Here is a 239,309-nt window from a genome sequence, read left to right as displayed (position 1 = left end):
ATGGTAAGATTATTTTACGTCACGTTAACATTAATATTATAAGCTTTGATTGGAGCTTTTATTTTATAGAGACGGATATTCTGTACAGATTAGAAATTGGTATAAACATAGTCATAAGAAACATTTATCATTCCTTTGTTTACAATGACCAGTACAAGTCCTTCGACAAAGCACAGAGTTGGAATAACCACAGTAGGGCATGAAAAACCGAAAACAGTGGGAAAAGAAATTGTACCTCTTTTGCTTATAAGATACACATGTATTTAAGCCAGTAATATTTAATGATAAGCTTTTACAAGTTCAGTCAAAGCTTTGTTAAGCATAGCAAATGCACAAATAACATAATATGTAGCATTTAATAACAATATTAACTGATTGAAACATAATAGTTCAGAAGAAAAGTATGAACATGAACCACATTTATTTAAGTTTAAGTAGATTTAAATTTCATAAAAGTGGTAATAAATGTCTTATGCATAATGTAGGTTTTTCGGTTTAAAATAAACACAGCGAAAACGATGTACAAATTATTCCACTTTTTGAGGAATAGGACTTGCTACAGTCTGTATTAAATTACTTGTCTAACTAACGATATTTTAATGGTTTCACTTAATTTAAGTGCACAAGATTAAGTGGTGTTTCATTTAAAAAGTTCTGAAGTTTCAAAATGGATTGTGATTTCGAATGGCAATTGGTGATGTCACTGAGACTTAATAATGTGTTAGATGACATTGGGGTGACAAAGACCATGGTCAGAAAAAGAAGGACAACTTGGATGACTATTGAACAATGCAGACAATTGGCTACGACATGACAAAAACAGCACTGCTGAAATATCCTATGTAGGAAGTCAGGTTAAAGGAAAAACAACTATCGGATTGAACTCAGATAGAGATTTTAATGTAAAATGTGATTCGTACGTTGTGATTAAAAGTGTAGTTGAGTATTGTCCAGGAAATAAAAATCTTTTAATGATTAAAATGAAAACACAGCACCACAACACTGATGGTTACAACGACTGAGAACAGATGTAGCTCTGCCTGCTGAGGTTGCAGTTACTTCCGAAGACGTTAAAGATGAACAAGGCAGAGTTCTTATTACGCATGACGCTATTGATACGGCATTCAAACAAGCTTGCTCAACAAATGTGTTTAAACATGGACCTTCAAGAAGTTTTATTGACAATCTCGACATTGTTTTAAAATTTCCATGTTTAAAGTTACCCGAAGAATGTAAATGTGTATCTCTAAGGCCCCGACCTGGTCACTGGCCGCTTTCAGAAACCATACGAAAGATCGGGAATTGTGATAGAATGGCGCCTTTCTACTTCACAGATGGAAAAAAATTGATGTTCGATTTAAATCTTGTACAAATCAAAGTGAATGTACTCCTCAAAATTCTAAAAAAGTCTTTTATTCAACCATTATTAGGTGATCGGCTCAGTTCTTTCCATTTAAAAACTGCTCTTCTATTTACTATTGAAAACTATAACTCAGACGTCTGGACTGACACAAACATTGTTGCATGAGTTATTTTGTGTTTAAAGACTCTCCTAAGATGGGCAAGGATCTTTCGCATGCCTCATTATTTTATTTCAGGTGTAAATTTGTTCACTGGAAAACTTTCCAAGTCCCATTTAATGAAACTGTCAAAAATAATTCAGACTATCTGGACATGTATAGTTGCTCAATGCAGGCAGACATGTTATCCATGAAGCTCAAATTTGCCTCTGCACTTTTCTGTAGTGGTGAGTTTGAATCTGCTACAAGACATTTGGCGGTGTGTGAAGCACTCAAGAATGGTAATACTAGTATGTGGCAATATTGCCGCTGCAGGCGAAAAATGCCTATGAAAAATGAACAAAAAGGCAATTTACACTTCTAACTTGGGATTACTAAGAACCAGTACAGCCCTGTGTGTTAGTTTTACTTAACATGAACAATACTGTGTTCCAAGCCATCTTGTTTATGAAATGTTTCGTTCAACAGGCCCTGAGCAGCTCTAAGGCAGGCATCCAATATATGATAGATGGATGGATTTAGCAGTGATCGATGCAATTCCATTTCTCTACTACTTGCAATACCTTACATATAGACAGATGGACGACTATAATCAGAAAAAGGTAGCGCTACAGAATCTCGTGTTGTATGCACGGATCTATGAAGAGGATGGAGTACATCCTGAAACTGCAATCAACATCCTAGGCCACTGCTATGAGATGGAGAATAAACCAGACATAGCCTGGGATTATTACAAGATGTCTTTGAGCTTATGTCCAACAAATAATGCCTGTATTTGGCATATGATGAGGCTAGTACAAAATCAGCTCAGAAGAGCAATGGTTAGCTGGGAATTCACTAAAATAGCATGCTTTAAAGCAATGGTGAGCTGTGAATTTACTAAAATAACATGCTTTAAACAATACAGGGGTAGCATATCAGGTATATACTCTAGTGAGGTGCAAAATTAAATAGAAAAATCAGGTAATCTATTTAATAACCTCTAAACACTCAGGTTGAGACTCAGACTTAACTGAGACTCAGACTTAACTGAGACTCCGACTTTACTGAGACTCCATCTTAACTGATACTCAGACTTAATCGAGACTTAGACTTAGAAATGGAAATTGTCAAACGATAAAAAATATTATCTTTAAAGTTGTAATGACAGTAGTCATTAACATCTAATGAGTAAATAGTAGTTACAGATTGAATTTTAAATATATATCTTTCACAAATGTGTGGTGGGGGTAACCGTCGAAAACCTACTTGTCTAGCTTGATCACTACCACCCAAAATCACATGTGCCGAGGTCGGGAATCTTTGTTTCGAAGGGAGTGCGCAAACCACTATGCCAACTGGACAAACATTGATTTGATATAAATAAGAGATTAGTCTTGTTATATTGTTACAGATATTGTTAAGTTTTTGCTTAAGTGTTAATTTTAAAAAAACCTATGTGTTCATGTGTATGACTAAGATTATTCTCGTGTTGTTTCTACCAAATTCTGCTGAAATTTTATGACCTGTTGAAATTCACAAATGTTTAAACTTAGTCAGCAGTGTTTCAGTATAGTCACTGTTACATTATGTAGTAAGTAAACATTTGTGTATAACCAAAATATTGTGAAATCACTTTTAGTCAATAGGGTTGTGACGTTTTGTTGTTTTTGTTTTCTAAGAAAGTGTTATAACTAATATCAAGTCAGAATAATTACGTGATGCCTTCATTCTTTGTTAGTGTCAGAAATATTTATTTTATAATCTTTACAGAAAGAACAGTATTTCAGATGCAATTTATTTAGTAAATTATTCAAAGTGTATTTTTTATACATTCAATAATGTACCTTACTTTTAAAGTTTTTAAAACAAAACTATCCTCTAGGCGTTTAGTTTGTACTTGTGATTAAGAATTAAGTTTATGAAGAATTATGCTTTTGTTGTTTGAAAGAGTTGTTTTTTGCCATTAAATGGATAAATATATATATATTTTAATGCTTTTTAGACAATTAATATGATTCGGCCTTTCAGTCAAACTAGCCGTTCGATACCCGACTGACCAATCAGCGTCCAGGCTAGGCGGGGTTTATAAGTTGCCCGTTGCTGTCCTCCATGACCTCGGATAATCTGCACTTATGAAAAATGGTGTAATTATGCTTGTTTTCTATACATTTAACAAAAATATGCTTCTTATGACTGAGGGATATTAAAGACAATTAAAAATATCCGTAATACTGACATTTTCCCTTAGTGCTGCTCAAGGCATGCATTTTTTGCATTTGTTTGATAACAAAGTGATCTTTCACTAGACCTTTTCAACCTTCCAAATGTCTTGATGTAACCTTACATAATATACGTATATGTTCCGTTAGTCTTAAAAGAAGAAATATCATTATGAGTATAAGTGTATAATATTGACGGTATCTTGCGATTTGTTTTCAATTTGAATTTGTCTCCGTCGTGTGCGTAAAGTTTTAAATCAGTGCGGAGCATATACATTTGCTTTAATTTTATTTGGACATACTGTTAATGAAAAAAAAAACTGAGTTGATTTGAGTTATATTTTTATTAAATTAAGATTAAAGATCAAATATCATATAACTAAAGATTACAAAAAGTATATACATATAGATAAAACAAAATTATCTTCGTAAATTGCGCAAATCGGACTATAAACCTGTGCATTTATAATGACTACGATCGTTTCTAACTCCTTTGTTGCTTGTTAGAACAGTTTTGCATTTCATTTAATACGGATATTTATTCATTGGGATAAACATCGAGGTAGTTATTTCAATAATAATATTTTATTAAACTTGTATATAGATGATTCATAATGGATAAAAGAAGAAAAACAGCAAAAACCATTTAATCTAAACAAATGCCATTTTTTGTTGGCTTTCGTTAAGGAAATAAATACATTTTTTCCCTTAAATTTGAGTATGAAAAATAGTGTAACTATTGTCGTAAAGGTACAAGATTCACTATAGTTTTATAGTGAAATAAACTCGTATCACTAACAACAATTTTGTTTTCATTTTAACTGGTTCAAGTGTACACGATTTGATATTTCTGAAGATTTCAAAATGGATTGTGATTCAGAATGGCAGAAGATGATGTCACTGAGACTTTCTAGTATATTAGATGACATTGGAGTGACAAAGACCATGATCAGAAAAAGGAGGAGGACTTGGATGACTATTGGGAAAATGCAGACTTTTTATAACTGCTTCATGCAAGAGACTGAAGTAGAACTATCCTATGTAGGAAGTCAGGTTGAAGGAACAACAACTATTGGGTTAAACTCAGACATAGATGGAAATGTAAGGTTTAATACGCATGTTGTGATTGAAAGTGTAAGTGAGTTTTGTCCAAGTAAGAAAAACCTTTTAATGATTAAAAATGAGAACATAGCCCCGCAACACTGCTTGTTACAACGGCTAAGAACAGACGTAGCTCTTCCTGTTGAGAATGCAGTTACTACCGGTGACGTTAAAGATGAACAAGGTAGAGTTCTAATGTCGCAGGGCTTTTATTTACTATTGAAAACTATAACTCAGACGTCTGGACTGACACAAACATCGTCGCATGTGTTATTTTGTGTTTAAATACTATTTTAAGATGGGCAAGAATCTTTTACATGCCTCATTACTTTATTTCAGATGTAAATTTGTTCACAGGTAAACTTTCCAAATCCCATTTTATGAAACTGTCAGGAATAGTTACTGATATGATTGTAAACAATTTGAACTGCATCTTTTTCATTTCTATAGATGATTTAGGTCAGAGAATGACAAGATTTTATTCGGACTTTCAGTATTTGCAGCATTACACTGCACAGGAAAATCTCTCTATTATTACAAGAGATATGTTTATTTTATACTGTTATACAGTTGTAGAAAGATATATAGGCATTCTGCACAAAGTAATGAATTCAACGTTATTGGAAGCTAACGATACCCTGTGTTCTTTCATGCAGTACTGCTATAATCTTGAAGACAATGAAGACGCACTGGCAAAAAAGAAGCCGCATCTGTACTGCTTTCATTCCATTGCGGAATTCTAGCATCAGTCCAAGCCTCATATTTCATCAGCAGTGGTCAGCGCTTGACTTTAGAACATCTTTATATGTATAGTTGCTCTATGCAGGCAGACATGTTATCTATGAAGCTCAAATATATGTCTGCTCTTTATTGTAGTGGCGAGTTTAAATCTGCTGCAAAACTTTTGGCGGTTTGTGAAGCACTCAAGGACGGGAATACTAGTATGTCGCAATTTCGCTATTGCAGGAAACCTCCGGTCATTGATTATAGTGAAGAGATTTCAGCAAAAGCAGTTCATACTTCTAACTTGGAATTCCTAAGAACCAACACAGCCCTGTGTGTTCGATTTACTCTTCACAAACAACACTGTGTCCCAAGCCATCTTGTTTATGAAATGTTTCGTTCAACAAGCCCTGAGCAGCTACAAGGCAGGGATCCAAAACTTGATAAATGGATGAATTTAGCAGTGATCGATGCCATTCCATTTCTCTACTACTTGCAATACCTTACATACAGACAGCTGAATGACTATAATCAGAAGCATGTAGCTCTTCAAAATCTCGTGTTGTATGTGCAGTCCAATGACAGAGATGGGGGGGGGGGGGGCATCGCGAAACATCAATGAACATCCTAGGCCACTGCTTTGAGATGGAAAATATACCAGACAAAGCCTGGGATTGTTACAAGATTTCTTTGAGATTATGTCCTACAAACAATGCATGTGTTTGGCATATGATGAGGCTAGTACAAAATCAGCTCTACAGTTAGCGAACATGACTTCAAGCAATGGTCACCTGGAAATTCACTTAAATAACATGCATGAATTGTTAGCAGAGAATTAACTAGAATTTGTTTTGTATTTACTATTTAGTGTAGGTTATTGAAAGAAACCTGCCATAGCAGTTGTCACAGATTTATCCATCTGAATATATTACCCGAAGAAATGTCTAACAAAATATGTTTCTAAGCATTGTAGGCTTTGACATTTATAACTGTATGAGAGTTTTGATAGCTTACATTGTACATGATTTATGTATAAGTTGGCATTCAAAGTGTATGGCCTGATACTTGTTTTACCCAATAAATCTCGAATAAAATTCCCTTGTGTTTCGTCAAATGAGTACATCTTTTGAATTAAATATCAAAACTTAGTGGGTTTTTTTGTTTTTCATTTTGCGGTATCAAACAATTCTTTTAAAGGCTCTGAACATATCAGTTTGACTGGTATGCCTAGTTGACAAGGTATATTTGTTATGTTTTCTTTCCGAGCATGAATGGCAAGTGCTAGAAAATGTTGAGCTGACTGATTAAAAACAAAATGCATACATGCCATATCTTTGGCGACCGCCCTGAGGGTTTTTTGTCAAGAAAAACTGGGGGTTTTGATATAAGCCAAGGGGAATAATATCTAATACATGCCATATTTGTGGGAGGTTTCAGTGGGTAGTTTGCTTAGAAAAAACGGACATTTTGCCCCCATCTTTGGGGATTTAACATATCGTAAATATAATTGCTCCTTTGTGGACTTGTTTGTTTGTTTGCATGTTCTTGTATTGCACATAAACAATTAAAGATCTGGGAGACCAAGGGATATAACAAGTTTTTCTGGATTTCCCCCAATCAGTGCATGTTGCATCCTGGAAAAGAAATGTGATGTCAATATATTCGATTTGAAAAATTCTACCTTTCATTTTGCGACCATTACAACCCAACAATATAGTTGTGCAGTTTGATATTAATGCTTAAAATTAGTAATATCAGGGGGCTGTTTTATAAAGAATCGTATAGCAGCAATTCTAAACCTAAGAGATATTTTCTGCATTGTTGAAAATCTCCCAAGGCTACTCTCTGGGTAGTGCTGCACTGTTAAAAATTGCGACCACTCCTAGGATGGTGCATTATGACTCATTCGAGGGTTGACCATGATAAATCTAACTGTTAAAACATAGCATCATCACTCTGGTGACTGAGAACGAGGATAGTACTGCACTGTTTAAAATCTATCCTAGGTGCAACCACTCTTAAGGTAGAACTGCACTGTTTAAGTTCACTTTTAGGTGCGACCAGTACTATGATAATATTGCACTGTTGAAAATCTCTACTAGGTGTGACCAATCTAGGATAGTACTGGACTGTTGAAAATCACTCAAAGGTGTCACATCCACATGGATAGTACTCTACTGTTGAACATTTCTCCTAGGTGAAATGAAGTTTAATTCTTGTATATGTTAGGCGACGAAGTGATGGATATGGTTGATGGCTAAGGTGGCATCGTTAGTTATAGTGTTTCAGAGTTCGGAGCCATAGAGAGCAATGGAAATTACATTTTTAAAAGACTTGTGGAGACTAAAGGATTCACACCGAGAGGGTGGACAGCCTGGCTCACCATTGAAAAAACACACTTCTTGCTTTCTGTAAACGCTCTGAAATGCGTGTACGTATTTTAAGACTGCCCTCGTGGAAAATTCCTTAGTGCGTTATTGATGTAACCTGTGTTATCTCTTGGTCCCAATAGATGATGCATATTTGTGGGACTCGGCGGGATTGAGTAAATACGACTACGTTAGATTTACCGACATTGATATCAACGTGCCAACGTTTGCAGTATCTATACACAATATTGACTATTCATTGCAGCTTATATAGAGATAACGAAATGAGAGAGATGGCGTCGGCAAATGTTGGGCTGCCGCAGTTGACAGACATAAGCCGAGGGCCATGCTTACTTAGCTCTAAGTCTTGTAATAGGCTATCGACGTCGAAGGTATCTTACATAAGGTTTTGGCAAACACCTTCTGTACATTTGAGAGATTCAAATGAGGACTTGATGACCCTTAGTTTACCTTTAAGGCCAAGTCTACTTAATTTTAGGAGTAATGCTTAGTGTCCCATTGTGCCAAAGGCGGCTTTCTGATCAAGACATGCAACATAACACGTTGCTACCTTTGTCTATAGCATAGAAAATTGTTTCTTGGAGATTAAAGAGTGTGGTCACACATTTTAGAGTAATGATATAGGTCTGTTGCTGGAAGGGTCATGTTTGTAATTGCCTGTACTTTTATACACAGGGATAGTAACGCTGGTTTTCCAATCTATTGATATATTCTCGTGCACCAAGACTATATTTAATAGTATTGTAAGCGCTTTAATAACAGCTGGTCCACCAAATATCACATGCTCATTCATAATTCCATCATGACCAACGCGTTTCCTCTTCGCATGGTATTTTAATTACTTTGTTCACTTCATATAATCTAATTGGGTGACACTGGCGTTTGTGGTTTTACATGTAAGATAACACGGAAGTTCGAACAAATCCTCTTCTGATAACATGTCATGCACGTTTGGGTGACTTAAAACTTTAGAATAGTGATTTTTAAATCCGTAGCAACTTTGTTATCTTATCTTTATAACTTGTGTTGCCTTTATTCAACACTAAGCAAATCTCAAAGGGGCGTTTATTATTTCGTTTTAACAACTTCCAAAACATTCGATAGTCTACTTCTGCTGTTCGATTAAATTCATCTTATAATTGATTTCCATGGGATTCGCGGCAATTCCGATGTATTCTCCTGAAGGTATGGTTGGCTTACAATTGTGAATCTTGAATATTTAACTAATTACTAAATAATGCATTTATGAAAAATATTAATAACTGATAACAAGATTGTAACCGTGTATTTAATAGCTAAAAACGCAAAAATATTAAATGATTGGTGAATGCTTAAAGATTTACAGTAATCTACTATCGTCTCATAAGGTAGAAATACCGTGTTTTCTGCACATTTCTTTCAAATTAAACTCGGAATTCTTCATAAAAACATATATTTTGACATTTATTCATCCTTCAGATTGTATTTATTGTGGTAAATCTTATTTGAGAGTAATAGTGCATCTTTAAATAATACATATAAGCTGCACATGTTTCTGAATTATTTGTTTTATAACGCATTTTTTCGGGACTATACTGGGTAACTGGGGGAGACAACATCGTGCGAGTCAGTTCTTCGAGGGTGGAGCTGTGGAGGGTATATTGACGTTGACACAATTAATTGTTCACTATGATTTATCCGATTATCAAATATATATTTTAATATCTAAAATTTCCAATCAAGTTCCATTTCTTGAAATAATATTTGATATGAAAACGTAAATGAAGGGATACTCGCCAAATTATAAACAATGAAGCATATTAACTTATTAAAATCCCTAAAATTGGTCCAAACAATAAAAGTGGTAATCATAAGTATATTCCTCCAAATGTCATAAACGATGGACCAATATTACATAATTTGCCTAGCAGAGATGACACATGCGGAGGGTCCATAAACCAATATTGCACATTCCAATACACCAGTTCAATTAAGACCGACATAACTTTTTAAAAGTAAAGTGCATTTGTGAATACTTATTGCGCTAATTCAGTTTCCCTGGGTTTAAATCAAACAGATAATTTGGAATTTTTGTACATGAATGTTTAATTTCGAACGAAAAATAAATATAATATATCTGTTACTTCTTATACCTATGTGTCGAGGGGAGGGGTTCAAATAAATGGACAAAAAAGTAAATATCTTATGAACGAATTTCATCAAATGTAATAAGACATATTTTTCTTTCTGTATCACAGGAACTCGGAAATATATTATAGATAAATACGCCGTTTGTAATATTGTTCTCTTAAATGAATTCTTCTTGTTGAACATATATATAATTTTATGCCGACATAAAATGTTTTATGGATCTGCGGGTTGAACTGAATCACCCCTTGCTAAATGTGCGGGTTTAACCGGTTACATCCAAAGTGTGGCTTATCAGCGTTCCACGCCGTGACCAGTGGTCACGTGGTGTGTGCTTGGCTTATCAGCGTTCCAAGCCGTGACCAGTGGTCACGTGGTGGGTGTCAGCCTATCGCTAGCCTCCCGCGTCAGCCATTCTAGAAAAATCTTCTGAGATACGTGCTTGCATATTTTGAGCAAAATATTTTGCATAATTTTACCGATATATTGTGTGCGAAGGTCTATACTTTACGCATTATTAATAGGAATTGCTTCGTCCTATTTCTGGATTAAAAATATAGTGGTGGCAACCTACCGATGCCTTTTAACTTTGTGAAACATTGTACGGTTTGCGCTATTTAGAAAACGGATTACTCAGTCTGTGGGTGTAAGCGGCTTTGAACTACATGTGTGTCGTAAGGACATAAGCGATTTAAAATGGCCGCGCCCATGAAAGTGCAAATTTTTGGACATTCTTTTGTATCTCGACTTCGAACTTTCATTCGAGAGGAAGATTCGCTTAATATTCAATTAGGTTTACACGGACGGCCCATGATACGGTACTCTGGCTTTCCTGGGGCCTCAGCAGCGGTTCTCAAAACTAAAATTGGAACAGTGGCCGACTTTTCTCCGGATATTCTCGAATATTACTGATTGGCACTAATGACGTATATAACTCTAAATTAACCGTGCAAGGCATTACACATCAAATTAGTTGACAGTGCACTTCATATTTTGAACATTACACAGGTCATAGTATGCCAAGTGTTACATCGATGTCCAGCATCTGTGCAAATCCGCTACCCAGTTGACATTGAGTGGTTCAATGATAGAGTGGATGCTTTGAACATACAACTTCACATCAATCTGCATTCCCGTTTTCCTGGGCGTGCATATCTATGGCGATTCAAGGGATTTTGGTCGGCAGAGGCGAAGGCAAAACACTTAAGTTCGGATGGTTGCCACCTTTCCAGAGACGGGCAGTTCAAACTTTTGTCTAATCTTCGGGCAGCCATAGTTGCAGCCTTCTGTACCACAGTCAAGTGATAAGCAAGTTAAGTTTTTATGTTTCAATAACTAGCTTGGTACATTACGCAAAAGTTTGGAATAGCTTCCTCTCTTTGGGCGTCGTGTGGTTACACTTATGGCGGTTATCTGGACGCCCAATGTGCTAGTCGTGAATAATATGTTACGAGGATGTCAAACTCGTATTTATTATTTTGTTTTGACATTGAATAAATGTCCTTTTCACTGACTGTGGTTTATTATTCACGTCTCCCACTTGGTTAAACTTGTCATGGCCAGCCCCTCCTTATTCAGTAGCAATACATAAATATAATTTTATGCCGACATAAAATGTTTTATGGATCTGCGGGTTGAACTGAATCACCCCTTACTAAATGTGCGGGTTTAACCGGTTACATCCAAAGTGTGGCTTATCAGCGTTCCAAGCCGTGACCAGTGGTCACGTGGTGTGTGCTTGGCTTATCAGCGTTCCAAGCCGTGACCAGTGGTCACGTGGTGGGTGTCAGCCTATCGCTAGCCTCCCGCGTCAGCCATTCTAGAAAAATCTTCTGAGATACGAGCTTGCATATTTTGAGCAAAATATTTTGCATAATTTTCCTCCACCTCCCAAATCCACCTCCATACATATTCAAATAATCTATGTATATATTATTTTATGCATTTCTTTATGTTGTATAGTTGTAGTGCAATCAACTCATTTCTAAATTGTTTGTGTATTGTTTTATACGTCATTTCTTCAAACATATACATGTCTAGGCATTTGTTCTAGTATATTTTGGTTTTATTGTTACACGGTTATTCATCATTGGGCGGTTATTTGGACGCCCAATGTGCTAGTCGTGAATAATATGTTACGAGGATGTCAAACTCGTATTTATTATTTTGTTTTGACATTGAATAAATGTCCTTTTCACTGACTGTGGTTTATTATTCACGTCTCCCACTTGGTTGAACTTGTCATGGCCAGCCCCTCCTTATTCAGTAGCAATACATAAACACATGCATGTGTACGGCAAAATCTCATCATCGCCGCCATGTTGTAATATTAGCGGATTTACAAAATATGCGGTAAACGTGTCATTTAATCATTATGCAAGAACTATGAAATGCTGGACTCTTTTACATTGGTATATAGGCAATCGCCACGGTTTGCCGACTCCAAGAGAATCCAATAGACAACGGCCGAAACGTCTCTGGTTGGCTGAATTTTTAGCTGATTGAGTCGGGGCGATTGAACCGGAGTGTTGAACGCATAACATCATCACTCCGGTGTACGAGAATGTGAATTTCTTGATTAACGATATCAGAATACAATGTTAATACTTGGATTTTAGATAACATCAGGGAATTAAATATGAGTCACCGTTGTTAGGTTTATATGTTTATTCAAATAGTGATTCGTGCACGCTGTCTTTATATTCCCCGAAATATGTATATTTTTTCAGTGATAAAGGAACTCAATTCACTGTAGTTTTATTGTGAACTAAATTTGTATCAGTTATAATACTTTTGTATTTATTTCGAATAGATAAAATGCACAATATTTGATACTTGTAAAGATTTCAAGATGGATGGTGATTCAGAATGACAGAAGACGATGTCGCTTAAACTTTCTAGTGTGTTAGATGACATTGGGGTGACAAAGATCATGATCAGAAAAAGGAGGAAAACTGAAAAAAAACCCGGATATTTATTGCTTCTTGACAATAAACTTAGATAATACAATATCCTTTGTAGGAAGTCAGGTAGAAGGAACAACAACTGTTGGATTGGACTCAGATATAGACTTGAATGTAAAAATTAATTCGTACGTTGTGATTGAAAGTCTTAGTGAGTATTGTCCAGGAAAGAAAAATATTTTAATGATTAAAAATGAAGACACAGATCCGCAACACTGCTTGTTACAACGGCTGAGAACAGATGTAGCTCTGCCTGCTGAGGTCACATTTACTTCCGAAGACGTTATAGATGAACAAGGTAGAGTTCTAATGACGCATGGCGCTATTGATATGACATACAAAATGTATAACAGAAAGGTGTTCAAACATGGGCCTTCGAGCAGTTTGGATAAGACTATAGACATTGTTTTAAAAACGCCATGTTTGAAATTACCCGAAGAATGTAAATATGTGCCACGACGGCCTAGACCTGGTCACTGGCCGTTTCAGGAAACCATTCAAAAGATCGGAAACTGTGAAACATGTGTAATTCCACAGGGCTTCCCTTATAGTGCAAATCGCAAGATAGAATGGCGTTTTTCAACGTCAGAGATGAAAAGAATTTTGATGTTCGATTTAAATCTTGTTCAAGTCAAGGTTTATGTCGTTCTTAAGATTCTCAAAAAGTCTTTTATTGAACCATACCTAGGTGATCGCTTAGGCTCTTTCCATTTAAAAACTGCTGTTCTGTTCACCGTTGAAAACTATAGCTCGGACATCTGGACTGACGCAAATATTGTCGCATGTGTTATTATGTGTTTAAAGACTCTCCTAAGATGGGCAAGGATCTTTTACATGCCTCATTACTTTATTTCAGATGTAAATTTGTTCACTGGAAAACTTTCCAAGTCCCATTTAATGAAACTGTCGGGAATAATTACTGATATGATTGTCAACAACTTGAACTGCATCTTCTTCATTTCGGTAGATGATTTGGGTCAGAGAATGACAAGGGTTTCTTGCGACTTACAGTATTTGCAACATTCAACTGAACAGGAAAATCTTTATGTTGTTGCAGGAGATATGTTCTATTACTATTGTTATTTTGTTGTAAAAAGCTATAGGGTCTTTCTGAACATAGTAAAGGATTCAACTTTGTCGGGAGCAATAGATACGCTGCGTTATTTCATTCAGCGCTGCTATAATATTGAAGCCGTTGGAGACTCCCTAGAAAGAGAAGCCGCATCTGAACTGTTTTCATTTCTGTGTGGAATTCTAGCATCAGTTCAAGCCTCATATTCCATCAGCATTGGTCAGCGCTTGACTGCAACCTATCTGGAATTGTATAAATGCTCTATGCAGGCAGACATGTTATCCATGAAGCTCAAATTTGCTTCTGCGCTTTACTGTAGTGGCGAGTTTGATTCTGCTGCAATAATTTTGGCGGTGTATGAAGCACTCAAGGACGGGAATACTAGTATGTGGTATATGGAATACTAGTGGCGATATTGCTGCTGCAGGGATCGTCAAACAAGGACACAGCGAATAGAGTTTGTAGCAAAAGCAGTTCACACTTCTAATTTGGAATTGCTAAACACCAGCACAGCCCTGTGTGTTAGATTTACTCTGCATGAACAACACTGTGTCCCAAAACATCTTGTGTATGAAATGTTTCGTTCAACAAGTCCTGACAGGCAGCCAGACATTGATAGATGGATGGATTTAGCAGTGATTGATGCTATTCCATTTCTCTACTACTTGCAATACCTTACATACAGACAGATGAACGAATATAATCAGATGCAAGTAGCAATAAACAACATCGAGTCGTTTGTGACGTCCTATGAGGGAGATGGGGGACATATCGAAACTGCAGTCAACATCCTTGGCCACTGCTATGAGATGGAGAATAAACCCTACATAGCTTGGGAATATTACAAGATTTCTATGAGCTTATGTCCAACAAACAATGCTTGTGTTTGGCATATGATGATGCTAGTACATGATCATCTGGACAGTATTCTTACATACCTTAGAACAATGGTTTGCTGAGAATACACTAAAATAGCATGCTTTTAGCAATGGTCAGCTGGGAATTTATGGAAATTTACTAAAGTAACATGCCCTTAAGCAATGGTCAGCTAGGAATTTACTAAAATAGCATGCCTTAAAGCAATGGTTTGCTTAAAGTTTACTTAAATATGTTCTATTGAGGTAGGGAAATGAACCAACCTGCCATAGCTCTTGTCACATATGTATCCATCGGTATGATTCATCAAAGAAATGTGTAACAGAATATAATTCCAACTATTGTATGATTTGATATTTATAATTGTTGCACAGTTTTGATAACTTACATTGTACATGGTTTATGTATAACTTGACATCCTTAGTGTATGACCTGTTACTTGTTTTACGCAATAAATCTCAAACTTTTAATAAAAATTTCTTATTTTTCTACAAATTAGTACATCTTTGAATGACCTATGAACACATAGTTTTCCTATTTTGCAGTATCAAACAATTCTTTTAAAGGCTTTAAACATATCAGTTTAACTGGTATGCCAAGATGGAAAGGCATTCTTGACCATGTTTTATTTGCTTAAATGAACAATGATGAATGACAAGTGCCAGAGAATGTCGAATCGACTGATAAAACCAAAACGCATACATGTCATATTCCTGGAAACAAGAAAAACTGGGGATTTTTATATTAGCCCAGGGAACTATTATCTAATAAATGCCATATTTCTGGGAGGTTTCAGTGTGAGATTTCTTAGAAAACAGGACATAGTTCCCCTCAACTATGGGATTTTCACATATCGTCATCATAATTCATCCTTTGTGGACATAATATATTTATTTGTAAGTTCTATCTTAAGACTAGCATTTGTTTTAACTGAAAAGCACTGTATTGAGTTCAATTGTTGTAAGATAATGTTTTGTACAAAACACTATAGTGTACTTTATTCCAAATCACGCCAAAAAAATAAAAGATCTTGGAGACCGAGGGAAGTATTGAAATTCTGAGGATTTTTCCCGCCGGGGATATGGCATATTGGAAAGGAAATATGATGCCATTGTATTTGAATTGAAAAAAGTCTACCTTGCATTTTGCGGCCATCACAACCTTCAATGTATTTGTGCGGTTTGAAACTTCTACATATAAAATAGAATAAATTATCCAGGTGCTGTTTCAAAAAGAAACATTTGAGCGATTTTAGAGATATATTCAACACTTGTTCTGCATTTCGGCAAAATCTGAGAAGTATGAAACCAATCCTATATAAATACTGCACTGATGAAAATCTCTCCTAGATGTGAACAGTCACTTGATAGTACTGCACTGTTAAAAATATCTTCTAGGTGTGACTAGTCAAAGGATATTACTGGACAGTTAAAAATATCTCCTAGGTGCGACAGACATATATGCATTTATTTAATCATTTTTAGACAATTCAGCTATTGTTTGAAGTAGTTAGGGGAGAATAATTTTATGGATTAATGTTTAAAAGGTATGCGTAAAGCTGCACTCTCACAGATATACCATTTTGAAAACTTTCTTTTATTTTTTGTCTTGGAATGGGCTAGTGTGTTAGATGATATTGGGGTGATAAAGACCATAACATAAACAGCAGGAGGACTTGGATGAAAATTTTAAAAAATGATGACTACTCACAGCTGCTTGACAAACATTAATACTGAAATAACCTATGTAGGATGTCAGGTTGATGGAACAACAACTATTGGATTGAGATTTGAATGCAAAATTTAATTCGTACATTGTGATTGAAAGCGTGAGTGACTTTTTAATGATCAAAAATTATATCATAACTTCACAACACTGCTGTTTTCAACGGCTGCGAACAGATGTAGCTCTGTCTGCTGAGGTTGCAGCTACTTCCGAAGACGTTATAGATAAAGAAGGTAGAGTTATAATGACGCAGGACATTATTTATAAGTCATTTAAAACAAAACTTAAAGGTGTTAAAAGAACACAATAAACAAATATTTATATCAGTGTATATACTCACTGACGTCTTGAGCGTCAGTTTGAGACTCAGATTTAGAAACGCAAATTCTTAAATGACAATAATTATTCTGAATGTTGTAGTGACAGTAGTCTTTGACATCAAATGAGTGAATGTTAGTTACAGATTGTGTTTGAGACATATATGGTCAGTTAAACAAGTCTTGCTCTGACAATAAAGATTGACAAATGCCATGAAGATTTACATCTTTGAGTCCTGAGTCTCAAACTCAGACTTAAGACTGAAGAGAATATGGGCCCAGGCTCCAATATCACAAAGATACTTTTGTCAAATCTTAATATTAGACTCAACTCTTTGTACCACATAACAGCATAGGTTACTAGTATTCAAGATCGTACATTTATAACTCTTTTTAAAAGGGCATTCTGTAGTTTTCTTTGAAGTATTGACAAAATGTTTTTATTAATAACACATTCTATGAGAATAAATGCTTGTAGAAAGAGTAAAAGCATAAAGGGTTGTAAATAACTGTTTAGGTTATAATATTTTGGAAAAAAGTTGAGATTTGCTTGAGTGTTTTTGTGATATTGGATCTTTTAGGTTAATGGTTGATGACTGCTCAAACACTAGAACATTGTAATATTGATACAGATACTGTTAAGTTTTGCTTCGATGTTAATTTTAAGAAAGATTAAGTGCTATGGTAAAATTATTCTTGTGTGTGGTGTTTTTATCAAATTATGATGAAATTTTATAACACGTTGCAACTAACAATTGTTTAAGCTTCGTCAGCAGTGTTCTGATATAGTCAAAGGTAAAATGTTGGAAGTATACATGTGTGTATAACCAAAATATAGTGAAATTGTTATCAGTCAGTAGAATTGTGACGTTTTCGTTTTCTAAGACAGTAGCATAAAGTATATCAAGTCAGAATAATTATTTGTTGCCTCCATTCAGTTAAACTGAATGCGAGAACTATTTGTGTCAAAAACTTTACAGAAACAACCGAATTTGAGTTGCGACTAATTTAGTGCAATGTTCATAGTGTATTTTATACATTCAATTATGTATGTTACTTTTGAAGTTCTTTAAACAAAAATATCATTAATTGACTTTCCTTAAATGGATGTTTAGTTTGTACTTTAGTATAAACATATTCTGAAAAGATATGCTATTGTTTAAAGAAGTTTTTTTGCAATTTAATAGATAAATATACTCAAACTTAATATTTTCTAGACAGTGATGCTATTGTTTGAAGGGGGAAGTGGTTACAATTGTTTTGGTTAATGTATTTACTAGGTAAACTGAATGCTATGTTTTGCTATCATTGTGATTTGTGCCAAATGCTAGTCTATGTATGCTTTAACGTAATATCCTTTAACTTAATATCTTAAAACGCGTTTGTACATAAGTCGTTTAAATTTTAGCTTGTGATGAACTATAAACAAAGACGTTACTTTATTTAATCTGTTGTATTGTTTTATATGTCGTTTAGAAAAGATGAACGCTGAATAATAGAGTATTGGGCAAGAATAAAAAAATATATATGAAATTTTCATCCAGCATCGCCAGTCCAAATTCCCTGTCTTAACAATTTATTTTTAAAAAAAATCAAATTTTAGCTTGAAATAGGTTCATGGTGAACTTTAAACCAAAGACAACCTGTTTATATGTTGTAGTTTTTAAATCTTGTACTTTCTTAATTGGTAATTTTATAAGGTAAGAGTAAAAATACTTTAAGTCTCATACGACCCGGTCCAAACCCGGTCCAAATCCACTGCCCAAACAATTTATGTGAAATCGTTAGCAATTTGTCATTAACAAGAAGTGTGCAAAAGTCAGAGGAACATTTTCATCAAAATTTAAACATTTATTTGCAAAAAAAGCCAACCTACAACAACGATTTGATTTAAAATTTAGCATGACAATCTAAAAGAATACATTTATTATTTGCTGTATCTTAAAGATCAGTTCATATAAAGATAAATGGTAAGTGTAATTTGCGTCACGTTAACAAATATTGTTAGCTCTGATTTGAACTTTATTTTATAGCGGCTAATATTATGTACAGTTTTAAAATCTGCTTTAAGAACCTTTTGCCATTCCTTTGTCACAATGGCCAATACAGGTCCTTGGACAAAGCACAGAGTCGGGATAACCTTATCACAGTTGAAATGAATGAATAATGCTTTAACTGAAAACATGCTACAGTCGAACTTGCTTGTTTGCTCGAACTCCAAGGGACTGGCAAAAATATCTCGAGCCTCGAAATTTTCGAGCCAGGCGAGAATGCTTCCCTTCATTTAAAAAAAATCGACCCTTTACATCCAGTTCGAGCAAACGAGGAGTTCGAGCCAAACGAGTACATTTAATGTCTTAGTGATCAAAAGAAGCTTTGAAAGGTTAAGTTTTGTTTGTAAATACACATACTACGAAGCATTTAATGACAATATTAATTGAGTGAATTAGTTTATGGAGAAGGAGAAGTATGAAACGCAGCAATTAAAGAGGTAGTTTAAGCCATGCATTTCATAAAATATGATATAAAATCCAATGTGCAATGTAGCTACTCTGGTTATAAATAATCACAGCGAAAATATGTGCTAGGTAATTGTTTACCAGTTTCACTGGTTTACATTTAGGCTATTATTGATGTGTGTACACTGCTTGTTCTTCCGATATATGTATAAATTTTTACACTAGTAACGGGATAAGATTTGCTCTTGTGTGTATTAAATTGTGATAAATACTTGTTTCACTAACTATATTTCTGCTTTTGTTCACTTAGTATAAGTGGACAAGACTTGGTATTTCATTTAAAGAGTTTTGAATATTCAAAATGGAGTGTGATTCGGAATGGCAGAAGATGATGTCATTGAGACTTTCTAGTGTGTTAGATGACATTGGGGTGACAAAGACCGTGATCAGAAGAAGGAGGAGAACTTTCATGTCTACTGAAAACATGCTGACTATTGGATACGGCTTTGATAACTTTGATGATGAAATAACCTTTGTAGGTAGTCAGGTTGAAGGAACAACAACTATCGGATTGAGCTCAGATTTGGACATGAATATCAAATTTGATTCGTACGTTGTGATTGGAAGTGTTAGTGAGTTTTGTCCAAGGAAGAAAAATCTTTTGATGGTTAGAAATGAGAACACAGCTCCGCAACACTGCTGGTTACAACGGCTGAGAACAGATGTAGCTCTGCCTGCTGAGGTTGCAGTTACTTCCGAAGACGTACAAGATCAACAAGGCAGAATTCTAATGACGCATGACGCTATTGATACGAAATTCAAAGAAGTCAGCACAAATGTGTTGATAGATGGGCCTTCGAGAAGTTGGTTTTACAATGTTGACATTGTTGGCAAATTTCCATGTTTAAAGTTACCCGAAGAATGTAAATATATGTCACGACGGCCTCGGCCTGGTCACTGGCCGTTTCCAGAGACCATCCAAAAGATTGGAAACTGTGAAACATGTGTAATTCCACAGGGCTTTCCTTCTAGTTCAAATCCCAAGCTAGAATGGCGTTTTTCAACTTCACAGATGCAAAGAATTTTGATGTTCGATTTAAATCCACTACAAATCAAAGTGTACGTACTCCTCAAAATTCTAATAAAGTGTTTTATTGAACCACTCCTAGGTGATCGACTTAGCTCTTTCCACTTAAAAACTGCTCTTTTGTTTACTGTTGAAAACTATAACGCAGACATCTGGACTGACACAAACATTGTCATGTGTGTTATTATGTGTTTAGAGACTCTCCTTAGATGGGCAAGAATCTTTTACATGCCTCATTACTTTATTTCAGATGTAAATTTGTTCACTGGAAAACTTTCCAAGTCCCATTTAATGAAACTGTCGGGAATAATTACTGATATGATTGTCAACAATTTGAACTGCATCTTTTACATTTCTATAGATGATTTAGGTCGGAGAATAACAAGATTTTATTCCGACTTTCAGTATTTGATTTCAACTGCCCAGGAAAATCTTTCTAGTATTGCAAGAGATATGTTTATTGAATATTGTTATACAGTTGTAAAAGGCTATATGAACATTCTGAACAATGTTAAGAATTCAACTTTGTTTGAAGCAATCTATAAGCTGTGTTCTTTCATGCAGAACTGCTATTATCTTGAAGACACAGGAGACTCGCAAGAAAAAGAAACCGCATCTGTACTCATATTCCATCAGCTTTGGTCAGGGCTTGGCCTCAGAACATCTGGATATGTATAGTTGCTCTATGCAGGCAGACATGTTATCCATGAAGCTCAAATTTGCTTCTGCGCTTTACTGTAGTGGTGAGTTTGAATCTGCTGCGAGACTTTTGGCGGTGTGTGAAGCACTTAAGAATGGTAACACTAGTATGTGGCAATATTGCTGCTGCTGGACACGTCAGCTTATGAAAAACGGAGAAGAGTTTTCAGCAAAAGCAATTCACACTTCCAACTTGGAATTGCTAAGAACCAGCACAGCCCTGTGTGTTAGTTTTAATTTACATGAACAACACTGTGTCCCAAGCCATCTTGTTTATGAAATGTTTCGTACAACAGGCCCTGAGTACCTACAAGGCGGGCATCCAATACTTGATTGGTGGATGGATTTAGCAGTGATCGATGCTATCCCATTTCTCTATTACTTGCAATACCTTACATACAGACAGATTAACGCCCACAATCAAAAGCAGGTAGCGCTACAGAATCTCGTGTTGTATGTACGGATCTATGAAGAGGATGGAGTACATCCTGAAACTGCAATCAACATCCTAAGCCACTGCTATGAGATGGACAATAGGTCAGATATAGCCTGGAAACTTTACAAGATGTCCATGAGGATATGTCCAACAAAAAATGCTTGTGTTTGGCATATGATGAGGCTAGTACAAAATCAGCTCAGAAAAGCAATGGTTAGCTGGGAACTCACTAAAATCGCATGCTTTAAAGCAATGGTGAGCTGAAAAATTATTATAATAACATGCTTTAAACAATGGTCAGCTGGCAATGTTCTAAAATAATTTGCTTTAAGCAATGGTCAGCTGGGAATTTAAGAAAGTGGCATACCGTAAAGCAATGGTAAGCTGTGAATTTACTAAAATAATATGCTTTAAGCAATGGTCAGTTTGTAATTTACTAAAATAACATCTTTTAAGCACTGGTCATCTGAGAAATTACTAAAATGACATGCCTTAAGTACTGGTCAGCTGGGAATTTACTAAAAACATGCTTAAAGCAATGGTCAGCTCGGAGTTTTGTTAAATGAGTTTTGTATTTAGGTAGGGTAGGAACCTGCTATAGCAGTAGTCACACACACACACACACACACACACACACACACATATATATATATATATATATATATATATATATATATATATATATATATATATATATATATATATATATATATATCGAAATATTATCCTTGAAGAAATTTGTAACAAAATATGTTTCTAAGCATTGTATGCTTTGATATTTTTAAATGTTGGATAGGTTTGATTTTTGTATAACTTTGCGTCCAAAGTGTATTGCTTGAAATAATAAATCTCAAATGAAAATTCCTTATCCCTTGTCTAATTAGTACATCTTTTAAATTATTGTATGAAATCAATGTTGTTGCTTTTTCTATTTTGTAGTATCAAGCAATTCCTTTAAAGGCTCGGATCATATCAGTTAAGTTGATTACAAGCGTGACAAGGCATTCTTAACAGCAATTACATACTTTCCATACTGCTGGCTACCTCCTCAGGTAGTCCAAATAATTGTACGTTTACGGATTTTTTTTACGACTTTTGATATGGCAAATCCCGTACAACATCTATTATTTTAGACTACCTCCTCAGGGAATTTTGTTTCGGGAAACAGAGAATTTTGACATTAGACAATGGGATTTATTTCTAATATATGCTCTAACTCTCGGAGGTTTCATGCAATTTTCATTAATTTCTCCACAGCTAATTTTTTTTTAAATGAAATGCAATGAGCTGAGCTTATACGGTACATACAAACTTTGGACAAAGTAGTAGAGTATACCTATTTCTAAATCACAAAAAATATAAAACATGGGAGACGACGGGTTTGATTGAAATTCCGGGTGACATTTCCCAACTTGATGATATTGCATGTATGAAAATGTAATGTGACGTCATTGTATTTAAATTGAGAGAGTCCACCTTACATTTTGTGAGCCATCGCAATGCACTATGAATACTTTCAGTTTAATGTTTATCCTTATAAAATGGTCATATCAGGTATGTTTCATGAAGAAACCATGGAGCGTTTTGTACCTAATAGATATGTACATAAGTAGTTTTGCTTTGATGAAAATCCCTCCTAGGAATGAATCATCTTCTACAATTGTACTGTACTATTACAAATCTCACCTAGGTGTGACCTCTCCTAGGATAGCAGTGCTACGTTAAAATTTGCTCCTATGTGTGCCCACTTCTAAAATAGTACTGCACTGTTGAGAAACACTCCATGATGCGACCACTCCTATGATAGTACTGCATTGTTAGATACCTCTCCATGATGCGACCACTCATTGGATAGTACTGCACTGTTGAGAACCTCTCCTAGGTGCGACCACTCCTAAAATAGTACTGCACTGTTGAATACCTCTCCATGATGCGACCACTCATTGGATAGTACTGCACTGTTGAATACCTCTCCATGATGCGACCACTCCTTGGATAGTACTGCACTGTTGAATACCTCTCCATGATGCGACCACTCATTGGATAGTACTGCACTGTTGAATACCTCTCCATGATGCGACCACTCCTTGGATAGTACTGCACTGTTGAATACCTCTCCATGATGCGACCACTCATTGGATAGTACTGCACTGTTGAATACCTCTCCATGATGCGACCACTCATTGGATAGTACTGCACTGTTGAATACCTCTCCATGATGCGACCACTCATTGGATAGTACTGCACTGTTGAATACCTCTCCATGATGCGACCACTCCTTGGATAGTACTGCACTGTTGAATACCTCTCCATGATGCGACCACTCATTGGATAGTACTGCACTGTTGAATACCTCTCCATGATGCGACCACTCATTGGATAGTACTGCACTGTTGAAAACCACTCCATGATGCGACCACTCCTTGGGAAGTACTGCGCTGTTAAAAATCTCTCCTAGGTGCGACCACTCCTAAAAAAGTACTGCGCTAATGAGAACCACCCCATGATGCGACCACTCCTATGATAGTACTGCACTGTTGAAAATCACTCCATGATGCGACCACTCTTATGATAGTACTGCACTGTTGAGAAATCTCGCCTAGGTGCGACCACTCCTATGATAGTACTGCACTGTTGAAAACCACTTCATGATGCGACCACTCCTTCGATAGTACTTCACCGTTGAAAACCTCTCCATGATGCGACCACTCCTATGATGAACTGCACTGCTGAAAATTCCTCCATGATGCGATCACTCTTATGATAGTTCTGCAGTGTTGAAAACCTCTCCTAGTTGCGACCTATGATCTCTCCCATGATGCTACCACTCCTAAGATCTCTCCCATGATGCAACCACTCCTATGATCTCTCTCATGATGCGACCACTCCTATGATCTCTCCCATGATGCGACCACTCCTATGATCTCTCCCATGATGCGACCACTCCTATGATCTCTCCCATGATGCAACCACTCCTATGATCTCTCCCATGATGCGACCACTCCTATGATCTCTCCCATGATGCGACCACTCATATGATCTCTCCCATGATGCGACCACTCCTATAATAGTACTGCACTGTTCAAAACCTCTCCAAGATGCAACCACTCCTATGATCTCTCCCATGATGCGACCACTCCTATGATCTCTCCCATGATGCGACCACTCCTATGATTTCTCCCATGATGCAACCACTCCTATGATCTCTCCCATGATGCGACCACTCCTATGATCTCTCCCATGATGCGACCACTCCTATGATCTCTCCCATGATGCGACCACTCCTATGATAGTACTGCATTGTTCAAAACCTCTCCAAGATGCGACCACTCCTATGATCTCTCCCATAATGTGACCACTCCTATGATCTCTCCCATAATGCGACCACTCCTATGATAGAACTGCACTGTTCAAAACCTCTCCAAGATGCGACCACTCCTATGATCTCTCCCATGATGCGACCACTCATATGATAGTACTGCACTGTTCAAAACCTCTCAAAGATGCGACCACTCCTGATAGAACTGCACTGTTCAAAACCTCTCCAAGATGCGACCACTCCTATGATCTCTCCCATGATGCGACCACTCCTATGATAGTACTGCATTGTTGAAAATCTCCTAGGTGCGACCACTATAAGGATGGTTCTGCACTGTTAAACAACAGTCCTAGGTGTTACCCCCTCATGTGATAGTACTGCACTGTTAAACAACAGTCCTAGGTGTGACCCCCTCCCGTGATAGTACTGCACTGTTAAACAACAGTCCTAGGTGTGACCCCCCTCCCGTGATAGTACTGCACTGTTATACAACAGTCCTAGGTGTGACCCCCTCCCGTGATAGTACTGCACTGTTAAACAACAGTCCTAGGTGTGACCCCCTCCCGTGATAGGACTGCACTGTTAAACAACAGTCCTAGGTGTGACCCCCTCTCGTGATAGTACTGCACTGTTAAACAACAGTCCTAGGTGTGACCCCCTCCCGTGATAGTACTGCACTGTTAAACAACAGTCCTAGGTGTTACCCCCTCATGTGATAGTACTGCACTGTTAAACAACAGTCCTAGGTGTGACCCCCTCCCGTGATAGTACTGCACTGTTAAACAACAGTCCTAGGTGTGACCCCCTCCCGTGATAGTACTGCACTGTTAAACAACAGTCCTAGGTGTGACCCCCTCCCGTGATAGGACCGCACTGTTAAACAACAGTCCTAGGTGTGACCCCCTCCCGTGATAGTACTGCACTGTTAAACAACAGTCCTAGGTGTGACCCCCTCCCGTGATAGGACCGCACTGTTATACAACAGTCCTAGGTGTGACCCCCTCCCGTGATAGTACTGCACTGTTAAACAACAGTCCTAGGTGTGACCCCCCTCCCGTGATAGGACCGCACTGTTAAACAACAGTCCTAGGTGTGACCCCCTCCCGTGATAGTACTGCACTGTTAAACAACAGTCCTAGGTGTGACCCCCTCCCGTGATAGGACTGCACTGTTAAACAACAGTCCTAGGTGTGACCCCCTCTCGTGATAGTACTGCACTGTTAAACAACAGTCCTAGGTGTGACCCCCTCCCGTGATAGTACTGCACTGTTAAACAACAGTCCTAGGTGTTACCCCCTCATGTGATAGTACTGCACTGTTAAACAACAGTCCTAGGTGTGACCCCCTCCCGTGATAGTACTGCACTGTTAAACAACAGTCCTAGGTGTGACCCCCTCCCGTGATAGTACTGCACTGTTAAACAACAGTCCTAGGTGTGACCCCCTCCCGTGATAGGACCGCACTGTTAAACAACAGTCCTAGGTGTGACCCCCTCCCGTGATAGTACTGCACTGTTAAACAACAGTCCTAGGTGTGACCCCCTCCCGTGATAGGACCGCACTGTTAAACAACAGTCCTAGGTGTGACCCCCTCCCGTGATAGTACTGCACTGTTAAACAACATTCCTAGGTGTGACCCCCTCCCGTGATAGTACTGCACTGTTAAACAACAGTCCTAGGTGTGACCCCCTCCCGTGATAGGACCGCACTGTTAAACAACAGTCCTAGGTGTGACCCCCTCCCGTGATAGTACTGCACTGTTAAACAACAGTCCTAGGTGTGACCCCCTCCCGTGATAGTACTGCACTGTTAAACAACAGTCCTAGGTGTGACCCCCTCCCGTGATAGTACTGCACTGTTAAACAACAGTCCTAGGTGTGACCCCCTCCCGTGATAGTACCGCACTGTTAAACAACAGTCCTAGGTGTGACCCCCTCCCGTGATAGGACCGCACTGTTAAACAACAGTCCTAGGTGTGACCCCCTCCCGTGATAGGACCGCACTGTTAAACAACAGTCCTAGGTGTGACCCCCCTCCTGTGATAGGACTGCACTGTTAAACAACAGTCCTAGGTGTGACCCCCTCCCGTGATAGTACTGCACTGTTAAACAACAGTCCTAGGTGTGACCCCCTCCCGTGATAGGACCGCACTGTTAAACAACAGTCCTAGGTGTTACCCCCTCATGATTGTGATAGGACTGCACTGTTAAACAACAGTCCTAGGTGTGACCCCCTCCCGTGATAGTACTGCACTGTTAAACAACAGTCCTAGGTGTGACCCCCTCCCGTGATAGGACTGCACTGTTAAACAGCAGTCCTAGTTGCGACCCCCTCCCGTGATAGGACCGCACTGTTAAACAACAGTCCTAGGTGTGACCCCCCTCCTGTGATAGGACTGCACTGTTAAACAACAGTCCTAGGTGTGACCCCCTCTCGTGATAGGACCACACTGTTAAACAACAGTCCTAGGTGTGACCCCCTCCCGTGATAGGACCGCACTGTTAAACAACAGTCCTAGGTGTGACCCCCCTCCCGTGATAGGACCGCACTGTTAAACAACAGTCCTAGGTGTGACCCCCTCCCGTGATAGGACTGCACTGTTAAACAACAGTCCTAGGTGTGACCCCCTCCCGTGATAGGACTGCACTGTTATACAACAGTCCTAGGTGTGACCCCCTCACGTGATAGGACCGCACTGTTAAACAACAGTCCTAGGTGTGACCCCCCTCCCGTGATAGGACCGCACTGTTAAACAACAGTCCTAGGTGTGACCCCCTCCCGTGATAGGACCACACTGTTAAACAACAGTCCTAGGTGTGACCCCCTCCCGTGATAGTTGACCTTCTCCCGTGATAGCACTGCACTGTTAAACAACAGTCCTAGGTGTGACCCCCTCCTGTGATAGGACTGCATTGTAACAGTCCTAGGTGTGACCTCCTCCTGTGATAGACTGCACTGTTAAACTGCACTGTTAAACAACAGTCCTAGGTGTGACCATCTCCCGTGATAGCACTGCACTGTTAAACAACAGTCCTAGGTGTGACCCCCTCCTGTGATAGACTGCACTGTTAAACTGCACAGTTAAACAACAGTCCTAGGTGTGACCTTCTCCTGTGATAGCACTGCACTGTTAAACAACAGTCCTAGGTGTGACCCCCTCCTGTGATAGACTGCACTGTTAAACTGCACAGTTAAACAACAGTCCTAGGTGTGACCCCCTCCTATGTTAGTACCTCACTGAAAATCTCTTAGGTACAGCCCTGAGCATTAGATTTTGTTAACTGTGGTAATCAATTTGCAATATTGGATAAAATAGGAAAACATTTTTCTTCAAAGTTGCTGATAGACAATTCAAGGGAGACTCCCTTTAACTTTAGGGAATAAAAGGAACTTAACAAATTTCGGTTCACATGTATCACCATTTATTCAAAGAGACAGTCACATATTTTGTAGACAAATATCGATATTGCACTAAAGGATCTGTGAAAACACAAAAATTGTCCCAAGATAACAAGATAAATAACCAAACTTTAACCTTATCAGTATTGAAATCATCAAAATAGTTTCTGAATACAATACCAATAAAAAAATCTTAACAAAAGACAATAACTTAAAGTGAATCCCTCATGTTTTTGGACTAAAAATTAGTTTTCCATGTAATGCATCAGAAAACACTTATTTTATTATTTTTCTCTATGATATCGAAATTGCAGATAAAAATACAGTTATAGCATAAAAAAGTATTTTGGAGTTGGTGGGGTTCAAACCCACGCCAGTAAAGTCAAGAAAATATTAAGGGTTCCAGCTTTTGGTATTTTTGTTTTAACACTCTTTATAATTTGCCACACTTTATATTGTAATTAAAAAAAAATGTGCATTTTACAAACCATGAGCGAGTTACTTTAAAGTCTTGCAATATAGTAATAATAAAGAAAATTTAACAAAATTGTAATGTTGTAAGCATTCTCTACAGTTTTACTTGAATTAACAACAAAACACTGCAAGCAGGTGCCAATACTAGTCTGTTTTAGGTCAATAAAGGGGCATAACTCAACAATTATAAAGGCCAAGTTATGTGGCTTTGCTTCACATATGCATATTTACATTGGTTTCATGTAAATGGGTTGAACCACTTTTTAAATATAGCCAAAAAAAGTTCACAACATTTTCAGATGATCAAGGGGCATAAGTTATTTAATCAAATAAAACTAGAGTTATGGGCCTTGCTAACATGTGAATTGTCATTGGTAGCATGTGTAAAAAGTTCCTTGTGAATATCTTTATGCTCCTCTGAGATATGGCCAACTTTGATATTTTTGCATTTTTTTCGGACGTCCAAGGACAATCACTCAGATTTTTTTAGATTCAGCCGCGTACTGGCACATAGGCAGCTAGGAAGTGCCCGACTTCAATGTTGACTACAAGGCTGTGATAATATGAATGTTTTACTTTGAAAAACAGATTCTCCAACAATAAATGCAAACTAGAAGCGCCGCAATGCGACGAAACCAGGTTTTTGTTATGGGCAATCAGAAATTATAGCCAATTAATTTGTTGTATGACTTTATCTTTACTTTTATCGAAAAGAGACGCTCCCCCCAAAAGCAATCCCAAGCTAGCTCTTTACATAAGCTACCCACACACCAAGTTTAATCAATATCTATCAATGCTATCAAAAGTTATTTGGCAAAAAACATTTGTCTATTTCAAGTAACAGTGACATTGACCGTAGCCCCTCCCCACTCAAAAGCAATCCGAAGCTAGCTCTTCACATGCTACCTACACACCAAGTTTCATCAATATCTGTCAATCCTAACTAAAGTTATTGGGCGGAAACCATTTTTCTATGTTTAGTAATAGTGACCTTGACCTTAGCCCCTCCCCACTCAAAAGCAATTCCAAGCTAGCTCTTCACATAAGCTACCTACACACTAAGTTTCACCAATATCTATCAATGCTAACTTATGTTATTGGGCAGAAACCATTTTTCTATTTTTAGTAACAGGCAACCTTGACCTTAGCCCCACCCCCCTTAAAAGCATTCCCAAGCTAGCTCTGTACATAAGCTACCTACATGTACACACCAAGTTTCATCAATATCGGTCAATGCTAACTAAAGTTATTGGGCAGAAACCATTTTTCTATTTTAAGTAACAGTGACCTTGACCATTTTTCTATTTTAAGTAATAGTGACCTTGACCTTAGCCTCTCCCCACTCAAAAGCAATCCCAAGCTAGCTCTTCACATAAGCAACTTACACACCAAGTTTCATCAATATCGGTCAATGCTAACTAAAGTTATTGGGCAGAAACCATTTTTCTATTTTAAGTAACAGTGACCTTGACCTTAGCCCCTCCCCCCTCAATAGCAATCCCAAGCTAGCTCTTCACATAAGCTACCGACACACCAACTTTCGTCAATATCTATCAATCCTAACTAAAGTTATTGGGCAGAAACCATTTTTCTATTTTTAGTAACAGGCGACCTTGACCTTAGCCCCACCCCCCTCAAAAGCAATCCCAAGCTAGCTCTTCGCATAAGCTATCTTCACACTAAGTTTCATCAATATCTGTCAATGCTAACTAAAGTTATTGGGCAGAAACCATTTTTCTATTTTAAGTTACAGTGACCTTGACCATTTTTATATTTTAAGTAATAGTGACCTTGACCTTAGCCCCTCCCCACTTAAAAGCAATCCCAAGCTAGCTCTTCACATAAGCAACTTACACACCAAGTTTCGTCAATATCTATCAATGCTAACTAAAGTTATTGGGCAGAAACCATTTTTCTATTTTTAGTAACAGTGAAATTGACCTTAGCCCCACCCCCCTCAAAAGCAATCCCAAGCTAGCTCTTCACATAAGCTACCTACACACCAAGTTTCTTCAATATGTATCAATGCTAACTAAATTTATTGAACAGAAACCAATGTTTGACGCCCGCCCGCCCGCCCAACGACAACCTCATTCTAATAACCCGGTTTTCGTTGAAAACCTGGTTAAAAAGTATCGAACACACATTATACCTGGTTAAAAAGTATCGAACACACGTTATACCATTCACAAGCATGGCCTCCATGTCCAGATCTATATAAGTTTTGTTAAACTGCTGTTGGTAAAACCCATAACATATAAGCAAAAAAACATTTTCACACAATAGATAATAATACCACACCCAAAGCACCATTTTGCAGCATGTGAAAAACAACAAGACCATCCATCACCATACTGTAAGAACAAGTTCAGCTAAATAATTTTTGAGTGTAACCAATCAAATTGAATGTTTTACTTGCAAAATCAAATACACTTTGCCTGAACTGACCAATGAAGTTAAGCCTAAACTGACCAATCAAGCTCACAGTTTCAATAAAGATATTATATTTATTACAAAGTATAAATTCAACTTAATATGAAATAGAGATATTGTATGCAACATGCATTTATAAAATGGCTCCACTATTCCATATGATACGGGCATTGATAAAATGGCCCCATTATTCCTAATGATACATGCATTGATAAAATGGTACCATCATTCCGTATGATACATGCATTGATCAGATGGCCCCATTATTCCGTATGATACATGCATTGATAAGATGGCCCCCTTATTCTGTATGATACAGGCATTGATCAGATGGCCCCATCATTCCGTATGATACATGCATTGATCAGATGGCCCTCATTATTCCGTATGATACATGCATTGATCAGATGGCCCCATTATTTTGAATGATACATGCATTGATCAGATGGCCCCATTATTTTGTAAGATACGGGCATTGATCAGATGGCCCATTATTCCGTATGATACATGCATTGATTAGATGGCCCCATTATTCCGTATGATACATGCATTGATCAGATGGCCCCATTATTCCGTATGATACATGCATTGATCAGATGGCCCCATTATTCCATATGATACATGCATTGATCAGATGGCCCATTATTCCGTATGATACATGCATTGATTAGATGACCCATTATTCCGTATGATACGGGCATAGATCAGATGGCCTCATCATTCGGTATGATACAAATGTTGATGAGATGACCCTGTATGATACTGGCATTGATCAGATGGCCCCATTATTATGTATATGTATGATAGGGGTATTGATAAAATGGCTCCATTATTCCGTATGATACAGGAATTGATTAAATGGCACCATTATTTTGTATGATACATACTTTGATAAGATCATAAATGGTCCCATTATTCATAAATGTAAGACTATAAACTCATACTTTATAACTATGTAATAATACTCTACATTTCAACATCAACAATCAAGAACAGAAATGGAATTGGAATGTTTAAAAGCACAACCATTGTATCTCTTGTAAATCACCTTGCAACAAATTCAATAAAAATCATGCAAGCCATCATACTTGTGTAAATGTTGAATGTTTATGCAATTTAAACAAAAGTAAATAATATAACACCAGTCAGATCATTATAAAAACAAAAGTTTATACATACTAAGTAGACATTTTCTAAATAATTTTAAAATCAATAAACAAAGTATTCTTATAATCTTCTCCAAATAATACTACCGGTAGTTTCAAAAATACAATGAAAAAAAGCAAAGAAAACAACAAGAACATTGCGATGTGAACACCAACACCAGTCTGTTGATTTCGCTCAAACAAGGGGCACAACTTGACTATTGCAGTCAGAGTTATGGGCCTTGCTATAAATATGGGTATTGTCCCCTCAAATAGGTGTACCAAGTTTCATTGGAATATCTTGTATTGCAGAGTAACGGCCAAGGTTCAAGTTTTTTAACCACAACAACACCAACAATGCTGACCACAACACCAACAATGCTGACCACAACAACACCAAGTCTATTACAATTGTTCTATCTATTTTCTACAAAAACAACAACAGACAAACATGAGAATGTGGAGATGAAAGACTTAACAACTGTAAATGCCCAAACAACAACACTTAAAGGATGTGATTGTCTTTTACATTTCAAGCGCAAATGACTGAACACTTAACATGGTATAAACAACATGTAAAACAACATCTGTTGTAACTCTGCTACCATACACAAAACAACAATTAAGATTTTAAGTATCTTCCATGGCCGAGAGTATAAGAAAGGTTCATTCCGACGCAAGCATAGGGTGTTTTGCAGAAACGAGGTTTACTTAGTTTCCGCAAAACACCCTTCTTGAGGGTTGGGATGAACCTATCTTACACTATCGGCCATGAAAGATACTTATATTGTTTAAATTTTGCAATTGTTTATTTTTAAAAATCTATCATATGCCCCAAATTTTAAATCTAGCGAAATATTCAATTTCCTGTTCAGCTGATCCAGTTATGGCATCACCTATTTAAAGACTCCTGAAATTGGCCAAAACAAAAATAATTGAAAAAAAAGACCTCATATTAGATTTAAGCCAAAACTTTTTTTCAATGTCCAACACTATAAAGCAAGAGCAAGTCTCTTTAAAGATGTGTAGTTATTAACATCAAGTCTATTTAAAGATGTGTAGTTATTAACAGCAAGTCTCTTTAAAGATGTGTAGTTATTAACTTATTATAGTACTTCGCTAATGCAGGTTCATGATGTAGGACCCTTAGGTCCCTTACAAGACAAGTTAATCATACAAGTCCAAATAGTGAGAAACCTATATGTTGAAAAATATCTACAAGCACAATACATATATTCTTGGAAATTCTTAATCCTTGATAAATATCCTATACCATGAATTTTAAAAATTCAATGAACCATTAACTAAGAAATTAGATTCTATGGTGTTCAATGGCTAAGCCCTTACATGTATCTATTCAGCGGGCTTGAGAGTAATCTGCAGTATGAGACAGTCGTCAACAAGTAACGGAGAGTCTGACTGGGCCAAATCTGCCAGTGAGACCTTCTTATCCAGTTCTGTGTCAATCATGTATCGAGTCTTCGAGAAATTCTTCTTCCCACACACTGAATGGATCACCTCATCCTTCGAGACAAGTGAGAGCAAATATTCCATGGGCCTCGGTTGATCAAGGATGAGATTCGAGTATAAGACGACCTTGAAATCGTCGGAGGTTGACGAGATACCCTTGGGGTATATCTTGAGTTCCCAATCCCAAGTTTGAGAGGGATAGGACGAAGCTCGGGTGGAAAATCTGATACCCTTCTCCTCTCCTTTGCTACACTGGGAATAATTCTGGACCTTGAACCGACAATCCCAGCGAAGATCACTGTAGTTCCGCAGTAGGAAGCTGGCCCCATTGAACTCTCTGACGCACGCTCTCATGGATAGCGGTAGAGCGTGGTATTTGTAAGCTGACATCAGGTACTTCTGCAGTAAGCTTGGGAAATTCTGAGCCAGCTTGCAATTCTCTACCTCGTATATCTGCTCCGCAGTCAGCATGGGAAATCTTATGTAAGGGAGGACATCGCGAAGGTTTTTTTCCAGATTATCTACCCTCTCAGTGTTTCCCGGGTGGGTGAGCCACTTGACGGTTCCCTTCCAAAGGTCAAACTCATCCTTGACCTTGAGGTCAGAGCTGTCAAGGAACTCTATCAGCTGATATTTGTCCAGCCCGGTCCACTCTTGTTCCCAGTCCAACGAACCTGTAGGCAAGAACTTTTCACAGTGATTCAAGTTTTTCAACCATACACATGTACAATATTCTTTTTGCATGAATTAATCTACCGTATGATTACATTGTTGAAAATAGTGTGTTATGTTTAAGACAAATATTCTTAATGGTTAGATGTTTATCTTATGCCTCAAATTCTATGACTTGTAAAATTAAATAACAAAATGCTGAATGAAGGTTAATGTTGAAATCAATTTGTAACTAGCACACTAAAGAGTAATGCAGTCTCTTTGGCAAAATGTTTGAATATTGAGTAAAATGTGCAGCTTAAGCAAAGATTTTGTAAGTTACTAAGTTTTGATGTCGTTATTAAAGGAAAAAAAAAATTCTTCATACACATAAGTAAAAATAATGTCATATGCCCATTTGGGTATTTAAAGCCGTAACTACACAATTGGTAAATATTAAACCTTTAGTTTCTGATGATTTATTTCTTTATTTGTATATCATCATGTAATTGAAGATTGCACTTGTTTGTGTGTATTAAAATAGTACCTATGTATTTCCTTTATAATATATCACAAATGGATCAGTGAGTTATTGCTTATTTATAAACGCTTTGCTTGTTCAGCCTTACGGTAACTAGATTTCAAAAAATAACACTGTTGATAAACATTAAAATTAAACAGTGTGGCCTTACCAATGATTTCATCCATCTTTTCTGCCATGGCCTTAATACATGCCAGCACAAGTATCCTGTGCATGCACTTGGTGGCGTATTGGAACCACACATGGAACACATCCTTCAGCTGTAACTTTGGGATGATGTATGTGCAAGCAAAATTTGTGCACACCACCTGAAGGTCCTTTACATCGTACTTGTCAGCGAGGACAAAGATTGGGAGGGAGTTCTCCATGTTGAGGCGAATACTGCAGCCGTATAGAAACTGTAGGAACCGGGAAAACACGCCAACACATATTGGCTCTTCAATAAGCTCTAGCTCCTGTGTAGGGAACAAGGAATCATTAATACCACAATGCCAGATTATTTCTGCATATAAACACTTATTGTTAAATTTGACATTTAACATAAGCAAAAAAACATCTTTAACTGAAATTCTGACACAATACACTATTGTTAACTTTTAACTTTTTCATCAATCAAAGTGCTAAATCCTCTTAAAAAGTAAAATGGTTTTCTGAGACAATCTTAAGGCATTAAAGGAAAACTGAAATTACAGCAATAATGAATAAGATTTAACTAAAGCTTCTTATAGAAATTCACCTTTTTGCCTGAATCACTCCATTCTCCAGTAAGCATACTTTCAAACACCTCACTTGCCATCACCAGGACTATTTTGTGAGCGTAATATTTGATTCCGCCAACGACCAGAGTGACATCACTCAACTTCTTGTTGTTGCACAGTTTAGCCTGTTCCAGCAGAAACAGCCGCTCATTGCCAAAGCAGGTAATCCCCTCAGGGCTGTTCAGGGCTTGATTGATCGAAGACGGTGAGGTAATGACCAACTCCCCCACCCCTGGAGTAGAACCTGGATGGGGCGTTCCAGTGCTGCTGGAGTTTGAATCACTCTGAGGGCTCAAGGCCTCAGGCAATGACAAGGGTGGAAGGCGAGGTGGAGACTGAGATGCCATCATTCTAACTGATGGTGCCCTGAAAGTATGACAAACATCTGCATGATTTGATTTGTTAACCTACAAATTTAAAACAAGAATGGAATGATTTTATGTGTAATAATATATTTTCATTTATTTCTTGTTGACATTATTTTGGTGTCAATCCATTTGAACTTTGTAAAGGTAAATGTAGCTGATGTTTTGAAAATCATGACTTAGGACAATTCTCATCATAATATAATTCTTGCGCTGCATTCACCATCTACTTATTTTAAAGGTTGTAAAAGACTCCTGGCTACTATCACTGAGTCAAATAGGTCCGTAATAACTAGTACAGTATATGTACATTTGTAAATGATCAGCATGAGCAATGCAAGGATGTGAAAGTTAATGCAGAAACTATATAGACAGTGAATTTTTATCGCTAAAGTAAAAATGTGTCAGGTGTGGGCTTAATTATGCAGCGTTAGAGACACTCGCATACATGTAAAGCTCTCTGCCACCATAAATTTAGTTGTTTCCAAGACAATGGGGTTGATTTGCTTTGCTGTGTTGTTGTCTGCATTATATTTCAAGAATATAAAAGTACTAGTGTAAATTTTCAATATCGTGCATTACATCAGGTGTAGATATATTTTTTTAAGAGTTGTTTTTTTGTTGTTTTTAATTAATTCTTCGAATATGTCCGAAATCGATATAATCCGAAAACTGATCAGTTATCGAATTTACGAGCTACATACGAGAAGTTTGAGTGATTTCGTGATAACTGTGACGTTGTATATCTCCCACAGAAATACTTCTATTTAATTCAAACGCATTCCATACCTGAACATCCATAATACTGGTGAAAAACAGCTTTGCAAATTATTAATATTACTACGTGACATATGGCGCGGAAAGGGACGTAACTTATACGAGAGGAGACGGTTACAGTACACTCATTTATTACACTAGTAAAAAACTACAGGTCTGGGTTAACTGCTCTAAAATGCTATTTGTTTCCCCATGACAACAATTTTTCACAGAATGGTCTTCTTCTTCATTATATACTGAGCTGGGCTCTTAATAGAGCATACTTAGCTCAACGAAACATCATAACGGTTGCGAATCAAATTTCTAAAAAAATGATTAAAACTTCAGTAAAAAATGATAAAAAAATGTGTATCACTGGTGATAAGGTGGCAGGCTGCTCAATCAAAAAAGCCTTTAAGGCATCCAGCGTACGAGATGATACCAGTCTAGTTGGCAAGAGGTTCCTGTTATTCACTTTTCTTGGAAAGAAGGTGTTGGCCAATGTCTGGTCTGTGATACCCTCCTGGTACAGTCTGTGATGTATTTCTTTAGACTTTGCGGTCAAAGATAACCAGTGAAAGTGCAAGCACTTATTTCCAACTGGGTCCTTAGTTTTTTCTGAAGGGACAGCATGCAGAAGAGACAGTGGTGGGATACAAAGAAGTCCGGGTGCGATACCCTAGCTCTTTTTCGAAGAGACCCCTTGGTTCTTTTACATGCTCTGTGTAAAGCACCGATACACGGGTACAACTTTCCTGGGTTAAACCAGTACTGGGTACACCACTTTTCCAAGCACTACCCTTTAAATGCCGTGCGCCAGGCAAGGGAGCTACTTGTACCAACTTTTAACGTCTTTCGGTATGACGCGGCCAGGGATCAAACCCACGACCTCCCGCTCCGTAAGTAAACGCCTTAACCACTGGGCCTCTTGTGTGTCATCAATTTTTGAACATAAATATAAAAATCTGCGATCTAATTTTTTGTCAGCACTTGTATATAAAAGCAAAAATTGGCTCGTTCCAAGACAAAAAAATAAAAAAAGTTGTCAAAACGTTCAATCTGTGAGAGTGCAGCTTTAACAATTCAATCAATTTTAATTTTTTTTACCATTAACATGAAAGGCTTTGAGAGAATCCCTTTAACTGACATGTTAGAACCTCACTGTTTCATTTTACTTGAATTTATTTCAATCATTGGTGGCCAACATGTTTCAACAAGATGGATAACTTTTGTATTAATATTCAGCAGCACTGTAAGATTGGTCTCCCCTGAAATTTAAGACGTTAACAGCAGCCATATATTTCGTTCGCAGTCTAGTAATTAAGGATATTTTCTATAAACGGGTAATAAAGGACATTTTCTTATAACCCACTGATCACTTAACACCAAACAAGAGAACAGCATTATTATGCACTAATAAATGCCCATCGCGACAAGTCCATTTTCTGGGTGGCGGTCTCACCGGGCTTGTAAAATTATTCCAGTATGGAATCATCCAGCGTCTTAAAGGTACTGTACACCAGATTGGCACCAAAACAGTGTTTTTTTCTGTAATGAGTCACAGGACAATTATTTAATAGAATGTGTCACGCTTTGATAACATAATTGTAAAAAAAGTACCAAAATGTAAAAAAAAATGTGTCAGAGACCGGGTTGGAACCCGTGTCACCAAAATTGCATTCCAGCATCGTATCTACTGAGCAAAGATGGCTTACTCTAATCGGTGACATAATTAAGCTATACGCCTAACTTGGTAATATCACCTGATAACACCGACTAGCCAATCACGCATAAGGAATGAGTTCTACTAGGTAAACATACCTAGAAATCTTTTTTATTTGAAAAATACGAAATAACTGCTAAACCTAAATAAATTGTTAACTATGTGGTACTTCAGTTAGTAAGTTTCAATGCATGTTACACATTAATACCAAGTTTATGTCAGTTTTCAACAAAAAAAATTTCTTGCAAATTGATCATCAGTCTGGTGCACAGTTGCTTTAAGGCCTCTATATACTCATGTCAACCTGGAGGGGTAAAACATTGCCTACTTCAGGGGAAAATATTAGATGGGAAATAAAATGAGTCAGCCTCAACCACTGGACATGCGCAAAACATTTTTTTCGTAAGGATAGCATAACAGTACTCCTGATTTCTTCTTACACACAATGATTATGTATGTACATGTATCGTAGTTATAATATCAGTGTTTGAATAAATTGACATGATGACAAACCAACCTGATACGAATATTCATAACAGTAAAGTAACCAATGTTGAGATCTACTAGTCAGATGATAACCCCAGACAAACGAACACATACGGTATGTCGACTCAATATAATCTTATGCTAAACAATGTAGGTAATTATCGAGGGGGGCGGTGGCATGATACGATTTACGGTAAGTGTCACATGAAGTTATAGTTTATATTTGGTCTAATAAACAATCAAATCTGCAGGCTGTGCACAGCCTGGTGCTGATGAGTGTTGAGTGCAAAATTTTCTAAGCCAGCGTGTATATGCAGCGTGTGCTACTAAATGACCATTTAATGACTAATGAAAATTTTGGCAGTTTTCGTCAGAGACCTAAATGATTAAATGTGAATCCAAGGCCAAAAAAATAATGGTTTGGTTAGGGTCACATCCTTTTCAAAAACAGGTAGGGTAGCTAGGCTTTTTTTTGTATTAGGCTTTATATCAGAACCTTAATGACATCATTGGAGAATGGTGTTAAAGTAATCTTCTGTATAAAGCTTTCAAGGTTTTAAACTACATATTAAAACACAGACTTAAAAAAAAAATATATAAAAATATATATTTAATTTTGTTTCTTTTTCAAACCGACTATAAAAATGATAGGGTCTGTGCCTATTTCGTAGGTAGGTCCTGAAACAAATTTCTGTTTTTTAGGCCTTACTCATTATCCCTTTGGTGGAGGCATGAGCGAAGACATTCATTGTAATTAGTGTGTCCATAATCAAGTATAAACAACAACACAACATCACTTTAAATAATTTACTTCTGACAAGCTAGTTACTATTATAACATTAAAGCACCGAAATATTTTAACATCCATTGTAAACAATATGAAAAACAATCGCCCATTACAGGAACATATGTAATACATGCAACCTTACTATGATCGACCGATGGCAAATGTTTAAACCAAAGTTTCATACATTCATACAGCCACAAACAAATCTATTTTAAACATTGCAGCTCGGACAATAATATTGGAAATATTGCTCTCCCAGATTGCCAGTAAAGATTTCTACATTTACATCAAGCAATACAATCAGAACAAGTCTTGCAATATTATATTTCATTCATAAATTGTTCACTTCTGTCAAATAGAAATGTTATTGAGATACTGGAATAGAAAGATGATACAAGAATCAATGATTTCATAAGGTTTCACCAGACTTTTTGTTACATTTCATGTAAATTGCTAGAGTAATGCCATAGGCCTCTTGTAAAAATTTACGAATTATACAAAAATCACCATTACTTTTTTCATAACAAAGCACATAAGCAAGCATACTAAATGATTTATTTTTATTGGGTATAATAGAATTCCCAACTTTCCTGCAAAAAAATGACATACAATTATATTTTCATGACATTGGTCTTATTTTCAGAATTAAGAACATGTGCTAATTATATGCAAATCTTCGAAGCAAAAAAAAAATGAAGCTACTTTTTTGCCATTGATAATAGAACTTTATCATTTAAGCAAATAATAATTTGACTTTTTACACCAACAAAGCATTAAATGCATACAGAATACATGATACAGAAACTGAGAAAGAATTATTTATATCTTTTATAAATAAAATGACAAACAATGAAAATTATATAATTATATTAACAAGTACATACCTATTTACATATAAACATTTTTATGACAGAACAAAGCAATATTGAAGATATTGATATCAAAGTTAAAACCTCATTTCATTATAAAAAAAAAATAAGTAACAAAATTCCTCCTAAACCATTAAAATAAACTTAATGCAAAAATGTACAAAACTGCTTATTTAACAATATAGATTATACTAGATTTCCGTGCATATGTGGCCTTTCCAAAGGGCCTATCATTTTTCTAGCTCTGGTCACCATGTTCTTGACCATTGACTTATTATTGACTATCTTAAAAGAATAAACTGACCATGACCAATGTATATACCAAGTTTGAAGAGTCTACAACAAGTCACTGTAAAGTTTTTACTCGAAACAAGAGATATGTAGCCAACACAGTTGCTGGACATAGTACTCCCTGTATGTCCACTATGCTTCAAAGACGACCCAATAATGAAACATGGTTGTAGATTACATAACATATGAGCAAACGATATGGTATGGCCAAAATTAAATGCAGCAAAAATAAATGAAGTAATGAATGTATTCAGATGCAAGAAACCAAGAGTACCGCTGAGGGAACGCAAATGCTTGTCTGTGTTCTTGAATTAGACAAGGGGCATTATAAATAATTAAACCAAAGTTATGAGAGTTGCTATAAATGGGTGAACTGTCAAGAGCAAGGTGTGTACTAAGTTTCATTTGAATATCTTAAACAAATTTTGAACTATGGCTCAGGTTCAAATTTTTTCATGTTGAGATTTGAAGCCGACAACCACAAAATGGCTATGATATATCTCGCCTTTTTTTTAAAAAAACAACAGACAAGCTAAAAATGGATTTCAAATGACTTGACTAGTGTCATGATTATTAGTAATACAGAGTTGAAAAATAAAAAAAATGAACATAAACATGTTATCATACGAGAGAACATAAATGAATATTTCTCGTTACATAGGGTGGAAAAATAAATCAAGGTAATAATATCATCGAGCTGAAATAAAACAAATGGAAATACTCATGTTCTGATATATGATTCAAAAGAATCTTATAAAAGTCAATGCAACAGCACTAAAATGTCGACATTAAATGCCAAGAAGGTAAAATATTGATGTAAATTACAAACGATAAAAATATGAAATAATAAGGTTGGAGTAAAATGGTTTGTTCATTTCAACTAGAACACTGCAAATCAAGCATGACACCTGAGGGGAGCACCCATATTTTGAAAATAAAAGGGCCATAACTCTGGAGTGAAAATACTGAAGAGTGATCTGACTGTTTCCTTCTCGTCATTGTTTTACATATTGATTTGGATGAAATCATGATACCCAGACCATGGTAAATGTCAATGGCCCATTATTTTGACAATTAAAGGGCCATAACTTCAGAGTGACAATAGTGATCTGACTGGTAAACAAACACTGATCTCCTTCGAATTATTGTTTTACATATTGATTTGCATGAAATCATCATATAACAATAAGCATTGCTGCCAAATTTTGTGAAGATTGGAGAAGAAATGTCGAAATAAGAGAGTGAAAATGAAAGTGTGACGTTGCTGCAACACCTCGCTGCTGGACAACACAATCCAGATGTGTCTGCCATTCTACCCAGACAACAAAAAAACATTGATTCAGAGTTATTATGCAATTTCTTCATTATCGTAAGAGTTGTGTGGCAATTATGAAACTGAACATAGATTATAATTGAATAACTAAAAAGATGATCTTCCAATTATGTTGAGTGTTCAAGGGCTTTCGAAAGATAATCTCTAATGACAGGTTTTTAGTGCCCTGAGCGGGAATTCTAGAAAATGATGTGAGAATAAAGTTGAAATGAAGTGATCATCAACAAAAATATCCATACATCTAGATAAACGTTATTATCCTTGGTTAAAAAAAAATCAGATTGTTTCAGCCGCAAAAATTGCAACTATAATAAAAGGGCTATAAATTTTGATGAGCAAATAAAATGAAGATACACAGAAGAGTTAACAGATCACAATTTTCTCGAGGAAATCATGGACAGGATTTAAACAAACAGTGTTCATCTAAAAACATCAAATACTTGAACGAAATTACACCAATTTTGCTAAATCTCAGCTCCATAATGCTAAGTGTGGCTTTGTAATATGTCGTAAAAAAACCTTTACTTATGATTACGAATGTTTCTCTTAATGTTGATATGTATTTATCCAATTTACAACAAGACATTTATTTCAGTACTAACATCTTAATGTTGTATTAATTTGGCAATTAGACATAGCGAATTATCTAAGCATACCGCTTCTATTATAATATCGTTCAAGGGCTTGATGTTCTGGAGAAGCAAACTCTACACCTACATGTATGATCGTCCTTCAAAAAACACAATGAGACAACATTCAACATGTCATGAACTGGCTAACAATTAAACATTTTAAAGTCATACATTTTCTTAATGCTGACTGGAGTACATTTAAAAAAAAGTCTTTGAAGTGACAGTCAACAATCAGCAGTTGAAGTGACAGTCAACACTCAGCAGTTACCATAGTTACGGTACATTGCCTGTAAGGCAATAATCACAATTTAGGTGAATAAGGCTAAGAATAATCACATTTAGTTTCTCAGACACATAAGCAATCAAGGAAGGTGCCAGTACTTTTCTTATTTTATGGCTTATTTTTCCATATTACTCTTTTTTCATTTATGAATGTTAAATGTACTTTAAACCAAGTGATATGAAACCCAAAAAAATAAAATTTTGTTACAAATAAGCTTCATATGGGATCTATGGGGTAATAGTACTTTATTTATTTTATATTTGACAAAGGATTCATGTTGCCTTAAAATTAATTGCAGCGGTGCCTGTGAAACCAAATCGTTAGTTCTAATTGGCCTTAAATGAATACACTTTTCATGTTTAAAACATGTGAACACTTTTAAGTTGTGTACGAGCTATGTGGACCATGTGCCGCATATGACGAAAGAGCTGGAATGGAGCCGGAGCCCACGGGCTCTGTCACAGGGTTCTGATACTGGGGCTGTGAGTACACGTGCACTAGCTCGGAGACTGTGTGACAAATTTCCGTAAAACTTGGACGGTCTTTTGGACTCTCCGCCATACAACGTTGTGCGAGTTCAACCATTTCACTAGGACAGTGTTCGGAAAACTCGAGACTTGCGTCCCCATTCCTCATCCCCTTTAACAACTCGTCATCTGACTTATTCTTGTGGGGCAAGTCCGCTAAATGAAGCACCTCCCACAAAAACACACCATAGGCAAAAACGTCACTTTTTGTCGAATAGTCTGCCTCTAAAGCGGCCTCTGGCGATAACCACCGCAGAGGAAGCATCGTCTGATTGCTCATTATCACATATTCACTAGCGTACATGTCTCTAACCAACGCCATGTGAGAGATTTTCAACTCTAAACGAGAAGTGAGTAGCACATTACGTGAAGCAAGGTCCCTGTGAACGAATCTGTTGTTTGATAGATGTTCCATCCCGAGGGCAACCTGATTGCACATCCCAATTTTTTGTAGAATAACAAGAGGCGGTATTTTACGCCTGCCATTGTTGTCTACACGTGAGGCCAGTAAAAACTGTTTAAGGTCCCCCTGAAGCAAAAGAAGGTAAAAATGATCATACAAGTTTCACAAAAATATAATTGTTTAAGATTAAAGAACATTTAGAATAAAAAATAAACCAATATTACAATCATCATCATCATCATCATCATCATCATCATCATCATCATCATCATCATCATCATCATCATCATCTTCCATCATCATCATCATCATCATCATCATCATCATCATCATCATCATCATCATCATCATCATCTCATCATCATCATCATCATCATCATCATCATCATCATCATCATCATCATCATCATCATCATCATCATCATCTTCCATCATCATCATCATCCAACATCATCATCATCATCATGAATGTCTAGTTCTATAAATGTAAGCAGTTTTTGATATGAAAATAAATATATTAAAATATCATTATCAGACCAATTTGCAGCTTAGTCAAGCAAAGGGATGACATTTTTTTAATATAGGTTGAATTTTCATTTCAGTTTGGCAAAAAATCGGGACAGCAGGTTTGAGCAGGAAAAAAAAATCTCAATTTACAAACATTTGAATTCTTTATTTCTATGTTAATCTATCTGTATTTAATTTTCATAAATAACTGACTTTATCTGTTAAGAATAAAATCATGAATATTTACAAGTGTATTAAAGAAGTAAACGTAATAAAATTATATATGATACAACTTATTGTGGCACGAGTTAAATTGTCTTTCTTCATTTCCTTTGTTAATAGAGGAACAATTTTGTTATTCATTTGTAGTTTATAGCTTAAGAGCATGCCTTTTAGTTACATAAATTATGAAATATATATATATATATATATATATATAGGTATATGTTTAGACACGTGACAAGAATATTATTTTTCATATATGCACTTAACTGGGCTGGTATTCATATTTTTTAAAGTCATTTAACTTGAATCAATTTCCTAAAATTTTCATAGTCAAATTGAAGAAAAAGTATACCCCGGGAAGTCTTTTTATCATAAAAGATTTGTTGTTTTTTCAAAATTCATTGTACGTGAAGTATTTCAGATATCACTAAGTTATTACATCATATAATAAGAGAGATACTTTACTTAGTAAAGACGTTTTATGAATACGTCCCATGAAGCATAAGTCTAAGTAAACAGTCAGTTCTGTTCTGTTCTGTTCTGAATAAGTGTTCAGGATACAAATGAAACGCCTTACCCAATCACAGTATTCTGCAATGTAAAACTGGGGCTCTATTTCCCGGCAAACCCCAAGCAACTTGATGACATTGTTGTGATCGAGGCGGGAATACAATTCCACTTCCCGCTGAAACTCGTAGAAGTGATGGTCCTCTTTTGAAAGTAGTGATTTTACACATACTTGGGTCTCGATCTCGCCTGGACGAATGTTGCGAGCTCTACCGAGAAAGATATCGCCATACTGACCTTTCCCTGTTATGACAGAGTAATGTTTAGAATGAGCATATTACATTTTCGTGTGTAAAGAAAGTAGATTTCAAAGAGTTTTATCAAAATATTGTAACAATTCCAAACATTTTTTAACCTTACTGAAAAACACAAATTCTTAAAACTCATATCATAATTTTAAAGTAAGAAAAAACATTTCTCACTTTTAATACATGAAATGAAAAATCTAATTAAAAATTGCAACAAATTTAATCAATGTTTCAATTTTCATAATTCATATAGTTCTGAATAACGAGAACTTAATACCTACTAAATGAAATGAAAATATAATTTTGTAACAAGTCATACCAAGAATGCCCACAGTCTGTAACTCATGTCTTGGAAACTGTAACCTATCGAGGGAGGTTTTCCCGACACTTCGTTGAGACTGCTGTGAGAGATTCTGGGACTGCGTGTGTGATGCTGAATGTGACGAGTGTGATGGATGAGAACTCAGGGCTGAGACATGTGACCTATTGTCACTGTCACTACGGCAACCAGGGGTTGCTCCGGAGTCACGGTCTCGCTCTTTCATCAACAGCTCGTGTTGTTCCTGCGGTAAGTTTCCGTTCTGCTTTTCATTGTTCACTGAAAACATACATTTACGATAAGGCTAATATTTTCTTTTTGGGCCACGTACGGTAAGGAAAATAATAAAATGTTTGTGTGTTCTAATTTAGGAAAAAATGTATAAAAATCACACAAACATTATGTTTTGTTAAACTTTTACATGTATTAAAATGTTTCGGTGTTATGCTTTCATCAGTAGATAAAAACCAATCATAGAAAGGAAGTGACGTCAACATCATACGCTGTTTTAGGATGGCATCTTGTTAAGCGGCAAAATAAATATGTTGATAGAAACAGAAATATGATATAGTCACAAAAAAGTACAATGGATCAAAAGATGTATGAATTACTAGTTCTTCCAACCTGAATAAACACGTTTCTATGAAACTTATGTGCGCCTTTCATTCTATAATAATCTATAACTCACGTATCGCCTTCCTGTTCCTTCGCTGTAGCAGAAGTCTGTAGCTGCAGTACGCAGTCAGCCCGATAACGAGCGCAAGATACGCGCCCGCGCTGCACACAGCGATAATAACAGTCCGCATCATGTCGAATCCCTCCTCTTCCCCTTCACCCTGGTTTGCGAACTCCGACTCACCTACAGGGATAGGAAATTAGAACTTAGTTGTTGTGTTATAGTCTTACCATTACCGTCAATGAAATGGTAACTTTAAAGCTGCGCTCTCACAGATTGAATGTTTTGACAACTTTTTTTCTTTTTTTGTCTTGTAACGAGCACAAATTTGTGAAAATCCATGGAAACCAGTCATAAAAGACTGCTGACAAAATATTAGATCTCAGATTTTTAAATTTAAATTCAAAAATTGATGTTTTATGCATTTTTTTAACCGTTAGTAACAGTTTAAGCCATAAAACATTAATTTTCGATCGGAAATATTAATATCTACGATCTGATTTTTTGTCAGCAATCTTATATTATTGGTTTGCAGATATATAAGCAAAAATTTGCTCATTCCAAAACGAAAAATAAAAAAGTTGTAAAAACGGTAAATTTGTGAGAGTGCAGCTTTAAGAGACTGTGTCATCAAGAATCTTAAAGTTTTGACCCCTTTTATGTTTTTATCTCAGAATCAGCTTATTTTGGCAACAATGTCTTCATTGAAGTCATATTAGATACCCCACAATAGAACAGATATCATCTGTTTGGTAACATGCCAAAAAAATGCATTTTTTTAAACTATAGGCCATAACACATCAATTTTCAAAACCAAATATGATAAACTGTGAACTGATCTTTTGTCAGCAGACTCATATCACTGGTTTCCAGACGTTTATGCAAAAATTGCCTCATTCAAAGACAAAACAAGTTGGGTCAAGATATGTCAACTCTAAACCTCTAAAGGTTTCAACCTTTTTTCTATTTTTAGTAACAGTGATCTTGACTTTGGGGAGTCTAAAAGCAATCACACGAAAGGTACATGTATCCATAAACTCTTCCTATAGACCAAGTTTGGTCAAGATATGTAGACCCTTACTGAAATAATTCAGTTTCATAGGTGAGTTTGACTCTGCCCGGCCATCCGCTCTGGTCAACGTGCGCCCGAACAACGACGTTCATCATTCTAATAACCAGGTTTGACGAAAACCTGATTAAAAACTAAAAAAATTGTCAAAACAATAAATCTGTGAGAGTGCAGCTTTAAGTACCTCAGCAGGATTTTTACCTGTACTTAAGGTATTGCACCCACAAATATGTATATTTTAGATGACTGGTGACCCCCATATCATGTTGATATCATTTGAAAGGGTTTTGTGTACAGATTTATAATAATGTACATTTTTTACTAAAACCAATATAACAAGTAGGTTTCTTTGGCCTTCAAAAATTACAAGATATGTCAGTTACCGGTTACCAATTTTATTTGAAATTAAGGGAAAATATATAAACTGAAATAACTTTATATATGATGAACTTTCGGTCCTTTAATTTACATATCAGTGATCAGCAAACATATACACTTCAAATGATACCAACATTTTTTGGGATGACCAGGCATCAAAACTTAACATCAAGTTTAATCAAGCTATCAGAGAACTTTGTTTATTTGTGGGTCGTATTGCTGGAAGAACTCTGGACGAAATGACAGCCAACATCTTTTTGGGCGTATTTTGTGTTTCTGAAGGTTCTCTCTTCCGGATTAAACTCTCAGAAGCAGTGATTGGCAATACTTTTTTTCATTTCAACGGAGTGTTACAAATAAAATACGGACCTGCATTTGTCCCAGAACCTGACAGAAGTCATACATGCATCTTAGAGCAGAGGCTTATATCTCAGAACAATTTTAAAGAAAAAGTTGTTTATTTGTGGTTTTCTAAACCATTAAGTTGCTAGGTCGAGCACAATAAATAATAATTATCTTAGTGTTTGGCGCACTTCTCCATACCAGGCAGCGCTCATTCGAGAACCGCTGAACAACTCTACCTATAAAGCCAAATAACGACTAAATAGAACTTTGATTCTCATTTTTTTTTAAATTACATAAGGTTTTTCCAGCTAAGTTGGATTTAACCCCATTACATTCAAGAATTTTTTTAGCATTATCCATTAGTCTTCTCAACCAACAAAACATTTAAAGGGACTAGACACCAGATGATACTATTGCAAGAATTTTTTTGTCAAAAACTTTACTTTTTGAATAAATACTGTATCTACCGATTTTGAAAACATCTGGTGTCTAGTGCCTTTAAGGCCACAGTCCCTTGTTGAAGCCGGAGACTGGGTTTAAAATTTGTGCATCTCTTTCCATGTGACACATGTCAAGCTTTTTTAGCTTTTATTTTTGGGGCTTATAATCTTTTTTTTTTATTTATAAATTGTCTACTTGCATTACTGCCAGTTTATGAAATTGAAAATATGAGAAACAGCTGGCATACAGATGAAATTGAGATTAATTGAAATATTGCACAAAGTCAATATGAATTTGAGATTGCAATGCATGGTGTTAATTGTTGAGAATAATTCTATCATGGAGTGAGATGCAACTTCAAATATTTGCATTCTTAGGCCACAATAATAAATAGTTTGTTTTGGGTATGCCTTCCAAAATCTTTAAGTCTGGTTAGGTAGGTAGCTTGGTTTTCGTTTTACTTCATAAGATAAAGAAAACTAAAATAATGAAAAAGGAACAAAAAAATGCCATAGAAAAGGGTAAAAATATTTTACGGTTGCACGTATTTTTGATAAGTCATTCGGAAAACGCAAAGCAAACTATTTATTTATGGCGGCCTTCAGGTTAATTTCTGATAATTGCACTGTAAATGGATATCACCACAGATGACACTTTTCTCATCAATTTTGTTGATTTAAAATATATTCTAACAAAGGAACATCAGAATTAAAAAAAAAATGCTGCTGATGAAAAATATAACAAATTCTGCCTTAAATCAACAAGAACAAATTAACAATGTACAACTGTTTAATATAATTTCATCACTCAGAAAATAATTCAATATGAAAAAAGTATTTTGAATTATTTCATAATCATTCGAATGTTTGACATTCAATAAATTAGAACAAAACATGATACAGAGAGACATTTACATGAACACTAAGCACAAAATTGAAACTATATTTCAATTATTATATAGTATTAAACATAATGTAAAATTGATTTGAAATTCAATGTAATTGAATGATTAGAGCGAAGCAAAAGCCTTGAACAGTCAATGCTTAAAATCTTGAAATGCTAAGTTCATTTGCTAATTAACAATAGTATAGACATACAAGTATGTGTACAAATAATGGAACTATTGTTCAATTATATGGTAACTTTCTCATTAATATAACCAAGAAAAATATCTTTTTAGAATGCAACCTACATTTTCAGCCATGGAAATAGGCTATCATTAAGTAAAAAGGCTTAATCAATAAGAATTTCAACTTTCATGGTTGTTTAAAGGTCCATCTACTGCCACTCATTCGATACACACTTCCTGCGTCAGTTTTAACGTTGAAAAGTATCAGCCAATTAGGTTGTATTCTAAATAAAAAAGATGACCTGAAGGAATATCTAAATGATTAAGAAGGGCTTGTTTGCTCACTCACTCAGCCCATTCTTAATCATTACGATTTTACTTCCTGTAATTTAACAATTACATAATGCAAAGTTGACTTAAACATTTAAAAAAGAAACTAAGGTTTGCAATGAAAACTACAATCAACATCACAGTAAAAGAACTTTCATTTCTGCACCAGATGGAACTCTTTTTTCTGGATTTTTTTGTCACTTAGATAACATCTTTGATGAATTACACATACATAACACGTAATTGTTTTATGTTGCTTGTCGCCATCTATAAATAGCAGAAAATCTTAAACAAGACTTATACATTTACCATGCTAAGTACAATCAAACGACAGAGGGTCACTCCCCACAATAAAAGCTCTTCAAAAGAAATCAAAACCCTTTTTTACATGTTTCTATCTCATTTCCTAGATATAAAACCTTGTCTTCGACACATAAAACACACGTTTTACATGTTCATAAAGTTAACGACAAAGGTTAAATGCCCATGTTTTATAACTAAACACAGTTACGAACATCGCTGTCATTCCAAGGCTAACAGGCAATGTTAATGAACACTACATAAATCATTAGTTAAAGATGCCGCTGTTAGAAAAACACTAATGATTAACATAAGCTTTTCATAACCTTCGCTGTGTGAAGTCCAAAAAAGCGAAAAAGTATCAAAGAAAACAATGTTCCAGTCTGACAATCATTGATGCAGCTTTATATTGGCGTTAGAGACAAGGACTCAGGGTACTTAAATACCAGGCCCCAATTTCTCGAAACTTCTTAAGTCTCTTATAACAGGATTAAGCTAAACCCATTATTTTTGTCTTTCAATATTTTGTGTTTTATATACTCCTTTAAATGTTTTAATACTTTAAAACGGAATTATCATTACGATTATCACAATAAACCATTTTTCATTTAAGAAAATTCACTATAAGTATGTATTTCGGTTAGTTGAAATAAGTAACTTAAGCCTGTTAAGCTTAAAAAGTTTCGAGAAATTGGGCCCAGAAAATGATTTATTTTTGGTCTTAGATACATGCGTTTAGAATACAAGAATGACGAAAGTCTGAATGAGTATATTTCGTTGGAATCAGGACTAAGCCATGCCTAGGCTCTGTTTCATTTAAGAATCTTAGTTATATTAACTTACAAGCTTTTAAATCTGTCAAAGATGCATCAAGTTTATTTGTTTCATTTCCCTGCCTTTGTTTTTCAATTCTGTTACTAGCAAAAATTCAAATCACACAAATAGCAGAACTTTGAATTAGATCCAATGCATTTTGATACTCTGAGATTCAAAATCTATGTGTTTTTCAAGATATTTAATGCAATTTTAAGCAAGACTAAACTATAAGCATATTATGTGGAGCTCTTGTACATTATGATATATTTTTTAAAATCCCATATCGGAATGGTAACGAGATAAAATGGGCGTGACCGTTAACTACTTTGACAAAAAGGTAGAAAACAGTTACATCACCTTCAACTCTCATGATTGAAATTATCAAATTGCAGTGAAGCGTTTGTGTATGATATCATTAACTTGGGTTGTGGGTAAAATTCACTTATACTGCATGCTATTTATTGAATATTGTCCTTGACAACATGTTACAGAACAGTTATGTCATCACCTGCAATCCCCTTGATTGAAATTATTCAAGTATCAGTAAATCTCTTGTGTATGATACCAATAACTGGGTTAATGGTGAGATAACTGTTACTGAAACTTCAATGTTCCCTCTTTTACAGTTCATGCAGTTACACAAAACGTTCTTCAGTTGAAACTGAACTTCAACTGAACCAACGCAGCATGCTTTTTCTACTATGAAAAACGTTCAGTTCTCCTGTTGTCAAAACATTAATTCATTTTGTTTATGGCATCGTAACTGTGTTTCTGTTCTAAATGGTGTCTGCTTTGTATCTTTGGGTGTTGTTAGTCAATTCTAGAAGCCAACAATTAGTAAACTAAGCCCTTCCCATTGGCAACAATTGCCTCATTTTTGTAAGTATGTGCAATTTAATTTGTACCTTAAAAGCATCAATAGATCATCTTGTAATATTCAGTCATTTTCACAATAAAAGTGTCAACAATACTTCAAGTTTGGGAAAGCCTCATCTGAGTTTTAGACCTTCCAAAATGTACCACTGACTTTAAGGCCAAAATTAATAAATTATTTGTTTGGTGTTTCCCGCCCAACTCACTGTCGATAAATGTTTTTTAGGCTCTCTCATGGTCTCCCATGGTCTATGTTATTTGTTTGCATTTTTCATTACAGAATTTAAGGGTTTAAAGGGACTAGACACTAGATGTTAAAATTGCAAGAAAAAAATAAAATTGCCAAAAACTTTAAAATTGATATCATTGTGTACAACACATTGAATCTTACTTACGGATCTATCACACCGCTTACAACACATGTATCTTTCGCGGATTTTATAATCTGGGAAACCATTATGCATCATTTTTAAACAATGTATATTTGCCCATTTTGGGACATTTTGGTGTCTAGCCCCTTTAAGGAAGGACAAAAAACAAGCTATCAATCTTCCAACAAACTTAAAAATGTGGGAAGGGAAATGCTGCCAAAACCAATAATTTTCATTGTGGCCTAATGGTGATACCATAATTCATTTTTAGCACTAACTGTTGGGTTTGAACCAAACGGTAGTTTTGAATTGACAACCAGGGCACTTCTGAGGAATATTGGTTCAACCCTCCACAATAAAATAGAAATCTAATCATCATAAATCAATTAGAAGCCTTACTTCTTCAAGAAAAACATATCTCCAACCTTTTCCCCTCAGAATAAATCGATGTATCATGAGAGCTGTTTACATGCTATATGTTCGGCAATGAATTCACTTTTGTCATGAAACCTGTGTAGTCTATTTTTAAGGCCCCAGTTTTGATGGATTTCATTTTGACAAGATTTATGATGAGATGAGCCACAAAAAGAACAAAGGCTAAAAGGCATAACCTCCGGCATATCTTCCATAATTCTCCACCTTAAAACACTGCCAGACATCTGTTTAACCTATTAAGATATTTTTCGCCATTTTTATTTCAGGTTACGTGAGGGTACAGCATTAAAATGGTGTAATGAAATATGAATTTTATTTACCCTATTAGTAGAGCTCATCATTTAAAGGTTTTTATTTTTACAATGATTGCAAAACAAGTTATTGCAACTCTCGTTGGCACAGTGTTGCGTGAGTGTGGTCTTGTGTTGTGTGGAAAATGGAGTACCCAGTGCAAACCTGGTTGTCTGACTTGGTGACCACAAAATAAACTCACATGCGCCAAGGCCAGGAATCAAACCCGGGTCTAATCATTCTCACCAAGTCACACCAGGTTTGATAACCAGCCTGGGGCGAATGAGAGTTTGGTTTGTTAACCAAGCCAGACAAGTGGGTTCCCTCCGGGAACTAAGGTTTTCCCTGCGCCACTACATCACCACACTCTTGTGTTACAACGTGCCAACGATAGTGATGAATATCATGTTGTAATTACTTTCACAATCTTTGCAAAATAAATAAGTTTAACCTTGTACATCATTGTGTAACCAGCTTTTGAAATTCAGTCCTTCATATATTAGAGTAATTCTGTGACTTATCGTCCCTTGAGAACTGAAATATATTTCATGATATAAAATTCTATGTTTTAAGGCTGGATGTTTGCTCCTAGTTCAAGCTATTGCACCCAGTATGAACTAGATTCGTTCCCCAAACATAGATTAATATGCCACACCTTATATTACATTACTTATCGCAAACAATGCTCCACTTGGCAATGGTTAATTTCTTCTGTCAAAAATCAGCACCTTTCTGAAAAATGCTCTTTAACTAATATCCCGCATTTGCACTCACCGAAACAAAAACAGTGGAGGGTATGCCAAGTTTCGTGATGCATGGTAATTCTAGCGAAATATACAGGTGTTTTACATATTTTTGCAAAGTTTAATCATAATCTGTCAGCGCATGCTTATAAATTCTTTTAGTTTTGCCAACTTCTGTTGCGAACTCTTTCCAAGCAGAGGCACAAAGTTCTTGAAAAAATGCTGTGTCATTAGATAAATATTGCGATAGGTCAATGCAACTATTTCTACACAGTAAACAAAGTTTTAATTTCTTTTACACCTTGAATTATAACTTAATCCTATCTAAGCATACATGCCATATTTTCTGGAGACCATTCAGGGGGATTTGTTCAAAAGGCTGAAAATTCAGGGGGATTTTGGTTGTATTCAGGGGGATATTTTTAGCAGGTCTAAGTTGGCGAAAATTTTAAGTATTTTTAGACGCAAGTATGAAAAAATGTATTCACATATAGTTTGCTTTGAAAACTTCTTAACTTTTTCATTATACAGAATTATTTTATGTCATGATTTATCATATTTTTATGATACACTGTCATTTCATACTGTAATGCACTTGCAGAACAAAATATGTCATTGGAAAAATATGTTTTTGAGACAATTAAATTAAATTTACCTTCCTCCAAAGTCTTTAAAAAAATTGTGCTTAATTCTATCAGCTTTGATGACTTTTAGACAATAAGAGAATAGAATAAATATTATTAGTTTCTTCCTTCCAAACGAGTAATATTTCTTTGCCTTAATTACTACAAATTAATTGATCACTTGTTGTAAAAGTTTCCTTTTGGAGAGTTTCACTCACATACTTTTAAATTCCGGGGGATTTTTATCTCCCGCCGGGAGATTGGGGGATGGATAGAAATTCCGGGGGATTTTTCCCCCCGCCGGGGGATGTGGCATGTATGTATCTAAGACAACATTTTTTTGGCATAAAAAAAGCAAAAAAATTGTTAAAGTGCATTTTAGGTGTTACAAAAGTTACAACATTCAAGTTTTGTAAGGCTTTGAAATGTGTAACATCTTTTTTTGGTGTTTGCATTTTTGAGTTGGCCAATGACAATCAAGGCTTTTTCAAATTTTCTTTTCATTATTTTATATAGATCAGTTCTGACAAATGCACCCACAACCAACAAATAAGATAAAGTCCAATTTCGACCCCAGGTACGCCCGCTCTATTTTTAAGAATATCACCGAAATTGAACTTGAATTTAAATTTTAAAATATTTCGGCTTCAACAGCTTCAAATGCTAAAAAACAAGAATCTTGTAAACTTTTAAAACACAAATTGCTTTTCTATCAACAAGCTGAAAAGGAACGTACACAGTCACAATGTCCTTTGAAACAACTTCAAAAAGCTACAGACGTTTAGTTGTGAATCATTTCTACTATACAATTCAGCACTTCTCAAATAACTTCAAAAGCAAAAGAAGTTTAATTGCAAACAGTTTTTACTACAATTATACAATTTCTAGCGGCAAGGCAAACTTAGAAGATCGCTCTACTTTTCAGTCCATCAAACCATTCATGCAGTATTTAAGCCTCGAAGCAACCATGCACGGAAATTTTTTGGTTTTATACCTAGGAAATTTTTGTTCATTAATTTAACTAATTTCTCTTCAGGGAATCTGTAAAAATCTGTGTTATCGAACAAAATTTTATAGGTCTGGAACACATATTTTTTTAATAAATTTTATATTGAAGTGGGACTTTTTGTGGGTAATTTTGAATAAATGAATACAAGAACAATGATTACTTTGAATGATGTCTACGCTAAGAATATCAGTCGTAACACTTAGGTATAAGAGTCACTTATGAAAAAAACAATTCATGGAATATCACATATAGTCGTATGATTTCACTTCACGCATAAAGTTTCTTACACTAGATATTAATACTTAAGCGAGAAAATAGTTGGAATGTATAGATGGAAAAACAGTTGAAGAATGAATTGCATGAATGGTTTGAGGAAATTCTGTGTAACGGCACATGTCGTTGCCGCTGAGTGGGAGCCATCTTCTAAGATTGTCTTGTAATATTCTATATATTTCCTGTCTGAAACGGCAACATCAAAAGGTAGTTAATAACAAGAGAAATTTCATTATTAGTTTTCCTAAATCAAAATGGCATTTTGATGAAGATTCCAAAGAGATTTTCAAGAAGCAAAAGTTCATAGAATACTTCAGAAATAATTTGAATGAAAATATAATCGCAGTGTTATTCACTTATAGGAAACGATTATCGTTGGGAACAGATTATGACAAACTTCAGCTCATAAACGTTTAAAGAATGATTCACAATTTTATATCAAAACATTTAAAATTGAATTGGAAACCATTAATTTATAACCATTAATTTATGATTTAAGACTTATCACTCACTTAAGCATTGCACATCCTATTTTATTATTATAATGTATAGAACATCATCCATGATGATTAAACTATAAATTATGACAAGGGAAGCCTAATACCACAACACTGAAAGTGGATGACGTTCGTCTGTCTTTCTCCAAGGTCAACTAGGAACGTCACTCAAAAGATACCAAGTAATTTGTGATTGGGCTTGCTATACACAAGCAAGTTGTCATTCTTTAAATGCAGGGTGGGAAATCACATGACTTTAACGGGATTCTCGCATGGGTCATCTCAGGTCAAAACGATGTAAACAACCAAGTAAGTGACGATAATTTCTTATATACCTTTTTCAGAAAAGATATGAAATTTTCTTAGCCTAAAAAAAAAGACTATGCTATTTTCGGCTTCTACACGTGTGAAGATTTGCTTGTATATTAAGGATGCAATCCTTGGCCAAAATTTTAACTTAACAGAATTTTGTATAACGATGCAACACTGTGTGCGCCGTGAAAATTTGGTTTCCTCACCCTAAATGTGTACCAGGTGAAAATCTTTAATAGTTTCCAAGTTTAAGTATGGTCAACTCTAAAATTTCGCATCATTACACTGACAACAACACCAAGGCAAAGACAATATGTTCACATTTTTTCATTGAAAAAGCAACAGCTCATACCTGCATAAAAAATTGAGGAAAATGAAGTGAAATGTGACTTACTTGCAACATGCATGTATGCTGCGGCATTTATTGTTGCTGCCGTGTTGTTGGCGATACACGTCCATGTTCCCTGGTCTTCCATATACACCTTGGAGATTAGGAGGGTACCGTTCGGGTAAACCTAAAATATAGATTGAAAATTTTTTATGAATGATATTTCTACAGTTGTTAATATAATGGACAGCAAAATACTTATGTTTGCAAATGAACATGAACTTAGCATTTCATTTTTTACAGCATTGAATCATCATGGCTTTAACTCTGCCCAAATCCATTAAATTTCTAATCGAGTGCAACGGCTATAGCTTGTCAATCAACTTCACAAGACAAAGAAGCTGTTCGGAGCTGCTGTAGGGGCAGTAAAAACTAACTGTCTCTTCGATGTGATATGGCAATGGGTTTGAGATTTTTTTTACTCATTGACATGCATGTTTCGCTTAGTTAACTTGAAGTTAACAGTATATATGTATGGCCTTCAGAGTGACAATTTCTGATTTCCTCTTTCCGTACTTATTTTGATTCATTTAAAATGAAAGAACAATGACATCAGTGTATTATTATATAATATTATTTTATATTAGATACAAATGGAATAAATAACATCAAGAAGAGAAAATCTTACTTCAACTTCAGTTTCTTAAACCAACAAAACATTTAACTAGGAGTCTTACAGTGAATCGTTTTTTATCGAGATTGATGACGGGTATGCGATTTTTCTCCCAGAAGATACCAGGGCGTGGGACTCCGGTAGCTACGCAGTGAAGCATCATAGAATGACCCTCGTATGCTGTCGTGTTGAATGGTTGACGTTGGAACCGTGGACGCTCTGGGGAAAAAAATATAAATACTTTTATAAAGAATTTCTATTTCTTGGTGAAATTTTTGGTAATAAAAATTATTTTATCATTTTAAAAGCAACAACATGAAAGTATGTGACTCTTTCTTCCTAAGAATAAAACAATACAATTTTCTGAAAAAGTGGAAATCAGAAAAAAGACAGTGGAAGTTAAAGACCCTGTAAGTTACAATAATCATATAAATCCTAGGAAAATTAAACAGACGCACTTGTATTTCCTTCATTTGTTTGAACAAAACTTTATTCGATTTAAACTTAATTACACATAAAAAAATAAACCTACCAACAACAAAAATATTTATAGTTTTATTGATTTCCTGAGTGGCCCCATTATGTATAACAGCTACACATGTATATGGTCCCTCGTCTGATCGTTTTACTCCGCGGAAATATAACGTCCCATCAGCATCGATAATATGGCTGCTTAGCGTGAGATCTGGATGATCCATGGTGCCCTTAATCCAGCGAACTTTGGGGTTTACCTCGGCCTCCGCGTTACAATGGACTTCCGCATCAGAGTTTAGCTCGATGCTTGAGCTACGAGGTACTGGGTTGAATTTTAATTTTCCTACAATTGAAAATAGAACATTTTTCTTAGGAAAAGGGCACAAACAACTCTGGTAGAAGAAGATTATATATCTTCTATATATGACTTGGGGGAACTAAATTAGGCTCATATTACAGATTAATCATTTAATTATACCATAGCCGTCTTGCAGTCTTTTCAAATTGTTTTATTGAAGCTTAACAAGAGTGACACAGAGCGAACACCAATCTTCGTCTGTTGTTGTTTTTACTCAGTAGAACAAGGGGCATAACTGAACAATTATTAAAGCCAGATTTATCGGCCTTGTTGCATTGTCTCTTGCAACATTAGTACCAAGTTTCATATGAATATCTTTTTGAGTTATGGGCAGAGTTTAACAAATTGCACGAAGATGACATCAATGACAATGCTGACATCGACATCACAGACAAGCTAAAAATAAACTTTTTCTTCTTCCTCATAACATTCAAAAGAATTCCTCACTTTTCACTCTAAGTCTTGCTGGGTAAGACTCTACAAGTTTCTGTCCAGTCGTCTGGGCGATACAAAAGTACTCTCCTTCATCATCCATGTTTACCATGGCGATCTGAAGATGGCCCGTCTCCTGGTTGATGTAGTGACGTGACGAACCCTGAAAACAGAAGGCAATTGAAATGTTGTTGTTGTTTTTTCTCTTCTGACATGCATATTTGAGGAAACAAACAAATATCTTTAAGAAACTGAGATGCCTACCTAGATCATATTTAATGTTTTTGATAACAAGTTGGCAAGTTTTTCCAAAATAACTTTCCTTTACATCTAAAAATAATGTTTTTCATGTGCATAAAATTTTATGTCCGTACACCTAACTAAACTCTTGTAAGAAAAAAAAAAATTTGTTCGCACGTTGAAACACATAAATGATCACTTGTCCATGCTGATGACTTGAAGAAACAAATATTTTAAAACAACTTCCGTTCAAATTTCTGACAGACATAAATCTTATGTTTGTTTTATGTCATGCCATTTCATAAATGATGAATTATGTGTTCTTAACTTAAGATGTCAGGGTCTGTTAGTTCATAATTCACATCATACAGGAAATAATAGTTCATAAATGTTAGACTTGTTATATATTCATGGCTGGAACACTGGTTACAGCAGTATCATAATTTTTTATGATGATGTTTGTCATAACTTTATACAATATATTTTAGTTTTAATTCTATGGAATAGCAATATAGTAGTTGCACTGCCCGTCTGTTTGAATATTCTTTAACATCGCATCTAGGCTGTAACTTCCTCAATTCAAATCAGATTTTCATCAAACTTTATGGAAGTGTAGATCAGCATTGAAAGATGTGTCAGACATAGTATTGGTACACTCACCTCAAAGGTCAAGGTCACTTTTAACAGTCAATGGAGCCAGATAAGTTTCATAGGAATAGCTTGAGTCTCAGCTGTAACACTGTCTCTTTTAATCAGATTTTGATTTAATTTCACTGAATGAACATCAAGTCACATTGTAAAAAAGTCATCAAACTTAATATAAGGGTTTCATGTCACTTTCTTGTTCTAATATACACCCATCTATTAAAATTGCTTTCATAATATTCTTATACAAATAGCTGTCACCCAAACAAAACTAAGTCAGGACGCATAATACACATCTTGCGATGGTTTTTGTTGTACTCAAACGATGTGATAAAATCATGATCCATAATTCTCTGTTTCCCCAGTCAATGAATAAAACAAGAATTTTCCAAGAAATTCCAAGTTTCATGAAAAAAAAAAACGATTTTTTTCTCCATGTGCAAGAAAAAGCCAATTTTCATATTAGATTAATCTAGAACTCTCGAGTATTATTTCTTTCAGTAATTACCACAATTAAGCTCCATAACATGAGCCGGAAAAGCTGGCTGGAGGCATTATGGAAATACCAGGATTTTAATTTTCACCTGCTTTTGTAATGAAACAGTACCAAATAGCTTTATCAACAATTCCCGAAAATATCTGTTATTTTTGGATGGAAAATGTTTAATTAACTTTATTATTTCAGATATTGGCATCCTGTGTATACTCATATTCAAGATTATCCCTCATTATAAAAAAAGTCAGCACAAATATTTCCTCGGGGGGAAAAAAACCCACATTCCCATGATTTCTGTATTTTCTGTCATTTCGAGAATAAAAGAGTTCCTTATCATTCTGTTCTCATTGAGAAAAAAGCTTAATCACATCAACAAGAGAGATACAGTCTGTGTTATTCATTGCCTTAACTAGCTTACACTTTCTATAAACATTTTTATAAAAAAATCTTCAATTATATAATCATCGGTAAAGTGCCGGCACTTGACTTACGGCTTCTGTCTTGTAGCTGCCGGAGCCAAGTGGCAGAGCCAAAACTCCCCTCTAATCACTTTAATCGGCCTAATGGACCACAATGATATTAAACAAACATTACATCTCTTGATTTATTCACAAGAAATTCTGTTACAAGTTTTCCAGACTACCCCAATCCTACCGGAATCGGAATGATACAATTACATTCTTCCCAGCTATTCTAATATTACATTAAGCAATATACTCATTTATCTAATGGTATATAATAAGATATTTTTTTCTAATATATATCATTTTATTATTAATTTATGGCAAATGAGCGACACAAGCCAGAAATGCGGGGTATAGCTCTGATGATTTTATAACTGATGCCCGTAATTTCCCATTGTGACATAAGATATTTGGTACAAGGGTAATGGGAAAAAGTTTGTACATGTGTTTCTTCTGATAGTCTGCTAAATGACTCATGGATAAAAAAAACAACAGAGTTCATTAGATAAGGCGAAAAAGAAATAAAAATATTTCAGGGTTCCCATAAATCACAGGAAATGAAATTCCCTAACCAAATCTCAATTTTCCCTGACCAAATTATCGGTAGCCTTTTAGCACTGGACTTAGCGTCGCCTGGCAACCATAACCTTTTACTTTTTTTTACTTTCTGCTATTCAACACCATGTTTCAACTGGCCCTCCATCTCCGATTTCAAATTTCCCTGACTTTTACCCATTTCCCTAACTTCCCTGACCAATTTTAAAGTTCCAAAATTTTCCCTCACCTTGAAAAAAATCATTTTTTCCTGACCTTTCCCTGACCTTGGGAACCTTGTCTTTGTTTTCACTAACCAGATGACCCTACAGGATTTTTGATTGGTATGTGGATTTTTTTTAATAATTTCGTTGATAAACCAATGTATTTGAGTGAAATACGTTAAAATGTGAAATACTCTGATATAGGTCGGTTGCGTACAGAATCCAGGTTTTCAAAAAAAATAAATTAAATAGCTACTCCTTTTTACATACATCATACTGAAAAAAGCAGATATTTTTTATCAGATATTCCATAGCAATTTTATCCCAGAATATTTTGGTTTGTCTTAGTTAGACATCAGTTTGAAGCTTCGATATATTTCATATTCAGTTCTGCCTCTAGTAGATCTAGAAACCTGTACTTGGGTCACAGTTATTCAATATGCAACTTAAGTTAATCTTATGGTCATACATCATTGACTTCATTCATTCTATTGGTCAGTTATTAACAAGTAATCCAATTAGCTATATAACTGTCATGTTCTAATAGATCCAGTTAAAACCAATAATGAATACTGAGCCCTAAGGTCCAATGCGAGAGCCCCCCAAAAAGGGCACTTTGACCAGATTTCAAAGATTAATAAAGTTTTATCAACTTCTATCATTCTGAACTACACTTTTAATTTTCCAATAAAAGTCTGTAATAAAAAAAAAGTGTAATACTGATGTTTTCAAAGTTATAAAAAAATACAAAGAAATGAAAACCAACCATGCGAAAACGCTTCAACTTCATCAGGAAAAACCTGCCATCTTATTGTTTTTCAATGTCAGTTTAGCACTTTTCCATCAATATATATTTTTCGTCCCATTGCAACACACTTTCTCATATTCAAATCTACGTAGTGTTGCTATAAAAGGCGTAAACATGAAATGAGAGAAATCTGAGTGAGCAACCAAATTATCTGACATAGCAATATTATTAAAAACAAGTTTCTGCCACTACTTACCAGTTTAATGTATTCGTTGTCTTTTTTCCAAATCACAGTTGTAACGGGGTACTTCGTTCCGGACACCTGGCACGTAAATTCCACGTCCCCACCTTCGGACACTTCCTGTGTCACGGGGCCGCGTCGTATCACTGGTGGAACTGAAAAATAGTTTAAAACATGATTATTCCGTAATATTATTAAGGGGAGTTATCAGTCTTGATATTTTGCATATATTGTCAAGAGTGAGCTGTCTTTTCAACACATACACCAAGTTTCATGTTAATTTCTTGAATACATTTCAAGTTAAGACCAACATTAACATTTTCAACATCAAGATAAAGGTGATGCAGGCGATGATGACAACACAAAAGTCAATGGACTTTCTTTTACAAAAACAGACAAGCAAATAAAATAATTCTTCTTTTTACTGGGCCACAGAATTGAGATTGACATTTTTTTTTTTAAAAACAGACCAGCCAATGATATAATTCTTCCTTTTACTGGGTCACAAAATTGAGATTGACACCAAATACATGTAAATATGATTTCACCACACTTTTTGAGATGCACAATATGGACTCCACATAGACTCCTTGACATGTTATAATCTTTCGGATCATAATGCTGAAATACACTTTCAGTTTGGTAAAGGCACCATTTGGGACATATAACCATCTAAATCCTGTCAGAATTATGGCATGCTTTTAAACATTTGTATGCCAAATGATTTGCGGGGTAAACAATTTTATGAGATTTTCAATCTTGTGCCTGCTGTAAGCCGTCTTTAATTCTCTGGAAACACCATTGGTGCATAGGTTTGTTCAATATGAAACATTTTATTAAGATAATAAAACTGCATTACAGTTGTATTGAAAGTCAAAAAGTTATATTTCAATGGTTGTTTAGGTGAATTATTTTCGGAACGAAACAATAACTGTTACAATGCATGTCTATGATTGACAGTAACGAGCTTGAAGTACCAAGACTGATGTTATTTTTTATCAAATTACGAGCACTTTCAGGAAAATTGGCATTAAAAAACATGCATGCAAAAATAAGCAAATATCCCATGTCATTTATCACAAATAAGGCAAAAAATTGTTTCTTTTATAAACTTCTAGCACTCAAGATGTTTATTTGCCTCCCTATGTGTGTTAAAATGCATGCACAAAAAGTTTCTTTTATAAACTTCTAACACTTAAGATGTTTATTTGCCTCCATTTGTGCTTTAAAATGCATGCAAACGTAAGCAAATTATCCCCAGTCAATTATCAAAAATAAGGCAAAAAGTGTTTCGTTTATAAACTTATAGCACTTGAGATGTTTATTTGCCTCGGTTTGTGTGTAAACTCAGTGAAAGCTGGCGAGAATCAGTAGCAATTAGGCGTTGTTGTGTTTGAGATAGAGTAGCGAGATACAGTCGCCCCTGGAGGGTGTTTGTCAACACGGCACACTTGAAACTGGTTCACCCACACACCATTCCACTAGTTTAGGTGAGATTCTTCCACTCAATGTGCCACTGTTTAGAATATTATGTATCAAGATTAGGGTGGAATTACACAAAAACTGCTGACTCCAGGAAAAGAACCAATGTGAAAATTGAATGAACGAATACAATAGCATTGAGAATCAATATCGTTTCAGTATTAGATTGCAATAAATTTCAATGAGCGAATATTAAAACGGATATTTAATGTATATGCCTCATTTTAATTTTTCAAATTCTTTGTTAACAAAATTGGTGTTGTCTAACCTACACCTAGTGTTACCTGAGTTGTGCATGAGGGCACAGTTTTGTAGCAATGACATCAGCAAGTGCCCTATAGTGATGGGAACCTATTTCATATTTTATTAATTTATGAGCAGCACTTTTGTTTGGTTTTACAGAATGGTAAGCTGCAATTTTTTTGGAAGTTCCTTCAAGTAGCCAAGAAACAGAAGGAAGGAATCTAATATCTTGAAAGATTTTTTTAAGTTATTAACAAAACCATAAAAAAATGTCATAACTTGTCATAGTTTAGACAATATTTAAACATTAGTTAAAACTTTTCACAAAAGAGCATATATTACTATGAGGAAGTGAGAACTTGATATCTTAAACAATTTTGAAGTTATTAACAAAACAGACGGACAGGGTGATTACTTTAGGACACCCTCATTTTTTATATGGGCAACTTAGGTAGTAAAACACCGCCCCGAATTGTGTATAACTGTTCATTCATTTTCTATTCAAATCCTACATAAAAATAATATTAAAATATTTTCAGAGTCTGAGTGTACCGAAAAATGCCAAAATTGGAGTTTCTGCATGAACATGTATGCAAACCACCCTCTTGAGTACTGACAACTCCGTAAACACCCCTTCAATACTGCATACCAAAAATTGGGGCTAGCTGCTACAGCTAGCCACTTTAATGGTACATGCAAGTTAATAGGGACATATATGGTAAAAACTGTGCGACATAAATATAGTAAAAGTTGTAATCAGTTACTATCTGTGGTCGTTCAGTTACTTTAAATAGACATCGCAAAATAAATTGGTCTGTGACATTAATATAAATGACCATGACAAAGATATTTAAATGCAAACAGTTTCATTTACTTTTTAATTGCATCAGAAGACATGAATGAGAAATGATCCTTTTATGTAAGAATACATGTACATAGTTAAGGCTCGTCCTATATTATGAAGTTTCAGTAAGATACAACAGTTTTATTACATTTTGATGTTAGTTTGTGAAATAGGAGACAAAATCTGACATAACCAAGTGTTTGAACCTTGCCTAAATGTCTTATGCATGTTTTGACATTTCAGCATGAAGCTGTTATGATAATCGCTAGTCTGTCAATCAAGGCTGCAGTTTAGGCCTCCGATGCCTCATAAACTATATCAGATAATGCATCGAAACTTTTGGCAACTCCTCCACTTTGTTTACTGATATATTTTATGCGTACAGATGTTTTGATGAAAAATGTTTCAAAGCAGACGATAATATTTTTTTGGTTTGTGAGACTCATTTTTTTGAAAATGAACTCAACCACGTTTTTGCCGATTGCACTTCGTTGCAACTATTTGAGACCTGGCTGGCGCTTGTCGGTTATAGATAACTCATGATTGTTGAGATTTAGTAAGAAAATTCTAGGCAATTTCGAACCTCAGAGGTGCACAAAACATTATTTTCTGACAGCTTTCAAAGCCTGATAAGCCATTTTGAGAGAGAAGATCGAAAAAAAAATTATTGCAATAAATCAATATTATCTTGCAAACAAGACTTTCTTGAAGCGGTCAGTTAACTTACATTATGAGATAGGCAGTGGCATTTTACTTTTTTTATAAAACGCCCAGAAAAAAACCTCACCGGAAACTATTATCCATACGCTTTGACGTTTTTCGCCCGCCGTGTTGTTGACGATGAATGTGTAATTTCCTGAATCGATCTGCTGCGGGTCTTCAAAATGGAGGTTACTCCCTTCCATGCGAATAGCACCCTGGTCAGCAATGGGCATGTCATTCTTGTTCAACCATCTGAAAAAGAAAACAAATTATTCTTATTTCAGTCCTGGTAACATTTCTTTTTTTCAACTTTTATAATCTCATATATCCATTATTATTTAATACAATGGCCCATGGTAAGCAAGACTCAAAATTGTAATTTTTTGGTTCATTGTTACTTGCATTCCAGCAGGGCATTGACGGAATACTTACCTTAATTATTTTACTTTTTGATAGTTTACCTAGCATATTTATATACTTTTGTAAATGTTTGTCTGATTGTTTACAAATGATTTTTCTGGGTCTGAGTCTACTCGAACTTGTGACTGTTCATAATCAGGGGCCCTGGAGTACTTGGGGCGGCATTTTATCAAGATTTCTGGGAGCGATTTTGTCCTGGACTCTTGAAAATATCTCCTAGGATTGAAATCTGCCCTAGGATTCTTGATTACATTAAGCACCCTAGAATACTGGTGAGCATTTTGAGAGTCTAAGAGAAAGAGCTCATCAACCTGAATGAGAGGCAGACTGGATGCTATTTTTATATTTTGATTAAAAACAAAAAAAAAGAAAAGATATTCCCAAGACCCAATCAGCCGATGACATAAAACAAATGGTTTTAAAAACAGCAAACCATTTATTTATTTTTTTAAAAGCATATCATGGTGTTCTTTACAATCAAAAAAAGTTTTAATGGAACGTTGAAACCACTGTCGAACACTAATGACATAAAATAAATGATGTTTTCTTAAATCTTAAGTCTCAGAACATGTGCATCTTTTAAGATGCATTATCTCCCCATTTTAATCTTGACATAGGTTAAAATTATGTCTAACCGATACCTCTGATATCCCCCAATATTAATTTGTTCAGTTAACAAGATGTTTTTTTAGGTGACGAGGGCGTATTTGATTCAATTTCAGAAATAAATATATCCGAGGCAACATCAGACCTATCAATATTACAGGAAAAACAAGTTGTACACCGCTCCCACCATTAGAAATAACAAACAAGGGGATTATTGTACCACTATAATTTGATTATACCTCACAAAAATACAAATATATGTCTCATATCATGTAAGATACAATCAAGTTTATATAGCCACCCCCTTCAGTATAATGACCACGAAACATAAACTGATATTTCACAACATTACTTTGATTGAACATGAAGAAAGCAAAATAATGCCCCCCCCCCACCCACCGGTAGTTTTGATTTCAATACTGTGAAATCATTAATGTTCGTGGGCATGAAATTTCGTTTGCCAAAAAAAAACAATTTCGTGGGTACTTGAATTCGTGGATTTTCATTTTGAAAAAAAAAAAATCGAAGATGCGATCGTCCTAGATCATCTGCATTATATCCACGCGCTGGCCCGTGATTTCCGTCTTCTACGTCACTCGGTTTATGACACTCGCTAATGTGGTACGACATGCCAATTAGTGCATATACCCTGTGATGTCACTTATCGATTTAATTGGGAATAAAGGTAATAAAAGAAGATGTACCCTGATCATAAATACAGATAGGGGAAGCCATTGAATGCCAATTAAGAATTTTGCAAACTGTGAAAACACCGAAAAGGTGCGTATATTGTCACGTTCAGTGCTTAGTAACCTTCAATGTACTAGTAATCGATTAATTATTTCATTAAATAAAAAAATCGAGTATGGACACTCATCACGCAGATCTTGTAAACTTGGAGATTTTCATTAACAGCACACGTTTAACCACGTGCTTATATCTGTCATTTGCTGCATAAAACACATTTAATTGTTATGGTTCATTATTCGTTAAAGGCAGTTATAATATATTAACAGAATAATGATCGTAAGTTATACAGTGAGACAGGTTTAACAATGTATACTGCGACCTCTGTAAAGAATATACTAGAGTATGTACGTAGCAAGGCAATTGAAAAAGTGAATAAAGGGTTTATATTTCGTGGGATCTTGAATTCGTGGATCACCCAACCCACGAAAACCACGAACATTAATGCCCCACGAACATTAATGATTTCACAGTAAATATAAATTGAGGTCAAAGACAAAAGCTAGTGGTTTTCAGTCCTATCTAAGGGCGGGGGACCTTTAAGATCTCACTCATAGCCTCAATTAACAATGCTACATGACATACAGATTTCTTTTAAGAAGTCCTTAATCTTGGGGGGGGGGGGACCTTTTATGCTCACTCATGATACATGACATACTCATGCGACTGAAAATACAGTCATTCCTTTTTCAATCTTTTTAAAAGCCTCCTTTCTTAAGGGTGGGGAGACTTTAAATGCTCGCAAATAACTTCAATTAACAATGCTAAATAACATACATGTGAGACTTAAATAAATTTTTGAAAAGCGTCCTTTTTTAAGGGTGGGGGGACCTTTTATGCTCATGCATTTAAGCTTGAATTAACAATGCTAAATGACATACATACATAAATATTATGTGACTTAAAAAATCCTTATAAAAGCGTCCTTTTTTGATGGTGGGGGGACCTTTTATGCATAGCTTGAATTAACAATGCTAAATGACAAACATACTTATGTGACTTAAAAAATCCTTTTTAAAGCAACTCTTCTTCAGGATGGGGGACCTTAAATACTCACATTTCATACATTAAATTATGAGATTTAAAATAGAAACATTTCTTTCCAATTGCCTATGTGCCTTTTATCAAAACCAATGGAAAAATCTCACCAAAAGCCTCCTTGCTATCAGACAGAAAAAAAATCATAGAATTATTAATTAGAATTTCTGAAATGTGCACCTTGGCTTCTGAATATGTCATGCAGATGTGAACGTATCATCTTTTACTTGATTAATAGCCATACCGGCATTTTAATTTCCAGAAAAAGTTGGGACAACAAGTTTTTAACAAGAGCTCCTATCTATAACTGGAATGTTATCAATACCATCGGGATCTATTTTAAAGTCTGAACAAATGACAGCTTGATGTGAATGTGAATGAAAAGTCCTAGACTTAGCATACAAGAAGTTGGTTGTATAGGTTTTAGTTTTGACTCAATTCCTCAAGACATTATTGCAATTAAAAGCCTGGAGCCCGTTTTAATAAAATTGATTTTAATTTGCAAATGGAAATTATGTTAGTGTGAATTTAACATTAACCAGTAATAAAATTAGATACAAAATTGTGGAAATTACAAAAATCAACTGTTTGACATTTGTGTTATCTTTAAAAAAAAAACTATTGCAATTATGACCTTTTACATAATTTATTAAAACGAGCCCCTGGGACTTTTCCGATGCAATATTCAAATGGTTTATGATTATGCGAGGCATAATATTTGAATGACATGATTGGTTTCACACAAAGTGTTATTCTCTTCATACCAAGGGTATCCACTAGTGATGCGATTGTCAGTTAATTTTGTATAGGAGTTTGCTGCTCACCCAAGCAGTTGCAGGTTCGAGCTGTACTGTGGGTACTCTCACATGGCTGCTCAAATTGTAAATTTCTAGTATCTCTTAGTGATGTGTGATATTATGAATAAACCGATTATATGTTGCGATACGGAACATATGTGATAGATATAAATTTTTAGGGGCAAACACATATATGGAATATTTTCTTTTGTTTTATAAGATGTATGTGTAGCTCTTTTTGAATTAATTCAATAGTACCACTGAGTGAGAGCCTGAATCATTGAATGTGTTGTTATAATGAAAAATAACAAAAAACTACTGCTTGTTATTTTATATATAAGTTCTCACAATTTATTCTTTATATATTATTTTTTATATGTAATAATGAACACAATGTCACAATCATTTGTTAAGCCGTAAATGATTACAGTAAAACGTAAAACGTTGATTGAAATGTCATTCCAATAATTATGGAAGCCATAATATAATTGATATAGACACTTTTACACAGATATAAAGCCAGCTAGAATAAAACGATCCATCACTTTTATATCACATATTTTGGTTATAAAAAAGAAAGTAAAATAATGATGATATAAACCTGAAAACTAAATTGATTATTATGCATTATCTTTATCTATTTTCAAACAATATATCCCGATATATATATATCGCAATACATATCGCGATAGGATTATGACATATTGTGATATATCACGATTCATTTTTGCCAATAATACCCATCACTAGTATCTGACTAGGAAACAGACTCCAGACTGATTCATCCTTACTTATTGCTTTCTTGACAGTATCAAGTCAAAATATTAAAGAACATAAATAAATGTGCATTATTATCGATATTTATGATTAAAATGTCAAGCAAAACTCCGGGTGCACCACTGAATCCTGGGCTGATGAACATTCCTATCAAGTTTGATAAATGTAGGTTTACTACTTTTAAAGCTTAATGTGTACATTAAGCTTCCATATCTTTTTGGACGGAAGTTAAAGGAAGGACAGACCGAATGCGTGATGTGAAGTGATGCGATGTGACAAAAACAGCTCAAGGACTCACCCCTTAGCACAGGGTACAGAATGTAGAAAATTCAGCTCTCTATATGCTTGTCAAATATTGCTCTCCCTGTGTGCTAGAGTGGACTGGTAAGTACTTATTATTGGTAACAACTGAATATGTTTTATGTTTACCTAAACGATGGTTCCGGTTTCCCATCTACAGGAAATGCCTTCACCGTAAACTCCTTATGAACAGCAACCACCATCGGAAAGCTGGGGACCAGACGGGGCTCGAAGGAGTTCACATTGAAATCCTCGAGATCTGAAAAAAAGATATACATATAAACTAAAATGGTATAATAATGTTCTGCAAAACCTTTGTTTAGGACTTATGTTTCATATAATGTTTTACCCCACCAAGGAAATAAGGCTTGGCCAATTTTTTTTTTCCTGGAACTTCTCTAACTTCAGAGATTTTGACAAATTTCTGTACTTTAGGGCTTGGATATATACAACAACTTTTCAGTTAAGTAATAAATCCCCTTGGTGTGCTTGTCGCCCAAAAGGTTTGGGCAAAGTATTTTTAGGTGATCATAATAGTCTAATTTAACATTTCATACTGCTATACTAATATTAAGCATGCTTTTCAAGTACATATTTCAATTAATAAAAATTGAGTATAATTTTCTATCAAAAAAGTGGATAATTAATTTTAAACTCAACAGGTATTTTTAGAAAAGAAATTCTGAAGGTCTATTTTCAACTTTTATTCCTAAAATTTGTCAACTTTAAACATGGAACCATTGAGGATAATTAATATTTTAACCACCCAAGAATAATAAAAACAGATCTTGAACTTGAAAATTAGATTGGGAACAATTTTGATACAATGATTTTCTTTCATCAGTACAGTAGTAACTGTTCCTCACTTCATTAATAATATTATAAAGTACAGAAAAAAATGTAATTAACTCGTTAAAAAATAATCTTTTTTACGTTATCATTATTCACCCAATCCTTCAAGGCGTAATCTTTTAACAGTGAATCACTGAACAATTCAAGCAAGGAACAAGGGCTTTCAATTTGATAATGAGTACCACTTTAGGTACTTAAAGTAATAGGAAAGGTTTATGAGGCAAAATAAATATTTGTGTGGTTAGGGTACATCTTGTCTAAAAACTGATAGGGTAGGTAGGCCTTTTTTTATCATTAGGCCTTATGTAAAAGTGTTATTTTCATCATTGGGGAAAAGCTTTAACCCTAATAAGCCACTATGTATTTAATGCCTAATATGGCTTATCAGTGATCTACAAATAAAAACACAAACTAACAATTTTTTATATATATATATATATATATATATATATATATATATGTATATATTTTAAATATAGTTAACTGACTGACCATAAAAAGTAGGGATGGCGCCTATTTTGTAGGTAGAGTCGCCTAACCAAAACCAGAAGGTTTTTTAGTGTTTTTTTCAGACCTTTGTAATTACTTCCATTATAACGTCTTTTATGAACGAGTTCTTGGATTAGGATAAATGAAGTCCTTTCAAAGCTTAAATGATGATTAATAAACACGATCGAATTATAAGATAAATGTATTTCTTTATGCCATGTATTAAAGATTTGAAAAATATGTAAATAAACGAGCAAGGTAAAAATTTAAGCAGAATATATCTAATTCCTCTAAACAGATTAATGTGTTCTGAACATGCAACCTATCATTAATTTCACATTTATCAACGGGCGAGAATAATATAACAAAAGAAGATGGAAAAAGCCGACTACTTTAATGGAAAATGTCAGGTACTGTGGCCGTATTGTTTAAATGCTCTAGCGTGTATTTTTGATTGCATGATGTTGGTCCTTATGACAGCTAATCATTCTAATATGTCGAAGGTCCATGCTGGTTTCCAGTAAATTTACTTATATGGATTTATTTCGCACTTTCTTTATACAGAAAGCATTAATCTGGACCACATACATGCCGTTAAACAGACCTCCATGGAAGTTGTATGTTGGTATTACATTTATCAACTATAAACTTCTCAATAAAATCTTAACAACAATTTTCAATACTTTTTCAATAAAGCCATCTTTGACACCCTTGCTTTCAAAATACGCCCAAACCCAGTATATTGCCCATCAGATATCTCCTCATAATGCACCCCAGCCAATTTCCCCCACTCCTATTGCTAGCCCTTCCCCATTACAAATACTTTTACACAATCATATACACATGCACCAATAATTTGGCCACTTTAATTAAAGGGACTGTACTCCGTATGATGAAATAGCAAAAAAAAAGAAAATTGTCGAAAACTGACATAAACTTGGTATCGATGTGTACAATGCATTGAAACTTACTAACTGAAGTACCATATAGTTTCCAATTAATTTATTTTTCGCAGTTTTTTCATATTTTTCCATTAAAAAAATATTACTAGGTATGTCTACCTAGTAGAATTCATTCCTTATGCGTGATTGGCTAGTCGATGTTATCACGTGTTTTTACCAAGTTAGGTATATAGCTTATATATTCCAACCATTTAGGATTAGCCTTCTTAGCACAGTGGATACAACACTGGACTGCAATTTTGGCGACACTAGTTCGAACCCGGTCTCCGACTCGATTTTTTTTTTTTACATTTTTGTATTTTTTTTACAATTATGATATCAAAGAGTAAAACATTTCATTAAATAATTGTCCTGAGATTCGTTACAGAAAAAAACTTTTTTTGGTGCCAACCTGGTGTACAGTCCCTTTAACTATTCAAAACTCTTTTTAAATTTGATTAATTTAGCTACCAACAGTATTCAATTCTGCAAACAAAACCCAACTGAATGATGCTCAAGTTTTGAAATGTATTTCCCTGGGGAAGAAATGATAGGGATGATTTAGAGAGAAAACGATGTGATCTACTGTTGTGCTAAACAATAACTCAACATAAATGTTTGTGAATAAATGTTTCTTTTCATGATAAATATGCTTTCAATGATCTCTAATGACCTCACACATTTTATGTTCATAGAAGATGTAAGAAAAAGAAAATGAATAAGTAATTTGCTGATAAGCCCTCATTAATGCCAATCAGGAGTTCATTCAGGTAATAATTACCAATTACTTCACATTATGAAAGATATTAAGACAATTCCTACTTAATGATAAGTACATAAGTGCAGGGGATAATATGCTTTGTATCATTTCTAGAGATCCTTTGCACTATTATAAGATGCAAAACTACAAACTTAAGTTTACGAAATTGAGTTCATTTTTTTTTTCTTTTAGCTCAACTCTGATGATGTCATAGCTGAAATGAAACACTTTTGAGTCTGATTCCTGGATGGAAACCAATACTGGCATATCCTTTATGGGAGGCTTTAAGAATGTTCCCTTGTGGGGATCAACCCTCAACCCTTTTAGTAATCGAAGAACACCTGAACCACTGGACCTCTCTTACACTCGTTACAAATAATAAATATAAGCCCACCTGGGCTTCTAAAATTTTGAAATCTCAATCGGTCGAGTGATCATCATAATGGAACAAAGGAGCTGGTCATGTTGGTCTGAGGGTTATCATGGACTTATATTGACATATATTGGGGTATTTAGGGATGAATTTAGTAAGTGACAAACATGGTTTGTGTATTACAATGTTTTGGACAAGAATTATTAAAAAATGAATAATTGTTTAGCCATTTTCTGTTAATAATTTTTGGTTTGGAGTGGTCAAAATCAGTCCAGACTGGCAAATTGTCGGTTTTTAGAATCCCTGCATATAGATATAGAAAAACAAATGAATGTTCAAATTTTTAGATACAAAATGTGCTCAGTTACAATGGAAGTTACCTTGTAGGATTATGCACCTAATCTTGCCTTCATCTTTCTTTATCTCAGACTTATATTATGTCATGTTATGACTAATCCCTATCTTTGAAGTCTGATGAAAACCAGCACCTTTGCACCATCCTAAAACAAACCAGTCTTAGTTATGTGTTAATCATAAATGCACTGTCAAAAAAACTGCGGGCTTAGTTCCGGAGTGGCAAAAATTGTTATAAATGGCTTCGAAAGTTGTCGCTAGCATTGTGGGATTTGAAAAGTCAAGTGCATTATCTTGTTTGCTTTGTTAAAAATATGCATTTATCATTCTTACAAGATCTTGAACTATTTAGAGATTATCTGCCCTATCAAACTTTGACATATTGGATTGTCACAGAGTTTGTTTAGCGTCAATCTGATCAATAAGCATTCAGGGAAACATGTATCCAAAAAAGTATTTCACGTATGTAAGAATTTGTACACTTATTGTGTCACTAGGTTTTGTTTTAAGACAACAGACCATGATGTCAATGGCTCTCGGTCTAAATCTATATTGAGTTATTGACATGCACTATATAAACCGTTGGTCACTTTTTGTGCTCAGACCATAGGTCACTGCTTCTTGTTTTAGACCATAGTTACCTGGTCACTGGTTCTTGTCCTTGGTTCTTGTCCTTAGACCATTGGTTTTAAGTAGACCATTGGTCATTGGTCTTTGTTCTTAGACCCTTGGTCATTGGTTTGAAGTAGACCATTGGTCATTGGTCTCTGTTCTTAGACCATTGGTCATTGGTTTTAAAATTAAACCATTGGTCATTGGTTTTTGTTCTTAGACCATTGGTTTCTATTCTTAGACCATTGGTCATTGGTTTCTATTCTTAGACCATTGGTTTTGGTTCTTAGATCATTGGTCATTTGTTTCTATTCTTAGACCATTGGGTTTTGTTCTTAGACCAGTGGTCATTGGTTTCTATTCTTAGACCATTGGTTTTGGTTCTTAGACCATTGGTCATTGGTTTTAAAATTAAACCATTGGTCATTGGTTTTTGTTCTTAGACCATTGGTCATTGGTTTCTATTCTTAGACCATTGGCCATTGGTTTCTATTCTTAGACCATTGGTTTCTATTCTTAGACCATTGGCCATTGGTTTCTATTCTTAGACCATTGGTTTTTGTTCTTAGAACATTGGTCATTGGTTTCTATTCTTAGACCATTGGTCATTGGTTTTAAAATTAAACCATTGGTCATTGTTTTTTTGTTCTTAGACCATTGGTCATTGGTTTCTATTCTTAGACCATTGGTTTTTGTTCTTAGACCATTGGTCATTGGTTTCTATTCTAAGACCATTGGTCATTGGTTTCTATTCTTAGACCATTGGTTTTTGTTCTTAGACCATTGGTCATTGGTTTCTATTCTTAGACCATTGGTTTTTGTTCTTAGACCATTGGTCATTGGTTTCTATTCTTAGACCATTGGTTTTGGTTCTTAGACCATTGGTCATTGGTTTCTATTATTAGACCATTGGTTTTTGTTCTTAGACCATTGGTCATTGGTTTCTATTCTTAGACCATTGGTTTTGGTTCTTAGACCATTGGTCATTGGTTTTAAAATTAAACCATTGGTCATTGGTTTTTGTTCTTAGACCATTGGTCATTGGTTTCTATTCTTAGACCATTGGCCATTGGTTTCTATTCTTAGACCATTGGTTTCTATTCTTAGACCATTGGTCATTGGTTTCTATTCTTAGACCATTGGTTTTTGTTCTTAGACCATTGGTCATTGGTTTCTATTCTTAGACCATTGGTCATTGGTTTTAAAATTAAACCATTGGTCATTGTTTTTTTGTTCTTAGACCATTGGTCATTGGTTTCTATTCTTAGACCATTGGTTTTTGTTCTTAGACCATTGGTCATTGGTTTCTATTCTTAGACCATTGGTCATTGGTTTCTATTCTTAGACCATTGGTTTTTGTTCTTAGACCATTGGTCATTGGTTTCTATTCTTAGACCATTGGTTTTTGTTCTTAGACCATTGGTCATTGGTTTCTATTCTTAGACCATTGGTTTTGGTTCTTAGACCAGTGGTCATTGGTTTCTATTCTTAGACCATTGGTTTTTGTTCTTAGACCATTGGTCATTGGTTTCTATTCTTAGACCATTGGTTTTGGTTCTTAGACCAGTGTTCATTGAGTCTTGTCCTTAGACCATTGGTCATTGTTTTTTGCCCTTAGACCATTGGTCATTGGCTTTGGTTCTTAGACCATTGGTCATAGGTTTTTGTTCTTAGACCATTGGTCATTGGTTTCTGTTCTTAGACCATTGGTCATAGGTTTTTGTTCTTAGACCTTCTTTGGCCATTGAGTCTTGTCCTTAGACCATTGGTCATTGTTTTTTGTCCTTAGACCATTGGTCATTGTTTTTTGTCCTTAGACCATTGGTTTTGTTCTTAGACCATTGGTCTTGGTATTTGTTTTTAGACCATTGGTCATTGGTTTTGTTCTTAGACCATCTTACCAATTCTCAGTACGATTCCATGTTCATCACTGTTGTTCCTTAGCCTAAGGTTTCTTAGTCTTACAGAGTACAGACCAAGCAGTAAAGTCTATGGTATCTTACAACTCTGGAATCATAAGTCTTTGTAAACTGAAAAAATGTTGAAATTGCATCCGGATACTGGGAAAAAATGCTTTAAAAATAATAATCAGAGCACATAATTCCAGATCTAGGACATAATAAACTATCTTTTCTGAAATCATTTTAAAAACAGCATTTATCACAATACAGACTGCATTTGTGTCATCTCTGAGCTGCTAATGATAATACATTGCCTAATATCTGGTTATTATCAGAAGAAAGTTCATTTGTATGTCTCAGAATGCCAGACAACGTTCATTGGGGCACGGGATTTATCTTGGACAGTAAATAATCTCCCTGGAAAAAAATATGCACCGAGGGGTCATGGTAAAAAATAATGTACTCAAATAAATTATTTTTGTTTTCAAGTTTGATATATTTTGTTTTGATGTTTTGTGTTTTGTATGATATTTTTTAGTATTTTACCCATTTTGATCCTGGAAATATAGCTCTTTTACTTTATGCATTATAACCTGACATATATATAAATATTATTGCATCTTGTCGATATCAATATTATCTTAAGTTAACAAGTAAAAGAATTGAAGAAAAAAATAAATGTTTACAGACAAAATTATAAAGGAATTTCTTTGCATTTTTACAAGAAAATTACAGTCAGGGTGTTGGTAGAAAAAATGAACACACCTAATTAGCAGATAGCAAAAACAGCTCTAAAATGCAATTAAAATGCATTATAAAACCACAGTACGAAATAAGAACTGTCAGTAACAGGACCGTTATATTGTTTTTACCATTCTGTGCATTTTAAGGTGATTATTTTTCATGTCAAACAAATTAGTGTTAACATTTTCATAATGCGAAATTCTAAGAAATTATGTAAGGAGTACTGCTTTGAAATGAACGCTCACATTTCCAGCCCATTCAACATCGTAACTTTTTTTGTATGATAGTGAATTCCACAAGAAAATATGCATTAAAGTTCAACATGACTTAAAGGGACTAGAAACCAGATGATACAATTGCAAAAAAAGAAGAAAATTGTCAAAAACTTGCATAAAATTGATATCGTTGTGTACACATATTGTTTCTTATTTACTAATGTACCACATCGCTTATGCATGATTAATGTATTTTTCACAGCTTTTGGGAATTTTCATATCTTTGTGTACAACGCATTGTTTTTTACTTACTAATGTTTTAAATCGCTTTATTGACACATGTATCTTTCTCAGTTTTTGAGAATTTTTCCAATTTGAAATTTACTTGCTTCGTCTACCATGTAAATACCAGTAAATATAAAAAAAGCGTAGGTATATGTATCTGTACTAATCACATGACTGCCACATGATAAATATACACACTATAAACTGGAAAACCATAATGAGCTAATTTTAAACGGGTAAACTCAGCTTAGACAGCGACAAAATGTTCTTTTAATCATGTAAAAAGATGTATTAGTGTCCTCATACTAGCTGGCATTTACAATTCTAAGCTTGTTTTGAGGAAATACTGTATTTTACGATTTTGGGACCATCTGGTGTCTAGTCCCTTTAATACATGCATTCTGTGGAAGGCACATATATCTTAGAGACTCAAATGATTCTCATCTTATAAATGAATTAATAATTAAGTATATATTCTTGATTGTTGAAATTCTTAACAAAAATGAGAGAAATGGCAAGATCGGTTTTGACCATTTCTTTTCCATAAACATTTTTTACTTAATAATTGCTAAATTTAAAATAACCCTTAATAAAATATTCCATTCAAACAGATGTGCAAAAAAATAGATAACATTCACCAGAGAAATATTATAAATATTTTATCTGGCTCTGAAAATATTTTCAAACACCTTGGGAATAAAACAGTAATAAAGTTAACAATCTGTAACAGTCATCTTAAAAGAAGAAAGCTCCACTCATTTTTAATTACACAAAAAGTAACTGTTGTTCATCAATAAATATTCCCCTTAATAAATTTACAATACATTGCATTTTTTGAGAAAAAAATGTTCTGATGCTACAGAGATAGTGGATAATTAAAAAACAAACTGATTATGATTTCATGATTCAGGACAATACATTTGAAAAGTGAACTTTTCTATTGCTTCCGCTCTGCTGCTAACCAACTGTTACATTTTGTTTTCCAGATGGTATTGTGTTTCCCCTTTGCTATTGTTAGCCAAAACATTTTTTGGCTCCCTTTATATTATTGGTTCTCTACTGCTTTTGTTTACTCTCCTATTTGCTTTCCTGTTTGCTTTCCTGTTCACTATTGTTAACATCTCTGTTTGATATTGTTAGCTCCCCTGTTTGATATTGCTAGCTCCCCTGTTTGCTATTGTTAGCTCTTGTTTGCTATTGTAAGCTCCCCTTTTGGCTATTGTTAGCTCCCCTGGTTGCTTAAGTAAGGTACCATGTTCAATATTGTTAGCTCCCCTGGTTGATATTGTTTGCTTCCCCGTTTGCTATTGTTAGCTCCCCTGTTTGATAGTGTTAGCTCCCCTGGTTTGCTAAAGTTAGCCCCCATGTTTGATATTGTTAGGTCCCCTGTTTGCTATTTTAGCTCCCCTGGTTTGCTATAGTTAGCTCCCCTGTTTGTTATCATAAGCTCCCCTGTCTGCTCCCCCATTTGATATTAGTTCCCCTGTTTGCTGACCTGTTCGATACTCTTAGTGCCCCTGGTTGCTATTGTGTGCTCCTCGGTGTGATATTATTAGCTCCCCTGTTTGCTATTGTTTGCTCCCCTGTTTGACATTATTAGCTCCCCTGTTTGCTCTTGTTTGCTCCCCTGTTTGATGTGATTAGCTCTCCTGTTTGCTATTGTTTGCTCTCCTGTTTGATATGATTAGCTCCCCTGATTGCTATTGTTTGCTCCCCTTTTTGCTATTGTTTGCTCCCCTGGTTGCAATTGTTAGCTCCCCTGTTTGCTATTGTTAGCTCCCATGGTTGCAATAGTTAGCTCCCCTCTTTGCTATTGTTAGCTCCCAAGTTGCAATTGTTAGGTCCCCTGTTTGCTATTGTTAGCTCCCATGGTTGCAATCGTTAGCTCGCTTGTGTTTTTGATAGTACCACTCTTCTGATGCTATTGAATCAAATGATGTTTTACTTAAGTGAACGCTTATGCAATTTTATATATGTTACATATACTGGTCATATGACAGTGTTTGAATAGAAACAATTGCACCTTATGAATTGTGTTCCATTATGAAGTTTAATATCAAAGAACTTGTAACATGCAACGAACAAATACCTTATCCTGATGCCAACACAAATGTGTGAGCAATGAACATTTTACGATTCCATTAAAACCATAAAAAATCAGTTTAAAACTACTTTATCTACTATTAGAACGTGAACAGCTCCATGTTTACTAATAATCTACCTAAAGATCATTGACATAAGCCAAAAATTCTTCGCAAAATTAGTAAATTGGTGAAAAAGCCTGCCCAGCGTGGGAGGCATAAAGACCACTAAAATGGCATTGAGACTCCGTGGCAATCCAATAAAACCTGTTAAAACCAATAAGCAACTTTAAGATCTGTTTTCAGTTCCTTGGGGTGAAACAGTGAAACAGTGTCAGCCTAAAGCTGTCTTTATTTCAGAGTAATTAGCACACTTCTACATGGATTTGGATCTTAATGGAACACATTTTGCATCTATTTTTGCTACGAACTTCAATATCAGAAAAAATCTAGCATTTTTTCTGAATGAAGTTGAATTATTTGGAAAATAGTTTTTGAAATATTATAAAACTAGAGAACTGCTGAGGGAACTTCAATGCTTGTTTATTGTTTTTTCAGTGAAACAAAGTGGGAAATACAGGACATTTATTTAGGCCAGAGTTATGGGTCTTTTTTGTGCCTTTTTTATGAGGCTTTCAATACAGATGTGTGTTTTGTTTCTGGCAACAAGTTTTCTAAGCTCCATCTAAATATCTTGGAAGGATTTTTGAGAGATATGGCCAAGGTTGAAGTTTTTGCACAACATCTGCATTAACACCAAGAATATCCCAATACCAAATCTTTTTTCTTCGAAAAGTCAAGATGAGCTAAAAATAAAAAATTGAATTTGCCTTCCCTTGTTACATCACAAGAGTATGGCAAGAGGATGCCAGTGCTCATCTTTTATTCTTTTATAGACAGAGTGATTGGGTGTTCACAGCACAAGCATAGTGTAAAAATTGAAGTGACTGTATACCAAGTTTCATGAACAAATTTTGAATGGTTTCATCTGAGTTTGAAGGGCTTAAAGGTTAAGATTTTTTGAACATATAAGTCAAAATGACAATATAAATTCACCTGCCAAAGACACAAATAATAACAAAGTATACACCTTCAGGGGGTGGGGGGGAGATATATGTAAATGATGAGCTCTCTTGGTTTTAACAACAACTGCAGCTACTCCAACCCAACCACCCGCCCCTGACATTAATCAAATACAATAAAACAACATACAAAAATAAGACAATAGTGCCATGAAAATTCATCAATAATGGCGAAAGTAATTAGTTCCTAATCTTGTCACAATCTTGACTCCTCATCAAGCGTTTGCATCAACCAAAGATCTTCTGCCATAACAAGTTGATATATCCTCTCGGCAGAAAAAAATAATCATTTTCACCAGTGTGGTAAAACAATCATTTTCGTTGTTTGATAAATATCTAAATAGGCTAAAAGTGAATCAACAGGCCTTTGGGGTTGGTGAATTGTCAGAGAATTGGTAAAACATTGTGCAGCATTTACAATTATCTTGTAGATGGTGTCTGAAGTTGTCTTAAATGTCCCAAGGGTTGAAGAATTCATCAGAGTTTTATCATTTCTCAGAATTTTGGAGTTTTCTCTAATAAAAGACACTTTATGTTTGAAGTATCACTGTAATAGCTGAGTGCTATGATAGGAAGTAAATTAGACTGGCGCTTCATTGTTGCATAAATTGTATAAGAAATAAGTGACCATTATAGAAATATGCATCTCATTTGACCATTGACATTGTACCATTTTTATTTGTATCTTTTCTTCAAAAGTTATTTCGATTTTTTAATTTATAAAAAAAAATGGGCGTGACCTCGGGGAAGGGTTTGCCAGATGAGGCTTTTCGGGACAAACATACTCCATTTTTAGCTGCATTATTAATTTCCTTTTTAAATAATTTTCAAATTTGCTGATTACTCATATTGAAAAATTCAAATATATTAATGTATAAAAGAACGTTATACTTTAATTTGTATGAAAAAATATAATGATGGGATTTAATCAACAACTGTGGAAAATGTTTGATCTTGTGTTTTACTCCTGCTTGTATTCAAATTTGTAAATTTAGAAACAGCTCTTTGATTTTTAAAAAAATTACAGTAGCTAAAACCTTTGATAATGCAGTCAATTTTAATTGCTTTGGAAAAAAACTATAAAAAACATTTGAAGAAGCCAGTATTTTTAATTACATGCATTCATAATTCATTAAATAAAAGCCTTTTTCGAGTATTATATGATATTGGTTTAACTCTTGAAACAAATTTTATGCCAGAGAAGCAATTTTCAATCCCTCTATGATAGCAAATACTTGGCAACACATATAAAGTGGGAAATAATTGGTTTTTGCTGCAGAACGGCAATTCTGCCAATTCCTACACATTTTCAGATAAAACTTGGAATCAAAACTCAATGAGTTTTTCATTACATCATTAACAAAAAACTTGGCTTTAGATTGCATTTTTAATTTAAGATATTCCTGACTTAAACCTATAATAGAAATTATTTTTTTGTAATTGTTATTTTCAATACTTAATTTTGCATTATATACAATAAATTTATGTTTTACTGTTTTTTTATTGTTTTTCATAAAAAAATTAAAAAAATGAATACTTAATAAAAAAAAAATGTTATACAATTCATTTTAATTCATTTTGCACATATTATAATTATCCTTGGTTTAATTTAACTGTGTATGGAGACTTAATATCTTATACAGGGATGTGATTGACCTGGCAGCTGGAGGGCTGAACCCATTTCAGCCATGGGTTCTTGTGGCGCTCTTGGGATCAAAAGCACACTGCCATAGAAGAGAACTGACATTTTAGAAGCTCTTTTGAGGGCTCCCCTGACTTAAAATTTGAAGCAAACTTGAATATCACCTCTAACAACCAAAAACAACCAAAAGCATTTTTTTATCAGCTTAAAAAAAAATCTTTTTTGGGTGGTGGGGGCTCTTCCTTGGGCCATAAGAACCCCATAATTCCGCGAATCCACAGACAAATCACATCCCTGATATACCATGTGTGACAAGTGCTAGACAAGTCCATGTACAGATGCCGAAATGAGTTAGTGGCCTTCCCGTACATGTGCGTATTGTCTTGCAGAACATGTTTACTATATCTAATTAAATTATCTTGAAATCCTTTTGAGTTCTGGCCAAGGTAAAAGTTTTGGCACTATGATGCACACGCCAACGCACACGTCAACGCACTCGCCAACGCAGCCACCAACATTGATGACCTCGGGTTATGGCCATGAACTTTTACTTAGCGTATATCAACAACAAACAGACGAGCTATTAAATTGCCTTTCAAACTACGTAGTTTGATCCTGTAATCTTAAATTAAACCATTCTAAAGTTTTTTCTACAATTGTCTGTATAATTCAATGATCATGAATTTTTATTTGATAATTGTGCTGCTCATGAAAATTTAAAACCTTCAAACAGGCTGAAACTTATATAAATAAAACAACTTTAAATTTGAAGCAAACATGTGCCTGATTTAACGATGATATAAACTATATTAATCAAAACCATTGGCACGTTATTAATATTCTGATACATTTAGATTCTGTTTTCCTCCAATACTGTGAAACCAGACGCCAATTAAACTCTTGGAGAAGTCGTTGACGTAATTTGGTTTGAAGATTTTTTTTAGACTGGAATTCTGGTAGAATGTTCAAATTTTACATAAACTTGTTTATAAAGTGAGATGTGTTTTACATTAAGCATATTATTATTGTTTTCCATATGTATACTTATATTTTGGAAATTTATATTCGACAAGGCTCTGGTCTGAATATAGGTGTTTTTCACACAAAATTGAAAATTATGAAAAAAATGAATTTTATCCAAAATAATGGAACACATATGCTTAATTTTATGTTTGGAAAGTCAATGAATTAGAATGCATCTTGAACTGATATGGATTTTTGTCCAAATACATGGAGCAAAATGAGCACTGCCATGACGACAATTGTCATAAGGTTATTCCTGCGCACTAAAACTGTGATGAAGATAACAATCAAACAAGGGGCATAACTCTCAATACAAAAGCCAGAGTTATAGGCCTTGGTACGCATGTGTCTATTGTCTCTGGCATCGTGTGACCCAGATTCAAATAACTTGAACAATTTTGAATTATATGAGCTATACAATTCAAGTTTGTTTATATGCTGATTACATTGACTCAGTTGCCGAGGACAACAGCACTCAGGTTATGACAAAACCTCAGTTTTTCTTGGTCTAAAAACTGAAAAACTTGTCTGCTTTATAAGGTTTGATAGCAATATTATTCATTTTGAATACAGTTATATATTCTAGCACACATGCAATAAAGTGATCGGAAGTGAACATCTGTGGGAGAATGTCTGTCACATTCAAGAAACATTCATTTCTTATATCATTCACATATTTGAATACAATATTATAACATAATCATGCAATAAAGAGACTGGAAGTGAATGTCTGTGGGGGAATGTCTGTAAGGCCCAAGACATGTTCATTTGTTTTTTGTTTATTATAGAAGAATTTATCGCATTTGTTCTTGCATTTATGTTGTATGCATGCAGTAGGGCACGCGAGCAAATTCCATGAATCCGGCTAGTGTTTCTTGGTCATTTGCTCGCTTGCCATACTGCCTTCATATAGCATAAACCCAAACACAAATACGATCAAAGTACTAATATTTTCATTTAATTTTTTTTTTTCCATTACCATTAAAAACTAGCAGAATCTGCTGTACTTGAATATTTGTTCTTAAAGAAGTGTACCCAACAACATACGTTTCTATAAAAGAATAGCTGATTTTTCTAACTATGGATATCATTGGTTGAATGATGTCACACTAATCCAATTGGAGCCATGTTATACAATATGAACGTAAAGTTTTATTTATACAAAGGAATAGGCAAATATTCATATGTCAAATTCAGTACTATTGTACCGATATCATGCGTACGTACATGCAATAAAGAGTTCAGAGGTGAACGTCTGGGCGGGAATATCTGTAAGACTCGAGAGGCCTTCACAACGGTACCCTGCCTCATCTGACTTGCGAACCTTCGGAAAATACAGGGAACCATTGCTGAACACGGTGTGTCTGCAAAATAAGATAATTCACGTCTAAAAATGTAAGTATTTAAAACAACCCAATATATTTGCTGTTGCAATCGGCATATTAAGGAAGCGAATGAGGGAGACACTGAAAGGGTTTGACATCATCATTAAGACATAAAAAATGTTTTCTTGATAATCCAGAAAAAAACTTACTTTATGAAAACCATGGCATAACTGACATATCAAAGAAATTAATGCACTGTCAGAATGTCATGATGGTACTTTGTTGGCATTCTTAAAAACACTAGAATTATCCGCTTTTAATAGATTATACACACGAGACTATTAAATCTTAATGCCAAATTTCATAGAAAACAGACAGTGACGTTGAGGTAAAACTATTCATCAAGTTACTTCAAAATCTTCAAAACTAATTCATAATAATGAAATAGAGCTGAGTTTGTTTTTTCTTGCAGTTTCAATAGACTTAGTAACGACAAACAACAGTGTTTTAACATAAGAGATTGTGAAACTAAATACATCATTTTTGCCACACTGTCTGTAAAAACACCGACAGTTTCCGCACAGAATATGACTGGCAGACTTATAGTTGATGGAAAAATTGATTTCAAAATACACCAGAAACAGTCATTAGCACAAGACGAGCCACGATTTTTCAAATATTCCCATGCACACCAGGGAACGAGGCAGACTTCCAACAGGTTCCGGGGGAAATATTTCATAATTTATAGAATATCTAGCATCTTAAATTAATAATCCAGCCCATATATTTCCGACAATCTTACAGAATACATTTTTACCTATTATAAAATCACATAAATTTTAATTTTCCAGCTACATCTTATCAGCCTAAATGAGGCTTATCATGTATTATTCATTGCTTCGCCTTACCGTGTGTTATTGTACAGTTTCTCATAGTTAGCGAACCACTCTATTTTAGTGGCATTTATAAATGGGCAGTCGAGGCGGGCCTCAGCATTCTTCATGACCAGCAACTTTTGCGTAAAATTTTCTTCAATCAGATGAGGCGTATTCAGTGCTGAAAAGATAAAATATACATATTAATAACATTTATTCTTATTACATAAATACGAGAAGTATCACTCAAACAGACTTTATACATAAATATTTTTCATAAGATATGATATAACCTCAGATTCACTAAGACAATTGATGATATTTTTATGCAACTATGATGGGAATTAACCTAAATGTACCATAGTTAATGTCCAAAAATGTACTAAATTAAAAACAAGAGCATTTTTTAGTAGAAGGAAAGAGCAGGTTTGTACTCAATTATTTTTTTTATTACATAAAGAGTTTACTGGCCTAGATTTCTCAAACAATCTAAGGTCCCTAAAAAGAGGATCAAGCTCTGCTCGCTAATTTGGTATAACAATTGTAAAACGTTGAGTTCTTCTTTTAATGAATTAAAAATGAAAATCTCCTAGTCAAAGCAAAAATCCCCTTGTTTTCTGAGAAAAATCCCCTGGGAAGCCTTCCAGAAATACTGCATGAATGTATTTCTTTACTCATGACTTTTACACAGACAATTTAAAATTAAAAAAATGAACTATATGATAGGACGTTGTAAATAAATAATTTTTTATGGAGAAATATTATTTGACATTTTTTCCTTTTTTGAAACATAAATTAATTTTACATTAATTAGTATTTCTGATTCATAGTGATTTTTTATTCGTTTAATGATTTTAGCTGTATATAAATATCACCTGATGCCGCCAAATATTTCTCTAAATAACTCTAAATGATTCAGCTTTTTTCAGAAAGCAATGAGATTATTGCTCTTTCGAAACGCTTTAAAGATAAGCCGATACTAAACAACAAAGTACTTCTAACTTCTGGTTTTAATACTACAAAGAAAATGTTCGCCTTTCTTCCCTTTTCAAAATGGTACGAAAAAAGATACAATTTTGATAGCTGTTGATGGATAAAAACAGGCGACCAAGTTAACTTGTTCCTGTATATTCGTAATCAACTGAATCCTTTTATACAGTGCCAAGTAATTTGTCTTTAGAGTGTTTTTTTCTTGGAAGCAACCACAATTCCATTCAGCTGCATAAAGCCTAAAAGAATAATTTCTGTTGGTTCAGGTTACCTAATCATACCTACAATATAGGCGCTGACCCTAACGTTTTTAAAGTGACACTCTTATTCAAAATCAATACATACACATGCATAACAGACCTAAAATGTTTAAGTGATAAACCTTTAACTAAAAATCTTACTAAATAATGCATTTATCGAAAATATTAAAGGATTGGTGAGTGGTAATATATTTACTGTGATTTACTATCATCTCATTTAAGGTAGAAATATTTTTTTTTTCTGCACCTCCCTTTCAAATTCAACTCAGTATCCTTAATAAGAACTGTTGTTTTTAACAATAATTCATCCTTTTTGGTATATTTGATCAATTGTTTTAATTGTGACAAATCTTATTTGAGAGTGAGAGTACTTCTTTAAAGTTTGTAAGTTCAAAACAAATAAAATTATTTTGCATTTTAATATGTAGTTCATAAAGCTTCAAAACTGATAAATACTGATACAAAACTAATCATATTTTTTGGGAGGGGTCGGAGAAAGGTGGGGGAAGTTCCTGGAGCAATCAGAACCGCAGAAATAAGCATTATACACAGACAAATCACATCCCAGTGTTTATGCAAGCATCAACCAGCCTACAGCTACAAAATTAAAGAAAAAAATGTGCAAAAAAACTTTTAAACTTCAAGCTGTAACAAATACACGCACACGTTGTGTACCACAACCTCTTTAATATCAACGAAAGATGAATGTCTAAGATGTCATAAACATTTCATTAGCACTATCATGAGACTGAATACATAATGGCTAAAGAATAAGTAAAAACCCTATGAACAATAGGTTTTGACATGATATTTATGATCTAACAGTCTTTTCAGCACATATGATTAATCTTTATTTAAGTCTTTAAATCATTTTGTAAGGAACGTTTTTCTCACATTACAATTAATATAACATTTAAAGTTAAACTTCAAAGCATTTCTATCTATTATAAACTCTAAGACACGCATCATGTCATGGTAAATACAGAAAATAAATGATATAATAAATGCATTAAGAACTTCTTTAACCTAGTGTGTCTCATTTATAACCATTATGACGAGTGTAGGGCTACAGTTACGATTCAGTTGAGTGAAAATAGTCCTATAGATCTCGGTCTAGACAAAAGTACCCTTAGATTACCGTTATCTGACGATTTACTCATATAATAAACTCCGTCATGGAACAATTATTACCATATTATGGATTATATTTCTTCAGATGAAAATCCTACGGCTTATAGAGGCTAGACACCAGATGAGACAATTGCAAGAATTTTTTTTTTTGTCAAAAACTTGTATAAAATTTATATCTTTTAATCTTACTTACTTATGTATCCCATCGCTTTTGACACATGCATCTTTCGTAGGTTTTAAATTGTGCATTTTTCCAATTAGAATTTACTGCGGTTTTCTACCACATAAATCCAAGTAAGTTTAAAAATAGCATTGTTATAATTTTGTGTCCTCATAAACAGATATGATTTTAAGTGGGAAACCATTATGGACTATTTTAAACGGGGAAACACAGATGAGACAGCAACATGATTATTGCGTTTTTTATTTTAAGTGATGCATTATTAGCAGTCCTTCTAGCTTGCATTGACAATTCTGGGCCTTTTTTTAGGAACTACTGTATTTCCCGATTTTTGGACCATCTGGTGTCTTAAAGCCCCTTTAATAGCTGTTATGCAAAATATGTATTTTTGTTACAGAAAAGTGAAACAAACATCAAGTTAAATAATTGCTTTCATCAACTTTTTTTGCGTTATTCATATTTATCTTAATGAAAAAGGCGATGTATTCATCAGCAAATTACAAAGAAATAGCTTACTAAATTATGCATCAAAAGTTATGGAAAGAAAACACTTAAAATCTAAAACGTGTTAAAGAGCTTTATCTATTAAGTGAAATGCAAAGGTTAATTAACTAACACACTGGAAAATAGCAAATCTTACCTTAATTAAAGATAATGCACCTTTTAAGATAATTCCTTTTTTTCCTGTTTTTATCTCAACAAGTTATAGCACCTTGAGTGTTTACAAATAATGTATTTTTTATTATGAGTTTTATGTGATTTTTTTTTCTTGCACTGATGTAGTGTTTCATAAAATCTGAATTTTGGGCTTCAATATGTAATGTTTAACATGTTAATTTTAGTAGTTCAGGCCCAAATATCTTGAGAGTTCTGAAGCATAATCGATCTTTACTGAAACGGGGCCCTGGGCTGGTACATTCTATATTGGTCTTAACTGGATCTAAGAAAGATGTAGCTTATCGGATTACTTGTTATTTATAGCTGACCAATAGAGTGAATGAAGTCAATCGTGTATGACCATAAGATATTGACTTAAGTTGCATATTGAATACCACACCTGCTGGCCCTAATTTCTCGAAACTTCTTATTAAGCTTAACAGGCTTAAGTCGCGTATTTCAATTAGCCAAAATACATACTGAAAATGGATTTTGATAAATGAAAAACGGTTTATTCTGATAATCATACAGAATATTCCTACGTTATTTCTAAAAATTCTTGAAAAAGTAAATATAACACATTTTATAGAACAAGAAAAATAGTGAGATTAGCTTAATCCTGTTATAAGGGACTTAAGAAGTGTCGAGAAATTGGGGCCTGGTCCTTATTTTTTTAAGTATCATAAGCACTATATATAACTGGGTTTAAGTATCTTATCTTCTTTCATAAAAATTTAGCTGAATATTAAAAACTTGAACTTTTTTATTCAATATACAAAAAATAGTTCTGCAATCAAAGCAATTCTATATCTTAAAATCATTTTCCGTGAAGTGTCTCTAGGTTCGTTATAATACTAAACAAACCCAAACAAAACAAATGGCTTGATCCTGTTATAAGGGAATGAAAGGGTCTCGCTCAGGTTTTATAGGGCAGACATCATGACAAGTGCAAATGAATTGAAAAATATTGCAAAAAAATGCTCTATTTTGCAGAATGCATTCGTAAAGCTTTGAAAAAACGATTGCTTTTAGGCTCCAAATCAACAAATTTTTGTTCCAATGAGTTTCTGCTTGTTGTAGCGTTGTTCAAGTTCATTATAAGAACAGAATTTAAAAATTATCAATTTTAACACAGATTGAAAACAATTTTGGCCAAGTAAAATCAGTGAGTAAGTTTATGACTGTTCAAGAAATTAAGAAAATTATAGATTTTTTCTTAACAACTGAATAAAGTAGGATGGGGCTTGGGCAATGGGGCAGATTGTGATTCCCTTTAAAATACATTATTTACAGTGTCTTACCTTGTACATTCAGGAGAAAGTTTTTGCTACTGTCAATTGTTCCCGCCAAGTTTTCCGCCCTACACGAGTAGACGCCATTATCGCTGGCCGTTACGTTGTTGATGCGCAGTCGTGTCCCCTTGTCAATTATCTTCACATTGTCCTTGTTAAATACCCTAAAAAAATATATGATCAAATTTATTTTATTAACACATAATTTTAGATTACACATAACCTGTGGTCTAATTTAAAGATTGACCTTTGACCTTTCAAAGTGACCTTGACCTTATATACAGGTGAAAGCACTCTGCACATCTAAAATTTTGAAATTACTGCCTACTAGAAAGAGATATGTGGCACTTGAATGGACACTGAACAGACCAACCGTCCGCCCAACTAACCACCTGACGGATGGACCAGCCAACAGTCAAACAGACAGACAGACAGACAGACCATCATGACAGGTAATTATTCATCCCAAAACATGACAGAGCCTAGAAGAAAAGATTAAATCAATCATAATATTTTTCATTAAGGTCTTGTCTATACCATCATTAGCTAAACTTGATGATTTACTTGGCCAAATAATGTTTAGTTAATGGATTGCAGACTTCATTAAAATGAAATTAATTCTAGTCAATGGAAAATCAGGACCTTGAGATTGTCATTTATTAATGTATTACTAATGAGGCTTAGAAAGAGATTATGCGCATTATCTGTGGTAGCCATCTTCTTTGGGACTTAAAACAGAACTTTGAGTAGATTTTGAAAAGTCTCATAATGCACTGACATGATAAATTTGGAAGTTTTCAGTAAGGCGAAGATTTAATTTCATGCCAGGGGCGTAACGCTAAGCTATATTTAATGTAACACACAAATTTGCCAATCATGGCGAACAAGACATGAAGAAAAATGCCCCCTATTTTATTCAAGTGTTGGAAAATCTGACCAATTTCATAATATCGGAAATAAGGGTATTTCCATGCTAAACATCACTATAAATATATCATTTACATTTATTCCAACAACTTTTATGTCTTATATACTCCGAAATTGTCTCGACATATTCATAGCATCAACAAATGATATTATACTTAAATTTTATGTTTTTAAGTAAAGTAATATTTAAAGAGTGATAAAAGTTTATTATTTATTATCAACTTTTGCCAGTTATTTGATTATATTAGATCATTATAGGGCCATCACTTTTTTATTATACCATTTTGAAAGTTTTGGCAATATTCTTTTACATATCCAACTTATGATATGCACGGTGCATATCATAAGTTGGATATGTAAAAGAATATTGCCGAAACTTTCAAAATGGTATGCACCTGTGTTTATATTAACATATCATAGGAGCAAAAATCCTTGACTAGATTTTTTTAGTTGCAATCATAAAGAGTTGCAACATGACCTGCAAATTACCTTTAAATATTCACCTTTTCATTCTCAATAACAAAAGACTTGAATCATTTCCTCTTTTATATCGTGTATGGCATATTGTAATTGTTATTTATCTAAAATTTAACAAAACAAATCGTAATTGATATTTGTTTAAGATTTAAAGAAATATCTCCATGGTTATTTATTTTAAAATTCAAAAAAAAAATCAAAAAGATCGAAAGAGATGGCCAGATCACAAGGAACTCCCGGAGGCTGCAGACTGAACTCGCCTTTCTTAAATCTGGCATCGGTCTGACAGAACACAGATGAGAAAAAAATATTCAACTTTCAAACAAGCACAAAAACGCATTTATACCTGCGGAACATCAATGTTAGCTTTCAGGTTCACTTATTTGCATAATTGCGCGAAAGGTTTATCTTCTTCTAGAAAATTGTTTAATTCATCGGAGAATTGACTTTGAAATTGTAAAACCTTATAAAAACAACATTAAGCACAATGTGCAAAATTTATCAACAACATGAACAAGAGACATCTTTGGAGTTTTGATGTAAAAACCAGACGCATGAAGCTCCAAAGGAGAGAAAAACAGGAAAATGTCTAAAAGATGCCGCCCTACTGTTCTTCAAGCCTCCACCCTACTGGTTCTGTATACACTTCCTGTGTACATCAAGACATATGATGAGCAGTCAAAATCTAGATTTTAACAGGGCTAATTTTTGATTAAAGAAACAGTGACTAGATCTCTGGCTTATTTATTAAGCTGATTTATTAGTTATGCTTCCCCACCTGAGAAATTAGCTCAGGATGATCGGAATTGGATGCCATTAGCTTCATTAATTACCAATCATTTAAAACTCCCACTGGGATCTGGTCTTTGGTAGGTATGTTTGCAAAGGTTCCTTCAGAGCAAACAGATGAGAAAACCTAGTCTGATGTAACATTAGTTTCCTCATAAGTCATCTTTTTTTATGACTGACTGTTATTTGGTATCTATATCAACATTTTCATTTTGATTATGTGCACCATACTGAGACTGGTGTAAGGAAGAAGATTTTGTTCCGTCTTCAGGCTTAGCTTGCTTGCTTCTCTCATGCATGACCTTGGTTCAATTCCTTTACTTTGCATATGTGAGTATGGTCACGTTTATCACCAGACTTTACAGGAACATTAGTAAGAAGAGCACAGAGCAAGTGCCAATGCACATCTGTTTCCTACACGTAAACAGGGGCATAACTCAAAAGTAATTACGGCCAGTTTTTATTAGCCTTGCTTAATACATGTGCATATTGTTTCTAGCAACTCTTTAGTAATTATGGCAAGATTTTATAACACTTGGTTAATACATGTGCGTATTGTGTCCAGCAACATGTTTACCAAGTTTCGTGTTAGCATATTGATTCTGAGTAATGGCCAATGTTAAAGGTTTTGCACACCGACGCAGGCAACGACAAGGTTTTGCACACCGACGCAGGCAACGACACCAAGGCTATGACAATATTCTTCGTAAAATGCTCAATATGAAAACATTTATTGAAAAACAATTATCCCAATCAGCCGTAATAACCTTTCTTAAATTTCGCCTTGAAAAATTAAGTGCAGATCATGCTCTGTTTTGGCCTAAAGCTTCAAACTTCATGACAGTGAAAGAAATTGTGATGGAAACCAAATACATCCCATTTATTTGATTGCAAAATCGAAACCAAAAACCCTGCCATTTTTCTGTTACCTAATGCCGTTACACATGAAATCAGCCCATTACTCCAATTAGGGTCATCAGATAATATGATAATTCACTTTGGTAAGGTGGGGAAGGTTAGATCGTACCATTTATCAACAAACGCATCTCTTTACAGGCAATCAGATTAGCAACAATTAGTGCAATTTGATCTTTGATTAACATCGTAAATGCATTTAAATGGGCGTGAGGATTTTAAAACTTCCGTAGATATTGATAGGTATGATAAATGTAATTCAAGCATGCAGTCTGCACAAAAATACATCGGTAAATTCTTTTCTGAGCCAACCAAATTTCAAGTCTTGTAAATGGACCGACAGGCATTTTTTTGACATACAAAATTTCACAAGATTGAAAAAGCCATGTCAACATTTCATATCAATATGGTCGAAGATTATGCATATATATTTTATCAAAATGCACCATTCTAGGCTTAAATAAGCCAATTTTTCATGTGGGAGGACTCACATACTCCCCTTGCAATGTTTATAGCCTATAAGTATTAATATTTAGGGGGTTACTGGGGAATGGGGCTGCGCCTAAGATGCCCTTTAAGTTTGCCTTTAGCTACCTCTTACATGAAATGCTTGATCTGCAATATGCCCCTTAATTGTGAAATCCATTATTCCAAATTAATCCCAAATGGCCTTACAGTGCTTCAATCATCATTTTGTAAATACTGTTACAAACACCAGCATCAGCAGAGGAAAAAAGTATTAAAAAATACATTGGAATTTCCTACCATAGCATTCATAGTGAAAAGCAGACCATTGCTGTGATGATCAAACAACTAGCTGTTAGCTAGAAGGAAAGTCAGAAAGTCGGGTGTAAACTTAAGCTATTATGATGATAAGATACTTGGATAATATTTGGAGATCTCCCCCTCCCCCTGGACATAGAAAATTAGACGCCCCATGATATGGATAGTTTACTACCTAACAGGTGAACACACACAGTCATTCCTGTAAGTGCAAGTGGAAAAACATCTTTGGATTAACATCCCCATGGCTGTCAGAAACCCACTGCTGTAATTAATGAATTTTGGACAAAAATACAGCCTAAGCGATGATCTAAAATGAACAAGAGTGCTGCAGTGAAAGACAACCCTCATCTGTTGTTTTTGCAGTCAAACAAGGGGAATACTGAGCAATTATTAGAGACAAAGTTTTGGGCCTTGATATTAATGTGTCCGATGTAACATTAGTACCAAGTTTCATTAAAACATCTTGAAAAATGGTTCGGTTGTGGTCATGGTTTTTGTATAATATCGTGTACTCAGATGCTGCCATCATCGTTACAACCACCAACACCTCCGATAACAACAACACCATGAGGCTAATAAAATGCATGAAACCTAGTACCAACTACCAAATCTGACTCCTGGCTTTATATTTTTTTCCATTGAATCTGAGGAATATTTTTTCGGTAGCCTTATATTGGGTAGATCTTTTGGCACCAGATGACTACCATTATCATAGAAATGATCATAACTTTGTGATGTTTACCAGAATATGATTTTGTTATGTTCTTAATTACCAATAACACTGGGAATAATTGTTATGTGTCTATCAACTCAAATTTATCAACTCTCATTCCCTACCGATAACCTTTCATTGACTCGTAATAATTTAGCGGAAAAAAATAATATTTAGATTCCATACCTTTACTTTCATATTTTTTCTAAAGATAAGCCTTAAAAGTTTTAATTTTGCAGTGAAATTCTTCCTGAAATGCAGCAAAAGGGTCAATTAAATTTTAAACCTTACTAAAGAAGTGAAAGATTTGAACCCCAATTGTGGACACATGTTCTCAAGTTCTCATGGGTGGAATATAATGATTATAAAAATAGCCTACAGCATATGAATAAGAATGCTGATAAGCCCTTATGTTGATCAATCAAAGAAATGCTTTACTAGTAAAGCAATGGTAATTGTCTGTCTAGCGCAGTGGTTAGCAATCTCCCTTCTCACAAAGGCGCCCAGTTTGATTCCCGGCCTGGGTGCATATGTCTCAGTTTGGTTTGTGATCACCAAACCAGACAAAAGTGGGTTTTCTCCGGGTACTCTGGTTTCCTCAACAACACAAGACCAGTACACTCTCGCGTTTCATTGTGCCAACGACAGTGATTAATATAATTGTGTTTCAATATCATTGTACAATAAATTAGTTCAAACTTTAGGCTACGAAAAAGAAAATAGGCAATAGAGAAACAACATTTTAGTAAAAAAATATATTTACCTGAATTGATTCTGGTACCAGTAATACGAGGGCTCTGGATTTCCCGTAATTTCGCATCGCAGCTGAAGATCGGCACCGAGTGCGATGTCCTCCTGTTGGGTTCGGTACAGCTCAACTATTGCAATAGGGTCGATCCCTGAAATATAAAATATACAGACTATTAAGAGGATTGAAAATACAGTAATATATATCAACTAGAATTTTGATATTTAAGAAGTGTTACACTGAAGTTTGAGTTTTCCCGTCAAAAATGGTTTTGGTAAGAGCTATTGTTTAAATTAACAATGCTTTGGTTTTATCCCAACAATTATCAAGATCTCATGGTATGTCCTCATTCTTAGAGGGACTTGCTCATGTTTTTGGACATTAAATGAGTTTTCCTGAAAATGCATCAGAAAGCATTTCATTTTTATTTATTTTACTCTTTGATACCAGAAGTGCAGAAAAAAATGAGTGCATTTTACAAACCATGAGCAAGTATCTTTAAGACAATCTGAAAAACACATCGAACAGCAACACCTGAGCAGTAAAAGCAGTGTCGGTGCTCTCTGACATGCACTATCTCTCAAAATGAAATATATACCAAAGTGACATACCCTATCTCCCTATGAAAAGGAAAATACTATTTTTCATGGTAATTAAGCTTAACCTGGGCCCGGAAATATGTTTATTCTGCAAACAAAAACAAGTGCTCTGAGTTCTGGGGAAAATTCTGCTCATACCTAAACATATCGTTATACACATATTGTCTGCTGCACTCATCGTGTTTATTATATTTGTCTGACAGAACCCACCCATCAGATTGATAGACAATTTTTTTATATTTTTTTTGCTTGACAGCATCAACCAGAACTGTTTATACTGTTCACAGTATTAGAGAATAAAACTTGAGAAAAAAGTTACTGAGATAATAGTAAAGTCAATAACAACAGCACCTCAAGCGATTGGGAATGCTCATAAGAACTTTTCTATTTGACCAAGGGGCAAAACTCCAACAATATGTAAGCCAGAGTGGTGGGACTTCAGAGTCCAATGCTTGTCAGATGTTTTCAGTAACTCTAAACATGTGTTACCCCGAGTGATGGGCCAATACTTATGAGATTTTTGCTGTTATCATAAACTTATTTTAGACAGAGTGAAGGGACTTTGGAGGCCCAACACTTGTCTGATCTTTTCTGTAACTGTAAACATATTTAAGCCAGATGGATTGGACTTGGCACAGTGTTATTTAAATTTCAAATAATCATGTTTTAAATTTCATGTTTCATATGATTCCATCCCTGATTTTTTTCAGCTAAATTGTTTCTTAATCATAATTAATAAGTAAATAATAGTTAGTGTTTTTTATCTTTACTCAAAATTATTAATAAGACATTAGCTGTGCAAATCCGTTTTTGTATGGCAATCCCATTGGCAGAAACATGGGCAGAAACACTAAATCTGATTTGGACTGTATACTGTTGTCACTATATCCAAAGCAGCTAACCTTGTTCGTCCGAGCCTTAGTGCCTTTACTATTTTTACCTTTTCCTAAGATGGCATTTAACGGCTGCAGCTGTTAACGCAATAATTAATTATGCCATTAGAAGTGAAATCGTCATCAACACACGATAATGTTCATGTCAGTACTAAGTTTTGCAACATTTAGATGCCAAACGGATTAAAATCATATAACTGTCAAAAAAACATTGCATCTAAATTTGACAGAATTAAATGTATAACTGATACTCCAATTCATTGCTGGCAATAAATTTAACACTTTTCAAAGTGGTGCTATTCACTAATAAATATTATGCATATAAATTTGCTTGTGTCGAATTTAATAGAAAGCAAATTTTCAGTTTTTATGTCATAAAACAAATCTAGCCTGCTCATTGCCCATAAAACGTGTCATTTATTGCCTAATTTAATGTGATTACAACCAAAGCAGAGCGTTTTTGTGAAATATGAGTGAATCGCGATCGTAAAGCATTCTGTAACTGTACGCTACCAAACAACTGTCAAATTTTATGGATTATAGGTAAATAAAATTATTTTCGAAAGTAAAGGAAGGCTAATAAATTAAAATTAACATGAATGAACATAATTTTCTATTTACATATATTTTAACATTTCGTTTATAACCAACATCTGTAAAACAAGATGTTACTGAACAGCTCTATTTTGAATTTTAAACCAGAAATATCATTTCTGTACAAATAATGCCAGATGAAATCTTTTCTAAGAAAAAAACAGAAAATTCATTTTTCTTTGGTATGAAAAATGGTTGAAAAAGCACCAAGGTCCCAAGGTCATTTTCGTCAAGAAAAAACTATCAAGCTTTCCAACCTACTCCGGACAGACTTTAAACAGTGCAGCACTTACGGTAATTGTTGAAAATAACTTATTGGTAACGAAAGAGCTCTTCAGATTCTTAAAGAAACAGAGAAATTACGCATACGGCTTGATCCTAATATACCTTTAATAATTTAGAAAAAAAAAAGTTTTACCAGTAAGCATATCTCAAATTTGACAGGCATACAAATTTTAAACAGACAATTCAAGGCTAGAATTACCTATCACAGGTTTTATTTATTTCAGCACAAACCAATCATAAAGTCAAATAAGTTTCAAGCTGTTTTTTTAATTTGATTTCATGAATTTTGAGCACTTAATATGAAACTCTTCTCAAACTTGTTTGTATACGATTTTTCATCATGCACCCTGCCATTGTTCTCTAAGATTTTGACATGCAAAAAGAGTGCAAAAAATAGACTACTATTATATAACATTCAGACACCATTCAAGCAGAATTTTGGTTAAAATTTCAGAAAGATTACCAATTTTAAATATCAAGTATTTAAACAGCAGTTTACATGTCTGACAGATATGATGGTTTTACTGCATCTATTATCATTTTTTTTTAATTTCAAATATTTTCCAAGAAAAAATAGTCCTGAATTTCCATATTGTTAACTTTTAAAAACATCTTGCGTAAAGACGCTTTTTTCAGTATCAAACAGGGCTTTATGGATTCAATTACAAAATTGGAGAGGAGGGGCTTATTGTGATGCTCCCTAGCATAGAACATAGCAACTTGCACTTCATTTAACATCAAACAGAATCCACATCATCCAAAACATATACAGTTGAGCCCAATTTGGCTTGAGCTCCAAGAGAACAGCGAAAAATACTTGGACATCGAAAAGTCACGCCAAGCAGGATTTCTTATATCCAGAAGAAAAAAAACAGTCCTTTAGATCAAGTTCGAGCCAATGAGTAAATCGAGCCAAGGGAGTTCGAGCCAATGAGTAAATCGAGCCAAGGGAGTTCGAGCCAATGAGTAAATCGAGCCAAGGGAGTTTGAGCCAATGAGTAAATCGAGCCAAGGGAGTTCGAGCCAATGAGTAAATCGAGCCAAGGGAGTTCGAGCCTTTTAGACTGTACACATTTCCTTCTTTGTATTATACATGATTATAAGCCATATGATATTAATATTAAGTAACTAATAAAACAATGAACACCCCAATGTAACAAAATGACACTAAAATTACTTAAATAACGTAACTTGGCTGTGGCAAAACGATAAAATGAAGTGCGGCACATCAAGCCAACATATGTACTTGGATCAGAAATCACTTCCCGACATTCATGATCATTGCTTGACACTTGAACATGACAGGAAACAGCCAATAATGTCAAAATAAATCCCAGAGATTCTACTAGGTTCTGGCCATCAAAAATGTGCTGTAAATCTGGCTATATTGCAAACTCCTTCATTCATGTTTATCAACAACACTTCTCCCCAACTGGTTTCAGTTATTTTTTGCCTTGTTTTTTCTTGTACTTGAGAAGTGTGGTTAAAAATAAATCATATCCTATTACCATTGTAGGTTGTGAAAACTTCTGTAATGAAAAATGTTTTTCCAAGGAAAAGATGCAGTCAAAGTATTGTCATAACCTTGGTCTTGTCATAATCCCCGCATGTTGTCAAAATTGCTGTTGTCCTGTAAGCATATCAGAAGCAAGTCCCATAACTTTGGAAAAAAAAATCCAAGAAAAGGTGCAGTCAAAGTATTGTCATAACCTTGGTCTTGTCATTATCCCCGCATGCTGTCAAAATTGCTGTTGCCCTGTAAACATATCAGAAGCAAGTCCCAAAACTTTGCCAAAAAAAATTCCCTTAGAAAAGGTGCAGTCAAAGTATGGTCATAACCTTGGGGTTGTCATTATCCTTGCATATTGTCAAAATTGCTGTTGCCCTGTAAGCAATTATTAGAAGCAAGTCTCATAACTTTTGAAAAAATGTTTTTCGAAGAAAAGATGCAGTCAAAGTATGGTCATAACCTTGGTCACGTCATTATCCTTGTATGTTGTCAAAATTGCTGTAAGCATATCAGAACCAAGTCCCATAACTTTGGCTTAACTATTTTAATAGTTATGCCCTTGAGCAGCCTTCAAAAACAAACAAGCATTGGCATTTAATAGCTGAATTCTTCTCAAAGCTTTTAAAAGTCTCATGCAATTCCAGGAGTGTAACAAAATACATGAAATCACTACTCAAACTGTTTACTCTTTTATCCATCACTTCATTGAGCAAATATAAGTTGGCAACCAGTGATGGACAGTGAAAGACTTGTTGTTCATTTAGCAAATGAAACCTGACCAACAATAATCTCGGAGATTTGTATCCATATTCAGTAAAGTTAGCATGTGTCCATCAAACTAGCCACCCTCCATTGACCCTTTTACTTGCTTTGTATTGACAGCCTTTCTTCCATATAGAACGCTAATTGATGTGTCAAATTTGTCACAAAAACTGCCCACCACGATAAGTTTTACCTTTGAATAGCCATTTCATATTGTCCACTAAAGAAGTTGGCGCCAAAGAGAAATCCATCCAATTTTCTTCAAAAGAGTACAAACAAGATAAGGTAATCAATGGGCAGTAAATCATTCATAACTATCAACAATAAACTTTTGACATTAATGGCTACTAATAACTGTTTTATGTCTTTAATACTAATCACGGTCATTTGGTGGTCCATGTCACTTAACAGCAATCAGACAAGGTAAATATTCTGACATGCTTGCTTTTTCTTGTCTTTACTTTAAACTCTTACCAAAGATGTCATAAATAGTGTCATTAGTTGAGAATGTTTCCCAGTTTAAGAAGAACAAATACCTTTATAAGTTAAGAGTTCACATAAAGGGTGGTCATTAATTTCAAAAGAATATTTATATCACTATACTCAGATTAGTTGATAATATGGTCATAAGAGAGCAGTGAGTATCCTATAATCCTTTCAAATAAGCAAACTCATGCAAAAGTGTATCAATTTATAGCAATACACCCTGGAACTACTTTTATCGCAGTTTACCTATCAGTTAAAGTGGGCCCTTGAAAAACAATCGCCAAGACAATGAGGAGACATGCTCTTCAGAGGATAAGAAAGGTCAGAGAGGGTAACCTTGGCTGACCCCAAAAGAAAACCTAACCTAACATTATCCAAGTCAATCAATGTTATAGCAGGTACATTTGATACATGTATATTGTTATTTAAAACAGCTCATGAAACAGCAGGTGGCTTTTTTATTTGACAAAGAAAATGTTTATGGTGAAATGACCTTTTACCTTATCGAAGCATTTTCTGTGGTCATTAAATCAATCAATATTTTGAAACAGTGGGTTCAGTTCCTATGCTGTCCATAAAATGTAACCTTGTTGATTTAAAAATGTTATTGACTAATAATGTGGAATTCAATTTAACAGTATAATATATAAAAAAATATTTTCACATATGAAATACAGAAGGTTTCTCTGAGGTTTAATATGACTGCTTTATGTGCATCAGTATCAATACCAAAAATAATTAACAAAGGAACCAAAAGGATTTGAAAGAAACATGATAGGGCCTGCTGGGCTTAACTTGGCACCAAGCAAAGGCTTTCCTGTTTGATTGGAAATGACAAGGCACCATATGATTACAGAATAGTGTCCAGCGCCCAAACTGTGCCGGCTTGACCACTGGTAAAGACCGACAGATTCAGCAGCGAACTGATTAAACTGGACAAAGGCCACTGTGACACTGTGGTCAGTAGTTCTGGTCCTAACTGATGGGTGACCTCGGGTCAGTTGAAATGCAAACTGACCAACACAATGGACATCATTACACGGAACATGATGATTCATTAAAAGCCTTAATTATCGATACCTTTCATTCAATTACGTTGACTTAATTAAGATTTACTGTCATTTTGCTGCAACAAGCAATAAATCATCTGTTTAGGGGGGAACACTGGTCCTGGAAAACACTCTTAAAAATAGTGACTTTTGAAAACTTTCAAAAAAAAATAAAATCAAGCTTTTTACTATTGTCACTCGCTGAAAGAAGCACACAGTATATTAACCTGGTGATGAATACCATCAATTATCTTAGAAATGTGCACCCAAAGTTTTTTCGGTCAAACTCAGTTAGAGCCACTTTTCAAAGAATGATGGCACCACCAGTGCTGATGAATCAATCAAGCAGACCATGCTTTATCTACCACCTCTACTGCTACTCTTCAATGAATTATCTCCCCTGAATCAATCAAAACAGATCATGCCTTATCTACCTCCACTGCCTCTACTCTTCAATGAATTATCTCCTCTTCCAGGCCTGTCAGACCACATGCTGACCAAATACCAACGACAACTGGCGAGTCATTGACACAATGGAATGTCGGGAGTAGTATTTGAGATGAATTTATGTGTAAACCATTCTCATTGACATAAATATCACATCAGAACTATGATACAAATCATGGAAAATGCAAATTAGGCCATTAAAGGACTCCCGAAAACCTGAGATTGAGCAATTTTCTCCACATGAGACTCAGGTGGGCATTCACATGAGAGAAAAGATGAGAAAGTTGAAGGTACCTTAGATGGGCATGTTAAATAAACAAGCATACAAAGGGCTTGAAATAAATAGACATGTTCCCAGCCATACTTCCCCTTGTTGGTGGTAAGATCCTGCTTTTACAAGATGATTATCTGAGGGATCATGGAATTTTGTGTATCTTCACCTCCATTATGGCACATAAACATCCATTTTGTTATCTTGTATAAATACTGGGAGTCAGCTAGAAGTCAACTATGAAATAGTATCCATCTACCAAGTACCTCCTAGGATATATATAGCTCTGTAAATGTAGCATTTAGGTGGAAGGGCATTATCATAAGATTGAACTATTTCTTGGTGGGGGCAGGAAGGAGAGGGTCAATATCATTCATGTAGCATGTTGGATTAAAAACGACTTTATATTAAATATTCTGCATACTGATTTAATAATTATTAAGCAAATGACTTTAAGAAAATTTACTTCAATTAATTAATATGATAGTTAAATATATCACTACATACTCCAAAACATCAGTGCAATTATGGGTAAGAAAATTGACTGAAATCCTTCAGAACACAAGAAGACATTTACGCAAATTCACCAATAACAATAAACATTAATATTGTCTCAGCAAAGCAATATAACATCAAAGGGAACAATATGGATGCATTTCCTCCTGCACATAAATACAACAATGAAAAATCAAAGAACAATATATTGCCTCCTCCACTAAACACCAAGTGGTAATTCTGAGAAAATGGTTTGATTTCTTTGTAGAATACCTGACACTTTATGTAACAAGCACTCCGGTTAATAGGCAATATTGCTTTCATTAAAATTGTGGAACAATAAATTCCAGATATTTCCTTGGAAAAGTCTGCTTGTTGTTAGAATCACCTGGGTTTTATTGACTACAATAGCAACCATGATAGATGGATTTTAATACGATTGTATGAAACTTGATAGAATTTCCTTACACAGCCTATTCAAATTTATTTATATCCTGCATGTTCATATTATTAGGTATCACATTATTGGTTTCCGAACACTTTTCCAGGGGGAGGAAGCTTACAACTGATTCCCTGTACGGTTCCCGACATCTGGCAAAGAAGCTTGCAGAGACCTTTGACACTCACAATCCTGATACGACACTGATGGACACTATAGTATGCCCTTTATTCCATCTTGCGTACAGTGGTCAGAAATTGTCCCGAAGAGAGCAATATTTGATAAGCATACAGAGAGCTGAATTTTCTACCTTCTGTACCCTGTGCGTAGGAGTTTAAAGGATAGATGCGTTACAATACAATTGTATTTATTATTATATAAGATTTGGAAGACTACATTCTGGAACAGAGATCCATTGGAGACATTAAATACAATCAAAATCCTTAAAATAGCAGTCCCTTTTTGATTGGGAAATAGCAGTTCTTTTTTGATTGGGAAATAGCAGTCCCTTTTTGATTGAAAAATGGCAGTCACTTTTTGATTGGGAAATAGCAGTCCCTTTTTGATTGGGAAATAGCAGTCCCTTTTTGATTGAGAAATGGCAGTCACTTTTTGATTGGGAAATAGCAGTCTGTTTTTGATTGGGAAATAGCAGTCTGTTTTTGAAATATGCAACAATATCAAAGGTCTGAAAAGGTGAAAGAACAATCAACAATCAATTTTGATCGAAGAGGTGAAACCAAAAAGGGTCATTTATATATTTTTCTCTTTCACTCCTGGATAATCTTTTATATTGGGCATACAAAATGCTACTAAATACTTGACAAGACTAGTAAATGTATAGTTATTGGTCATAAATCATAGGAAACCAGGCAAGGAACATGTTGCTGTCCATCCTAACAAAGTGGGAAACAATGTTGAACTTGTAAATGCTGAGTCTATACTGAAGTAAATTAAGATATTGATTATGTTTTGGTGACTGCACTGATCTATTAATTTATTTAAGAGGTAAAAGAATACTTCAGATTGTTTGAATGAAATGACATTCAGTCAATTATGAAAAGATCTGCATTATGACAATGTTGAACAATTAATGGACTGTTAGCTAAATATTTCTTTAACAAGAATATATAAGCCTACATCATGGTAGAATTTAGTTGTTTTTCATGCATTTCAACTCTTAATGGCACATAAAATCTGCTGCAGAAAAGTACTCACAAAGTCTTAAAATGAGATCATTTGACACCAGCTGATTACATCTGGCATTGCCACCCATCACATAAGCGTTTAATTGACTTCCCTTCAATAAAATTAATGGTGCTTCTGATATCAACAAGTTATGTAAATCCCACTTTTCACATCACTGCTTTGATGTTCAACTGTTGATGCTCAGATTCAAAGATTTCAGCTTCCGGGTTAAGTACATTTTTATAAGAAAATATGACATTTATGTGTTTAAAACTGTAAAGCAAAGTTTTGAAATCTAGTCCTTATCACAGAAAATATTTAAAAGCCCATAAATTTAAGTGGGCAGATTTTTGCTTTCAAAGATATTGAAGTTAACCATGAAACAGGTTCAGAAGTTAACTAAGTACATGTTTACCAACTCTTAAAACATAAGAATAGCATGTTTAGATTTCATTCAATTATCTTTAACAAATAAACAAATATTATTCTTTATTAGTTTCTCTTAACCCAAACTAATTAAATTGAGAATTTAAAGTAGCATATTACCTCCCCTTGTAGCAAATTTGCCATAGATAATTATCTTGCTATTTTGTTCAATGAAGTGTCAGTCATCATGTTTCCATCAGAAAACCAGCATATGGGACAAAATCAGATTGATTCTGGGTTGAAAGATGACCAAACAAAGATATGTATCTCCCATTCAGCACAATGTGAGTGTGACTTCCATGTTCTCTGGATTGACAAGCCAGTTCAATCAAGATTTCTATCATGACCTTGGCAACCTCAAAACCTGCTGTTACCATACAGAGTGATCTATGCTCCATGTCAAAGACTCAATAGCTGGGTGGTTGGTCTGTCCACCATATCTGATGGTAACTCACATGCAAATTTGAATCATCCATTAGGTTTGCTAATGTATTTACATTAATATTAAAAGCAAGGGGAATCAATTTTCATCAATTTTGTGGAACATCATTCTGTTTGGATATTATTAAGCCAAGAGATATTGTGACATTGTGTAAGTTTCAGTATAATCTGAGTGTTTGGGCAGTGCTTTGGCTTATCATTACAATCCCTTCAAAGGAATATTGGTCAGATAATTGTCCAAACTCTTAAAGAAAACACTTGGACAAAGCTTTAGGCTCAGTAACTAGAAGCAAAAAAGGTGCAATGCAGCTTCCATACATCTATCAACTTCAATTCATTAAGATTAAAGATAAAAGTCATCTTTAAACACCTCTATCTAAAGCTCCTAATGATAATGGTTCTCTGAAAACAGTTTTCTGCAGGGAAACCAGCATGTGCAGTGATTTATCTTTTGGTGGACCTGGCTGGACCATGCACATATCACTCATGTCTGGTCATTTTATATTCATAAATCATCCCTCCACTGTACTGGATTCATAACTGGCCACACACTGGGTCCAAGTTAACTGGAACCATGTGTGATGCTGCTATCAAAATTGTAATTTATGTGATCATGTTAAGAATGTACACACTTTAATGAATTCATTAACTGTGAGGTTTTGCAGAATGCTCCAGTCCAAGAAACTATGGCATGCATTGTCACTAGTATCAGATATATAGGGGGAGGAAGGGTGGGGGTGCTGTAGGTTTGATGTCAAGTGTTTCAAACTGAATATAGGCAACATTTTCTTCAGGGAGGACTCTTACACCCCCTATGCACATTTAAACCAGATCTTTTTTGGTTCTGGAGGAAGGAGTGTGTGTCCAAAGTTTAGTGTGAGTGTGACAGACAGGGTGGAATTATTTGATAATTTTTTTAACAGTAACACAATTTGCACCTTGTAAAGCAATATTGATACATGGACATCCTTTACTTTTCACTTCTTAATTTCACAACAACTGTGAAACAACATCATTATCCTATCAGTCCTGAAGCGAAAACAGTAGCAGAACAAATTTGTTCTGGCATCATTGAGAAAAGAAAAAGGCTTCAATTTCAGCCAGCATGGATTGTATGGGGCTGCTATCAAAGTTGAACTACCAGGGACCCTTAATTTGGAGACTTTCAAGGGTTAGAAACGGTAAAACAACATATTACATCATTATCCTATCACGCTCAAGAGCACAATGTTATTGAGAATGTGGTCTTTAATAACTCCTCGAGGGAATCTGTGGAACCTGGAGGAATCCTCTCGTCAAGCTTGGTGACCACTAACTTGTTTATACCAAAATAAAGATAAAGACTGCAAAAAAGACCATGCTTTGTACATGGAATTTCACACTGACCACCACAGTGGTCTGACTTTGTTTTCTTTAACATTTTCTGAATGACATCTGCTGTTAAAATGGACATCCATTTAAACCTGATGGACATGGGTCACAAAAATATGACAGTGAAATCATAAAACCACAGACTCAATCCAGCAGCATGCATTTAGCCATTGGAATCAAACTACCCTGCTAACACATGTCCCTTCAGGTTCAATTAACTTCAGTACCTTTGGCCGAAGATAAAAACCTACAGCCCCCTGAACTTGACTGACACTTGTTAGAAATCTGCCAGGGACCTGTGATGACCCCTAACAGTTTCAAAGCAAGGTGCCCCCTTGAATGTTTCCAAATTAAGGGCCTCTGGTAGTTCAACTTTGATAGCAGCCCTCATACCAATATCTGCTGGCGGAAATTTAAGCCTTTTCTTCCCTCAATGATGCCAGAACCAATTTGTTCTGCTACTGTTTTCGCTCCAGGACTGAAATTGATTCAATTTGAGCATGTCCGTAGTTGTTACTTTATTCCTTATGACATATTTATGGCAAAAAAAGAATTTCCTTCAGATTTAAACTACAATGTTGAAATTGAATGTTTTGGAAACTGAATAGTGATTATATGCGTATGTCTGTATATAGATTTGTTCTTATTCATGTTCAAAACAGTGTATCTGTCTATCCAAAGAATCGGTCAAAAGTTAAATATACTTCCCAAAATTAAGTCTTACTAAAGAGATAACCTAAAAAATATTTAATACTTAAAAAAACGCTGTCTGTTTTCCAGTCAATAGTATATAATAGGATTCAAACAATATGGCCAAGGGTATTTTTTTCTGCACTACAACGATACCGATGATGTTGACATTAAAATATATAATGTTAATGATACCTCCTGACTTTAACCTCACAAACTTGCCTTGCATCTTCAATTCTTAGACACCATCTGAATGATTTTGGTTAGAAAAGTCCTTCTTGTCCTGTGTACTACAGCCAGCCAGCCACAGCTAGTCTCCTGGGACACATGTCCCATTGTTTGCCTTCTCCCAATTTGGCATGTACAAATGAATGGACATTTTAGACATTTGGCTAACAAGGTCCCTGGAGTTACCACCAACAGGCTAATTCATGTATGGAAGTGCATTCCATATAGAAGTCTGACAAGGTCTCCAATGTTTTCCCCGGACTTCCAATTACGCTGATTAGCTGTTGTTTCCTATTAAGGCCCCCACCACTTGCGCCACTTGTGGGTCTGACAAACCATTGTCCAGACTGGACAGCTGATAAATGCCCAGTGACTTTCTGATCAACTTTCTTTAATATCTCCTGATATATTTTAGGTGAAGAAAGTATTTTGCATTTTTGTCTCAAAAGAATTCTATATATTATGGTAGTAACTTTTGGGTTCCAATATCAGTTTAACTTATTGCAATTCCCTGGCACAATAACACAGAACAGTATCCAGCTCTTACACTGGTGCTGTATTAGCATTTATTTTTACTTCTTTGCAAAATTTAAAGATGCACTCTTACTCCCAACTAAAACTTACTACACTTAAAACATTTGTTTTAATATGCCAAAAAAAGACGAAGAATCTCGAAATCAATGGTTTTTATGAAGGATATGAAGGTTAATATGGCAGAAAGGTGCAGAAAACATGGTATTTCTACCTTATGAGACGATAGAAGATCGCATTAAATAATTTAGCAATCACCAATCATTTAATATTTTGCAATTGCAGCTAGTAAATACACAGTTATAATATTGTTAATAGTAATTAATATTTTCCATAAATGCATTATTTAGTAAGTAGTTGAAGGTGTATCACTCAAAATTTATGTTTGTTATTTATGTGTATGTATTGATTTTGAATAAGAGTGTTACTTTAAGGGAGTGCAATTGCTGAACAAATATTCCAGAAAAGCTTAGGAGCTCCTGCACTTTAGTCATGGCAACGACGCCAGAAAACAAAACAGGTTGTCCATTTTCACTTTCTTGGAATGAAATAGTCTTTATTAACCTTATTTTTCTGAGTCATTTTGGTACAGAATGAGTCAAATTTGACAAATCACTATGCATTGGACAGAGCAAGACCCAGCAAGTGCATATCATTTTGGATTTAACAGATTTCTGAGGTTACAATAACAATAACCAGTAATTTCAGCCACAAGAAATGAGATAGAAATCTGAAATGATCCCAGTAACAACATGTTTGGAACATTGTTTAGGAATTTTCAATTAAGTAGGCACAAAGTTGAGTGACAGATCGCACAGCTGCTTTTCTGTCTGGAAACAAGCCTTTGTGCAACCTGGACTGTTTGCTGAAACTCTTTAATATTGGAGGAAGGGCTGGTAATACTGAGATCATCAGATGAAGACTGACAGTCAAATTGGTAATCCATACAATATAAACATGCTGTATGTTTACACAACACTGACCATAGTGACCGTAACTGTCAAGATCTAAATATTGCTTCAGTTTTCCATCATCAGATTTGTAACAGGATGTTGTTTTGAAACTCTGGGACAATTTTCTTTAAAATTGGGAAAATGCAAATTTGCCATAACCTTATGAGTATTTATTTTCTGCATAAGAAGTTTCATTTAAATCAAATCATCCCTTTTTCCAGTGAATTCAATCCTGTTAATTCAAGTGAAAGGCCATGCTTATTAAATGTTAATTCAAAATGATATTTTGAGTTCATTTGGTATCAATGAAATTAAATAAATGAACATCTACGAACTGATGACATGAGTTATGACAGTATAACAAGATTTGTTCCCGTCAAATGTGCCAGACCAAGCATAAAACTTTTCCAGATAATTCCATCATGTGTTTCCCCCGAGGACTCAACTAGCAAGAAACACAGTTCAATAAAATATATTGACAACAATTACTGGTAAAACAAGGAACTAATGTGCCTTCATGACAAATGAGAGCTGTCCCAAAACTGTTCTATTTCGGAAGACTCCGGTCCAATATGCCAAAACATTTACACTTGATCTAACTGGAGCTGCTAAGAAAGTGAATGTTCACACACAGTTATGAAATTCTAATGCCCATAAAGGCACATGGACCTTAAAAGGTACAAATTATGTCTGCAGGATTAAACATCATAGATCCAAGATATTTTAGAGGTTGGGATGGCTCAGAGGAAGAGTGTCCATCTCCAAAGCAAGAGGTCCCAGATTCGATTCCCAGCAGGAAAAAGTTCTTGAAGCCTCTCACATGGACATGGTACTGGTGAATTTGACACAGCAATAAGCAGTCCAAAAAATGTATGTATTAAAGAGGATGCAGAAGTTTGGGAAATATATTGGCTACAAAAATATAGGAGGTTGAGGAACTTCCCACCAAATTTGAAAGAAAATAGTTTTGGACACGTTCTTTTACACATATCACTTCCTTGGACAATTCAAGGGAGTGTCAGCCCAAGGTGAACTGACATATAAACCATATTTGGTCTTTAATATTCATATTTAATAATATTGAAATAGACTAAAGGCTAAATATTTTATATATCACACATTTAATATCTAGAACTCCAGACAAATATTGAACGCATAATTAACAAAGCTTTTGTAGAAAATGACATCAAGTGTTTTTCCCTGCATTTTCTTTGGAATTCACAAACAAAAGAAATGGGAGTTCCTAAATCCAGCAACTGAAATGTCAATACGAGACTTCCGACAAATATTTTTAATGTATTTTCAATAGCCCTAAGTGATGTCATAATATGTTAACGACACTTGTGAGCTGTTAAAAAGAAGCTCTTACAATCAGGATGACAGAAAAATCGAGAAAACGTAAGATTCAATAAAACATTTGCTTGAGTAATTGAAGACCCTTTAGGACTATTTGATTTTGCGCTAGAAATGCCAATATGATTTAATGGAATATAAAATTACCCAATACTTCTCAATTATTTCATGCAATGTGATTTGGAACTTCTATTTGGCATTTCCGCAGTTTAAAACGTCGAAACAATGTACTGCACACAAACCGTGTTATTTTTCAGGGTTTACACATTTTAAGGGGTGCATCTCTTGGTTTTGCAAACAAACACATCGATAAACAAATTAAAGCAACACATCCTGAAAAAAGGCAGAATCCATTATGAGCCCTTCAAAACCAGTAGGAGGCCATTTCATGACAGGCTAACAATGAAAAGTGTTCATTTTCAAGTTTAAACACCAGTTAACCCCTTATAATAGTTGGATGCTCTATGAAAATACAAGTGCCTTTGTTGGGAACACAAATAATTGAAGGCACGCATCTTAAATCTACCTTGTTACTTAAAAATAGGGACAGCCGCACAGAACGCAGGCTCGATAACAATTGTTGAACAGGGCGGGAAATTAGGAGGGATTGGTGAGGTAATCTGGCCGTATAACAGGCTTTGCGGGAGTCCTTAGTTTGCAAAAAGGGAAAGTCTCACCAAGCTTCACCTTTTAACATACATATTTTAATAAGGGGTTTGAGCATGTGTTGTTCCCGAAACATGTTTTCATAGATTATCAGGCTTTTGGTATTAGAAATACCACAAAAACATGCACATTGTATCATTTGATTTGTCATCATTATGAGTGGAGACAAGACTAAACAAATCAACAACAGGCTATTTATGGTGGCCATCTTGGATTCCATCTTGAAAAATATCTATTTGCGAGAGCTAACAGGTGGCAAAACTGTCTTTTCATAAACACGTAACTTTTACCTATAACATGATATAAAACTATATTGTATAGCAGACAGTTGCAGTAAATTTCCTAATTTCTCACATTTTTCTGCTTTGGAACACAGTTGTTGCTAGTGTTGTTTTTCTATTCTTAGTGAACTACTTTACGTTATGTTTTTAATCAACTCAACATGCAGCATTTATTTCAGTCAAAATGATCACTTTCATATTATTACATCTAGGACCAGGCGGAAAAAGGCTTAGATGTTGAGGAAAAATTATGAATCAACATATCAATAATATTTGTATTAATTAATCAAACAGCCATAATTTAAACAGAATATCACTTTATTTTAAAAATAAATAATTCACAAGACTTGTATTTGCATAAAGGATTATTCATGATGACCCAGGGAATACGGAGGCCCAATTATAGCCACCTCAGTCGCAAGCACAGCCAATGTAAATGTTCGTATAAGGTCGTCTCAATGGACCGATTACAAGCCAGACTCATGAAATTTTGCATACAGGTGCAAAGTGAATGATAGCTTATTATAATCGCAATTATTCTACATTTGTAAAATGTTTATCCATCAAAATATTCAATTTCAATATAAACACAGGTAAATTGATCCTTTATTACTGTTATAATTGAGTCCATAGCACTGAAAATTGAATATATTTGGCCATAAAGCTCGGTTTTCTATTTGCTATAAATTTTTACTGCAAACTGAATTAGGTTTAATTCAATGATTGAGACTTATGAATTTATATATATGAAATATATTTAAATGTTTTTGAATGAACGACAAAATTTATGGCACAAATTATTATTAAACCTGTCCTGTCGATGAAACTGACTTATCCCTCACCAGTAGCTCTTTAAAATGAATCAGCCATGACAGGGGTGTTAGGGGTCATTGATAAAGGTTCCTGAAACCTCCCTCCCCTCCTGATAACCAGGGACATCTTCAAAAGCGGTCTTTACTTTGAAACTGGGCTCAAATTCTGCTCTTTAACCCGATATTTCTTCAGCCCTTATCTCATTATGGGAACTGAGTTTAAAAAATTCACACCAAATGTGTCTGAAATTATTTCAAATTTCCCACACTCTTTAATTTGTTTTGATAAAATTTTATCTATACTATGTTTTTCAACTATTAAAGATACAAATTGATTTCAGAATAGTTGGTGTGAAAGATTAGTATCTTGTTAAAAACCTCACGAAAATATTACAAATATAATTGATTTTTGATAATATCAAAAGGACATGACATTTTCAAAACATCAGGTCTCAGGTCATGACATGCCCAATATGTTCTTTTCAATGGTCAGTTTATTGAAATATTGAAACCAAAAGATTTGCATTAACAAGAGTCAACTTGCATGCTTTTTTACCCTGAAGCAGAAACATTACACAGAATGACATCTCTTCCTTTCAATAGGGACAATTCAAAAGACCTTTTAAACAGAAAAACGCAAAACAACAGTTTTGGAAGCACACTATCATTTTTGGTAGCTCTTTTGTTATTACTTTGAAGCACAAACCTTCCACCAAAACTAAAGAGAAGGGAGACATCCAAAATCAAAGACAGGATGTTCAAGAGAAAAAGAGATTTCATTAACCCCGTCAAAAAATGTGCAAACAAGTTTGTTCCCAAGAGTGACAAATGGTAAATTATGCTTGGCAGATATTGACTCATATTTTGGGCAAGTGAGGGATTTGAGACCTCAGAGTAAACACTGTATGATAAGTGACCCGCGCTGATGAATAACTGTTGGCATCCTCGCATGCAAGAGGCCTTCTCCGCTGTTTCCGATCAGCTAAAATGGAGGTTTCCTTTCTACAGGCAAGCAAATATGTAAATTTCACTTCTGGGTAATATTTGATCTCAATGATCAGTCAAACTATTAAATAATTGAGTTCTTCAGGCCTGGCCTTGATGTACATGTGCACATCTCAAAGTAAAGGCTCTAATAATGTTACTCGTGCATCATTGTCCTCCCCCTACTTACTCTTACTTACTCTTCCCCCATCCCCACCCCAAACTACTTCTACCATTCCTTTTCATGTAACAGCAGTCTCAGCATTATAATTGGATGAAAAAAGCACGCAAGCTCTGCACTTGTAAATTGTTTGCTAAGCCTGCTCAAAATCAGTAATTTTAATGGTTGGAGATTGTTACCATTTTTTCATCTCAGAAGAAATGTTAAATTTAGGCTTGTTGATTCAAAAGATTGATTTCGCTGACTGCATAATATTCTCGATGCTCCCTTACAAAAAGAAGGAAAGTTATTCTTATGTCATAATGTTTGTCAGCTGAAAAAGTTTGTCACTCAGTTGACAATATCTTGACGGACCAAACGGTCTGTTTGTCACTTTGTTTGTTGATTACAAAATAAACCACATTTTGTCCAGAATAAGGTTTTTATGTCACTTGGTATGTGGTCACTCAGATGATCACATTTTGTCAGAGCAAAAGGTCTGTTATAATGTCACTAATGGTTTGTTGGTCACTGAGTTGACCACATCTTGTCAGAGCAAAAGGTCTGTATGTCACTTGGTTTGTTGGTCACTCAGATGACCACATCATCTCAGAGCAAAAGTCTGTATGTCCCTTGGTTTGTTGGTCACTCAGATGACCACATCATCTCAGAGCAAAAGTCTGTATGTCCCTTGGTTTGTTGGTCACTCAGTTGGTCACATCTTGTCAGAGCAAAACGTCTGTATTTCACTTTATTGGTCATTGTCGTGATAACATCATGTCTGAGCACAAGACCTGTATGATACTTGGTTTGTTTGTCACTGAGATGACCATATCTTGTCAGAGCAAAAGGTCTGAGTTTGTTGGTCAATTGACCACATGTTGTCCAAGCATAAGACATTGCTTTGACCTTGGATCATTGCAGATTGGTAAACTTGGTAGGTTGCAGATTTCAGGGTGTTGTTGAGTAAGTATTCTCTACATCCCTCAGCACACACACACACACACCATGCCACTTTCATTGCATTTTCATTGCCATTTTATTCCTTGTTGAAGATACAGGAGCATCGGCATTGGCAGTAAATTAAACAGGACATTAATTTCTCTTTGCGGAAAGATTTCAAAACTATACAGTTACCAAAATCTTTTAAATACGTGATTAAGCAATTAGATAAACAGATACCATGGCAAGAAATCATGGTTGTTAAAGTTATAAAATGCTGACTTTATAACCTTATAATGGAAGAGTTATAAATAACAAGTCATTAAACTGCTGAAGCATCTAATTTGATAGGGTTCCCATGATAACAGACTAAAGACTGGACAGTATGGTAGGTAAGTGGTCAGTGAGTAGCCATTGGGCAGGTGGCTAGCTCGGACAGGTGGCTTCAAATTATTCTAGTGTTTAGTTAATATAAAGTTACAAAAAACATTTGCAAACAGTATAGTATCACAATAATTAGGGAAGCAGGGGCTATAAGCACCTTCATTGCAATTGTGAGAACAACATAACAAGCTAGCCTCTCTCTTGCTGAAGATCTTATTTCTAATTACTTTGACAATGTGCAGTATGTTCATGTTTTTCTAATAAAATGGAAGTGCATTAACACTGTAAATGTGCTTTCTGCATCAGATTAAAATCCAATCAAGGGAGAAATATGGAAGAACAATTTAATCATTCATGTGGTGGAAACTATAGCAGATGGGACCTGTCTAGAATCTCCATACATCATCAATGCTCACTGTTTTCCACTTAATTATAAACAAATGGTGCTGTAAAATTTATAGAATCTAAAACAAAAAGGTCACTGTTCCTTGATTGTAAATATAAGCGTAAACATTGATATAGAAATTGTATAAACGAAAAAAAATCATTTCTATGTAGCATCAAACAATTTCATATATTTTTATGTATCATTTGATAGCATGGAAGTTAATGGCAGTTTTTATGTAACTGAGATAATTTAATTACAAAAACTTCATACAATTTCATAGGCCATGATATTATAGGTATCAAATTATAATATTTCTCCTCATGTCGAAACCTTAAAACGAAATTGTTAAATCGCCATAAGACGAGGTTACGACAGAATGTAGCCATCCTCCTGTACGAAAATTGACAATCTGAATGCAGCTAAATCTCCGTTTCTTGCTTCCAGTCAAAATATGTTTATTTTGTAACTGAAGACAGACTTTGATGTTTGAAAATCTCAACTTTTACCTTATCGCTTGTGAAAAATGTCACCCTAACACGAGAGTCCAGGTGACGCATCACATTTTTGAGGTGTAAATTTTTGTAATGAAATTAAAACGAAACTTTAGAAATGAAAGTGAGAAGATATATTTGTACAGCAATGGATGCACATGTGTTAAGTTAGATTATCAAAAGCCATTTTGAAGTTAACAGAACTTTACAAATACGAAAGAGAGTAATATTTTATAAGATACTTGATGAAACTACTACAAAGTGATGGCTTAATCAATGCCAGAACATTTCAATATAAAAATACAAAAACAATTAAATAAAATATTTTTGTTATTTTTTTCATTATTTTATTCTCATATATTGCCTATTAAAACCTAAATCAGTTATCAGAAAATTGAAATATTTCATCCAAATCCTTAATGAACTCTAATGAATTCTATTTCTCAAAAAAATAACGAATTTTAGTGAGAATAAATGATTGCAGGATTTTGTTCCTACAGTGCACTGTATATACATTTTAAAAACGAGCAAAACATTAAAAAATCAGCAATTTGTGCCATTGAAAACACCGATTACGTCATATTCAGATTTAGATGAAGAAAAAAACAACCCAAGAGAAAAAATGCATTTCAGCGCAAACATACAAGACGGATTCAAAAACTGTGTTCATTCAGTGAATGATAAGATTATAATCCCGCAAATGGGTTTTTAATTCGCGAAACGTAAATACTCCAAACAAGGGTATTGAAGGAAACATCTTATAATCAAATCAGCCAAACTTTACCAAGTTTTCCTTGGATATTTATCCATGACGGTTTGTATCGTTTGAAATTAATTTCGTTAGATTACCAAACAACATAGCAAACACAGATAAGTGTAAAAACGGACGTCTAAGTAATGCTTAATTGTGTATAAACGTCTGCCTACATCAAAAGATATAAAAGCATGGATGATTTTTGGTATGTTAAGATCTGAAGAATCCATGTAAAAGTCAGCTCTCCTGGATATCAACCCCACAGTAATTGCATATAACAAGTTTGTTTGATTATCCCTTGATACACACATGTTTTTTTCTAATCCACTGCTTAATGCTTATCATGCATTTTATTATGCATTTTTTTATTTTATATAGGTATTCAAATTGGGTTACTGATTATTTGTATTGGTTGAACAAAACAATTTTTTGCCAAAAATTAGATTTTAATTTAAATATGAATGTTTTGAATAGCTTATGAACCTCCAAGAGTGAAGAGCTTTAAGAGTAGCTCTTCAATCTCCTTTTTGAAGTCACATGACCCAATAGCTTCCCAATGGGAAGCCAAGAGTTTCAATTTCATCTAATCCAGTGCCCAGGTGTGAAACTTACTGTGTTACTAATTGCCAAAAATCTGCTTCTTTATGGCAGAAGAATAAATAATTATTGTGACAAGTTATACAATTTCATGATGGAAAAATGTGCCGAAATGTTTTTTGGCAACATCGGTGCATGGCAAAGAGTCAAACAAAGTTGCATAATTCATCATACTTAAATCAATTTATGGCCCTGTCATTCAGAGACCACCAAAGTTTAATATGAAATTAAATCATTACTTAGTCAAAATTTTGAATTCGATACTTCTATTATGCAACGAAACTTCTATTTTGCAACAGTAATAACCTACATCTACTACAATAACAGTTTTCTCATAGAATGAAGACACTGATACATGTCACAAAACATTTTCTGAAATACATATGAATGTATCGAACAAATTGCGATAAAAAATAATGTTTGTGTTTTCTTTAAGGTAAGTTCCAGCACTTGATGTAAGTATGCAGAAAACTAACTTATCACCGACATGTATTTATTTAGTGTTGTCCGCTATGCAACACTGCCAAAAACTAATTTTCCTTTCTCTCGTTGTAAAAACAGACACAAGGCGGCAAAATACATTCCTCGGCTCATCAGTTTTCCAAATTTTTCTCCGAGCCCTCGTTGCAGTTAACTGTTGTACGAATGATGTTCCAAGGAAATAGTACAGGTGTAAGAAATGTTGTTTGTAACTGAGAAAATGATGAATGAAAAAAGGCAAAAACATCGACCTCCGAAATTCTATGAGAATTTCATGTACAAATGTACATTTTTACGATTGCAAGGAATTATTCAAAGGTTTTTGCTTTACGGAACTTTAAAGGATATAACGATTGAATTTTGCGCTATAATTCTAGTTTGTAAAAAAAAAATGAAAAAAATCTTGAACAATTGTTTTAGATTCTTTTCGCAGTTTGAATGGTTTTTATAAGAATTCTTCCTTTTCGAGTACATAATTAGCCTTAGAATAGAATATATATAAACACATACCTTTAATTAATCAACCTAATTTATTAATTACTGTGATAAATGAATATCAATAACATCTTCGTAAGTCAATCTAATACAATTATTAGCCCGTCTAATAGTAAAATCTTGTAAAAAAAATAATGGCCTGCTTCATTACGGCACCCAGAACGTTGTATGCTATAAATCATCCCCAAAACAAGACGATCTGTCAAAAACATGCTAACTGAAGTTCGGCTTTGCAGAATTTTCACTGGTACTTTTCACTGTCCCGAGACCACCAACAGATCCTTTTGCCAACTACATTTGTAATCATTAACCTTTGAAAGTTTTTGTTTTTTTATAAATATTTTTTGTACATTATACAGTTTTTTTCTGTCTGAGACAGAAGACCAATTAAGATCACTTAAGTTTACAGAACACAGATGAAACCTTAAATGTCATTGTTACATCTTGTATTTGGCGATATGATTTATGACATTTATTCGTCTTAACATCATTTGGACCATGAGATGTGGTAGAAATATATCAGATAAAAGGGGTTAATTGAAGTTTGATATAAAAATGATAATTGTTGTTGCACTTTTGGCAACCAAACATCCTGAGAGGGTAAAACAATATGAGATTTTGGTGTTTATGCTCATGTTTCTTCCAATTGGATCGGCAGACATTTTGTAATGTAATTATTTAGAAAGCTACTGACATAAATGGCTGCCAAAGTTCCATTTAGTCATTAATTGGTTTTATTATGTGGGTTTTTCTGTGGTTGGCCAATGCGCATAGCAGTTAAAGTATAGAGACATTTCATTTCAGGAGTCCACAGTTCTTATTCATTTTTGCTTTACTAAACAAAACAATCGGCAGTCGGGCTGTGTACAAATAATGCTGATTTAATACACTAGTAAAGCAAAAATAAACAATCACTTAAACAGTGGTAACTCAGGTAATTTCAATATATAAAACCATTGTCATGGTTACAATTTCTAGTAATAACATTAAGGTGGCACTCAATACAAATGCAATGCAACAGAGGCAAGCAGATTTACTATGACTTAATGGATTTACTACAGCCTCGCATGGTATTCTACCTGACAAAATTGGCTTAATTATAAGAAATACCATTTCCTTGATGCTGTTTTCACTTGTCTATAAACAATGAAAATTGGACATAATTAGATAATGACCACTATCATTAGCGGGTTAATTAAGGGTTAAATAAAGTCTGGGGGTAGTCACGGACCACATCTAGCTACATAATTATGCAGGAACAGTTGTATTAATGTGTCCTATTACTGTGGTCAAAAGCAGTGGTAAATCAATTACATGTTCATCTGCTAGGGGACCTTTGGTCTTTGCTTTGTTAAAGGAAATACTTACATGGCTTCTGAATGTTGGGCGGTTAATTGATCTACATCAATGTTCTGACTTGTGTTAATTATACTGAGGGTAACAAAACTAAGTAAACATGGAAATGGAATTTTGGTCTTGAATTCAGCAACTGTTGATCAAGGCACACAACAGTGGCTTAGCTGAAGTCAATTTTGATGTTTAACTCAAAAGCTACTGAGTTTAAAAGGCCATAATCATCCCTCTCATTTCTCCTCAATTTTGCTTTATTCCGCAAAGATTTCAAAAGAAATTTAATTTGCAATTGATATTGTCAGTATTGGTTCAAAGCTTAAATGCCCCTGTGTGGGTCCAATGTAGTCATCACCAGATTGGCCTAACTGAAAATACTGTGTTATTTAAGACCCGGAAGTTCCGGTGTATGATCCATTAAAATGTTGTTTTTTAGCTCAATAGTCAAAAGGTGTATTTTGGTGTGCTTTTTTGTTTTGTTTTCGGAAAAAAAAATGTCGGCTTCACCCTAACACAGCCCAGTCAGACCCTGGTCACAATCCCCATTGATTTTTTGTCTTAAAATAGGGCCCTTATGAATATTTGTAGTACCATCAGTTGAGTAGAGAAAACACACTGAAACATATACTCAGGCCAACCAGGGCTTCGGTACTGTCAGTAGAGAAATTAGTCAGTAGAGCAATCACTTGGGGAAAATAACTGCCCATTGCTAGACTCTGCAACCGAAAGGTATATTCATTCCATCTTCGCAATCTTCCAGAAAGCAATTAATCAAAGAAAATAATCCTTACATGATACAGATGGGCCAAATGTATAGCAGGTGAAGAACAAACAAACATGAAAGAGATGTTTATTTAATTCCAAAACAAAGTTGATAAAAAAAATTACCTCTTAAAATGCTGACACACTTAAATGTAAGCATATAAATCATCTCGCACGTGCCAGTTTCATTGTTGTTTTTTTATTTTCAGTTTACTGCACATGTCCATTGCATGCTAAGTCAGAGTTCTGCCCCACCCAAACCCTCCCTTCAAATCATCCAACACTTATTTCAGATTTTATTTTTGCTAAAAGTTATCAATATAATTGGTGTAAATTAGGAAATCCTATGAGAACCTGACAGTGGGGTATTGATTTGGTAACAAGAATGTATATTAATTATGCAATTCCAGGGAACCATATTTAATAACAACATTGAAAAAAAAAAAAAAAGTCATGATGTTTCCCCGAATCCCACAAAACGAAATGCTTTCTTCAATACCTATAAACTCCCATGGTGTCTGTAAAATTACGATAAATTCAACAGATTGGGCCTATAAAAAAATATACTTTTGATTCTGGTTATCTGCCCCTACCTACGAAGTATTCTCGACCCTACCATTTGTATAGTCCATAGGTAAAAAAATATATTTAAAAAATAAAAATTATAAATATTTTTTTAAAGTGTGTGTTTTAATATGAAATTTAAAATCTTGAAAGATTTATACAGAGAACACCATTCCCTGATGTTGACAATAACCTTCTTACATACTTATAAATTAATAAAATAAAAAAGCCTACATTTGTACCTATAGATGCTACCTGTTTTTGAAAAGGATGTAACCCTAACAAAACCTCTTTTTTTTGGCCTGGCCGATGTTCAGGTATGTACATAATTAAAGTAAAAATATTTTCAGTTTAAATATATTCCAAGTTATGTACCCTGTTTACAATTGTCATAGTTCCTCTCATTCCTTAGACTCAGTGCCACCCCGTTTCTGAGACCAATATTTTCTTAGGCCTCCATTTTAACTCCGAATTGCAAGGTGATTTGGCATTCTCAAATAAACAACAATTTGCTAGATTAATCATTCGCAAAGAAATAAAAATACCAGTAATTTTCTAAGTAAGGTCTTGGAATGTAAACATAATTAAAATGGAGATCAACAACGCAAATTGCATTTGAAATGCAGATATCTTAGGGTGCCAAATTTGCTGGTGGTCTTTGCACATATGGTTTATAATACCCGGGTGCATTAAATGGTGCATGGATTGATTAACGCATTGTAGATATGCATGTGTTTATTTCTTTTAATTTGCTATTAAAATAAACTTAATTCCGATGTCATATGCATAACATTAACATAACTACAAGGCTTAGTTATAACACCCTCATAATCGGAGCAATTGCAAAAAGGGTGGGATAATGATAGATGCTGGGTTCCAAACTTCTTACAGAAATGTGTGGCCTTAAAGCTGCACTCTCACAGATTGAACAATTTGACAACTTTTTTATTTTTTATCTAGGAACGAGCCAATTTTTGCGAAAATCCATAGAAACCAGTTATATAAGACTGCTGACAAAAAATCTACAATCTGATTTTTTGTCAGCAATCTTATATCATTGGTTTGCAGATATTTACACAAAATTTGCTCTTTCCAAGACAAAAAATAAAAAAATTGTTTAGATGGTCAATCTGTGAGAGTGCAGCTTTTAAAATGTAATAAACTTCGCTACTTGACATTTTTTGTTGTTTATTTGTAAAGTTTGCCTGACTGTTAAAAGTACATAATCTATCAAATACAATATATCATAAATAGTTATTGATTTTTTTTCTCTATGAAAGATCAAGACAACCCTTACTAACATGGTGTTGCCTTGGTTTGAGCTAAGGTATACAACATGTCAATATCATTACATATTTAACGTCCAGGATTGGAAGGTAAAAAAAACACACTAAAATAGTACCTCTGCTTGTATGCATGCAAGTCGTTTAACATTGAAGGCAAGAAGTATAAGTTGTTCGGTTAGCACAGTGGTAACGAAGGGCACTCGCGTCTCACCAAGGCGCACTTGGTGCAATTCCCCGGCCTTGGCGCATGTGAGTCTGGTTGGTGGTTACCAACCCGGACAAAAGGGTTTTCTCAAGGTTCTCTGGTTCCATCACAACATATATGTCACCATACTCTGGTACAACAGTACAACACTGTGCCAACTCTGTTACAACCGTACAACACTGTGCCAACTCTGGTACAACCGTACAACACTGTGCCAACTCTGGTAGAACCGTACAACACTGTGCCAACTCTGGTACAACCGTACAACACTGTGCCAACTCTGGTACAACCGTACAACACTGTGCCAACTCTGGTACAACCGTACAACACTGTGCCAATTCTGGTACAACCATACAACACTGTGCCAATTCTGGTAAAACACTGTGCCAACCAGTCTGACTTATGCATAAGTTGACATAAACTTTCTTTACTCTTGTTGTAAAATAAATGACATTAAGAAGGATTAAACGTGTGAGGTGGCCTTATAATCATTGTTATTTGAATAATACTTGTAAATGTGACCAATGAAAAAAGAAAAGACATTTCAAACAAAGCTATGCCCAAATACGTTCACTTGTTTTCATCGTCAAGATTTTACAAATAAGCTAATCGTTCACCTGCTTTTATTGTTAACAGTCAGATTTTGCAAATACGACTCATTCTCTACTTTTTGTTTATCAGTACCATGACGAAGATTGTTGGTCACTGAGGCTTGGGCTCGTGGGCTCCTAAGCCATGATATTTACTTTCACAAAGTTCGGTTTCTCCGTTCAAGCCTTCCGCATACAAACTTCAAAGCCGGCTGATTATGGCATTGTTTTGATCTGACATTCAGGCCATATTTATACGTTTAATAAGTCCGCAATTGAATCACAAGATCAAAAACATATGGTAACACCATCTTGAAATTTATACGACAAGTATCGCTGGATTGTTTGACAACAAAAAGAGATTTTTCAAATATATTGCCATTAAATAAAGATATTTTCTAATTAAATGGAACTGGTCCAGAGATAGCATATTTACAATCCACGGAAAATATAAGATTTATTCCGACATACTGCGTCTCAAAAATGCATCTGTACGTTTAATAGCAAATATTCTATAATTTCTGTGACAGCTATTACGGGAAACAGAATGATGAACACATTTTTTATAGGCTACATTTCGGCCGCTGAGTGCATATTTAGTTTAAATAAAATAAATTGGATTTTTTTTTTTAAGAAGTTTGCATTTTCAAAGAAAAGCCGCACTTATTAAATGTTTTATAAGAGATGCAATGATTTATCATATCAATTCAAATTTAAAAGCAGTAGGACACTGTAAAATTATATTCAAAAGTTTTTACTTTTTTTCAGTTACTTCAATTCGGATTAAGTATGACACTTCTATAAGCTGTTGAGAAATTAAATTATGTAACTCTTTCACGCGGAGTCATAGGTTTGAAAGATAATTATAACCTTATACAGAATGATTCAATGAATTATTACAACTTTTGAATCGTTACAGAAACAAGACCCTTGCAATGTCATATCCAATTGTCACGATTGTCGGAAAAGATTCCATGATCATATTCATATTTTGCCCCCTATAGAAAAACACCAATTGGGTAGAATGAATAATTTAGACCAAACATAAAGAATTTTAAATAAATTAATTGACAAAGATGTCAATCAATTTAATGGGCGTATTTAGAGTTCGTCTCAACAGACTGGTCGAAAGACCTTCTGAGCGAAATATGAAAATCATAAGAGCCCAGCATGTGGTACAGATTGTAACGATTATTTGGTCAAGAATATTTCATTTTAAATCAAAGAATAGTCAAAAGTCATTATTTTTATCATCGTTGCCATTTTTAAGCTAATGTACGCAAATTGACCTCAAATAGCATTTTCATCACAATGGAAATGGCTTGTTTTATTGGCAATAAAAAAATTATTGATTTAAATTATCAAATTATTTACATAATGAAAATAAAAAAATAAAAATGTTTTTTACACATTTTTTTTTTATTCACCGAAAAAATTCTGACGATAAGGCTGGGAGTGTCAGAATCCCCCACTCACCAGCCCCCTCCTCCTTCTCCAAACAAATACAGATTTGTATTTTTTCAAAGAAATATACATATATAGACAATCAGCAACTTTACGAATCTGACTGCTACAACAGTTATCTCTAAGGGCCCTTATATTTAATCTGCAGATCAAACACCAAACACTGCCCTCAACTCCTGATAAGTCTTCTTCCATATCAGTGGGGTTAGAGTAAATGTCTGGGGTGCATAATGTGCAAATACTAACATAAAGCTGCAAAAACTGGCAAATATTTACTTAGTGGATAAAGTAACTAAATAGTTACATAAGATTATATATCACTTGCAATCTGCAAATGTAAAATATCGAGAGAAAGACATATGGAGGTATTTTATTGAAATGAAGAATGTTCAAAAGATTGCCTACTCACACTTTAATACTTATTAGAAGTTATTTTTAGGTTCAAGGGGGTGGGGTTGATGTGTCTTTGGGAAAGAGTGGGGCATGATTGAAAGAATATTGACTTTATCTTAATCTATATTTCTAGATTTGATCTCAACAACTATCTCTGATTCTGCAGCAAAATCAGAGATGTAACTATCCAACGGTCAACAAGTTCTACCGAATGACCCAGAGCTTGCATGCAAATTATTTGATAAAGGGCCTGCACATGATATGGACGTCATCACTTTCACTGCCATCCAGTCAACAGTCGGACTTGAAATCATCCTCAAACAGATAATATCATCATCTCTGAAGAGCACTCAACAATCGTTATGGGCCCCACTTGAACAAGTCATAACTAAATCTGATACATTCTGTAATGGTCAATTTCGACCTGATAATAATAAATCTGAGTATTGAAACATTGATAGTTCGTACCAAGCATTTGTTTGAAGAAAGTATGCTGAAATTGATATATGAGAATATTACAGGTGATAAGAAACACAATTGTCTTGTCTCTATGAAAAGATCATGAATATGATAATTGTCTATAAGGTCAGTTTTCTTTCATATTGATCTGTAGCATAATTTAAAGATACCACATTGCAAAAGTGACAGTTTTCAGAAGAAAATATGTTAAGATTGAAGCTTTTGACTATCATGTTATTATCCTTAAATCTTCATTTGGTTTGAGAGCTTTTCAATTGCATTCAGATGTAGGTAAGACGGCTTAGAGGTAAATCCTTTGAAGTTATCTCAATCAAACGGACTTCCACTTTCAATAACAAAAACTTCATACAATCCCAAATTATAAACACTGAGCAGGTTCTTTACCTCGTCTATGAAGGATGAAATTTAGCATGATCGGGATTTTATAAACCGATGCAACAATTCAAAAGCGTCCCCAACGCCTATGGTGGTGAAAAGTTTCAAAGCTCCGACGGTAAAAATGGAGAAACTACCTCGTACCCCACTGAGAGGTCAGCACAGCAATATGTTTGTATTTGAATGCAAAGTCGGCGCTCAAAAGATGCCAAGTAAACAAGCGTGGATGGATAGAAATAGGAAGGTCAAAGGTTATGGTTTAAGAACTTACCCCTGACCATATTAAAGGAACATTAGCAAAGAACGAACAATAGCGATCGCCTTCTTTTAGTGACAGGTGGCTCGAGCAATGAAATTAATGGCTATTGAACTCGTCAAAACTGTCCCAAAGTGAAAAGGGTGATTTTCCAGTGGAGACGTGACTATTCTTGCTTTACGAAAATGACCGAAATTGCTTCGCCAGAGCAAAGAAGTTGTGAAGTTAACTTAAGACCATCGAAAATGAAGTTTTGAAAGTTCTTTTAAAACTGTCACATACTTCGCACTTACTTTCAAAAGCTCAGGAGGGTCTGCGCAAATGTGAAAATGGCTTAAGTAAATTGGCAATTAACAAGCAAACAATGTTGCCAAAATAGGTTTTAAGTGTGAGGTTTATTAGATAACTTAAAAGAAATATATTGTAATGAATTTATTCCCTGCAGGGTTATAGCACTCTCAACTGTCAAATGGCAGAAATTTGAAGGATGACATCCGAGCAATGCGCAGATTAGTCCTGCAATGTGCGTATCTTTAACATAAACTAAAGTCCGACTTTAAATAAGAATAAGTCATGCACCTTTTAAAATACAATTTTTGAACCAAAGTTAACATTTATTTATCAGTTGAATGTTCAATGTGAGACTTTCAAACCAGATTTTTTGGTAAAAAAAACACAAAAATAAACAAAAATACATTTTAAAAGGTTACAGTGACCAACATTGACCCAATTTTTCAGAACTTTGTTAAAGTTCACAACGATTTTTCATCATCACTGTTAAATTTCAAATTTTATCTGCTCTGGGAGTTCGTTAGATATACTTGTGATCTGGAGTGTTTTTAGCAAATTTTGAGACAACTGTTTCAGCTGCACTTGTTTTGTTTTTTTAATATATAAGGATGTTATCAACTATTTCACATTTAAAAGTTTACAACGATGTCGTTAATTACATCGTTAACTGTAACGAAGTTCTAAACAATCAACCCATTGTGTACCAAATTAATCCAAAAGTACCATGATACAAATTGCACAGGCATTAAATGGATTGTGAAATATTTCCCTGGCTAGGCTTATCAGCACATTATCGGTCATCTATCCCTGCAACAGACCTTATTGCTAACCCTGAGGTAAGCCAGCTGGTTTAGCTACATTGTTTGACATGGACATTATATTGGGCACTTCCAAGTTTGACCCAGCATAGATGGTTTTAATCCTCTTGGGCAAATATTAGCTTTCATTTTATTGTATTTGCTTGTCTAATTGCTTCCAATTCATTGTCACCCCTCTTTGATAATTGTCTTGGTGTGAAGTATTTATTTTCAAGACTGTGGAAGAATTTCAAATCATTGTTTGGTTTGTTTTTTTCTTTCTACCTTTTTATGATTTTTCTCTGTACCCTACTGGAAAGTCAACACAGCACTTTTAACCTGAGGTCTGGGCCACGCATGATTGTCTCTGGCAACATATGTAACTGAAGTTTCATTTGACTTACATGAACGTTTTTTGAGCTACGACCTTTAGGGTTAGAAAATAAAGTTGACAACAAGGTTTAGATCATAATATCTTCAAAAAAACAAACAAGCAAAAATATATGCAAGCTGGAATGAAATCAGTCCAGGTTAAAACATTGTCAATTTGTCATGTATATTTCCATAAAGATAAATGATTCACAAACATGAAATTATAATATTTAAAATTCTTACATCCTAAATAAATAAAGGTGTATCCTCTTTCATATTACATTTTAGACTTTTATTTAATGTTTATCCTTTTATATCAAAATGTTATCTTTTTTATGCTATGGTAATATTCATATCTTAAAACACTTCATTTCTTTGCTTCTGTCAAAGTTTTTGACACGATTTTGTTTTGCAAATAGTAATTGGATTATACGGCTCAAGACATTTTTCAGACAGGAGTGAAATTGCAAATCTCCGAGCGATAAAGGCGTAATAATAGCGAAACAAACATAGCAAGATCTTACGATAATATTTACTTACAAATGGTAAAATATAAATTGCTACCTCTAAAGCAAATGTTCACTTTTTGACGCCTAATTCAACAGTTGTAAATGGGATCTTACCAGGATCGAACAAACACTTGAAATCTTTGACAACACTTGACAAAAGCCAAGTCAACATTATGGATATTCCTAAGAAAAACATTAGGGTAATACACTTGCAATTTACCAAACGTTTTAATAAGATGTCCTGACGTGATATAAACTTGCAGAAAATGGTAAATGACAATATTGCATAAATTTGTAGGAAACATTTTAAGTCCATCTCAATTCCTTTTGAACAATAAAAGATACAGCTATATTTTTGTTTAAAGCTGCTTTCTCACAGATTGATTGTTTTGACAACTTTTTGTCTTGGAATGAGCCATTTTTGGCATAAATGTCTGGAAACAAGTGATCATAAGTGGAAATAAGACTGCTGACAGCAGATCACAGTTTTTATATTTACGTTTTTATATTTACGTTTGAAAATTGATGTTTTATGGCTGATGGTTATTATGACACTATAAGAAAAATGAAATTTTCGACAGTTTACCAAACAATTCAGATATGTTCTACTGTGAGTAATCTTATATGACTGAATTGAAGGCATTGATTCCAAAATGAGCTGATTTTGAAAAAGAATAAAATAAATAATATCAAACTGTTAAATTGTGAGAGTGCTCCTTTAACAGAGGGATTTTGGAGCTGCATGCATATGGTTTCAAAACAAGAACCTCTAACAGCGACATATTGATGATTCTTGAGTATTCAATATAGACTTGAGTTTACGAGCGTCATCTACCTTATAATTGCTGATCTATTGCGGGAAATTATGACCTCATATACATAAAACTTATACGACCTTGATTTGAACAATTAAGTATCATACGATAAGATTCAATATGAAAGTTATAACCTCAATCATATACACCATAAACGCTGATTTAATTAAATCGTTCCCAGAGCACTTTCAAAGTATGTTGTTACCTATACCATTGAAGAGTCTGCGCTGATACTTGAAATCTCTATCAGTGGTCTGAGGGATGGACAACGCGAAACCCAATAAAATCCTTTAAGAGGGATATAAGATACTATAAACAGGTGTAAAAACAATCTCATGAATGAAACTGTCACCCACATGCTGTCAGACGACTGCCGATGTTGCAGTAGATCATGCTACCATCAAACCTGTTCGGTTTTGACAATTATAGCCGTTTGACAGCGGTTTCATATGACACAAGTTACAGTAATTTGTAAAGCAAAGTGCCATAAAAAATTATACAAATTTATGACACACTTATATTGAATTACTTCTGTTTTGTTTGAAACAAAAAAGTAGGTAAAAAAGTGGCCAAAAAACGACAGTGACAGGCCCCTTATGTAACAAATCAAAATATATCAAATACCTTTTAGATAATTCACAATGTCTTTATAAGAAATGAGGGCATCCTCCTGGATTAGGTGTAATATTCCATTCACTAATGTTCTTATTTGAGGCCCTGTGAGTTGTTTTGTTCAGATATATTTTGTCAATGGATAAATGTTATCAATGGTTTGATTTTAAAATTAGTTCATTGATCAAGAATTTTCATTGGGGTCTCAGAAAGCGTACCTTAACTATGATCATGAAACTTGTGCATTTAGCTGTGAAAGTTCAAAACTATGTATGAAATGTTTTGATCAGATATAGGAGAAAACCCAAATTTCAGTGCCATGTGACAAACAGTATAAAAAGTATGCATTCAACAACAACAACAAAAACAACACTTACATTGAATTTCGAGCGCTGCCTCACCGCTCTGAAGCGAGAATCCTGTCGTAACATTTGTTGCGATACACTGAAACGGTCCTGCATCGTCTTCACGCGTAACACGTAAAATCCTAAGATTACTTCCGTCCTGAAAACGCCGACTTGTGTTTGTTATCACTTTTGTATTGTGCATCCATTGAAACTGAATATGTCGTCGATTGGACACGTCGCACCAGAGCGTTATTTCTGTACCTTCAACGACAACTTGGTCTGTGGGTTTCTGGTTAAAATAGAATGTGTCCTGGCCTTCACCGACATTTACGATGCCTGAAATTACACAAAAATGTGAAGAAAATGATTAAAAAATATTTGTGACAGTAAAATTGCAAAAATGATGAAAATGGTACTTGTGGCTAGCTTTTTTGGTGCAGTATACCTAATGCATTTTTTAACGAAATAAATCAATGCCATTGTTAGTTCACCGGATGTTTTTTCAGCTACACTGTATTTGGAGTCACACAATTGTTGGAGATGTAAAGGAATGGTGTCGGGATCAGACAATGGGTTGACACTCACTAGACTAGGCCTGCCCATAATTTTTTAAAAAGTCTTACGCGTAAATATCCTCAAAACAATTCCTTGCGTACATTAAAGACTAAAAAATTCCCATTTATTAAAAATGCTATGACTACGCCCCCGTTTTTAATGATTCACCCAGCATGCACATGATCTAGAACGACACTAACCAAAACTTAGGATAACGAATAGTAAACAAAAACATTGGTAGCAAGTCTCAAAAATTCATGAAAAATGCCAAAAAAAGTTCCTGGCATTATATTTTGTATACCAGCAGCTGTTTAACACTGTCATGTTTTTAGATATATGGCGTAGGAAATCTTTTGGGATAGCTACAAGTGTAGAAAAGGTGATTACATATAATCTTTGCACTCAAAAACGCATGTTTGCATGCATATGTAATTCTAAACGCATCTGTCTTCATAATTTGATTTAACAGAAAATGTACGGTGCATTACTGATGTCTGCCATCGTACCTGAGACTTTCTTAATAGATTTTTTGTTAAATATTGAATATATGATTTGTTTTGGTTTACATCGGCATGTCTGTGACTGTCCAACATTTGTGTATTGTTGTACCTGAATTAAATAATAATAAGATTCTTTTTTGGGCCATTAATGGTGTACTATTTCACAGCTTACTATGTACCTATGAAAATGATAACCCATTAATTTGGAAACTAAGGAACCTGAGCAACCCAAAGATTCACAGAGAAATCGTTAGCGCCAACCATCCATGTAAACCAGATCAGGTTATAATTACCATATGTTGGGCATATTACTTGTACAGTGGTACTTAGCCCAAGTGTTGACTTACATACATGTGGATTTTATACCCCACCCCATGTAGTAAGTCTGCTTCTTTATTGTTGGTTTTATTTTTTCCAGGCCTTTTACTGTTGTATTTCTCTTGATGTTTATGTACACATGCATCTGTCAATTCGGAAGGAGTCCAGGACTGAGTAATTTATAGCAGAAGTAGAAGTAGTATGTAGCACAGTAGCAACAGCAGTTGAGTAATATCAGCAGCAGCAGAAGTAGTAGTATCAACAGTATTAGTCATAGCAATAGCAGTAGCAGCAGCAGCAGCAGCAACAGAAGTAGTCATAGCAATAGCAGTAGCAGCAGCAGCAACAGTAGTAGTCATAGCAGTAGCAGTAGCAACAGCAGTTGAGTAATATCAGCAGCAGCAGAAGTAGTAGTATCAACAGTATTAGTCATAGCAATAGCAGTAGCAGCAGCAGCAGCAGCAACAGAAGTAGTCATAGCAGTAGCAGTAGCAGCAGCAGCAACAGTAGTAGTCATAGCAATAGCAGTAGCAGCAACAGTAGTAGTCATAGCAATAGCAGTAGCAGCAACAGTAGTAGTCATAGCAGTAGAATCAGCAGCAGCAGTAGTAGCATTTGTAGTCATAATCATTCAGAAGCAGTTGCAGTAGTAGAAGCAGAAGCAGTAGCAACAGCAGTTGTATTTATTATTTTGACAGAAGCAATTGCAGAAGTCACAGTGGCAAAATCAGCAGGAACAGCAGTAGTAGTTGTCATAATCATAGCTATAGAATTTGCAATAGCAGAAGTAGCAGTAGCAAACGCAGTTGCAGTCAGATTAAACAAGCAGCAGCAGGAGAAGCAGTAGATGAAATACCAGAAGCAGTACAGTAGCAGCATTACTAATAATAGAAGCAGTAGCAGCAACAGCAGCAGTAATAGTAGTAGATGTGAGTTACAAGTATCAACATTGCACACTCATCATTACCATTAGTAGGGTGTAATAAATTTACAGATAGGCTAACCGAACAGGTAATCTATAAAATTACATTTTAAACTGTTTTTTAATGTGTCATTCTAGTGAAGTAAACATTCCCTAAAGCTTTTTGAATGAAAGCCTTTGAGTTGTATTCAAAAAGAAACATTATTTATTGCATTGAGGTGTTACACTTAGATATTATTGAACTCATTCACAAACTATTTTTAAGAGATTTGGATGAATTAAGCTTTAAGCAGTGATGAATGCAGCACGTTAACATGGGTTTTTCAATTGGTTTGGGATATAGCTTTAAAAATTCATTTGAATTTATAAATAAGACACAATAATCATTCTGCACCTAAATTGCAAGATTTGCTTGAACACTTTATTTATATTTCAAACTTTGAACACTAACAGTTTTATTGCTCTAACGCCAGAACTTTTGGACGACAGAGCTATAGGTCTGCACGTATTCATGCACGTAAATACATCTTGAGTTTTGAGTGAAATTTCATTGAATCTTGACTAAAAAAGAAATTGTGTTAAAACTGGCCGCATATGTTACATAATACTAGGTTTAATAATTATTTACTCATTTTATGACAAAAACAACTACATTAATTTAATAGATAATTTATGACATTTCAGAATTCACATTCCTGAGTCTCAAACCCAGACCTAAGGCGTTATATTTTACCTTACATAAATGTGTCCCTTATTTGTGTATATTAAAAGTTGATCGATCCATATATCAAGGTATTTCAATTTCAGCGGTCCATATCATGTTTTTGGCTGGTCCGACCCTCGCCAAAAATATAATATGGACCGCTGGCATCATATAATATGGACCGCTGACGTCATAAAACCGGTGAGTGTGGCTTGCTATTTTCACAACAGCGAAAATGTCACAAGTAAACATTATTAGCTTTGTTCAATAAAACACATCTTAAGCGCTTTAAACATATTGGATGGTAATGTAAAATGTTCGGTATAATATAAGAAATATTTACACACCACTTCCGGCCATATGGCATTATAAGGACCGGCCAGTCAGCCCCCGAAGGTGAATCGGGACCTCGGCTAATGCCTCAGTTCATGTACACTTTTGGTGGCTGACTGGCTAGTCCTTATAATGTCATATGACCCTCAGTGGTGTGTAATATTTCTTAAATAGTACGTGTATGCAACAAATGAAACAAATTTATTTCAAGGCAGTGATAGTGACCGTATGAATAAGTTTGTTTAATTTGTAATACAAATAAACTATATTCGACTTTGAGTTTAAGATTGAAACTTTTGTAAATAGATCATTAACCATGACATCACAGCCCAACGTATGAACCAACTTAGTTTGACACGCTAATAAACAAAATCGAGTGCAAGAAAATACTTTTGATCATTTGATTGGCCTGTTTTCGAGCCATGAAATATGATGATTTTTATAGATCTATACAAGACACTAGAATGTACATACATATAAAACAATGAAGCTTCTATCTGTAATCATGGTTAACTCTAAACTTCACAGGCTAGCGAGGCTGTATGTGTAAATGAATCTGTGGTTTGTAATTTAAGACACAAAGTTTCATCTCTGACAAATGTATTATTCATGGCAGGTATATGTTTTCTGAACACCTCTATTAAATTCTACGGAAGTATGTTTCTACAAATCAGATCTAGAGAAATGTGTTTCTTTTCTTGTTCAGTATACAGTTTGATTACAGAATACAATGAACACTTCGTAAAATTAATGTGCTTTATTGACCTGCATCAGTAAATCATAAAAACGAGCACCCATGATGAAAAGACGGGGAAAATAGCATGAAATCTAAGATTTTGTTAAAATGACTTTGAGGAATTTATTTCACGAATATGCTCAATTTGCTATTAAATACAATGTCCGAGTAAAGGAATAGCTCTAATTGCTCTTTCCGCCTAATGAAATATATGAATACAACTGTTGTATGAAGTGCCGAAATTGAGGCAATTTACATGATGATGTTTTGAAACCATAAGCAATTTGAAACACATTAAGTGTGCATTTTCATTATAAGAAACTGAGCAGTTCCTTTAAGATAACATCAGGGTTGGAATGCAGGCTTTATGACTAGAAATTAAAAATTCATAAATTGATAGGTTCAATTATTACCCTGTAACCAGCATCTAAGATCAATAGAAAGATTTTTCAAGTACCAGTATCAAACTGTTTTACCTGCAAGTACAACTTTAAAATTTGTCTTTGATAGTTTTGGGCCATAATTTCCTCAAATGTGTAAAGACAATAGTTTTGTATTTTTCTGTGCCTATGTACTGACCACAAATGAAATACAGAACAGAACAGAAGTTATTTGATGTCTTGAATCATCATACACTTGTGTGGATCTATGAACACACTTTAGAACCGAGGCTGCATACTATTTTGAAAAAGTGTGCTAGCTACTGGTATTCTAGTCTTAAATATGCCAGAAATTGCTTCTACAGGCGGTAAAAAAGTGTTAAACCCAAATTGGTTCAGACCCCCCCCCCACACACACACACACCCTCACCCCTCCCTGGATGTGCCTACATCTAAGCTACGACCCTGCTACGATGATAGTATTCAACACTTACTTCTATATTAAGTAGATCTACCGCAGTTTAAATTGTGTGGTATTAACTAGTACTAACAGTAACTTTTTTGTATCTTAATCTGTATTTAAAACGGATGCTCGCCATTGAAGTTTACAGCTTCTAAAGGCAATCAGGTGAAAACAGCTTCATTTAAAAATTGATAACATTTTATCCTGAACATTTCATCCCCATTTATTCTGACATAAATGGACATTAAGTGAAAAACAAATCAATGTCAGATCATTTCAAGGTTACATAATGGCTTGACCAATGGCTATTCTAATGAGTGCTCCTCCGTTGTCAGCTGATAAAGACAGGAAGACACCTTTCTTTTCTTGCTTAATGATTTCACACCCAAGTGACCCGATGAACAAAACTGACCCCAGCGATTGACATCTGCAGTGATGATTCAAATTAAATATTATCTAAATTTTCATGACTCATTTAATCTTTAGACATAGATAAACATTTGCTGTCAAAAGGATGAACAAAACAACTGGTACCTAGTTTACTGAAGGCGTAATCCTCTTCTTTACTAGCGTTACTGAAGACCTGACCTTCAATTTCTATATGAACAAATCCATCTGCCTAACAAAAAGTATTTTAGTACCCAGGTACCCCCCCCCCCAAAAAAAAAAAAAAAAAACTGATTAACCCTTACCAAAATTTAAAGACTGGATTTCAGCCTCTGTTTTGTTTAAATGGTGCTAGAATAACAATTCCTGATTTAAGCGCTTACTAAAATTAAAAGACTGGGTTTCAGCCTCTGCCTTGTTTAAATGCTGCTAGAATCCTGTTCAAATAACTTGGATGGAACAGAAAATCTACAAGGGTTTTAATCTAAAAGCAATTCTTCATGATTGCCTAGATGTTGCACATTTTGATGGGGAACACATTGAACCTTATAAAAAATGTCAATGGGTTTGAAAATTGAAGAGAATAATACTTCAGAAGGTAATAATACCTCCAGTACAAAAGCTAATATTTACATCTGACCTACCAAGCTTTTAAACAGTAAAATATGAATTATTACGTCATTAATGCCTCAAAAATAGCGGTAAACATTTCTCAGCCAAACGGTAGTTAAACTTGCACTTTCTTCCAATATCTGAGTGAGTAACGTAAGATGGCAGATAGGAACGATATTTTAAAAGGTTCACAAGTTTGCAGAAGAATGAAGTATCATTAGATAGTCATTAATTTCACAGTAGGGCAAGAAAATATCAAAGAAAAGGGTATCTTTCTAGACATCTAGTTATTATGTAACATCTATTACACTGTCTAATGATATGGGTATAGCGTGTAATTGAAAATGACAAGGGTAGATAATAAATAATGTTTACTTTTTGCCCATGGGGACATGCAAGGTGTTGAAGCAGTTAATTTCAAACACAAAAAAATGGCAAATGAATTAGTAACTGTCAATTTTATAATTTATGGTTGACCTGTCATTTTAATTGTTTATTGTTCTCCCCCTCTCTCAAGATAGTGACTCGTGACATTTTGACAATTACAAAATACCAAAAAAATGTGTTTCATTACTTGAAAAATCATTAATGTCGAAAACCTTTTAATTATGATTTATGATAACAAAAAAATGACTTCCACCACACATTTCATGTTGGCGATATTTTTTTCAAACTTTGTTCAAAATTAGCTATTTCATTGAATTCCATGAAAAGAAAACTCATGCCAAACATATAGTCTGAACTGAATGTCTGTAAATGCAACCTAAACCCATTCAACTTTTAACAGCTCAATAGAGTTATTAACACATTTTAGCGAAAATGAAGCAATTTCAGTCGCCTTAAAAAATACTTTTTGAAATTGATCACTAATTTTATAATAACATTTTCTGCTACCAAATTGCCAACTTTCCAACGGTCTAACTATTTAATCCTTTTATTTCACTGAAATATCATAACAATTTAAATAGAATGAATAAATAGTCACTTGACAGTACATTACGTTTTGCACGAGTAAATTGATTGTCAAAATATCCAAGTATTGTAAAAATTGCAAAAAATACCTACCGAATAAAATTAAAATCGCAAATTTGTGAATAAACTCCATTTTTGCGCACATGTCACATTAAAATAATTAAACTGTTTAAATCACATTACGAGATTATCTGATGAACTGTAAAACTACACGAATAAATCCGAAACAAGCACATCCCATCTCATCACTACTGTGTATACAATCGGTTTACCGTCTGATGTTACCGCCTCCGGAATATTGACAAGCCTCTTTACCGCCTTTTGATATCGAGGTAAAATAGTCCCAATATTTATTTTGTTTTAAAGCGGTTTAACCACGTATAAACACATGCATGCTTTAAATATGTAATATCTTATCAATTTTAGATTTACGTAATCAATTTTGTTCTCTAAATGGGATTTTTATCCACTATTTCACGTATGTCATTTACAAATTAGCTCCTCCTTCGACATGCAGATGTTCGAACCTACTTTCGGTTTCGCTTTGCCTCGATTATGTTGTAGTACGGTATTTTTTTGTAACAAATGCTTTTATAATAAGGAATAGCGCAGAATTTGATGTTGGTCTCAGTACGGTAATTGAAAATTTCGTTTTATTACAATTCAGAGTTTCAGAATAGTTTGCGAATAGCCGTGGTTGCCTTTGGCCATTTACAAACATTTTTAGCTAAGTTTTGTGAAGTTCATTCAAGGCTGGGAGCAAAATCAACTTATTTTAATAGTGTTGGTGTCAGAAAGGTATGCATGTGCGGTAATAAAACTCTTTGTTCAGTGACAAATAAAATATTCGAAATATGAGTCGAAGCTGAAAGGGAGATTAAATTCCATTTAATCATCATCTTTGTTTCCCTTTTTACTCTGTTTCAAGATTTTTAGCAACGCAGACTCACGTTTTTATCTCTTAAGGTAACGTAAATAATGGCATCGTACACGGTGACCGGCGGCAATCTTCGTTTTCCAAGCAAACCCATTACCCAACGAGGCTTATCAGGGGGTAAGAGAACGTTCGCAATCTAAATGGCTCTGATATGTTATTGCTGTAATTGTTGTTTATCATTATTGCTGTTTAGTTGGACTGAAATTTATGGCTGAGTTCTTGGCTTTGTACACGAACAGCCTTGATTTGATACTGAACCAAGATTTGAAAATAAATAAAATTTATATTGATGATAATAAAAATAAAAATAAGAATGATGATGATGATGATGATGATGATGATGATGATGATGATGATGATGATGATGATGACAATAACAACAACAACAACAACAATAATAATAATAATAATAATAATAATAATAATAATAATAATAATAATAATGATGATGATGATGATGATGATGATGATGATGATGATGATGACAATAACAACAACAATAACAATAACAATAATAATATTAATAATAATAATAATAATAATAATAATAATAATAATAATAATAATAATAATAATAATTATAAAGGTGAATAAAAAAAAATAATAATAATAAAAATAAAAGTAACATTTTTTTATTTTATTTTTAAATCATTAAATAGTCGAGAGTTCATGGATTCTATCCCATTTTAACAATTCACAAAGACCCCGTTTTATAAGGGAACAGACACTGACCGGGAGGCTCACAAAACTGTCAGACAGACAATTGTGTCAATTTCAAGGTAATAGAGATCAAGATTTACTGCGGTACGCAGATCGATTATAGATTATTACGTTATATTTTAGCACAAGAATTAAACATTCTAGGCATTGATAGCATATTTTGCATTTTACTCGCTGACCTCCCTCGATCCTACCCCGAAACAAAGATCGTCGGGAAACACTGGAACTGAGAAATTAAACAGAAAAGGGGAAGTGCACACGAAAAAGCAGATTTTTACGAGAAGCAGATTTTCCTCGACTGATAATGTAATCAGAATTTTCTAGGAATCCTTCCAAAGTGCTAATTGATCGTGTTTTTTTACCTAGCCCCGGTGGCAAGTCTTTAATGTTGCGCTACCCGCGGGGACTAATGACAGCAGCTCCGCCGGTCGGGGTTGGACGCCCGTGGAACGCCGCGGGCATCCATAGACCCCAAGGCAGGATGGCGCTAACGGGCGGTTCGCCATTACGAGTTGGGAGGAAGAGTAGGGCTCCGGGTTCAACGCATCAAAGATGGGAAAGTCATTTTCCAGACGTACTCGTATAAAAGGACTGTGCCTCGTCCTCAGAAGTGCCTTTCTGAACTTGTATCATCTCCATTCTAAAAAATGTTTCAAAGAATAAATTTCAATCTCGCCAAGACACCGTAGTCATTAGTATAATTAAAACCATGTACCTTGCAATATTAATTTAAAATTCGAATCTAATTCCAATCATAAAATTATCCTAATGTACACTTTGCCGTTACCTAAGTAAGATAGTGCGCTTTATTGAATAACTACCTTAGATTTCACTTAATTTTAAAATTAGAATCCATTTGTTTTAATTGGACTGTAAAAATAACCGACTAATGGGCTGAATGGAATTACTGAGGCGTGTCTAAGGACTCAGAACATAGAAACCAAACATGCAATGTCCGCATTGGATGTATTAGGTTGGTGATATAAAAATAAGATGTTGCGGGGCGGGTCAAAGATTTGACGTTAGAGGGGGCATAACTTAGGGGCTTAACCTTTTGACTTGACCCATTTCTCAGAACCGAAATTTATATGGATTAAAGCGTGTGTGTGTTGGGGGGGGGGGCTTTGTGTTACTCCATCAAGCAAAATTTAACAATATCTAGACGTAGTCCGAAATAGTGCATTTTAGGCGTATTTTTTTTCTCCTATACTTCATTTAAAAGTAAACTTTGACGATTTTAGGGTGGATAAGGGGGCGGTTGCGCATACTCCTAGATCCGCCAGTGGTGTTTACCCTGCTTAATCCGAGTGCAATTAAAAGGTGAATATTTTTTTTTGATATCCGTGACAGAAGACTGCCTCTTTATTATTTGGGTTCCCTGTCATTTGAGAGGTTTATTGTTTGGGTCCCCTGTGGTTGCTATGGCAGCGTGCCACTCATTAAGTCATCCATCATCGCACGTGCCCGTCACAAGTTCTATGCACGGACCACTCGTGCGATAAATCACGAGCAAATATACTCGTACATGTTAATAGTTTGCACGAACTAAGGAGCTAATGCATTTGCCTTCTTGACAGTTAAATTTTCATTTGGACCCGGTTTTCTACCAAAAATAAGAGAACGAAAGGTAATCTTATACATATTTAAGCTACACTCTCACAGATTGAAACTTTCGACTTTTATTTTATTTTTTTTGTCGCAGAATTTGCTTATTTTGGCATATATAAGATAACTCACAATATAACAGTTCTCCATTTGTATGGAAAACTGCCGATTTTTTCTTAAAGCGTAAGTAACGCTTTTAGCCATAATACATTAATTTTCGATGGTAAATATGAAAAACTGCGATCTGATGTTTTGTCAGCAGTCTAATATCACTGGTTTCCAGACATTCACGCAAAAATGTGCTCATTCCAAGATAACAAAAAAAAAAAAAAAAAAAAGTTGTCAAAGCGATCAATCTGTGAGAGTGCAGCTTTAATATGGGATCATGCAGCTTTGGAAAAAAAATCAGAACATTTCAATTAATCAGAACTAACAAATATCGTGGATGAAACGACATTTAAACTTACATTACCTTTGCCTTTTATTTCTTGTTCCTACAAACTTGTAAGAAAAAACCATGATACACCAACATATCATTTTAAAAATAAAATCTGAAGTTATATTGGCGAACTACCCTGATACCTCACCTACAAATTAATGCCAATGGGCCCAAACATTCATCATACGAAATTGCAATGTTTCAAATTGCTGAAAACAAGTTACCGTCCTGGGAGATAGACATGGTAGATAAATAAGTCTGTCAGGATTCCTGGCAAGGCGATGTAACGGTAATGAACACCATGGATACATTTTGAATGTTTTAAACAATTTTACAGACACTTTGTTAGTCATAAAAATTAACTACACCCATTTTACATGTTTTCATAATCATCATCAGTGTCCAAATATTAATTAGTTATTATGAATACTTATTTAAATACAATTATGTGCAAGCTTGAAACGTTTATAAGAACCCTTGTTTGTTTTTCAGCTCACCTGAGCAAGTAGCTATCAGGATGAGCATTTATGTGCAAGCTTAAAACGTTTATAAGAACGCTTGTTTTTTTCAGCTCACCTGAGCAAGTAGCTATCAGGATGAGCATTTATGTGCAAGCTTGAAACGTTTATAAGAACCCTTGTTTGTTTTTCAGCTCACCTGAGCAAGTAGCTATTAGGATGAGCATTTATGTGCAAGCTTAAAACGTTTATAAGAACGCTTGTTTTTGTTGTTGTTGTTGTTGTTGTAGCACGTAGTGCTTAGGTGAGTTTTTCCCATCGCCCACTGTCCTTTGTCCGTCTGTCCGTCGTCCATCAGCAATTGCTTCAAATGACATCTCCTCCTAGACAGCCTGGCCAATTCAGATGAAACTTCACTGGGATGCTCCTTCGAAATTGTTTAAAGAAATGAATTCCATGCAACTCTGGTTGTCATGACAACCGAAAGGAAAAACTCATTTACAAAAACCATGAGGCCAAGAGCTTAGTTATTTAGTGTGTTACAATGTCTACCAAGTTTGTTCAAAGAAAGCCCATGGGGTCAAAAACTGACACCTACTCTGGTTCACAAGTTGCCTATAGCCGTATATAGGGACATATTTTAGTTGTGTGAAACCGCTAGGTCCAGACCCTTGATATTCGTTACGTAGCATTATATGCGGCCTGTACCAAGATTGTTAAAATTATGCCCTTATGGTCAACGCTGGCCCCACCCCTTTTGACATTCTTTCTTATTTTTGAAGCTACAGCAATGAAATTTGGACAATGTGTACAGTTTTGAAAACAAATATCAATGTTGTCCGCGGATTACCTATACTATGACATTTTGACATGCATGTACTTTCTTATTTTTGAAGCTAACGCAATATCGCAATATATTGGACAAGGTGTACAGTTTTGGAAACAAATATCAATGTCGTGCTTCGGTGACCTTGACTGTGACCTTTTGACCTTCTTCCGTATTTTTGCAGCTACAGCAGTGAATTTTAGACCATGTGTGCAGTTTTCAGAGCATATATTATTTATGTTGTCCTCGGATGAGCTGTACTGTGACCGTTTGACCTACTTTCTTATTTTAAAGCTACAGCAATGAAATTTCGACCATGTGAACAGTCTTTAAAACATATACCAATGTTGTGCTTGGATAACCTTGACCACAACAACATTTGACAATACTCGACCATAGTTTGATCCCTTATTGCACTGCCATGAACCAGTTAACCCATCCAATTCATAAAATAATGGTTTTAAATCTTTCACTCAGGTGGGCGATGTTCAAGGTCACAATTAGAGTTCTATAGTAATGGAATATGCTGCATTTATACACATAATTATTTAGGGCTGTAACTTTGTCATGCACAGAAGGAGTTTAAACTACATTTGGCACATGTGTTTGGGAAAAGAAGGTGATATGGAGCTGCATGATCCACGACCCTATCTCAAAGGTCACACTTAAGTTTAATCATAATGGAATGCTGCATATAGTTGGTCGTGTACGAAGTTTGTTGTGTGAGGAGGGATTGATTTTAAAATTACTTGTCACAAATGTGTTCGATACATTAACTTAAGACCCACGACCCTACTTCAAAGTCCAAGGTCACACTTAGAGTTAAATATTTATAGAATGCTGCATCATGTCATGCACATGGATAGAATATCCGTGTTCGGTCTGAAACGTTGGCATGTACGGAGATACTTTTAAGTAAATGGTCACATGCATTCTGTAAATAAAGGTGGTATATATATTGCGTGCAAGATCCACTACTCTACTTCAAAGATCAAAGTCAAATTTAGAGAACTTTTACAAGGAATGTTGCATAAATACACAATTATGTAGTTGGTCGTAAATGGGCTGTAACTTTGCCATGCGAGGAGGGATTTTAAAGTTATTGGCACATATGTGCCATAAAGGCGATGTTTCGAGAGCAAGACTCACGACCCTACCTGAATGTTCAAGGTCATACTCAGAGTTAATCATAATGGAATGCTGCATATATGCACGTACATGAGGTTGGTCGTGTCAGGGCTGTGACTTTGTCATATGAGGAGATATTTTAAAATTACTTGGTACATGCATGTGTAACATAAAGGCGATGTGGCAAGTGCAAGATCGACGACCCTACATCAAAGTTCAAGATCACACTTGTAATTTATTCAGTATGGATTATTGTATATATGCACATATATATTGTATCCGCGTCCGGGCAGTAACTTCCGTGCACATAGGGATTTTGAAATTGATTGGCGCGTGTGTTTTACACATAAAGACGATGTTTCATGAGGCTGGCCCACGATCCAACAAAGTTCAAGGTCACACTTTCAGTTTAATAATTATGGGATGCTGCATATATGCATATATGTATAGAGTATCCGTGTCCGGTCTGTAACTTTGTCATGTAAGGAGATACTGTAAAGTAAATGGGCAAATGTACTCGGTAAATAAAGGCAATGATGTTGCGTACAAGATCCACGACCCTACCTCAAAGATCAAGGTCAAACTTAGAGATAGTTCACAAGGAATGCTGCATAAATGCACACATGTAGTTGGTCGTAACTTGGCTGTAATTTTGCCATGCGAGGAGGGATGTTAAAGTTTTGGCACATGTGTGCTGTACATAAAGGCGATGTGTCGAGAGCAAGACTCACGACCCTACCTAAATGTTCAAGGCCACACTCAAGAGTTTATATCAACGGAAGCTGCATTTATGCACGTATGTAGTTGGTCGTGTCCGGTCTGTTACTTTGGCAAACGTGGAAGGATTTTGAAATTTAAAAAAAAACGTGCTTTCGGTAAAATAAAGGTGATGTGTCGAGGGCAAAACCCACGACCTTTCTTAAAAGTCCAAGGTCACACTCAGAGTTAATCATAATGGAATGATGCATATATTTATATCTGGTTGGTCGTGTCCGGGATGTTACTTTGTCAAACAAGGAGGGGTTTTAGAATTACTTTTTAAAACATGTATTCGGAACATAAATACGATGAGTCGCATACTAGTCCGACGACCCTGCATCAAAGTTCAAGGCCGCACTTATAATTTAATCAGTATGGATTAATGAATACATGCACATAGATATAGCAGCCGTATCCGTGCTGTAACATTCGTACACATGGGGATTTTGAGATAAATTGACACGTAGGTTCGGTACAAAAGGCGATGTGTCACGAGCAAGACCCACGACCTTACCTCAAAGTTCAAGGTCACACCTAGAGTTTCATCATTATAGAATGCTGCGTACAATCACACAGATAAAGATCAGTCGGTCGTTTTCGGGCTGTTACTGTGATGTGCGAAGGGATTTTGAAAGTATATGGCGCAATTGTTTGTTACAAGAAGACGAAATGTCGCGTCCAAGATTCACTTCCCTCTGACCTCTTACTTCATCACTCCCCAACACTTAAGGTCAACCTTTACAGTTTATGTCAGTTGTTCCTGAATGTCATTTAACTTGGGGCCTCGTTTTTAAGCAGAATATTTTCACAAAACTTGTGCAAATACTTTTCTTGTCCACGTTTTTACCCAACTTGGTTACAAAACATGATTTATGTGCGCATTACATTTTCTTACGGCATACACGTAGTCCCAAATTTGATAAATTAGGCAAACAATTTGAAAAACTTTTTTGAAAATTTTAAAAACCACACATGTCGGACTGTCAAACTTCATGCAAAGTGCTATTTGTTGCCATTTCCAATCCACTCTGCGCAAACGTTGTTTTTTGCCGGATCTGATTACATAAGGATGTTTTTGGTTCCTTAGATGAAAAATACAGCTCATTGGAGGGGAAATCAATTTCCTAGTTTTGAATACCATGTCACGGACGTCAGAAAGTTAACATAATTTTGACATTTCAGTGATTAATGTGCCTTGGGAATCTATATTCCAGTCGGCATCCAATACCAAGCAAATATGCTGGCGTGTGTGTTTACTTAAAGACATACTGGTGTTAGGTCTGGATCCTACTAATAAATATTACGTCAAAAGCATTTTCGTTACTTTTCTGGCAGTTGAAGTTTACCGTATGTTACCATAGCAACCATATGCATATTCTTTTATTTAAAAACTAAACAGTTATTTTTCAACAATGATAAGTGCTGTTTTCATCGAATTACAAGTGTTATTTTGTGTTTGTATCATTGCGGATAATTTGATAACAGTAATTCCATTTGCAAATTAAAGATTCTGAACAGCCATAATAAGATTGTTTCATAGACAGGAATCGAATTCTGTGCTCGTATGTCTGATAATTTGTAACTGTATGGAATTTTCATCATTTTTGTCTTTTAATAATTCTGGTATACATGTTAATATAATAAGTTCAAAATAGTTCACAGTACCAGGTGAACCAGCCGGAATGGTTACATAAGACACGATATACATCTGCAGAATGCTATCTTTGAATAAAATAATTAACTGTCAAAATTTGTAATATAGCTAGCAGAAGCCTCATATCTGAATAATGCGGCTTTGGTTTCATAACTGTTTTCGTGTTTTGCTTGGAAGATGGGAGTAGCAGGTACAACGATGCATTAGTGAAAATAAACAATAAAATGGCATGCTTAATGTTTCTTGGGTTTAAATGTCGGCTTCTGGTTTGCTTATCAGCAAAATTACCTAAGGGGCTCCCGTAGAAAACATTATCACTCGTACAGACATAAACAAAGATGTGAAGAGTAGATCACGGGATTGCGGATTTTCACTGGAACTGCAAGGGAGAAAAATCGTAATATCAATGTTTTACACCCTTTCGAGTTACATCCCTTGCCACGATTAAATTACCGGTAAATGTGACATTGACCTTCCCAATGGGAAAGGTCCATTACTTTTTAAAAACAAACAAACGCTAAATATTTAAAATAGGTCACATCATTTGGAGTTCTGTATTAAAGTTGCCACATAAATTTGACCATATATATATTATCTTGCTGCTAAATTTATAATACCATTTGTATGTATGGGTGTTACATGTGTATTTTGAACTTCTCTTGGAAGGTCAAATACTTATTTGAAATTGCACAGATCTATCAAATAGGCTTTATAATCTGAAATACTCATATTGATGTGACCTTGATATTCATAATGACCTTTGACCACATGGATGTAACCTTGACTATAATCTGTCGTGCAGTCAAAACGGATTAGAAACATGTACATTGTATTTCAAAGTTAAATTACCCTATAGGTTTTGCTTTGACCTTCACATTGACAAGGTCAAAATCATTTATTTCAAAATGCACAAATCAGTCAATTACCCTGGAGGGCTTTATAATTTTGATTGCTTATGAAGATGTGACCTTGACACTTAATTTGACCTTTGGCACAGAGTTAAAACAGGCCAAATGTATTTAAGACCTTGAATGTTCCCTTGTATACATGTCATTTTATGTTGTAGCAAATAACTTAACAAGAGCATCACAGAGCAAATGCTTGTTGTTATTGTTCAAGTCAAACAAAAGGCATGACTCGACAATCATTTATATAGGAGTTATGGACCTTGACGTAAATGTCTCTAGCAACATGTGTACCAAGTTTCAATTGGATATCTTGAACTATTTTTGAGTAATAACGAAGGTTGACGTTATAGCAAGACACTGACAAACTATGCCAAGGCTATGACAATACCTTCACTATTTTCTTTAAAATGACACCATATATGCTTATAAAATAGCTTAAATTGATCTAAAAAGAAAATGTAACCTTGATCTTTACTTTGACCTTTTTAACTTAAATAGTAAATGAACCTTTTAGATAATCTGGGACACAAACAATTCTAAAGGCCACAAAACAGGGTAGCTGAAGGACATATTATCATCCAAAATTGACACATTGAACAGTGTTTTGCAATTTAATATATGATAATCATTACAAAATAACAACACTGCAGCCCGCTACTTGTCCGTTTCGTCCAATTCTCTAGAAAGATCCCGGCACTTGGTCATGAGCACCTGTATCGCCTGTGACACCAATACTTCAGGGGGCAGAATTCCAGTCGACTCAACATTGACTGTAATATGAAACATGGAATAAATTAAACAAGAGCCTCCAAAATGGAGACTTATGCTATAACATCTGTTAAGTTTATATTAATTTATTCTATCTTGATTGTAAAGACAGCGGAAAACTGATATTGATCACTCAAGAGTCCGTTTTTCTGGCAGAAACCAGTACTGTGTCCTTTTTGATAGGCCATGATCAAGTACCCCTTGATGGGATCTTATACACAACCTTTCTGGTCAGATGTGAACACCTTTACCACTCAAACCCTCTAACAATATCATATGTGCTTTCATGGCATTGTTTTTTTGCAATGATTCAGTAAATATCTGAGACAGAGAGTTATAATAGAACTTGGCAAATATATACAGGGTCCATTTTATAAAACATCACTTTTTTATTTAATATTTTTGTCAGAGTAGATATAATATCAATATTTCTGAGTAGATATAATATTCATATTTCTTAGTATTTCTAAGTTGGAAAATGAATTAAATGTTTAACTGAAATTCTTGATCTTACACTATTTTATTGTAGGCTGATTAATAAGATAACCCTCATTTAAAACATACCGGGTATGAATCATGTCAAAACTATAAGTGAAATAACAAAAACATTTCGTAAACTATGTCAAAACCATTACCGGTATGTCAAATACCATTAGGATAATGATGTCAAAATCAGTAGGAGAACTATGTCAAAAGAATTGGGAATTATATCAAAACCATTAAGTGTTTTTGTGTGAAACCATTCAGTGAAATGAGTCAAAACCATTTAATACATTATGTCAAAATCAATAAGTTGCTATGCCAAACATTAAGTTAACTATAAACTCACAGATAAAGTGGTCTCTGACACGGCATAGCTTGACACAGTCTTTCAGGTCGTCATGTCGCATCACCTCCCGACTACAGGTGTCCTTGCGTGGATGGGCAACCCTCGCCTTCTTCTCACCTGAGGTTAGATTATACTTATATATTAAAGCTGAATTTTGAGAAATCTCACTGGAGTCAATTTCGAGTTGGAAATCAGTACTGTAGTCCTTTTTAGCAGTCAAGGGAAAGTGACACGAGTAGGGCTTGTGCCCACAACAACTTGGATGAGAGGCAGACACATATTCTACTTCACCGATGATTTAATGTAATATCATCGCACATTTGATAACCATGTAAAATCCAAATTGTTTTTAAAGTCATTTACTGCAATTCTTTCATTCGACTTGCAGTTACATTGATGACTGATTGATTTTTATATTATGAAGGAGTATTCTGTTTGTTATTCAGTAATTCAATATTTCACCGACAAAGTTTAATCCTATACCAAAGAGCTTTCACAAAATGATATACCATCAACTGTATCAATCTCAATGACCCCGCTGGAGAAACACTTCTGTAGTTTGACAGCCAGTTCCCCTGTGACTGGTTTCAGCAGAGTGATTTCAGGTAGCAGGCGATAGGATGCAGTAGCTGAAAAACAACAACAGATAAAGCATTTAAAGTGCGTTTTATGAACTGGAAATTAAGCCAGGATTGGGACTATGGAGCTCAATTCACACAAAAATATTAAATATAAATCTTTCACACAATTTAGACAAACAATTTATAAATACCTGATTTCTCAGAACAAAGAATTGTTCATTGAGATTAATGCTACAGAAATTCTAATAATAAGGTGCAATACTGTACGAAAAGAGATCATTACGCATATAAAATTCATAAGAATTACATGTATTTCTTATCAACAGTGTGAAATTCTATGCAATATACTATAAATAACATATAACTACATCCAGTTCTGAAAAGTTTACACATTAGGAGATAAGACTTTAATAATTTTGATAAAATAATGATCTTTTTATGATAAAATAATGATCTTTTTATTCATTTTGTTTTGTTATGATAATATATTCAAATAAATTTACTAGCCATATTAAAATCTTCAGTTAAATAGATAGCTTTAATCAGAATTCAGTTTAACAGTTATAAAAAATATGCTCATTTAATTAATAAAATGTCAAATTGTCTACGTTAGTCTAAGCATTTACTATGATAAACAAGTTTTAAACAATTACATTGTTCTAATTTATTGGCTGTTCAATCTTAAAACTGCATTCTCTCACAGATTTGACTTTTTTGTTTCAGAATCAGCTGATTTTGGCATCAATGCCTCCTGTTTGGTTATGCAAGATAACTCTCAATAGAACAGATCTCATCTGTTTGAATAACTCAGAGACAATTTCTATTTTTTTTAAGCGTTATGAACACTTTAAGCCATAAAACGTCAATCTTCCAAAGTATATATGGAAAACTACTTTCTGATATTTTGTCAGCCAAGTTTCCACACATTTATACAAAAATGGCTCTGAGACAAAAAATAGATAACAGCTGTCAAAACAGTCAATATATGAGAGTGCAGCTTCAAACCTGAATTAGATTATTCCTTAATAAAAGACATCAGTTACTTACCAACTGGTGAGAACTTTGCGTGATCTTGACCAATTCCTTTCACACAGAACAGTTTCAGGTCAAGCTCCTGTGGGAGAATTTAAGCTAAGCTTGTTATAAAACATATATTAATCCATGTCAGTTTTAAATAGGTGAACCTTATGCCTGTTACGATGCACATCTTACATTGTGCTTTTAACATTGTACATTTAACATGATGAAACATTTAACATTGTGAATTTAACATTGTGCATCTTATGTTGTACATTTAATAATGTACCTTTATCTTTTGTATTATATCCAAGCCTGCAGTTTATAATAATTCTGTGTTATTGTTTTGGCCTGATAGACTAATAATTACGATTAATTATCAGGTTTTACTGACACCAGTTGACCATTCCTAGCCTCATAGTCAAAACATCACTTCACGTCTTACACCAACAGTCTTAAAGCTGCACTCTCACAGATTTACCGTTTTGAAAACTTTTTTTTTTGTCTTGGAACGAGCAAATTTTTTGCAAAAATCCATGGAAACCAGTGATATAAGACTGCTGACAAAAAATCAAATAGCAGATTTTTATATTTAAGTTCAAAAATTTATGTTTTAAGCACTTTTCTTAAACCGTTGCTAACGGTTTAAGCCATAAAACATTTTTTGTCAGTAATCTTATATCATTGGTTTGCAGATATTTCCGCAAAAATGTGCTCTTTCCAAGACAAAAAATAAAAAAGTTGTAAAAATGGTAACTCTGTGAGAGTGCAGCTTTAAACAAGAGTTACTTTCCCTTTGATAAACAAAACATGTTCGTCATCATATCTGGAGTTATACGAATAAATAGTTTCATGTGAACATCTTTAAAGATTATTTTTTTGGCCATGGTTAATGATACAAGCTAACAATGGTACCAAGGCACAAATATGACATTAAATCAACTATTTGTCTTTGAAAAAAAAATGGACAAGCTAAATAATGCATAACTCATAAAGTGAGCGTACTTGTCCAGGCCTCAGTTTTGCGATCAATATGGGTTCATCTTCAGTGACATGGACCGGCCTTATGTCTCCTTCTTTAAACTGAAATACAAGATACATGGAATAGAAGATACATGAAATACAAGATACATTAAATGCAAGATATATGATGGTTTTACGTAAAGAATTCTAAAAGAAATGATACTGGAAAAATAACTTCAATATTCTTCTGAGCCGTATTTATAAAACATATTATGTTATTCTCTTACTTTATACATTGTTTTCCTATTATTTTCATTATAAGTCAAATTAAAAGATATGAATAAACTGTTTTGAGGTAATTAAAAGTCGAAAAATGACTTCAGCTAGGAATTTAATTATTGCATAGATGTTTTATGAATCCCATAGCTGCAATTTATATGGCTTGAAACAAAAGATATATATTATGGAATGGATACCACTTATTTGTTCATTGATTAACATTTCTTTGAACAATTCAAGGTTGCTTCTTGCTAACCATTCAAATCCTTTACCATTACAGCTTGAAAACAAAAAGAGAGTGTCCTCAGATCAGTGAAATGTTCTTTTAGCCCTGCGACACAAAGTTTTAATAGCAATTTTAAGTGACCATGACTCAGCTGTGAATTTTACTTCATGAAAAATATTATTCGCTGTAATACAAATTCAAACATGAGCCATACGGAGCAAATGCTCATCTGTTCTTTTGTATTTCAGTTGAACAAGGGGCAAAACTGAATAATGATCAAAGCCAGAGTTATGTGCCTTGCCTATTCATGTGGATATCATCTCTTCCAACATGTGTGCACCAACTTTCATTTGGATACCCTGACTGTTGAGTTGTTGCCCAAAGACATTGTCAATGACACAAAGGCTATCACAATATCCTGATATATGTTTTTGTCTGAAAAGCAGATAAGCTTATTTAATATTTTTTTTAACAACCAAGCTTGACCTTGACCTTCCCAAAACAACCTTATTCTTAAGTACATTCTTAGGTACATTAAATTATCCCATTTTAGTAGGTTCTATCAAAATACTCCGAGCAAAAAGTCTGGTACAGTTAAATCACAAAGGCGAACAATACCCACTTTCACCAGACAAATGCCACAATTGGTGTTCAACTCACTATATTTGCCTGGTTTCCAATGGGTACCCACTTTAAATGTCTTGTTGTGACTGAAAGTAAACATCATATACAATATCCTATTATAATAGCAATGTTTCATTAAAATAATGTTACATAAAAATCTTAAGCATGGAACTAAATTTTAAAAAGTATAAAAAAAAAATCAAATGATTCTTTTCAGGTTTAGATTATATTAATTTCTATAAACTTGACCGTGGTGAAAGCTTATTGAATCATGCTAAAGTCTGTTTCCTTGGTAGATTCCAGTTCTAGTCTCTGTTTTGAGGGGTCATGAGAAAGTACCCCAGGTGGGGCTCAAACCTAGTTTTTTGGGAAGCACAATCTACACAAAAAAATAATATCTAAAAATTATGTAACCAAAAAACCCAAACACCACTAAAATTCTGTTACAAATCTGATGCAATTTTCATTTATATACAGTAACTCATTCTCAATCTGCAACAAATGAAATTATACTATCATAGTATTAACTTGAATGTATCATTTAAGGAAACCTTTGTGGTCTTTATACATGTTGTCTGGGTCATCAGTTTTTGGGTTGCGTGTACATTTCACCTTCAGCTCAAACTGGATTGTGTCTTCTTCTGTTGGGTCGGCATCAGCTATCAAAAGTAGGAAAGAAGTAACTGTTGTAAAATCAAAATAAGTACCTGGAGCAAGTTGTGAGGCCCTGTGTAATCTATGAGGACTGCAAAAGAGCCTTCCATACATAGGGAAGGTTTAAACCATGCCTTGGTTTTATCAGTTCATTAAAAGTAGAGGTTTTATATGCAACACTGAGTTGCTGAAGTGCACTCGCCATAAGGCAGCTTAATTCTGGCCGCAATAAAAGAGATGCATAGGATAAGTAAGGAGCGCTTTGAGGCTAACTGCTTAGGCGATGCATCCCTTATTGTCTTTATCATTGATTTAAACCGTTCTTAAATCTCAGTTATGCATACATGGAATAAAGAGAATTAATGGTCTTACGGTTCTGTTTGTACTGGAAGAGCCTGGGATCTGCCTTGATGGGAATGAGACCAAGTCTATGTGCTAGTACCTCGTCTTGGATAATGGATGTGTTGTTGAAAATATGAACCTTTTCAATAGCCATTGTCGGAACCTGTGAAAACATAAACCCCGATGATCTAATTCAAGCCAAAACAAAAGAACTTAGGACAATCTACGAGCAGCATGGCTTTACATGTGATATTTGTTTGGTCCCAGTTGGGCTCGTCAGTATCTAAATCAAATCGAACTACCGGGTCGAGTTGCAATGTCATTTTTTCCTCTAAAAAGTTTGCTTTCTAGCACCATGACCACAAAAAGGTGACAACATAACCTAAAAGGCATATAGATGAATTAAAAAGAAGATTTTATTTTCCCATTACATGATGCAATCATAGGTATGTTAACACTGATTTTCCTGACGTAGAAAGTCCCTGACTCAATTTTTTCTGGAAGAGACCCACATTTCTAACTTACTGTGAATCCATAGAACCCCCATAAAAAACACTTTTGTTTTGTATAAACATTGTATTACCACATGAATTTACAAGAAATGCCGTTTTTGTCAATGATGTGGGTCCACCTAATAAATACTAGAGAATAAATAAATATTAATGACACATTAACTTTGCAAGATCAATGCATAAGTACCATTACCATCACATAAGTCAAAACAGATTCAAGATCATTGCAATGCACACATACAAATAGTTTACTGTTTCATCTAGAACTTTTATACCTCTGACAAAAGTATTCTGCGGAAGGCATTAGCAATGGCTGCATCAATCCCTATCATGTCAAATTCCAGTTCATCAGCTGCCAAACGTCCAACCTCGATGCGGAAATTCTGAACCACAGAATACATATGTATGATATTGATTTATATATAATATCTAAAATAATGTATTATGAAAAATATCAGTAAATAACAATTTTATGTTACTAATCTTGATGAAATCTCATTTTAAGGTGTGTTTAAAAAGAAAAATGTTTTTCTTCGTAAAGTGCTCTTATATTAATTCCAAAACTTTTAAAGCAAGAGGATTAAGATTTGTGCAAATAAAAATATCATTGTTAGATATTAATGTAGTTTTTGGTTATGACAATTTTACCAAATAATAAACTACTTTAAAAAACAAACAGTGATTGTAAACCTTTGTTATAACTCACTAATTATATGTCAGAATACCTTTTCAAATTTCTCTTTATTCCAAGCATCATCATAACCATCATATGATCCTGGAAAGTCAGTACTGTGAACCTACAATACATTTTATATAACTTGTAAGTGTTACTGAATTAGGACGGAGATGTTTAATATTTAACAGTTTCTGAATAAGTTACTTTATCAATTGAAAGCAATCAAAGTTAATCTGCATCAATCTATGGTTGTCCGGTTAGCGCAGTGGTTAGCGCACTCGCTTCTCACCTAGGCGACCCGGGTTCGATTCCCGGCTTGTGCGCATGTGAGTTTGGTTTGTGGTCACCAAGTGGATAAGTGGGTTTCCTCCGGGTTCCCCCACAACACAAGACCACACTCTCGCGTAATCTCGTGCCAACGAGAGTGATTAATATAATGTTGTAATAACTTGTTTCACAATCGTTGTAAAATAAATATGTTTAAACTAAACTAATCTATGATCAGGTAAAAAGTTATACTGTGAAGAGCATGCTTGGGTAATTTGGTTAAAAAGGTAATAGACTGAGCTAACATCGTGAGAAAAGGGTAGATGGTTCTTCAATTGTTTTATATGCATGTTGACACAAACTACCTGCCTGGCACCAAAAAGGCATGACAACGGTGAAGCTATGACAATCTTTAGATTTAATACTCCGAAAAAAACCTAGACAAACAATTTCAACCACAGCAACCAGAAATTGACATACGTAAATCGTTCTGCTAAAAGAAAAACTTCAAAATCATGTTGTTTACATTTTCAAGACCATGTTCTTTTAGTTCAACTCTGGTTCTTATTTCCTTAATTCTGTCCATTGCAAATAAATAAAAACACCAGATATTTAAACTCTCTGAATATTTGCTGGCGGTGTGGAAGGTGTACTAAATTTTCTGATTAAAAATTGTGAAACATGTGCCAGTGTTTTGATTTTACTTAAAAAACAGAGGAACTCCGCAAAGAGTGATGCACGACAAAAATATTAATATACTATTTTGTTTTTAGTCAAAACATTCTATATAAGTCTCTGAAATGAAAAATAACCTCAACAACGAATTGAAAAGAATACATCTTATTTTATTGGAATATTTATAAAAAAATATTGTGCATTGATAATACTGATTTGTTTGCAAATGGCCGCCGGAAGTTGATAATCTTTTTATTTTGGTTGATTTTGTTTGCATTTTTTTGTGGTTTGACTTGTTAATATAAGCATTTAAAATGGTCAAGGAACTAGGACCCTTGGACAAAGTTATTAAAGAAGGAGATGTGCTGAGGAAACAGGTACCATTTAGATAGTTAACACAGTTTACATTTTAAATTACCAGAAAACAAGTTCATTCTTGATCTGAAACTCAAGAACATGTAGATTACTTGTTATTTTGAAAACATTATTGAAATATGTCAATTCCAACCAATTAAAGTAGACCTGCGAGGAAAAACTAAACCCAGTGCAGACTCGAACCTGCAAAGGCCAGAGCACTAACAGTAGCACAGTGTTTTTCCGACTTGGTGCCGGTTCTTACACATGCACACAACAGCTGGAAAAATCCTAATGTCATTTATATAAAATGCAATAACAAATCTGAATTTCTGGCAGATCTGTCATTCAAGCCCAAACAATAACTTTCAAACCTTTTATCATCAGTCTGTTTTTGTCAAAATGAATTGGTCAGGCATAGTGCATTCATACAATTTCTAATTCTAATAGTCTGTTCAAAAGCTCACATGAGCTAATGTTGTATTGTTTATATCTTGCTTACTCAAAATAAAACATATCCTATCTTACCTTATCTTTACTCTAAAGAAAGGTTGACGTAAAATGTAAAAATGTGATGTAAAAAATCCTATGGTAATTGCCAACCAGCTATTAGTTGGTTGATTTACAATGAAATATTTACACCTCAACTTCCATACCTTTATTGAACTGCCTTTCGGCAATTGCATTTATCATCTGATGAACGCAGTATCTTACGATATGTTCGGGTCGCGAATCATCACATAACAATATACATGGAAATTATTTATCTTCTTATTGTTTGTATTGTGTCAGCAGGTCCCGTAAAAAGAAATGAACATTTTTGAAAGTGTTAATTAATGATATGTTATATGTGTTGTTGCCATTAGTCTGTCAATTTTATGTTTAAAAGTAATTTCAAGTGGTTGATCTTTTCCCGCGTTATTGTGACTTCTTTTAATAAACTGTTTCCAGTTATGGTCGGGTTGTTTCATTTACAGAATGGGTGAGAAAGGATTACTGTAACCTTTCATAATATGAAATGAAGTATTTTTTAACAATTCTTGAATGAAATAATGAACTGGTTGTGTAAATATAAGTAATGAATTGCGGAATTGATGTCATTATTTGGGATATGAACGCAATTGGGCTGGTCAAAGTATGCGTTAAGTCCACACACTTTTACCACCCCAACTGCGTTCATACCCTGATACTGACATCAATCCCGCATTTCATGATTCCTTAAATAACATCACTGTTCCTGACCAAAAAGATACTGGTTGGCTATTTTGCATATGAATACATGTGCTCAAAAACTTTCAATGTTTCAGTGGCTGTATGAATATATATTATATTACTATAAAATTAGACTATCTGAATGCCTTCTATTTCAGGTGGATAAGATAGTGAAAGAAAGTTTAAAGAATGCCAAAGATAAAAAATTGAAGGACAAAGAAATCAAGCTTAAGGCAAATTTTAGAAGGTGAGAAACAAGTTTAGGTCTTAAATACCTTGATATTAATAATTATATCATCAACAATAAAAAAACTGTTACCAGCATTAAGATCACAAATAATTTACATTTTTTCTTGGACATTTGTTTGAGATACTTTCTTTACATTCTTTCAAATTTTAAGCATGTTATTTCAATAATATTTTAAATTTTTGCCTCTGTAACACAACAGTATCTTGATGTTTTATTCTGTGTTCACAAGTAAAGGTAATGATTAATTGGTGTCTGCTTCCACAGCTGGTGGTCACAGGTTCAATCACCTTCCGTGTGATTCCAAGCATGAAAACCAAAAGTTCTATTAAAAAATGTGTAGGCTATATTGGACCCCGTTCTCTGTTTCTTCAATTCTTCTGTCCCCTCAGAAAATGTCTAAGTCCCCACAAATGGCGTTTACATTAACATAATATAGATTAATACATTATCAATGTTTTTAGTACTTTGATTTTTTTTATAGGGAAGCATCTATGATTATGTATGGCATATGCTTTTTAGTATAATATTAAAACCTCTTGTATATTTCAGTTGCTATGAATTAAAGCCGCAAGTAACAGCATTGTTACAAAAAGCAGAGGATCTAACAGAGGTTATTGATTTATTTGAAATTTTGGCTGAGTGGAACATAATTAGAAAATAAGTACTGTAAAAGTACAATTAACTTCCAAAAGCATTTAATCTATGGTTTGTTTGTTGTGCACCAGTATTTGTTTTTTGACTATAATGATACTATTTTAATTCACTTTCAAATATAAAACGTTTACAGTTCTGAAAATCATTAAAATATATGATGTATAATTATGTCATCAGTTGAATAGGACACAAATGTTAGTACTTGCTATCATTGTGTAAATAACATTTCATTGATATTTCATGTAATGCAACATCATTTATTATGAGTTGTGTAGATATTGTGTATGTTTGGCTGGTTGCTGGGTTTTTTTAACTTTTTTTTGACATGAAATATCAGGCATGTATTTAATAATATAGATGGAATATTGATGGTAATTTGTGACTTTTTAATCAGGAAGGTGAAGAAAAGAAGCAACAAAAAAACTTTGAGACAAAGAAGAAAAAAGAAGTAGACAGAATAACAGCATGGCAGGTAAAATAATAAAAGAGAACTGGCATAACAATATGTATACAGTGTTGCACTAGGGTTTCAACTAATAGGACATGCATGGCAGCTGAAATTAAACACAATAAATCAATTCTTAACATGATTGTCAAATTCATAAGGTTCCCTTAGTGTTCTTTTCCCCCAAGCAGCCTGTCCCCCTTTTGCAGAACCCTGTCCTTTCTGTAACCTGGCTAAAACATTAGTAACACTTATCATTACTGTTTATAAACAGTTTAAATCAAACCTAGACTAGCTATTTTAAGGTAAAATAAGCCTGTCATTTAATCACGTCATTAATGATCATTTTAATTTTTTATGCCTCGTGACCCTGTATACTAGTTATTTTGTTATTGTTTGAAAGGTTATTGTTTGCTGATTACTTACTAGTATATATATAAGATAACTGGTACCATATTTTTTTCAAACTTTTGGGACAAATAGAGTAAAATATCAATAAAGCAGTAAATTTATCACTTTTAATGAATTGTGAGCTTCTCATTATTTAAAATAAAAATTTGAAAATACTGGAGCGGAAAGAATATCTTTATGGGGAAAACTAAGCTGGTGTTGGATATAAATCTTGCTTAACTGTGTAAACTTAAATTATGCTCAAACGTGTTGGACATGTATTAATAATTTTTCAATGAACTCCTTACAGAACCAGCTGGAAGATGCCATGAGCAAGGTGCTTCCAGAGGAAGAAGAGAGAACAACATATGAAAAGTGAGTCCCGGTGTAGTATAGGGTATAGCATTGGTGTATCATATTACAATGTACATGATTTATAGGCAGTGTGTGTGTGGGGGGGGGGGGTGTAGATTTAGCCTGGTTCTTTCATGCGCGTCATTTTATGTCTGTCCTTCAAGATGGTTAGTATTTTATATGGTGAGACAGGGAATCAAATCTGTGATCCCTGAATTGATGGTCAAGTGCTTTACCACTAAACAACGTATACATTCATAAGTTTTATGTATTAAGTTAATTATTTATCAAGGGTCAACTATGTGTGTGATTCTTATCATCATGAATAAGAATCATTTTGAAAGGCACTTCTGATATCAGAAGTAAATTTGAATGTGATGCATAATTGAAAGGTTTATGAACAGAACAGAATTGAACAGTTTATAGATATTTATGCCCCCTTTTGAAAAAAGTGGGGTATATTGTTTTGCACATGTCGGTCGGTCGGTCGGTCGGTCTGTCTGTCTGTCGGTCGGTCGGTCGGAATACCAAATGGTTTCCGATCAATAACTTGAGAACGCTTTGACCGAGGGACCTCATACTTGGTATGTGTATTGGTCATCACCAGCAGATGAACCCTATTGATTTTGAGGTCAGTGGGTCAAAGGTCAAGGTCAGTGTGACCTTTACATGAAAAACGGTTTCCGATCAATAACTTGAGAACGCTTTGACCCAGGAACCTCATACTTGGTAGGTGTATTGGTCATGACCAGCAGATGAACCCTATTGATTTTGAGGTCAGTGGGTCAAAGGTCAAGGTCAGTGTGACCTTAACATGAAAAACGGTTTCCGATCAATAACTTGAGAACGCTTTGACCCAGGGACCTCATACTAGGTAGGCTTATTGGTCATGACCAGCAGATGAACCCTATTGATTTTGAGGTCAGTGGGTCAAAGGTCAAGGTCAGTGTGACTGTAAGCTGAAAAAAGGTTTTCTGATTGTCCATATTTTTTTAATGCATGCACAGATGATTGGGATTGATGTATAAATGTTTGTATAGAAATGATTTTCTTTTATGTTACTATTTTAGTTGGGCATTTATTTGCCTTCTTAAGTTATCATAAGTAGATGACCTGCCTCATATGCATCCAATGACAAATCAGCTGTCATTTCAGTCCATGCATATTTCATTCAATTGTCCAAATATTTCTGGCAACTTGGCGCTCAGGGGGCATAATGTTTGACAAACATCTCTTGTTATTTAGTTGTTGTGAGTAGTCATGTCTTAGGTCATTCTTTGCAAACTTGTTCATATAAGCCATGAATCAGACACTTATTTAAGGCATTTAATATAAAGAAATTTGGTAAACATGTTAACGATACATGTAAGCATATAACCCGTCACTTTGGTAAAAATATTTCTAAGGTTTTTTCCCTTTTCTCAACTCATATGAACAGGTGAGCATATGCCTCTTGTTAATGTTATCTTAAATTTCAGAGAATTAAAAAAGGAACTCGGAGGTGAAGAAGAAGAGGAAGAAGAAGAGGAGGATGAAGACGATGATGATGATGATGATGATGAAACTATGGCAGGTACAGCTGCTGAAACCACCCTGGGTGAGACAGGAAAAACTGAAGGTGATGATGATGAAGAAGAGGAGGAGGAAGACGATGAAGATGAAGAAGATGATGAGGATGAGGGTGATGAAACTGCTGGAGAGACATTAGAACCACCTAAGAAATGTAAGATAGGAAGCAGATATTAAAAAGAGTGTTGAATCAATTAGGTCCATTTTTTATTACAGTACATATTCCAAATTTAAATTTAAATTTTAGTTGTAATATTATTCAATAATGAAGAGCTATTAAGTAGAGATAATCAGGCATATCCATCTTTGTTTTTTAAAGTTTAACTTTAACGAAAAGTATTTTATTTATTTAAAGATATTATTTATTTTTTAATGATACTGTAAAAATGCTATAACATGAGAAAAGACAATAAAAAATGCTGTATCAGTCATAAATAATCTGTTTTACAATCAGGCACACATCTCTTTTGACAAAATTAGTTGTATTCGATATTTTTTTAAACATTTAAGAATTCAGTTTTCTGAGAATATGTCTGAAACTCAGACTGAAGATTTCAGTGAATACCGTAAATGACTGGGTATTAGACGCACTTTTTTCCCTCAGATTTTGATGCAAAAAAATACCTGCGTATAATACCCAGTAACAATTTTTTGAACTTTTTTTCTGAGGTCAATTTCAAGCCGAGAGTTTGTTTAGATTTATGTAGAAAGGGATGTTACTCGCGTCATATTGATCGAGTATATACGGGTTAAAACGGCAGTTGAAGATCGGGATACGGTATATCGTAAGACGTTTATAATTTCAACAAAAATATTTTTCGATTAAAGTTACCGTAATTCACCTAAGAGTTCGGACACTCTAAATATTTGGACACCCATAATTATTTCCCAAAATAATTTATTTTGCGTACCTAATTTTCGGACACCCAAAGGACATCAATCATAACTTTCATAGTTACCAAGTTTCACAGACGAAGATTATTGATTTTTATCTTTACAATGCCTGGCTAGATTACCTAACCGTATACACCACTGTGACAATTTAATTAGTTACTACCCATCCTAAACGATTTATTGCCTGTTGAAAAGGAAGTGTGATATATTTTTTTGAGGATTAAACAAACAACAAGGGCAATCAAGGGATTAAGAAAACATTGACATGGCATGTTTGTAAAACGATCTGCCAATAAGCTTTCAAACTTGTACCACACTTATAGACTATATGAAGCAATAATCGTACAGTTATACATTAATCCTGCATAGCAATGTCCATGCTCTCCACGAGATCCTCGTGGGTATAACTGTAAGTTATGTGACGTCACACAGTGTGACTCTTTGATCTGAAGCCGATAGAATGTCTTTATTCAGTTCAGTGCATGTATAAAATTGTGTTTTAATTAACTTCATGAAGGATTTACACTTATAGGCGTAATAAATAAGTTTATGACCATTGATTACTACGGATAAATTAATAAGTGGTAAAAAGCAAACATGAAGAAAAAAGGCAGGTTAAACAAACATGTAAATAAAATGTAAAAATGATAATTTTCTATGTATTCGGAGAGCGAAAAAAAAAATTAATTTATGGTGTCCAAACTCTTGTGAATTACGGTATTCAATATTATTTTGAATAATAAATTGAATTAAATAATAATCAAACTTCCATATAAAAAAGCAAAGTTGGGCACTGTCAAAATATTTTTTGCATAACATAACTTTTCATTCTCGACAGTATGGTTGTATGGTTTTAAAGATAACCATCGCCATTTTCACGAAAAAAATTTTTTTGTCACTGTCAACAAACATGGTGGCTGAAAATGCTGGACGATTTTGACATTTTTTCCTTGCGTCTTTTAACCAAAAACATAGATTCAAAGTTTTTTTCTCGTTTTTTTCACAGATTTTTTTCCCTGCGTCTAATACCCCCTATCGTCTTATACCCAGTCATTTACGGTACAGACCCTATTGTATATATTTTTGCATTATTTTATTTGTCTTCAAATTCATGTTTAATGTACTTTAAAGCTGACAAGAAAGATGCTGATGAAGAAGAGGATGAAGAAGAAGAGGAGGAGAGTGAAGAAGAAGTTGATGAAGAAGAAACTCAGCTGAAAAAGGTGGCACAGAGGTAATGAAAGAGCTGCTGTTGAGAGCACTATTGTTTGTTTAACACATAAAGAAGATGAAATCAGAATAGTTTAGACGTATATTCAAATCATGGCATCAGAAATTAGTAGAACTGTTATTTTGTAGTTATGTAAGTCTCAACAATTCTATTTGCTCATGCTTGTGACCCAATTATTTCCAAGTATCATTTAAGTCAAACTTATGTGCTACATTTCAGCAAAGCAAGTCCAAAGAGTAAGAAACACGTTGAAGTCGAAGAGGAGGAAGAGGAAACAGAAGATGAGGAAGAAGATGATGAAGAGGAAGAAAGTGAAGAAGAAGAAGATGATGACGATGATGATGAAGAAGAAGAAAGTGGGGAGGAGGAAGAAGGGCAAACAACCATGGAAGTAACCACATCTGTGAGTGATTTCCTCCCTTTGATTGTGTTTTGTCATTTTTTTAACAGTGTGTTTATTTATTTAAAGCCAAGTATGATAAAATGTTGGCGATTTTACCCTAAAGTATGACTTCGATTATGCCAGTTCCGCATTATGAGGCCCATCTTCAATAATTAATTTTTTCAGGGTTGCCAATTAGAGGCCAATATTCCATGATTTTCACTGGAAGTAAATGACATGTAATTTTTCAGGGTCGCCAATTTGAGGCCCTGTATGATTATTCCGGGGAGCAGGAACAGGGTGACCTCAGCTTCAAGAAGGGAGAAATAATCACCATTCTAGAGACAAGGTAATTATGAAATTAAGTATCCTCTTCAAAAAGCAGAAAAACAATTTAAATATATGTATCTCTGAAATGAGGCGCAAAAATGATCCTACCTTGGGAAAAATTATATTTTCATTTTATGTCGAAATATTGTGTCTTTTGTGAGCAGATATCTGAGTATTGACTAAGGCAAAGAAGGGTAAAAAGTCCCTGGATGTTAATAGTTTATTTTGAAATTTATTCTAAAATGACTCTGATTCTTTTCCATAATGGTTATCTTGATAAATGTTCAAACCTAGAAATTTGGATAAAAAACAAAACTGATAACAAAACCCTCCATAGTAGCTCTCCATATCATTTATTTTCTCTGACAATGTTGCATTTTAACATGCACAAAGTCTTTTTATATTTATAATATTAGTTCCATTTAACAATGGGTACATTTAATTCAAGTATGTCAAAATATTTTAGCAGCACTTAAAGCTGCACTCTCACAGATTGAACGTTTTGACAATTTTATTATTTTTTGTCTTGGAGCGAGCCAATTTTGGCAAAAAACCATGGAAACCAGTTATATATGACTGCTGACAAAAAATTAGATCGCAGATTTTTATATTTTATTTCAAAAATTGATGTTTTATGCATTTTTCTTAAACCGTTAGTAACGGTTTAAGCCATAAAACATAAATTTTTGAATGGAAATATGAAAATCTGTGATCTGATCTTTTGTCAGCAATCTTATATCATTGGTTTGCAGATATTTATGCAAAGATTTGCTCTTTCCAAGACAAAATATAAAAAAAAGAGTGCAGCTTTAAAATGTAATTTCTGGAATGGCTCATCATCATCAAGCATTTATAACGGTCTTTTGCACTTAAATAATAAAACGGTAATATCACCTTGAATGGGTTTTAAGCATAAAATAAAAGAAATATTGTTTGTTAATACCAAGAGATATCAATTTTATTTTATCTTGTGAACATCAAAATTTCACATTTTCATCGGTGGCTGTGGTGCTTGTGAAAATATTACTTGCAGTGCTCACTTGATGAATAAGAACTGATTTCCCACTGAATCAAACAAATATCCTCTGTATGTAGGAATTATTTGCAATTAAATAAAATTCATTTGTTACATTTGTAGAAATCCAAGGTGGGTAGAAAGTAACTGTGTGTATATGTGTTTAATTTTAGAATGATTTACAGTAGATAAAATTAATTTTAGTGGTGTTTTATGTGTATTAACGGTAATCATGGTAAGTTACCGTAAATTAATATAAAAAATAACGGAGACTTTATTGTAGGCTGGCTGTTTTAATAAAAGATGAACCAGAATTACTCTACATATTTTAAAATGTTAACAAAACTTTATAAGTTTACACCACGATTAATATGACACACAATTTGGGTCACAAGTCACCTTCTACCTGTCGTTATATATGAACAGAGGTGTTTTTCAATATTAAGAAGTGCAGATCTAAATAAAGATGTGCACCTCTACATTCAAAAGTGCACCTTTATCTCATAAAAAGAGGTGCACCTCTATATTTAGCTTGGCACCTGTATATTTAGCTTGGCACCTGTATATTTAGATTGGCACCTCTCTCGAGTTTCTCCTTTATTTCGGCTTTACAGTGAGGTTTAAGTGACTTTTGACCCAAATGGTTAGTCATAGATTGGTACATTTGCTGACCATGTGGTATTGATTTTATTTAGTCACTCTAATTTTAGGTTTGTTTTGACAATGGTTAATACAGTTTCCACTTATATTGATCTGAAATTAAAGATTTGTTTTGTTTTTAAACTTGATTTTATTAGCTTTACACTTGTGAAATTTATGTATGGAGCACAAGGCACATTATTATTATTGTCCAGTTAGCTTATTGTCAGAATAGTTTTTTCTTCATGAAAAATCTTCAGCTGAACATTGCCACACTCATCTCAACTCATATTTGATTTTACAAGCGCATGTACTTATAACTTGGTACTTAGTATTTAATGCATTTTTTTTCCAAAAAGTGTTCAATTTTATTAAAAATAGTAATATTCTAGTGTTTTTATCTAGAAAAAATTGTCCTGCATAATAATTGCCCAGGGAGTTGAGAGGTACATGTACTCAAAAGAAATGCTTGCGAATGCTAATCCATCAGAATACTGCATAAAGAGACTCGCTAACAGATTTTAGATTGGAGATAAAAAAAATTCAAACTTTGTTAAAATTGATTTAGTTTATTGAAATTATTCAATTTTCATTAATTGTTTCAACAAAAAAGCATTTCGGCAAAAAGAGCATTTTGTGATGCCTTTTTCAGTGTCTTCTTACACGAGGGCTCCTTTTTGAACTTGTGATGATGTTTTATCATTGTAACAAGAACTTTGTTAGCAATTCTCCCCCAAAAATGTCTATAATAAATAAATGATTTCCTTTGACATATTACATAACCATCAGGCTACAAACAAACTCTTTTATTATTATATTTGCAGAGAGGATGGTTGGTGGGTGGCCGAGAATAGTGAGGGCAAGAAAGGCAACGTGCCCTCCTCATACCTTCAGGTTAGTACATATGGACAGTTTGATTTTTAGTTCTTAGAAATAGGTATTGTCATAGATCTGGTGTCAGTGTGAACATCAAAAACTCATTTACTGTTCAAAATATAAAACTAAGTTCGCATATTTTTAATGACAAAATGCATGTGCTGAAATTTGGTGCACAACATAACCCAAAAGTGATTTCTGAGTTTGAGAGTTGTCTTGTGGTTAAGAAGTCTTTCACCCATGAGGTCATGGGTTTATGCCAGGGGTACTTCCTCTTGGCCTCGAAAGGACATCAGTACTGGTTTCTTCTTAAGTAATTTTTTACCTGCTTTCACAGTCAAGCTAAAATAAATAATATTTACACCTCAACTTCCATTACTTAAATGAACTGCTTTTTGGCAATCGATGAACGCAACATCTTTGGATATGTTCAGATGCAATTCATGGCATATCAATATACATTAAAACTATTGATCTTGTTATTGTTTGTATTGTGTCAGCAGGTCTTGTAAAATATAAATCAACATTTTAGAAAGTGTTAATTTATTACATTTCAAACGTATTGTTGCCAAAAGTATTTCAATTTTATGTTTAGAAGTGATTTCATGTGGTCGATTTTTTCCCACGCTTTTGTGACATCATTTGAAAAAAATGTTTCCGGTTACAGTCGGATCGTTCTATTTACAGAATGTGTAAGAAAGGATTACTGAAAGGTTATCCTAAATGAAATGATATATATATATATGATAGATATTTTTTTAACAATTCTTGAATGAAAAGATGAACTATTGGTGAAAATATAAGGAATGAATTGCGGGGTTCATGTCATTATTGGGGATATGAACGCAATTGGGCTGGTCAAAGTACGCGTGGAGTCCTTAAATGAAATCCATTCCTGAAATGAACCTAAAAAGGATTCTAAATCTGTTTGTGTATGTGTATTTCTTTCATTCACTTTATTGTTGTTGTTGTTTCCAGCTTCACAACAAGTATAAGGACGTACAGCAGGAGGATTCTGAAGAGGAACAAGGTTCGTAACCATGGTTACTAGGGACTATTTTCTAGCTTGTTTGTTCTTTGATGAAAAAGTTGAGGTTTTGTCTCAGCCAAGGTGTTGGAGTTGTTGTGCAAATACTTAAACCTTTGCCATAATTCAGAGAACATTCAAGGTTTTACATGAACTTTTGTACACATGTTTGTGAAAGACGATAAGCACATATATAGCATGGCCCATAACTTTGACTGAAATAATTGTGAAAAAGTAATGCTCCAAGTTTGACTGAAAGAAAATATATGACGATCTTACACAATGAAACAAAAAATCATCCTCTTTATCATTATTTTTGGGTAACAGAGGAGGAAGAGGAAGAAGGAGAAGAAGAGGCCGGGAAGGAGGGAGGCAAGAGGCCCAAACTGAAGCGACAGAAAAGGTAACCACTCGTACAATTCTTTGCCTCATACCCACGGTAAAATTGATAATGCCATCAGGATAAAATGATTGTTATATAAAAAAGTTTTTCTTGTCATGAGTCTGCGTTCAATTGTGAAATAAAAGCCTATGTGTTCTGTTTTAAGCGTGTCTGTTTTTTAAAGAAACATTTTGTGGTATTGTCATTGCCTTTTGCATCATCAGTAATGTCGTTGGCATGAGAAAACCTTACCCTTGGTCATATTAAAAATATTCAAATGAAACTTGGTACACATATTGTCAGAGACAATACACAAGTACAGCAAGGCCCACAACTTTAAATTTAATATTGATAGAGTTAGGCCCCTTTTTAGGACTGAAAAAACATCTGGGGCCATATTACAGAAGCATAATTGTACCTTTTCCTTAAATTCAACAATTTCCTTAAATGTTTTTTTTCACAGGTAGAATGTGTTTGTCTTATTATATATTATGCAACTAAAATATGGACAATTTATTTTGAAGAAATATAACAATTCCAAATTTAAAGTTAAAATATGTTAAAGGGGCTGTACTTTGTATGATTAAATAGCGAAAAAACATTTATTTCCATTTATGATATCAAAGAGTAAATCATTTTATTTAATAATTATACTGAGATTTGTTACAGAAAAAAAACTTTTTTTGGTGCCAATCTTGTGTACAGTCCCTTTAAAATTTCTTAAGATGCATCGGTAATACGAACCAAGACAATCATTAGCATTGAGTTCTTGGTGCTCTTGTTAAAATGTTGTCTTAGCCTCAAATTAATTACCATGAAGTTATGTATTGCCAATTTTATCATTAAATTATATTATATCTATTGTTCAGAATGTTTTCACATAATCAATAAAAAAATTCATATGTATTTAGATCGAAAGACAATGAGGTAAACGTGCAGATTCAAAATATTTCATTATCATATTCTTCATTCTGCCTTTCCCATCACTTTCCTGCTTGTTTATTTTACTAATACCAATGACAAAGTGGCAATTTGTTTTCATGGTAAAGAGTATCCAGAATATATAATTTGTTTTCTAAATTTGAAATGACAGGTGGATTTATAAATTATGAGTGTGTTCAAGTAGCTGTGTAAAAAAACATATTTTTGATAGTTCAGATTTCATTATTTACTTGCCATGATTTTCTTAACTGTGAAAAACATAAAAAAAAAATATTTGTATCTTCCTCAAAAGTCTTCTTGATATTAATGTTTTTTGAAGTTTTGATGGCATCAGTTATCAACTATATTTTCTTTGCATGCATTTTTCTACCCACATTTCCCCTTTCATAAAAATACTACCTTTTAAAAAGATATTCTAATTTTACTTTTTATGCAGTATTTCATTTCAACATCATATGAAGCAACCATTATCATCCATCAAATTTCAAGAACTTTTTCACCATGATTGCAATGCTATGTACAATCTGTAACATGGCCAGGAGGTGATAACTCTTTGCAATGCTTACCAGAGTTATGTCCATTCAGAGGGTAAAGCAAAGAGGTTCTATTTGCAGCCTTATTTTATGTCACTTAGAACCATTTTTGCTATCACTTCTCGATAGATAATTCAATGAAATGCAAATCTGAGTTATTCCCCTTCTGTGTATACTTTGAGAATCACAAATCAGAGTTATGCCCCTTTTGTGCATAAATAAGAAGTATGCCCCTATGTGCATAAAACAGAGCTATGCCCCTTCTGTGCATACATCAGAGTTATGCTCCTTTTGTGCATAAATAGGAGTAAAGGCCCTTCTGGGCATTAATCAGAGTTATGCCCCTTCTTTGCATACACCAGAAAAATGCCCCCTTCTGGGCATAAATCAGATATATGACCCTTTTGTGCATAAATCAGATTTATGCTTCATCAGAGCATAGCTTTTGGATTGCAAATCAGAGTTATGCCCCTTCTGTGCATGTTTATGATTATTGCAGATTTGAAGTGAATTGTGCTGATTTTGACTGTGGAGTTTTTGTGTGTGTATTTTTTCACACTGTTTTTTTTTCCCTTACTAATAGTGGAAAAGAACTCTGGTCTAACGTAAAGAAGGCTGTCAACGAGGTAACATTTTATATTGTTATGATATGTAACCGTAACTATTATTGTTTTTCGTTATCAAGAACTAAATATTGTTCAGCTTTTATTAGTTGTAATTTAGTGGTATATTTAATTTTATTTTGTTAGACAAAAAAATCCCAATATGTTTTAGAGGTAGTTGTCATTGCTTGCTAAATCTGTATGCCTGTCCTGCAAGTAGGTGTTTGAGGTATATGCCCCTTTAAGGAAGCTTTATTCTAAGATGCCTGAAGAAGAGGTTGGAGGGAAAAATGAGGTATTGTGACAGCCTTTGTGTCGTTGGCGTCATATCTAAACTTTATCCTTGGCCATAGCTCAAAAACCATTCAAGATATTCAAATGAAACTTGGTATACGTGTACTGCAAGGCCCTTAACTCTGGCTTTCTTAATTATTGAGTTATGTCCCATTTTGACTAAAATGCGACAAATGAGCGCTGACATATGCTTCTTGGCACTCTTGTTGAAAAGTAATCTTTCACAGCTTAACATGCATGTTGGTTTTGTTCATGATGTAACAACATTTGCATTCAACACAGAAAAAAATCGCTAAAATGAAGGAAGTAAGCATATTGAAGTTTTCCTGCCTGATCCCCCTATAGCATGATTTATGACACAGAACTAACTGTCTAACCAGATGATGAGATAGTGTTTCTTGTATGGAAACCCCAAACTTTATTCTTAACATTTATTGGTGTAAGAGGGTGAGAGTGGTCTAGTGGTATAGGTGTAAGCTTCTTACCCAAGAGGTTCCATACCCACCATGGTACTTTCTCATGGCCTCTTTTTAATATGCTTTCTTGTAGAAAACCCCCAAATGTTATACTTAACATTTAGTAGTCTACAAGGGTGAGAGTGGTCTAGTGGTAAAGGTATCTGCCTCTCTTTAAACACGTCATGGGCTCAAGCCCCACAAAGAGTACTTCCTCATGGCCTCTCAAAATCGGCACAAGTACTAGTTTCTACAGAGGAAATAGACTCAAATTAATTCATTTGAGATAGAAGAACCTTCTTCACAATCAAGCTAAAATATACTCTGAGGCTCTCTTAGTGGATACCAGTACTGGTTTTTACCTAGGAAGTGGACTTAAGAGTTATTCTGTAAGCTATCAGCTTCAAAAACAAATGAGTTTACAACTTACACATATTGTTTTGATTTAAACAGTCCAGAAAGGTAATTTGGTGCACAGGGAGGACTAGCACTGATTATTCTCAACATACTCTTATCTTGTTATTGTTTTGAAGATGCACTTTTACTCCCAATAAAGATGTATCACAATTTATACAATTGTTTGACTTTACCTATAAGGATGAATAAGTATTGAAAACAATAGTTCTTATGATGGATACTGAGTTTAATTTGAAAAAAAAATGGTACAGAAAACATGGTATTTCTTCCTTCCCTTAGAGGTAGCCTGTCCGCACATGATGGCTCCAGAGCATCCTTTAACTCAAGAAAAAATTAAATAAATAGAATTGGTCGCTTTTTTATATGCCCATAGAATTGACACTCCAGTTGGCTTCAAATATGAAGCAAGGAGAACTGTCAAAATGGCTTTTTAAAAGGCCAGTTTTCTAGAGCGGCCACCTTGCCGAAATGGTTTCAGCGATTCAACTGCTAGGTCAGTCACTGGTGGAGGTACATTTTTGTTCATTCAATGTTGTTGTTTTTCCGAATCTTTATATCTACGTGATTAAATTTTAAACAAAAAGTATTTCCTATTACTTGTAAAAGCCTGTCCTAATTAACTACTTTCCAGCACAGTGTTTTGAGTGATTTCTGTAAAGGAATCAATATCTAACATTCATATATTCTTTCTGTTAGATTCGGTGTGATTCTTTTCTTAACCAAATAAATGTGATAATGAGTCATAATGGCACAAATATGGTTACAGCTGCTATAATATTAGGCCATACCAAAAGAATTCTAGATTTAGCATCATGTTCTGATTAGACCATACCAAATTAATTCTATTTTTAGTGTCATGTTCCTTTTAAGCCATACCAAATTAATTCTATTTTAAGCAACGTGTTCCAATTAAACCATACCAAACTAATTCTATTTATAGTGTCATGTTTCTTTTAGGCCATACCAAATTAATTCTATATTTAGCGTCATGTCCCAATTAGACCATACCAAATAATTATATTTTTAGCGTCATGTCCCAATTAGACCATACCAAATTAATTCTATTTTTAGCATCATGTTCCAATTTCAAAACCCTCTGAAAATGGCCCAATTGTTCTGAACTTTGTTAAAGTTAACAATGTGATTAATGATATTGTTGTTTAATTTAAAGGCAAAATAGTTTATGATGTTCTTTCAGCTAAAACAGTTGTCTCAAATCTTGTTAGGAATACGGCGGATAATATTAAGACAGTGTGTGTATACCACGTGATAAATTGCGTCATAAATGCTACGTCGGAAGGCAATATTTTGCTACGAATGAAGACTCTTAACAAAGATAACTTCACTATTTCTTCACCATTTTAAATGAAACAAAGCGCAGTCTACGCCGCTTACGGAGCCCCGCCTTTGGTCTTTTACCAGAGTTTGATTGAGAGTTTAGTTTCTTAAAACATTTCGACAAACCTTTTCAAAATATGGCCGTCTGAGGGAGCACTGTCAAAACATTATTTAGGAAACAGGTTTGTCGAAGTGTTTGATGAAACTAATCACATTATCAAACTTCGGTAATAAAACGAAGGCGAGGCTCTTTAAGCGGCATGGACTGCCCTTTGTTTTATTTAAAATGGTGTGATAAAAGAAAAGTTATCTTTGATTTAAGTCTTCATTTTAAGCGAAATGTTGCCTTCCGACGTAGCATATATGACGTAATTTATCACGTGGTATACACACACTGTAAGAGTATTTGTGAAAATTCCAGAGCAATACAGGTTTGAAAGTTAATAACTATGATGTTAACAACGTTGCTAATTAAAAAAAAATCTGAACATGGCCTATAGTGCCATAAAAGTTTTATTCTTTTGACAACAAATGCCTTTGATAGCTTAATTCACCAACAAAAATCACACAAAAAACTCATATAGATTTGCAATTCCATATACTTCATATGTTTAGGAACCTCGTCCCATATGGTAAATGTTGTTTTATCATTTTGAAAGCTGGATTCCTTCAAGCCAGATGACTCTTAACATAAAATCAATTGGGGATGGCCTTGATGCAAAGATATAATGCACTCAGAAGGGCCTTTCTAATCATTCACGACTTTTATAAAACATCACAAAAATGTGTTAAGCAGCTGTTACATATTTTTTCTTACGGTATGTCTTACATCTACGATTGCCAATTTCATGTCTATTTAATTAATTACGTACCATTTGGGCAAAATAATCGATCGTTATCCCAAGGTTGCATAGTGATACTCAAGTTTGAAGTATAAATATTAAAACATTAACGGAAAAAAAATTGATAATATGAGATGCTGTTGTTTTTGTTGCCGAAATGTAAGAATTCATTGTTTTCAGGATTATTGAAATTGCTTTAGATTTAAGTAAAGCCTAAGGAAATTATGTGAGGAAAATTATTTATTTTAAGTTTAAATGCAATACTTATGATAGTTCAATCAATTTCTTAATAGCATCTTACTCCTTTAGAAGTACAAATAAGACCTTTCCAGATTTAAGTGTAAACTTATTTGTTTTATTTGGCTATTCTTATGCAAACATTATTTTGAATTAATATATATAATTTATTAAAAAGACAAATTGTATATGTTAATCATATTTATATATAATAGAAATGCAAAATGGTTTTAATTTCTTGAAACTTTTAATCATACAACATCTTACATTGCAGACAAGTGTCACGGATGTGCTTCATGCCCTCGGAGCCGTCCCATCTGGTTTTAGGGTGTCAACTCTGGCCAAGAAATTTAATGAAGGTATGTCAGACTATATAAATTACTGCAGCCAGTTGTATTAACCTTGCAGCCTGATAAGTAATTTCGCTGATTCCAATCAGTGGTCGTCACTTTGTCCTTTTCATGTAAAATGAGTTTTTATACGCCCATCTTACGATGGCCATATTATGGGAACACCCATGGCGGGCGGGCGGCGGGCGGGCGGGCGGCTCCACAATGTTGTCCGCTCTCTAACTTGAACATTTCTCATCCAATTTCCACCAAACTTCATGAAAGTGTTTGTTGGTGAAATATCTAGGTCAAGTTCGATAACCAGCCAAATCGCTTTAGGCACTCCAGAGTTATGGCCCCCTGAATTTGTCAAAATTGGCCATTTTAGCTTTGTCCGCTCTCTAACTTGATCATTTCTCATCCAATTTCCACCAAACGTCATGAAAGTGTTTGTTGGTGAAATATCTCGGTCAAGTTCAATAACCAGCCAAATCGCTTTAGGCACTCCAGAGTTATGGCCCCCTGAATTTGTCAAAATTGTCCATTTTAGCTTTGTCCGCTCTCTAACTTGAACATTTCTCATTCAATTTCCACCAAACTTCATGAAAGTGTTTGTTGGTGAAATATCTAGGTCAAGTTCGATAACCAGCCTAATCGCTTTAGGCACTCCAGAGTTATGGCCCCCTGAATTTATCAAAATTGGCCATTTTAGCTTTGTCTACTCTCAAACTTGAACAGTTTTTATCCGAATTTCACCAAACTTGTTAAAATTTCTCTAAAGAAAAGCATTTCGGAAGGTAAACATTTATTTTTATTATATACCCATCATAAATCCACATGCAAAACATATCACAAAATACAGTAGTCTGTATTCCACTCGAGTGCAACACGGCCGTATTCCACTCTTGTAATGTCACGTCATAACAAGTATCGTTGTGCGATGTTAAAATGACGTCATAAAACAAAATAGTGCGTTGTTAAAATGACATTTATTATGAAATCATGTGGCTTTTTAGTGATCTAACCAGCAATGTATATAATAAAAGGGTTATTAGAACTGCATTTTGATCCGAAATGTCGTATTAGACTTGGCCATTGCATATGGCTTGCGCATTGTGAAATCGGAATCTGCAAAAATCCACTCGAGTCGAATAAAACCTCCCAGATCAAAACACAGTAACCCTATTGTATTTGATGATATCCCACCATAACATTTTCCTGTTGTTTCTCCGACAGACCGGCTTCACCAGATGAGGAATTATCTTGCCCCCAAACTCAGCAACTCAAACTTCTCATACAAAGATCTCTTCTTTGACCCCAGTGAAAACAAGGTAAAACTTCTATTATTTACCCCTTGAATGTACTTACCCGCAGATCAGCTTAACCAGATAAGCAATTACTTAGCCAACACCTCAAACTTCTTTTATGAAGACCTCTTTTTTGACCCCAGATAAAAACAAGGTAAAAACAAGGTAACCCTTTTGAAAATAATTTTGTTTTTTTGGGCTGCTATTTTCAGACACTTGCTTAGAATCTAAAATTATTTTGGTCAATTTCCGAACAAGAAATCTTGCCTTTGGCTTTTGATTTTTTTTGAAAATAATTGAAACAGGTCCCAAAATTAAGAAACCGTTTTTTTTATTGCCTTTAAGTGCCAAAGTTATTTTATTTACTAAAATGCAGAAAAAAAATACAATTAAAGACAAATACTTTGTGGTAAATGTTTTGTCTAAAAGTATCAAAAGCCTATGAATATTTTATTTCAAATAATTTTTTTCTAAACAATGGGAATTATTAAAAAAAGATTTTTTAACAAATTATAAAATATTGTAATATGTTTCAGATCCGGCCCAAGATTGTACGAGAACAAAGGGTTGTGACCATAACGAGCTGTAGACAGATTCCAGTACCTGGTGTCGGTAATACTTACTTTCAATATAGTCGATCTGCACATGAAAATCATCTTGTACTGCTACCTACTTGTTTTATTGGAATGTATGCTTTATAATATTTTTTTAAGATTTTCAATCTGCCAATTGCTTTGATGCAGTGGTGGTAATGAAGCCAGATTGTCAATCCCAAAAGTACTATATGAAGAATGGCAAACGTATGCAATGTCCTTTTTTCCAATTAGAAAATTTCAATCTACAACGACAATGATTCTATCATTTTTGAAGGTCATTTGCAAATATTTCTATTAAAATCTCTATTTGGTGCTGTTAAAGTTTCCTCTTTAAGCTTATCTGTTATTCGAAGAAAACAGTTGAGTGATTGTCATAAACTTGGCATTGTTGTTATCGGCGTACAAAAAATTGGTACACATGTTCACAGAGACAATATGCCCATGTACAGCAAGGCCCATAACTCTGTCTGTAATAGTTGTTGAGATATGCCTCTTTTTTGCCTGGAGAACAACAGATTAGGTGTTCGACCTGCGGAATTCTTGTTTAGTTATTGATGTGGCTCCCTTTTCAGGCCTGGAGATAAGAAGCCGCCATGTGAGGGTGTGTCTCTTTGATGGACAAACTGTGAGTGTTTCCATGGTTATATTATACTTCTTTTATTGTTTAATTAACTCATAAATTGTTTACATTATTAAAGGGAACATCTTAACAAGTGAAAATCAAGAATTTCAATTGAATCTTAAGCAAGTGTAAGAAATAGAATAAAAACTTGGTGAATCTTAATAAATCTGGAAAATAATTTTTAGCGGATCAATTTGTTTAAAAATATAACCAATTTCAACCAAGAATAAAGTATTTGAAAAAATTGTCATATGATACGATCATTGATAAAATGGCCCCTCAATGTATTACCCTGCTCGAGTTATATATAAATACCTGTTTTATAGAATGTGAATAAGTATTTTTGACAAACATACTCAAGTTCCACGCAATTCTTAGAATAGGCCAAAATCACGTGCACCCAGGCTTTTGGCCAGACAAGGCTAGATTTCAGGGAGGAAGAAGTTTAAAGATAAAGAAACACATTCATAATGAAATTACCAGTATTTCCTTGAAAATATATTTGTGAATTTAAGATGACAATTTAGCTATATATTTTCAGATGTTGAGTAACATCCACACCATCAAGGTTGCCAGTGTGGACAAGGACCAGAGAACTTGGTCATTCAACACTAGGGTAAGGTCTTGCCTTTCTTTAATTCACCAATAAAGTTTCTATATAAATTTTACCATTATGTATCATGATAATTTCTCCCCATAACTACAAGCTTATAATTGTTATCTTAATATGTGGTATTTTGTGTGAAACTGTAAAAGTCAAGCAGAAAAGGATGCCGGTTATGATTATGCATAAGATTGTCAAGTACAAAAGACTTTAATGCTTTATTTTGACATGTTAACAGGTTAATCCCTGGCCAATATAGCCACCTGTGATGTCCATTTACCCATTTAGATCAAACTGCAAATAATTATGCAATAGCAACTTCATTAGTCACAAGTATAAAAATACACATATAAAATTTTATTGAATAGTCACTATGCATAAAAAAAAATAAAAAAGGTATGGGACCAGTATGGAATTTAACCGCATTCCACCTTCTTGCAAGTCAGGTACTATACCAGCTGAGATTTCCAGAATGTGGGCTATTTCAATAAATATCTATAAAGGTCTGTTGTATATTAAAAATTCTTAGTGCCATAGTTTTATTATTTTCTACATATTTGAGTGAAATGAATTTTAGCCACCATTGAAAATGAACACGAAATAAAGGGAAGAAAGTATAATATGATTTATTGCCATTTGTGACATTTATATATAATTGAAGTTACAACTTAAATCCTTTATTGAAATGGCCCCATGGATGACACATTAATAATAGGACTCCAATCAGGCGACTTGAACGACTTAATCTTCTAGCCTGTGGTGACTACCAATGGCAACCTGCTATTTTGAAAGATCAAGTAGAGTAGGGTTTAGGATAAAAAGTGATCTGCTCTGTGATTCACTTAACATCAAACAATTATCACCTTTGAAAAACGCTTTTAATCAAAAAGCGCCTCTGCTTACCGCTTGTGACACTAAAATCTTCCTTTTCAGATCAGCGATTATATGGAAACCTTTCAGCATGCCGAAATGTTCATCCGCACCAACAACGTCTCACAGAACCTTGGTATCCTATTCGAACTATGTGCGTCATATGTACGCTCAAACACAAAGGAGACGGGGGAGTTCAGTTGCGGATGGGCTATGCTCCCGCTAGAAGACCAGACGTCAGGATTGCCGATACAAAATAAGAGTTATGAGCTGGTTGTCAATGGTGGAACACCGTATGAGAAGGGCGTGGAGGTGGACCCTAGCATTAGTCGAAGGGGTGAGTGATTGAAGACAGCATTTGGTCATAGCAATTTTACAAACATCTATGGTGTTAGAAGTCATCTCTTGTTGTTTGTTTTTTTCAAATAATCTTGTAAAATTTGTTCATAGCAATTTTATAAACATCTATGGTATTAGAAGTTATCTCTTGTAATCGTTTTTTTCAAATTATCTTTTAAAATTTGTTATTAAGAACAATTCCCTTTAATACCAAAATGAGAGGGTTTTTTATTATTTCAAGTACTCTATGATGGTTTTCCATAAATATCGTAGACAGCTGTTTTGCATGAAAAGAAAAGAAAAAAAAAAAAGAGTAGAAATATGTTTGTTTTTTTTTCAATATTTATTTCCCCATTAAATCACAATGGAAAATTGTCTTAAAAACTGATAAAAAATATTTAAAGACAGCTGTAACATAAAAAGAAAAAAAAGTAGGAATATGTTTTTTTTTCAATATTTATTTCCCCATATAATCACAATTAGTTGTGAAATCTGGTAAATTGTCTTAAAGACTGATAAAAATTATAGAAAAAAAATACAATTACAAAGACACTAGATATATGTAACACAATGATTTCAAAATTGCCACATGTTGTTTTTCAAACTCTTTTGCATGGTGTTCTGTGTGTTTGTAACAAAAAGATTTTTTTTTTTTTTTGGTTTCAATCATAAATTGTATGTAGTATATTGTTATGGCCAAAAAAATGGCTTGATTAGGGTTACATCCTTTTCAAAAATAGGTAGGTAGGCTTTTTTTATTAGGCTTTATGTAAGAAAGTTATTGTCATCATTGTAGAATGGTGTTAAAATTATCATCTGTATAAAGTTTTAAAGGTTTTAACAACATAATAAAACACACCTTTTTTTTACCAACTGATTATGGAAAAAGGACAGGGCATAGGTAGGAAGATAGGATTGGTTAAACCAAACCAAATGGGTTTTTTTAAGGCCTTTACAAATGGCTTATAGTCCTTAGTATTTTGCTTTCAATGTAACAGTTGAACTTCTTCTTTAGTGACAATTTTAAAACAATGTCTATCTGGCCAGTGTGCCAGGTGCTCCCGAGATTTCATAATATATTTATCTTTACTTTCTTAAAAAATTTGCATTTTTTTTAAATATATACACACTATACTTGAGCAGTTTTGTAGTCAGGTATTTTTAAGGCTTGCACATTCATTTCTTTAGAGAGAAATGGTGTTTTTCTTAAGCCGATTTTTCAAACAGTTCTGTATGAGTTTGCTTTAACAGAGGGTGTTTATTGTAGAACGTCTTTAAAGGCGCACAATAAAGGTGGATTATAATTATTTTTTTATTAATTTTAATGCATTATCTAATATCATTTTTAACTCATTTAAATTTAATGATAACAACAAATAATAAACACAATAATGCATTAAAATACAATTATTATTATTTTTTGCATACAATTATTATTATTTTTTGCATACAATTATTATTATTTCTTGCATACAATTATTATTATTTCTTGCATACAATTATTATTATTTTTTGCATACAATTATTATTATTTCTTGCATACAATTATTATTATTTTTTGCATACAATTATTATTATTTCTTGCATACAAATATTATTATTTTTTGCATAAACCTTTATTGTGGGACTTTAAGATGAAAAAAACAAAAACAACTTATTTGTTTTACCTTTTTTATCAGGGGTTCTTTAGTCAAAGCTGATGTGTGTTGTAAAATGTATCATAGTTAAATGACATGAAGTAATATTTTAATGATTAAGAATGGGCGGAGTAAGTGTGGTCAATGAGCCCTTCTTAATCATTAAAATATTACTTCAGGTCATCTAACTCTCTTAGAATAGAACCACATTGGTTGACACATTGTCAACGCAAAATCTGGCGTGCATATTGTGAATCAGATGAGTGACAGTAGGCGGACCTTTAAACACCCTGAAAAGTTGAAATTCTTAATGATTAAGCCTAGTACTTAATGACTGCCTATCTGCAATTTCATTGGCTGAAATGGTAGGTTGCATTCTAAATCATTGTTTTACATATTCTCAGAAGCACACTGATTGGGACTCAAAGACCGACTAGCTCATTTGGTAAAGAAGACATCATTTCACTTTAAGGAGCATTCACCATTGAGGTCGCCTGTTCTAGTTCCAACTCATAATGTTCCTGTGTATATTTAGATATTTTCTTCTTCCCTGCAATTGAAAAGTCGAAGTTGCTACTACATTTTGTAACAGAAGAGAAATACCTAATAACTTGTTTAACATTTTATATTTTTCTACAGCTGGTGGTAAGTTTCTATACATATATATGCAATGTTTTTTAGAGGGCTTTGGGCTCTTATTTTTGCACTATTTTCATTGGTTCATGGTATAGGGCACATACACCCTTTACTTTTAAGCAGCTGGGTGAAACATTGGTTGAACATTTCACGAGATCCGCACATTCCCCGACAATATGTTTCTCTTTCTACGACTCTTTTCAGTTTTCCAAAAACACAAATGGGTATTTTGAAATGCGGAAGACCTCTTCTATGATTTATAAACATTGTATTCTCAATGTAATGTTCTGAATGCTTATGTAAACTTGTGTTTTAAAAAATTGTTTGCTATGTTTAACTCATGTAGTCTGTCATATAAAGAGCTGTATTCAAGGTATCATCGAAATATAATGCTGGGCCATGTTTCATTAAACAATCTTCAATAATCTTAAATCTGTAAAAACATCACAAATGGTAACAAGTTGACTTATATTTCTTAAAGTTTTCATTTTCATTTTTAATATTGCCTAAATTTCAATTCACAAAAATTTGTTAAAAAATAATGAGGATAAAATTATGATGCTAGGATCATTTCAGCTAAATACTCAGGCTAAAATAACACTAGAGTGCTCCAGCCAGGATTTGTAAAGGGCAGGGTGCTAGGTCAAATAGGGCACTTTTGATGCGCATTAAATGAGCCTTTGCAAGGACAAATTCTAATTGTGTATGTGTTGTAACTACTTTCAATACTAATAGTTTATGAATACCGTATCTGTTATCTTTTCTTTAGTGTCAAAATTATGTACATTTATTGTTTTTATACTTATTTCTGAAAATCAAAAAGAATGGCACAGCAGGGTGAAGTAAAAAGGTAGCAGGGTGGTGGATAAGGGAAGGGGGTGCAACACCCTGCTATTCAGGCCTAGCTGGAGCACCCCACTCTCTTAATCAAGAAGGATAAAGTAACAAACTTCTAAAGTGCTGAAGTATTTTAAAAGAACTTAAGTATTTTAGATCACGTAAGTAAAATGTTCTTTCGAGTGTTTTTTTGCAGAGTTGTAATAAATGCCATACAAATATACATGTATTATCTGGTTTGTGCTGTTGCTTGTAACATATACATTAGAAAATGTTTTCTATCAATTTTTTTCCAGCAAGCTCAAATGCACTCATGTCGCTTATATCGGGGAACAAGCAGCCACGGCTCATGGTGAAACTAACTCTACCAAAACGGGATCAGAAAGAATTGCTTGAGTAAGAAAAAATATTTAGCTTGCTTAAGAAAGATGCTTAGAGGTCACTATAACATGTTTTACATTGAATTTGCTTTTAAGTCTATTTTTGTCAAAATAGATTGAGATCGAGAGTTTAAGTTTGTTTGTTTTTTAGCATTAAAATACATTATCTAATATCCATTGTATATGACAACCTTTTATATATTTTTTACAGCATCTTGCAAGAAAAAGGGAACGTTTCCTTCTCAAAATGTATTCTTTTACTAACTCATATTTATTTCAATGAGGTAAATGTCCATTTAAAAACACATGCCCTAATAGACGCGCCAGGGTCTATTTTTTATGCCCCGCTTCGAAGAAGAGGGGTATATTGCTTTGCACAGGCATGTCGGTATGTCGGTCGGTCGGTCGGTCCGTCGGTAGACCAAAGCTTGTCCAAGTGATAACTAAACAATTCCTGGACGTATGGTCATCAAACTGCACATGAAGGTTGGGCCTGACCAGTAGATTACCCCTATTGATTGGGGGTCATCGGGTCAAAGGTCAAGGTCACAGTGACCTTTAATGGTAAAATAATTTTAAAGCTTGTCCGAGTGATAACTCAACAATGCCTGCACCCATGGCCCTCAAACTTGACATGGAGGTTGGGCCTGACCAGTAGATGACCCCTATTGTTTTGGGGGTCATCAGGCCAAAGGTCAAGGTAACAGTGACCTTGAATGTTAAAAGTCGCCGAGTGATAACTTGACAATGCCTGCACCCATGGCCCTCAAACTTGACTTGGAGGTTGGGCCTGACCAGTAGCTGACCCCTATTGTTTTTGGGGCTCATCGGGTCAAAGGTCAAGTTCACAGTGACCTTGAATGGTAAAAGGATCAACAATGCCGGCACCCATGGTCCTCATAATTGAATTGGAGGTTGGGCCTGACCAGTAGATGACCCCTATTGTTTTGGGGTGTCATCGGGCCAAAGGTCAAGGTCACAGTGACCTTGAATGGTAAAAGGTTGTCTGACTGATAATTCGACAATGCCTGCACCCATGGCCCTCATAATTGAATTGGAGGTTGGGCCTGACCAGTAGAAGACTCCTATTGTTTTTGGGGGTCATCGGGCGAAAGGTCAAGGTCACAGTCACCTTGAATGGTGAAAGGTTTTCCGTGTGATAACTTGACAATGCCTGCACCCATGGCCCTCAAACTTAACTTGGAATTGGGCCTGACCAGTACATGACCCCTTGTGTTTTTGGGGGTCATCTGGCCAATGGTCAAGGTCACAGTCACCTTGAATGGTAAATGGTTGTCCGAGTGATAACTCGACAATGCCTGCACCCATGGCCCTCAAACTTGACTTGGAGAATTGGCCTGACCAGGAGATGACCCCTATGGTTTTTGGGGGTCATCTGGCCAAAGGTCAAGGTCACAGTGACCTGGATTGGTAAAAGGTTGTCCGAGTGATAACTCGACAATGCCTGCACCCATGGCCCTCAAACTTGACTTGGAGGTTGGGCCTGGCCAGAAGATGGTCCCTATTGATTGTAGGGGTCATTGGGCCAAAGGTCAAGGTGACAGTGACCTTGAATGATAAAGGTTGTCCGAGTGATAACTCAACATTGCCTGCACCCAAGGCCCTCAAACTTGACATGGAGGTTGGGCCTGATCAGTAGATGACCCCTATTGATTTTAGAGGTCAAAGGTCACAGTGACCTTGAAAGCGTACTCGACAATTCCTGTACCTATGGTCATCAAACTTGACATGAAGGTTGGGCCTGCCCAGTAAATGACCCCTATCGACTTTGGGGGTCATCAGGCCAAGGTCAATGTCACAGTAACCTTTAACGCAAAAAGGTTAACAAATCTTCTCCCACTGATATCTCAACAATGCCTGAACCTATGATCATTAAACTTGACATGGATGTTAAGCCTGACCAGTAGATCACCCTTATTGATTTTAGGATTCATAGAGCCAAAGGTCAAGGTCACAGTGATCTTGAAAGGTAAAAGGTTGTCCGAGTGATAACTCAACAATGCCTGAACCCATGGCCTTCAAACTTGACTTGGAGTTGCATCTGACTTGTAGATGACCCCTTATGATTTAAGGGGTCATTGGGTCAAAGGTCAAGGTCACAGTGATCTTGAACGAAAAAAACTTGTCTGTGTGATAACTTGACAATGCCTGCACCCATGGCCCTCAAACTTTACATTTAGGTTTCTGGTGACCAGCTGATGACTCTGCATTTTGAGTTCATAGAGTCAAAGGTCATGGTCATAACACACTCTATCCTCACACTTTAATGGTCATAATCTTAAAACTGCCTAAACGGCAACAAATCAGATGTCATTTCGGACCATGCATATTTCATTCAATTGTCCATATAATCCTGACAACATGGCGCTCATGGGGGGCATAATGTTTGACAAACATCTCTTGTTTATTCTGTGACTTGAACAATACCTACCCTAACGCGAAGCTAAAAAAAAGGCAATTTGTTCCAAGGAATAAGCATTGCATTGTCGCCATTTTAGAGCACAAGCTCAGAATGCTGGAAACAATTATACATGGTAAACCCATACCCTATCTTACACAATGATAAATGCAGACGATGAAAGTCACATGTTATTTAGCACACAGGGTTCTCAAAAACACAAGCCCCTGCATGTTTAATAGGACATTTATGGTATATTTACTGTGGCTCTTTACCAATACTCTGGCACTAGGTCATTTACGGTATATTTACTGTGGCTCTTTACCAATACTCTGGCACTAGGTCATTTACGGTATATTTACTGTGGCTCTTTACCAATACTCTGGCACTAGGTCATTTACAATATATTTACTGTGGCTCTTAAACAATACATTTTTTAATTAATGTTATAATTATTTCACCATTTGTTACAGCACCCTGCCAGAAACCTTAGTAGGGAATATGTCGCTACTACAGATGTACAGTTACTACAGACAAGTTCTTGCGGACACACTGCTTCGAGACCGGCTAGACTTAGAGTCAACCGGTACGTGGTCGTTCATATCTAAAATCTGGAAAAATTTGAGTTAATTGAACATCACCATGATTAGTGGGTTTTAGATAAGTTCCTTTTAAAACACAGTCACCAAACACTTCTTAGCAAAGGGGTTTTTGTTTATCAGGGTATAAAAGCATGATCATTATTCGCCCAAAAGCGATTTTAACCCAATGCATACGTGTGTTTATGGTACCTTGCGGGTATATGAGTCTGCCCCTTAGTAGTAAGCTTGATGTTGAAATGTGAAAGAATATGTTCAATTGCTGATGGTGGCACTTAGCTTTCTTCAATATTTGAAGTTGATTGATAGGCTAAAGTTGTTGCACTTTCTTCGGTGCATTCTGGCAGGGAAAAGCAAGCACCATTCAATGCTCCAAAACCTTCAAATGCTAAGCTCATTTGCAACCAGTGGTAATATATTCATGTCGGAGTTCATTTCTAGTTAGTGGTATTATTTAAAAACTGATCATAAAACAAAGATAAAGCTAATTTCTTCAATGTTATATGTGTAACATTTAAATTATTACACATCAACCTATTCTAAAGTATAACTTTATGAAAGGTATCAAACTTTGTTATTGAGAATTTTAGCATCCAGCAATGGTTATACAAGGAAGGTTGTTGTTGTTTTAAGTGAAATACATTGACTGTTTTGTCATGTAAAATTTTGAAAAGTTTTCCTAATTTTCTTTCCAGAGGTGATCCACAACCCATGCCTAGCTACATTCCCCATTATAGCCGACCAGCACGACCTCATGAAACTACTCAGGGTAAATACACTGTGATTCTCACAATATACAACCGATTATTATCCCCCGCAAAACTGAAGGTTTTGGGAGGGGAATATTGTTTTGTCTTGTGCGTCCATCTATCTTTCTGTCCTTCCCTCTGTCCATCTTTTTTCTGTCCAGTGAACCATATCTTGGTAAGGATTGGCCAGATAATGTTCAAACTTGGTCAGAATGTTCCCATAATGATTGATGATATCTCTTGTTCAGAACTTTGTTGAAGTGAACAACATTGTAACATAATCATTGCTAACTGTAAAATCTCTGTAAAATCTCTGCTGCCCTGGAAGTTTCATGGATACACATGTCATCTACAGTATTTCTAACACAAATTGAGACAACTGTTTCAACTGTACTTGTACTTGTTTTATTCAAATATTTGAGTACACAAAATAGTTCAACTTTCAAAGTCAACAACGATGTCATTAACTTAAACAAAGTTCTGAACAATTAGTCAATTGTTAGCAGCACTAAGCCTGGTAAAATTCACCTTTAGCTCATGGTAAGCATGGCTATTTACGGCATTGAAAACAGATAAAGAATTAACATAAGCCTAACCATTTTTAGCTCTTCTTCTTCCGTACAATAAAATTGGGATTTGTTGTTGGAGTCTTTGATTGTTGATGTCTTCATTGTTTTGAAATAACTTAAACTAAAGCCATAACTCAAAAATTGTTCAAGATATTGAAACAAGACTTGTCCACATTTTACCAGAGAAAATATCCATACCAAGTGCAAGGCACATAACTCTAGGCTTTAATTGTTGAAGAGTTATGTCCCTTTTTCAAATAAAAAGTTCTGAAAGGCATTGATGTTTTCACTCAAGGGTTGTTTTCTTATTTATTATGTCCCAAAAATGTTTAAGCAAAATTTAAATATTTGTGTAATGGATATTCTGTTGATCTTTTAGGACTCTTGGACTGAGAAGATTAAAAGCATCAGGAAGACAGAAATGGTGAGTGTGTTTGATGTTTATCATCTTGTCTCTAGGTTGGCTTGTAACATTTGTAGCTGGGGCTGAAAGGCGCACAACATAGGTTGATGTCCCCCCAAAAAATAATGAATAAATATATGTATTTTAATGCATTTACATATTTAGCTCCTTTGACTTAGTGATACAAACTAAAAAAAGTACATAATTTAGGTGAGAAAAAAAAATGGCGTTCGTAAAAAAATATTCTATTAATAAATTGGCTACAAATTCACCAGTAAAAAAGCGCCAAAACATTAATAATATTATTTTATCTGTACCTTAATTATATGCCTTTTTTTATCATAGTTAAATGATTTATTAAAGCATCAAAAAATAAAAAAAAGATGTTTTTATGCATCCACCTATATTGTGCACCTCTAATTCAAAGGTTTGAAGATAAAACAAAAGTTGATGTGTACTGTTGGCTTTGTACAAATAGAATTAGTGTATTTTGAGAATGTATCATAGGCTGTCGACAGCGCTTGTGGTATAGCAAGAATTTATCATATACGTTTGCGAGTATTTCATAGTTTGTACATTTGTAATTTAGGCAATAATTAAGGTAAGAAGCGTGCAAGATTATGTAGAACTGCTGTTTTCCCAGAAATGCTTTGTGAATTGCTACAGAAAATGTAAATTTTGAGACATCTTCAATGAAAGTGTCACTTGCAACTTTCAGAGTCATATGTTTTCAACATTTTCACAGAGGGTAAACACCTACATTATTTGCTAGAAAGTTTATAGGCTTAAAACCCATGCTTCAATTATCCTGCCATTTATATTGTGCATAGGTTTAATGACAGTTTAATTCAGCGGTGATTCATTTTCAAATTTGCATCCCTCGGGACTCACCTATACCATTATGAATTATGTCCTGAGCCGGGGGGCAGATTTCTTGAAACTACTTAAGTCTGTTATGACTGGAAGAAGCTATTCTCACTATTTTTGTTCTTCTAAAAAAAAATTGTGAAAATTTATTTTTCTTGAGTTTTCGTACTGTTTTGTTAAAGTTATCTGATAATCACAAAATATCAGGATAAGATGAAGAAGTTTTGAGAAATCAAGGCCGGTTTTCATAAGCATCCTAAGTCTTTTTCTTAAGTTAAGTATCTCACTTATCAAATGATATAATCACTTTATAATATCTAAAATACTTTATTTTCATTGATTTGATTTAAAATACATACTTTTGTGTAAAAAAATCTTAAAATTTTCTTTCAATTGACTACAAAAATCTTTGGAAATTGACTTTGTTAAGAAATTACTTAAGGTGTTTTATGAATACCACTCCAGATCTTCAATCTGAGAGTCCCAAGCATAGTTTGTGCCCTTCAAAGAGGAAAACAATGCATTCTGCTGGTTTAAGTAGCTTATTTCAATTAGCCATGAAAAATGGTTTATTATGATTACCATTAAGATAATTCCTATTTAAAGTATAAAAACTCTTATTAAAGAAGTAAATATTACACAAGGTATTGAAAAACAAAAGCTTAATCCTGTTATAAGGGACTTAAGAAGTTTAGAGAAATCGGGGCCTGGATGCACAACAAAATGAATCACTGCAAACTACTGTACAATATTTTGAGGTAAAGATTGCTTTCTCTCTCCACCGCTGGCACATGCATGTTGCAATCAGGGAATGGGGCTCCCTTGGAAGCTGACTTAAATTATAAAGTCAGCCATTGATGGAGGCTCCACTGAGATCAGTTGGGTTGCATTAAAAAAGGTGGCTGTTCCTTCTTTACAAAATGTTAGGTCTGTTAACCCCTTCAGATGTCATTCATCATGGTATCAATAGCATTTCAGCTTTAAAAAAACCTCTTTGGCAGGGGATGTGATGGATCAAGCCAAAATGCAGCCATATAGGGGCGGGATGACTTCTATAAACTCAAATATTGAATGTGCAACGGAAAGTTTTATCTTATACATTCAAAATATTATGCTGTAGATATATTTTGTAACTGGAGAGAACTTAAAATTGTTGTCTAATTGTGTTGTTCTTTTCTCACAGAAAGTAATTTTATTTAATGAGCTAGTTACATTGTACTTTGTTGCATGAAAGATTTCACTCAGTTATAATGGAACATATAACTATGATGGCTGATTTCAGCCATTTTGTATTTTTTACCTCGAAAATACGAAAACAGGACTATACAAAAATACACCAAATGGTGGAGCGAAAATACAAAATAATAATTTTCGACCCGCCACATAGCATTTTTTTTTATATTCACGGTGAAAGTACAAACTGGCAGAAATCATCCGATATATTTACTAGTGATCTACTCATATCTTTTTGTTTTTCTAGAGTGAGGTAAGCATGTGTGTTTGTTAATGTTAAGATTTAAAATTCACAGTTATCAACCCTACCGCCTGTTCACTTGCCATGCATAACATGTTCATTGAAAATGTTTTAAGAATCCGCAAAAATATACTATAGAGCTTTTTGTATTAACCTGTCATTTTCAGCCAAGAAATCCCAGTTTTGATGTGCAAGCACCATTGTTCTTGACAACTGAATTCATTTTTTTGTCAATATTCTTTATAGATTAGGGAATTGTTTCAGCCGAGGCTATGCCAAATTCAGCTTCATTTGGCTGGTTACGGTTTCCAGCTTCTGTAATGAAAAATAAACCATGTACCAAAATCTGTATAAAGCAAAGAAATATATTGCTAACATGGAGAAAGAAATATATAGTAAACACGGAGAAAGAAATATATAGTAAACACGGAGAAAGAAATATATAGTTAACACGTAGAAAGAAATATATAGTAAACACGGAGAAATAAATATACCTTTGCCAAGGAGAAAGAAATATATTGTCAAAAGGGGGAAAGAAATGTATCATAAACAGGGAGAAAGAAATATCTTATCAGGGAGAAAGAAATATATCCTTAACAGAGAGAAAGAAATATATCGTTAACAGAGAGAAAGAAATATATCATTAACATGGAGAAAGAAATATATCATGAACAGAGAGAAAGAAATATATCATTAACATGGAGAAAGAAATATATCATTTACAGGGAGAAAGAAATATATCATTAACATGGAGAAAGAAATATCTTATCAGGGAGAAAGAAATAAATCATTAACAGAGAGAAAGAAATATATCATTAACAGAGAGAAAGAAATATATCATTAACAGAAAGAAAGTAATATATCATTAACAGAGAGAAAGAAATATATCACTAACAGGGAAAAAGAAATATATTATCAGAGAGAAAGAAATGTATCATTAACAGGGAGAAAGAAATATATCATTAACAGGGAGAAAGAAATATATCATTAACGGGGAGAAAGAAATATATCATTTACAGGGAGAAATTAACAGAGAGAAAGAAATATATATTGTTAACAGGAAGAAAGAAATATATTGTTAATAAGGTCGAAAGAAATATATCATTAAAAGGGAGAAAGTAATATCGTTAACAGGGAGAAATAAATAAATAGTTAACAGGAAGAAAGAAATATATTGTTAACAGGGAGAAAGAAATATCCTATCAGTGAGAAAAAAATATATCATTAACAGAGAGAAAGAAATATATCATTAACAGGGAGAAAGAAATATATCATTAACAGGGAGAAAGAAATATATCATTAACAGAGAGAAAGAAATATATCATTAACAGTGAGAAAGAAATATCTTATCAGGGAGAACGAAATATATCATTTACAGGGAGAAAGAAATATATCATTAACAGAGAGAAAGAAATATATCATTAACAGGGAGAAAGAAATATCAGGGAGAAAGAAATATATCATTTACAGGGAGAAAGAAATATATCATTAACAGGGAGAAAGAAATATATCATTAACGGGGAGAAAGAAATACATCATTTACAGGGAGAAAGAAATACATCATTAACAGGGAGAAAGAAATATATCATTAACAGGGAGAAAGAAATATATCATTTACATGGAAAAAATAACAGGGAGAAAGAAATATATATTGTTAACAGGAAGAAAGAAATATATCGTTAACAGGAAGAAAGAAATATATCATTAAAAGGGAGAAAGAAATACATCGTTAACATAAATATATCATTAACAGGGATAACTTTCTAAATTCATAGACCTGCAAATGTATGTAATACTTCCTTTATCATATCCATGCGTGATGCTATCTGGGCTTGCATTTACTGTAAGGAGAATAAGATTTGCTTCATATGGTAATTGGTTTAATTTCTGACTGATAGGTAGATTAAGCAATTGAAACCTGACGATAAACATAGAAACCATCTAGTATGGCCTTATTTTGCTATCTTTCTTCTTAAGCTGAAAGAAACTCTTTTAAACCAAATGGAAAATTCTAAACAACCAATTTTGCAATTTTACACATAACTACAAAAATGCCATATTTCTGGAGACCATTCTAGGGAATTTTGACATTTTGGTTCAGAAATTCAGGGGATTTTATCATGAGACAAGGGGCAGTATTCAAATTGTTCTTATCCTTGTTCATAGACACTTCTTAATGATTACGTTCAGTCCATTGGACAGTTATTTTTACAGTCCAATCAAAATGCTTGGATTCTGATTTTGAAATTAAGTGAGATCTAAGGTGGCTATTGAATACAGCCCCAAGGGATTTTGATAAATCAGCATATCCCTACCGCTCGAGCATCATGTTACCCTTTTCTGCATCCAGAAGTATTTTATTTATACTTTTATTAATCACTCATCAATGTTAACAAGTTATGATATTTTTCTTTGAAGATTTTGAAAGGAAAAAGTGGCCCTGAGGACAGTTTATACATTTTTTTCCAGGTTGATTGTTTCAGAAATGTTACCTGAGTTGTTAAAGGGACTAGACACCAGATGGTCCCAATATCGGCTTTCGAGTTAACTGTTTTGAAATAGTGCATGGTCTTCAGTTTATAGTGTGTATATTTAGCATGAGAAAGTAATGTAGTAAGGACAGATACATATACCAAAAATATTTTTAAGTTTTCTTGTATTTACTTGGTAGACAAAGCATGTGAATTTCGAATTGGATAAATACGCAAAAACTGTGAAAGATACATGAGACTGTGCCAAAAGCGATGTGATACATCAGGAAGTAACATTCAATGCGTTGTACACAACGATATCCATCTAATGTCAGTTTTTGATAATTTTCTTTTTTTCTTGCAATTGTATCATCTGGTGTTTAGTCCCTTTAATTCCATGTTTGATACTTTATTACATCATTGTTTTTAACTCCCTTGCATGATAGTTGCTTGTTGTTGTTTTTTCAGCAATTCCTGATTGAAACCCAAAATAACAATGCCAAAGTGGCACCTAAATGCAATAACTCAATAACTGTTACCATTTCTATATGCAGTTATTGCGTTTTTGCACAAGGGTGACATTATAATGTTTATGTTCATGTATAAACATGTTATGGTAATTAAGTATTTCACAGGAATATAAACAAAAGATTCCCATTTTCTGTCACTTCATATAACTTTACTGGTGTACAAAACTAAAGCTATGTTTTTTTTCATGTTTGAAGTATTAAATAATATTATATATAAGACTTGGAATGTGATTGCTTGTGGTTGCACCTATTACCGCGAAATAAATATTTTTATGTAAATGATACATTAATTATGCCACAAATTCTTATCTTAATTATCTCCCCTTTTCTACAGCGAGACGTTGAGTTCATGAAGACACAATGGCAGAATATCGTCATGGAGACGGTTTACCCGCTGAGCAAGTCAGCCGCACTGCCACCTTACAACAGTGGGGATCATCATAATGAACTCGTGAGTACTGTAGAATGTTTTTATTTTCTTGAGGTCCTTTTTTAACACAAGTTTTTAATTTTAGCCAAATGTTCGTGGTTAAATATATACACAATGACATCGCATACTCATTGGAAAATAACAGTAAGTTACTATTTTTAAGTTTAATATTTCCCAACCTGATTTATTCTTGAATATTAAACCCTTGCAAAATTTAGCAAATATACAGTTAGAAGATTATCTAGCATTAACGTAAATATTAATATATATATATATCGTGAATTACCTCCCTTCCCAACTTCCCTTTACCATATGGCTATATATAAGTGATGAATAATCAGCTTAAGAGCATTATCTCCCTTTACATCCTTTAAACCCAATTTTAACAATTTATATTCGGTATAAGAATGCTTCAGTTGACAAACTTTCTAGGGTTAACATTATATGTTGCATTTTGGATACAAAATTACTCCTTTGGTGAATATCCCATCAACCGATGGGGGTAAAACTCCCTCTTTGGCTTCAAAATTTTGTTTAAGTCACACTTGGGGTATGACGGGGTCAAGCCATAATGCAGTTGTTATAGGGTGTTGGCAGACCTTTAAAAACTCAACAACAACAACAACATTATATGTTATCACCTTCCATGGGATCTCATGATAATAATTACTAAAAGAAAAAAATATATGAAAAAAAGAAAAAAAGAAAAAAAAAAGAGAGAATAATATCAAGATTATAGCATACTGTAAGAAATAGAAACAAAGGCTGTTGTATCATTAATACAAGGATTAAAAAAAAATTCCTTTCTCTTTTGAATACAGCTTCGACTTGAGGAGATAGAAAAGTTCCGTCAGGCAAGGTTCCGACGGGGTATTCTGGCATTCCTGCTCTCCGCTGACATGACACACGCGCCGCTGGACATGAAGGAAGTCTCATTTAACGTGATTGGACCATACTGCCTGCCTCACAACAAACAAGAGGTATTGCATGGCTGGAAAGTCTTTTTCAGCTTCTTTGTTTTCCAAAGAATAAAATTCAAGATATATTGAAAGCCTTAGCGAATTAAATGGCAGAGTAAGATCACAATATATTTTACTGAGTGAGCATCAACAGTTATATTTCACAAGTGGCGTAGGAGAAATATTTTGCAATCGTACACAGAAACAATTTTTCTTTTTATTATATGTCCAATTAAAAAGATATGACCGATATGATGTCAGTGAAATTGTGTTCAAGCCCTGTTGGTGCTGATGATTGATCTGGACGTGAGAACGGGCTCATATTTCATACCAGTGAAAAATATCAAATTGATATTTTCACTGCTTGCAACAGTGTAATATCAATTTTTATTTCACTGATCAATCTCCATAAACCACCATAAGCATATAATAAATACTGTTTTTATATTTTCCAGGTACCTGTTGAAAGCTGAGTCTGAATGGCACGCTCATCTTAAACCATGTGCTTCAAGAAAACATGGCTGAAAATCATTCCCAGCATCCGTTTGATGACTTAGCTTCTACACAATATATCATTCAAACTGTATATAATGAATAGTTTGTGAAGTTTACATATTTTTAGGGTTCTATATATTCTGACATTGTTGAAACAATGGAGAGATTGAAAAACACTACAGTCCAACCTGTTTGTCTCTAACTTGCATGGCTCGATATCTTCGTTGGTCTTACTGAATGTAAAGGACTGATTTCTTTCTACTGAATGTATGGTAAGCATTCCTGCTTGGCTTGAAATGTCAATGGGGTTTGACTGTACTTTTATGGGTATCCGCAGACAATTATATAAAACTGGTTATACTTCTTTGGTTTGGTTAAAGTTAGCCAAAATGTTTTATTGATTGGTCAATATTTATCCAATAATGACTGTTGACCAATCAAAATTGCTTATTTGTGCAAACTAGCCAAAAGATAAGCTGTGGATAACTTATCCAGTTAAATACAATTGGCTGGTGGACTTCTTTCTGTACTCGACATCATCAAGTTAATACATGTGTGTGACTATGCATGTGGAAAGTGATCTGTGCAAGTATCAGTGAGCCTACAAGTGAAATTTCTCAAACTCGACTGCAAGTTTTACATGAATGTGTAGGTAAACGTACAGGTATGACATAGTGTTTCCCAGTCTCTCTTATGTCAGAAAATAAAAGTGACAGAAAGCATGAAAGTGAATTTATCTGTGATATATATTTTATTTTTATTTTTATTTATTTTGTATATGTACTTGTAAGCTAAATAGATCTGACCCCAATTTCTTATATTTAACAGGTTTAAGTATCATATAATTTCATCAAATTACTCGCTTAAACCGATTTTATAAACCCAAGCAGTGTTTATCATGATTATCTTCAAGCAAATTTTCTTTTAAAGTCTTAAAATAACTCACTCTATACCCTTTAAAATTAGTGAGTTCATTTTGATCCTGTTATTAGGGACTGAAGATTGCTGGAAAAATTTGGGCCTGAACTTCTGAATTTAATGTTAGACATAGGTTATGTAATTTTATTTTCCATTGTGTTAGTGTAAGATTATAGATGCCGTCCAATTGTATTTTAGTCTGTAATTTTTATTGTGTATGTACATGTAAATGTATTGCTATGTTATAGAGAAATGCCATAGATATGAAAATAAAATTCAAAATATAATTTGCCTTTTGTTTCTAAATACATTGTTACAGCAAACATACTCATGATAGTGTTCATATATGCATAATCAGATACCCAAGGTGCCATGACTACAAACAGTCTCAAGTCCAAGTGTAGACTCAGATTCAGAGAAGAATGTGACGTTCTTTCATTTAAATAAATTGACTTTGATTGAAATTGAAGTATAATAATGATTTCACCTCTGGAAATGTAAATATATTTGACAGGATGCCCACATCGCATATTTTGTCCAGCCCTTTTCTTATATTTCTAATATTTTGTCTACCCCTTTTCTTATATTTATAAACCAAAGACCGCAAGACTAGTAGTTAAAACAATACGGCCAATAATAATATCTCGATTGAAGATTTAAAAGTAACAACAGAAGATTACACAAATAATAATGCTTTATTTCATGATATGATTCAAAGCAATAAATCCACAAAACATCCAAACAAATAAATATACATGCGTCAATGCAATCAATTTTATAATGTAAAAATGAATTATACTAGTGGTAAAAAGAAACTGCGTATTAATACAAAAACTTCTCTCATAAATATCTTCAAACCTTTAGATAATGACATGACATTTACCTCAGCAATTTGAGACATCAATGTAACTGATACACTAGTGACGACTTTCAGAATGAAGTCATCTTTAAAAATAGCTATTTCAGGGTTTATTTTAGAACTGGTATATGTTTGCATTCACAATTTTTTAACTAGTAAATGATAGCCATAAATAGTACATGTCTGTATGTAATACAATAGTCTTAACCACTGTACAATACTGATGACATAACATGTATGTAAACATAAAAGTCATAACCATGTTATCATAGGTATAAAATGTGATAAAGAATCCAATAAATAACAAAATACATTAACAATGGTTAGACTGTTCAGAACTTTGTAACAGTTAACAACGTTGTTAACCAAATTGTTAACTCCAAATAGTTAAAACTTTTTGTTAAAGTTCACAAAAAAATCCTCTGAATCCAATAAATAACAAAAACAATACATTAACAATGGTTAGACTGTTCAGAACTTTGTAACCGTTAACAACGTTGTTAACCAAATTGTTAACTCCAAATAGTTAAAACTTTTTGTTAAAGTTCACAAAATTGTTAACCTCATCATTGTTAACTCCAAATGTATACTTCACTGGAAACTTCATGGAAACACAAATAAAAATTCTGTAGTACTAGTCTTTCTTTAAACAATTGAGACAACTTTTTCAGCTGTATATGCTATAGTTCAATATATAAGCACATTTTAAAATAGTTAACCTAAATTAGAAGTTAACAATGTTGCTGTTAACATTGTAGTTAACTTTAACAAAGTTCTGAACAGTCGGCCAATATTTCATAAACATTCAAAATGTATTGGACTCAGATATAATAGGAAATCATTAACAAATGTCATAAGGACTTAGTTTAGCATTGCATCTTTGAGCTCCAGAAAATATGAAACATATCTAGTCAGAACTTCAAAACATTGCTCTGAGAAGGATTATAAGGAAAGAATGTGATGTGTTTGTAAAAGTGACGTAATTGTACAAATTTTTCACATTTGTTTTTTTTTAATGTCTAAAGTAAAGATTCATGAATGTGTTTATTGTATTACTCAGACAAAAAAAAATCCCCAAAAATAACACACTGTTTTCTAAACCCTGCTTAAATCTTGGGAATCCATACTGATATCGGAAAACCAGACTAGGATCCCACCTAAAGACTTAAAATAGCTCGAGTCATGCGAGTGTTATTAATGTCTAAATATATATTTTAGGTCAGATTTCTTTGTGTACGTGCCAAGAAGATAAATATGATATTGAAAGTTGGCGAATTCCTTGAATATTGAACATATTTGTTTTACAATCCTTTGACAGTTGCCAAGATATTGATCGACATTTAAATGTCAATACAATGCAATCCTATACATGATTTTAATGAGTTTTGAACTATTAACCTGTCAGCTGTCATAAAATTACAGATTCCGCTTTGATATGAATTCTGAACAAAACAAAGCACAAATTTGTGTACATAAAATGTAATATTAATACAATATATTTCCTCTGTCAGCCCTTGTAGCAAGAGAAATTTCTAGCACTTAGTTTTTCCAATACAATTCTATCTCACAACGATGTATACCTTCACAGTTCCCTTGATGGTTGCACTACAAACAGGGCACTTGAGACACAACATTTTTGAGACTGTTGCCCTAAACTCAATTTTTTTTTTTAGTTTTTAGATCTTTTAAACGGGATAGATTTAGATCTTAATCGTTGTGTTCAAATATTATACCTTGTTTGATATAAAATTTACAACTAAGAATACCATACATAAATTGTTTTCATATCACAGATGGTTATAAGCATGCATTATATACAGAGAGGTTTTAATGACACCAATGTCACTGTAGCCCGACATCCACAAAACCCACACAAACCCAACAACATTCAGATAGATGTGAGTTTGGTTTGTGGTCATCAAGCCAGACAAGTGGGTTTTCTCCAGGTTCTCCGGTTCCCCCCACAACACGAGACAAGACCACACTCTCGCGTAAAATCGTGCCAACAAGAGTGATTAATATAATGTTGTAATAACTTGTTTCGCAATTGTTGTAAAATAAATATGTTTAAACTTAAATAGATGTTCTTAAACATACAAACCCAAAAACCTAAAATGTATGACCAGTGCTTAGCAAGGCCTTCTCATATTATACTGAAAATGGATTTGCGTCAATCTTGGGCCGAGCCCACAAGGTAGCAGTTATGGAAGGGTGCTGCACCCTCTCCTTATTTTTGGCACCCTTTTGCCCTCATGGTGACCAATGGGAGCCCTTCTGTCTTCATTAAATTAAATGCAATAGATGGTCAAAACATTATTTTATTTTGATTCAAATTCATGATATGATGATAAATACATACAAACTTTAAATACTTTTAACAAACTTTAATTTAAACAAATTTTAACATTTTAATGAAATTCATTACAGGTATGTTAAAATATTTCACAGCCTGCTTTAATGTGCCTATTTCTTTCTTTTATAAAACCAGACTGATCGCTAGATGTTTAATTGACCTAGCACCAAAAGTAACTTTGATATGCCACAGTATGGAGTTAGACAAACAAGTGAACAAAATGATCTACTGAATACGCATGGTCAAGTCTCCATCGGCAAAACACAAGTCTTAAATTTGAATGCTTTTTTACCCCAATTTAACAGTTGTCATTGGGAGTTCACACAACTGCTCGGAATAACACATACATGAATGACTTTATTCAGTTCAGGCACGTAGCTTTCTTTTAAAAGTGTTCACATGATCAGGTTAGTTTTCACAGCTTTCATGTCATGTCAGGTGACCACATGGAAGAAGCACTATCACTGTTCAGCCACTTTTAAGGGTGTTCACAGGAGAAGGTAGATATCTACAGTTTTCACATGACACGAGGTGACCACATGGAACAAGCACAATCAATGTTCAGCCAGTTTTAAGGGTGTTCACAGGAGTAGGTAGATATCTACAGTTTTCACATGACACGAGGTGACCACATGGAATAAGCACAATCAATGTTCAGCCACTTTTAAGGGTGTTCACAGGAGTAGGTAGATATCTACAGCTTACACATGACACCAAGTGACCACATGGAAGGAGCACAATCACTGTTCAGTCACTTTTAAGAGTGTTCACAGAAGTAGGCACATGTAGATATCTACAGTTTTCACATGACACGAGGTGACCACATGGAAGGAGCACAATCACTGTTCAGTCACTTTTAAGAGTGTTCACAGAAGTAGGCACATGTAGATATCTACAGTTTTCACATGACACGAGGTGACCACATGGAAGGAGCACAATCACTGTTCAGTCACTTTTAAGAGTGTTCACAGGAGTAGGTAGATATCTACAGCTTTCACATGACACCAAGTGACCACATGGAAGGAGCACAATCACTGTTCAGCCACTTTTAAGAGTGTTCACAGAAGTAGGTACATGTAGATATCTACAGTTTTCACATGACACGAGGTGACCACATGGAAGGAACACAATCACTGTTCAGTCACTTTTAAGAGTGTTCACAGAAGAAGGTGGGTATCTACAGTTTTCACATGACACAAAGTGACCACATGGAAAAAGCATAATCATGGCACCATACCGTTATGTCACTTTTAAAGGTGTTCAAATGAGTAGTTAGGTATCTACAGTTTTCACATGACACCAGGTGACCACATGGAAAAAGCACTAACATGGCTTCACTTTATTTACATATCTGTTAACTCTGTACCTACATAAAGGTATGACACTTATCATACCTGCAAATACTTTATTTTGTAGTATTTAGGTTTGATTTTTTTCAGCTAGAAATGTAAATGTACACAATTAGTTCCCGTGTCAAAATACCACCAAAAGAAAGAAACGAAATCATGGCTTTATCTGTTTAGCCCTGAACCTATACAGAATACTTGTCCAACATACCCTACGGGCAAGAACAGCACACTCCAAACCTTTTTTTATAGATATGATACAGCATCACATTGATTTCAAACATGTCTACAATATCAATTCCAAAACCTCGAACTACATCAATTTCACTTTCAACTCTCGCCGTCTGCACTCATGTGATCGTCAGATCTATCCCCTTCATTGTCTTTGGTGTCTAATACACAAGTCGGTATTTTTGTGGAACCCCTACGGGATCTTCTCATTGGTTGCGTATTTTCAGTCTTTTTTGTCGACTTAGAGTTATTAATGTTCTTAGAACCTTTTCCCTTGCTAGGGTAAGGGTATTTATTTACATTGGATTTGTTTACACTGGCTATCTGCTGAACAGAATCAGGGGTGATATTTTGTTCGTCATCAGTGGCGTTACTGTCAATCACCACTTCCTGCACTCCAAAGGAATCAACTCTCCCATCGCATTCCAAATCACTGTCGCTTAAGGGATCATCCTGTCCCTGTATCGGATCTTCATAAGACTGCTGCTGTTGTTGTAGGTTCTGCTGCTGCTGCTGCTGTAGTTGTTGTTGCATATTGGTCATTAGCTGCAACATTATCTGTTGGTTTTGTAGTGCCTGTTGTGTAGGATTCGGGCCTGGCATGCCAGCAAGAAGAGTTGCCAGACCACTGCTCAATAGCTGTTGTTGTTGTTGTTGTTGTTGTGGCTGCTGTGTAGGGTTTGGACCAGGCTTCCATGAGGCGAGAAGTGCCTGCAGACCACTGCTCATAAGATCTGAAGAATTTTGTTGGGCAAGTGTCTGATTGATGGATGGTGGCAAAGGTGCTGTGTTTCTTTGGAGCTGAGGCTGGTTTCCATGGTTAACAGACAACTGGGAGAGCTCTGTTGTAGCTGGTCTCCGTGGAACAGCAAAGTTGTTAAACAAGTTGCCCTTATTCTGTTGTGGTTGGCTTTGTGTCGAAACTGATGGCTGGTTTTCAATTTCGGTTTCTTCTGGTTCAACGGTGTCATCATTGAGAACCACAAACTGTCCATTGATCAGCAATAGCTGTTGATTTGATTTCAACTTTGGCAGGTTAGGAAACATGTCATCACGTACCACGGTAACACCCCCGTGACTTGCCAGTTGATTGGACAATTCTGTGTTACTTGTGCCAGCAAGTTGTGAATTAGCCGGTGTTGCTGTCTGTATGTTCGTATCATACCCAGAAGTTGTGCCCTGTTGTTCAGTGGTTGCAGTCTGATAAACCTGGCTTGTAGCCGTCTGGGCCTGAGTCTGTTCTGGCGCGAAACCCCCAGACAGTGGTGCAGGCGTGTGGGTCTCCGAATCGCTCAACATCTGGGAGAAACTCTGACCAGCCTGTGGCTGGACCGCACTTGTGTAGCTTGAAAATGGCACATTCTTGCCTTGCTGGGCAGTGTGCAGAACAACATCCATGTTTTCATGTGTCCCTCCCTGCACCGAGATTGCAGTGTTGTCATCAGTGACTTGGACAGAAGTCATCATTGTGTAACTCTGACCAGCTAAGCTGCTACCCTCACTGCTGGATTCTGAAAAGTTATTAATAAATTAAAGTGAAAGTTTTGCAAATGTTCACAGAAACATGCTTTCAAAATTTCTTTTCATATCAAAAACTCTAGTGAATAGTCTTCAAGCTTAGTCTTAAGTCATTGTCAATAACCCCTGAATCTTTAGTGGTGTCAAGGTCATGGTGTTCTTTACCAGAAAAATGATGGGCGCTATGGACAGGCCACATATTTAATATCGTGGAATTCTAGAGTAAAGAAGTTTCACACTAAAGGCTGTTTAAACATGTTTGGCTTTTTCAACTATCATCGCATTAATTTTAATAACACTTACACATATAAATAAGAAATACAACTTAAGCCATGCCGGATTGTTGTTACCTACCATCAGATTCGCTAGGACGCATCAGGGCCCTCCTTTTCTTGTACGCACTCGCCGCCCGCTGCCCAAACTCAACACTTTCCTGGTCTGAATAGGATTACAAAATAAAATGAATGTCATTGTTTTGCAATGTTTATCTTAACATTTAAATGGACATGTGAAATTATTTATTCTCACAATTTCTATAGTTATAATAATGCGTACATGCACTATTTAATCATAATTTGTACATGCACTATTTAATCATAATGTGTACATGTACTATTAAATCATAATGTGTAAATGTACTATTTCATCATAATGGGTACATGCACTATTTATTCATAATGTGTTCATGCCCTATTTAATCATAATGTGCACATGCACTATTTAATCATAATGGGTATATGCACTTTTTAATCATTATGTGTATATGCACTTTTTAATCATAATGTGTACATGCACTATTTAATCATAATGGGTACATGCACTTTTAATCATAATGTGTACATGCACTATTAAATCATAATGTGCACATGCACTATTGAATCATAATGTATACATGCACTATTTAATCCTAATGTGTACATAAACTATTGAATCATAATGTATACATGCACTATTAAATCCTAATGTGTACGTGCACTATTGAATCATAATGTATACATGCACTATTTAATCCTAATGTATACGTGCACTATTGAATCATAATGTATACATGCACTATTTAATCCTAATGTATACGTGCACTATTGAATCATAATGTATACATGCACTATTTAATCCTAATGTGTACGTGCACTATTGAATCATAATGTATACATGCACTATTTAATCCTAATGTATACATGCACTATTGAATCATAATGTATACATGCACTATTTAATCCTAATGTATACATGCACTATTGAATCATAATGTATACGTGCACTATTGAATCATAATGTATACATGCACTATTGAATCATAATGTATACGTGCACTATTGAATCATAATGTATACATGCACTATTGAATCATAATGTATACATGCACTATTTAATCATAATGTATACATGCACTATTTAATCCTAATGTGTACATGCACTATTGAATCATAATGTGTACACAGAAGTATTCTACTTCAGTATTTACCTCTTAGACTTATGGCCAACAAAAATAAAACTGGGTAATTATTCAAAACCAACATTGCTGTGAACAACAATATAATTAAGACAAAACTCTTACCCGAGAGGGCTGAAGCAAAGCCGTTATGATCATCCATCGTCAACTTCCTCTTTCTGGCCTTGTTCTGCATTCCATACTCATCTGAACAAAAAGTGTCTTGCAATTTTGAAATGTGTCAAAAACCTGGAGTGATTCTATAAAATTTTCACCGAACTAAGACCTCACTAAGTTAAGTCTTAATATAACATAAAAGTAGTCAATGGTGTTGATTTTACCCTTTCTGTATCAGCTTAAGCCTTAAGGTTAGATTATACTAAATTATTTTAGTTTGACTGTGAAGACACCTGGACGCTGCATCCAGTGATTTTTTTCCACCTCTTTGGCAATGAGACCAGTATCCCTCTTTCTTTTGACTTCTTGATATTAACGAATACTGCTTTCCTTTCTGGGAGGCCAATAGAACGTACCTCTGGTTTGGGTCGAACCCAAAACCGCTTGAGATAGGCAAACTTATGGTTGACATCACAATCATATTAAGATGAACTTGAATAAATGAAAAATTAATGATAATTCCTTGGTTACCTACCTGCGCCTGTGTAGGTAAAGGGAATCGGGGCAGTCTCCTTTTTTGTCTTCATGTCCGCAAGACACACCTCTACTTCGACATCGTGCATGATATCCGGGTTCCGATATGGGGGCGGTACAAATTTCACCACAGCCTGTGGAAATGGGATTCTATTTTAGACAAGATCAAAGCACTCTTAGCAACCACAAGCCTAGATGCATTAGTAATTGGCTAGTTCATTGTCTTAATACATGAAATAATGAATTAAAACAAAGATATTTGCGTTGTTAACAGAATCATTGTTAACTTTTAAAGGTGAACTATTTAATATATGTTTAGCTGAAAAAGTTGTCTGATATATTGTTAGTAAAACTGCAGATCACAAATGTGTCAATAAAACTTCCAAAGTTATAAAGGTTTGAAAGTTAACAAAGATCATGTTAACAATGCTGTTAACTTTAACAAAGCTCTATATGAAAAAAATGTTTTTTCCATCTCTTACTCATACTTTCACCTATGCGTTCCATTATACAATGTTGTTTTACTCATAACTTATTAAGAATTACATTCTTCAACTTTGACCAGATTTTTGAGAAAGAGTTTTTATACCTTCTTGACAACTGTGAGGTCATCCCCTTTCATCATTGTTTCCCACACCACTTTCCCAAGCTCATCCCTTTGTCTTATAATGATGCCAGGTTCTGTGGAAAGAGAATGTATGTAATTCCTTGTGAAATGAAACTCATTGATGCTAACAAATTTAAGTCATATCTGCACTTTTACAAAGCTTAACTATACCGGGTAATTGTTAATAAGTAAGATAAAAATCTATTAACATATTGTTTTGGGGGAGAGGGATTATCTTTCATGATTCTTGTAGTACTGAATAGGTTTTTTTGTATTTAACCTGAAAGAATAGTTATTTTGGCTTTTGGGTAACATTTACTAGTAAGAAGTGTATCACAAGTAAAATTACAGTCAAATATTTTAGTTAAAAAGCACACAAGCACTTACCACCAGGGAAGAATGTCTTGTCTGACACAACCAGAAGCACCTTGTTTTTCCAAAAATTATGGGATTGGTTCCCACAGGCCGGTGCTGAGCAAGGCTGTATATCATCAATACGGAACTCGGTTCCCTGCTCTGAAATAAAGAAAAGGTTGAATGTTAGATTTAACTTTTTTAGCTTGATTGTGACGAAGGTTGATAGCATATAGCATCATCCTTATTGCTGGATGCTGTTTCCTTCGAACAACGAGTACAAGGGCCCGTATTAAATAAACAGTAGAAGAAAATGTAAAAATTGACATAAAATATTATAACAAACAAAATTGTAAAATAGGTAATTTCGTGTCTCCCTTCAGTTGAAGTAAAGAGCAATAATACAAATTATAACATCTTCATGCAGATTGTACTTTTGGTCAAATATTTTATATTTTAGTAATCGGAAAGTAATACTGTTTCAAAAGATACTATAAGTTACGGGGTTACTAGGTGACCTGATATGGAAAATACGGGGCAAAAGAAACCATATTGGGTGAGAGCGAAGCTCCAACCCGAATATGGTTTCCTGCTCCCCATATCGCCAGTACCAGGTCACCTACTAACCCCGTCATGTGTATATCACATTGTTTAAATGTTTCATTTATTCATCAGAATATTCATCGGAATCGGAAAATAGACGCCATTGTGGTACAATATAAATTTGGTGACCTAATATGGAAAATATGGGGTCACCTTATGAACAGTCCTGGACCAATGGCTTGCGTCAATTATGTTTGAGGCGTGATATCAAATTATATAGGATTACCAGGCATCAAAATTCAACAATTATAATATACATGTAGTAATGGTAATCGAGCTACCAGAGAAACAGTTTATTTGCGGGTTGTATTATTCTTTAATGAGTGTTTTACTTACTTCTATTGTTGAGAGCAGTAGATATTCCCTGTAATATCTTTCCACTCTCCTCCAACATCACAACAACTTTCACGTGCACCAGCTGCTTGTCAAAGACAATAGTTTCTGCAAACAAAAAAAGTTATGTTTATAATGACATAGCATTTGGTTACATTCTACTAGGTGTTTTATATAAAATACAGGTGCACCTCTAAATTTATCATGTACTCAAACTATAAATGTATCAAAAGTACTCATTTCAACTTTCGATCTATAAGTGTGACCTTGACCTTTGAGGAACAGATCTTGGTCTTGTGCCCGACATGCCACCTTATTATAATAAACCTTCACAGGAAGTTTTTTTCAAATCCTATAATGCGTGGTCAAGAAACAGCCAAGACAAGTTCAGTCAGGACCAGTCCTATCAACAGTACTCATTTTGATATTTAACCTCAAGTGTGACCTTGTACCTTTGAAGTACAGACCTGGGGTCTTGTATGTGACACATCGCTTTATCATGATGAAACATTATGGCAAGTATTTTCCAAATCCTATAATGCATGATAAGTATACAACCTGGACAAGGTTAAGTCCGGACGGACACACTGATACACATACCCACATATTATACGCAACAGGCATTGTCGCCTTGACAAATAGTGATACTATAAAACATGCTTTGATAAAATGGCCCCACACTGTATTAAATAAAAACTAAGAATACTTACGGTTAGTCTTAACTTTACAATGCAACTCGCCTTCCAGGTAACCTTGTTTCTCGGAAAGATAGTCTTTTTCCTTCTGTCCCTTTGTCGGCATGACAACAGAAACACCAGTCAGTCTGAAGAACAAACAAATACAATCAATGTCATCCATGATGACGAATAAAGTCACGAATTTATTAAAAAAATTATGCATAAATCATTCATTTTATCAACTTCATTTCAAGAAACATGACCTTACTTGAGACATCTGAAATCATTTTTTAACTTAAGTAATTTCCTAAGTTGCGCATCTCACTAATCATATAATACAATATAGAGAAACTATCTCCAATACTCCATTTGTATTGACTTGATTGAAAGTATATACTTTTATGTTTAAAACACTTATACTTTTCTATTAATTTGACTATGAAAATTTTAGAAAAATGACTTAAGTTAAGAAATGACTGATGCATGTATGTATTTTATAAATACCGCCCCAGGTATATAATATATATTTGTTGAAAATTTTCTTCGAATATGAACTCCAGCAATAATGTGGCCAAGGCTATGACAATACCTCGCCTTTTATTCTAAAAAAATAAATAGACAAGCTTATAAAATATTTCAAGTCTTGGCACACTGTACCATTTAACCCACAAAGATATTATTTGATTACCTCTGGTTCAAACTTTTGTTCATTTTCGTTACTTAACCACAGGAAGATTGTTAATTAGTAAATTAATTATATGACTACATGTACAAATACCTGTGGACTTTTTCCGGTCTGAATTTGAATCTGCGTACATAAACTCCTCTATGACAGCTGTTGTCACCGAACAAGTGGAAGGGGTGGAGGTATCCATTGGCATCACAGCAGTAAGCTATCACCTTAGCTGTGCCGACATACTGTGATACCTGTAATGAAAACCATTCATGCAGAACAAGAGAGAAACTATTAAATAAAAAATCAAACCAAGTTAAACCAACGCTTGTGTGAACGGCTTAAATGAAATGCTGAGACTTTGTCACCTATATTGTGGCCATTCACTAAAAGACCAAAAAAGAACAAATTAAAAAAATAAAAACTTGCAGCTGTCTTTATGGTTCAGTTTTTCACTTTAGAGTTTAACTCAAGTGGTATATAGTATCAAGTCCAAGCAAAACAAAGTTTCGCATGACCTCTCAAAATGGAAGTACTGGTTATCACCCAGGACGGACATTCACAAGTATGATTCATACAAATACATAGCTATTAAGTTACTGTAGTTTAATTTGATAGACTAATATTAAATTCAAAGCTTGGTTGTTAGATAAGCCTAGCGCCAACCAAGGCATCCCCGGGTTTGATTCTCAGCCTGGGCGGTGTGTTTGGTTTGTGGTCACCAAACAGGACAAGTGGGTTTCCTGTTGGTCCTCCGGTTTACACCCCACAAGTTAACAGCACAAACCACATTCTCACATGACATTATTGTGTCAATGAGATTGATTAATATAATGTTATTATAATTTGTTTCATAAACATTGTGAAATAAATAAGTTTACAAACCTTTATCTCTATCAAGCATTGTTTGTCGGCATCATCATTTTCGACATGCCTAGTTCTGCCTTTCTTTCCTTTGGTCTTTTCTGACTCGTATCGGAACCTTGAGTACTCGTTTGGGACTTTAATCAACAATTCGGCGCCACGTAAAAGTTCATTAGGATCGATTGTGTATGTCATCTCTTTCCTTGTGCTTTGAACTCGAGGTGGAGGCTGTCTGTAGGTAACTGGTGATTCTGTGACATAAGTGTTAAGATTTATAGCACTTGCACATTTTCATGCCCCATTATAATTATAAAAATCAATAAGGTTAAAAAAGTATTCACTGCCAAAAAAAATATTGGGTTGGAACAATGTAGGTTGTGATCTTTTTTGTGTATTTCCAGTAAGGCCAAAAAAAGGAATCTTTCTGGCGTCCATTTCTTTAGCAAAAACTTAACTTTATAGGTATCAAGATGCCCAATTAATATATTTAATAGAAAGAAACCTCTTTTGTTAGACAATGTAACTATGCGAAAAATCATTATGGTGGCATCGAAGGCATATCTAAAGACTTTCAGTCAACTGTCCTACACTTCTTGTTCTTACTTCTAAAATTATATGCCAAATATAGTATTTTCTTGGTAATGGTCTTACTACTTAACAATTTTAAATATGGTGTGACTTTCTCAAAACAATGATAATGCCGTACCCTGATTCTCAATATGTATCTCTACACTCTGTTCTTCTTCAGTGTGTTCTTCCTTCACTTTGGCCACTGATTGGCCCTGGCCATTACGCAGAGTGCTTATAAAGTCTGCAGCTGTTTTCCCATCCTCATAGTTAATGAACTGTGACAAATCTGAAGGTAAAAACATGGGAATGTATATATTAAAATTATGTTTGGTAAATGAACACAACTGTAGTCCCATATATTTTGTCGATAAAAAATGATTTGTTACTGAATGACAGAGCGCTAATAACATGTGCTTCTTATACAATAAAATTTATGTAATTGCATGACAATGTGCTTATTAATTGTATGTTCAAGTGCAATCTATGGCTCTTAAAATGCTTAAACCCCAGGAGCTTCAAGGGGCTACAACTTTTCAGAACCCAGACCTTAACTGGGTCATATTACAGGAGCAGAAATTATCAAAATATTTTTTTCTTAGGTGTAACATCTTGAAAATATGAATGCTTTAAAATGGATGATGTTTTAATTAAAAAAAATATTTTACTTTTATAGTTTCCATATTTTAATTGCTTAACTTTGCTTTAGGCAAAACACTTTCAACCAGTGGAATAAAACATTTTTTAGAAAGGGTTTGATTTTAAGAAAAAAGGTATGATTATAACTTATTAAGATGCTTCCGAAATACAGTCCCTTCACAAAAGGTTTAACTTCTGACAACACTGACAAGGCAATCCATGAAGACTAAAAGAGGCACCAAATTGATTAATGACTAATACTTGTACTCATCAGTGACGTAATGGACTTGAATAAATTGTGTGGCTCAAGTTATTCATTGTCAAAACTTACAGCTCAACTTTTTACATGCATAAGACAAACTTCCAAATGACCAATCTGAAAATAATACTCACTAAAGCTTGGCAAATCAATTCCCTGACTCGGAGGCTTCTGAAAAATAATAAACAAAGCAAATATATACAAGCACATTAGTAGATGATAACTAGTAAATAGTTTCAAATATTTATATCAACTGCACTACAAAATAACTGAAATCTACTCAGAATGTGTTTGAACTGTTTGTATTTATTATCCATGATTTAACATACATTTTCACATGTATTTTGAAAAAATAAAGAAAATTATTATAGGTACATACCTCTGTTGCCATCATTGTAGTTGCAGTTAAACCCTGCCAACCTGAAGTAACAGTAACATACAATACATATAGAGATGCTAAAAGTATTGCCTTATTTAGTTATTGGGTAGTTCAACTGCTATGGAATTTTGAAGGTAAAATGTAGAAAGCGCAGCATGGCATGTATCCGGTAGTTGAAAGGGCACAGCAAGATGCCATAGATACCATGGCATGATATAAATGGCTAGCGTTTCACTAGTCCAAATTATTGTACGTTGACAGATTTTTTTACGATTTTTGATATGAAGAATCTCATATGACACATCTATTATTTTAGACTAGTGGAAACACTAAAAGTGGTTAGATGTTCATCTTAAAATCAAAGACTTGCTAAGTAGCTAGTCTTAATAATGCACCAGTCAATCGTAACCACCGCCCCTCCAGGTTCAGGAAAGCAGAAACTTTGACTTTCAGTCCAGTCAGGCCCGGGTTAAATCCCCGCCTTGCTGAGACGAACTGGTGGTAAAATCCCCGCCAAATGCCCCCGCACCCCAGGGACCTTTAGTCGGGCACATTCCCACTATATTTGGCGCGAATACAAAACCATCGCATTCACCCGGCACTGCGGGGCCACCGGGAAGGTAAAAGCACGGCCATTTCCCCGGCTATCCCCGATATACCCCAGGACCTTGGGGGCCGTGGTAACAATTGACTGGTGCATAACTTAAAGACTTTTTTACAATTGTTTATAAAGAAGAATCCCAAATTGAAAGTATATTATTTTAGACTACACCTACTACATGTACATGTAGTTATTTGTTTATTTAACACACACACTTGAATAACACTAGAGAGAAGTGTTTTAAAAACGACAAAAAGAATTTATGTTATTACAGTGTACTAGTACACTCTATATAACATGTACACGTACAAAAATGTACATGTTCACCGATATACATGTCAATTCATGACAACAGATGTGATTAATAAAAACATTACAATAAAAAAAAATATCAGTATATTGTATGTGTAGGTGTTTAAATCTTTCACAATTCAAAAGTATTCATCAAAACATCAGCAGCCATTGTAAAATGATGATTACAGTCTCATAATCGAATTTCTATAAACAGATGTATTCTATAAATGAGATCATCACTAAAATGTACATTAGTCGGTTCAGATCATTCACTGTAATGAATTGAATCACACAATATTAATATGTAGTTTTATTCTTATTTATAGGAAATGAAAAACAATTTCATCAAGTAAAACATACTTTCAATAATGAAGAGTAAGGATGTCTTGTCGTGAAGTATAAGTCCAGATTTTATGTAAAAATCACAGGACTACACTCCTAAACAACTCATTCCAATATGGCGGTTCCGTTTATAAAACGCGGAAATACCCTACCCTTAAAATAGAATGGTTTTCCTAAAATATCTATAATTAGTATAAATGGATTTTCCATGCATGACATAATAAATAGAAGAACAGCGCAAATACGATATTCAATGAAAACAACACGCACATGCACACCAACAAATGCTGTTTTCAGTTTGTATCTGAAAACACAAAATTAAGTATTCATAAAATATTTCCTGTACAGTAAAACCTTAATAGAAAACAGCTCTGAAATCCACAGCATTCAAGACTTAAAACTTGATACAGTAACAATGTGCACATATCAGAACCAACATTTTAAGCGTTTTTCATTTACAAAAATGTACTATGGTACATATGACAACACATATCATGCATGATATTAAAATACAAAAAAGTATCAGTGATTTTTACTAACTTTCATTGTATTCCGTTCCTATCGGTAACATTTTTACTTTTAAACTGGGTTGGAGCAGAGCAGGCCGTTTTTATATGGGGAATATGACGCAAAAACACGCCTACGAGACACTGGCACATGGATAAAGCTTCATATTGAGGCTTAGTTTATAGCGATACTGAATATGAAATGAACATTGTGATATGCAAATAAATTTGGAATCAACAAAATACCTTAAGATATCTTGAAAATGCATTTCATTATATAACACGGACATATGGTTCGAAAATGCACCCCATGAAGTAACTTAAATTATATCTAATCGATTCCACTAGCAGACAAGACATTATCTTTACCAGATATGTTCATGTCAATACGCTAGAAATATGTCTTCAACTGAATTACACAAAAATGCACCATTTAATACCCTGCACGCACACTTCGTCATAAATGACTTGGAGGACACCCAAATCAAATCCTCCTCGGCCTACGCTTAGAGCTTCTTTTTTCCGGGGGGGGGGGGGGGTCCATAGCAAAAGGGTGCACGCTATTACTTGCGCCCTTCTACCGCCACAGTCTGGAGACACCAAAGGATTACAACACTTGACATTTTAGTCTTGACTATTTATTGACATTTGCATTTTAGTTTGATTTTGACGTATTAAAGGCCTCATTTGTTCAACTTTAAATCGAAAAGCTGGATAGATATATATGAACAAGAACATATCACTACTTTGGCAAAGCTCTGTCTGGAGTGCATTGCGAATTTATGCCACAAGAGCGCCACCGGTCTGCCGTTCAACGGCCGGTTTTCCGAAGTCTAACACAGGGCATAACTCGATCAACTATCAATGATCAAAGGTGCAAAGGTATGGGCATTGCTGTACGTTTGTTTATTGTGTCTGACAACCTGTTTTTGACATGTTGAATACGGTTGTTAAGTTAGAGCCAAAGTTTTTTTCACGACGACAACGTTAAACACAACGAGGCTAAGACTTTCTTCGAAAAAAGACGAGCTTAAATGTGCTCGAACGATCTAGCAGTTAGTTACAATGCAAAATTTCAACGTAAGTTTTAACTTGGAATCAGTTAATTAGTTTACAAGACGTTGGTGTTTGGCATTCATGCAAATTGGTTGTGTATACCCCATTTTGATTTTGTATTTAATATGTCAGGGTCAATATTTTCGTATTGACAGTTCATTTCCAGTCTAAAACATACACCAAAGTATTCGAAACAGTTCCCCTCTATGGTCATTCTTATTGATTTTGCAGCGTTATTCGTGATGTATACTTTGTAATTAATCTATTGTCATCCACTTTAATTGAACCTTGGGAAAATAAGTATTCCTACTCCAAGATGGTACCAAGCAAACGTGTAACTACTTTAGATCCAAACTCATAACGAATTCATCTGATCATAACAGAAAATCTATTTATATAGTATTGACCAAGGATTATAAGGTAGATCGAAATCCTATCGAAGGCGAACTAGTATAGACGAAGGGAAAAACAAACACGTTGATTTATTGAAAAAAAGGCATTTTAATCAAAATGACATAAAAGTGTAATAAACTAATTACTTCCCCATTACGGCAGGATCGTTAACAATAAAGCTAGCGTTTCCCTGGCGTGTATGTTAAACAGACAACACGTGTTTATATTATGGGTTGAAATAAAAATAGATTTTTGAGGTCTCCCAATACTGATATAAATATTTGGACAGAATCGAAACATTTGTACCACACGATGACGCAAATTCAAACCAAGACTTAAGTAGACATACATTTGTAGAAGGTCCGGTAGAAGTTAATTTAGAGATCTAACAAAAGTAACAGCTGGTTGGGATCATGACCCGTAATCACACTAAACCTAACTTTAATACATTTGAATACAATTGTTCCAGTACGGGTTCATTAAGATGCGGAGGACATTTAACGTTTCTTTTCGTGCACGTGTCTACCCTCTTTCCGCGAGTTGTGACCTTGACCTAGCAAGGCTTCACCGTGGTTTCAGTACGCCACCTTGACATGTCGAACCTATGACCAAGTTTGATCAGCAGCTGTGCATAGGAGATACGAAAAGGATACTAAATCAACGCTAAACCTTTAACCTACATGTAGTAATGTGGGTAATACGTCGGAAATACAGTCAATCCTGTATTAAGTGGCCACCTTTGGGAAAAGGTCAAAGTGGCTGCTTAAGACAGGTGGCGACTCAATCCAGGTGGGAAATTTCCGCAACCTAGGCTTTGTCTAATCAAAGGTCGATTATATATCTTAACCACCACTCCACTCCACCATCATTGTCATTAAAAATGTTTTATTACAATTGGAGATAAAATAACTTAATTCAAATTTATAAATACAATTTGCAGTAGATAAACGTTTATATATACATCTACATGTATGCCATATTAGTTATAACAAAGACTAAAATAAATCACCAATTTTCAGTCCATGAAAACATAGAAGTTGAGCCTTTGGCCAAGTTTGATCAGCAGCTGTGCATAGGAGATATGGAGAGGATAATAAATCAAGGCTAAACCCTTGAACTACATGTACATTAAAGAGAGTTTTAATTGGTAAATAACTGGTAATAATGAAAGTCACCATCCAAGGTTCCAACTAATTTTATTTGACACAACAATTCATTGTAAACATTCAATTACAAATATAGTTCATACAATCCAGCACATATTTTATAATTATACACGCTTACACAAACATTGTATACAATGTAACAAATCAGGACACATTTGAATAGCACATATAAGATAACAGTACATTGTTTAATACAGTCTTATTGAGTTGGCTTGAACTCCAAGGAACCAGTGAAAATGCCTCGAGCCTCGAGTAGTTCTAGCAATAGAAATTGGTCCTTTACATCTTGTTTACGCCAAAGAACCAACGAGCCAAGCGAGTTCGAGCCAACGGGGTGCGACTGTAATACATGTATGCATCGTGAAATATCTAAATGCAAACTTTATACACAGGAGTTAATTTAACATTATAGACACAAACAATGAAGTACAAGCACTATTGGATGTAAAAGTCTCTGAGATAGCTGTTGAAAGCACAAAGGATCTGGATCACAGATTTGAAGGAAAAAAAAAGAGTATATAATTTGAACACAATACAAAATCAACAAAACCTTGCTTATACACTCGTGCACATAGTGGTCAGAAATTGGCTCATGGAGAGCAATATTTGATAAGCATATATACAAGCTAATTTTTCTACCTTTTGTACCCTGTGGGTAGGAGTGTTTGTTGAGTGTATAAGGAGGTATGATTAATATTGTTCACATATTTTCAATGAATACTGAACAGAATACATGTCATTAACACATGCATACATTTATACATGTATTAGAATACATATAATTAAAACACAAATAAATGTAATCTCAAGTATACATTTACACATAGGTGGCAGTTTCAATCAGAGATGTGTTTTTTATCTGTACCGGTATATAGTATATACTGCCACCTGTGTATTTTCATAAACATTATAAAATACCTTGTTCACAAGAATCATTATATAAAAATATGTAATTTCTTGTATACATTCTTGTATAGGTGGCAGTATCAGTCAGAATAAATGTTTTTTTATGACTGCCACTTGTGTATTTACCTATGTATTACAACTTACATTACAATAACCAATAATAAATTATAATTATTTTTATTATAACTTAAATGTAATATCATGTACACATTTATGCCTAGGTTGCAGTTTCAGACAAAGGTGATGTTTTTTTTATGACTGCCTCTTGTGTATTTACATATGTAATATAAATTATATAATTATATTTTTTTTATTAAATCAGTAATATAATTATTTTATTATAACAAAAATTAAATGTTATCTCATGTATATATTTTCACATAGGAGGCAGTATCAGCCAGAAATAGTGTTATTTACATATATAAAATGTATACATGAGGTGATGAGAATTTTTTTTATATATATATAATTTAATATGTCCAAAAATTCTCATTACCTCCCATTGATACTACCATAATGTATTATTAATAACACATGTTTTATAATAATTATACCAAAAAAATAAAAACAATCTAATGTATACATTTTCACAGAGGTGGCACTATCACTCAGAGATGGTGGTTTCTTTATCTTTCTATACAAACAAATTCTAACTATCTGTCATTGAGATTGCCATCTGTGTATTTAAACATGTATTATAATTTACACAAATATTATAATAAATATAACAAGAAATAAATATTATTTCTTGTTTTACAATCACAGATTTTTATATAATGATAATGTACATGTAGGTTTATTGTTTGTGGCCAGTGATCTTTACAGTACAAGGTTATCTGAAAAAGAAACAAGAAATCATATAACTTACATTTACAGGAGAAATACAAAAGTATAAACTCAGCCAATTGTTAACTATTGCATAATAGTTAAAAATATCACTGTGACATGGACATTACATGTACATAAAATTATATATGGGACATCAATTTTATTTTTAAAGATTGTACTACAATTACATGTTATGCATCATGTTCTAAAAATGAAAAAGTGTCTGCAAGTGTTTGGAGAGTATCAAATTAAACTAGAAATGTCACAGAATTGTGACAATTCCCCCTAATGGAGACTTTATTAGACAGACAGACATTTGTACAATAAATGGTTATTTTGAATAGGTTTAAACTGCCCAAAGAAGTAGCACATAATGAAAAGTATAAATATTATGAGCAAACAAGAGGGTTGAATGTGATCAATTAGTGTCAGGCCCAAGTGAGAGCATGAGTCTTTTAAGGTTATGGCAAATTGTGCACAGACAGAATGTAAACAGGTTTGGAGCTATACTTGTTCTTTAACTTATGGCTAAGTATGGCACCACAGCACTGGACCCCAGTTAAATGTCCCTCTTGGAAGACGATTATAAGTATTTATAGTGGTGAATGTGGTTGATCAAAGTGTTTTATCACTAGAACATGGATCCATCATGATGTGCAAAGAAACTACTTCACTTAAAAGGAGTGGAGTTCAATGGAAATCCCCATATCAGACATACAGCTATGATCTGGCTTCATAGACTACCAATGTAGCTACTTTTTTAGATGAGAGCATGAACTTAAGTGTGACACATCCTTCCATACTACTGGTACTCAACAATTCTATGTTTCTGCCCAGTCACCACATAGATCTATAGATGACTGGCCACTGCTTTAACAGTGTTTCGTTTACAAGTTTAACACAAACGAAATCCAATTAAATTAAAAACTAGTACAAACCAATTGGAGGCACTGAGCAAAGCACCTCATAACTCCTTTCATGATCTCTACACTGTATCATCTTCACAGGAACCTCCCAACACGTGAAAGGTAGGCTCATCAATGGACATATAGGGACATCAGCATTCACTAGCTCATAACCCCCATTGGTAACAAACCTCTGCCCTCCATCAGATCTCGCCATAAACAGATTATGTAAATCTTTAATGGGACCATTCTTGACAGTGACAGGCTTCTTCGAATGCTTCCTTGTAACAAAAAGATCCTTCAAGTCTGGTATATTTGACGAAGGTCTCTTTTTTAACTCTGCATTAAAAGTCATAGCTGATCTTGAAGAACTGCTCCGCCTTCCTTTACCCCTCTTTCTCTGTACCCCTATACTCTTCGGCCTTATGTAATGGGCGTACTCCCTCTGTAGCTGGTGTTTTGTTTTCTTGGCCTGGGGTTTCACTATGGCCACTGCTCTTGTGGAAACCTTCCTCTCTGGCTTTCTTTGTTTCTGTGTAAGCTTAGGATTTACTTTGGTTGTAATATTCACAGACTGGGATGATATGGGTATTCCTAGGATTTCATTGGTCGAAATATGTGCTTGTTTAGAATTTCCTTTGGATTTCGTGCTGAGATTTGTTAGTTTTTCTGCCAATAATGTAATCTTGTCAAACTGAACCTCATCAAAAGCCTACAATGGAAAATGGCATTTGAAGCAATCGTAAATGTTTGTCCATTCTTTTTAAGTAGTTCAAGGGACATAACTTAACAAATACTTCAGCAATAGTCTCACCAGACTTACTGCCCATTTCAAGTTATGGCCAACATTATGACAGGGAACTAGTGGATTTTTTTGCGCAATTTTGGCATCGTTTGTTTTCTTTAGCTGAGTTTTAAATCTAACTCAGTCATGTCTAAATGGATAAAAGTCCCATTTAATAAATAAATGATTTTAGTTGTGACTTTATGAATTAACAATTATTAATTATAAACATCATAAATGGAAACACATTGCTCCCTTTTTTTCTTCAATTTTGTGTTCATCTTTAATTCTGACTCAAATATGTAGCTAAAAAACGAAACTATGACACTACGATCATTACAATTTATGACTAAAATTGACGAAGATCTTTCTTGAAATGGCCCAAGTCCAATGGAACCTCAAATACTGAACAATATGCTGTTAGCAACATTGTTAACTTTTACAAGTTCTAAACAATTGGCACTGTGAGAAACAAGACAATTCTTTTAACAGAACATGAGCGTCATTGTGCGAACATCAATGCTTGTCAGCTTCTTCTTTTTTTTTTTCAAACAAGGGACATAACTCAACAATTATAAAAGCCCGAGTTATCAGCCTTCCTATACATGTGTGTATCTTCTCTGGCAACATGTACGAAGTTCCATTTCAATATCTTAAACAGATTTTCAGTTATAGCCAATGTTTTATAGAACTATAGAACGTCACTCAAAATGATTATCATTACACCCCTTAAAGATTATCACGACATGTGATGCGGATAATGGATTATGGCAAAGTTGCCCAACGAAGATGAACATCTGCACCGATTTATCATTTTGAAAGAACATATAAATGGCTGATGTTAAGGCAACATTGAAACAAGCAAAGATTTAAACAAGATTATTGATGCAAGAAACATGTTATTAATTTTACTGTAAATGACACACTCTGTGTTTGTTTGTTTTTTATGAAAAAATAAAAAAAAATATGCCACCAACAACAACAACCAAGTCTATCACAATACCTCAAATTCTTTACTTTTAAGACAAATTAAAAAGGGCAATGCATCAATTTCAGACAAGCCATGCCCATGACTTAGTATACAGTACCTCTTGTTCGTCTATGTATGTACGGGAGAGAGGAACGATTTCTTCAGAGTTTACGCTGTGACCGGACGTGTTGAAATGAAGGAGGTCATCTTCCTCATAATCCAGTTTCACGGATGACAGGTCAAATTGCTATATATACAAGTAAACAAAAAATATACATATTTTATCATTTTTAATGTATAACACTTAAGTGTATGCATTTCAAATAAAATTTAGAAAAAAAACATTTTCAAACAAAGTCTTTAATTATGTAAGATGATTGCATAAATTACATATGTTATATTGTATACAAACACAAAACAATATGTTTATATAGTATGTGTTCAATCTTAAAGCAGAAGAATCACATCGAGAATGAAATATGAAATTTTATCAGTGAAATATCACCGCTTTTTTTCCAAATGTGGCAATTGATGAATATTGACTTCATTGAGGGGAAATCGAATCATGTCAATCCTCTGGGAACATTGTCAAACAAGGCTTTAACCAAGGTTTGTACCATACTGTCAATGATGTCAGAGGGAGACAGTGCTATGAAAGTATAAATTATCACCAGCTGAAGTTAAGTATGTATTATTCAGTAAGATAAGAAAGTTAAGAAGTATTTTCTTGCAGTACAAGTCAGAATGAATTACATTATTTTATAAGTGATTTTGTAAATTTTTGTATGCTATCCTACAGACGACGAAAACGGAAAGGAAGAGCTATGACAGACTGGTTTATAATTTCAGCCTTAAATCTTGATATCTGATTACATTCGATCCCAGAATCGAAAGCAGTCTATAAAAATTAATTGCACTTCCGGCTGTCAGAAAGTGTAAACAAATGACCACAATGCGTCAAAATTACAAAGTTGTGTATTACTGCGACTACATAAACAATTCTTACAGAACTTAAATAGAGCGGTTTATTTCCTAAAAATAAATGTCGTTATGCCTATAAAGTCATAACAAATAATATTTATGTTGTAACTGAATTAGGATATTTTTTTTAATTTGCCAGTCTAGAGATAAGACAGGTTCTAACAGCCTAATGTCTTATAAGTAGTCGAGCATCTGTTTAAGTGTTATTGGTTCATTCCCAAAGCATTGGCTTAAACTGCTGCTAAAACTGTTTCCAGTCATTTCAAGGTACTTTCTAATATATTTATATTAAGATGTCTAAAAACAACTGTACGATGGTATGAAATTTAAACCTCTAGATCCTTATTTCTGGGTGAACCCTGAACTTTGGAACCCCTGTTTCAGCCTACCATTACCATATCATGTTTCTTACCTCTAGGGTTTTGGCCGAGGATCAAAAGTAAGCTACTGTTTTTATCAAATTACTATAATAATATTAAATTCTTACATTAAAGTAGTCTTGTTTATCCCTGGATGTTGCGCCTTTGTTTGGTGTGCTAGTGTGTACTGGTTTCTCGTTCGCGACATCTTGGATTTTGTCGACCACTTCAGCTGTCGCATTATATGATTTCTATTGGGGAGAGAAACATAAAAAACATGCATCGCTTGCAAATTACAATTTACTTGTATTCAATAAACTTCTTACATAAGCTGATATCAATCAATGGAGTGAAATAGGGTGTTCAAACTCAAAAGTGCTAATCACAGGCCTTGCCAAGGCCAATAAAAATTAATTGCTTGATTTTAATCCATTTTTTGGTTAAAAATGGGACGACTGTTTCATCATCAAATATGTTTTATTGCATAAAGGACCATATACATTTGTTTTTAGATGAACTATAAACACCAACATAAATATTCTTCTTAACATGTAAATGTTTACATTGACACCGGATGGTATGAATAAACACCGTTCCCAGACAGACAGATAGGCAAATTAAGACCCCAGTTCATAACCTTTTTTTAGTCATTAAAATTGAAAGAGCGGCAAAAAAAGGGGGCTGGGCTGCAATGAAAAACTAGCAAATGATTTATAGTCACCTTTAATATATTAAGTACTGGCCCTGATATTGTATACAGTGAGTTTTATTATCTTGAATACCTACACTTGAAAGAATATTATAATATGATAATTTTCAAATACAACATTATTTAAGTTTTGATCAAATGAGGCTTTTAATGGCAGAAATCTGCCACAAAAAAGACAAAAAGTTGTCAAAACAGTTAATCTGTGAGAGTGCACTTTTAATCCAAACCTGATAAGGTGTTTCAACATCCCTCTCCCCTGAAAGAGAAAGAAGTCAAGTACATCACTGTGTCCTTTCTACAAAATCATATCACAGAGCATTATTATAGAACTAAATAAATTTTATTTATCGCTTCAAAGAAGCCGGAGCGAAGAATTTCCTGCACAATGTTTCATTAATCTATAAAAGCTATGTGAGTGAATTGATTCATATATTTCACCATATCACACTTTGTGATCCAATACCGACAGTTTTAAACGAGTCAATCATAAGTCAAGTATGACAAATTAAACAAACTTAGTTCTACAGCTTCTGTTGCCTACTTGGATTAAATCTGTTTAATTTGTAATACATAAATAATAACCTATAACCATATTAATCGTTTCATGACATAAAATCTATATTCTGAAGTCGAAATAAGACATTTAATATAGAAAAAGCAATTTCATAACAACTTTCTTGGTTCATGCATGAATAGATGTGATTAAATTTAAGACGATAAGGTATATTTTAGTATAGTCTGTATAGATGTAAAATTCAATTTTAAACATACCCTTGGTGCATGCATGTATAAAAATAAAGGTGTATACAGTTAAACTGCGATCGCTCGAGGACGCTGGGTCTGAGCAAAAACCATGAGGGAACCGATGTTTCGAACGACCGGAATGTCTATTTTCCAGTCTGTTATGAAATATCTTTCAGTGTATTTAACTTTTCATAATTATCTTCTCAAATGCCCTTATCAACTACTATTGGTCATGCGTGAACAGTGATAAACGGTTTTTCACACCTTATCAAATTGCCTTTCACTGACTGTCATTTCATTGCAATTTTAAAACCTTTTTTATTTTGGATTAGCGTTCGGGAAAAAGTGTGAAATTATGACCTCGAGGGAGCCATAAGGTTTCGTGCATGATTTTTGTACTTGGGACCAACTATATTGCTCGACTCCTCGTCATATTTTGGTTTCGATGCAGCGTAGGTATATTTAATATGAAAATAGAAGGAAAAATGTTCGAGAACAAGCTCCAACCTTGGTTCTCGAATACTTCTAAAACATAACTTATAAAAAAGGTTAGATAACCATGCATTTTTAATTGAGATGATATTTACCTGATGCCCCCTCAATGGCAGATATGGTTGGTATGATATCCGCAATTTCCACAAACCCTGTGGTAAACAGCTGTGTGGAGTTTTTCTGATCAAGGTTGCCTTGGCGACAGGGCCGTGACAAGACCTTAACTGGAGATCTGCAGTAAAATAAAAATTAATGGAAACTTGATAACTATGATTTAAATGAGTTTTTTTTTCTTAAAAGGCCTTTGTTTTTACAAAAAAAATGTCATAAAACGTCAAGAAAAGCAGGATATTTACAGAGTCTCCATTCAAAATACATTCCCCTGATGTTAATTTTAAGGCAATGCTAGTGCATTTATGTTTTTTGCCATGTATTGACCATAACCTTGACCCCTGACCTACTGAGCCCCAAGACCACAGGGATCATCTACTGGTCAAGGGGACATTAACTGGTAAAAGGCATCCTATAGCTGAAGTTAAATGTTCCTACGTCAAGCTGTTCTCAAACTATTGTGCAAACAAGACATGGTCTAGTGACCATCCACCTGACTGATGCAATTTATATGACCCGCCTCCTTTGAAAGGGGCAAAAACAATTTTTAGTGATCAATTCAGATAATATTTTGGCTCCATTAGATATTTAAAAAGTATAAGCATGTTTCTTGTGTACAGTTTTTGAGTTATGGCCAGTTATGGGTTCATTTACATGTGCACATTGTCAGGGATGATATGTGTAAGCAGTAATGTGTAATTATCTTGAAAAGTTTCTTGTAATTATCTTGAAAGGTAAAAAGTAAATGCCAAAAATAAAAAAAAATTGCATTACATTTTCAAACTATAAAGGAACATAACTTGACAAAAAAGCTGAAGTTACGATCCTTGCTACACATGTCCATACTGTCACTAAGGGCATGTGCACAGAGTTTCATGAAAGTATTTGAATGATTTTTAACAATTAAAAAAGAAGGCATTACTTTTTTCAAATTATCAAGGCACTGAACATGTGCATATTGTCTCTCGCAACATGTGTACCAAGTTTCATTTGAATATCCTGAATATTTTTTGAGTAATGGCCAGGTTTTTGGATGCTAATAAAGAAGATCAGATGAGCTCATTAAACCTTACCTTGGCATGATGAATTCATTTGGCCTCTTTGGAGTCTTCTCCTGTTCCAGCTGCTTTATTTTGCTACCTACAACAAATAAATTTACTCAGGAATAATGCTAATAAGGAATAACAGTATTATAATATAATATATATTGAATAGTACATGTTTACCCTTTTTACCCTTTCTCCCACAGATTATTTTGATTAAGATATTTGGCCAATATTTCATAGAAAAATATTTTGAGAGCAAAAATTGTACTCAAATCCAATTAATTATTTTTGAGTTTAACACAAGAACATTTTGTACTATAGAAATATTTCCTTTTAGAATATTGAGCAATGATGTTAATCAACATAATGATGTTTATCAACATAATGCAGAATTTGCTTCTAAAAATAGTAAAACATTATTAATTTTGAATAATGTCATACTGTAATGTGGAAAAGTGAGTTGAGAATGAGATAAAGATATGACTTAAATATTTGAATGATATTGAGGCCTGATCTTTCAGGAACATCAGACTTACCAGATCCTACAATCTCAGACAGATCAGAGGGAAACATTTCATTGGGTGATGTACTCTTTCTCAATGTTGATGAAAAGTAGGTCTTGGCCTTTGGGGCAGCTGAAATGAGCAGAAATCGATGCAAAGGTGTGCGTTCACTTTACCGGGCTAAAGGTTTTTGATTCAACACTTATGTTCAACTTGATATAAATTTCAGCTCAATAGTGCAAACAAATGTAAACTGGTATGAATCACTTTCAATCAATTGTATTAGCAGATGAAAGCCAGTATAAATCACTTACAAGAAAGTGCAAGCATACATAAGCCATGTGAATCACTTTTAAGATAGTGCAAGCAGATGTAAGCTATATGAATCACTTTCAAGTATAAGTGTAAGCTGACATAAGCTATATGAATCTGTTTCAAGTTAGTGCAAACAGACATACACATGTAAACTGGTATGAATTGCTTTTAAGTTTAATTGCAAGCAGAGATAAGCCATATGAATATATTTCAAGTAAGTGGAAGCAGATGTAAGTCACTTTGAATTACTTTAAAATGAATGCAAGCAGATGTTAAACAGTTTGAATCACTTCCAAGTTAGTGCAAGCAGATCTTTTGACAATATTTAAACTTTTTTTCTTTGAAAAGCTAATAAGCTAATAATAAAAATAAACAGATGGACAGAACGAAAGATGCTTGTCCCATCATTCATTCATTAAAAAGTTAAAGCAGGACGTACACAGTTTTTTAAGACAACTTGTCTTAGACACATCTTTCTCAATTGAAACGTCTGTTGAAGCTGCTGAAACAAGCCTAGATCCTGACACCACTGTAGATAATTGGTCTGAAACATATCATTAGGACATAACTAACAAGATAAAACAGTGCATTTTATAATGATTGTGAAACAAGGTATCAGAGACTGATCCAGGATTTGACATAAGTTTGATGTATTCTTTGCATATTTTGTTTTACCATGGATTTTATAAGTTTACTTGGACTATTTTTTGGAGGCGTGTGGGTGGGGGGGCTGAGAATCGTGGGGTGAGTTGTATACTGAGATTAGTATTTTTCTATTTAAAAAAAAAAAATACAAACCCACCCTCTGCAGATCATATCTTTTAAGAAACAAACATGGAATAACAAGATTTAGTAGTGGGACACCATAAGAACATTTTTTGTGATTATTTTTGAATACTCATGGTTTGAAGGAATTGAAGTTGATAGTGAGGGGACAGTCATCGAAAATTATTTTGAAAAAATAGACATATCAGGAAAACCAACCACACCTCCTGGCTACCAAGTTTTTTAATGAATTAATGTGGCTTAAAGAATGTTTGTAGAACATTTCTCTAAAATCTTTTACAAATCTTACAAGTCAGTAATTTCTGAGCAGAAGATATTAAAACATTTTCTTTGGTTTCAATGGCAACTAGAGCTTTGCATGGAACCTTTTCGTTGAAGGCATCTGAAAAAGGACCACCAAAGGTAGGATCCAGTTATGGTTCATTAATTGACCAAGTCATTTAGGAAGAAAAATTGCTTAAAGCAAAGGCAGACAATGGATGACATACAGCAGACCAAATGTGATCATGATAGTTCACCATGAGCAATTCATGGTCAGGTGAGATAAAAAGCTACCGGTATACATCGGAAATCAACCAAAAAATCTAAATAAAATATTTAAGCATACAGACCAGTGGTCTGTCCGGTTATTTGACTGCCAGTTGTAAAGCCAGTGGCAGTGGACATTCCCGTGATTTGACTGCCACTTGTAAAGCCAGTGGCAGTGGACATTCCCGTGATTTGACTGCCAGTTGTGAAGCCAGTGGCAGTGGACATTCCCGTGATTTGACTGCCACTTGTAAAGCCAGTGGCAGTGGACATTCCCGTGAGTTGGCTGCCAGTTGTAAAGCCAGTGGCAGTGGACATTCCCGTGAGTTGGCTGCCAGTTGTAAAGCCAGTGGCAGTGGTCATTCCTGTGAGTTGGCTGCCAGTGGCAGTAGTCAGTCCCGTGAGTTGGCTGCCAGTTGTATATTTGGTATAGGACGTTCCACTTGTGTACACGTCATTACCTGTCTCTACTGTGTCTGTAATAATGTGGACTAGATTGCATCACACAATACATTTTCTTACAACCTATATAATCAATACAATGCTTTTTAAGTTAGAAAGAAATGCTAGTTAAATAAAATGCTTTTAATAGCAGAACAAAACCAAAAACTGACATCTGGGATTAGGTCAATGAAGATCAATGATCCCCATGGTTGAGGACAAAATTCCCCTGGTCAAGGTCAAAATTCCCCTGGTTGAGGACAAAATCCCCCTGGTTGAGGACAAAATCCCCCTGGTCAAGGTCAAAATTCCCCTGGTTGAGGACAAAATCCCCCTGGTTGAGGACAAAATCCCCCTGGTTAGGACAAACATCCCTGATTTCCAGAGCAAAATCAACTAGGAGGCCCTCCTGAAATATGGCAGGTATAAATCTTACCGGTTTTATCTTTTCCAAAGCTCTCTCTTCTTGATCTTGAATAATCTTTTAAAGAGTGCATGCCACGGAGTTGATTCAAGAACGCTCCTTTCTTGCCTGAAACCATCACAGTTTAGTTTATATAACACATGTAAATTGTTATAGTTGGATTGTGAAGGCGGCAATATGCTCATATGAATCAATTTTCAGTATGGTTACTGTGTAAAATCAATAGTTGTGTCATTTTTGAGAGGCAAAGAGAACATGTCCGTATTGGACTCGAATCAACAATTTCTTCAGGAGAAAGACACATTTTCTACAAGATCACTATATCCCATTGCTTTCGCTCCTTTTAAGAGTCAATATTTTTACTATATTATTGATCCTAATCTCATGAAGATGCCTATGGTTGTTTGTGAATTTGTTTTGGGGTCAACAAACTTGACAAGTTGGTTTTCTCTTGGTACGCTGGTTTCCCCCACAACCCAAGACCACCCTCAGTTCCAAGGGGTCCTGATTTTTTTTAGCCAGAATGACAGAGGTGCATTTTGCATATTTTTTTGTATCAGTTAATATGTTTACAAGGACATCAATATCCTTACATTTTACACTATTACAATTTGGTCTTTTTTAAATTTCAGCCTATAGGATTTACTCTTAGTTAGCGCAGTGAATAGCACACTCGCTTCTCACCAAGGCGACCTGGGTTCGATTCCCGGCCTGGGCGCATGTGAGTTAAGTTTGTGGTCACCAAGCCGGACAAGTGGATTTTCTCTGGGTACTCCGGTTTCCCCCACATCACAAGACAGCAACATCATGCGAACGAGAGTGACTTAGTATAAGCTATCATAGCTTTCTTCACAATCGTTGTAAAATATAACGTTTTAACTAAGGACAAAAGTCTTTTATAATCATCTTGACCAGTAATTCAGACAACCACTGACCTTGCAGATATTTTTCAGACTTTGCGCTCGGAAGGTGACCAATGTTGCTCAAAACAGTCGCCATGTTGGAATCAAACTGGCTTGGAAACAGCTTAGCTCTTCTTTCATCAGCTTTGGAAAAAATGAAAGAGATATAAAACAAGAAAATTAATGCTGCTATGCGACAAAAAAATATATAAAAATCTTATCACGCTTTAAGTGTCCTGGGTCTTGAATCCCTCTATGCATGTCATGCCAAACATGAATTATTGCCTCTGCCCGCTAGCACACACGCCCGCAAGCCTTCTGACATACCCAGAACTAATACCCTTGGTTTTCTTATAAAGAACTGGTTAAAAAAATATTTCTTAAGTTTGATTTCGCCTTGCAGTGGTCGAAATCAAGCCCGCAAGCTCTGCACTGGTAAAATGTCTTCCGGGCTTGCTCAAGTTTTGAATTTTATTAGCAGGGCTTGTTCGAAATTTGATGCCAAGCTATAGTCTATGTATTAGGGCTTGTTCATCCAAAAGTCTAATTTCAATGATTGACCAGCTTGTAGAATAGAATTACATATATATACAAAATTCATTCAACCTTTATTGGCACATTTCTGGTAGAATATTACAATAACAGCAAGTTCATTCTGATTTTTTTCTTTTCATTCCTTACAATAAAAACTAAGACAAAATACAGGGTATAGATCTCTCAGCCTAAGACTTGCATAGCCTTATTCACACATCAATACCATTTATACCCAGAATAAATAAAAGGTAAAAAAAAACTTTAACCTTACCTTATTTGCTGTGATTCAATTTGTTGCTACAAGAATATGTTGAAATCTAAACCTAGATAAATTTAGAAAGGGCAGCATAACAAACAACAAGTTTATTGTACCTGATATCACTTCCGCCCCTCTCCTGACCTCAATGCTAGAGTTATTTCCCCTACTGTCTTCCACATTACTAGTGTTATGTCCCTTGTCCTCAACAATAGTAGCCTCCCCTGCCACAGCTCTAGACTTGTCATCATTAATTGGTAGAGTTGGCTCCTCCATGTTGATCTCTTGTGAGTTTAAATCAATACTTCCAGCTGTATGCTGAAACCAAGGATCAAACTACATGTTGGAGAAAAGGAAAACAAGCAGTGATCTAACTTAGTTATCTGCAAGCCATGCACTGGTAAAATGCTTTCCGAGCTTTCTCAAATTCTGTAATTTATATAGCAGGAATTGATAAAAAAAAACTGATGTCAAGCAATTACTCAAAAATTGGACTCTGCAATGGAAATATATTTTGCAACAATTTTAGGCATAAAGTACATGAACAACATTCTGAAGTGTAAGAACTCGGATAAGTTGATTTAAAAGCCCAATTGACCAAAAGTGGGTAGTCAAACCTGGGAGCATTGCGCTGTCTTCAACCAGTTGCCAACTTTGTCATCCCTGCTTTCTGATGCTGTCTCTAAAATATGAAGGTCATGGTCCTTTTATGTTATATTTACTAAGCCTGATAAAAACTTACTTATTTGCATGAACAGTTTATGGTATAATTATGTCATCCATGTTTATTCCATTACTGCACTCTGATGGACAAGTGCAACATTATTTACCCAATAGAAACAGAGTTTCAAACATGGACAATTCTCTTCAGCAGACAAACAACACCAAAACAACTTTGTTTTCAGGTTAACAAGTGTACCAAGTTTCATGTGAATACTCCTTTGTTTCTTGTTTTAAAACAAATACAACACAAATGCTTTGACAAATACAATGTACCTGGAAGCTTTTCTTTTTCTTTGAAAAATTGGAAATATTTACAAGAGCACCACCGAGCAAACTCCAACGCTCGCCCTTTTATGTATAAGTCAAAAGGGGCATAACATTTATTAAAGCCAGAGTTTTGGTCCTTGCTGTACATGTGCAAAATATGTGCCAAGTTTCAGCAAAATATCGGGATTTGAGTTTTGCAAAAGAAAAGTTTCTACATAACAACAACTAAGACGCTGACTCCAAGGCTATCGCAATACCCCAACTTTTTTCTCTAAAAAAAACCACACAAGCTAAAAAACAAAGTCTAGTGACTCTACAGCTTTACCTTTCTTTCTTTTGGACAGGTTTTCAACTGTTAAAGCTGCCACATACTCTTCACTCTGGTCTTCATGGACGGCTACAGAAACCTTTTTCGCTTGCTTTGAAGTACTTTCACTGGCCTTTCCAGCTGGGCGACCTCTTGCTCCCATTTTCCTAGGCACGATATCTTCGCCAAACAGGGTATCGTTAAGAAGAGAATCATCTTTTTCTTTAACTTCTTGCTGCTGCAATTATTAAGTTTATATCCATCAATTTTAGCTTCATTTTGAAGACAGCTGTAAGCTGATATAAGAAACATGCTAATGCTAATGAAACCAGTACAAGTGTCAATTGTGAGGCGCCATGAGAAAGTACCCCTGGTGAAGCTTGCTCCTACAACCTCTTCAATAGGTAAGAGGTGAACACCTAAACAAGACCACTCTCACTCCTAATGAAAAACTGAAATTTTCTTGCATACCGGACGTGTGTTTCCGGTCATGTGACCAGTGCTGGAAAAACCCATCTTACATACCCCATGTAAGATGAGTCACGTGCAACAACGCGCCACTTTTTATTTATTCTAATGTATGGTTTATGAAAAATATATTATGCCATTTCAATAAAGTGCAATCAAATATATATGTTTGCAAGACTCTTAATTAAAATTGATAATAAATAATCGTAAAAAAACGCTATTTTTAGTTATTTAAAATTGCTGCGCTCTATGACGTCAGTAAACAACGTCGCACACGCTTTTTGGTGTAATTGTACAAAAGTTCGTTTTTTATGTCATTTTTTCCACAAATTGATAAATTAAGATATGCAACAAAAAATATCAATCATGTGTTTCCGGTACGGATAGAAAATCCTACCCTCGGGCACGCTGCGTGGCCAGTAACTCGGCAAGCCTCGTTACTGGCTTACGCACGTGCCCTCGGGTCGGATTTTTCTATCCGTACCGGAAACACATGATAGATACTTATAATCTCTCTAAGTGCTTTGTGATTTTTGTAGTAGTTTAGTTTAATTCTCAATTAGATTTGTCATAACAGCTATAGACTGAAATGTATCACTCTGGAGTGACTATTTTTGTAGTATCGGTAATTGCAGTGTTTTTTTAAATCTTTTTGTACATGCTAAGTAAAAAATCCTTTAAAGAAAAATGAAAAAAGGAACCAAACACAATATCTAGCAATTATTGTAATACAAAGTTTTTAACCTGCACTATCTCTGCTTTTTGTCGTTTCTGTTTTGTTGCTGCTGTAATTTTGGGCTTCCTGGAAAATGTACAATTCAATACACTTCATTTAGATATATTTTGATTTTTTTTCATATAAATGTCCACTGCAGTCCAGTTTTTTTAATGCACATCATTTTATCTGTTATACAAAAGATAGCATGCTTAAATTTTAGATAATTTTAATGCTAAATCAAACTTATTACATGGCAACAACAATCAGATCCGCATAAATACCCGACATCAAACTAATTGCAATCTTGACTTTTGACTTATTGTTTGTAAGTGAATTCAATCCAGGTAATGAGAAGACTTTTATGTCATGTATTTATAAAAAGTTATTTATGTGATAACGAATGAAATACATTTTCACTTCCCAAACTTCGATATGATTACCTTTTCGGTTGCAATTTTTTGTTGGGGACATTCTTTTTCCCTGAAAAATTGTGGAAATAAACTCACTATAGTAGGCTTAGTGTTCATACATGTAATTTAGGGTAAAAATATATTAATATTTGTTTCCACTAACTTCTCCCAAAAAAGAGAGCAGGTAGGTACATGTTGTAGGCATAATTTTGTGTTTACTCTTTTTTATTTTTGGAAAACCAGGATCCTTATTCACAGATATAATTCTTTCTATAGGAAATAAATAAAAAGAAATCCTCAAATCGATCAAAATGCCAAATAAAAGAGTAGGTTCAGGAGGAAAAAATAAGGTCAGACAGGTACATTTTGTAAGTGGAAACATAAATTTCCTTTTTCTCATTTTTTCCAATTTATTACATCTAATTCAGTCAACTACAAAAATGTTTACTTTTATTATATATGTCAGTATCCTTTCAGCTACATATACAGGGTCAGATACAGGATATAACATAAGAGGGGCGCAATTTTTGGGTTGCAACTATGGAGGTGGCCCACCTCCCCAAGAACCGAAATACATGTATGTATAATTTCTATTTCAAAAATAGCTGTTTGACAGTTAAATACCAACCAGTGTCTTGTTTGCCGGTCAGCACTGCATTTTTGTTTTCAATTGGTAGCAGTGGCTTTCTGTTTCTACCACCTCTTGTGTAGGTTCTCCCACCAAACACATCCTCCATCTCTCCCTCTGAAAATACCATCATACATCATTTTTTTTTACATGTACAGTATTTGTATTTGAAATATTAACACAAAAATGAGCAGTACTGCAGTATGTTACTGTTAAATTCTTACTTTGATATAAAATCCTGATTTTCCTGTGGAAAAGTTCGCTGTTTCGATAAAAACAATAGTTCACAAACTCCGACCAGCTGACAGTCTCTGACACATGGCGGGAAATTCACGCCAAGTCACGTGATATGTCATAACGGATGCAGACGACATTTACCTTCGTTGTTGTATTTTTCTTGACAAAATCAAATGTAAGTTGCACGTCTGAATTTATTTGAAAAATGATTGAATGTCATTTCTAAGATAAGCATTGTTCCTTTTAATACCTCCTTTTTGAAGAGCTTTAAAGATTAGGTAAATAATGTATAATGCTAATTTTCTCGAATTATTTTTTGCTCAACGAAGCCCCCTGACTGGACTGGCCAGGCACATAGACAGCATTTAATATTTACATTTAGAAGGCTACATTTTATGCCCAATAGTTTTTCAAGGTCAAAATGATTTTCTGTACCAGTAAACATTCTAGGTCGAATTTAACTGAGTACAGTATGGGTCAAGTGAAGTCCGATCAAAAGTAGGTTACTGGGTCATAGATCTGTTTTAAAAAGCGTGATCTAATTGATTGAATTGTGCGCCTGAATACTTAAACAAGGTGTCAATATGTGAATGTCTTTCATGGTTTTCCTTCAAAGGGTGCCATTTCCCACAGATTTTTTTTCAATGATTAAAGTATGAAAGATCTATTTTTCATGCAATTTGAATGCCAACATTCACATTGGATGAAATTTTGCCAATATTTAAAGCTGCACTCTCACAGATTTACCGTGTTTACAACTTGTTTAATTTTTTTTGTCTTGGAAGGAGGAAATTTTTGCGTAAATATCTGCAAACCAATGATAAAAGATTGCTGACAATAGATCAGATAGCAGATTTGCATATTTCCGGTCGAAAATCAATGTTTTATGGCTTACTAACGGTTCAAGCAAAATGCATATAACATTGATATTTGAATTTAAATATAAAAATCTGCGATATTTTTTTTTTGTCAGCAGTCTAATATCACTGTTTTCCATGGATTTTCGCAAAAATTGGCTCGTTCACAGACAAAAAATAAAAAAAGTTGTCAAAACCTTCAATCTGTGATCGAGTGCAGCTTTAACTAGTAAAACAATACGTGTAAATACTACTCCTAACCTTTCAATTTGAACTGGTAATTTTGAGATTTAGGAACTTACCATTTCGGGAGAACCAGATGCCTATAGGGCCCCTTGTACATGTGGTAGTCAGTATAAAGTTGTTAAGAATCTTTGTTTAGATGTCATCTGCTGCATGTTTGAATGAAGGTCATTAGAAATAACCCGTTTACCAGGTCCATGAAGTCAAACTTACCCATTCATGATTCGGTCATAATGTTTGCTTCTGTCTGATGCCCGTTCACGTTCGGTTAAAATAGTTTACCAGTTCAAATAGTAAAATATTATTCAATAATATGTTCTTAAAAGTCGCCACGAAACTTGAACTGTTTTTTGTTTCAGTAAGAAATAAACATTGGCTCATTTCTGTGTATACCATTTACAATGGATATGATGATTTTTAACTGGTTTCGATGTCCAACAGACGCTCAATGTACTCGCCCGCGCAGGAAGTTCCGTCAACTCCACAGCTGGCGAGGACAGACAGGTCGCCGTCTGCCTCTTATACGCCGGAAGCTGTGGTCCCCGACGACTATGATGGATCTCAGGGTGAGATAAAAGGTTGCCATATTTTGATGCGGTCATCTTTTTTTTAGCTCTTCTGTCACAGCCATGCTGTCGACATAGTCTTGGCGTCTTGAGAAAACAACTTAATGCTGGTCAATCAAAGTACACTTGTTATGCAAACAATGACAGTGCATACTATACAATTCAAAGAGCGTCTCATCACTTTAGCTTTACAGTTATACTCCTTTGTTAACTGAGAGAAACGTATCCGAAGTCTCATCACTCGAGCTTAAGTCTTTTTTGCGTAATAATACCCATTGGTTTACTGAGATAAACGTTTCAGCGGTGTCATCGGAATGTTTGTTTGTTTATTTGAGTTTATCAAGGTCTGCCCGCGCCCATTGGCTGCATTATGGCTTGACCCCGCCGTGACGCCATCACGACTTAAATTGTGTTTAAATGCCATAAGTGACATGAGATAGAAGTGACAGCAATTCGCAGTCAAATCCAGACATTAGAAGACTTGAAGAAACAGAGTGAGACACAAGAGATCCGGGGGCGATACCCTAGCTCTTTGCGAAGAAACCTCTTGGTTCTTTAACGTGCTCGGTGTGAAGCACCGATATACGGGATACAACTTTCCTGGGTTTAACCAGTACTGAGTACACCACTTTTCCAAGCACTACCCTTTAAATGCCGAGCGCCAGGCAATGGAGCTACTTATACCAACTTTTAACGTCTTTCGGTAAGACGCTGCCCGGGATCGAACCCACGACCTCCCGCTCCGTAGGCGGACGCCTTAACTACTAGGCCACGGAGACGGTATGTTGTCATCGGAAGTCGCATCATTCTGGCTAAAACGAGTAATGACCCTTGGACTCCTGAGATTTACGGACGAGCGTTGGTATCCGAAGTCTCATCACTCTGGATAAAATCTTTTTGAGTTATGCCATTGGCTTACTCAGAAAAAAACGGACGAGCGTTAGCATCCGCTTGGTGGGCTCTTGGGCTCTTGTGTTGTTGTTCTTCAGGACTCCGAGACTTAACTTCCCGGTCAACTATGCTTAATAGTGCCACAACTAGGTCACCTTTTAAAAAAAGTATCACTTTTAACATACTTGGTATGCACTTTTGATTATGTTTAATTAATAAAGTCATTGCGCTTATAAATTTGTGTTGCAAGTCCCATCACTGTACCTAAACTGTTGGGCGAATAATGTCATATGCTAAACTTACAATAACGGACGACCTTGCGGATATCGTCGTGGTTTCTGGCTGCAACGCTCTTGCTAGTACATGTACTACTCTTGCTGTTAAGAATTCAGTGTGTTTTATTTTAAAACAATGCTTTTGTTTGACTATAGAGTGCTGACTAAACACTAGATCATCTGCCCGCTATTGTAAACTTTAATGCGAAAAAAATTGAGTTGGTCATTGTATTCTTTTAATCTCTTCAGATAAGAGGTCGCCCGTTCTTGTTGCTCTCATGAAAACTAAACAATTCTGCGAATGAAATGATCCGAAATTGCAACAGATCGATCGCCTTTGAATGAATGAATAATTGGAATCATATTCATATTAGCTGTCGAGTTCTTGTGTTACAGACGAGTCTTACAGTGTTCCAGGGACCCCGAGAACGCCAGTTCCCGTCGCCTCACCATGGGCGCCTGCATCCTCCTCCCTCAGGCGCTTGGCGACATCCGGGTCGTTAATGCGATATATTTATAACCCACAAGCGTTGCTTTCGACTAAAGGTGTTTTGCATATAAAAATATAATCTTGTAACATGTAGTTCTTTTTTACATTTTTTATCATTCATTATTTGAGAGCGATTTCAGATTAGTGCTGATTTGTCTATTCTTGATGATTTTTTTCTCATTTTTTCAACTGCCTGTGTACCTTAATGACGACAGCGTTTTCTAGTTTCCATTATGATGATAATAATAATAATAATAATAATAATAATAATAATAATAATAATAATAATAATAATAATAGTTATAATCATAATAATGATAATAATATATGAAGTGAATCTATATCATGTGTCATTTGACTATCAAATAATTATGGTGTGCTTTTAAAACTTCTGTTTATCCCTTCTCAACAGCCACATCCAGTCCCAAGGAGCAGGTTGTTCCAGGCACGCCTCGACAGAATACTGGAAGTCCCCTGACTTTTCATACAACACCCAAGTCACGCCCCCTAACAATGCGGTTACCGCGGCACCAGATGCACACTGCGCAAGGCATGCCGTATTCACCACTCTGTCCGTCGCCTCTCACCAAGACCGCTCAGGATAAAGCTGAGGTATCAGTCACACCAACGCGTCTGAATATGACGCCGTCAGGAGCTGCCGATCAGTTTCCGGTCGATGAGGTCACTCAAAGTTCAAATATATCACAAGTTGGTAATGGCGGCGACGGTGGGCCATCACAACCACCATCACAGTCCCACGCCGCAGAGGTGACGACGCGGTCACGTCGCAAGGCCGTGGCGCGTTTCCGCCGTTCTCCGGATATGACGACCGCCACATCCGCCACCACTAATGGTGTCCCGGACATTCTTGATGCCATTTGAGGTTTTGATGTCACTTCAGGTATACCGTATGTGCAGGTCTGCTGGTAGTTTTGATTTTACAGTTCTGTAATGAGCAGTTTCCTTAACAATGTTTTAAAAAGCAATAAAACAGTGTGTGATACTTTCAGAAATAAGTTAACCGCTTTTGATAGTGGAGTCTTAAAAATGAATTCATTTAAATGAAATGTCACTAATATTTACTCTCATTCCCTTTGGAATTAAGGTTCTTCGATTTTCCGTGGTATGCGTCAAAATCATAGATTACGAGGTACCAGTTCAATATGCAAGTCATCACTGCCATGTGTAATTTATCTTAGCAACGATCGATCGTACGACCATTTTTTCGAATCAGATACGATCGTTAAGGTCATCGTAAGTAAGCGAATTTTGGTATAGTACGATCGGCGCCGCCTCAGAAACACAGCGTGCACATGCTTTATTGTTTATTCCGTTTGTAAACTTACGACCGGCTAGGGGCATTCGTAGTAATGATTGATAGTCGAACCCCGTTGGCTCGAACTCCAAGGGATCGGTGAAAATACTTCGAGCCTCGGAAAATTCGAGACAAGCGGGAATGCTTATCTTCAGTAGAAAGAAATCGGTCCTTTACATCCAGTTCGAGCCAAAGAGAGAATCGAACCAATCGATTTCGAGCCAATGGGGTTTGACTGTATTTGGAAACGATTGAAGACGCAAGACAAAGATTTATTGATTTTTTTAGTTATTCGCTCAAGTAAATTCGTGATAATATTATAATATCAAACCGAAATTATTTAACATAAAACATAAAACATAAGCCTTCCGTTCTTTGATAAGATTGCCTTAGTCTGTGCACCGTTAGTATACGAAATGATTGTCGTAACCAAGAAATGCAATGAAACGAATTGCTTATATAAATATTGCCAAGAGATGCAACTTTACAGGAACCAAGTTGCAGCTATATGACTTTTAGATGAACACGCCCTGAATCTTGTACTCGTGCGTGGCAGCAAAATATTTCAACATGCCCTGTTATATAAAATCTAGAATTTGAGCAAGCCCGGAAATCATTTTACCAGTGAAGGGCTTACGAGCTGGTGCTTATGTTGACCACTGTTAAATAGTACACATTAGAATGTATGAACTTTTGTTTCATACCCGTATTTTTTTCCGTTTATAGCATTGCTTCTTTAAACATAAAACACGGAAACCGGAAAAAATATCCATAACACACATTCCGTTTTCTATTTCCGTATCACACATCAGCCTAGTGCACATGCCCGAATCTACTGCCGCACCGCAATACTGAGTGAAAGAAATAGGGCACTTTACGTCAAATTTTAACGTTTTTGTAAATAAAATTACTGTTTTCGATTTAATGCGTTATTATCTTTAACTCACTTGACTTTAATGATCGAAAGGCAAAAGTATATGCTTATTGCATAGATAAAAGCAAAATATTAACGATATGTTGGGTGTTTTTTTAATTTGTGGCCACGTGGTTAGAGAGAGGGAGTGTCAAGACGAAACGTGAACACTATCGTAACAATTCTCATTTTTACACTTGACTGTTATACATCGACACCTTAGGTATGAATAAACGCCGTTCTCGAACAGTACTAGACCGATTCGCAAATACAGACCCTAAATCAATATTTTTATTTGAGTCAGTACAATTTTAGGGGCGGCGGAAAAGACTAGGGCGGGCTCGGTGAAAATCGAGCAATTATTTCATAGCTGCCTAATGCATGTTTTTTTGCGTCCACCTATAGTATGCCCCCTGTAACGCAAGCAACTTAAAGCCAAGAGATTAATCGACAAACATTATATTCCCTATAAATTAACTTCCACATTGAAACCTTATCAACTTATTAGTTCATGTCAAGAAGTAAAAGCCTAAACGTCTTATCTGGTTCTTTAAAGGGACACAATACATGTTGATGATCCCCCCCTCCCCATTTTTATGCATTAGTATGTTTTAATTATTTTACATTAATGGTCAAGACAAACAAGTCATATAATAAGTGCACAGATAAAAAAGACCTAACGAATACATTTGGTTCGGGTTACCCGATCCTACCTACGGAATAGGCGCCGAGCCTACCGTTTTTATTGTCAGTTTGAAAAAAAAAAGAAGAAAAACTTTTGAAAAAAATCTTTCTTTTTTTTTGGTTTTTAAATATGGAGTTTAAAACCATACATGCTTATACAGGAGATAACTTTAACACTATTCTCCAATGATGAAAATGACATTCTTATATAAAGCCTAATAAAAACAGCCTACCTACCCTACCGTTTTTTGAAAAGGATGTAACCTTAACCAAACGAAAAAAATAGGCCTAATTATTAGTGTTTTGGATTTTTGAAATTAATCGTTTCGTGGCCACAACTTTTCCAGTTAAAATAGCGCCAAAAATCGTAAATATCTGTTTTTATCTGTACACATTATATTTTTTGTTTTTGTTTTTATCATATAAACAGTCAAGAGAGTAAAAAAAATACTTTTTCGCGTCAACGTATATTGTGTCCCTTTAACAAAAGTCACTTAGAGCTGTTTTGCGTCCATCCCTCGGCGTTCACTTAATTGATACACTATGGAGAGTATATTGCCATGGAAATATTGCTTCTGCAAATATGATCAGCTACTTAATATTGGGATGAGAGAGAATAAAAAACAAGCCACAGAGCTGAACTTATTGTGATATTAGAGTTTATTAAAACAGATAACTTAGCAACACAAGAAATGTAACTTTACATACTGGTACCATACGCCTACACATGTTGAACGCCTAGTTCAAGTATTACATGTTGTATACGGAAGTTTAACAGTATATATCGTAAACGTAAAGATGTAAAAAATAATATGCATACATTTAGCTTGAAAATATCTTTGGTCACAATACACCATTATACGGATGGAAAGTTTTCAATATCCTTAAAGAAATGCATTCATGTAGAAAATGTTTTTATTCGAATTTCAGTTGCCTTCATTAAATGATATATAAAAACCAGTCCAACAGTGTTTTTAACTGATATATTTAAAAGTTTTGGCGTGATGCATCCATCAGTTGATAAAAAATCATAGAAAGGAAGTGACGTCAACGTCATACGCTATTCAATGACGTCACGTCGATTAGCAGCAAAAATGACGTGGATAGAACCAGAAACGTGATATAGACACATACATATGAACGTAAAAATATAATGGATCACAATTGATGTAATTATTTATATTTTTATTTTCCTTTCATTAAAATGGTTGAACACGTACTCGTTCTTATTTCTTAAAAAACACAACAACTTTTATACCTTGTTGAAAAAAATGAATAAAAAACGCTTCCAAAATGGACATATAATGCTTGTTAGAATGAACGATTGAACGGACATAATTCATACACTCAGGAAATATAAAACCATAATAACAAAAAATAATAACAGACAGCTTGTATACAAAGATATACAATGCAAAGAAATCAGACATCATTCAAACTCAGTCATAATAGACCTTTCCTGAAACAGGTAAGTCAATTTCATATAACTTACTTAATTTTAAGTCACATGCACAAAGAAGTTATACCTTAAAATAACTAATATTAGGAATATATTTTTTTCTTGAAATACAAAGAAATATATATTATATCTAACACATATATCGTTTAAACAAGACTAGTAGAAACACTTGAATGCTTTCCGTAATTTGAAGATAATATAATTAATTTGAAAGTGTTCTTTTTATAGTTGCTTTAAAGGGACTCGCTCATGTTTTGAAAAATGCACTTTTATGGTGAAATAATGCGTGGCAAATCATCATGATTGTTAAAGCTAATACACTGACGGCTGGAACCTTTCAACACATATATACTCAATTATTGTCTCTGAGGAACTCAATTTTGAATAGCGTAAGTAACGCTTGTCAAAGAAAGCGTAAAGGTTGATCTATCCCCCAGTTTTTGTACATGTCCGTGTTTGCGAGCGGTTTAGTCAATTTTCTATTTTTTTACTATATCGGCTCGGGTTCACTCCACACTAAAGCCAGATGTTTATATACTTAAATTGTATTTTCTGCAATTCCAGTATCACAGAATAAAGTTCTAATAATTATAGTGTTACATAACCATGAAAAAATTTGGTCCAAAAACACGATCTAGTCCCTTTAAAGCATGCTTTTTGTAGGATAATGTGGTTTAAAGACTGCTTAAACATAATAATTTTCTATATACATTTTATTGTTTGGCATATATTATAATGATACATGTACATGCATTCATCTTTAAAGTATTAAATAAAAGCCGGCAAAGCAAAAGACAATAAGCATTAGTTCACAGAGCCTGTTTAACATACAGTTGACACTCGAATATTTTTGGTTCAGTTACACACGTTTTGTTTTTCGGATATATCGAATTTTCGTTTTATGGAGGCCTTTTACTAGGTCCCAAAAACTTCGACAAAGCGAGTTTTTGTAAATCTTCCCAAGTAGAGCCTGGTGGTAAGCGCGCTCGCTCTCACCAAGGTGTCCCGGGTTCGATTTCCGGCCTGAACGCATGTGAGTTTGGTTTGTGGTCATCAAGCCGGACAAGTGGGTTTTCTCCGGGTACTCCGGTTTCCCCCACAACACAAGACCACACTCTCGTACAACATCGAGCCAACAAGAGTGACTTAGTACAAGTTATCATAACTGTCGTCACAATTGCTAAAAGTATAATATTTAAAATGTAGAGAGTGGAAAATACGAATTTTGGTCTGACTGACAAATGGAACCTTCAGGCCAAAACATATGAGCAGAATAGGGGCCTTTTAAATAAAGATCTTAGTCTATTTCAGTCGTTCAGTACCATTGTTTAATTATTTCGCTACATTTTTAATCAAATAAACTTAAGTCTGTGCTTAAAATGAACAGAAAGATAAGGAAATAAAAAAAAAACAATTGTTCTGCCATTTATGATGTTTATACAAATTTGACGATACGACTTGATCATTTATTTAAAATGAGGCTATGTGATCCATTATTCTGATTGCTTTACTTCAATTTAAACCATATTGCTTGCTGTTTTAATGACAAAAGCATTGTAAGACAAAAATCCAAAATATCGCAAGTCAGCCTTTTATAACTTGCCGCATACATGTACATGGATATTATAACTAGAGTGAGCTACTTTCGCAACCATTGCAAAATAAACAACACACACTTCCTTGTTCACGTCAATGCGCACACATTTAAATTCAGAAGATAATAAACACCAGACGTGGAAACTTAATACAGAATTGATATATCCATAAATGACTAAATGCATATGTTAAAATGAAGGCTTCAACAGAAATGGAATCATCCAATTACGATCACATTGTTTTCTGCTCCGGATTCGTCGGGCTTTTTGTCCTGAAAAAAATAACAACAACATACAAAAACATTTCAGTTGAACTAAGTTGTGTTGAGTAGACTTTTAGAAACACACACATTAGCATTACGTTGTGTTGAGTAGACTTTTAGAAACACACACATTAGCATT

General features: G+C 34.6%; 8 protein-coding genes across 15 annotated transcripts in view; 2 read left to right on the top strand and 6 right to left on the bottom strand.

The window, feature by feature from the left end:
- Positions 1 to 4,577: 4,577 nt before the first annotated feature.
- On the top strand, positions 4,578 to 5,862 carry LOC128208524 (uncharacterized). The gene is made up of 2 exons (XM_052912084.1): positions 4,578 to 5,006; positions 5,699 to 5,862. Exons 1-2 carry the CDS (start codon positions 4,586 to 4,588, stop codon positions 5,860 to 5,862), a joined length of 585 nt encoding a protein of 194 aa, XP_052768044.1. The 5' UTR covers positions 4,578 to 4,585.
- A 22,572-nt stretch (positions 5,863 to 28,434) lies between these two features.
- LOC128207923 (BTB/POZ domain-containing protein 17-like) lies at positions 28,435 to 37,104 on the bottom strand. 3 transcript variants are annotated; one of them, XR_008256779.1, is made up of 6 exons: positions 37,040 to 37,104; positions 35,864 to 36,251; positions 35,279 to 35,582; positions 31,040 to 34,609; positions 30,414 to 31,008; positions 28,435 to 30,251 (listed from the first exon to the last, which is right to left on the bottom strand). XR_008256779.1 is itself a non-coding variant. In XM_052911117.1 (4 exons), exons 1-4 carry the CDS (start codon positions 37,099 to 37,101, stop codon positions 33,819 to 33,821), a joined length of 1,545 nt encoding a protein of 514 aa, XP_052767077.1. In that variant the 5' UTR covers positions 37,102 to 37,104; the 3' UTR covers positions 28,435 to 33,818. The 3 variants fall into 3 exon arrangements, 1 of the variants encoding a protein (XP_052767077.1); XR_008256778.1 differs by having other exon boundaries at positions 28,435 to 31,008; XM_052911117.1 differs by having other exon boundaries at positions 28,435 to 34,609.
- Positions 37,105 to 40,008: 2,904 nt separating this feature from the next.
- LOC128207922 (inactive tyrosine-protein kinase 7-like) lies at positions 40,009 to 137,315 on the bottom strand. 2 transcript variants are annotated; one of them, XM_052911115.1, is made up of 17 exons: positions 137,177 to 137,315; positions 130,233 to 130,538; positions 96,305 to 96,440; positions 90,945 to 91,099; positions 86,458 to 86,605; positions 85,452 to 85,588; positions 71,000 to 71,129; positions 66,271 to 66,437; positions 62,930 to 63,069; positions 59,338 to 59,485; positions 58,591 to 58,875; positions 58,123 to 58,277; positions 57,452 to 57,572; positions 46,895 to 47,065; positions 46,207 to 46,485; positions 45,650 to 45,882; positions 40,009 to 44,466 (listed from the first exon to the last, which is right to left on the bottom strand). In XM_052911115.1, exons 1-17 carry the CDS (start codon positions 137,226 to 137,228, stop codon positions 43,789 to 43,791), a joined length of 3,441 nt encoding a protein of 1,146 aa, XP_052767075.1. In that variant the 5' UTR covers positions 137,229 to 137,315; the 3' UTR covers positions 40,009 to 43,788. The 2 variants fall into 2 exon arrangements, with proteins under 2 accessions (XP_052767075.1, XP_052767076.1); XM_052911116.1 differs by lacking the exons at positions 130,233 to 130,538; positions 137,177 to 137,315 and adding an exon at positions 122,813 to 123,189.
- Positions 137,316 to 147,114: 9,799 nt separating this feature from the next.
- LOC128207924 (DNA-directed RNA polymerases I and III subunit RPAC1-like) lies at positions 147,115 to 154,970 on the bottom strand. Its single transcript, XM_052911118.1, has 11 exons — positions 154,782 to 154,970; positions 154,038 to 154,109; positions 153,588 to 153,695; positions 152,831 to 152,963; positions 152,356 to 152,463; positions 151,841 to 151,890; positions 150,718 to 150,795; positions 149,743 to 149,809; positions 148,624 to 148,743; positions 148,115 to 148,231; positions 147,115 to 147,287 (listed from the first exon to the last, which is right to left on the bottom strand). Exons 1-11 carry the CDS (start codon positions 154,839 to 154,841, stop codon positions 147,172 to 147,174), a joined length of 1,029 nt encoding a protein of 342 aa, XP_052767078.1. The 5' UTR covers positions 154,842 to 154,970; the 3' UTR covers positions 147,115 to 147,171.
- Positions 154,971 to 155,165: 195 nt separating this feature from the next.
- Positions 155,166 to 193,911, top strand: LOC128208867 (nephrocystin-1-like). Of its 3 annotated transcripts, none has more exons than XM_052912534.1 (27): positions 155,166 to 155,307; positions 156,655 to 156,743; positions 157,296 to 157,356; positions 157,795 to 157,872; positions 158,546 to 158,610; positions 160,068 to 160,312; positions 162,184 to 162,286; positions 162,503 to 162,686; positions 162,917 to 163,014; positions 165,474 to 165,543; positions 166,504 to 166,555; positions 166,880 to 166,955; positions 168,993 to 169,035; positions 172,869 to 172,953; positions 174,160 to 174,254; positions 174,767 to 174,842; positions 175,399 to 175,451; positions 175,990 to 176,064; positions 176,986 to 177,259; positions 180,668 to 180,767; positions 183,644 to 183,756; positions 184,465 to 184,538; positions 185,467 to 185,511; positions 186,209 to 186,238; positions 191,167 to 191,283; positions 192,084 to 192,242; positions 192,677 to 193,911. In XM_052912534.1, exons 1-27 carry the CDS (start codon positions 155,245 to 155,247, stop codon positions 192,692 to 192,694), a joined length of 2,541 nt encoding a protein of 846 aa, XP_052768494.1. In that variant the 5' UTR covers positions 155,166 to 155,244; the 3' UTR covers positions 192,695 to 193,911. The 3 variants fall into 3 exon arrangements, with proteins under 3 accessions (XP_052768494.1, XP_052768495.1, XP_052768496.1); XM_052912535.1 differs by lacking the exon at positions 168,993 to 169,035 and adding an exon at positions 167,846 to 167,861; XM_052912536.1 differs by lacking the exon at positions 186,209 to 186,238.
- A 404-nt stretch (positions 193,912 to 194,315) lies between these two features.
- On the bottom strand, positions 194,316 to 209,820 carry LOC128208269 (uncharacterized). Of its 2 annotated transcripts, none has more exons than XM_052911775.1 (14): positions 209,757 to 209,820; positions 207,980 to 208,020; positions 207,735 to 207,771; positions 206,842 to 206,991; positions 206,157 to 206,386; positions 205,377 to 205,525; positions 204,632 to 204,744; positions 203,925 to 204,029; positions 203,019 to 203,147; positions 202,614 to 202,705; positions 202,026 to 202,158; positions 201,500 to 201,580; positions 200,296 to 200,379; positions 194,316 to 199,934 (listed from the first exon to the last, which is right to left on the bottom strand). In XM_052911775.1, the coding sequence occupies exons 1-14, from the start codon at positions 209,785 to 209,787 to the stop codon at positions 198,523 to 198,525; spliced, it is 2,787 nt and encodes a 928-aa protein (XP_052767735.1). In that variant the 5' UTR covers positions 209,788 to 209,820; the 3' UTR covers positions 194,316 to 198,522. The 2 variants fall into 2 exon arrangements, with proteins under 2 accessions (XP_052767735.1, XP_052767736.1); XM_052911776.1 differs by lacking the exon at positions 209,757 to 209,820 and adding an exon at positions 209,235 to 209,350.
- Positions 209,821 to 212,409: 2,589 nt separating this feature from the next.
- Positions 212,410 to 229,783, bottom strand: LOC128209183 (uncharacterized). The gene is made up of 19 exons (XM_052913105.1): positions 229,607 to 229,783; positions 229,383 to 229,499; positions 228,785 to 228,824; positions 228,371 to 228,428; positions 227,177 to 227,396; positions 226,479 to 226,543; positions 225,978 to 226,179; positions 225,105 to 225,215; positions 224,182 to 224,277; positions 223,388 to 223,780; positions 222,430 to 222,534; positions 221,709 to 221,807; positions 221,200 to 221,266; positions 220,111 to 220,247; positions 219,007 to 219,035; positions 218,199 to 218,321; positions 216,849 to 216,977; positions 215,010 to 215,688; positions 212,410 to 214,079 (listed from the first exon to the last, which is right to left on the bottom strand). The coding sequence occupies exons 2-19, from the start codon at positions 229,489 to 229,491 to the stop codon at positions 214,063 to 214,065; spliced, it is 2,679 nt and encodes an 892-aa protein (XP_052769065.1). The 5' UTR covers positions 229,492 to 229,499; positions 229,607 to 229,783; the 3' UTR covers positions 212,410 to 214,062.
- A 6,707-nt stretch (positions 229,784 to 236,490) lies between these two features.
- Positions 236,491 to 239,309, bottom strand: part of LOC128208117 (cell surface glycoprotein 1-like) — a 24,904-nt gene continuing 22,085 nt past the window's right edge. For both annotated transcript variants that reach the window (XM_052911464.1, XM_052911465.1), the window contains exon 6: positions 236,491 to 239,179. In XM_052911464.1, the coding sequence (XP_052767424.1) occupies positions 239,126 to 239,179 (54 nt within the window). In that variant the 3' untranslated portion in view covers positions 236,491 to 239,125. The remainder of the gene's footprint in view (positions 239,180 to 239,309) is intronic.

Source organism: Mya arenaria, chromosome 11 (assembly GCF_026914265.1).
Source record: "Mya arenaria isolate MELC-2E11 chromosome 11, ASM2691426v1".
Classification (NCBI taxonomy): Eukaryota; Metazoa; Mollusca; class Bivalvia; order Myida; family Myidae; genus Mya; species Mya arenaria.
This window is presented reverse-complemented; position numbering and strand designations above follow the sequence as displayed.

Excerpts from the sequence above, each read along its gene's own strand:
- LOC128208524 (XM_052912084.1), top strand. The coding sequence starts at position 4,586 with ATGGATTGTGATTCAGAATGGCAGAAGATGATGTCACTGAGACTTTCT. Across the intron at positions 5,007-5,698 it reads TGACGTTAAAGATGAACAAG|TGGCGAGTTTAAATCTGCTG; the intron begins GTAGAGTTCTAA and ends TCTTTATTGTAG.
- LOC128207923 (XM_052911117.1), bottom strand. The coding sequence starts at position 37,101 with ATGTCACGTAGTAATATTAATAATTTGCAAAGCTGTTTTTCACCAGTA. Across the intron at positions 35,583-35,863 it reads GGAGTGATTCAGGCAAAAAG|GAGCTAGAGCTTATTGAAGA; the intron begins GTGAATTTCTAT and ends TTCCCTACACAG. Across the intron at positions 34,610-35,278 it reads AAAGATGGATGAAATCATTG|GTTCGTTGGACTGGGAACAA; the intron begins GTAAGGCCACAC and ends TCTTGCCTACAG.
- LOC128207922 (XM_052911115.1), bottom strand. The coding sequence starts at position 137,228 with ATGTGCGCAAAAATGGAGTTTATTCACAAATTTGCGATTTTAATTTTA. Across the intron at positions 66,438-70,999 it reads AAACCGGAACCATCGTTTAG|ATGGTTGAACAAGAATGACA; the intron begins GTAAACATAAAA and ends TTTCTTTTTCAG. Across the intron at positions 45,883-46,206 it reads ACAGACTGTGGGCATTCTTG|GGAAAGGTCAGTATGGCGAT; the intron begins GTATGACTTGTT and ends CTGTCATAACAG.
- LOC128207924 (XM_052911118.1), bottom strand. The coding sequence starts at position 154,841 with ATGGACAGAATTAAGGAAATAAGAACCAGAGTTGAACTAAAAGAACAT. Across the intron at positions 154,110-154,781 it reads AAGAACATGGTCTTGAAAAT|GTTCACAGTACTGACTTTCC; the intron begins GTAAACAACATG and ends AATGTATTGTAG. Across the intron at positions 151,891-152,355 it reads CATGTATAAAGACCACAAAG|TCACAACAAGACATTTAAAG; the intron begins GTTTCCTTAAAT and ends GTTTACTTTCAG.
- LOC128208867 (XM_052912534.1), top strand. The coding sequence starts at position 155,245 with ATGGTCAAGGAACTAGGACCCTTGGACAAAGTTATTAAAGAAGGAGAT. Across the intron at positions 156,744-157,295 it reads CTTAAGGCAAATTTTAGAAG|TTGCTATGAATTAAAGCCGC; the intron begins GTGAGAAACAAG and ends TGTATATTTCAG. Across the intron at positions 166,956-168,992 it reads AAACTGAAGCGACAGAAAAG|TGGAAAAGAACTCTGGTCTA; the intron begins GTAACCACTCGT and ends CCTTACTAATAG.
- LOC128208269 (XM_052911775.1), bottom strand. The coding sequence starts at position 209,787 with ATGTTACCGATAGGAACGGAATACAATGAAA. Across the intron at positions 207,772-207,979 it reads CTACAATGATGGCAACAGAG|AAGCCTCCGAGTCAGGGAAT; the intron begins GTATGTACCTAT and ends ATTATTTTTCAG. Across the intron at positions 206,992-207,734 it reads AATTGATTTGCCAAGCTTTA|ATTTGTCACAGTTCATTAAC; the intron begins GTGAGTATTATT and ends TTTTACCTTCAG.
- LOC128209183 (XM_052913105.1), bottom strand. The coding sequence starts at position 229,491 with ATGGAGGATGTGTTTGGTGGGAGAACCTACACAAGAGGTGGTAGAAAC. Across the intron at positions 228,825-229,382 it reads GACCGGCAAACAAGACACTG|GGAAAAAGAATGTCCCCAAC; the intron begins GTTGGTATTTAA and ends ACAATTTTTCAG. Across the intron at positions 221,808-222,429 it reads AAGTTGTCTTAAAAAACTGT|CTGCCCCAAAGGCCAAGACC; the intron begins GTACGTCCTGCT and ends TGCTCATTTCAG.